This window comes from Pan troglodytes, chromosome 4 (genome assembly GCF_028858775.2).
Source record: "Pan troglodytes isolate AG18354 chromosome 4, NHGRI_mPanTro3-v2.0_pri, whole genome shotgun sequence".
NCBI lineage: Eukaryota > Metazoa > Chordata > Mammalia > Primates > Hominidae > Pan > Pan troglodytes.
In genome coordinates, this window is record NC_072402.2 from 73,711,542 (window position 1) to 73,999,899 (window position 288,358).

Below are 288,358 nucleotides of genomic sequence, written 5' to 3' on the forward strand. Positions count from 1 at the left end.
ACCTCCAATTCCACTCATGTTGCTGCAAATGACATGATTTCATCCCTTTTTATGGCCAAATAGTATTCCATTGTGTATATATACCATATTTTCTTTATTCATTCATCCACTGAAGGACAGTTAGGCTGATTCCATATCTTTGCTATTGTGAATCGTGCTATAATAAAGGTGCAGATATTCCTTTGATATACTGATTCCCTTTCCTTTAAATAAATACCCAAAGTAGGATTACTGGATCAAATAGTAGCTCTGTTTTTTATTTTCTGAGAAATCTCTATACTGTTTCACATAATGAATGTACTCATTTACATTCCCACCAACAGTGTAAAAGAGTTTTCTTTTTTTCCACATCTTCACCTGCATCTATTATTTTTTGTCTTTTTTATAATAACCATTCTAGTAAGATGATATCTCATTGTGGTTTTGATGTTCATTTCCCTGATAATTAGGAATGTTGAGCAATTTTTTTAAACTTGTTGGCCATTTGTATGTCGTCTTTTGAGAAATGTTTACTGATGTCCTTTACCCACTTTTTAATGGATTATTTAGTTTTAAAAATTGAGTTGTTTGAGTTCCTAGCATATTCTGGATATTAGTTCCTTGTTGGATAAATAGTTTGCAGATATTTTCTTCTGTTCAACGAGTTGTCTCTTTATTCTGTTGATTGCTTTGCTGTGCAGACGCTTTTAAGTTTAATATAATCCCATTTGTCTATTTTTGTTTCTCTTGTCTATGGTTTTGGGGTCTTAGCTATAAAATCTTTGCCTAGACCAATGTCCTGAAGTGTTTTCCCTAATGTTTTCTTCTAGCAGTTTTATAGTTTGGGGTCTTACATTTAAGTCCTTAATCTGTCTTGAGTTGACTTTTGCATACAGTGAGAGATAAGGGTGTAATTTCATACTTCTGCAAATTGTTACACAGTTTTCCCAGTACCATTTATTGAAGAGGTTGTCCTTTCCCCATTGTATGTCCTAAGTGAGTTGGTTGAAGATCAGTTGACTATAAATACATAGATTTATCTCTTGATTGTCTATTCTGTTACTTCGGTCTATTTGTCTGTTTTTATACCAATACCACGCTGTTTTGGTTATTATAGCCTTGTAATATATTTTGAAATCAGGTAGTGTGACACTTCCAGCTTTGTTCTCTTTTGCTCAGGATTGCTTTGGCTACTGGGGCTCTTGTTTGGATCAATACAAATTTTAGGATTGCCTAAGTCTGTGAAAAATGACATAAATAATTTGACAGGAATTGCATTAAATCTGTAGATTGCTTTGAGCACTATAATCATTTAAATGATGTTAATTCTTACAATCCATGAGCATGGAATGTCTTTCCATTTCTTTGTTTCCTCTTCAATTTCTTCCATCAGTGAGTGCTTTTTTAATTTTCCTTGTAGAGATGGCTCACCATTTTTAGTTAAAATTATTCTTAGGTATTTTTTTGTAGCTATTGTAAATGGGATTGCCTTCTTGATTTCTTTCTCAGCTAGTTCATTATAGGTATATAGAAATGCTACAGATTTTTGTATGTTGATTTTGTATCTTGCAACTTTACTGAAAGTATTAATCAGATCTAAGTTTTTTGGTGGAGTCCTTAGGTTTTACTAGATGTATGATCATATCATCAGCAAAAAGTAAATTTCGCTTCCTTTTTCAAATTTGGATGTCTTTTACTTCTTCTTCTTGCCTGATTATGCTGGCTAGGATTTTCATTACTATGTTGAATAGGAGTGGTGAAAGTTAGCATCCTCATCTTATTCCAGTTCTCAGAGAAATGGCTTTCAGCTTTTCCCCATCCTACACAATGTTAGTTGTAGATTTGTCATATATGGCCTTTTTTAAGTTGAGGTATGTTCCTTCTATGCCTAGTTTGTTGCAAGTTTTTATCATGAAGGGATGTTAAATTCTATCAAATGCTTTTTCTGCACCAATTGAGATTGTATGTAATCAACCGTATTAATTTTCTGCTTCATTTTGTTAATGTGATGTATCATGTTTATTGATTTTTATATGTTGAACCATCCTCGAGACACATCCCTCTTGATCATGGTATATTTTTTTTTATGTGCTGTTGGAATCAGTTTGCTAGTATTTTGGGGAGAATTTTTGCATCTATGTGCATAAAGAGAGTTTGGTGTGTAGTTTTCTTTTTTGTTGAATCTGGTTTTGCCATCAGGTTAATTCTTGCCCTATAGAATGAGTTAGGGAAAAGATCCTTCCGTTGGATTTTTTGGAATAGTTTGAGGAGACTGGATGTTAGTCCTTCTTTAAAGTTTAATAGAATTTGACAGTGAAGCCGTCTGGTTCTGAACTTCTCTTTGTTGGGATACATTGTATTACTGCTTCAACTTTGTTATTTGTTATTGGTCTCTTCAGGTTTTCTATGTCTTCCTGATTCAATCTTGGAAGGTCGTGTGTGTCTAGGAATTTATCCATTTTGTCTAGGTTTTCTAGTTTGCTGACGTATAGTTGCTCACAATAGTCTCATGATCTTTTGTTATTGCTGTGGGATCAGTTGTAACGCCTTCTTTTTCATTTCCGATTGTGTTTATATGGGTCTTCTCTCTTTTTTATTGGTTACTCCAGGCAGTGATGCATTGATTTTATTTATTATTTTCAAAAAACAATTTTTTATTTTATTAATTCTTTATATTACTTTTTTAGTCTTTATTTCATTTAGTTCTGCTCTGATTTTTATTATTTATTGCCATCTACTAATTTTGTGCCTGGTTTATTCTTGCTTTTTTAGTTAGTTGAGGTACATCATTAGGTTGTTAATTTGGGTCTTAGTAAAAGTATATTCCTACTTTTTTGATGTAGGCATTTACTGCTATAAACTTCCCTTATAGCACTGCTTTTGCTGTTTCTCACAGGTTTGATATGTTGTGTTTACATTTTCATTTGTTTCAATAATTTTTAAAAAAATGTTCTTGCTAATTTCTTCATTGACCCAATGTCATAATGTCATGCAGGAGCATCCATCTATTTGTACAGTTTCAAAAGTTCCTCTTGTTATAGACGACTAGTTTTATTCCATTGTGGTCTGAGAAGATACTTGATATGATTTCAATTTTTAAAAATTTGTTGAGACTTGTTTTGTGTCTTCACATATGGTCTATCCTGAAGAATGTTCCATGGACTGATAAAAATATGTGTATTCTGTAGCTGCTGAGCAAAATGTTCTGTAAATGCCTGTTAGGGCATTTGGTCTAATGCGTTAATTTTCTGTCTAGATTATCTGTCTAATGCAGAGTGTGGGGTGTTGAAGTCTCCAACAATTATTGTATTGGAGTCTGTATCTCCCTTTAAATGTAATAACATTTGTTTTATATATCTGGGTGCTCCAGTGTTGAGTGCATATATATTTACTATTTAAAAAATTATTTAGAGACTGGGTCTCACTGTATTGATGAGGCTGGTCTCAAACTCCTGGCTTCAAGTGATCCTCCTGCCTTGACCCTCCCAAAGTGCTGGAATTATAAGCATGAGCCACTGCATCTGACCTGTTTACTATTTTTATGTAGGCTGGCTGAATGATGTTTTTATAATAAAAATTTGACCTTCTTTGTCTCTTTTTACTGTTTTTGGCTTTAAGTCTGTTTAATCTCTATATATAGCTATTCCTGCTTGCTTTTGGTTCCCATTTTTATGGAATATCTTTTTCCATCCCCTTACTTACAGTCTATATATGTCTTTATATAGGAGATGAGTTTCTTGTAGGCAACATCTAGTTGAGTCATGTTTTTTGTTTTTGTTTTAATCCATTCAGCCATTTTTTTCTGGGCTTTTGTAAATTTATCAATTAGAGTCTCTTGCTAAAGAACTATCGTGTTCCATTGGAGGCATCATATTTCCTTGCTTTTTCATGTTTCCTGTGTATTTACATTGATATCTGTGCATCTGGTATAACAGACTTCTTTCAATTTTTTGAATTTGTTTTCTTAAGGGAGGACTTTTTCTTGAAGATGTATCTATGGTGTTGGTTGGGTGGCGTACCTTGACTTTGATTCTGGGTGTATGCGTGAGTGTAGACTCTGTATGATTTCTTTGGCTGTAAATAGCGTCAGTGGTATCTGATTTTCTTGGTGACATAGGGTGTGGTTATTAATGGAGGCTGTGGTGAAGTTTTGCTGAGCACTAGGATGCCAAGTGGGCCAGTCTTTGGGCCCCAGTGGTGGCAGTGGTGGGCTGAGGCCTGTCCTTGGGCCCCTGAGCAGCTTATGTTGGCACCAGAGTCAGCAGGTCCAGGCTGGCTGATCCTCTGGCCTCAAAGTGGCTTGCTTGGATGTCAGTAGTGGCAGTTGTGGGCCAAGAAGGCAGTGGGGTTCTTAGGCCTCTAGGCAGCCAGCATGGGATGGGCAGTGTCAGTCACAGGGGCAGGACAACCCTCTGGGTCCTAAGTGGTGCATGCTGGTGTTGGTGGTGGCTGCAATGGGCTGGATGGGCTAGTCTCCAGCCCAAATGTGGCACATGCAGGTAGGTACCAGCAGTGGTTGTATCATCAGGTGAGTAGGCCCAACCTCATGCCTCCCTGGGAAGAGTGCTCAGGTGCCAATAGTGGTGGATTGAACTGGACAGTTCCCAGGTTCCCAGACTATATGCTCTGGCATGAGGGGTTGAAGCCAGGCCAAGCAGGCTTGTCCTCAGACCCCCTAATTGTGTGTACAGGTGCCTTCCATGTTAGGCAGAAGCAGGGAAATCCCCAGGCCTCCAGCGGAATGCTGGAGTTGGACAAAGCAGTGGCCATGCTGCAGCCCTGCCACTGAGAAGGGCAGGGACACCTTCGATGATGGCAGCCTAAGTTGGTGGGTGGAAAACATGCACCGCACTCATGTTTTAGCCTCTGTGGCAACAGCCTAAGCCTCACTCACACTTCAGCTCTGGTGCCACTGGGCCCCAGGACAGTGCTTAGTCTGTCGTGGGCTGAGCTTTCAAAATGGTGCCTTACTGTAGCTGTCTATGACTCAGGAGGAATGTGGGACCCAGCACAATTCCTTCCCTGGAGCAGTGCCATTATGCCATCTCCAAGTAGCTCCCCATGCTAGTTTCAGGGCCTGTGAGGGTCTAGGTTCTTTCCCGTGACTAGGATTGCAGAAGTCATGGTGGAACCATAGTCTGCAGGGGGTCACTCATTTACCCTTTCCCTGTATTCCCCACTCCCAGACAATCCTGGCTGAGAAGGCTGCCTCGCTTCTTTCTCCTTCCTTGCTTTAGGTTTTTCTGTCACTTTCCTGTTGAATTCCAGTGTTCTGCTTTGGATGATCCATTCAAAGTGTGATTATTCACTATTTTGGTTCTTCTTTGGGCAGGAGGCAAGTATGAAATGCTTCTAGTCGGCCATCTTGAAGTCCATTCCCAGATGTTTTGATTATATAGAAATAACTTAATTTTTCCATTTTTATTGAAGATAGGTATTAAAAATACAGAAATTTTGGTTGATACTGATTTTTCTTCAGCACTCTAAAGATATTTTTCCTGTTTTCTCCATATTATTTATGTTGAGGAAACTACATAATTATTCTAATTGTAATTTCTGCAAGTTATTTGCCTTTCCTTTCCACTTGTTTTTAAGATAGCTTTGTTTTTAGTGTTCTGTACTCTCACTATATAGTGTCCAGGTGTACATTTCACTTGATTTATCTTGATTTGCATATATTATCCCTCTTATATTTGTTAATTTGTGTCTTTCACTAGTCCCAGAAAATGCATAATCTTTTCAATTATTATATCTTCTTTGATCTCTCAATTCTTTCCTTCTTGGAATCCTACTAGATCTTTTCATTTGGTACTCCATATATTTTTTACCGCTTGCAATAATGACTTCTGTTATTTCCATTTTTATTAAAGTATAAATTACATAAGGCAAATTTACCCTTTTTAATATACAGTTCTGTAAGTTTAACAAACACATACAGTCACAGAACCCCCACTGTATCCAAGAATTGGACTCATTTCATCACTCCTAAAAATGACCCTGTGCCATGTTATAGTTAACTCCACTGCCCAACCCAAGATCCTGGCCACCACTGATCTTGCTGTCACTATAGTTATGCCTTTTCCAGAATGTCAAATACGTAAAATTATAGAGTATATAGAGCCTTTTAAGTCTGGCTCCTTTCACTTAGCATAATACATTTGAAATTCATGCATATTGTAGGCTGGGCGTGGTGGCTCACGCCTGTAATCCCAGCACTTTGGGAGGCTGAAGCTGGTGGATCACGAGGTCAGGATTTCAAGACCAGCCTGGCCAACATAGTGAAACCCCGTCTCTACTAAAAATACAAAAATTAGCTGGGCATGGCGGCATGTGCCTGTAATCCCAGCTACTTGGGAGGCTGAGGCAGGAGAATTGCTTGAACTGGGACCCGGGAGGCGGAAGTTGCAGTGAGCCAAGATAGCACTACTGCACTCCAGAGTGAACTACAGAGTGTGACTCCATCTCAAAAAAAAAAAAAAAATTAGACAATGTGGTGGCACATGCCTGTAATCCCAGCTACTTGGGAGGCTGAGGCAGGAGAATCGCTTGAACCCGGGAGGCAGAGGTTGCGGTGAGCCAAGATCACGCCATTGCACTCCAGCCTGGGCGACAAGAGAGAAACTCTGTCTCAAAAAAAAAAAAAAAAAAAAAGAAATTCATGCATATTGTTTTGTGATTCAGTAATCTGTTCCTTTTTAATGCTAAGTGGTATTCAAATGTATAATTATTCCATAATTTGTCTATCAATTCTCCAGTTGAGAGACATTTGGGTTGACTTTAGTTTTTTAGTTTTTGGCAATAACAAGTAAAGCCCCTATAAATACTCACATCCAGATTTTCATGTGAACATAAGTTATTATTTCACTTGGGGAACACCTAGGTGTGGGATTGCTGAGTTGTATGATAAGTGCATGTGTAACTTCAAAAGAAACTGGCTGACTGATTTCCAAAGTCACTGAGCTATTTTGCGTCCCCACCTCTCTTGTGTAAGAGAGTTGCACTTGTTCCACATCTTTGCCATTTTTGGTATTTTCCTTTTATGTACTTTTTAAGCCTTTCTAATAGGTATGTAGTGATATCTTATTGTGGTTTTAATGACCATATTCTTTATAACTAATTTTACTGAGTAATATTTATATGCTTATTTTCCATGGGTATTTTTTTTTGGTGAAGTGTCTATTCAAGTTTTTGTCCATTTTTTTCATTGTTTAGTTTTCTATTAGTGAGTATTGAGAGGTATTTATATAGCCTGCATACAATTACTTGATCAGATACATGATTTGAAAACATTTTCTCAGTCTGTGGCTTCTGTTTTTATTCTCTTAAAAGTGTCTTTTCAGGGGCAGAAGTTTTTCTTTTTGATGACTTCAATCCATCAATTATTTCTCATATTGATCATGTTTCTAGTATAGTATCTAAGAACTCCTTTCTTCGACTCAAGGCTACAGAAATTTTTTCTATTTTTTTCTAGAAGTTGTGCAGTTTCAATTTTACATTTAGATTTATGATTCATTTTGAGTTAATTTTTGCATACAGTGTAACATACAGATCAAGGTTCATTATATGTATGTGGATAGCCAGTTGATCCAACATCATTTGTTGAAAAGGACTATTCTTTCTACAATGAATTGTCTTTGTGCCTTGATCAATAATTAATTAAATATATATACTTTGTGAGCTCTTTATGATATGGTTTTGCTCTGTGTCACCACCCAAATTTCATCTTGAATTGGAATTCCCATAATCCCCACATGTCGAAGGCAGGACCTGACAGGAAGTAATTGGATCATAGGGGCAGTTTCCCCCATGGAGTTCTTATGATTGTCACTGAGTTCTCAAAAGATATGATGGTTTTATAAGGGGCTTCCCCCTTTGCTCATTTGCTGTCTTGCCTGCCACCATTTAAGACGTGCCTGAGGCCTCCCCAGCCCTGAGAAACTGTGAGTCAATTAAACCTCTTTTCTCTATAAACTACCCAGTCTTGGGTATGTCTTTATAGCAGTGTAAGAATAGACTAACACATTTCTGTCCTATTAGTTTATATATACATCCTTTCTCTAAAGTTGTCTTGTCTTCACTCTGGCATTAGAGTAAGTCTTGAATTCAGATAGTGGTTCTTTAGTATTGTGCTGACAATTTTAGACCTTTGCCTTTCTATATAAACTTTATAATAATTTTGCATATCTACCAAATAACTTCTTGAGTAAGCTTTGGTGTTTTCTGTCTTTAAAGGATTTGGTCCACCTCATCTAAGTTGACAAATTTATTGGCATAAAGTTGTTAATATTCCCTTCCTATACTTTTAACATCTATAGGTTCTATACTAATGGCCCATCCTTCATTTTGGATATTTGTTATTTCTTGCTTGTCTCTTTTTTCTTGGTCAATTTAGCTAGAGGTTTATCCATTATTACTTCATTTCCTCTGCCCCAATCTCTCTCTCCTCTTCTTCTGGGATTTCAGTTACACATATTTCAGACTGCCTGATTTTTTTTATATGGGTTACTAAGGCTTTTTCTTCTTCCTTATTTCCCCAGTCTTTTTCTTCTCTATGCATTTTGTTGGTTTGTCTTCAAATTCACAACCCTTTTCTTTTTTAGGGTACAATCTGTCATCATTTAGTGAATTTCTGACTAATATATCATCATTTCTGGCACAGTATTTTTCATTTCTAAAATGCACACTTGGTTATTTTTTACAGAATACATTTCTCTCTAGAGAGTATCCATCTGTTTACTTACTGTGTCCAACATTTCTTTTAAATCTTTGATCATATTTATGAAACTCTATTAATTCCAATGTCCATGCTTTCTCTAGTCTTGGTTTTTGTTTTTTGTTTTTTGGTTTTGGTTTTGTTTTGTTTCTTTTTGAGATGAAGTCTTACCCAGTTGCCTAGGCTGGAGTGCAGTGGCATGATCTCGGCTCACCGCAACCTCCGCCTCCCAGGTTCAAGCGATTCTCCTGCCTCAGTCTTCTGAGTAGCTGGGATTACAGGCATGCATCACCACGCCTAGCTAATTTTTGTATTTTTAGTAAAGACGGGGTTTCACCATGTTGGTCAGGCTGGTCTCGAACTCCTGACCTCATGATCTGCCCGCCTCGGCCTCCCAAAGTGCTGAGATTACAGGCGTGAGCCACTGTACCCGGCCTCTGGTCTTGTTTTTAATTGATTTTTTTCTCATGAGGATGAGTCACATTTTCCTCATTTTTCAAATCTCATAAAATTTTTGCTGTATGCTGAACATTACCAATGTGATTTGTCGGAGAGTTGGAATATTGTTGTTGTACTTTTGAGTTTAGTTTTAAACCCTGTGCTTTAGTTAATTTACTGGGAGATCAGCTTGATCCTATTGAGGCTTGACTTTGAACTCTGTTTAGGTATATCTATAGCAGCCTTATTCTAGGACTGATGTATCCTTTTCGATAAGTTATGGCCTTTGTGGGATCTCAGTGCAACCCATTTCCTAACGTATAGCCTTTTGGGGGTCTTACTTGCATACTCAAAGTGTTCACCAAAGTCTCTTTACTTCCCGGTTGGATGTCTTTCAGCAATCTGCAACCTCTGGAATCTCTATTTAGTTCAGAGCCCCCAGGGGCTGTTCTTTGCCATGTTTCACTGAGTCTTACCCTATGCTTGTTCAGCTTAAAATTCAGCTAAATAAGCAAGGGGATCCCAGTGCAGATTTCTGGAGCTCCTACTTTGCACAGCTCTCTCATCTCTGGTATTATGCCCCTCAACATTCAATTGCCTCATTATCTCGACTTCAGTTTTTCTTTCCTCCATTCCATGAGACTGCTGCTCTGTTTAGGTTCCACAAATTTTGTGTTGTATTTTCAAAGCTGGAGGGAAGGTGAAACTCACCTTTCTTGCTCCTTTTATGTCAAGGTCATAGTGCCACACTATTGTCCAATGCCTAAACACTGCTGTTTCATATATTTGTCTAAATTAACAATTGTTTATTGTAGGAAGGTACATCCAACAATCATTATTCTATCATGGATAGAATCATAAATTCATTTGAAAAAAATTAATATGGAATAGCTACTTTGTATTTTGTTTCATATCAATATCTGAAGCCCTTGGCATAGAATTCTGTTTATTTTGATTTATATGGATTCTTACTCATAGTCAGTTTTTTCTATGAGTTTAATGATCTTTGAATGTGAGCTTTTATTTGTTTGATCTTAATATGTGACGATCCTAGGAACTGATGAAGTAATGGACTTTCCCCAAAAAGGATTTGTAATTGCTACTGCTGAAAGCCAGGGGGCACTACCAACCTGGGTCCACTTTGGTCCACTTCTAGGATCCTGAACTTAACGCAAGAGCCTGATGTTCTGCTTTCCTACCTTGCAGTGGCTTAGTCTTCAGATCTAGATGGCTACAGAGGTCCATTTTTCCAGTTTTCTAGTTGCTCACTGCTCCTCACTCTGACTTCAGTGTCCTATTTTGTTATTTTTTTTTTTGTGAAGGAATTTGGAGGAATTTTTTTAGTCCCCTACCCCTACCTGCCCCCTTCAAAAAAAAAAAAAAAAAGAGAACAGAAAAAAGAAAAGAAATGAAATGAAAGAAAAAGGTAAACTATTAATATTTATTATACATATTAAAAATGGAGTTGTCATCTTGTCAGAAGGTTAAATTGACATGAGTCATATAAGTATTCTGAGGGAAGATTGGGAGTTCTACAACTCAGAAGAATTCACAACAGACCCAGGAATTCTCTCCACTTTGGCATATGGCCATATACTTTATCTAGGTAAGTGGATTTAAGGAGGATATTATACACTATTCCTCACAAAATGTACACATGGCTTAAGAAGAATCTTGCAAAGAAATTGTATGTAACACAAACAATAAAAGCACAGTACAGGTTTTAAAATATGGCAGACTTGATACTTCTGATTTTAGCACTTTATCAGCTTCATTACAAGGAAAAAGCAATGATAATGCAATCAGATGTCACAATGTCAGCCAACATTTTTAAAAATTAAAAATATTAGAATTATGTGAAATATGAATTTATATGCACTATCCTTCACTATTATCTGAGTCTAATTATATATTGTTTCTTGAGATGTTAGCTATTATAAAGCCACCAGATTAGCAAAATATTTTTAACATAAACAGAAAATAAAGATAATTTTCTGTATTTTTTCTGTGATGTTAGAAGTCATGCAATATTGAATCCATTACTTTGCAAAAAGACAGATTTTTTTCTTTTTTCTCAAGGTAGGGTCTTGCTTTACTACCCAGGCTGAAGTGCAGTGGTGTGATCATAGCTCAATGCAGCCTTGAAAAATCTGAGCTCAAGTGAGCCTCCCACCTCAGCCTCCCAAATAGCTGAGATTACAAGAGCATGACATCATGCTAGATAACTTATTATTATTATTATTATTACTATTTTAGTAGAGACGAGACTTGCTATGTTGCCTAGGCTAGTCTGGAATACTTGGGCTCAAAGGATCCTCCTGCCTCAGCCTCCCATACTGCTGGGATTACAAGCATGAGCCACCCTGTCCTGTGAAAAGAGAAAGATTTCTTATTAGCAACAGACAAAAAGGAACATATCAGTTGGGAATATAGTGCTATTTCCTACTGTGGTTAACAAAATGGCTGGGAATAAAAAAAAAAACAGAGAAAAATATTTGTTGACAAAACTAAAACGCAAACCTATTGGTCAACCAAAGCAGAAAAAGGGGTGGGGCAGGGGAAGGCTGAAGATTTGAAGAAAAAGGCATTTGAACAAATAAGCATTATGAACAAGCTTTGCTGTGTGTGCAGTTGAATGAAAGCATAACTATTTCTAACTATGTCTCAGCTTACGGTGTTGGCTTAATTCTGTTAAGCTTTTGTCTGTGCCATCAAAGTAAAAGTACCAAATACCAGGTGTCCTTATCAGTAAACAACTTCCTTAATAAGAACGTTTTATGAAAATCGATGAAGCAGTTCCCATCAATTTAAAAAGGAGTTCATACAGAAGTACAGAGATAGTACCACATGTGATAATTTTGTATAAATAAGACTTTTTAAAAAGTTTAATTTTCACACACTTTGAAATGAGAGGTGAAGAAAATCTTTTCTATTATACAGATGTTTACTATTTATTTAGTGGCAAGCTTTTTTTCCATGATGACTGGTGGCTTCGAGTAGCATGTTACCTATCAGATTTTTTAAAAAAAATTAAAAAAAAATTTCCCTTCAAGGTAGATGTGATAACAATAACTAAGAAATTTAATACTTCCAAAAAACCTGTGCTAGGATGAGAGCATTTAGAAAATAGATATTTGAAAGTGTTTCAGTTTTGTGATTTTTTTCTGAAAAAACTTAAAATATAAATATGTCACATATATAAATTTTCATATCTGCACACTTGAAAATCATGGGAACAGAGTTTCCCAATCTGCTTAAAAATCTTTCAGATAAATGGTTTTGCAACCATTTTGCTGAAAATTTCTAAATGTTATGTCTTCTAGTTTGATAGGAAAACTGATTGACATTAGGGAAGATGAATATTTGTTAGCCAAATTACTAGTTTGATAGGAAAACTGATGGACATTAGGGAAGATGGATATTTGTTAGCCAAATTGCATTTCAAAAAGCTTTTGTATCACTGGGTGGACGAAATGGGAAAATGAGTTTTATGGTTTAGAAATGCGGCCAATAAAGTAGTTCTTCCATTTTTAACTTTGCATTTTGTGAGGTCTCAGCTATTAAAACCGTATACCCACATAAACTCTTCTTAGAACTAGACTTTTAAATTTCAGTATCACAAAGTATATAACAAGAAATGTCAAGAATAATGAAGTATATTCAGCCCCATTGCTTTGTATTCGTGTCATTAGTAAAATAACATTAAAAATTACTTTTAACCATTTTTATTTCGTGTTTATGTTTTAAGTTCTAATTTAAAAAGTGAATATATATGTATTGCAGTGCATGTGCAAAAGTTCTTTTTTTAATGAACAGATGCACAAATAATTTTGATTGTTTATAATGACCTGTTAAGTAAGTCATTATTATAATCAACTGTTTATAATTTTGGTTTAGAATAGCCAACAAAATTTTTCTAAAATAGTTTTCCTAAAAAAATTCATGAGTAAAAATTTGTTTGGGAACAAGTAAAATGAGAAAACGGGAGAGAAAAATCACTCCAAATTCTACCATCTGTAGATAATAACTGTTGAAATTTTACTGCATACCCTTCTAGATTTCATTTTTTAACATATCTTCATCTTCCATAAACATAGGTTTATTCTTCATTTAAAACTGTTTGTCATAGAGAGTCTCTTTAAAGAATTATTTAAAAGGAAATTTATATGAGATTTTGGGACAGAGATTAAAATTTAAAGACACAATACTCAGGGGCTCTGTTCTGCTGTGACCAAGACATAATTAACACTGGATGGGATTGTAACATTTGTTAAATTTAATTCATTGCTTGTCGTGTAAATGGCCTTTAGATGTCTCAAATGTGCGGTTTAACTATGAAGTTACCAAGAAATAATCTGACCAAATTTTGTGGCTTTTTACTTGCTTTATCTTCAAATGGCCTATGTACCAAGGCAGAGAGATTAAAGGGAACTAAGATTTTGATAAGGCTTTTGTTTCTGTTCAGTATTACAACTGTATCCCAAATCGATAAAATATGGTTTATATACTAGAATTATTACTAGAATTCTAGTTATATACTGGAATTATTAACTGCATGTAGGAGGGTAGAGAATAGAACCAAGGGAGTGACTATGAATGGAGTAATTGTATCCTCAGAATTAAGCAGTTATCTTCCAAAGGTATGGTCCTGGACTCGATCTTCTTATAGAACATTTTTTATCAATGACTAATACTACCAGAAAAAAAAAACAGTCACTGACACAGCAAATGAAACTTAGCTGGGAAACGAAAACTAAGAAGAGGAAGTCACATTCTCAATGACCAGATTAGAATCAAAATAAAAATTGGAGAAGTAGTAAGAAGTAAACAAAATGAGTAAGTCATATGGGTCGGCTAAAAGATGCAAGGAAGAAAAAGAAGTTTCAAAAGGAGGAATAGCTAGCAATTGGCAAGTATCAAAGAAGAAAATTTAGGGGTTTTAACAAGTATCAATCTGACTATAATCAATAAAGTAGTGCTACTGTTTAAAAAGCAAACACATTATAAAATGTATTCCTTACTAAAATTTACCTAAACTTCTGCTTCCTAGTTGAGTGTCACTTGCAAACACTAATAACTTGTTCCTTTTCACCAGCCCTGCCATTCACTCTAAGAGCAAATATGGAGAACCTAACCACTCAAACGACTGAAATAGTAACAGAGAAAAAACTAGTTTCGATGAAAGATTGAATGTAATTTTTTCTCCTGCAAGAAATAGAGTAATTGAATAATTGTCTTTAATAGCATACAGTTATAATGATAAAATACTACTGGATTTAGGCACTTATGTACCTCAAGTAACTTAAAAGTAGATTAGTTGTACTCAACTTTCATAAAACACCGAGAGAAAATGAAGTTAAATTGTATTAGGAAGGAGTTAATGTAGAATATAGAGGGATTTTATAATATGATAAAAGATTTGTTGAAAATCAGAACAACTGTAAGAATCTGGTATAATTTCTACGGATAGATCTCTACTTTTCTTTAAGGGTGAAATGTGGTGATACGTGGAGGGTTGAAATCCAACCCTCTGCCAGACCTCAAGTTTTGTGATTTTTGTTTTAGGCAGTAACTAGAATAAATAAATTGCACCAAGATTTTTAAAGCTATAACGGAGGGAGCATGCTTGTTGATATTAAAACTACTATTGGTTATGCCAGAAGACATTTCTTTAAAGTACTGTAATTGTGTTACATCCTTAAATCTAAGTGCAGTATCAGCCGCAGATATCTGATTGTAGACTTGGTTTAAAAAAAAAAAAAGAACTGGAATATATAGACAATTGGCAATATTCTAAGGAAGCAGTGTTCCTATTTTATTTTCCAGATGATGCTACTTTATGTTCCTTTTATTTTTCTTCTTACCACTTGTTTTACAAATGACATATATTAACTATAGGATATTTAAAAAGTAGAGACAAGCAAACAAGAACAAAAAAGTGCACATGTAATTCCACAAATGAGGGGAGAAAATCAGCTAACATTTTCATGTATATTTTCAGACTTTTTTCAACATACATGTACATATAAAATATTTTATAATGTATACTTTTAATTTCGTACATATTTAAACTTTTATAAAAACAGGAAATTTGTAATATTTTCCTTGATTTAATATCATGAACATTATTTCCTATTACTAAGTCTACCTCTTCACTTTTAATGGTTGACATAATTTACATAATCCCTACCTTTGGTTATTTAAGTGTTTCCAAATGTTCACTCTTATTAACAACTTCAACAAACATCCCCAATGTTGCTTTTTTTTTTTTTTAAAGTAAGCAGAGAATTGGAATAAATTAGAAATCCAGGGCACTTACTCATCCAACAGATATTTATTGAACACTTATTTGTGCCAGATATTGCATTAACTGGGAGCTGGGAAAACAGAACTGGTTAAGGCTAGATCTCCACTTTTAATTAACTTTCAGTCTCATGGAATAGAAAGATGAGCTGAGGAACTGGAGAGGACAAATCGCTCCTCTCTTTAAAGTAAATGTAGTTCAAGAGAAAGCTGCTGGGTCAGTGACCAGGTGTGTGTGTGTGTGTGTGTGTGTGTATCTGTATACACATATATATTAACTAAGCAGTTTCTAGAATTAAAATCCCTAATGTTAATAGGCTTAGGCATAAAATAGATTAATCTACAACATCTGCATGAGCCACGATCCTAGGAGCTGCAGAGCCATAAAAGCCGGACACAGTACCCAGCAGCCTCGCCTCGGCTCCCGGCAGAGAACACCCTCTCCCCGGCCTCCCGGCGCTGGCGCGATCCCACCGCGGGGACCGCCGCCCGGGTCCCCGGCCGCTGCACCCCCTTCTCGCGTCCTACGCCTGGCGGCCAAAAACAAAACTGCCTAACCACTTCCACTTGGAGAAGCCCTCCTAGTCGAGAGGGGCATTCTGAAGATCAAGGGCGAGGGTGGAAAACAAACTTTGTTACGTGTTAACTTAGTTGGAGCAAAGCGATTCCAGGAAAGGAGTCTAAAACTGTGCGCAGCGCTTTTATAAAAAATTGTTTCAATGGATACACGGGGGAGCGGGGCCGTCTATGGCAGGGCTTCAGAGCAAGCAGGAGACTGGCAGGCCGGCGAGAGCAGGTGGCCCGCCGGCCGCATCCCGGCCGCCGCATCCCGGCCTCCTCCTCCCCGCTCGCCTGCATTTGGACGACGGCTTCCGCGGCGGCCGGAGAGGAGCATCCTCTACACTGCCAACTCGCATCAATGGGACTTTCCTCGTGGGAACTGCCCCTCCCGGCGGACGTGCCCTCCGGGTCCGGCGTGGGCGGGCGGGTGCCGCGAACTCCTTGCAGACCTTGGGTCGGCTCAGTGCTCCCTCAGCGCTCGGGCCGAGCCTGCACCACCCGCCGCCGTCGCCGCCGAGGGGGCGGGGGAGGTGCCGCGGGGGGCGGGCGCGGCGCGCGGGGAGGGGAAGGGGTTCTCGCGCGATTGGGCGAGGTTTCCGGTGTTGTGACTGAAACCCGTCAATATGGCGGCGATCGGCCGCGGCCGCTCTCTGAAGAACCTCCGAGTACGAGGTAAGCCCGCTGCAACCCTCACTCCCCACCGCCCGGCGCCCGCCACCCCTGGCACTTGCCTTCCCCTGGCCCTGGGTTGGGGAGCGAGCCGGGGCGCTGGCCGGAGCCAGGGCAGCCGCAGCTGGCCTGCGAGCGAATCCTAATTGGGGCTGTGTGTCTGTTTCGCGCAGGGCGGAATGACAGCGGCGAGGAGAACGTCCCGCTGGATCTGACCCGAGGTAACGCGGGGCGCCGCGGGCGCCGGCGAGGGCGCGCTGCTGGGGAGGAGCCGGGTCCGGGGCTGGGGGCCAGAGGCAGGGGCGGGCCCCGCACGGGACCGGCGGGGTGCGGGGGCCAGAGCCGGAGCCCCGCCTGCCGGCCCGCGGGAACCGAGCCCGGGGCCGCCTCGCCGGACCCATCCCCCTACCCAGCGCCCGCTTCCCTCGCCCGAGCCCTTCTCCGGGCCTCGGGCTGCTGCGGGTGCGGGGGAGCCCCGAGTGGAACTCGGCAGACCCGGCGACCCTCTGGGCTCGAGCTCCGGCAGAGTGGTTTGCACCTATCCCGGAGTCCGGCAGCCCAAGCTAGGGGCAGCTGGAGGGAGGTAGAGGCTGTTATTTAGGTTGCAGGAGGATGTTTGAGGGAAGAGCGACCACATCCTGCCCTCCCCGTCCCCGGAGCAGAAGCCGGACCTGCTCGGTGCTTGCCGACTGCGTGACTGCTTTCCCCTTTGCCCACCGTCCTGTGGGGACCCGCAGCATTGATAACTTGGTGGTGAAACCTAGAACTCGTCATTACTGCTAAATGTCTGGTTTATGCTGTTTCCCTTCTGCTTCCCTTTCCCGGGCCGCTGGGACTGTAGTTGGCTAAAGACCGCCCCCTCACCCTGCTGCAGGTTCATTGTTTACCTTCTGCAGTGGAGATGGGTTTGTTTACACCTTCCGAACTGGGGAAACTCGGGTGATATTTTTAATGACCTAATCCCGTTACTAGCCAGTGTTTCCTCTATCACTTACAGTACTAGAGTTTATTCGACATTATCTCGTTGAAGATTTAGTAGTTACGTACAAGATTCTTTTCTCTTCCACGATAAACAGGATTTAGCCTACTGATTCCGACGAAGTCATATTTCACACAGGCTGTAGCTTGGAGTGTAACCCGGTTCAGCTGTACAGAATCAGTTTCTGAGGTCTATAAAACACCTTAGGAAGTAAACAAAAAAACTTGTTGTAGACATTCTGTATGAGATCAGTTTTTTACCCTATGTCGTACCTGACGTAATGACTGTTATCTACAGTAATTTGTTAAAGCTGGGCTCCTTGTTGACAACGGCTAGAGTGAAAGCATAGTGCATTTTCTAATTTGTTTTATTTTGCGTATCACGATGTAAGATTACTGTTTTATAAACTGAATGGTCAGCTTTCACTTAGCTAGAAGAGTACATTTTTATAACTTAATATTTTATTCTGAAAGTTCAGGGACTTAGTTTTGGGTGAACTAGGTCCTTTTACAAGACAGTTTCTAAAATATAATACAATATAATAGAGCTTAAGTCCTGGAAATGGCTACTAATTAGATTATCAATGCACTAATTTCCACCATTTTTTTCAGCAGATCGGTTTTGAGAATTAGTATAGAAAGATGTAAAGCTTTTGACTTCTGTGCAACTGTTTGGAAACTTGACTATAACACACATGTGAAAAATCTATATAAAATAGATTCACTAGAAAACTTCCTAACAAGGATAATTTCTACAATTTCAGGTCTGTAAAAGATGTAATTAGTGAGTGATTTAATTTATATACAGGCATATGTGTTTTAGATGAAGGTGAAGGGAGCACTTAATAAACTTGAGTTTAACTTGTGCATTAAAAACCTGCTTAGATGTGGTGCTGGAAATATATAGTTGTATTTTAAATTGAGTTCGTCGAGCTCCTATATATAGTGGTTTCTCTGCTTGGTGTCAAAAATGTTGAGTTGTGGAAGAGCTTAGGTACACATCTGATTTGATAATTTTGGCTTACTCCAGTTTTACTGAGGCACACAGGTAACTGTTTACTATTTAAAATGCCATATTAACTGAGAATTTAGTAAACACCTATGTCCATAGGTATTTCCAGGTTAATATAGATAGTGCAGAAAAGGCTGTTTTCGGCTTGCCCTGACAAAATGTACTTCAGTTTGGAATAAAGTATACACAGCCATTTAAAACTGATTGCAAAAATAAAGAGTGAGAGATTGTATGAGATCTGTATTTCTAAATCATAAGGAAGTTTGGAATTAATCTGAATCAGTCATTTTATAGCGATACTATTGTTTTAAAAAGTTGCTGTTGTGACAGACATTTCATTGTTCAAAGAAGGCTTGAAGAAAATTCATGAGGAATTAAAGTTTAGTAATAATTTGAGAACTGTGAGGCAGTTTGGGTTGCAGCTGAAGGGCAGCTGTTTGTGGATTAGATTACAGTATGTAAAAAGATAAAGTTTGGGCAACCAGAAATTTTTTTGTTTAATGCCAAGGCAGTGTTTGCTTTTATTCTTATTTTTTAAATTTAATCTTTGAGAGATTCATTGTGTTTTACCTAATAAGCCTCATTATAAAATAGAGGACATGGTCATTGTAATCCCTAAAGGATCCATCAATGTGTAGTGAAAAGAGAGTTGACTATAAAGTGAAATCATTCTGGATTGTAACCTCAGCTGTGAGATTTAATAGTTGGGTGATTTGGGGCAAGTTGTTTGACCTTGCTTTACCCCTGATTTCTTCATTTCTAAAATAAGAGATAACTTCAAAGGGTTAAGAATGTGAAAAGTAAATGAGCTAGTTCTTAATTAAAGTACTTGGCATAAGACCGGATACTTTGTAAGTGATATTTAACATTAGTTGCCTTCCTACATTGTGAAATCACAGTTTTAAAACTCACATTAAAAATACTTTAAACGGTTGTTTTGAATATTATAAACTTGTCAATAAGGAATTATGGTATTCGAGCTTCTTTTTTTTTGAAACATACTGTTATACTAATTGGGTATAGTCTATCTGAGTTAGAGTTCTTGAATATAACAATTGTAAAGCAATCTGTGACATTACCAATAAATTAAGTTTAAGCGAAGTGCAGTATGTTATATTCACTTAGGATAAAATGTGATACTGTATTTCATAGAACCTTAGAATTTTTGTCTCTGACACCAGGACATTTCATACTATTTAATAATGACTTGGCTAGCCTTGCAAGCTTCTTGAGGCTCAGAAGAATTCTAAGTTTCGTTGGTTTTGGTACTTGTGTTAGTGCTGTGGTTCATACATAGAGTGCCTCAGTTAAAAATTGTTGATGGATTAATTTTTATCTAGTTTAGGAACTTCATTATAGTTGACTTTACAGTCAGCGTATTGGTAATTGTTGCTCTCAGTTTTGTTCAGACAACTACTTAATTTGTGAAAGTCCCCAATATTTGCTAATGATATTATTAAATACTGTCTGTAATGCATGCCAAAATGTATTTTGAAGCCCATATGCTTCCTCTCGCCATTTGTATTGCAAGGATAGACTGTCTTATCAGTCCAGTAGTGCATCTCTTTACTGGTACTGAATCACTTGAAAAGATACAGTGTTCTTCCTGGGTAAACCCCTCCTGGTATACTTTAATTATTGTGTTCAAAGTGAATTCCCAGAATATGGACACACTAGTTCAAATATAATTATTAGAATATAATTTATTTAAAAGTACAGTTGAATTTTATAATTTTTGATTAACTCCTTTACGTTTCCACTAAGAACTAAAAAACTGACTTTCTTGGTTGCTGTTTAATACCTAGAAAAGCAGAAAGGTTCGAAAATGATGTAGATTTGAACTCTAACTTTTTATTTTCCAGTTTCTTCTGGTTTGGAGTTTTCTCATTTGTTTAATCATTCAGTTAGACAAAATGGACATTGACTGAACATTTATATACCAGATGCTGAATTAACTGCTGGAAGAATAAAAATGAGGAAACTCTTTCCCCCTTTTAAGGGTTTCATTGGAATAGACATAAGGAAATGATTGCAGATGGAAAAATAAATTAAGTAATCAAACTATATAGGAAACAGAGGTAACCCAATAGTAGCCAGAGGAGAGAATGATTAACTGTCTCGTGGGTAAAAGGATCAGAGAAGTCTCATAGTGGGGTTGACTTCTTAAAAGAGTAATGGTGGACATAGTGGAAGGAAATATGTGCTCTCTTGGGAATATACCATGCCCTGGGAAGGGGAAAGTTAGGAAGCAGAGGAGCTGCCTAGGGTGCTGCTGATGTAATCTGACGGATGATAGAAGACTGGACCATGGCGTTGGCTACAGAAATGAAGTCAAATACATATTAAAATGGAAGAATTATCTAATTTGCTTTCTTCAGATTTCAGACTGATTTTGTAGTCCCCCCACTCTATGCAGTGAATTTTATTTCTTTGTTAAAAAGGTAGAGGCTGCCCATCCAGTGTGAATTCCTCACTTGTCTGCCCAGACTTACTGTCTTTACCCTGATTCAAAGAATAAAACGTTGCTATTCTTTTCCGAGGGTAACTTGGAAAAACGTTTATGCTTCTAATACTGTTTCCTCAAGATTCTTTGTAGAACTAAGATCTTCTCTTCATTTCTCCCTTACAGTTGGCTCAGTTTTCTCATGTTCAGCAAGCAATTTTTATGTTCTTCACATGGACCAGGTACTATGTTAGGCATGGGCTGAAAGTGGGAGATATGGAATGATAACGACAATATTACAAAAACTTTTTTTTGAAGGCTCTACAGACAGAATAGTTTGTCTTCACTCCACAACTTTATTGCTTAACCACTAAAGTCTTGTAAGCAAAACTCTCCCTCTGTACTGAAAATAATTTCTTAAAAGATGCTAGTAACCTCTTGCAAAATTTATGGGCATTTTTAAGTTCCACATTCTACTATTATACATACTATTACTATAATACTAGTTTTGTGCCAGGCACTGATTTCATTATTTTACTTAATATTCAACTGTTTTACTACACTTATTGTCTCTGTTTTACAGTTGAGAATATAGGCTTTGAAATTTTAAAGGGCTAAAACTCAAACAAGTAACTTAACCAGTGTCACAGGGCTTAGTGAGTGACTAGTATGTGTCTGATAATCATCTCAGAGTTGTGATGTGTAAAACTTTGCACTCCAAAGTGTACCCGCTTTTCACATTCTAGGTATTTCCGCCATCCTCTGTTATTCAAGCTAGAGATCCACTGCTTATCCTCTTTGTTGTATTGCTAAACTCCTCTGATTTGCTTCTGAAATAGCTGTTGAATTCAGTCTCTCCTTCTGTTCCCGTTGTCAGTTCATATCCTCATTATGTCATCGTGTGGCAGTAATATCTTCTCACCTTTTTTCACTCGGTCTACTGTATGGCTGCCAGGATTATTTCCCAGAAATCTAGATCTGATCTTGTTGTTCTCTTAAATAAAAAAACAAAACAAAACACATACACACATTTTCTAGGCTAATTTTTGCTCACAGAATACAGTCCACATTTCTTTAGCTTGGCATTCAAGGCCTTTTTTGATTTACTCCCATATGGTTTTCTTCTGTACTATTTTAACCATACACATCTCAATATATCTGCCTCTCTGCATAGTTCACTTCATTACATACAGTCCTTCTCAGAGAGGATTAGGGAGAGTTTGCCAGTCTAAAGCACCAACCCCCATTCCACCTCTTTCTCCGTGGAGACTGTATGCCCCTACTTGAGAATCTTTCAGTCAAAGAAGAATGTTTGCTATTCCTTGAACATGGCATGTAGTTTAATATTCGCTTGACCTTGCGTAGGTATTTCCTTTGCCTTGAATTGCATTTCCAGCACAGTTTATCTATAGAAGTCCTAATTCTTTAAGATTGAGGTCACATGCCATTTCTGGAGATCCTTCCTTATCCTAGTGGGAATTTATTGCTTCCTTCTCTGCTTTTTTACGTCTTTATTTATTATTTTCTAAATTGCAGTTACCATTGTCTTACTTTAGTTCTTTGTCCAGTTTCTTCCCCCTTCACTAGATCTTTAGCTTCTTGAGGGCAGGAGGCCTGTTTTACCCATTTTTAACATCCGCTTCCCCCAGCATCCATCAGATAATCACTGAGGCATTAATTGACTGGAAGAAGGGAGTGAGAGACATGGGAAAAAGAATAGTACAGTATTAAGGAGATTAGAAGGAAAAGAGTGCTTTAAGATTACTGTCCTAAGGGACAATGAAATTGATGGTGCCATAAAATGGAGAAGTCATTTTGGGAAGGATGATAATGAGTTCAGCTTTGCACCTTGAATTTCACGTGATTATATAAATGTGTAAAAGGTGGCAGCAAATACTGGAATGGAGGTTTTAGTTGCTCTGAATTTCTAGTCTAATTGTTCTGTGTGTAAGATGTTGAGAAAAGGGATATAAATGGAAAAAGCTGAAGATTTGAATGTATGAAAATAGATAAGATGATGACGGTGTATATCACAGGGTAGGAATCAATAAGAAGAAAGGAGTCAATAGAAGAGAAGAGAGAAAATTGTGATCTCTTAAGCTAAAACAGTTTGGATATTTGTCCCCACCCAAATCTCATGTTGAATTGTAATCCCCAGTGCTGGAGGTGGGGCTTGGTGGGAGGTGTTTGGGCCATGGGAATGGATCCCTGATGGCTTGGTGTTGTTTTTGCGATAGTGAGTTCTAGCAAGATCTGGTTGTTTAAAAGTGTGCTACCCTCTTACTCTTTCTCACTCCCACTTTGCCATGTGAGACGCCTACTCCTGCTTCACCTTCCATCTTGAGCAGAAGCACCCTGAGGCCTCCTGAGAAGCAGATGCTGGCACCATGCTTCCTGTACAGCCTACAGAACCAATAGCCAATTAAACCTCTTTTAAATTACCCAGTCTCAGATGCTTCTTTATAGCAGTGCAAGAACAGCCTATTACAGAAAATTGGTAAGTGGGAGTGGAGCATTGCTCTAAAGATACCTGAAAATATGGAAGCAGCTTTGAAACTGGGTAACAGGCAGAGGTTGGAAGAGTTTGGAGGACTCAGAAGAAGACAGGAAAATGAGGGAAAGTTTGGAACTTCTTAGAGACTGGTTGAATGGTTGTGACCAAAATGCTGGTAGTGATACGGACAATGAAGTCCATGATGATGAGATCTCAGGTGGAAATGAAGAACTTAGTAGGAACTGGAGCAAAGGTCACCCTCATTATGCTTTAGCAAAGCACTTGGTTGCATTCTGTTCATTCTGTAGGGACCTGTGGAAGTTTGAACTTGAGAGTGATGACCTCTGGTATCTGGCAGAAGAAATGTCTAAGCAGCAAAGTGTTCAAGATGTGTCCTGGATGCTGCTAACAGCCCATGCTAAGATGTAGGAGCAAAGAAATGACTTAAAGTTGGAATTTGTTTTTAAACAGGAAGCACTGCATAAAGGTTTGGGAAATTGCAGCCTAGCCATGTGGCAAAGAAAGAAAAAGCTTTTTTGGGGGAGGAATTCAAGCAGGCTATAGAGCAACCACTTGCTAGAGATATTTGCATAATTAAACACATGCCAAAGTGCTGATATCCATGAAGTTGGAGAAAAGGCCTTCAAGGCATTTTAGAGACCTTCACAGCAGCCCCTCTCATCATAGGCCCAGAGGCCTAGGAAGAAAGAATGGTTTTGTGGGCCTGGGCTAGCTGGGCCTTGCTGCCTTGCACAGCCTCAAGACACTGCTCCCTGCATCCCAGCCACTCAGGCTTCCAGCCTTGTTCAAAGGGGCCCAGGTACAGTTCAGGCTGCTGCTTCAAAGGGTGCAAGCCATAAGACTTGATGGCTTCCATGTATTATTAAGCCTGCAGGTGCCCAGAATGCAAGAACTGAGGCTTGGGAGCCTCTGCCTAGATTTCAGAGGATGTATGAGAAAGCCTGGGTGTCTAAGCAGAAGGCTGCTGCAGGGGTGGAGCCCTCATTGAGGATCTCTATTAGGGTGGGGCCAAGGGGAAATGTGGGGTTGGAGCCCCCCAGAGTCCCCAGTGGGGCACTGCCTAGTGGAGCTGTGAGAAGGGGCCTACCATCCTCCAGACCACAGAATGGTAGATCCACTGGCAGTTTGCATCCTATACCTGGGGAAGCTACAGGCATTCAACTAAAACCTGTGAGAGCATTCCTGGGGGCTAAACCCTGCAAAGCCACAGGGCAGAGCTGCCCAAAGCCTTGGGAGCCCACCCTTTGCAGCAGTATGCCTTGAATGTGGAACATAGAGTCAAAGGAGATTATTTTGGAGCTTTAAGATTTAATGACTGCCCTGCTGGGTTTTGAACTTGCATGGGGCCTGTAGCCCCTTTCTTTTGGTTGATTTCTCCTTTTTGAAATGGCAGTGTTTATCCAATGCCTATATCCTCATTGTATCTTGGGAGTCAATAACTTGTTTGTGACTTTACAGCCTCATAAGTGGAAGGGACTTGCCTTGTTTCAGATGAGACTTTGGACTTCAGAGTTAATGCTGGAATGAGTTAAGACTTTGGGAGACTGTTGGGAAGGCATGAGTTTATTTTGTAGTGTGAGAAGGACATGAGATTTGGGAGGGGCCATGGGCAGAATGATATAGTTTGGAGATTTGTCCCCACCCGAATCTCATGTTGAATTGTAAACTCCAATGCTGGAGATGGGGCATGGTGGGAGGTGTTTGGGTCATGGGAGCGGATCCCTCATGGCTTGGTGCTGTCTTCGTGATAGTAGGTTTTCACAACATCTGGTTATTTAAAAGCCCGTGGCTCCTCCCCCCAGCTCCCTCTTGCTCCTGCTCTGCCATGTGAGATGCCTGCACACGCTTTGTCTTTGCTATGAGTAAAAGCTCCCTGAAGCCATCCCAGAAGCAAGTGCTGGTGCTCTGCTTCCTGTATAGGCTGCAGAAATGATAGCCAATTAAACCTCTTTTCTTATAAATTACCCAGTCTTAGGTGTTTCTTTGTAACAATGCAAGAATGGCCTGATACGTAAGCCAAGAGAAGAGTTTTGAATTGAAGGGGCTGCTAGACTGTTGCATTGAAGTTGAAGTCCAGAGAACGAGGTTCTGCTTTAATCTGAGGAAGATATGGCATGCTGTTTAACCTCTCTGGCTTCAATTTCCTCACCTCTAAAATGCATACTACTTTATACTTGCAGCACTTTAGCCTCCTACCTTTGTAATTCTCACATATCACTACAGACCTGGAATATTGAAAAGGTTAAAAAGAAAGCATTTGTAGCCTTGTTAAATCACTGTGAGTAGTAGTCCCACAAACAATAATGAATACATGTAGGAGTGGTGGTATTTCATAGCACTTTAAATTTAAATTACAGTCAACTCTCAATTTCCTTTTAAGTGATCCACCTGCAGTGACTTGCTGCCTCCTCCCGCTCCCAGGTTTCAGGCTACCAAGAATAAGACTGCGAAAAGCACAGTGGGGTGAGCGAATGATTTGCTTGCCTGTGTATCTGTGCCTCTGTCACCAAGCTATTAAATACAGTCCATTCTCAATTACCTGCCTTAAAAAGATGAATAATGGTAGAAGAATGCTAAATATATAATCTAAATACTTTATATTGGTGAGAAAATATTTTATGTTCTTTTCTCTCCCACAATAGATTGATGTATATTATTTTCTTTTACATTTTATTTGAATTATTAGCACAGATTTTTGTTTCCTAAGCAAATACTGTTAGTGGAAGAACATAAACAGGTTAAAATATTTGTTAATCTGTATGAATAATTGAAGTTGACTGTTAATGCTTTTTGGGTCATCTACAGATACTGTTATTTGTGTTTTTTTGTTACAGTGGCCAGGTTAAAGTTGAATGGCTCCTTAAAAATTATATCCATACAACAAATGTAGTTATAAAATTACAGACATAAAAGTAAATTGAAAATAATTGTGTAAAACTAGTTAATACGTATAACATTCATATACCCAAAGTAATAGGGTTGAAAGAGAACCTAAATATAAGTATATTCTTCGTATTCCTCTTTTAGAGGCTTCCAGCCAGATTGCGTAAACTGAGCAATGTACCTGGAATGATGAAATTTATATAAAATATAAAATTGAGGATATTCTAATGCTTTAAACATATCCTGTTAAAGATGTCAGTAAGAAATACAGAAAACGTTTTTTTAACCTTCATTACCTGGATTTTCAAGAATCTGCCTCCTTCAATTACTTTTCCTTTTTTTTTTTTTTTAACCCCATTGTGTTAATTTGGATTTGTAATGGTTTTATTAATGTCAACCAGTATATTTTTGATCACATGGGTTAATTATATATATATATTATATGATCACATGGGTTAGTTAATACTGTTGTGATTGAGGAAGGCATACATCTTCCTTCAGGGAGTTTCTGTTGGGATATAGCTCTATCAGTGTACAGTAAAAGACAGTAGTATTTGAAGCACATGCCAATTATCTTTGTAGGGGACTCTAAAAGCTAGAGGAATTCAGAAAAAATGGGAGATAGGTAAGGAATGGCCCAGAAGGAAGATCTCTTAGAAGTGAGGATATAATGACAATTGTTAAGACCTTTGCATAAAAGAGTAGCAATTCAAATAAGTAGAGCTCTGCACCAGGGTTTTAAAACTTTTAATTTTTTGAATGAACGTTTTCCTGGTACATTATTTAGTATTTCAAGATAATGTTGAGAAAAAGTTAGGGGTAAGTTTTGTTTTCCTGTATATAAATCCCTTAACTATTGAAGAATGATTATATTACAGACAGGCTCTTCTGGCCTTAGAAGGTACTGCTGGACTGAAAGATTTGGAGCACACTGTGAAATACTAATTGTTTGTGTGTACTTGTGAGTATGAGTCTATAAATGTCTGCATTCCAGACCCAAGCCTAAGTAACTAGTAATTTTTTTCTTCCATTGTTTTGTAGTGCATATGTCTTGCACCTTCAGTAATACTGTTTAATGGAGGGAGTGTGCATGTTCAAAGTCCTTTGTAAATTTATCAAACTTATTTCTAGATGTATGCAGTCTGGAAATAGAATATAAATGGGATGGGTGGTGTTTTTGTTTTGTTCTACACTAAAATCACCAGATTTTCTGATCTCAAAATTTAAACATGTAACCTGACAGTCAGAATATTTGAAATGAAGATTATCCTGAAAACCACAGAATGTTTCATTGCCAAATTCAGACACCCTACCCAGCCCTCTAGTGATTTAGGTACAGGATAAATAGTGTTTGAGGAAATTATTGCTCTATTATAGCAGCAAAACAAGACTTCAGGGATTTTAGTCATCTTGCATTTAATCCAGTGAAATTTCATGTGTTTCCTATAATGAATAGAGAATGAAGAGACATAGAAGCTGTAAACAAAGAAGGTTGCCAAGTAATTTAGTTACTAAGAAGGAACAGCTTGTCAGATAAAAGTGTATTTAGCTGTTTTAGATGTGTGCACATACATATTTTTATCAGTAGTTTCATACTTCAAGAAATCACATCTTAAAATAGTACTGCTAATTATTTCCATGCTCAGTGTTTGACCCTCATATAATAAAATTTTTAATTGCACTTTTTTCACTCATAATTCTATAATGCACTTTCTAATGTTTACCACACTACCATCACCACCACTCCCCTCCCTCAAGAAGGAAAAAAAAGGAAAAATGAAAAACTCTGAGGGGAATGGAGTTGCAGGGAGAGACTCCAGTGGTTGGAAACACATTTTGAGGTAGGTGAGCTGTGAACTCTTAACATTTAGCCATGTGGTAGTTTCTGGATATGTAATCAGGTAGCAAGTGGAATATTGTGAAACTGTTTGTTCAGTGTATGTTTTATAAGTTTTTAATCATATCTGTCACATGTGGTATTAGTATAAAATTATAATAATGGATGTTTGAATACTAAGCTATTTCCTACCTTGTTTATTTAGAGTGACGTATTACTGTAGGCTATAACTTTCAGCGGTGTTTTTAAATGGCATAACAGTAGAAAGCAGGTCAGATTAATTCTTATGTCATATAAGATTTCATATGTTATATAAGAATAATTCTTACATGACAACAATTTGTAGTGAGTTAAATTTTAGATTGGAATAGTTTTAAAAATGCTTAAACCACCTTATTTTAATAAAAACCTTAACATTGTCTTTCTTTTTTCTCATGGGAAAGTTTGTTGTTTCATGGTCATATTTCAGCATTGTTTTGAATACACAAGTATATGTTATTATTTTACCTAGCAGAACGAAAAAAGTTATATATTTGAAAAGATTCTGGTTGTTCTTCATATCAAAATTAAAAGGAGATGATTAAGATTCAGGTAAACTGTGGCAGTTGCCTTTTGCTATGCATTGTTTCTTCTAATAGTTATTTTGTTTTACTAAAAAAACTCTACTTGATTTTTGATTCCTGGAGGAATTCTTTGCATACATCAATAATTGTTTTCATATTGGAAAAGTACCACAGAGAAAAAATGTAATTACCTTTAAAACAAATGTATTGCTGCTAAGTGTTCACCTGGAGTGCTTAAATATGTATGAATTTCAGAAAGGTATGTGCATATATGAATCTAATGTTTGTTTCTAAGAATATTTGGAAGCTACTTTAGAAATTAGTAGACCTCCCACTTAAAGCAGGAATTTTCTCTGCAATATCAGACAGCTGTCATCCACCATCACTCAAACCTTCCATTCATGGGTAGGTTATTCACAGTGGTTTGTTCCTTTGTTGAGCAGCTATGTTTGTTAATAAAACTCTTACATTGAATTAGCAAAATATCTAATGAAAAAATAACTTTCTGCAGTTAGTCCTAGTTCTTTTATTTGGTAAGTGTTTGCAAATAAAAAGTAGTAGATGTAATCAGGCTGGACACTGCTGTATGCTATTAGAGATTTGGTTACCCTTCTCTTCTTATACACAGGCCACTCACCAAGTATTTATTGAGTACTGGTTATGTGTCCAGCATTGTTCTGATTGGTAAATGTTTAATCGTCTTTGAACACAAGAAATAGTAGCAGCAGCTGCCATATTTTGAATAATGTATGTTGGGGAGTGTGTTAAAAACATTACTTAAATTCTCATTGTCTTCCTACATACTTAGGAGAATATGTATTAATACACCTGTGTAACTGATGAGGAAAATGGGGCGATGCCTAACTAGCCCAAGATCATATAGGTATTATGAGAGAGAGAGGTGGGGTTCAGAAGCCTTTCTTTGTTTCTGATTCTAAAACCCATGCACTTACCCCTTTGCAGTCTTCCCAAAGACAGCATCATGTATAAGATAAATCATATGACTAAGACTAAATGAGTATTCTATGTATTGTAGAGTATTGATTTGGAACCCCCAGGAACCAGGTTATTAACTGAGATCCGAAATGTATATTTTAGCCATTTTGATACAGTTGTTTCTAGAGCTGGTTCCTGTTCTTTTCTAACTTGAGAAAATACCAACTATTAACTTGAGAAAAAGTTGAAGTATGTTAACTTTTTCTCCTTGGCTAGGGTCATCATTATGAATATTGATTTTTGTGTTGGGGTGGAGTGAAGACAATTTATTACTACCCTCTGTAATACCTCACCGCTCTTTTGATTCCTGTATGCCTCTACGTTTCTTTCAGCTGTCACTTTACAATGCAGTTATTATCCCTATATTTAGTAGTCCTTTAATTCTTTGTTTTTTACTTTTATTGTGCTGTAGAATGGCAACTGTAAGTGTGGACTTACGCTAATATATGTAAAATAGGATAAATAGGTTGTGATTATGAAGAATTAAGAGGCTCTACTATGCATAACATGTGAATAAACTTGGTGATGATACATACTTTGAATTTTTATTGTCACTTTTTGGAGTGCTTACATTTGAGTACTGGTTTTCCAAATAGGTAATTGCCTCATAGCATAGTTCAGAGTAGGTGAAGTATGACTTGATATGGAGTTGGCTTATACGTATGTAATATGGATAGTAGGATTATATGGAGATAGCTAATAAGTTACAAAATATAACTTATATGGACAAAGTAACATCTAATAAGGTACTGATTGCATGATATGAAGACAGTCTAGTATTGACTAAAAGCACGGTGTCGTACCCAGACAGATCTAGATTTGAATCTTGATCCTGCCTTTGAGAAGTTAAGGGCTCTGCTGGACAAGTTGCCTTTTCTGAGCGTGTTTCTTCATCTCCTTTTGAGATAACACTTATTTGAGGATTGAAGGAAATGTTTGTAAAATATTTATTACAGTTTTAGTGCACAGATATAAAGAAATAGATATTACATATTCTTATTTGTATGGTCAGTGAAAGCAAAAGAGATGAGAATGGAGAGATTGATGTGAGCTGGAAAAAAAAATCATAGAAAGTGGAGGATTGTTTCAACCTTGGATGGGTAGAATGTGGTTAAATCTAGAGGAAATAAGGCATAAATAAAGGCATGACACATTTTACTGAAAGGAACCATAAGAATATAGAATTTTAGTATTAGATTTGTAGGATAAGGGTAAGTTGTTGAGGACCTTCAGAACCGCAGAGAAAACAGTAAATGTTATATAAAAATTTTCCTTTATTGAAAGATAGCATAGATCCAAAAAGTCTTTGTTATAAATGTACAATTCTGAGAATTTTGACAAATTGAACACATGGGGAATCAGAACCCAGATCAAGAAACATAATATTGCAATACCCTGGAAGCTCCCATTCTGTTTCCTTCCAGGCACTACTTTCCCAGCCAAGGAAGGCACTATCCTGACCTCTAATGCCATAGATTAGTTTAGCTGCCGGTTTTTGAACTTTATAAAATGAGTACATCTTTGAGTGCTCAGAGAATATACTCTTATTTATCACCATAGATTAGTTTAGCCTGTTTTTGAACTTTATAAAATGTACTCATGCAGTAGATATACTCTTTTTGTAAAGTTCAAAAACAGGCCAAACTAATCTATGGTGATAAGTAAGAGTGTATACTCTTTTGTATCTGCCTTCTTATGCCTGATGTTATGTCTTATCACCATGTTGTATATATAAAGTTATTTTAATCTAAGTCTGCTCATGTGTATCAGGTGTGTTATGATGTGGATGGATTCTTTAGGATTGTCAGTGGGCTTATATGAGTGGATAAAGTTTGAAGTAATTACAGTAATTCCACCTTAATTTAAAAATTTTAAATCATCTTCTCCATTTCTCTTCTGTGTCTTCAGCCTGAACTTTTCATTGAACAGGTTTTGGCCAGTTAATAATATGTCTAGATAGGTGAACTTATTTTTGAATGACTGTTTAATGAAAAATAATCAAATTACTTATAAAGACTTCAAAACTACAGATTAGAAAGTTGAAAAAATTGGAATTGTAATCTAGTAGAAGTTTTGTGTTGACCTAATTATGTTTCTGGGATGATTACCAAAATCAATTTAGTATTTCTACAGAGAAAAAGGGAAGATGATAAACATCCTCAGTTCAACAGTATGCTCATGTGGAAATATCAATATTTGTTAATATGTTAGATTTACAACATGCAGTTGTAATTGTGCATCAAAGTTGAAAAGTTGTTAGAATACAAAATAGAGATCCTTCTCCTTGAAAGAGCATACATATATAAATATCTTTTCTGATTCTCTATTTTAAGAGTTCAAAATGAACCATTAGAACTGTCTTATACCACTCCAGGTTTTACATAGACGGAAGTCATAAAGTAATGTCATGGATTTTCTAATAGATATATTAGAACTTTATTAGACTGATAGTATCTAACATCTGATTGATACTTATAACCTGTCTCTGTGTGATTGTTTCTCTTTCTGCCTTGTTTTTCTGTTTCTCTCATTGCTTTCTGTTTCTATTTTGCTATTTCTAGCCTTTCTTCAGATGACCCTTTAAATAGAGTATGCTATATAGATGAATTACATTTTTCTTTTGTTGTACTTGCTACCTCTTTATGTTCCCTGATTTAAAATAAGTTTTAATATTTAGATTTTTTGTTGTTTTCAGTGATTATTTGCCCCCTAAGAAATAGTGATGTGAGAGTTGGAATAGAAAAAGATTCCACTGCCTTTCTTTTGGTGCTTGTCTCCGAGAAATTTAAACCAGGTATTTTGTAGGAAATTGATTAAATACCTGACAGCAACTTGGCAACATGTGTTGTTTTAGCATACACTTTTAAAATAAAGAAAATTTTTACTTATTTCAGTATGCAAAGCACTAGAGTAAATATGAAAGTGAAACAAAAATACTGAAGTGTATGAAGGTAAAGAAGTTTCTGATGAAGTACATTTTCTAAATGCTGATAATTAACTATTAGTATTAATTTATTTTAAATACTTGAAGTGTATTAAATTTTTATACATACACTCTTTGGAAGTGTGGAAAACAGTGAGTTGGGAATTTCCTGAAGATGGGAACACTTAATATAACCTTGACAGATCCTTGCTGACTCTGAGTCTAGACTAAAAAGTTCACTGAGCAGATTTAAACTGAGTGTAGATTATTAGCTACCAAAAGAATACTTGTTTTTAGTGGTGAATTTTAAGTGATTGCTTGATTCTATTAAGAGTGATATAATGCAGTAAATGTATATTTTTAACCAGGATTATATTATTTATTGCTCTTATATATACTGGTACATCATTTTCCTTTTTCCAACCATTTTAAATGACTTTCCTTAGAATAAAGCTGAAGTAGTGCAGTAAACTAATGACTGTTCCACATGATCTGAACTTTGTCTAAAGTGATAATTTGATTATTAAAATATTACTAAATGTAGTTTATGGAGTGATGGATTAATTTCGCAGACATCCCAGAAATTATATACTTACTAAGTAGATGTCGTTTTCTTTTAAGCATTCTTCTTGCAAGGGACAGGATCAATGGAACCAACATCAATGGAACCATTGATGTTGCTATTGTTCAAAACATTTTAAAATTCTACTTGTGAAGATTGCTAAAGCTTGTAAGGCCTTTAAATTTATCATTTATATTATTAGTCCTTCAAATTGCTGTTTGGTTTGTCCTTCAAGGATGAATTGGAGTTTGGGAAATGGTCAGATATAATCGGACTCAAATTTGGGAAGTTATTAATTCACTGATTTATTCACTCATGTATTTGAAAATAATACATTGAGCACCTGCTCTTTTCTCAGCACTGTATTACATACTGGAAGGTGGTATTTGCAAGGTAGATAATTACTTTTAAATAAATTGCCACTATATGCAATACTGTCATTGTAATCTAGTCCCTGGCTACCTCTACTACCATTCTCATTTCCTAACTGTCTCCTGATTCACTGTGTTTAGTGAAATGATTTCTATGCTGGTCATTCCTAATCATATTTTCTTTGACCCAAATTTGTACTTTTATCATATTCTTTCTGGATTGTTTTTCCTCCAATATTTCTATTACTTAATCCCTCACTGTTTAACTCTGTTCAAATGTCACCTTATCATCACTGAGGCCTTCTCTGATCACTGTGTCTGAAGTAGCTCCTCTCACTGTCACTTGTCATTTTTTTTTTTTTTTAATCGTTTTGCCTTTTCTTTTTTGAGACAGGGTCTCGCTTTGTCATCCAGGCTGGAGGGCAGTGGCATGATCATGGCTCGCTGCAGCCTCGACCTCCTGGACTCAAGTGATCCTGTCACTTCAGCACCCCCACGTAGTTGGGAGTACAGGCACATGCCACCAAGCCTGGCTAATTTTTTGGTATTTTTTGTAGAGACAGGGTTCTGCCACGTTGCCCAGGCTTGTCTTGAATCGTGGGCTCAAGCGATCCATCTGTCTTGGCCCCCCAAAGTGCTGGGATTGCAGGTATGAGCCACTGTGCCTGGCATTATTGCTTTTTCTTTCATAGCCCTTGTCACTACTGATATTACGGTATATATTTCTTGTCTCCCTGGAATGTAAGTTTTGTGAGGAGACAAGTACTTTGTTTTGTTCACCATTGCATCCTTGGTGCTTAGAACAGCCCTGGGACATAGTAAGTGCTGGGTAAATATTTGTTGACTGAATGATTGACTCTCAAATTTGTGTTTAAGCTTGAGGGCTCCCGACCAATTTTGCTGCTTACTCAACATCGTAACCATGTCGTCAAGTACATCAAACCTAATATGTTTCAAACTGGCTAATTATCTCATTATTCTAAAAATCTTTCTGGGTTAAGAGAAGTACTTTAATTGGGCCAAATAAGACACCCAGGAGACATCTTAACCTCGTTCCTTGTCCTTATTCCACATATCCAATCTGAGACCAGATGGTAATGATTTTATCTCTGAAATACTTGCAAATCTGTTTTTTCCATTTCTGTTGCCATGCCTTTATTCAGGCCCTTATTATCTTTCCTGATGATTCTATTGACTTTGTAACTACTCTCCCTGTTCTAGTTCTGTTCTTTTCCAATCTGTTTTCTTCTCTGTAACCAATAAAAAGTTTCCCAAAAAGTCAATCTTCCCTCACAGGTTGAACATCTTCTTCATTTGGGCTTTTATAATATATTGCATTTTACCTTTCTTACAATTGGCATAATTTTATTCACATGTCTGCCTCTCTGTCACACTAGACAAATATTTGTTGACCTTTACTGTGTACTGGGTACTGATCTTTTGCTGCTGATTCAGTGGTGAAAAAAATATATTGAGTCCCTACCTTTGACGGACCTATAGTCTAGTGGGGAAAACACAGTAAACATATGAGTGCAGAATTTTAGGTACTGATAAATGCTCTTAATAGTGTAAAATCAGGTATGTGAAAAAGAGTGTGGGGGGAATTGTCAGAGAAAGCTTCTCTTAAGTAGTAGTGTTTAGTTGATACCGAAGAGGCACCATGTAAGGGAGGAAAGTCTTCAAGTAGAAGGAAAAACTAGCCAAAAAAATGTGACTATCAAAGAGACAGGAAAGAACCAGTATGGCTAGTGCTTGATGAATGAGAGAGAGAGTATGGGAATATGAGATTAGGAGAGACAGGGAGACAAGTAATAACTTGGAGAAGGTGGTACAACTGCAAAGGGAAGTCATTAGAGGGTTTTAGGCGGGAGTGTGATATGGTGAGATAATTTAGAAAAATCACTCTGCCCCTTGGACAATAGACTGTAGCCCTTGGAGCAGGCACTTCATAGCACATGCCATTAAATTAATGTTAACTGAATTAATAAGTGAATGAATGAGTTCTTTCATTCATGTTACAAGACGGGCAAGATTATTCCATTTGAATCACTTGAAACTGAGGTAGTGTGTTGTTTTTAAGACGAGATAGCAAAACCAAACATTGTAGAAATGATAGTTGTATTAATAGATTTCCTTGTAAGCGATGTGTGTATAACCCTAATTACTTTAATATTTTTGAGTTATCAAGTAATGCCTGATTACTAATTTTAACAACAGTTCTTTTCACTGTGGGTGGAAATGCTGTATTTAATGAGTATATAACATAGAGTATTCTGCCAGTTTTTCTGAAGGTTGAGGTTACAAGATAAATCAGACCTTGCTCTTCAAGAACCTCCAGTTAGTTGCATGTTACTCAAAAAATGTAGACTGAATGGATGGTTAAGGTAGACTGACAAATCAAGAGGCCCAGAAGGTACTTCTTAGCCTTATATAATCTTTGTCAAAAATTATTCTATTCGTTTGATCTACTTTATGCTGCTGCTGCAGCTAGATGCTTTCATTTAGATGTTGAATCTATCCTTGGGAATATGAAGAAGTACTGAAAATAGAATGAGTGAAGTTAGTGTTAACTTTATTCTCTTTAATATTAAATAAATTTTTATTCTGGATATGAGCGCTCCCCTTCCTCTCATTTATGTCAATCTTTCCCCTTATTCAACTTTAACTGCCACTGTTGTCCCACCTATCCAGCACCAAGACATGTGGGCTGTGAGTGCTTTGGAAACAAATCTTTTTTTCTTGGTGCTGAATCAGGATGGCTTATAGTCAGATTTGGGGGGAATTCTTGTCTTTCATTTCACAGCTTTTATTCATATGTTCTTTGTATTTTTTTTTTAAGTGAATGTGATCCCAGCAATCTGTTCTTTAGCATCTAGATTTTCAGCCCGTTGTTAAAATTAAAACCTTTTTTTAACCTATTCTTTCTTTCTTTTTTGAGACGGAGTCTCACACTGTAGCCCAGGCTGGAGCGCAGTGGCGCGATCTCCACTCACTGCAACCTCCGCCTCCCGGGTTCAAGTGATTCTTCTGCCTCAGCCTTCCGAGTAGCTGGGATTACAGGCGCCCACCACCACGCCCGGCTAACTTTTTGTATTTTTAGTAGAGAGGGGGTTTCGCCATGTTGGCCAGGTTGGTCTTGAACTCCTGACCTAGTGATCCACCCATCTCGGCCTCCCAAAGTGCTGGGATTACAGGCTTGAGCCACCGCGCCCGACCCTTATTCTTGCTTTCTAATTCTGCGGATTTAATAAACATTTATTTAATAAATATTTATTTTTGTGCTAGGCACTGTGCTAGATCCTAAATATTTTTTAAAGAGGCTATAGCATGAGCACGTGTGCCTTTGGTAAAGTAAAATCATGGTCTGGGGTTGGCAGATACATGAGCCGTTGTGGTAGAAATTGCTCAGCAATCACCAGACTCTTTTCCTCTGAGTGACACTGAGGGTTCATAATCCTCAGAGTAGTATTCCTGGAAGCACTAGGGCCGACACTAGAGTTGAAACCTGATTTGCCATGACAAGTATAATTGAATAATGTCTGTGTTTTGGTTTGTTGACTGAGGGATATTTTGCACCTTTAGCAAATAGAGGAGGATTTAGCTACTTATTAAATTGTATTATTTTTTACTGTTAGCATTTTCCAGAGAAAGTTTTATTGGTTAGGTGCATCAGGAGCATTGAAATAGCCTAAAATAAATTGGAGAAAAACTATGAAAAAATTTAGCTAGTGATTTGTCTTTTTTAAAATGTTAGTTCATGAAAGTGTTTGGATGTAATCTAATCAATTGGATACTCTTACAAATTTCATTGCTAAAAGTAGCATGGATGTGATTCTTAACTGATACTGTTGTTTATTTGATATTTATCCCTTGGTCTGAGCAGGACATTCTTAGTAAGCCAAACCTCGCACTAGAGAATGGCTGTTTGGGTTCAGCAATAGTGTAGGTGAAGATCATTGGTGTGGAATCATAAAACAGAAGCCAAGTAAGCAGAGTTTAGAGCTAGAAGAAACTGATAAGAGATCACTTAATTTCAGAAGACTTTTAACAAAAGAAGGAGGCTCTCTAGGTACGAGAAAGGTAGATTCCATTGTCAATGTACTTTGAGGAGACTGATAGTATTAAGAGGACTACTTGAGTTAAACTAGTCAGTAATCTTCCCCAGGATCCCCACTGGTTTTATTTTATGTTTACATACATAAAATATAAACTGCAAATTATGGGAAACCTTATTTTAGATCTTATTGGTAATTTGTACAGGTCTGGATCAACTACAGTTTACCTTTGTGATACTGTAAAAAGTTCTTTTTTTATGCAGATAACCCTAGACTTATGATGGGATTACATCCTTTTAAACTCCCTAAACTCATTGTAAGTGAAAAATAAGTTATTGTAGACACGATAGGTTGCAAAAACAATGTCCAAAAAATGCTAATGACCGGGTACACTGTAGAGTGTTGGTTCATTCTGTTGTCCAGGCTGGATTGCAGTGGCAGGATCATAGTTCACTGTAACCTCAAACTCCTGGGCTCAAGAGATCCTCCTGTCTCAGCCTTCTAAGTAGCTAGGACTATACACGCATACCACCACGCCCGGCTAATTTAAAAAAAATTTTTTGTAGAGATGGATGTCTTGCTGTTAGCCAGGCTGATCTTGAATTCTTGTTCTCAAGCAGTCCACCCACATCAGCATCCCAAAGTGCTGGGATTACAGGTGTGAGCCACCACGCCTGGCCTATTTACCCTTGCGATCATGTGGCTGACTGAGATTTTGACTCACTACTTCTGCCCAGCATTATGAAGGAGTATCCTACCACATACTGCTGCTCAGGAAAAGATCAAAATTCAGAATTCAAAGTATGGTTTCTATTGAATGCATGTTGCTCTTGCAATATCTTAAAGTTAGAAAATTTTAAGTTGAACCATCATAAGTAGGTGACTATGTATTAATTTTAAGCTATTTTAGAAAATTAGCGTATCACTCCTTTTTTGAAAATATGTATTCCTAATTATTACTGTGAAATGAAAAGTGAGTTTGTAGAAGGGAAAATCAAAAATCACATTCTTTTTTTTTTTTTTTTGAGACAGAGTCTCGCTCCGTTGCCCAGGCTGGAGTGCAATGGCGTGATCTCAGCTCACTGCAACCTCCGCCTCCTGGGTTCAAGCGATTCTCCTGCCTCAGCCTCCAAGTAGCTGGGATTACAGGCGCCCACCACTATGCCCAGCTAATTTTTTTATTTTTATTTTTATTTTTAGTAGAGATGGGGTTTCGCCATGTTGGCCAGCCAGGTCTCCAACTCCTGACCTCAGGTGATCCACGTGCCTCGCCTCCCAAAGTGCTGGGATTATAGGCGTGAGCCACCGTGCCCAGCCGAAATTCACGTTCTTGCTCCATAATTTGCAAGCAAATACCAGATGTGCTGTTAAGTTTTCTGAGTCTAACTTTTTTTATTTGTGAAAAGGGATAAAATTTTGTATATCTTACAATGTCATTATGAGTATTAAGTGAGAAAATTATTTGTTTACAGACCCCAGCATAGTGTCTGGCAAATGCTTAGATGAAAACTCTAAGAACAAGTGTTAATAAACAAATAACAGTTATTTATCCATTCTTTTGATCGTGGACATTTGTGTTATTTGTAGTTTCTTGCTATTATATACAGTGATTTTATGTATAGTCTTGTATATGAATCCTGCTGCTTATATGTAAGTTTCTCTGCATTATATAATTTAGTGTGGAATTACTGGTTATATGCTGCGTGTGTGTGTGTGTAGGGGTGTGTGTGTGTGTATATATATATGTACGGGGAGAGAGAAAGATTATCCATCTATATGTCTTTATTCTCACAGTGATAATATATAGGAATTGCTATTGATTCATACTTTTGTCAACACTTGGGATTATCAGACTTATTAAAAATATTTCATTATGAAAAATTTCAGACATACACATAATTCGAGAAAAAAGTATAATGAGCCCTCATGTATTCTTTACCTTCAACCATTATAAACATATGGGACAATCTTATTTCATTTGTATATTCTCCTACTTCCCTCATGGATCATTTTGAAGCAAATCCAAGGTATATGTTATTTCATTGCAGATCATCAGTATGTATTTCTAAGGGATAAGGAATTTTAAAATATACAACCACAGTGACATTAACACAACTGAGTAAATTAACAGTAAGTTCTTTGTAGGTCAGGCGTGGTGGCTCACTCCTGTAATCCAGCATTTTGGGAGGCCGAGGTGGGTGGATTGCCTGAGCTCAGGAGTTCGAGACCAGCCTGGGCAACGCGGTGAAACCTTGTCCCTACAAAAATACAAAAAATTAGCCGGGTGTGGCAGTGTGCACCTGTAGTCCCAGCAACTTGGGAGGTTGAAGCAGGAGAATTGCTTGAACCCAGGAGGTGGAGGTTACAGTGAGCCGAGACTGTGCCACTGCACTCCAGCCTGGGAGACAGAGAGAGACCCCGTCTCAAAAAAGAAGAAAAAAACCAAAGAAAAACAAAGCAGTAAGTTCTTTGTATTATCTAATATTCAGTCAGTGCTCAAATTTTCCTGATTGTTTTACAGATACTTAGAGTACTTTGAGTAATGATTCATAGAAGGTCAGCATACTTTATATTTATTTATTTATATTTATATATGTAAAAAAGCAAGTTGTTCATCTAGATCACCTTCCTTTTGGGTAATCTGTTTTTCTGTCTATATTAACAATTTCTTTCAAACATTTTGAATAAAATGTGTTTAGGTGGTTATTTATTCTGCCTTTGGATTCATTGGGCATCCTGATTCTAAGTATTTCAAGTCTTTGAGTAATTCCAGAAAAGTGTCAGTCCTTGGGTTTTTGAGTATTGCATTTCCCCCATTTTGTCTTGTTACCTCCTTTATGAACTCACATGTATGTTAGAGTTTCTCATTATCTTTCTTGGTTGTTAAACTTTTTTATGTGTTTCATCTCCTTTTTCCTGAGAAGCCAAGTTCTGTATAGTATCTTCAGCTAGGTCTTTCGTTCATTAATTCTTCTGCTAGCAGTGTTTATGCTGTTCATCCCTTCCATTGAGTTATTTCAGTTATGATATTTTTATTTCAAGAAGTTCTGCCTGGACTGCCCTCCCTCCCTCCCTTCTTTCCTATTCTGTCATGGATCTTTTTGATAACTTTTTTTTTTTTAATGTTCTCTTTAGTGTTCTTTTTACTTCTTTTTTTCCCTTAAGCCAGAGGTTTGCAAATTATGGCTTGCAAATCTGGCTTGCTACTGCATATGTAAATAACATTTTATTGGCACATGGCTATGCTTATTTGTTTTAAGTTTTATCTGTGGCTGCTTTGGTGCCATAGTTGTGGAGTTAAGTAGTTGAAACAGAGACTGTATGACCTTTAAAGCCTAAAGTGTTTACTGTGTGACTCTATGAACAAGTTTACCAGCTCCCCTGTTTTAGATATATAAAACATAATTATTATTTCATTGAATAATTCTGATTTTTAGTCTTTTTATATCTTTTTTTTTCTTGTTTCTGTTTATAATGGCTTATTTTGCTGTTTACTTGTGTGTTCATGGTTTTTGGTTGTGCCCTGTATTTGTTAGGTTACCCAGGCTAAGGGTGGTTATCTGGTTGGTTGGGTGAGTTAGTGGGGAGTGATTGATGGTTGAGTTTGCTTCTGCCTGCTGCTTGGGAGCATTGTAGACCAAGGGCTACTTTAAATTCAGATTCTCACCTTGGTGTTTTTTTCCCTTAACCATGCAAGAGTACATTTATGTTCCAAAGTCACATGTGGTGGCTTCAGAGTCTCAGCAGAGTCTCTTTTGTTTGTTTTGTTTACAGTGTTACCCAGAGCTGCTTTTCTTTGCTGTTTACCTCTGTTGGATGTTCTTTTAATTCACCTTTTTTCTTAGGATGTAGACTTTTCTAAGGTCTAACTTTATGCGTAACAGATTCCTTGTCTTGCCTTGACTCAAAGGTTAGCCTACAGTCCTCATGGCCTGCTCTTAAGCTTTAGGAATAGGATTTCATGTGGGTTCTCTAAAGCAGAGCTTCTGAAATTTAATGCTTTGTTGGAGGTCCCAGACACCATCCTTAGATTCAGTGATTCACTAGAACTCATTATGGCAAAAAGATATGACACAAAATTAGCAAAGGGAAAAGATACATGGGGCAAAGTCTGGGGGAAACCAGCACAAGCATCTAGAATCTTCCCAGCAGTCACGCAGGACATGCTAGTTCCCTCCAGTTATGAATTGTGACAACCCATGAAATGCTGTCAACCAGGGAATCTCATTAGAGACTCAGTGCCCAGGGTTTTTATTTGAGGAATTGCCAAGTAGGTAGCCTCTACCTGGCAGACAACAAAATTCCATACTTACAGAACAAAAGCAAGTATTTCGTGTAAAACATATTGTTAGTATAAACAGTTTAGGTCCAGTGAGCCACCTTACCAGTTTAGAGAATCTCCCAAAATTTAAGTTCCTGTATGCCAGCTGAGGGTCAACCTTGTAAGCAGGCCTTTTTAAAGATAAGCAGTTAGGCCTGCTAGGTTAACTTTTTTTCTGCACAAATACACAGTTGGACCACCTGGGGATTTTGTCATAATGAAGAGTCTGGTTCAATAGGCCTGGAAGGGCTCAAGATTTTGCACTTATGACATGCTCACAGGTGGTACCCATGTTGATTGTCCACAGCTACACTTTGGTAGCCAGGTAGTTGTTCTTAGGGCCAGAAGCCCTTCTTTTCATTAATGTTTTTATCCTAAATGACCAGTCTTTTATTCTGAATTAGTGGGAAAATTCTTCGTTGTGGTTAAATTCTTTGTGTTGACAAACTATTTCTGGGGCAATATGGTCTACTTTTTGTTGAACTTTTTCCAACTTAAGGTCTAAATTTATACTTCACTACATATTTTGTGTCTTGGAAGAGTGGAAGAAGTAACAGTTTCAATAACTTAGTTGTAGAAAAGAGTGCAACATTTTCACTTTGGTAGTATTAATTGTACAGGTCCATAGTCTCTTCTCCACAACTTTGAAAACCTAAAATCTCTGAGAATGAAAGCTTTTTCCATAAATAAGCTGACCTGTTAAAACTGACGTGACCTAAACTCATTTCATATAGCAAAGCCTGACTGGAATTTGACTTCTTAATATTTGTCTCAGTGTGTCTAGTCATATGTTTTTCCTAAAAGAAATAATAGTTTTTGAATAGGTAATGTTGTACAAAACACTGATTCTGTATAAAAACAGGATACCATTATAATGTAGTCTATGTAAGAGGTTAGTAAAATACATGAACTAAAGCAGGGGTTCCCAAACCCCTGGCTGTGCACCGGTACCAGTCCGTGGCCTGTTAGGAACGGGGCCACACAGCAGGAGGTGAGCAGCGGGCAAGCATGCATTACCACCTGCTCTGCCTTCTGTCAGATCAGTGGCTGCATTAGATTCTCATAGGAACATGAACCCTATTGTGAACTGCACATGTGAGGGATCTAGGTCGTGCCCTCCTTATGAGAATCTAATGCCTGATGATCTGAGGTGGAACAATTTCATCTGAAACCATCCCCCCCACTTGACCCTGTCCATTGAAAAACTGTCTTCCACAGAACCAGTCCCTGGGCCAAAAAGGTTGGGGACTACTGTTCTAAAGTGTCTCAGTGATACTTGATGACTACTTGGATGTGAGTAGATTCCAGGGAGTCCAGAATTTCTAATAGTAATATTATTTGAAGATGGAAATTTTTTAAAGTTTTTTTTTAAGATGAATTAATTTGATTACAGGACATGCTAAATTTGAGGTGGACACACCACAAAACATACAGACTGAGGTGTGTTGCTTTTAATCATAGATAAATTTTAGAATTGAACTTTTGAGGCATTGACTTAAAGGGTAAAATTGAATTTGTTAGAGTTGATAGAGACAGTGAAAAGAGAAACCTGAGGAAAAGGATATAGTACTTTAGGTAATTTTTGTTGTCTTTGTTGTTGTTTACATTTAAAACATTTTTTTTTCCTGGCAACCTTCATTTAACTCAAAGCTTTAGGTAATGTTAAAGGATATGGAACAGGAGGAGGGAATACAAATCTTTAAACCAAGTCATAAGGAACAGTGAAGGATAGGTATGAAAAGGATTGAGACAGTGTAATTGCAGAAACCACGGGAAATATGGTGGATTTGGTTAGCATGGGTCAGTAGTGTGATGGAAAAGTCAAAAAGTTTTGAAAAGCTGAGAGAAAAACTTTGAATTAGGCAAATGGTAAGCTTGAGGAGGACAGCTTAATTTGAATGGTGGCCTTAAACACCAGGTTGATGAAGTTTAGGAGATGATGAGGTAAGAATAAATTCAATTGCATCTCAGATTTGGCAAAAAAAAAAAGTAATATTTCAAAGATAGAAAACAATGGGCAAAGCATTTATTCTTCTTCTTTTTTTTTTTTTTTTAATTTTGTTTTTAGAGACAGGGTCTTGTTCTGTTACCCAGACTGGAGTGCAGTGGCACCATCATAGTTCACTGTAGCTTCAATCACCTGGGCTCAAGTGATCTTCCCATCTCAGCCTCCTGAGTAGCTGGGACGACAGGCGTATGCCACTATGCCCAGCTGTTTTTGTTTTTTTTTTCCCCTAATTTTTGTAGAGACAGGAGTCTTACAGTGCTCTTATGCTGGTGTTGAACTCCTGACCTCAAGAATCCCCAACTTGGCCTCCCAGAGTTTTGGGATTACGTGCATGAGCCTCTGCACCTGGCCAGCATGTATGTATGTATGTATGTATGTATGTATTTATTTATTTTTAAAGACAGAGCTAGTGAAAGAGACTGAAGATCCATGAAGAATAGTGAATAACTAATGATAAAAATACTGGAATAAGATAAGATGTGGAATCAATACAAATGGAAAGATTAGAAAATAATACGGTAACAACATATTTTTCAGGTTGCTAATCCATACTCAAATCTAGTGTCTTACAGCCAAGGTGTATTTATACCTTTGCTTTCCCTTATTAGTTTCTAAGAAGGTAAGCCCTTTTAACTACTACCTTCATAGAAGCCACCTGTCTGACAAATGATCTGAACTATAGACATGTTTCATAGAGAAAAGCAGAAGCATGAAAGTAGCTGTACATGAAAATATACAACTGACTTCTAAATAATTCTAATAGACTGGATATCTATATATAAAAATTAATATCTCAGCCTTTAGGCACAGCTGTTCCATTCTTTCACAGGGTTCATTTACATAGTGAATTGTTTCAAAGACAAACTGATTTTTTTCTCTTATAATAAAGGATTCCTAATTAGAGAACTGTGGAAGCCTAATGATTTTACAAGTATCTTTGTAAAATATAACAGATTAAGACATAGAAATTGTAGCAGAACATGCAGTAATTGTAATGTTTAATAATTGCTTTTAGTTATTTTTACTGTCTTAGAAAGGGTTGTTCAAGTTGCAGACTGTATTTTTCAGTCTATAATGAAATTATTTCATATACTGTTGCTCAGAGTTTTCCTGCTTTTCTGCAGGAAAATAACATTAAAATGTTATGAAAAACATTTCTTTGAATGATAGTCATTTCTGTAGGCTGGTGAAGACCTTTTGAATTCTTTGTATATACTCGTATATACTTTGTGTTTGTGTACAAAGTAAAAGTGCTTTGTGAATTTGGTTCAGTTGTCTACCACAAATTATCTTTTAACAGGTGTTATGAGCCCAAGTACTCAATTCTAATTTTACTGTGGAAAAGGGAAAGAGATGAAGTCTAAGAAAGCACTTGATGCCTTTTTTCCATTGAGCAGGTCTTATCCATTTTCTCCTTCAAACATCTGTGCCAGAAAATCTTTATAAATTCACTAATTATCTACCATGTAAAAATAGACAAGGATGAAATGATTAAAAGATTAGGTAAGGGGAATGGTGAGGCTTTAGTTCTTTATCTAGCAAGTGCAACCTGGCAACATGATTTTTAGCACTGCATGAATATAGTGCTTGAGAGGGTGGAATAGAAAAGGATCAGAATGTGGTTTTCTGAAGGTAGACAGCAGGCTTAAATTTTTGTTTGCCTTTTTCTTTTTGTTTTCCTATGCATTGCCATTTTAAAAGTTTTGTATTTGGCAAATTTGGGTGAATGCTATTGCATTGTTAATTATATTTAATTAGGTTTGTTCTTACCTTAGAAAGTGAGATTCCTTTTCAAAGCAATAGAAATAAGTTTGGTTAGGGTTTTTGGAAAATTATATTATTTCATATCTTGTTGCTCAGAGTTTGGGAAGTAGATACATTTTGAAGCAGCATAGTTTTTTTTTATTCCCTCTTTCGTGTATGTCCATATTATAACTATCATTATTATAACTAATCATAAGATAGTAAGTCCCTTGTCCATTCTTATATTTTAGAATTCACAGGTATGACCTAGAGACTTCTTCTGTTATAAATGCCAGATTGTTAAAAGTCAATTTAAGAAGCATAGTCTTGTTCACTATAAAAGGACAATAAACATAGTCTTTAATATCTGGCAAAATAACAAAAATGTTTTTCATTCTTGCTTTTTAACTATTTATTGAATAGAGAGACATGAATTTATTATACATGTTTTGCTCAATGAATCTTGACAGATTGACACCTGTGAAACCAGCACCCAGATCAAAACAGAGCTTGGTATATTTTAAACATTTTTAAATATTTTGGTTTTAATTGACACATAATAATTACATATTTATAGGGTACAGTGTGATATTTTGATATGTGTATACATTGTGTAAAAGTCAAATCAGGGTATTTAGTAAATCCATTAATGGATTAATCAGTTTTCTGTCGCTTATAAAAGAATACCTGAAATTGGGTAATTTATAAGAAAAGGAATTCAGTTCTTACATGAAGGCTAAGAAGTCCAAGATTGAGGGGCTATCTGATGACACCTTCTTGCTGTTATTGAAGAGTCCCAGGGTGGCACAGGTTATCACATGGCAAGGGGGCTGAGCATGCTAATGTGCTAGCTCAGGTCGCTTCTCTTCTTATAAAGCCACCAGTTCCTCTCCTGTGGCAACTCATTCATGAGGACAGAGCCTTCATGATCCAGTCACCTCTTCAAGACCCCACCTCTCAATACAGCCACACTGGGGATGAAATTTCAACATGAGCTTTGGAGGGGACATTCAGACCATAGCAGTCACCTCATATGTTTATCATTTCTTTGTGGTGAGAATGTTCAAAATCCTTTCTCCTAGTTATTTTGAAATATACAATACAGTACTGTTAATCATAGTCACCCTGCTGCACAAGAGAACACCAGAACTTATTCCTCCTAACTGTAACTTTGTACCCATTGACCAGTCTTTCTCTATTTCTCTTCTACCCTCCACTCTTCTACTCTGTACTTCTGAGATCAGCTTCTTTAGATTCCACATATGAGAGGTTGTGTGGTGTTTGTCTTTCTGTGCCTGGTTTATTTCACTTAAGATCATGTCCTCCCGGTTCATCCATGTTGCTGCAAATGATAAGATTTTATTTTTTTAATGGCTGAGTAATATTCCATTGTGCATATATACCACACTTAAAAAATTCATTTATCTATTGGAGGACAATTAGGTTGCTTCTATATCTTGGCTATTATGAATAGTGCTGCAATAAATATGGTATCTCTTTGGTTTACTGATTCTGTTTGATATGCTGATTTCGTTTCCTTTGGCTATATTTATATACCTAGTAGTGGAATTGCTGGATCATCCATTTGGCAATTCTATTTTTAGTTTTTTGAGGCACCTCTATACTATTTTCTATAATGGCTGTACTTACTAATATACATTCTCACCAACAGTATATGAATTCCCCTTTTTCCACATTTGTTACTTTTTGTCTTTTTCTTTAGAGACAGGGTCTTGCTCTGTCACCCAGGCTAGAGTACAGTGGTGTGTTCATGGCTCCCTGCATTTTTTTGTCTTTTTGATAATAGCCTAATTTAGGTGAGATGAAACCAGAACCCAGATCAAGAAACAGAATTTGGTATATTTTAAAGTTTCTGTGTATTTATTACTGAATAGTAAGTTCATTTATTCAACAAATACTTTTTGAGTGTGGTTACTGTTTGCCAACCATTGTTTTAGGTATTTGGATGACATCACATTGGTGAAATAAAGCAGAATTGTGGTATAGGGAGATAAACATCAAATAATTATACAATTAAGTGTGTAATTATAAACCGGTATGAACACTGAAGGTACATTGTCCTATGCAAGGCAGTACAACTAGGTAGTCTGTATTGTATTATATATTGAGGAATAAAAGGTAGACTTTGGAGTCATACTGCTTAAGTTCAGATCTCATTGCCATATCTGGTATTAGTGTGACTTTTAGGCAAGTGAACTATGTCTCTAAGCCTCATTTATTAACATGAGGACAATAATAGTAGTACCTACCTTATACGGTTGGTGTGGAGATTAAAAGAGATTATTCATGCAAAAATATTAGCACAATAGTATAGGTTCTCTGTGTGTATAGTATTAGTAATTATTATTTTTGTGTCAGTGTTGTTGTTTTATATTGTAACATTTGAAGATGATAAGAATATTTCATAGAGTAGGTTCTAGTCTTAGATTTCAGATTAAATAACCCAAAGAGATATCAGAATCTAGTTGTATGACATTCTGGCAGCCTTTATAGCATGTTTCATATTTTAGTGTGCATAAGAATCACTGGGGTACTTCCTATAAATGCAGATTACTGTGGGCAACTTTCTAGGCACACTTGACCCTGGAATTGGTATTTCTATGGTAATCTACTTATTTTTTAAGAACACAGGCTTGAAAACTGATAGCCTGTAAATGTGGTTTAAAATCATTTTTAATTAAACATATTAAATTTTTTTAAAAATACTTTTTTATTTTTGAAACAGGGTCTTGCTCTGTCACCCAAACTGGAGTCCAGTGGCATGATCATAGCTCACTGCATCCTTGAACTCCCAGACTGTAGGGATCCGCCTACTATCAGCCTCTGGAGTAGCCATGCCTGACTAATATAAGTGTTTTCGATGTAGGAACAAATAGCCAATTAACTTACAACATTGTAAGGTTAGTTGTTATTTACTTTTGGTGCATAAGCTTACTACAGCTGGTAGAAAATTTCCCCCAAATCTGTACTTGCTCTAGGATTCCCTGTTAGTGAATAGAATCATACATCAATTTACCCAATCCGGAAATCTAGACTTCATCCTTGATTCTGCCCTCTATCTTTTTTCCATCTCTAAGCCATTATTAAGTTTTCTGCTCAGAAAATTTTTTTAACTTCTACTTAAACTTGCCTTTCTCCTCTTCTGCAGTTCACTCTCCAGAGTTGTATTCCTAAAGCACAAAAAACTGATCATGCCATTCATTGCACAAATGCCTTCCTTAATAATTATCCATTGCCCAAAGATATAAGATATGTTAACTTCTATCTTTCTAAGTTAACTTATCTTATAAAGCTGTTGGAATCTAGCTCCATTTTCATTTATTCTCATCATCCTGTTTTCTGAAGATATAGAATTTCTTGCTATTCCTTGAGTTCATTGAGAAAAGTACCTTGTTTTTTCACATTTCCATGTTAATGTACATATTGCTCTTCACATTTTATATGCCTACAAGATGTATTGCTTATTGTCAAGAATAAACTCGTGTTAAGCATCTCCAAATAACATTTGTGTCACTTACTGTCTTGCTCAGTATTTCTTTTAACCACTGTTTATTGACAACCCACCATGTGCCTGGCATTGTGCCAGAGGCCAGGATGCATCTGTAAACAGACAGACAGGTTTCCTATTCTCACTTGTCTTAAACTCTAGTGAAATCTCTATCAATCACTCTCCTTTTATTTTATTTGCATGGTATTTACTACCTACCTGTCTATTATATTACTGTTAGACATTTATGTCCCTCTTTTTTCCCATTTAATTTTGATCTCCAGGAATGAGATCATATATTTATTAATGTTCCTCTCCTAGCAGTTATCGCAGTATATGGCAGATGGGGAGCATTGAAATTTATAACTGAATAAAACATAGAAATTGAAATACTGCATAGATATACAGAGCTATTCCTAGGTCAGATCATAACTGTCTTTTATAGTATAGATTTATTTTAAAAAATTATATAAGTAATAAAATTATGGAATACAATCTAGGGGAAAACCTGTTTTCCACTCTATTGATAGTGTTAACAACTTTTTTGAAAAAGAACCTTGGAAGGACCATTGTTTAAAATTTAATTTTAAAATATTTTAAGTTGTTTATATTATAAAATTTATATTCTAAGTAAATGAATTAAAATAGTAATTATAGCTTCTAATTATTAAAATTATACAACCTTTTTTAAATTTTATTGTTATACTTTAAGTTTTAGGGTACATGTGCACAACGTACAGGTTTGTTACATATGTACACATGTGCCATGTTGGTGTGCCGCACCCATTAACTCATCATTTAACATTAGGTATATCTCCTAATGCTATCCCTCCCCCCTCCCCCCACCCCTCAACAGTCCCCGGTGTGTGATGTTCCCCTTCCTGTATCCATGTGTTCTCATTGTTCAATTCCCACCTATGAATGAGAACATGCGGTGTTTGGTTTTTTGTCCTTGCAATAGTTTGCTGAGAATGATGGTTTCCAGCTTCATCCATGTCCCTACAAAGGACATGAACTCATCATTTTTTATGGCTGCATAGTATTCCATGGTATATATGTGCCACATTTTCTTAATCCAGTCTATTATTGTTGGACATTTGGCTTGGTTCCAAGTCTTTGCTGTTGTGAATAGTGCTGCAGTAAACATACGTGTGCATGTGTCTTTATAGCAGCATGATTTATAATCCTTTGGGTATATACCCAGTAATGGGATGGCTGGGTCAAATGGTATTTCTAGTTCTAGATCCCTGAGGAATCGCCACACTGACTTCCACAATGGTTGAACTAGTTTACAGTCCCACCAACAGTGTAAAAGTGTTCCTATTTCTCCACATTCTCTCCAGCACCAGTTGTTTCCTGACTTTTTAATGATTGCCATTCTAACTGGTATGAGATGGTATCTCATTGTGGTTTTGATTTGCATTTCTCTGATGGCCAGTGATGATGAGCACTTTTTCATGTGTCTTTTGGCTGCATAAATGTCTTCTTTTCAGAAGTGTCTGTTCATATCCTTTGCCCACTTTTTGATGGGGTTGTTTTTTTCTTGTAAATTTGTTTGAGTTCATTGTAGATTCTGGATATTAGCCCTTCGTCAGATGAGTAGGTTGCAAAAATTTTCTCCCATTTTGTAGGTTGCCTGTTCACTCTGATGGTAGTTTCTTTTGCTGTGCAGAAGCTCTTTAGTTTAATTAGATCCCATTTGTCAATTTTGGCTTTTGTTGCCATTGCTTTTGGTGTTTTAGACATGAAGTCTTTGCCCATGCCTATGTCCTGAATGGTATTGCCTAGGTTTTCTTCTAGGGTTTTTATGGTTTTAGGTCTAACATTTAAGTCTTTAATCCATCTTGAATTAATTTTTGTATAAGGTGTAAGGAAGGGATCCAGTTTCAGCTTTCTACATATGGCTAGCCAGTTTTCCCAGCACCATTTATTAAGTGGGGAATCCTTTCCCCATTTCTTGTTTTTGTCAGCTTTTTCAAAGATCAGATAATTGTAGATATGTGGCATTATTTCTGAGGGCTCTGTTCTGTTCCATTGGTCTATATCTCTGTTTGGTACCAGTACCATGCTGTTTTGGTTACTGTAGCCTTGTAGTATAGTTTGCAGTCAGGTAGCGTGATGCCTCCAGCTTTCTTCTTTTGGCTTAGGGTTGACCTGGCAATGCAGGCTCTTTTTTGGTTCCATATGAACTTTAAAGTAGTTTTTTCCAATTCTGTGAAGAAAGTCATTGGTAGCTGGATGGGGATGGCATTGAATCTATAAATTACCTTGGGCAGTATGGCCATTTTCACGATATTGATTCTTCGTGCCCGTGAGCATGGAATGTTCTTCCATTTGTTTGTATCCTCTTTTATTTCATTGAGCAGTGGTTTGTAGTTCTCCTTGAAGAGGTCCTTCACATCCCTTGTAAGTTGGATTCCTAGGTATTTTATTCTCTTTGAAGCAATTGTGAATGGGAGTTCACTCATGATTTGGCTCTCTGTTTGTCTGTTATTGGTGTATAAGAATGCTTGTGATTTTTGCACATTGATTTTGTATCCTGAGACTTTGCTGAAGTTGCTTATCAGCTTGAGATTTTGGGCTGAGACAATGCGGTTTTCTAAATATACAATCATGTCATCTGCAAACAGGGACAATTTGAGTTCCTCTTTTCCTAATTGAATACCCTTTATTTCTTTCTCCTGCCTGATTGCCCTAGCCAGAACTTCCAACACTATGTTGAATAGGAGTGGTGAGAGAGGGCATCCCTGTCTTGTGCCATTTTTGAAAGGGAATGCTTCCAGTTTTTGTCCATTCAGTATGATATTGGCTGTGGGTTTGTCATAAATAGCTCTTATTATTTTGAGATACGTCCCATCAACACCTAACTTATTGAGAGTTTTTAGCATGAAGGGCTGTTGAATTTTGTCAAAGGCTTTTTCTGCATCTATTGAGATAATCATGTGGTTTTTGTCTTTGTTTCTGTTTATATGCTGGATTACGTTTATTGATTTGCGTATGTTGAACCAGCCTTGCATCCCAGGGATGAAGCCCACTTGATCATGGTGGATAAGCTTTTTGATGTGCTGCTGGATTTGTTTTGCCAGTATTTTATTGAGAATTTTTGCATCAATGTTCATCAGGGATATTGGTCTAAAATTCTCTTTTTTTGTTGTGTCTCTGCCAGGCTTTGGTATCACGATGATGCTGGCCTCATAAAATGAGTTAGGGAGGATTCCCTCTTTTTCTATTGATTGGAATAGTTTCAGAAGGAATGGTACCGGCTCCTCCTTGTACCTCTGGTAGAATTCGGCTGTGAATCCATCTGGTCCTGGACTTTTTTTGGTTGGTAAGCTACTAATTACTGCCTCAATTTCAGAGCCTGTTATTGGTGTATTCAGAGATTCAACTTCTTCCTGGTTTAGTCTTGGGAGGGTGTATGTGTCGAGAAATTTATCCATTTCTTCTAGATTTTCTAGTTTATTTGCATAGAGGTGTTTATAGTATTCTCTGATCGTAGTTTGTATGTCTGTGGGATCGGTGGTGATACCCCCTTTGTCATTTTTTATTGTGTCAATTTGATTCTTCTCTCTTTTCTTCTTTATTAGTCTTGCTAGCATTCTATCAATTTTGTTGATCTTTTCAAAAAACCAGCTCCTGGATTCATTGATTTTTTGAAGGGTTTTTTGTGTGTCTATTTCCTTCAGTTCTGCTCTGATCTTAGTTATTTCTTGCCTTCTGCTAGCTTTTCAGTGTGTTTGCTCTTGCTTCTCTAGTTCTTTTAATTGTGATGTTAGGGTGTCAATTTTAGATCTTTCCTGCTTTCTCTTGTGGGCATTTAGTGCTATAAATTTCCCTCTACACATTGCTTTGAATGTGTCCCAGAGATTCTGGTATGTTGTGTCTTTGTTCTCGTTGGTTTCAAAGAACGTCTTTATTTCTGCCTTCCTCTCGTTATGTACCCAGTACTCATTCGGGAGCAGGTTGTTCAGTTTCCATGTAGTTGAGTGGTTTTGAGTGAGTTTCTTATTCCTGAGTTCTAGTTGGATTGCACTGTGGTCTGAGAGACAGTTTGTTATAATTTCTGTCCTTTTACATTTCCTGAGGAATGCTTTACTTCCAACTATGTGGTCAGTTTTGGAGTAGGTGTGGTGTGGTGCTGAAAATAATGTATATTCTGTTGATTTGGGGTGGAGAGGTCTGTAGATGTCTATTAGGTCCGCTTGGTGCAGAGCTGAGTTCAATTCCTGGATATCCTTGTTAACTTTCTGTCTCATTGATCTGTCTAATGTTGACAGTGGGGTGTTAAAGTCTCCCATTATTATTGTGTGGGAGTCTAAGTCTCTTTGTAGGTCTCCAAGGACTTGCTTTATGAGTCTGGGTGCTCCTGTATTGGGTGCATATATATTTAGGATAGTTAGCTCTTCTTGTTGAATTTATGCCTTTACCATTATGTAATGGCCTTCTTTATCTCTTTTGATCTTTGTTGGTTTAAAGTCTGTTTTATCAGAGACTAGGATTGCAGCCTCTGCCTTTTTTTGTTTTCCGTTTGCTTGGTAGATCTTCCTCCATCCCTTTACTTTGAGCCTGTGTGTGTCTCTGCACATGAGATGGGTCTCCTGAATACAGCACACTGATGGGTCTTGAGACTTTATCCAATTTGCCAGTCTGTGTCTTTTAATTGGAGCATTTAGCCTATTTACATTTAAGGTTAATATTGTTATGTGTGAATTTGATACTGTCATTATGATGTTAGCTGGTTATTTTGCTCGTTAGTTGATGCAGTTGCTTCCTAGCCTTGATGGTCTTTACAATTTGGCATGTTTTTGCAGTGGCTGGTACCGGTTGTTCCTTTCCATGTTTAGTGCTTCCTTCAGGAGCTCTTTTAGGGCAGGCCTGGTGGTGACAAAATCTCTCAGCATTTGCTTGTCTGTAAAGTATTTTATTTCTCCTTCACTTATGAAGCTTAGTTTGGCTGGATATGAAAATCTGGGTTGAATATTCTTTTCTTTAAGAGTGTTGAATATTCGGCCCCACTCTCTTCTGGCTTGTTGAGTTTCTGCCGAGAGATCCGCTGTTAGTCTGATGGGCTTCCCTTTGTGGGTAACCCGACATTTCTCTCTGGCTTCCCTTAATATTTTTTCCTTCATTTCAACTTTGGTAAATCTGACAGTTATGTGTCTTGGAGTTGCTCTTCTCGAGGAGTATCTTTGTGGCGTTCTGTGTGTTTCCCGAATCTGAATGTTGGCCTGCCTTGCTAGATTGGGGAAGTTCTCCTGGATAATATCCTGCAGAGTGTTTTCCAACTTGGTTCCATTCTCCCCGTCACTTTCAGGTACACCAATCAGACGTAAATTTGGTCTTTTTACATAGTCCCATATTTCTTGGAGGCTTTGTTCGTTTCTTTTTATTCTTTTTTCTCTAAACTTCTCTTCTCGCTTCATTTCATTCATTTCATCTTCTATCGCTGATACCCTTTCTTCCAGTTGATCGACTCGGCTACTGAGCCTTGTGCCTTCATCACATAGTTCTCGTGCCATGGTTTTCAGCTCCATCAGGTCCTTTAAGGACTTCTCTGCATTGGTTATTCTAGTTAGCCATTCGTCTAATTTTTTTTTCAAGGTTTTTAACTTCTTTGCCATTGGTTCGAACTTCCTCTTTTAGCTCGGAGTAGTTTGATCGTCTGAAGCCTTCTTCTCTCAACTCATCAAAGTCATTCTCCGTCCAGCTTTGTTCCGTTGCTGGTGAGGAGCTGTGTTCCTTTGGAGGGTGAGAGGTGCTCTGATTTTTAGAATTTTCAGCTTTTCTGCTCTGTTTTTTCCCCATCTTTGTGGTTTTATCTACCTTAGGTCTTTGATGATGGTGACGTACAGATGGGTTTTTGGTGTGGATGTCCTTTCTGTTTGTTAGTTTTCCTTCTAACAGTCAGGACCCTCAGCTGCAGGTCTGTTGGAGTTTGCTGGAGGTCCACTCCAGACCCTGTTTGCCTGGGTATCAGCAGTGGTGGCTGCAGAACAGTGGATATTGGTGAACCACAAATGCTGCTGCCTGATTGTTCCTCTGGAAGTTTTGTCTCAGAGGGATACCTGGCCGTGTGAGGTGTCTGTCTGCCCCTACTGGGGGGTGCCTCCCAGTTAGGCTACTCGGGGGTCAGGGACCCACTTGAGGAGGCAGTCTGCCCATTCTCAGATCTCCAGCTGCGTGCTGGGAGAACCACTACTCTCTTCAAAGCTGTCAGACAGGGACATTTAAGTCTGCAGAGGTTACTGCTGCCTTTTGTTTGTCTGTGCCCTGCCCCCAGGGGTGGAGCCTACAGAGGCAGGCAGGCCTCCTTGAGCTGCAGTGGGCTCCACCCAGTTCGAGCTTCTGGGCTGCTTTGTTTACCTCTTCAAACCTCGGCAATGGCGGGCGCCCCTCCCCCAGCCTCGCTGCTGCCTTGCAGTTTGATCTCAGACTGCTGTGCTAGCAATGAATGAGGCTCTGTGGGCGTAGGACCCTCCAAGCCAGGTGTGGGATATAATCTCCTGGTGTGCCGTTTGTTAAGCCCATTAGAACAGCGCAGTATTAGGGTGTGAGTGACCCGATTTTCCAGGTGCCGTCTGTCACCCCTTTCTTTGACTAGGAAAGGGAATTCCCTGACCCCTTGCGCTTCCCGGGTGAGGAGATGCCTCGCCCTGATTTGGCTCACGCACGGTGCACTGCACCCACTGTCCTGCACCCGCTGTCCGGCACTCCCCAGTGAGATGAACCCATTACCTCAGTTGGAAATGCAGAAATCACCCGTCTTCTGCGTTGCTCATGCTGGGAGCTGTAGACTGGAGCCATTCCTATTCGGCCGTCTTGGCTCCACCCCCAAAATTATACAACTCTTAATAGATGCTCTGTTCAAATGGATTATTAACTACATCTAGCTCACTTTCTGTTAGTGTTCTATACCTAGATTGATCCTCATCTATATGTGACAGTTACAGTATATAATAATATGCTGATAATAAACCAATTAAAGACATGGCTTTTAATAGAATTTTAAGACAATCACAGGAGTGGCCTGGTAGATGTCACTTGTTTAACTTATCCAAAGGTACAGAATGATAAACTGTCAGCAAGGACTTTTTTTTTCTTCCATTAATTATAACCTTTTCTCGAAATCATTCAAAGTGAGCAATTCTTTGGAATTAAAGAAAGGCAGATGTTTTTGTGTACACGGAAAGAGGAAAGTATAAAATGAAGTAAGTTTATAATTCAGAATTGAAGGGGGTGGAAAATAGATATGAATCCCGGAGTCCTTGAGAGAAAAATTTATTTATTTATTGTTAAAAACATATAGTTATTTGTTTGTTTTTCAACCTTTAGTTTCGGGGGTACACGTGCAGGTTTGTTATATGGTTAAGTTGCATGTTGCTGAGGTTCAGTGTACAAATGATCCCATTACCCAGGTAGTGTGCATGGTACCCAATAGGTTGTTTTTCAGTGCTCAGTCATCTTTCCTCCTCCCCTGACTACTAGTCCCCAGTGTCTCTTTTTCCCATCTTTAGGGAAGACAATTTTAATATGTTACAAGTCAGCAGAAATTGCCATAGCTCTTTCTGCCATCATTATTATAAAAGTAGGACACTGGTGGGCCAGGTGCAGTGTTTCATGCCTGTAATCCCAGCACTTTGGGAGGCCAAGACGGGTGGATCAGGAGGTCGGGAGTTTGAGACTAGCCTGACCAACATGGTGAAACCCTGTCTCTACTAAAAATACAAAAATTAGCCAGGCGTGGTGGCACACACCTGTAATCCCAGCTACTCAGGAGGCCGAAGCAGGAGAATCGCTTGAACCCGGGAGGCAGAGGTTGCAGTGAGCTGAGATCCCACCATTGCACTCCAGCGCTCCAGCCTGGGCAACAGAGCAAGAGTCTGTTCCCCCCCCAAAAAAAGAGTAGGACACTGGTACAAGAAGCCAACAACACAATTCTAGTCTCTGGGGGAAGGAGATAATGGAGCAGATGTAGTCCTAAGAAAAACAGACACTGCAGTTGAAGTTTACACTTAAGGCGATCATATTATTTATAGTTGTTATTTATAATACAACCTGGGATACTTTGGGAAGTGAAAATAGATGGTATTAATTACAGTGGTACACTAACTGTAAATTGGAACCCTGACAAATCAGATATATGTGTTATATGTGCTGTAATGTTAGTATGAAGAATGTATCATGAGTATAGAGAAGGGGGCTTGTAGGTTAGGAAAAACCTTTACTAATCTAGTCTGAGCTAGACTTCTAAAGAATGACAAAGTTGTTCCCCAAGTTGGGTTGAGAAACAAACGGCATGCCAGGTTAAAGGGACCTAGTGCCATCTTACTCTCCATGTTGCTCTGTCTCTGTCCGTATCATTGCCTCTCAAGAAGTGCTTCATGGTTTGTGGTTTTTCTGAAACAGCTATGAAACATTCAGTTGGTTAATTGCACTTCAGTTTTCCTACCTAGGCACTGGTTCTCCCAGCAGTTTCTGCTCATGAACCTCTTTTCTAATGTGTGACTCCCTGTATTCTTGTGTCTGTCTTTATGATCTTGGGGGTAGTGGCTTGCCCTGTGTCCTCAGTTCTCTTACAAATTCAAGAAGAGTTGTTGATTTTTCAGTTTGTTCAGATTTTTACTTGTTGTTAGAATGATGTGATGACTTCCAGGCTCCTGTTGTGTGGAACCAGAAATGAAGTCCATGTTCAGTTTTTAGTATGATAAACTTAACATTTTAGGAACATTATAATCCAGTTAAATTGATTGACTTGCCACTGTAATTGATTGACATGTTTTTCTTTACTATTTTTGCCATTGTATTTATATTTAAAATATACCAATGATCAAAGGATTATTATGTGTTTCAGTTGCTTGAGAGGAAACATGGTTATTTCAAGTATGTAAACGGAAGATAATACTTGTTCTCTGCATTCCAGATGGTTACACCAGAACAAATAGACAAAAATTACAAAGGGGCAGATTTTGGCATCAGTAAAGAAAAAATGTTCTATTTTTCTATCCAAAGATGGAATAGGTTCTCTTGGCAAATTTTGACTTCCTCTGCATAGTTATTTTATCATAAACTAGAGGCCCTCAGAAGATGGTCTCCTTGGGATACAGCCTTTCTCTACTAAATTATATAACTTTTTGAAATTAATAATTGTTAGAATTTCAGGAAATGTTAGATTGTTTGAAGCAATGCTTTTCTCACCTTTTGTACCTGTGGATAAAGGTGAGAAGATGGACTCCCAGTGTCTTCGCTAGTGGAGACAGTTTTGCTTCTGGCTTTTGCAAAAGTAATGCTAACTACAGTAATCTTCATATGCTTTTAGTCATATCTGCTCACAATAATCATAGATGATATTAAAGACATAATTGCATATCAGATTTGTGTAATTGTTTAATTTTGTTCTACTGTTGAAGTCGCGTATGTATCCCAACTTTTCTAGTTGGATATATTGTAGTATTTGTTTATGTGTATTCACAAATACATCATAGAATACATTGTTCAGCTCTACTCCCAGTCCCAGTTTCTCTTTGAAATTTTCAGGAAGGTAGATAAAATGATAAAAGTTAGATTTGTACAGTTAATCTCACGGTGGCTTGGAGATTGGATTAGAAGAGAGGCAATATAAGCACAGGGAATTAATTCATTGTGCAGCTTTTGCCATAATTTAGGTATGAGTTAGAAGAGCGCAATTGAAATGTGGCTGTGGTTGATAGAATTTAAAAAAAGGAAAAGATGTCAGAAACTTTAAAGAGGAGTAAATAGCACTTTGCTGGCCAGTTGAAGGTGAGAGATCAGGGAGAGGAAAATGTCAAAGATAACTTTTAAGGAGAAATTTTCCCTTAAGGTGGAAAAGAATTTAAAGGACCAGTAATTACTCAGAGTTTGCTTAACTGCCTTTTCTTTTCAGTGCCTCTTTAAGGCGGTTATCAACAAACCTGGTCAGTCATTAACTGTAATAATCATTGTTTCTGAACAGTTATAGATGATAAATGGAAATATATTTAGACATTTGCTTCAAGATTCTAGTCAGCCTCCAGCCCTTCAAGAAAACATTTTATAAGTGATTTTAATTAGAAGGAGCTCATGAGTGTGAGAAACCTTGTATGAAGCCTAGAAGAAGAGATAATGACAGGAACTAAAGCTTTGTTAGGTTCATGCTGCCTGATAGCCGTTATATGCATATCACCCTCCTTTCACATACTCCTTTTATAGTTGTTTCTTTTTCCTTCTTCTCTGTCCTCTTGGTGTTTTGCTTCACAGGGCGATTGGAAGGATAATTAGCAATACTTACTGGAATTGGTACATGACCAGACATATACTTCATGCTTAGTAAATGTTGGTTGGACCCTCCTCCTCCTGAGTACTGTTAGCAACAACAACCTGGTCTTAAAAAATGTTTACTCACATATTTATTATTTAATATAGAAAAATAATTCTTGAAAGCCTACTGTGTGGCAGAGACTGTGGTAGGCATTTGAAGATAATTGTAAGCAAGATGTCCTTGTCCTCATAAAGCTTAAAACCCTTCATAGAATCTTGGTTCATGTTATATAATTGTTCACCTGTTTTTTTACTGTCCTGTTTTAGAGTGAAAATATTAGAAATTACAGAGCTACACAGATAATGCTCTAGAGTAAATGACATCTCATCCAAACTACTGAGAGTTTAGGTAAGAGTGATAGAAAATTAAAGGCTAGGTAAGTGATGGGATAGTGGATAAGAATTGAGGGATCCTTGAAGTGACCGTAAGATGTCGGGGAATATATTCTGAGAATATACTTATGACAGCATAGTGGCCTGTTGAGTTATCAGCATATTTGGCTTTATTAAATTTGTCCTGACTCCTTTAATTTATTATAATTTACTACTCTTGCATGACTGAAAAAAGTTTAAGGATTTGTTTGAGGTTTCATTAATAACAGTTTTAGATAGAATTATGTATCAAAAAGTACGTCATATGTTATATAAGCAAAACAAATTCTACCTGCATATTAAATGATTTCAGGTAATTCACACTAAGAGGAAGAGGGTCATAATTTCTAGTATTTGTATAGCACTTTATGGTTTGAATATTTCTATATGGAATATCTAATGTGATCATTAATATAGCTCTGGAAGGTCATTATTGTTTCTACTTTAAAAACGAATTAATCTTGGATCATGAAAGTAATGTACTACTAAAACCCTCATATAATAAAAGTTAATTTAAATAGACTAATGTGTTAAACACTTGCCTGGGCCAGCTGTATAAATTTCACATGATTACTCTGTGAAAATTGGTTATGCTAAACAAGTAACTTTTAATTATAGTCATTATTTATTGAGTAGCTGTTATGGGCTAGGCACTGTGCTAATAAGGAAGTTATAGCTCACATTTTGCAAAAGCATTTTTAAAGTAGGTAAATATTTCCACTTTACATAGAGAAAATGGATGCTCATGAAGTTAAGTGATTTAGCCAAGGCTACATGGTTTAGGGGTGAATGAGCTAGACTTGAATTCAGTTCTTTTTTATTCCAAAGGTTTTTTTTTCCTTTCCATTACTCCGAAGTAGCATGTGCATGCCATCAGTTTTTGGTCATTAATTTACTATAGGTACTTGGATTCAGATTTGTTTAAAAATCAGTTTTGTGTTGTGTTATTTATTGACAGGTAAAGATAACAATATAGTTTATTGCAGCAAGTTATAAAGCAGCATATATTGAAGCCAATTTTATATTAATGTTTACACACATATATACATATGTGTGTGTACCTGTGCACATACAGAGAATTGAGCCAAGAAATAAATAAATGAATAATTAGTGAATAATGGTTTATATGTTAGTTTTCTCTTGGTGGTGTATGTATTATGTATCTTTGTATATGTGTGTGTTTAAATATGTAAAGTGTTTTATGATATGCTAATCTTTGTTGAGCTGTAATTAACACAAAATAAAATGTACATATTTTAAGTATGCATTTAAGTGTCATTCAATAATTATCCACTACTTCCAAACAAGATACAACATATTTTTATCCCCTTCCCTAAACCCCCTTGCCTGTTTCCAATTGGTTACTTTATCTTCCAGCAATCACTATCTGATTTCTATCATCATAGATTACTTCTGCTTATATTTGCATTGCATACAAATAGAATGATACAATATATACTCTTGTGTCTGGCTTCTTTTTCTTAACATTTTTGAAATTCATCTATGTTGTATGTATAAGTAGTTTGTTTTTTTCTTATTAATATTGTTTTGGTTTTAAGAGACTGGGTCTCGCTCTGGCACCCGAGCTGGAGTGCAGTGGCACATTCGTAGCTCACTGCAGCCTCAAACACCTGGGCTCAAGGGATCCTCCTGCCTCAGCCTCCCTAGCTGCTGGGATTACAGGCACGAGCCACTGCACACAGCTCTGTTCTTTTGATTTTTGATGAATATTCCAATATGTAGATATACTACAATTTGTTTATCCATCTGTTGATGGACATTTGGGTTGTTTCCAATTTGGGGCTGTTATGAATAAGGCTGCTATAAATATTCTTGTACAAGTATATTTGTGGGCATGTATTTCTAACTGAGAGTGAAATTACAGAATCATAATATTGACAGATGTATGTTGCCAACAGTTCTTTAAAGTGGTTGTAATATTTCATGCTCCTCCAACAGTGTGTAAGAATTCCAGTTGCTCCATAGCCTCTCCAACATTTGATGTTGTCATTCTTCTTGATTTTAGCTATTCTTATAAGTGTGTAATGGTACTTCTGTGGTTTTAATTTTCATTTTCCTGTTAATGATGTTAGGCACCTTTTCTCATACTTTTTGGCCTCTTATCCTCTTTTGCTTTCACATCTATTTAAATCTTTTACCTGTTTTTACATGGGTTATTTTATTGTTGATTTGTAGATGATAGTCATATATTGGTTATTAAAATCTTGTCTGATGTTTGTGCTGTGAATGTTTTTTACCCATTTTGTGGATTGTCTTTTCATTTTCTTAATAGTCTTTTGATGAGCAGAGAATTAGATACTTACGTCAGATAATTAACTTTATACTAATTAAGACTGCTTTCTATTGTTCTGTATACTTAGAAAAATATTTAACAGTGATATGTAAAAATGCTTCTGCAGGATGGAAGTGTTAGTAATTTTTTAAAATTTTCTTTGGCTTTTTTATTTTTCAAAATGTCTACAAAATAATGTAACATCAGAAGTACTCTAAAAAATAAACTTTAACATAAATATGTGTAACTTATGGTGACATTAATATATAATACTCCGGTGAATACTATATACGTGCCATGCAATACATGATAATGAAGCACATATAAAACACATTACACTTAGATTTATTATATTTATTTTAAACTACGTTTTCCATTTTTACTTATAAAAGCAACGTAGAGAGATTAATTATTTTAATCTAGTCACAGCCAGGAAGTCTTCATTTTTTTTCAGTTCCTCTCATTTTGTGCATGTTTTTTATACTCATTTAGAGAAGTAAAATTTAGTCCAAGACATAAAAATAAATCATCAGTAATTTTTACCACCTAAAATTAACTTCTCTGAAAATATTTTTGATGTATATACTTTCCTAATTGCAAGAATCCTTGAATTGCCATGTATTATCTCCTTGGGGGTAATTAAGTGTTAACCCTATCCCTTTTCAGCTATACTTAAAGTTTTATACAGTCCTCACTTCCAAAAACATATAAGGCAGTGTAAAGTCAAGAAAATAAATCTCTTGACATTTTGGTTTCTCTCTAAATCTGCATTTTGTTTTTCTTAATAATAGTAATTAGTATGTGAGAGTAATACATTATTTTTTATTTTTTTTGAGATGGGGTTTTGCTCTTGTTGCCCAGGCTGGAGTGCAATGGTGCGATCTCGGCTCACCACAACCTCCGTTTCCCGGGTTCAAGCAATTCTCCTGCCTCAGCCTCCTGAGTAGCTGGGATTAACAGGCATGCGTGACCACGCCCAGCTTATTTTGTATTGTTAGGAGAGATGGGGTTTCTCCATATTGGTCAGGCTGGTCTCAAACTCCTGACCTCAGGTGATCCACCCACCTTGGCCTCCCATAGTGCTAGGATTACAGGTGTGAGCCACCGCACCTGGTCATCCATTAAATTTTTAACTCATCTATTAAAAACAATACCACAGAGTATCTACAGTGTCACAAGCAGAATAGGCAACTCCTCGATGGAAGGACAGGAGAAGACAGATCAAATTAAAGATGGTTGAAATCAATTGTATTCAGCTCTACAATTGAATATATTAAATCACTGGATATTTGGAATTGCTGCAGTTACTGCATTACCTCCAGAGAGATTGATCAGGAATACATGTAGTATTTACAGTCTACACAATATGAGGAAAAGAGACACTGTAATTCTAGTAGTTCTTTTGTATTTTGCTTCCTTCCATTTGAGTAGTTGCCTATCATAGCAGGCTACCCACATTTATTTTTTCCTTTTGTTTTGTTTTGTTTTGTTTTGTTTTTGAGACAGGGTCTTGCACTGTCTGTTGCCCAAGCTGGAGTACAAGTGACATGATCACTGCCCACTGCAGCCTTAACCTCCTGGGCTCTAGCAGTCCTCCCACCTCAGCCTCCTGAGTAGATGGGACTACAGGTGTGAGCAACTGTGTCTGGTTATTTTTTCCTTTTTTCTCTCATACAGTGATGGTTTTCTAAACTTTAAGGCTTCAGAGAATATCATCTTATTTCTGACCTGATACTTTTCACGTAGTGCTGTTATCCGTAGACAGTTTTAGAGAAGGAAAATTGGAAACACAGAGTAGGAAGAAATAGAGACAGGTAAACCTCTCTTTAAATTTCTTTTTGCTATTTCCATATCTAGTCACCCTATCCCCCATATAAAAATCATGTCAATCTCAGCTTGCTCACTACTTTAAGTGGTGACACTCTAAGGGTTGACAGACTGCAGCTCAAGAGCCAAGTTTGTTTTATTGGAACAGTGCAATGAACTGAATGTTTGTGTCATTCAAAAATTAATATGTCAAAATCCTAACCCATAACGTATTGGTATTAGGAGCTGGGCCTCTGGGAGGTAACTAGGTCATAAGGGTGAAGCCCTCACAAGTGGAATTAGTGCCCTTATAAAAAGGGACCCCAGGGAGCTCTCTAGCCCCATTTCCCCACCATGTGAGGAGACAGTGAGAAATTGGCAGTCTGCGACCTGAAAGAGGAACCAGGACCTGACCATGCTGTCACCCTGATCTTGGACTTGCAGCCTGCAGAACTATGAGACATAAACTTCTGTTGTTTAATAAGCCATTCGGTCTCCATTATTTAGTTTTATAGTATATGAACTGACTTAATACATGTGAAAAGTCCATTTTCTACACTTGCTTTCTGATCTAAAACATTAGAGTTGCATAGCTGCAACGGAGACTTATGGCCTGCAAAGTGAAAATAGTTACAGAAAATGTTTTTCAGTACCTGGTCTAGCCCTGGTCTAGGTAAAGAAGAAAGCAGAGATTTCTCATTTTATTACCAGGGAAACTTTAACCTGTTATTTCAAGTTAAAAAGTTCCTCAGCAGCATTGTACCACATGAATGTTAGATGGTAGTTCAGTGTCTAAAATGGCCCTAATACTGTTTTAATTGATCTGGAAGTCAAATACTGTCTGGGAGGTGGAGGTTCTTGGTAATTATATAAAGGAGAAAGCTTTGAGGAGGAGAAGGAGGGAGAAAGGCTGATTCATTTTGGTTTGGGTTAAGAAGGATAACATCTTCGTTAGGCAAACATTTGACTCATTGTTGAGTTATCACCACCTGTCAGTTTTTAAATTATGTGCATGCAGTTTGTTGTTGTTGTAATCAGTTTTCTTCCACTTCTATGTTAGATACATTAGAGAGGGAGTTGTCTTGTTTATTGCTATATTTCCAGTACTTAAAACAGTACCTGATCATAATAGCCATTCAGTTAATACTTGTTGAATGAATACACTTAGATATGAGATTTTGCTTTGTAACAAGATTGTGGTTTTAAAAAAATGGCTGCAGTTTGTACCCAGAAAATAGGCAGTATTTAAAAATTTGCAAACCTTTGTAAGGAATCTATCTTTTCAGACTAATCATCGTAACTATTAGTCCTGTTAGATCATTAGATAGCAGTAACTATATTGTCACGAGTTAATCTGTTTGGTGCCTGACAAGCTAATGATAAACTGAAGTAAAATGTTTAGATTATACATTTCCATTAGATGAGTTTCACACTAGCTTCTATGAACCTCAACCCTGACTTTGCAAACTACCATAGGTCCTAAATTATCTAGAGGGTTGTTATAAAATTTTTATGAACTTCTCAAATATAGTTAAATCATCTTAATGCCATTGACTTGCTTATAATTATTCTCCTATAGTCTTTTCAAACAGATACAATTTATAGCAGTGAAAAGATATTACTAAATACAGTGACCTATTCATGGCCCCTTGTAATTCTTTTTAATAGATCCAGTCTCACTCAGTGATGGATCATTCAACTTTCAAAATAACTCCCCAAAATCTCTAAGTATAAAGACATACGCTAAACCAGAAGTCTCTAGCCTGGACTGGTACAGGTCTGTGGTTTGCTAGGAACCGGGCTGCACAGCAGGCAGTGAGCAGCAGGGGAGTGAGCATTACTGCTGGAGCTCCACCTCCTGTTAGATCAGCAGCAGCATTAGATTATTAATAGGAGCACAAACCCTATTGTGAACTGCACATGCGAGGGATCTAGGTTGCGCCCTCCTTATGAGAATCTAATGCCTGATGATTTGAGGTGAAACAGTTTCATCCCAAAACCATCCCCACCCCGGGTCCGTGGAAAAATTGTTTTCCACAGAACCTGTCCCTGGTGTCCAAAAGGTTGGGGACTGCCACACTAAATCACTTAAGATTGAATTTTATTTACATTAAAAATATTTCATCTGTCATGAAAATCCAATGATTGATCTCAGCGTGTAGCAACTTCAAAGCAATTGGAAATAGCTAAGTAGTGTACTTAGTGCTTTGACACCACATTTGTTGTCATAGACAACACCCAGTATAACAGAATGGAGTAAGGTAGGCAGACGCAAGCTAAATTTAAAGCAGGACAATGCAAACAGTTTCATTTGACGAGGAAAACACTAATTCACAACAGTTCCTTGCGTTGGTTAACAGATAAAAGTCTCAAAGGAAGTCATAATGGCTCTTAAACTAAAATATCAAAAACTTGTTAATGTATTTTAAAAATTGTGCTTTTGTTTTTATTTAAAACAAATAGGATGGTGAAGATTTTAATAGTTTATAGCCATCTGAAGAAATTGACACTCTATTCCAGAGGTGGCAAACTACTGCCTATAAGGCCATATCTGGCCCATGGCGTGTTTTTGTGAAGCATATTTTTAAAGCATTTGTTTCATTACTTTAAAGATGTTGCTTCATTGTCTTCTGTTTTGGACAAGAAATCCGTTGTTATCTTTTTTTTTTGCTTTGCTTTATGTAACTTCTTTTTTTTCAATCTGGTTACTTGTAAGATTTTTCTCTGTCAGTGGTTTTGAGCAATTTGATTATAATCTGCCTAGGTCTAGTTTTCTTGGCTTGTTTTTGTAAAGCAAGTATTTTTTAAAGCATTTTTTCTTTCATTATTTTAAAGATGTTGCTTTACTGTCTTCTGTTTTATCCTGTTTTGGATAAGATATCCGCCATTATCCTTTTTTGTTTGTTTGTTTGTTTTTGTTTTTCTCTATGTAACTTCTTTTTTTTAATCTGGCTACTTTTACGATTATCTCTATCAGTGGTTTTGAGCAATTTGATTATAATCTGCCTAGGTCTGGTTTTCTTCATGTTTCTTGTGATTGGCGCTTGTTGAGCATTTTATTGGTTTATTGTTTTCATCAAATTTGGAAAGTTTTCATCCATCACTTTTTTCTTTTTTTGCAAATAAGACTTTATTAGGTACTTTCTCTCTCTTATGTGGAGGATTTGGGTCCTTCCAGATGAAGCTCCAAATTGCTAGACAATACACTGTTTCCTTCAGTTGCAGCAAGTTTATCCCACAGTGGGTGCTCAGGAAAGCATCTTGAGGGTGAATGGGTTTCAGGCCATTCATAGTTAAGTTTGTCTGATGCTATTGTTAGTTAAGATTTTCCTGTGTCATTTCTTGGAAGCAGTTTTGTGTCTCCCTCCAAATAGTCCACCACCTGGCTGCACCCCACCTCCATCTGTCCCCCAGCTACCAGGTAATAGTGAATGGTTCAGAAGGTGCTGCTCTAGGGCAGCCAGGCCTTTAGCTGCAACACAGAACAATGAACAGCAGCAATTTCCAACTCCCCTCATGGGTCTGATGCAAGATCATTTTGATGACCTTCTAGTTGCACAGGATAGAGCAGTAAGACAGCAGAAACACCACTGGCAGCACCTGGCAGGTAACAAGAGCCATGTTTGCAATAGGCCTGGGCAGGCTGGGTGGCCTTTATCCATCATTTCTTCAAGTAATTGCTCTGTTCCCTCAATTCTTTCTTTTCTTTGGGGTTTCCAGTTACACGTATGTTAAGCAGCTTAAAATTCCACAGCTCACTGATGGGGTTACGTCCCAATACATGCATTGTTAAGTTGAAAATGTCTTAAGTCAAAAATGCATTTAATGTACCTAATCTACCAAACATCTTAGTTTAGCCTAGCCTACCTTAAACATACTCAGAACACTTACATTAGCCTATAGTTGGGCAAGACTATCTAACACAGAGCCTATATTATAATAAGATGTATTATATTTCATGTAATATATTGAGTACTATACTGAAAAACAATGGTTTTATGGGTTCTTGAAGTATAATTGCTACTAAACGTGTATTGCTTTGGCACCATGTAAAGTTGAAAAATTAGGTCTAACCGTTGTAAGTCACAGACCATCTATATATTTTATCTAATTTTCTGGTTTACTCAAACATGGACAGTATATTTGGTCCCTTTTACTACATTGTAGCCATGCTACAAGTGAAAGTTGTGATGTTGAGATTTTTCTTAGTCTGTTTCATGCTGCTGTAACAGAGTATCTGAGACTGGGAGATTTATAAAATACAGAGATTTATTTCTCACAGTTCTGGAGGCAGGGAAGTCTGAGGTCGAGGGGCCTTTATCTAGTAAGTGCCTTCTTGCCATGTCATCCCATGCTGGAAGGTCAAGAGAGCACTGGAGGTGCGGTGAGGGGAGAGATGCTTGTGAGAGCATGAGCACAAGCAAGGTGGGGGTGTTGCATGCAAGAGAGAGCCAAAAGCTTTTATAACAAACTCACTCTCATGCTAACCCATTTCCTCCTTAACAATCCATTCATGGGGGCAGAGTCTTCATAACCTAATCACCTCTTAAAGGTCCCACTTCTCAGCACTTTCACATTAGTGGTTAAGTTTCCAACACAACTTTGGGGGGAACACATTCAAATAATAGCAAGATTTAAGATTTTGTGGTTGAGTAATTCCAGGCAATGATACAGAGCTGGACCATGGGTACAGGGGAGTAGAGATGTGAAATTAATTGGATTCGTCACAGACTTTGAAGTCATTTAAATTAATAGATTTGGGATGGAGGGTAAGACTTTAAACCAAGAGCCAAAGTTGTGAAGTTTTAATACTGCATGTTTTATGTGTTTGAACAGGAAAATACTCATAAAATTATGTTAAATTGTCTCGTCTTTCCTTCTAGAACCTTCTGATAACTTAAGAGAGATTCTCCAAAATGTGGCCAGATTGCAAGGAGTATCAAATATGAGAAAGCTAGGCCATCTGAATAACTTTACTAAGGTAAGTAACTTGAATTTTTATTATTGTCTAAAATTCTTTGTTCCTTACCACACTTACTAAATGTTTCTTGACCATCATTAAATACAAATTCTTGTGTATTCACTCAGCATTAATGCTTTTTTTTCCTGCTTCTCATGGATTTTGTCCAGTGTATCTTAAAAATGTATTTGTGTAATAGAAGAATTATATCTTTGTTGTAGAAAATTTGGTAGGTTCAGAAAAGAATAAAATCACTGAGAAATTTACAATTCAACCTTTTATTCACATAAGGATGTATTTCTTTTGCCTTCTACTCATTTTACTTGATAATATATGGAACAGGCATACATTGGAGATATTGTGGGTTTGATTCTAAACCAGTGCAATAAAGTGTTGCAATAAAGTCAATGTTGTAATAAAGCAAGTCACGAGTTTTTTGGTTTCCCAGTGAATATAAAAAGTTATGTTTATACTATAGTGTAGTCCATTAAGTGTGCAATAGCATTATGTTTTAAAAAAATGTGTGTACCTTAATTTAAAAATATTGATTAAAAAATACAGTCATCTGAGCCTTCAGCAAATTGTGGGGTTTTTTTTGTTGGTAGAGGAACTTGCCTCAATGTCAGTGGCTGCTGCCTTATCAGAGTAGTGGTTGCTGAAGGTTGAGGTGACTGTAGCGATTTCTTTAAATAAGACAGCAATGAAGTTTGCCGCATTGACTCTTCCTGTCATGAAAGATTTCTCCGTAGCATGCAGTGCTGTTTGATAGCATTTTTTCTTTCAAAATTGGAGTTAGTTCTCTCAAACCCTGCCACTGCTGTATCAACTAAGTTTCTGTAATATTCTGAATTATTTGTTGTCATTTCAACAGTGTTCATAGCATCTTCACCAGGAATAGATTTCATGAAACCCCGTTTTTGCTCATCCATAAGAGGGAACTCCTTCCATTAAAGCTTTTTTCATGAGATTGCAACAATTCAATTGCATCTTCAGACTCCCCCTCTAATTCTAGTTCTCTTGCTATTTCTTCCACATCTGCAATGACTCCCTCCACTGACACCTTGAACGCCTCAAAGTCATCCATGAGTATTGGAATAAACTTCTTCCAAATTCCTGGTAGTGTTGAGATTTTGATTTCCTCCCATGAATCAGGAATGTTCTTAATGGCATCTGGAACGATAAATCCTTTCCAGAAGGTTTTCAGTTTGCTTTGCCCAGATCCATCAGAGGAATCACTGTCTATGGTGGCTGTAGTGTTGTAAAATGTATTTCATTAAAATAAGACTTGAAAATCAAAATTATTCCCCAATTCCCTGATTCATGGGCTGCAGAATGGATGTTGTGTTAGCAAACATGAAAACAACATTAATCTCCTTGTAACTGTCAACTCTTGGGTGACTAGGTGCATTGTCAATGAGCCGTAACAATTTGAAAGAAGTCTTTTTTTTTTTTCTGAGCAATAGCAAATACTGTTTTCTCAACAGTATGTTTAAAATATGTAGTAAACCATGCTGTAAACAGATGTGCTGTCATCCAGGTCTTGTTCCATTTGTAAAGCACAGACAAAGCAGCTTTAGCATAATTCTTAAGATCTCTAGGATTTTCAGAATAGTAAATGATCATTGGGTTCAGTCTAAAGTCACGAGCTGCATTAACCCCAGACATGAGTCAGCCTGTCTTTTGAAGCTTTGAAGCTAGACATTGACTTCTCTCTAGTTATGAAAGTTCTCGACGGCTATTCCAGTTGAAGACTGTTTCATCTGCATTGAAAATCTGTTGTTTAGTGTAGCTACCTTGGTCAGTGATCTTAGCAGTATCTGCTGGATAACTTGTTGCAGCTTCTGTATCGGCACCTACTGCTTTACCTTGCCATTTTATGTTATGGAGATGGGTTCTTTCCTTTAACCTCGTGAACCATTCACACTTTTCTTCTGCAGCTTCCTCACCTCTCAGCCTTCATAACATTTAAGAGAGTTGGGGCCTTGCTTGCTCTGGGTTAGGCTTTAGTTTAAAGGAATGTTGGTAGCCAGTTTAATCTTCTATCTGGACCACTAAAACTTTCTATCAGCAGTAAGGCTGTTTTGCCTTCATATTATTTGTGTGTTCATTGGAGTAGTACTGTTAATTTTCTTCAAGAACTTTTCCTTTGCATTCACAACTTGGCTACCTGTTTGTCTCAAGAGGCCTCTCTGGACTTTCTTCACTAAGCTCAATCTCTAATTTGTTTTTAAAGTGAGAGATGGTTGATTCTCCCTTTCACTTGAACACTTAGAGGCCATTGTAGTGTTATTAATTTGCCCAATTTTACTAAGTATTGTGTCTCAGGAAATAGGCCCAAGGAGAGAGGGAGAGACAGGAACAGCTAGTTCGTGGAGGAATTGGAACACACATTTATTAAGTTCATCGTCCTTTATGGGTCCAGTTCATGGTGCCCCATAACAATGATAATAGTTACATTGAGGATCACTGATCACAGATCACCCTAACATAATAATAATGAAAACATTTTTAGTATTGTAAGAATTGCCAAAATGTGACAGACATGCAAAGTGAGCGCATGCTTTTGGAAAAATGGCACCAATGAACTTGCTTGAAGCAGGTTTGCCACAAACCTTCAATGTGTAAAAAACAGAGTATCTGTGAAGCTCAATAAAATGAAGTATGCTTGTAAGTATTCGTATGTAACTACATATGTGTGCCATATTTCATAAATATAGCCATAAGCCCAAAGAACTATATTATAACTTTCTATTTTCCTGATGTTGTATCCCCATTATTTGGATCTAAATTAGAGCCCAAATTGTGGGGGCCCTGGTCCCAAATAAATATTGACTTGATCTCTAATAGCAGCCCAGAATTCTTGAGTTTGATGAGTGGATTGGTATGTTTCTCAGCCTTGTAATGCTGGACAGCCAATTCATGCAAACACTAAAATGCCTGCTATTTTAGGAGATACCCTAAAATAGAAAACAGAATGGGTCTTTGGGCTAACGTTCCCCCCGTGTTTTAGTATATTAAATATAAATTGTTTTTAATGAAAGAATTATTTTATGTTTAATCCCTTGCTGCTCAAAATATGATCCACAGTTCATCAGTATTGGTATCGCCTTGAAGCTTGTTTGAAAATGCACTATTTTAGCCCCACCCCAGACCTACTAAATCAGGATCTACAGTTCAATAAAGAGTCTCAAGTAAATGTATGTGTACATTCAAGTTTGAGCAATACTGTTTTAATCCTTCCAAATATTCTTTGTCAAGTAATTGAACTGTGACTTGGATTTGATTTTTATTTCATAGAAATAGAAGGGGATGAGAATATAGTCACTATGTAATACAATTTTTTATGTAGTATTGTGCAATAAATATAGGTTGAATTTTTTTCTATAGCTAGAGAAGCAAGTACATAGGCATTTATTTTTCCTTAGTGAAGTTTTAAAATACTCGGGCTGTTTTTTAATATATAAGAGATGATAAAATGATTTTATATGAGGGATGAGAAAGTTTTTTTTTTTAAAAAAATAGCTTTTAAAAACATTGACTAGGTACTGGAGAATGGGCTTTCAAAAGTATGGGCATGTATTTTGTAGTGTGAGTGAATGTAATGAAAATCTTCAAACATCTTTCTTCAACATGGTGGTGAGATAGTGTCAAATCTTTAAGACCCCAACATTGTTCCAAGGTTGCAAAATGCATCTTCTAGTTTCATTGTCTTTTATTAAATTTTATAGTTTTATTTCACCAATCTTCACTCAATTCAAATAAGCCTCACTTGCTTAGTTTTAACTGTTAAAAACAATTATAATAGAGGTCTGTGTCCTGTTTGCAATTATAATTACTGTTATAACCAAGTTTGCACAGCTAGATAATATAGTTCCACATCTCTTGGCAACAGGATTCTGAAAGTTGGGGATGGAGGTAAGAATGGCAGTAATTCCTGTTATTTTACTTTGTTACCAGCATGGGTCTTATAGCAATCTTAAAAATCTAGAATAGTGTTGCATAATAGAAATATAATGTGAGCCACATGTGTAATTTTAAATTTCCTAGTAGCCATACTAAAAAAGTAAAAAGAAACATGACATTAACTTTAATATTTTTATTAAGCCAGTATATCTAAAACATCATTTGATGTAATTAGTATAAAACATTATTAAATGTTATTTTACTATTTTTTCATACTAAAGTTTTGAAAGCAAGTTTATGGTTTATACTTAACAACAAATTTCAATTAAGACTAGCCACATTTCCAGTGCTCATAGTCACTTGCAACTAGTATCTACTAACCACATTGGACAGTGAAGATACACAGCTTTTTGGAACAGGAGTGGCTTAAAAGCCTTCATTTCTAGGAATCTGTTGAACACCTCTTATTCTCCGTTCTCATTCTTCATTTATTTCTGTCTAGGTCCCAGGTTTTCTTGCATTAGGATTAGTTTCCCTTTTTTTCTTTCTTCTTCTCTCTTCAGTTTCCTTGTTTTCTGTTGGTCTAAATTTCCCCCACAGTATTTCACTAAGTTATTCGCTCCACCTCCTCTCTCTTTCTTGATTTGTGCTCCCCCACTCTCTTCTGCCCTTTCTCCTTCTCATCCCTTCTCTACTTCTTCCTTTCCCCCCTTCATCTTCTCTCACTCTTTTCTTCACCCTTCCTTGTCACCTTTCTCTTCCTCCCTCTTTTCTCAGTTCCCTCTCCCCACTTCTCTCTTCCCCCTCTCCTTCCTTTTCTCCGTTGTACCACTGTAGAGTATGCAGTGTATCTCTGTAATGAAGGCTCTAAACTTTTTGTACTTTTTGTCTTGTTTGTTTTTTGTTTTACCATATCCTTTTTAAAATGATTTTCATATATCCCTCTGGCCTTGGTGCAAGCTTTGTAGCAGCCCCTTTCTTTGCTATGTTGCCATGATTTTAAAATCCTGATAGCCAAACTTACTAGAATTTGTCTGTTCTAAGAGTGAGTACGCCCTGAGTCAGGATCTTAGGGGCTGTCCCATGAATAAAGTCCATGAACTTTGGACTTCATAAAATCTATTTTGGCTGCTTAGTGATGTGCTGGGAAAAGCATGAGCTTTAGATCAAACAGATGGAGACTTGCAGCCCAACTGTGATTAACTGTCAGGGCAATCTTAGGCAGATTTCTTTACTCAGAGGTAATCTTGCTTTCTGTAGAGGCAAGGTCTCAGTCTAGTGCCTGACACATAATATGTGCACTGTAATAGGTAGTGCCTTGATTCAACCTCATGTTTGGTTTTTGTGTTTTGTGTTTTTTTTTGTTCTTTTTGTCACTTCTCTAGTTTTTTAGCTGACTGTAAGATGGTGAGTCTGCTTAATAGTTTGAGTTGTCAATTGGTAAACTGTTACTGTAAATCAGGGTTCTTCAATGCTGGCATTACTAACAAATTGAGCCAGATGATTATTTGTTTTGAGAAGCTGCTGTGTGTATTTTAGGGTGTTCAGCACTGCCCCTGGCCTCACTAGATGCCAGTAGCACCCCCGCCCCGAACCAGTTGTGACAAGCAGAAATGTCTCCAGATATTGCCAAATGTTCCCTGGGAGACAAAATTGCCCCCCATTAAGGACCATTTCTGTAAATAAATGTGTGTGTAGATTTTATTATAAAATTTATTCAAATATGCAGCACAGAACACTGAATTTGATTGTACTGTGTCTTGAATTCCATTTGTTAGAGACCTGGGTTTATAAATATTTAGGTAACTAGTATTCCTATAAAACCTGTAAATTCATTCATTTGCTTATTGAGTAAAATTTAGGAATTCTCAGAAATTTCTGAGAATAGCTCTATAGAATAAGAAAATAAGAAAAATAATTATGATGCCAGGACCAGTGGAGTTTGTTTGCTACCCTCTTCTGTGTTTCCATTATTTGATAGATATGCCTACTAAATTTTATCTATTTTATTATTTATTGTGGGTTGCTCTGTTACTAAACTGAGTTTCTCAAACACAAAAAAATACTTAGTATTTATTTTTCTACCCTCATATCCCTCTCTTCTCAAAAGCATGTCACATAATATGTGTTTAATTAATGGTATTATATTAGATTGGGAAGATGATGCATTTTAAATATGACTTTTTGTTTTTACTGACATTTGTTTTGTTATTAAGTATAAGCCTGTTAGGATTAAGTTATCTTACTAGAACAGTGACATTAAAATGTTGTATAGGGTGAACTTCAGCTTCAAAACTAAACTTCCTTTTAAGGTATAAAGAAACGGAGCTAGTGATGTGATCCTTTAACCATGTGAATGTCACACACCCATGCTTGCCTTCTGACATCATCTCACTGGATAAAGTAATGTGTATAACAGACTGCTGATGAATATAATCTTAGTATTCTATTTTTATAACTGACAACATGCTCATAATCTAAAGACCTGCTTTTTAAAGATGAAAATATTTCAGCTCGTTTATATCTTAAAAGTTCTCTTTTCCTATATTTAATCTCATATATTTATATTAAAAGCTTTAAAAGAATATTTATTTTGTTCTGCTTTTTAAAAACTTTAAGGTATAAGCTGAGTAAAAAAAATTAAAATGGTAGAGAAGAATATATGATAAAAAGTGAAATTCTTCCCTTTCATACCCTTCCCACCCACCTCCCTGTTCTGACAGAAATAACCACTCTCCAGAGGTAACCACTAGAAAGTATCCTTTTCTGGTATAATTATAAATATAAATGTGTATGTGTATTTTCTTGGGAATTGTGAGATTTAAATGAGCAAAACAAAATGAAGTGTTTACTATCATGCTCAGTTTATTTGCCATTTATTATACAGTTATATGTAATTTATTTACCATTATTACACAGGGTATGTTCAAGGAATGCATCGTTAGGTGATTTCATCATTTTGTGAACATCATAGAGTGTACTTACACAATCCTTGATGGTGTAGTGTACTACATATCCAGGCTATGTGGTATAGTCTGTTGCTCTTAGGCTATGAACATGTACAGCATATTAGTGTACTGAATACTGTAGGCAGTTTTAACACAATGGTAAGTGTCTAAACATAGAAAAGATACAGTAAAAATATAGTATTATAATCTTATGGGACTACAATTCTACATGTGATCCATCATTGACTGAAAAGTTGTTATGCAGTGCATGACTGTAGATGTATATGCAAAAAGGTATTTTTTAAATGACAGCATGATATGTGTATATAAATGCGTATGTGTGTATATATATCTTTGTATGTATATGTATATTGACTTGCAGTTTGCTGCTTTCCACATCCCAATATATCATAGCATGCTTTCCTTTTCTATACATATCAATCTACTTTTTTTGTAGCTCTGTGTGTGTGTGTTTGTGTCTAGATTGCCATGTAAAAGACTGTGCCATGGAATTCTAGTATGTGAGATAACATTTTTTAAAATTAGGGTTGTTGTTTCTTTTGCTTATTTAGAAGAACTATTTAACCTTCAGAGTAATACAAGTAAAATGGGAGTAGCATTTAGAACTACCTAGTTTTAACTAGTCATTACATTTTTTAAAACTTGATCATTTTAATAAACAGACAAATTTTTAATACTTGGAGATAATATACAGTTCTGTTGTAACTTTGACAGGATATGATTGTTTATAGCCCTTTTTGAATATTTTAGTATTTGTGTAAGAAAGTCATGTAGATTTATTATAACAAATAACTGATTCACTGATGATGGACATGGATTTTAATAGGCAAACCAGTGACATTATCAAAATCTTTAACCCGTCTTAAAATAAGATTTGTATAATAGTATTTGTTTTGCTTATATAAAAATGTTAAGTTTAACATGTTATACTCATAAAATAATTGTGGGCTTAAGATACTGAATGTTTAACTTGTTTATAAGTAATAAATTCAACAAACTTAATTCATCTTAGCTAAAATATAAAGAAATTATTTGTGTACATAATTAGGAATATCAAATGTTGGATCCTAATTTCAGACAAGACAACCCAGGGGTTGAGACACTGTCAGTTACATGCTGCCACTCTCTTTTTCATTCCTGTTTTCTTTCAGGTTGTCTTCATTCTCAGATAAACACTTTCCACGGGACTAAGATAAAATACATCATCCTTAATACTTCTAGTCTTGAAAAGCAGAGAGTAACCCTCTCTTAGCATCTTTGTATATGAACTCTGATGTTATTTGGTCAGGTTTAGCTAGGCATTGTGACCGATAGCCAATTAAAAAAAATGCATGGATGGCATGGGGAGTGCCAAACCCAATGAAAAGTGTGGTGTCTAATAATTTAGCATTTTATGTGACTGTAAACGCTAATTCTTACATTTTGTAAAGTCTTTAACAATTTCTAAACATAGTCAATGATTTGTTCTTAATATATAATAACAAGCCTTTATAATAGGGTAGACAGAATTACATTTTAATGACTTACATTAATACAGGAGATAGGATGTCACCAGTAACGGCAAAAATAGTAGTGACGAAACTGCTACCTAATGGTTGAAGATTAATTAGCAACTTGATTATTAGTAGAGGCTTTGCAGGATGTCCATGTTTTAACTCACTCTGTGTTCTTCTATTTCTTCTTGTATCTTTCATAGTATATTAGTCCATTCTCATACTGCTGCAAAGAACTGCCCGAGACTGGGTAATTTATGAAGATGTTTAATTGACTCACAGTTCCGCAGGGCTGGGGACACCTAAGGAAACTTACAATCATGGTGGAAAGGGAAGCAAACATGTCCTTCTTCACATGGCAGCAGGAGAGATAAATGAGTGTTGAGTGAAGGGGGAAGGAAGCTCCTTATAAAACCACTGATAGTTCTCTCAGAGGACTTTTTAAGGGGGAAGGAAGTCCCTTATAAAAGCGGTGATAGTGAGTGAGTTCTCTCAGATCTCATGAGAACTTACTCGCTATCACGAGAACAGCATGGAGGAAATCACCCCCATGATTCAAGTATTTTCACGTGATCCCACCCTTGACACATGGGGATTATTACAATTCAAGGTGAGATTTGGGTGGGAACACAGAGCCAAACCTTATAATTCTGCCCTGGCCCCTCCCAAATCTCATGTCCTCACATTTCAAAACACAAACATGCCCTTTCAACAGTCCCCCAAAGTCTTAACTCTTTCCAGCATTAACCCAAAAGTCCAAGTCCAAAGTTTCATTGGAGACAAGGCAAGTCCCTTCCGCCTATGAGCCTGTAAAATCAAAAGCAAGTTAGTTACTTCCTAGATACAATGAGGGTACAGGCATTGGGTAAATACACCCATTCCAAAGGGGAGAAATTGGCCAAAACAAAAGAGCTACAGGCCCCATGCAAGTCCAGAACCCAATAGGGCAGTCATTAAACCTTCAAGTTCCAAAATGATCTCCCTTGACTCCATGTCTCACATCCAGGTCACACTGATGCAAGAGGTGAGCTCCCACAGCCTTGGGCAGCTCCACCTCTATGGCTTTGCAGGATACAGCACCCCCTCCTGACTGCTTTCATGGGCTGGAATTGAGTGCCTGTGGCTTCCAGGCGCCCAGTGCAAGCTGTCGGTGGATCTCCCATTCTGGGGTCTGGAGGATAGTGGCCCTCTTCTCACAGCTCCACTAGGCCCCAGTGGGGACTTTGTGTCAGGGCTCCAACCCCACATTTCCCTTCCACAGTGTCCTAGCAGAAGTTCTCCATGAGAGCCACACCCCTGCAGCAAACTTCTGCCTGGACATGCAAGCATTTTCATACACTGTCTGAAATCTAGACGGAGGTTCCCAAACCTCAATTCTTGACTTCTGTGCACCCACAGGCCCAACACCATGTGTAAATTGCCAAGGCTTGGGGCTTGCACCATCTGAAGCAACGGCCTGAGCTCTGTGTTGGCCCCTTTTAGCCACGGCTGGGATACAGGGCACTAAAGACTACACAAAGCAGCAAGTCCCTGGGCCCTGACCAAGAAACCACTTTTTCCTCCTAGGCCTCTGGGCATGTGATGGGAGGGGCTGCCATGAAGATCTCTGACATGCCTTGGAGACATTTTTCCCTATTGTCTTGGTGATTAACATTCAGATCCTTGTTACTTATGCAAATTTCTGTGGCCAGCTTGAATTTCTCCTCAGAAAATGGGTTTTTCTTTTCTGTTGCATCATCAGGCTGCAAATTTTCCAAACTTTTATGCTCTGCTTCACTTTTAAACATAAGTTCCAATTCCAGATTGTATCTTTGTGAATACATAAAACTGAATGTTTTAAAGAGCACCCAAGTCACCTCTTGAATGCTTTGCTGCTTAGAAATTTTTTCCACCAGATACCCTAAATCATTTCTCTGAAGTTCAGAGTTCCACAGATCTCTAGTGCAGTGGCAAAATGCTGTCAGTCTCTTTGTTAAAGCATAGCAAGTATCACCTTTATTCCAGTTCCCAACAAGTTCCTCATCTCCATCTCAGACCATCTTAGCCTGGACTTCATTGTCCATATCACTATCAGCAATTTGGTCAAAGCCATTCAACAGGTCTATAGGACGTTCCAAGCTTTCCCACATTTTCCTCTGTCTTCTGAGCCCTCTAAACTGTTCCAGCCTCTGCCTGTTACCCAGTTCCAAAGTCACTTCCACATGTCGTGTATCTTTACAGCAGTGCCCCACTCTCTGTGGTAGCAGTTTACTGTGTTAGTCTGTTCTCACAGTGCTATAAAGAACTGCCCGAGATTGGATAATCTATAAAGGAAAGAGGTTTAATTGACTTACAGTTATGCATGGCTGGGGAGACCTCAGGGAACTTACAATCATGGCGGAAGGGGAATCAAACACATCCTTCTTCACATGGCAGCAGGAGGGAAATTGAGTGCCTAGCAAAGGGGGAAGCCTCTCATAAAACCATCAGATCTTGTGAGAACTCACTGTCAGACGAGATTGGGCGTGTTCAGGGTGATATGGTCATAGATGGAACTCACTTTCACATGAACAGCATGGTGGAAACTGCTCCCATGATTCAGTTATCTCCACCTGGTCCTGCCCTTGACACGTGGGGATTATTAGAATTCAAGGTGAGATTTTGGTGGGGACACAGAGCCAAACCATATCACATAGAGAAAGAGTTAAACAGTTTAATGTGTACTTTAGGGTTTGGTTATTTAAATTAGGAGATAACTAGTAAGGTAGTCATCACAAGAAGTTTGTATCAAAGTCGTTCTTATTCATAATATTTTGAGATTTATATGTGAACTCTTAGTGATTAGCAGTGAAAGTATAATATTTCTTTGATAATCCAAAATTTAGAATTCTATTACTATCTTCTTTCCTATTCCCAATATATATGTGAATTTATTTACACATAGAAAGTTTAATCACTGCTTGGGATAATTCTAATTCAAAAGGTTTTTCATTTAAGACTGATTAAAGCCCTCTTCTAGAGTCCTGGAAACAACCTGAAGGCATTTAACTATTATTGAATGGTTAAATGGTTAAATTTAACCATTATTGAATTCCATTTACTATGTCTGGAAAATAGGCACTAATTAATAACAAATATATTGTGTTTCTGCCATAATTGTTCTTTTTAGTTATTTATGATTTTCCAGTTTCCAGCTGATTCAGCATCTTTCTCAAAAACTTTTCTTGCATTTGAGATGCATTGACATTAATAATCAGAAAATGATACACCTCTCTAAACACTTTTTAAATGGTGCATGTTTGTTTTTTAAGATTATAATACCTTTGAATTTTGTTTAACTTTTTCACTAAAACTGCTAACTCTAGGAAATGTTAAGTGGTAAATGGTCATATATTTTTCTCGTCTGAGAAGGTAGATAATTTGAAAATTGTGTTCTCTGAATCTATAGTTTTCTACAAGGTTGACTGGCAAGTATGAAAAATATAATGCAGGAAATGAGAATCAAGTACACACTTAGGGGAAAAACCAACCTTTTAAAGGACAAGACTTTGTATATTTGTAGAATTCTACAACCTTTCATTTTATTAACATTCATTATTGCTGTAGGAGAGGAATGGAAATACTCCCTTTTTAAGCAGTTGAGTTGATATGTGTAAATTATAATTTAAGAAAGTAACATTTTTTCCCAGTTTGAAAACACAATCTTTTGTATGTTGATATAAACAAATTCTAACCTTAATTTTTCTATATTATATATATTTGAATATTCCCAAGGATGAAGTAATCATAACACTGTAAGCTGACCATATTTTTCTTTCTTACTCATGTATGGTACCACATAGTGATAATGCTAGTATTCTGAAGTACGTGAGAAATCTTTAAAATAATAAATTATTTTAAGGAGTGAAAGTGCAGTTTTTTTATGTTTTAATTCTTTGAAATGGCAGTTTTTTTTTATGGTATATTTTTAGTTAGCAGTTCTGGAGAAAACAATAGTTAAATTTTCTTATTTCTTTTATGTATATATATAGCCAGGGTGCAGTTCTCCAGATTCTTGATGCCACATTTGAGGCTGGAGAAATGAAATAAGATGGTAATGTTCAATTGTTTTTTACTTCCCCTAACCCCCAACCCTGTGTAAATAATTTCAATACAAAATTATAGTAATATTTTTCATAGTGGGCTCTGGCGTCAAACTGGTTTGATCTGATTTCCCGCTTTACCACTTAATTAGGCTTTGTGGCCTTAGGAAGTCATATTAACCTCTCTAAGCCTCAGTTGTTTTCATTTACAGAAGTACTACCAGGGTTGAGAAGATTACCAGTCAATAATTGTTACTTCTGTGTGTATTCATCAATACTATATATAAAACTATTCCTAGATGCTGTGATACATGTTTAATTGTGAACATTTATAAAATACACAAAAACGCAGAGGATTTGTTGTTAAAAAATTTTTGGTGTTTAAATTTTGATGTATATCCTTTTTTTTTAAAGTGTGTTTTTAAGAAATATATCTTACAGAATCTTTTCCCCATTTAGCAATAGATGCTGCATATTTTTTCTTATGATTGTATATTACATTATTTTAATGGCCTCATAAAGTTCCTCCTTTATAAACATTTTATTCCCATTTCTTTAATGTTGTAAATAATGTCATAAGCATCTTGTACTTGAACCTACTTTATATTAGTAAAATAATTTAAAATACATAAATCTCCAAAAGTGGATCTTGATCCTAGTGCATTTTTCCAATTTATTTTATAAAATATTTTCAGTTTTCAATCCCATTACCAGTATATAATAATATTTAAAATAATATTTTACAATATATTTAAAAACTATTATAGTAATATACAATATTTAAAACTTTTTTGAAATATTTACAATAATAAAATAATATACAATAATATTTAAAACAATATTTTACCATTTTTGTGAGTTGTAAGTAGAACTTTGCAATTCATTTGATTTGGGTTTTAGGAAAAATGAATATATGTCATATTTATTTGTCAATTATATTTCTTCAGTAAATTCCTTGTACATTTTCTTTGCCTGTTCTTCTTTGGGGTCCTGAGAAGTTTTTCCTCAATTTGTTTCAACCTTTTACATTATAAGGATCTGTATTAGTTTGCTAGGTGAGGATGGAATGCTGTGAGCTGAATTGTGTCTTGTCAAAATTCGTATGTTGAATTTCTAACCTCCAATACCTCAGAATGTGACTGTATTTGGAGATAGGGCCTTTGAAAAAGATAATTAAGGAAAAATGTGGTCATATGGGTGGGTGGGCCTAATCTAATATAATCTCTTATAAAAAGTGTAGATTAGGAGACAGACATACACATAGGAAGATATAGAAAACAGCCATATGTAAGGCAAGGAGAGAGACTTTAAAAAAACAACAACCCTGCCAACACCTTGATCTTAGATTTCTGGCCTCCAGAGTTATGAAAAAGTACATTTCTGTTGTTTAAGCCACCCAGTCTGTGATATATGTTACAGTAGCCCTAGCAAACTACATATAGTGCCTTAACCTTTTTCTTACCATATTTGTTGCAAATATTTTTTACTAACACATTATGTCACTTTTAATTTTAGGTATATGGTTGGTTTTTTAGAGGTATAGAAGTTTTATCTCAAAACTTAGAAAATTTTATGTTATTTTAAATATGTATGTATAAAAACGCATTCTCTTAAATTTGTAACTACTTGCAACACTGTACAAGACAGTAAAAACAAAAGAAAAACATTATACTCTTTGAAAGTCTGAGGCCTCTTTGTTCGTCATATCAGAATTTTAAGGAATACCAGTATTGTAATATCAGCAGTGTTGCAATATCTGATAGCAGCTATTGTAGTCCTGTCTCCTACCCTATTCTGTTTGGGACCCCCTCCCCTCCCCTCCTCTCCTCTCCCCTCCTCTCCCCTCCTCTCCTCTCCCCTCCTCTCCTCTCCCCTCCTCTCCTCTCCTCTCCTGTCCCTTCCCCTTCCCTCCCCTTTTTTCCTCTAAATAAAAAATTGGACAGGAAATTTTTACAGTTATCCTACCAATAGGGTAGTGAACTTTTATCAACTTTTTCTTAGGGTCCATTCTTCTCATAGATGTGATGTGATATGTTGATCACTTTGGTTGCTTTATATGTATGGTTACAATGTTTATAACTTCATACTGAGAAAGAATATTAGCACTTTGGAGACCCTTCTTGGTCTTCAGTGTTAAATAAATGATTTATCTTCTCTTTAATCCATTTCAGTTAGCCCCAATAAATCAATTAAGGACATTATACGTAAAATTTTAGGTAAAAGTCAATTCTCCCGACTCATACCTAGATTAAACTGGCATATATTCATCCAGGTGGGATCCATAAAGGTAGTATTAGACCACCGCTCTCAATGAAAACTAGGAAAACCTGTTTGAAGGCAGCAGGCAGCTGCTCGGGCAACAATAAGTGCAGGCACCAACCTTTCAGAAAAGGGAGAATCTTGTACAAATAAGCTGCTTCAACAACTTTTTCCCAGGGGACACTTGCTGATGTTAAGTATGGGCAGGAAACGGGATTCAAGCATTAGGCCCAGAAATACTGTTGCCGAAAGTCAAAAAACAGCACAGAGGTTTTGGTGGAGTCCTACCTAGGTGCATCAAGCATGAGGAGATTCTCCCCTCAGTTCAGTTGTTTAATCCTGGGGCTACCTGGGATGAGAAACTTAAAACCTAAGTAGAAAATCTTTGAAAATCAGGAATGGAGTTTGCAGGACAAAAATTAAATTTTTCATCCTCCTTGGACTAGTTTTCTTAACAATAAGCTTTCAGTTGAAACTTCAGGTGGCAGGGAAAAAGCAGAGGTAGGCCTGGTCTTACCAGGGCAACCACCTAACGTGGACTCAACACCATCTAGTGGCTTAACAGAAAGAAGGCTGAACCTTCTGTGGAGACAGATAACACCATCAAATCTTTGCAAGTTTTTATATACAATCAAAGACTAAGGAGCTACCAAAGGACAGGATTACATGACTAGAACAAAAGGGAAAACAGTTAATAACAGATCCAGAGATGATCCACATCATTCAGGTTTATTAGATGAAACCTACTTTCAGTAACAACTCTGTCATGAACATAGAGGACGTATGGAGAAAATTGATGTGAAATGAAGAATTTCATTAGCACATTGGAATGGCTAAAAGGATTAAATGGAAATTCAAGAAGGGAATAATACAGTATCTACATTTAAAAACTCATTAGATACATGTAATAGAAGATAAGACACATCAGAAAACAGGTTATAGAAAATATTCAACTGAAGCATTGAGATAAAATGGAAAAAAAAAAGAGGATTTACGGATTTGTGATACACATGAGAAGATCTGGCATACATTTAATTGAATTGCCAGAAGGAGAGTTTGGACAGAAGTAGTTTTGAAAATATATTGTATAGAATTTTTCAAAACTGCAGAAGTAGATCAACCCAGAGATTTAGGAAGTTTTGTTTACCCTAAGCAGGATAGCTACAAAGGAAACCACACCTAGAAACATTGTAATAAGATTGCTGGAAACCAAAGATAAGGAAAGATGTCTTTAAAAGAGTCTGAGAGGCTGGGCGCTGTGGCTCATGCCCATAATCCCAGCACTTTGGGAGGCCAAGGCGGGCGGATCACCTGAGGTCGGGAGTTTGAGACCAGCCTGACCAACATGGAGAAACCCTGTCTCTACTAAAAATACAAAATTAGCTGGGCGTGGTGGCACATGCCTGTAATCCCAGCTACTAGGGAGGCTGAAGCAGGGGAATCGCTTGAACGTGGGAGGCGGAGGTTGCGGTGAGCTGAGATTGCACCATTGTGCTCCAGTCTGGGCAACAAGAATGAAACTCCATCTCAAAAAAAAAAAAAAAAAAAAAGAGTCTGAGAGGCCCAGTGCGATGGCTCACGCCTGTAATCCCAGCACTTTAGGAGGCTTAGGCAGGCGGATCGTGGATCACCTAAGGTCAGGAGTTCGAGACCAGCCTGGCCAACACGGTGAAACTCCGTCTGTACTAAAAATACAAAAATTAGCCAGGCGTGGTGGCAGACACCTGTAATCCCAGCTACTCGGAAGGCTGAGGCGGGAGAATCACTTGAACCTGGGAGGCAGAGGTTGCAGTGATCTCAGATCACGCCACTGCACTCCAGCCTGGGTGACAGAGTGAGACTCTGTCTCAAAAAAAAAAAAAGGGTTTGAGAAATAAATGACATGACTTTCAAAAGAGTCAACAATAAGACTGATGGCAGACTTCACAACTGAAACAGTGGAGGCCATCTTGAAACTGTTGGAGGAAAATAGCAGGTAACCTAAACTTCTAAATATCCAGCAAAATATTCTTCAAACTTCAATGTAAAAAAAAAAAATTATTTCCAGAGAAATAAAAACCAAGAAAATCATTACCAGCAACCTGGTCTAAAATTAAAACACTAACAGAACAAGTCAACAGCAACAACAGAGTTCTTCAGGTAAAAGGAAGATATCCCAATAAGGAACCATCAAAATGATGAATAATAAAAAGGGTAAATATGTGAATAAATATAAATTGATATTGACTAAATACTGTTAAAACCCATTAACAGTAATACGGTATAGTTTTTAAAAGATAGAAAAAACAATTGTAAGGTGAAATGTGAGGGGAGAAAGTGAAATTAAAGTGTGAGATTCTGGCATTGAGGACATTGTGAAGTGATACTTTTTGTTAGATAAGTCAACAATGCATGTTGTAATCTTAATAGTAGCCACTAAAAGAACCATTTTTAAAACAGTAAATTATTGAGAAGGAAAATGGAATAATAGAAAACAAATGATTTTTTAAAAGGCAGGAAAGATAAAAGATTAAAGAAACTTAAAACTGGCAGGTCAAATGAGAAATAGTAAGATGATACAAATAAAGCTGCTTATTTGAACAGTAAAATCATATTTTTCAAAATATTATTCCATAAAAATACCTTATTTTCCAGTGTAAATATATAATGTATATAAATATGTGAAAATATACAACACATAAATACACACTTGTTTTGTTTTTCTGACAGCTTCTTTGTGATATTGGCCACAGTGAAGAAAAACTGGGCTTTAACTATGAGGATATCATAATTTGGTAAGTGTGGTTCATTCCCCCCTCCCATCCCTTTCAGATTTTAGTAATTTTAATTTTAGTAATTTTAAACTAGAAATAGAATAATACAGCACCTCATATTTGATTTTATAGAAATAGTTGCTTGAACATTAGAAAAAATCTAAGAGCTACAGTAGTTTTGTTTTTGTGAGTCTTTGTGATATTTTCTAATTACTAAATATGAAGAACCAAAGTGAATGTTCAAAAATATCTGGACTTCTATAATTTAAACTTTTAAATTAAATCTGAAATTTGCAGACTAAATTTCTCATATTATTCCCAGGAACAACTATAACTCTAGGTCTTACCTAAGAGAAAGTTTGTGCTTACAACAGACTTGATTTGCCCATGCACACTAATAGAGGCATGTTATATGGTTTTATAACTATCTTTTAGGTACTCTTAGGAATTAAAATTGATATAAAAGGTCTGTGCCTGCAATTGGCATGAATTATTATTATCATTGATTTAAACTAATGATTTTTGGGAGGTATGGAACCAGGTAGGCAGAGAGAGGATATTCGATTGTAGAGACACAAATGGTATAGCTTGAAAAAGGCGTATTTAATTTTCCGTTGTTTATATAAAATAAAGTACAGAAGGTAAGAACTCAATAACATTTTCTTGATTGGTAAGAATGTACTAAGGAGGCACAGATTTAAAAAAACAACACTAAGTGAAATTGTGTGGCTTGGAGTGAATAATTTTTATATATGTAGAATGCTCTTAGAATTCTGTGCATGACTAGAATTTTTGCATATTTTGGCTGAGGAATAATTTGGTAATATAATTTTGTGTGTATTTGAAACCTGTGCAGCAAAACTTGTATTTTGTTTGTTTTCATACAGTTTGCGGTTAGCTTTATTAAATGAAGCAAAAGAAGTGCGAGCAGCAGGGCTACGAGCGCTTCGATATCTCATCCAAGACTCCAGTATTCTCCAGAAGGTGCTAAAATTGAAAGTGGACTATTTAATAGCTAGGTAAATTTCCTAGACTTGTTTATATATTTTTGAAATTTTGTGTTGAGTTTTTAGCATGCCTGCCATAAAGTGTATAGATTTTTACTCTAGTGTAACTTTGATGAATTTTGTGTATATATATATATACACACACACACACACAACCAAGTAACAAGATTTAGAACATTTTCAGCATCCCAGTAAAGCTCTGTTATACCTCCAATCAGTTGTAAACATTATTCTGACTTTTCCCATTGCAGACTAGTTTTTCCTGTTCTTGAGCATTGTGTGTTGGACGTATACAGTAATTACTCTTTCTTTTTCTCATTATTATCTTTGAGATTCATCCATGTTGATTTGATTTTTTTTTTTTTTTTTTTTTGCTGTGTAACATTTCATTTTATAAATAGACCACAATTTATTCCATTCTGTTGAAGCTTTTCTGGGTTGTTTTCAGTGTTTGACTATTTGGAATAAAGCTGCCCTGAATATTCTTGTAGAAGGCTGCAAGAATATTCTTATAGAAGAGGAAATGCACTCATTTCTCTTAGGTATATGTAGAACTACAGTTTCTGGGTTATAAGATACATGTATGTTTAGCTTTAGTAGATATTGCTAAACAGTTTGCTAAATGATTGCACTGATTATACTTCTACTATTATGTATAGGAGTTTCAGTCTCCCCGTGTCCCCATCAACACTTGCTATTTTCAGGTTTTAGTTACATCCTTTCTTGTGTGGGGTCTCATTGTGGTTTTAACTTGTGTTCCCTGATGAATGATGATGTTAGGCACTTTTCATTTGCTGGTTGAAAGTTTGGATATCCTATCTTTTGCTCATTTGTAAATTGGATTATCTTTCTTGTTATGTAGGAATTCTTGATGTCTTCTGGATATGAGTCTTTACAGATATATGTATTGAAAATGTCTTGTTTCAGTTTGCCTTGCCTTTGCCTTGCCTCTTCATTCTTTTAATGGGTCTTTGATGAACAAAAGTTCATAATTAGTGAAATCCAGAATGCTTTTTGTCTATTTGGAAGAGATCTGTGTTTTCTTTTAAAGGTTTTATTCCTTTATATGTGTTTAAGTCTTTGAACCATCTTACTTGATTTGATCTCATTTGATGGTTGTGTAAGATATGAGATAGATGGCAAGTCATGATTCATTTTTATCTTTATGAATATCCAATAAAATTAGCACCTTTTATTGAAGATATTTTCGTTTCACGTCTAGATTTGTGTCACCTTTGTTGTAAATCAGGTAGTTCAGTAGCAATCTATTGTTGGGTTCTCTATCCTCTTTAGTTGGTATATTTGTCCTTGCACCAGTTTCTCAACTGTTTTAACTACTGCAGTTCTATAATATGTTTTGATATCTGTTAATGTGAGTCTAATTTTGCTTCTTCAAGACTATTTTGACTAATCTGGGTTCTGCATTTTGTTGTAAGTTTTAGAATAAGATAGTCCATATCCACATAACTTGCTGGGATTTTAGCAGGGATTGCATTGATGCTCCAGATTAATTTGGGGTGAATTTACATCTTAATACTGAATTTTCTAAACATTTATTTATTGGAAACTTTGATTTCTGTCAACAGTATTTAGTAGTGTTTGTTTGTTTTTTGCAGAAGTCCTGAACATATTTATTCAGTTTATTCTAAGATATTTTTCTGATAGTATTAATGTAATTTAAAGCATTCTTTTCTGTTTTTGCTACTAATATATAAAAAAATTGGGGGGAGATATTGACCTGTTGGAGATATTGACCTCTTATTTAACAGTTTTGCCAAATTCACTTTTCAGTTCTGGTTGTTTGTAGATTACTTTGGATTTTCTATGTGTATAAGCGTTAATTACAGATGATGTCCATTTTATATCTTCCTTTCTAATCTTTATCTTTTTCTTACCTTACTACATGAGTTAGAATATTGCACTGACTAGGAATGATAATAATGGACAAGTTTGTTTCAATCTTGAACTCAGGTGGAAAGCATTAAGTATTTCACCATTATTTATAGTTTCTATAAGCTTTTACTAGATTTTCTTTATATTCCTAGTTTGCATTCTTTAAATAAATACCACTATTTGTGATATATTGTTCTCTTTATATATAACTTAATTTCCTTGCTAATATTTTATAGATTTTTGCACCTGTGTTCATGAGAGTTGTTGACCATTATTTTTCCATTCATCTAAAGTCTTTGTCTGGTTTTAGTATTGGGAGTATGTATGTTTGTTTTATAAAACAACTAGGGAAATATGGCCTTGTTTTCATATTACCTGGAAAATATATGTAAGATATGTATTTTTTTTTGTCCTACATGATTATAATTCATTAATGGATCTCTCTGGCTGGGTTTTCTTTTTCAGCCTGTTTTAAAATTATAGACTCAATTATTTTTCACCCATATAATACTTTCTGACTTTTCTTTTTCTTGTTTCAGATTTTGAAGCTTTGTTGTTACTTCATGTTTAGAACTGCTAAATCTTCTTATTGGGCTTAATCCTTTTATAATTATAAAATAACCCTCTTTATTCCTAGTAATACTTCTTTTATGAGTGTTCGTATCATCTAATAATACATTACCACCTTTCTTTTGCCTAGTGGTTGCATGGTATACCTTTTACCATCCTTTTACTTTCTTTTTTTGTCTTTACATTTAAGTGTCTCCCCTGTAAATATCATATAGTTTTTTCTTTTTTTATATCTGGTTTGACCAACTTTGTCTTCTTATTGGAGTATTTAGACTATTTATGTCTAGTGGTTTATTATGTGCATGATTTATGGACTTTGTCTAATGTAATTATTTGTGTGTATTTATGAGTTTGTTGTCTCATTACTAGCTTCCTAATACTTGAATTTGTTTGCTATCTTGGTATTTGTATTCTATTTGTCACATATGTTCTTTGTTCTTGTATTTCTCCTTTTTTTGCTTCTTTTGAAATAACAATTTTTTTCCTCTTTTCGTATCTTGGCTATGAAGTCTTTCCTTCTTTTTAGTAGTTGTCCTAGAGATTGGAACATATATCCTTGATATATTAAGTTCTGCTAGTCATCTTTTGTCTGTAAATCCCTCTATTTTGCCTTCATGTTCAAAGGCTGTTTTCACTACCAGTTACTTATTTTTCAATGCTTCAGTTATTGTCTTCTAGATTTCTTTTTCTTTTTTCTTTTTTTTTTTTAACAGTTGAACAATAAGTAGCTTCTCTTGTTGCTTCTTTGGGATATATCTTTTTACCTCTGGCTGCTTTAAAGGTTTTTTTTTTCTCTGTTGTATATTCTGTCCTATTGACTGGTACTCCATCTATACACACGTTGGATCTTTTCACTGTCCCACGTTTCTGATGCCATTATTGTATTTTTCAACGTTTCGTTGTGGCTAATCTTTGTATTTCAGTGTGCTTAGTTTCTACTTACCTGTTTATTAAAAACCTTTCATCCTGCTAGTAAATGACTCTCATGAATTCTTAATTTCAGTTATGATTTTATTATTTATTTTAGGGTTTTTTTGTTTTTTTTTTGTTTTTTTTTTTTTTTTTTTTGCCTGTTTGTTTGAGACGGAGTCTCGTTCTGTCGCCCAGGCTGGAGTGCAGTGGTGCAGTCTCGGCTCACTGCAACCTCCCTCTTCTGGGTTCAAGTGATTCTCCTGCCTCAGCCTCCCAAGTAGCTGGGACTGCGGGTGCGCACCACCACGCCTGGCTAATTTTTTTCTATTTTAGTAGAGACAGGGTTGCACCGTGTTGCCCAGGCTGGTCTTGAACTCCTGAGCTCCAGCAATCCGCCAGCCTCTTCCTCCCAAAATGCTAGGATTACAGGCGTGAGCCACCGCACCTGGCTTATTTTAGTTTTATTTAAAGATTTCAGGTCTCCGCTTCATTTCTTCATCTTTTCTTCTATTTTCTTTAGCATATTAACCATAATTACTTTGAAGTCCCCTCTGACAACTCCAATATGTGAATCACCTGTGTTCTATTTGTAGTGTCATTTTCTTTTCTTAGTTTTTGGTTCTTGGTCCTTTGTTTGTTTGTTTTAAACCGTGCCTCATATTGTCTGATAGAATGTGAACATTGGTATTCAAAATTGTTGGGGCTGGGCTTGGTGGCTCATGCCTGTAATCCCAGCATTTTGGGAGGCCTAGGCGGGCAGATCACTTGAGGCCAGGAGTTTGAGACCAGCCTGGCCAATGTGGCGAAACCCCTGTCTCTATTAAGAAAACAAAAATTAGCCAGGCACGGTGGCACGCGCCTGTAATCCCAGCTACTCAGGAGGACAAGGCACCAGCTCTGTCTCAAAAACAAACAAAATATCCAAACAAACAAAAAAAAACACAATTGTTGTCTCAGGATCATGTTATTTGCCTTGTAAGAGAGTTAAGTTTTATTCTAGTATGTTGGTTTATTACACTGATTCTGTTAAAGTTTGGTTTTAGATTTGCCTTTGCTCCTAGCAGTGGCTATTTAGGATCTCAGAGTGTAGATATTGAGCAGAATCTTTTTACCTTAACCAGTCTTGAACCTTTACCTATTTCTTAGATTATTGTGTTTCTGCTGAAATCTATACTCTGTTCCTTTGTTTCTTAGAGTGTAATTCTGCTTTTGCACAATGTGGATGTTGACAAGTGTCTTGGAGAGAACACTGCATGCAGATTTTAGCTCACTTTCTTCTGTTTTCTTCTCTCAGGGATTTTACCCCTCAAGTCCCAGCTACTTTGGCTGCCCTGAAGTTAAACCTCTTGTCTTTTCAGTACGGCCAGATTTCTGCTTTCTGTTAGGACTCTGCCCGTAAGACCAGGGATTGACATTGACAGATGCACCCAGGGAACAAATGTGGTTGAATGTGGAGCTCCCTGTGCTTCTTTTTTCAGGGATTATTCTTCATTGCCCTTTTAACAGTTGTTTTATACTGTAAAGTATTTTTTTTTTTAATCTTTATGGTTGTTTTTGGGAAGACAGTCAGAACCTCTCATCTCTGACATGGCCAGGAATGGAATTCTAAGTCCATTTGAATTTTAATAGGATTGCCTTAGATTAATTGTATTCAGATAGAAGAAATGCTTTTTGAATCGCAGACTATCTATATATAAAGCATTGATGAGAATAATGAACTATCTAAATAAAAATTATGCTTCTACATAAAAGACTTTCAAAACTGGATAATTTAATAAATTTTACAAAGAAATGTCAGTTTGGTGCTATTTGTTTGGACATCAATATTTGAAGTGAATTCAGAATTCAAATTATATTTTGGTAAGATAGAATTTTTATGGATAGTGCCTAATTTAGTTTAAGCCCTGGTCAAAATTGCAATTAAATGAAAACAGCCTTGAATTATTTTTCCTTTACAATTTTTATAAAATGTCTGAATTTTATCAGAGATAAGTGAATTTTTTTAGTAGACTTTTTACACTTTATGTTTATTATTCTCTCTTTATGAATAGATGTAGTCTTGTAAATTACTATACTGTTCTTTCCTGAGGTTTCCTGAGAAAAAAATTGGTCTTTTAAATGACAGATATTTATCCCTAGAGAGGTATGGGTTAATTAAATAAATATATGCTGGTACTGAGAAATCATATACCAAAACTATAATATACCATATTGACATTGTGAAAATGGGTTTCATCTAGCAGTATTATGATACAAAAAGTTGTTTAATAGAATTTTATCAATGATTAATATTTTGTGTATTGTTTAGGTGCATTGACATACAACAGAGCAACGAGGTAGAGAGGACACAAGCACTTCGATTAGTCAGAAAGGTATGCTCTATGTGTGAGAGTAAAAGGCAAATTTATGGTTTTTATGTTAATATTTACATTTTTAGATTAGACTGTTTTGTGAAATCTTTATTAAGATTAAAGACTAAACTTTTATTAAACATTTTTATTAAAGTTATATATTAAATAAATTCATTAAACTTTGAGGTAAACATAAATATTTTGTGGAATTCTATGTGATTGGGTATAGGTAGGGCAATATTTCTTATAAAATGTTTATTTTGAAGAATATTTCTTCCTTCAGTAGACATGTAAATGTAGTTACTGCTTTGATAAGTTACTAGAGAAAGAGGATTACTTGCTCCCCATCCTGATTTTCTCTTAATTGCATAGAGTTAATAGTATTAAATGGAAGTCACAAATACTAAGAAGTTCATTGTTTTAAAGGTGAATTTGGATACAATCTGTGGGCAGTTGCAATAAACAATTCAGGCCCTTGTACAGGATAAAAGGTCACAGCCTAAACTCCACAAGAGAGGGTGTTAAGGACAATCCATAATGCTTCTCATGAGAGGCCTTCAGGGAATGCTTTGTTGTTTTTTCTTGATACCCTAATGGTGGAAGAAGAGAGTGAACTGAGAGTAAATATGGTTGGGACACAGCCTGAGTGAGACAAGTGTCAGTCATATTTTATCTTAATGTTCATGAGAATCATGAAGTATATGTTTGTTTGCATAAAAAATCTAAAAATATTTTCTAGTTGAATTTTTTAGTTCTTTTTTTCTCTTCCTATCTTTCACCTCAGTACACAGGTTCCAAAATGGTGTACTGTTCAATTTCTGTGTTAGCTAGGGTTCCCTCTTTTTCCCTTTTCTTAAAATTGTCTAGTTTTTGGTTAGTAATAGTAATAGTACTCACAGGTGAACAAGTAAATGGATGAGTTAAGCCTTAAAAGAAGTTTGAAATTCGACTAAGAATGATACCGGAAATAGATTAGGAGACTCTTGTTATAGGCGAACTGTTACACTAGGATTGTAATTTGACTTTTCAAATTCCGATTTTAAAAATCTATGGTTTTTATTTATACAATTCTTCCTTCTTCCATGACTGAGAATTCAAGATAAAACAAAATTTGTTTCTGAAGAACCTAGAACAATTTTTTGGTTATTTGGGTTATGTGTCAGTATATATAATGTTAGGAACTAAAATATATATTAATATGTTTAAAATAATAAACACATTAAATACAAATATAAATAACATTTTTATGAAAACCATATTTTATTTTATTTTTTCAATAATTTTTGGGGTACAGGGGGTTTTTGGTTACATGGATAAGTTATTTAGTGGTGATTGGGGTTTTTGTGCCCCTGTCACCCAAGCAGTGTACACTGTACCCCGTATGTAATCTTTTTATCCCTCACCTCCTCCCAAACTCCCCCCACCTCCGGTCCCCAAGTTAACTATATCATTCATATGCCTTTGTGTCCTCATAGTTTAGCTCTGCTTATAAGCAGGGAACATACAATATTTGGTTTTCCATTCCTGAGTTAATTTGACTTAGAATAATGGCCTCCAGCTCCATCCAAGTTGCTTCAAAAGACATTATTTCAATTGCTTTTATGGCTGAGTAATATTCCATAGTGTATAATACCACATTTTCTTTATCTACTCATTGGTTGATGTGCACTTAGGAATGACTGTATTTTCCAAAAAATAAAATTAATGAGAAGAGGGCTATTGTTTTAGAGTTTTGCAACTCTCTTTAATTTTGTCTTGATAAACAAGTCAATTGGATTATCATATTTGCTTCTGCATTCAGTCTGTTTTGATAACACATGAGGTGGAGCCCCCGGAAAACTTTAGTACACACTTGTGAGAAAATAAGAGTAAAAAGGACAAATAATGTCTTTGTATTGCTATGCAGAATCTCTGAAAATATCTTAAGGACCCTCAGAATTTCCTGGTCTACACTTTGAGCATAACCGCTTTAGAGACTGCTGTCAGAAGAAAAGACAATTTCAAATGGATTCAGACAATTAAATTCAATTTTGGATATTTTAGTAAATGTTTTACTTCAATTTTGTATTTTTGCATAAGTTAAAATTTAAAGTAGCTCAGTTTTTAATTGCTCAAAAATAATAGCATAACAAAAATATCATTTCATTTGATTGTCTTCTGAGATGCAGAGTAGTTGACTCACATACCATTTGTGAATCCTAGAACAGGAAGATTGCTGATATTTGGTGGTGGGATATAGAATCAGCGGAAGAATTGTGGCGCAGGGCTTTTCCTTGGTTTATGCTAAAAGGGTTAGAGTGAGAGCACATTTGCTGAACGAACAGTGGCCTCTATCGGCCAGAGAAACTATAATTTCATTAGTGCTTTTGGCATCTGAAGCACACTTTTTTTTTTTTTTTTTTTTTAGTAAAACCTTGGCAGCTGTACTACGGGTTGAGTATTCCTTATCCGAAACGCTTGGGACCTGAAGTTATTTCCCATTTTGTATTTTTTTGGGTTTTGGAATATTTGTGTATACACAGTAAGTTATCTTGTGGATGAAACCTAAATCTAAACACAGAATTTATTTACATTTCATATACACCTTGTACACATATCCTGAAGTTAATTTTGTATAATATATATATATATATTTTTGAGACGGAGTCTCACTCTGTCACCCAAGCTGGAGTGCAGTGGCGCAATCTCGGCTCACTGCAAGCTCCACCTCCCGGGTTCAAGCCATTCTCCTGCCTCAGCCTCCCCAGTAGCTGGGACTACAGGCACCCGCCACCACGCCCTGCTAATTTTTTATTTTATTTTATTTTTAGTAGAGACGGGGTTTCACCGTGTTAACCAGGATGGTCTTGATCTCCTGAGTTCGTGATCTGCCCACCTCGGCCTCCCAAAGTGCTGGAATTACAGGCGTGAGCCACCGCGCCCGGCCAATTTTGTATAATATTTTTAAGAATTTTGTGCATGAAACAAAGTTTATGTATATTGAACCATCAGAAAGCAAAGTTGTCAGATGCTGAATTTTCTACTTCTGGCTCATGTCAGTGCTCAAAAAGTTTTTGATTTTGGAGCATTTTGGATTTTTGGATTAGGGATGCTCAACCTGCAGTAGAAATTAATATTTAATATTATAATTACTATATCACTGAGTTTTTTTGTATGAATTCCCAGGAGTCTTAAAATTTCTAATAAAAGTATGTCTATTATATTTTAAAGGATAAGGAAAAACATTTTTTGCTTTAGGATAACTTACACTATGAATAATTAAGGAATTCTTATGTTACTTTTTCTCTTATTTTACCCATCTCATTCATTTGGAAATGTTCTGTCTGCTTTTTTCTTTTCCATGTCTCTGATTTCCCCCTTCTCTCTCTCCCTTCCAATGCAGGCAGCTCTTTTCTGGCTTTATCTCCCTCATTTTTAATGTAATTTTTCTACTAGTCAGTTACTACTATTCTTTTCTTAATCTTATTTAAATTCTACTCGCTGCCCACCTAATTTGAGCTGTCATTTTTTTCATATATAGTTTCTTTATTCATGTAATAAGGAATTCCACAAACTTTTTACATTTGAAAGAGATTCATTGGCTGGTATCTCATGCCCTTGATACCTAGCAAGATAGTGGCAAAGCCAAAGCAAGAACCCTCTTCTCCAAAATTTCCAAACCTACATTGGCCCCTGAGTTTGAAGTTCAACCTGCCTACTTTGGCCTTCAGAGCCCAGTTTTGGTCCAGCCAACCATTTCTATCTGACATGTGTTTTGCCACCGTGTGTAGCAAACTACCCACCACTACTACCACAATTGTTACTTCCTTCCTACTCTTCATTTTCAGCCCTTCTCACCTTACATCAATCTTCTAGTCTCAGCTCAAATATTAGATACTCCCCTTAGGTAACTCAGTGCTTCTCTAATTCCTTTGTGTCAGTTCCACAAATTTATTACCTAATCATGATCTTTAATTTGTTTTATATGTCTGCCCTGTCATGCCAGAAGAGATTGTTAAACTTTTACAGTTTTAACAGTGACTGCATTTTATGGCTTCTCCCTTACTGAGCATTCATTGATTTATGAGGAAAGCATTCTCTGATTTACACACAATTTAAGAGTTTCTTTGCATATATTTCCCTGGAAAATAAGAAGAGTGATTTTATTTGTAAAAATTTTATGTATATATTTCATAGCACAATCTGGTGAATTAAGTATATGTTTAGTAGACACAAGATTTATATAGAATTTTATACTTGAAACTTTAGAAATCATCTGTTCATACATATCTTCATTTTACAAATGAGGAAACTGAGACACGAGAGGATTGGTTTAGCCAAGGTAACATAGTTTATTATAGCAGACTTAACTCTAAAAACCATTTTGCCGGTTTTTTCAGCCAGCTCTTTACAGAATATATTACATGCATTTTGCTGTTTGGAGAAATTTTCTCATAAGCTCCTTATAAGAATAATAAAAGATCAGAAAGTATTAAAAAAGAACTTAACGACATAAGATGTTAGAATTCTTTCACCCAGGAAGATTGATTTCCTATACTTCTATACCTCCTTCCTTCTCCCTTTCTTTCTCTCCTTTTTCAGTTAATTGAAAAAACTGACTTAGAAATGAATATGAAAGCTTTTGTAGATTCTACAGTTATTGGAGATGTATTTGATTTATGGTTGTAGAACTGTATTCTGTAATTTCAGGTGAACTTTGTAATATGTCTTAAAAATGCTGTTTAAATGACAAACCACTTACAACTACTGATCAAACAGATCTTTTGATCTTCTGTAAGACTTAATTGTGTGTCTTTCATTAGTTATATTACATCCTCTAATTGTTTCATCTCACAAGTTTTATTTTATCAACAGGACAATAAATCTAGTAACATCTGGGTCAATTTAATTTTCTCTAATATTTTATTACTATACAAACAAAATATTTTATTTCCACTCCAGTAACCTGCTATTTTGAATTAATTTGCAAAATAGTCTTTATTTATTAAACAATAATTAGCTACATAATTTTCTGTTTCCCAAATCAAAGACATATGTTACCTGTTTTCAATATTCCAAATGTTACTGCCAGTTAGATCTTTCATTTAATGTGAGATTCATACAAAATTTTATTACAAGATATTTCCATCAGAATTTTTGAAATATTAAAAATAGATTTGGATTATGAACTCTGCTTTCTGGTATAGCAACAAGTGATTGATGGGAGAGGTGACTAGAGAGTAAGGAGATCATTAGATATCTATTGCAGTAGTCAGAGTGAGAGTGAGGGCCCAAGTTAATCAATTAATTTCATGAGGAGAGGGGAGTAGAGATAAAGATGTTATGGAAGTAAATTGGTAGGACTTGGTGATGATAGTATATGGAGAGTTGGTCAGGATCGTAAAAGTACAGTAGTATATTGACTACTATTGTCCCCTCTGGTTTACCTTGTCTAGGTACTGAAAAACTGTTTAAGATTTAGGCCCTATTCTAGAGTAATTTAAAATCTCAGAAACATTTGGTCAGTGAATTTATAGTCTGTACTGTTAGAAAAAAATCTAACACATTTTCCATAGTAATGGCTGTTAACATTTGTTACATCAATTATTAGTTATATTAATCTTTTGAAATATCCATAAGCAAAAGATTAAAATTGATACCTAGATCTTATTCTGGATCTTATTCTGTTATTAACTACTTCAGTCTGGACAAAATAGGTTTAAGAAATGTATTACTAAAGTAACTTCTTTTTCTGATTCCTTCTGTTACAGATGATTACTGTGAATGCTTCCTTGTTTCCTAGTTCTGTGACCAACTCATTAATTGCAGTTGGAAATGATGGACTTCAAGAAAGAGACAGAATGGTCCGAGCATGCATTGCCATTATCTGTGAACTAGGTCAGAATTTTCTTCAAGTAATGAAAATGTAATATTTTAGAAAGGATATATAACATTTGAGAGAGAGAGAGATATATATATCATATATAATCATTATATGTCATTATATGTCATTATATAATGACATATATATAATGATATATATGTCATATATATCATATATATGTATTTTTTTAAATTATACTTTAAGTTCTGAGATACACGTGCAGAATGTGTAGGTTTGTTACATAGCTATACACATGCCATGGTGGTTTGCTGTGCACATCAACTTGTCATCTAAATTAGGTATTTCTCCTAATGCTGTCCCTCCCCCGACCCCTGATAGGCCCCGGGGTGTGATGTTCCTCTCCCTGTGTCCATTTGTTCTCATTATTCAACTCCCACTTATGAGTGAGAACATGCAGTGTTTAGTTTTCTGCCCCTGTGTTATTATGCTGAGAATGATAGGTTCCAGCTTCGTCCATGTCCCTGCAAAGGACATGAACTCATCCTTTTTTAATGGCTGCATAGTATTCCATGGTGTATATGTGCCACATTTTCTTTATCCAGTCTATCACTGATGGGCATTTGAAGTGGTTCCAAACCTTTTGTATTGTGAACAGTGCTGCAGTAAACACATGTGTGCATGTGCCTTTATAGTACAATGAGTTGTAAATATACCCAGTAATGAGATTGCTGTGTCAAATGGTATTTCTGGTTCTAGATACTTGAGGAATTGCCACACTCTTCTTCCACAATGGTTGAACTAATTTACAGTCCCACCAACAGTGTGAAAGCGTTCCTATTTCTTCACATCCTCTCTAGCATTTGTTGGTTCCTGACTTTTTAATGATCGCCATTCTTACTGGGGTGAGATGGTATTTCATTGTGGTTTCGATTTGCATTTCTTTAATGACCAGTGGTAATGAGCTTTTTTTCATGTTTGTTGGCCACATAAATGTCTTCTTTTGAGAAGTGTCTGTTCATATCCTTTGCCCACTTTTTGATGGGGTTGTTTTTTTCTTGTAAATTTGTTTAAGTTCCTTGTAGATTCTGGATATTAGACCTTTGTCAGATGGATAGATTGCAAAATTTTTTTCCCATTCTGTAGGTTGCTTGTTGACGCTGATGATAGTTTCTTTTACTGTGCAAAAGCCCTTTAGTTTAATTAGATCCCATTTGTCAATTTTGGCTTTTGTTGCCATTGGTTTTGGTGTTTTAGTCATGAAGTCTTTGCCCATGCATGTGTCCTGAGTGATATTGCCTAGGTTTTCTTCTAAGGTTTTTATGGTTGTAGGTCTTTAATCCATCTCAAGTTAATTCTTGTATAAGGTGTAAGAAAGGAGTCCAGTTGCAGTTTTCTGCATATGGCTAGCCAGTTTTCCTAACACCATTTATTAAATAGGGAATCCTTTCCCCGTTGCTTATATTTGTCAGGTTTGTCAAAGATCAGATGGTTGTAGATGTATGGTGTTATTTCAGAGGCCTCTGTTCTGTTCTATTGGCCTATGTATCTGTTTTGGTACCAGTACCGTGCTATTTTGGTTACTGTAGCCTTGTAGTATAGTTTGAGGTCAGGTAGCATGATGCCTCCAGCTTTGTTCTTTTTGCTTAGGATTGTCTTGGCTATATGGGGTCTTTTTTGGTTCCATATGAAATTTAAAGTATTTTTTCCAATTCTGTGAAGAAAGTCAATGGTAGCTTGATGGGGATAGCTTTGAATCTATAAATTGCTTTGGGCAGTATGGCCATTTTCACGATATTGATTCTTCCTGTCCATGAGCATGGAATGTTCTTCCATTTGTTTGTGTTCTCTCTTATTTCCTTGAGCAGTGGTTTGTAGTTCTCCTTGAAGAGGTCCTTCACATCCCTTGTAAGTTGGATTCCTAGGTGTTTTATTCTCTTTGTAGCAATTGTTAATGGGAATTCACTCATGATTTGGCTCTCTGTTTGTCTATTATTGGTGTATAGGAATGCTTGTGATTTTTGCCCATTGATTTTGTATCCTGAGACTTTGGTGAAGTTGCTTATCAGCTTAAGGAGATTTTGCACTGAGACGATGGAGTTTTCTAAGGAGACCCATCTCACGTGCAAAGATACACATAAGCTCAAAATAAAGGGATGGGGGAATATTTACCAAGCAAATGGAAAGCAAAAGAAGCATGTGTTGCAATCCTAGTCTCTGATAAAACAGACTTTGAGCCAGCAAAGATCAGAAAAGACAAAGAAGGGCATTACTTAATGGTAAAGGGATCAAAGCAACAAGAAGAGCTAACTATCCTAAATATATATGCACCCAATATAAGAGCACCCAGATTCATAAAGCAAGTTCTTAGAGACCTACAAAGAGACTTAGACTCCCACACAATAATAGTGGGAGACTTTAACACTCCACTGTCAATATTAGATCAACGAGACAGAAAATTAACTAGGATATTCAGGACTTAGCTCTGGACCAAGCAGACCTAATAGACATCTACAGAACTCTCCACCCCAAATCAACAGAATATACATTCTTCTCAGCACTACATCACACTTACTGTAAAATTGACCTCATAATTGGAAGTAAAACACTCCTCAGCAAATGCAAAAGAACAGAAATCAAGGCAGTCTCTCAGGCTACAGTTCAATCAAATTAGGACTCAGGATTAAGAAACTCACTCAAAACTGCACAACTACATGGAAACTGAACAACCTGCTCCTTAATGACTACTGGGTAAATAATGAAATTAAAGCAGAAATTAATAAGTTCTTTGAAAACAATGGGAACAAAAACACATCATACCAGAATCTCTGGGACACAGCTAAAGCAGTGTTTAGAGGGAAATTTATAGCACTAAATGTTCACAGGAGAAAGCGGGAAAGATCTAAAGTCGACATCCTAACATTACAATTAAAAGAACTAGAGAAGCAAGAGCAAACAAGTTCAAAAGCTAGCAGAAGACAAGAAATAACTGAGATCAAACGAGAACTGAAGGAGATACACGAAAAACCCTTCAAAAAAACGAATGAATCCAGGAGCTGGTTTTTTGAAAAGATTAACAAAATAGACCACTAGCCAGACTAACAAAGAAGAAAAGAGAGAAGAATCAAATAGGTGCAATAAAAAATGATAAAGGGGATATCACCACTGATCCCACAGAAATACAGACTGTTACAAGAGAATACTATAAACACCTCTATGCAAATAAACTAGAAAATCTCGAATAAATGGATAAATTCCTGGACACATACGCCCTCCCAAGACTAAACCAAGAAGAAGAATAGAAAATAACAAGTTCTGAAATTGAGGCAGTAATTAATAGTCTACCAACCAAAAAAAGCCCAGGACCAGATGGATTCACAGCTGAATTCTACCAGAGGTACAAAGAGGAGCTGGTACCACGCCTTCTGAAACCATTCCAAACAATAGAAAAAGTGGAACTCCTTCCTAATCATTTTTTGAGGCCAGTACCATCCTGATACCAAAACCTGGCAGAGACACAACAAAAAAAGAAAATTTCAGGCTAATATCCCTGATGAAAATCGATGTGAAAATCTTCAATAAAATACTGGCAAACCAAATCCAGCAGCACGTCAAAAAGCTTATCCACCATGATCAAGTTGGCCACATCCCTGGGATGCAAGGCTAGTTCAGCATACGCAAATCAGTACACATAACCCATCACATAAACAGAACCAATGACAAAATCCACATGATTACCTCAATAGATGCAGAAAAGGCCTTCAGTAAAATATTCAACACCCCTTCATGCTAAAAACTCTCAGTAAACTATGTATTGATGGAACGTGTTTCAAAATAATAAGAGCTGTTTATGACAAATCCACAGCCAATATCATACTGAATGAGCAAAAGCTGGAAGCATTCCCTTTGAAAACCGGCACAAGACAAAGATGCCCTCTGTCACCACTCCTATTCAACATAGTATTAGAAGTTCTGGCCAGGACAATCAGGCAAGAGAAATAAATAAAGGGTATTAAAATAGGAAGAGAAGAAATCAAATTGTCTCTGTTTGCAGATGATGTGATTGGATATATAACATTTTTAAGGCCTTTAATGCATGAATTCTTTATTGTTCCAAAAATATGAAAAAGTAGTACATTTCTGGTAGGGAAGTAGAGAACTTGTTATTTAACAAATAATTTCAATGAGACATTAAAATTCTATAAATTTTAAACTTTTCTTCATCATTAAATTTAGTATAGGAATTGTCCAAATTCCAGTAATATTATAGAATCTACTAAAGTCTGGCTCTCTAACATTAGTTATTTTGTATGTTTGTATTAGTTCATTTTCACACTATTATGAACTACTTGAGACTGGGTAATTTATGAAGAAAAAAGGTTTATTTGACTCATAGTTCTGCATGACTTGAGAGGCCTCAGGAAACTTATAATTGTGGCAGAAGGCAATGGAAGTGAGGCATGTCTTACATAGCAGCAGGAGAAAGAGCGAAGGGGAAGTGTCACTTTTAAACCTTCAGATTTCATGAGATTCACTATCACGAGAACAGCATGGAGAAAACCGCCCCATAATTCAGTCACCTCCCACCAGGTCCCTTCCTCGACATGTGGGTCCAATTTGAGATGAGATTTGGGTGGGGACACAGAGCCAAACCAAATCATTCTTGATGTGGGTTAAAAACAGTAAACAATCCATTATGCCTAAAAATAATAAACTCTAGGCCAGGTGTGGTGGCTCACATCTGTAATCCCAGCACTTTGGGAGGCCGGGGGCAGGCGGATCACCTGAGGTCAGGAGTTCAAGACTAGCCTGATCAATATGGTGAAACCCTGTCTCTACTAAAAATACAAAAATTAGCCAGGCATGGTGGCATGCACCTGTAATCTCAGCTACTCGGGAGGCTGAAGCAGGAGAATCGCTTGGACCCAGTAGGCGGAGGTTGCAGTGAGCCGAGATCGCATTCCAGCCTGGGTGACAGTGCGAGACTCCGTCTCAAAAAAAAAAAAAAAAAAAAAAAAATAGAATTCTAGGTGCAAAGGCATGAAAGGGCTAAACAGGGAAAAAACTGGGGCCAGTGGGGAACATGGATGAATATTTATCTGATCATTGGAAGGAAAAGGAGTTTTGAGTTATCAAAAGAAATCACACAGGGATTTTGGCAGCTATAGATATTACTATAAGGAGTCACAAAAACAAGCAGTGCCAGAACAATCCAATAAAAAAGTAAATGTAACAAGTAAAATAAGTAATTTATTTATATACAAACCAATAGGAAAACAAATACAGTTGGCCTTTCATATCCACAGCTTCCACATCTGTGGATTGAACCATCTGCAGTTCTAAAACATTTAGAGAAAAAAAACATTTTAAAATACAGTATAACCATTTACATAGGGTTTACATTGTAGGGTATTGTAAGTAATCTAGAGGTGATTTAAAGTATATGAGAGGATGTGCATAGGTTATATGTAAATACTATGCCATTTTATATAAAGGACTTGAGCATCTGAGAATTTTGGTATCATCGGGGGTCCTAGAACCATTTCCCTGTGGATCCAGAGTGATGGCTGTAATTCTCAAAGAAATGCATGGCTAAGCAACATATTTTAGGCTGGGCATGGTGGCTCACGCCCAGCACTTTGGGAGGCCGAGGCGGGTGGATCACGAGGTCAAGAGATCGAGACCATCCTGGCCAACCAACATGGAGAAACCCCGTCTCTACTAAAAAACAAACAAAAAAAAGGTACGCGTATAGTCCCAGCTACTTGGGAGGCTGAGGCAGGAGAATCGCTTGAACCCGGGAGGCGGAGGTTGCAGTGAGCCGAGATCTCACCACTGCACTCCAGCTGGGGTGATAGAGCGAGAGTCTGTATCAAAACACCACCACCACCAACAACAACAACATATTTTAAAAGTTCAACCTCACTTATTATCAAAGAAATATAATTTTAAGTCACAAGAAAAGATGTTTTTTTTGCCACCTGAAGTAGGAATGGTGTTGGTTACATTCCTTCTTGAGGTGATAAATGATAACAAAAGTTTAAGCTAAAAAAAAAAGAGAACCAAAACCTACCATTGAGGATTTTTTTAAAAGACCACAATACTTGTTGATTTAAAGACAGAGTCAGAACTGTGATTAGGGAAATTTTAAAAATATATAGTAAAACTTGACTGTGCACCAATCTGTAGGACTGCCTGGATGCCTAGAAAGCTATACTCAAGGATAATTTTTCATTAGAAAGCTCATTATAATTAAGCAAAAAATAAGTGAGTGAACCAGTATAACTCAAGAAATACCAAAAGAAGAAAAAAAAAATCCATTTCATGTTAAGCAGATGGAGAAAAACCAGTAAAAGTAAAAGTCTTAATTATTGAACAAGATAGATTATGTAATCTAAATTGTTAATTGGAAGAAGAAACTAAAATCCACAAATGTTTGGAAAACTCGAAAATTTGAAATACAAAAGATAAATAAATGAAGAGAATAGTTTTTATGTGTATTCGGAAACTTAATAATATGAATGGATTTTCAGGATAAATTTTAATTTCCAGTCACTCACAAATTGTAAAATACAAATAGTTCAAAAGCTATAGAAGTATTTGAAAACATTGATAAAATAATTGCTCCAAAAAAACTCATCCAGGTACTTTTGTTTTAAAAAAACAACAGGTAATTCTTACGTAGTGTTATCTGATTTAGAGCATTAAAAAGATACAAATTTCTTTCTTGTGTTTTGTTTTGTTTTGTTTTGTTTTGTTTTTGTTTTTGAGATGGAGTCTCACTCTGCCACCAGGCTGGAGTGTAGTGGCACAATCTCAGGCTCACTGCAACCTCCGCCTCCTGGGTTCAGGCAATTCTGCCTCAGCCTCCCGAGTAGTTGGGACTACAGGCACGCGCCACCACACCCAGCTAATTTTTTTTTGTATTTTCAGTAGAGATGGGGTTTCACCATGTTGGCCAGGATGTCTCGATCTCTTGACCTCGTGATCCACCCGCCTCAGCCTCCCAAAGTGCTGGGATTACAGGCCTGAGCCACCGTGCCTGGCCAAACCTACAAATTTCTTATTATGTAACTAGCATTTTATGTACATGTACACAGATGCACATATACCTAGATACATAGATAATTAGAAGGCTCCTTTGTTAACGTTCAAGAATATTTATCTCAAATCAACAATCAATGCTATTCTTAATGGTGAATTTCTACAGATACCACATCCTTGTAACTATTAATTAGCATTATTTTAAAACTTTTAGCCAGGTTATTAGCCAAAATAAAATATGTTTATATATTGGAAAGGAGACAGTGTTACTTTGTAGATGGTATCTTATATATAGAAAAACTCTGAAGCGAAAACCAACTTAATTTTAGGTAGTAGGACTATGTGAAAACACAGATTTGACAGATTTTTGTGTTTCAACAATAATCAGTAATTAGAAAAAGCAATACTATTTTAAAGTAGAAAAGAAAATATATAAGACAAATTTTATAAGAACTGTGTATGACTTGTGTGTGTTTGGGAAGTACTTTTGAATTTGTCAAATTGGTTCTTAAGAAGACACAACTAATCTATAAGGGTAGAAATGAGAACAGTGGCTGCCTGTGCAGTGGAGGAGGACTCATTGGAAAGTAATGTGAGAGATCTTTCTAGGATACTGAGAGTTCTGTATGTTGAGTGGGACATTGTTCATAGTTTATTGAACTATACCATTAAGATCTGTGATTTTACTAAATGTAATTATGCCTCATTTTAGAAAATAGAAGAAAATAAACTTGATTCTAAAATTTTCTGGAAGAATAAACAGTAAAGAACCAACCATGAAAACATTTTTGAAAAAGAGTAAAAATAAACATTTTTGAAAGAGAATATATTTATATGTATATGTATGTATAAACTGTTAACTGTTTATATATATGTATATGTGTGTATATATATATGTATATATATGTGTGTATGTATGTATAATTTTAAACTTAACCTAGGTTGTTAAGGGAGAGAAAAATGAAAGAGAATCAAGAGTTGCTGACCCTGATAAACAGAAAACTTTAATGTATCATAAAGTACAAAAACTAGTTTGGGAAGCATCCCAGGATAATTGATTCAACATTTGGGAGGGGGAAAATTGAGTTTATCATCTTAACAAAACTCAGCTTCCTAACAGATTGAAAACCGAAGTGTAACTAATTCATGAACTCTTTTAAAACACATACGTACACATGCACATATGCAAAGAAATGCCTGATCTTTGGAGCAAGAAATTTCTGAGCTTAAAATTATTAAACTGTGTGTTCTCTGTGTGTGTTTAATAAAAATAGAAATGAAATACACCATTTTAATCAAAATCTGAAGTTAAATCACACATGAAAGATTTGAGACAGATAAATGGCTAATATCCCTACTTTATAAAGAACTCCCTGCAATTGATAGGAAAAAAAGCCATTCCGTTATTATATGGACAAAGGGTATGAAAAGACAATCCAAAGATATTTTAAATATCAGGTTGTGGGGAAGTATATTCAGTGACTCTTACATTTTCCACTTGTCCTTTTATCTACCTGTTCTTATAAATGTTGGTATTAGAAAGTTTTTCAAGTCAGAAAGGCAATTAAGTTTTAAAGCCTAGATTTTTTTATTACTTTTAATAATTACCCCAAATATAATATGTTAAGTTTTTCTCTTTTAGCACTTCAGAATCCAGAGGTGGTGGCCCTTCGAGGTGGACTAAACACCATCTTGAAAAATGTGATCGATTGCCAATTAAGTCGAATAAATGAGGCCCTAATTACTACAATTTTGCACCTTCTTAATCATCCAAAGACTCGACAGTATGTGCGAGCTGATGTAGAATTAGAGGTAGGAACTTTAATATTCTTTTCTAGTTTTAAAATATTATTATAAATGTATACTTTTACTTTGAAATACTAAATTCTATAGATGCAGCACCACATTAATTATCAAGCCTAAATTAGCCGACACTGATTTATTCCCAGCTCTGTTTTACAGATCATTCAGTTTGGACTGAATTGAAAACATTACTCTTAAGAATATTTCATCAATGTGTAAATTTTATTTTTGTATTATCTATGAAAAGTTTATGAACCAAATTAGAGTACAAATAAAGTTACGTAACAAATTTACCTATTTAAGATTACCATTTGTTTTTAAGGCCTTTAGTACATTGTGTGTGAATAGCTCCTGCTAATTATACAATATTTATGAAACCTAAAATTATCTGAAGTTGGAAGCACTTTGTTAGCAACTAATTATATCTACTTGAAAGAAAGCATGTATGTATATTTTGTAAATACCTCTTAAATTTTTTACTGATTCAAGTAAGGTTTATTACAGTTAGTCAAAAGTAATAGGGCTACTGTATACCTTATAAGAAAGTATGTCGTGGAGGTTGGAACAGAATTATGCACTGTATTATAGTTTCTTCCTGTGCATGTATTGCATTGTTGTCCTTTGAATATAGTATTTGGAGTCAGTTTAAATCAAGGATTTGTTTGTATTTAGGTATGAAATCATGTGTGATATAAAAGATTGATTGTCCCCTAATTTGTTTTTCCAAATCATTTTTTGAAACTTAAGTGTTCTGTTTTTATCAGGACTTTTTAAAAAAATGCTTCACATTATAAAATTGACATTAGCCTATATTATTAACTAACAATGTTAGTATAATAGTCCTAATAAGTGATTTCAAGTATATTATTTATTGGAATCCTGTGGGAATAAACTGGCACTGTTGATATTTTATAATATGTTTAGCTTTAATTTTTTTTCTTATCAAGTAAGAAAACTGTAATTTTAAAATTGGAGAGATGAATAAAAGATAATATGTATAGGCTCTGTGTTTTGCTTTTTGTTTTGTTTTGAGATGGGGTCTCACTTTGTTGCCCAGGCTTAAGTGTAGTGGCGCAATCACATCTCACTGCAGCCTGGACCTCCCGGACTCAAGCGATCCTTCCATGTCAACCTCCTGAGTAGCTGGGACTATAGTTACATGCCACCACACCTGGCTAATTTTTGTATTTTTTGTAGAAACGGGGCTTTGCCATGTTGCTCAGGCTGGTCTTGAACTCCTGGAGCTCATGCAGTCCACCCACTTCAGCCTCCCAAACTGCTGGGCTTACAGGTATGAGCCACTATGCCCAGCCAGCTGAGTTTTTATTCCTATATATCACACAGTGGATTAGCAAAGCCTTTATATAAATGAAACAAACCTCAAACACAGGAAAACCAGAGGTCTACTTAGTCTTATCAAAATTGCATTGTAGCCTCAATTTAACTTAGTTGGACGTTAGAATAAGGTGATCAGTCCCCTTAATCTACCTGTCTAGCAGAGGAAAGAATAAGCCATCTCTAGTGGGAGATAACATCACCTGGAGTCTTTTATAAAGTGCACAATGCCTGACATTCAGTCGGAAATTAGTCACGTAAAAAGACATGACTGTATGACTGAAAACCCAAAAGAAAAAAAACAATCCATAGAAACATGCTTGCAGGTAATTCAGATAGAGGAAAAAGACATTAAAACAACCCCGATTAATTTGTTCAAGAAGAGAAATAAAATAGATGAAATAATGAAGAATTTTACCATATAATTGGATATGTGAAAAAAATCAAATGGAAATTCTAGTACTGAAAATACGATATCTGGAATTCAGAGCACAATGAAATTAAAATTCAGTTTGAACAGGAAGATGTTATTAGTAAACTGAAAGAGAAGTCAATAAAAATATCCAAGGGTAAAACAAAAATAATGTTAATACACACAGTAAAGCACAGAGAAAAAAGAAAGAAATTGAACAGCACAAAAGGGATAAAACGTAATTGCAGTCTTTGGGGAGAAAAAATTGGCAGAAGCAAAGATCCAAAGAGAAAGTGGCCAAAACTTTGTTTCCAAAACTGATAAAGCTTCATGTTGTAAAGCTCAGAAAACAAACGAGATAGTACATAGGGAGGAACTGAGCCCTCTTGCCAATAATCAGCACCTTGTGAATGACACTTCTTGACGCAGATCCTCTAGCTCCAGTCAGACCTTCAGATGACTACAGGCTTGGCTAGTGCTTGGACTGAAATCTTATGAGACTTTGAGCCATAACCATGTAGCCAAGCCTCTCCTAGACTTTTAAGTCATTGAAACTGTATAAATTAATAAATGTGATTTGTTGTTAAAAGGAGACATAAAGACTAAAGGGAATCCTCAGTTAAAAGGAAAATGACCTAAGACAAAGAAATGCAGGAAGGAATGAAGAGCACCAGTAAAAGTAAATATATGATAGATTTAAAAGAATCATGACTGTTAAAAGTAGTAATCTCTTATATTTTAAATTATATTTAGAACTAAAATTCATGTCCACAGTAATGTCATAGACAAGATGGGAAGGTTGTTAATAAAATATAGTAGTTCTAAAGTAGCCGGTAATCCCAGCTACTCTGGAGGCTAAGGTGGGAGGGTTGCTTGAGCCTAGGAGTTCAAGGTTGCAGTAAGCTATGATCACACCACTCACTACACCTTAGTCTGCACAGTAGAGTAAGATCCTGTCTCTTAAGTTCTGAAGTAATGAGTTATTTTAGCAAGGTTGCTGAATACAAACAACACCACACAAAAATAACTTGGATTTTCTTTATACCAGCAACAAAAGGAACGTGCAGTTCATTAATAGAACTATTTAAATTTTCAAACACAGGCAAAACTAATCATAGTGTCAGAAGTCAAGACGGTTATCTTGGGATAGATACTGATTGTGACTACAAAGGTATAATAGAGCTTTGAGGATGCCTATAATGTTTTATCTTGTGCTAGTTACATGAGTGTGCTTAGTTTGAGAAAATCACTGTTTTAGATACATGTTAAACCTCAATTTAAAAGTTCAGAACTTCAATTTGTACATTAAAAAAAATCACCAAACATATTCCCTGATGATGAGTTAGAAGAAATAAGTCCCCCAAGCAGTAAACCCATTAAAGATAGAGAGAAATGGAATGTTACATTCCATAAAATGCAGGAAGGATGCATTTTAAAATAAAGACTCTTTTCTTCCTTTTTTTTTTAAATAGAGAATTTTAGCACCCTATACTGATTTTCACTACAGACATAGTCCAGATACAGCTGAAGGACAGCTCAAGTAAGTAACATTGGTTCCTAATAATTTTTAAGATAATGTATATGTTAATACTAAAGCTTTTAGGTTTGCGTGATTCCATGTACAGCCAGAGAAATGTAAGTTTAAATAAATTTTCTATTTTATAGAATTATGTTGCATTTCTCTCATAATTTACTGTGGTTTAAAAAATTTAAAGCTTTGAGAAATTTAAAGATTAATTTCTTATTTCCAAAAATATATGGTAGACTGTGACAGAAACCAAGGTCATTGTTTTTGTATTGTATATATTTTAGCATAATTACATTTAAAAAACTAAAAGAATGAAATAACAGTAGATAGTAGAATGAAGAGTGACCTTAACTTACTGAGTCAGCAGAATGATGTAATATGTAGAATTCTGAGAATAAGTTTAATACAGAAATAAATGAGAATAGAGTAAATATTATTATCTAGAAATGAGACAGTATAATTTTCAGGGTGTTTTTGGAGAGAAAGGCACATGTTCACTAGGTATTTGGAGATAACTTTAACATAATTTAGGGATCAAATAAAGCACTCTGTAAAGATTTTGCAAATGACACAATTCCATTAAATACGCTATCTAGTGTTTTTCTGGTAGACTTTATTGCACTGCAATGAGTTTAATGTAGACATAAACTTACTGCGATACATAGTATACATTGCCAGGGAAATGTTTTTATTGTTTTTCATTTTTCCCCTGAGTTAAAAATAGTGATTTCTGTAATCCTAGCACTTTGGGAGGCCGAGGCGGGTGGACCGCCTGAGGTCAGGAGTTTGAGACCAGCCTGACCAATCTGGTGAAACCCCGTCTCTACTAAAAATACAAAAAAAAATTAGCTGGGCATGGGTATTCCCAGCTACTCCAGAGGCTGAGGCAGGAGAATTGCTTGAACCTGGGAGGCGGAGTTTGCATTGAGCTGAGATCACGCCACTGCACTATCCTGGGTGACAGAGCGACACTCTGTCTCAAAAAAAAAAAAAAAATGGTTTCATACCTTCAGTCACATCCATCATTGTGAACTCATTCTCACCCTAACATACCATGATCTACTTTGAGCTAAGAGGTCAAAGTAGATGTCCTCTAAGACTTCTCAAACTTATTCCTGCAAACTTTAGTTATGAATTGGAATTTGTAAGGCCCTTTCTTGGCTTCTTTTGAAATATAGACATTCTCTTATTGCGGAGAGTATATGAGTTTTCTGTTGCTGCACACCAAATAACAATAAGCATGATGGCTTAAAACAATACCAGTTTATTAGATCACAGTTTGATAGATCAGAAGTCTGGCTCAGGTCTTGCCTGGAGGCTCTGGTGAAGAATCCACTTCCAAGGTCATTCAGATTGTTGAGAAAATTTAGTTTCTTTCTACTGTACAACTGCTATGCCTTTTTCTTTACTGGCTGTCAGCTGGGGCCTACTTTCACCTTCTAGAGGCCTCCCACATTCCTCAGCACGTGATCTTCTCCCTCTGCAAAGGCAACAATGCTGGAATCTTTCTACTGCTTTCAGCCTCTCTGACTTTTTCTTTGGCTACCAGCTAGAGAAAGCTCTCTAATTAGATCAAGCCTGCTATATGCTGTATACCCTTTCTTATGCTCTGCTAGACAATATTACATAAACATAGTCACAGTCATAGCGCTGATACCTCACCATGTTCAGAGGACCCAGAGATCAGGTCATGGAATCTTGGGATAGGGCCATATATAGAATTCTGCATATGATGATGGACAACAGGTGAACCTAGATATTTCTTAGAATTGGGAGGGTGGGGCTATTCCATCAGAATCCTTCCTTTCCTGTTTGGTTCTGTACTTTCTTCTAAGTTTCTGGAGTATAAGCAGGTAGATATCAGGCCTGTAAATAAGGGTATATTATGACCAGGGAACAGGGAAATGACTGATTTTTAAAATATTACAAGTTTAATAGGTTAGAGATGGATTACCAAACAGTCAGTGTATGTCACCAACTTTTTTAAGAGAAAGCACTGAAAGCTTAATCACACAGGTGTCTGATTCTCCCTTCTTCCAAGCCACCCCCGCCCCCATTTTCATTTCTGTTATTTTCTCATTTTAGCTGGTGCTGCATAGCTTAGTCTTTTTCTTTGAGCTTTTCAATCCACTTTTGTAGACTAATTGCTCACTAATATCTAATTTGACTTTTTGTCATTGCTGTTTATTCCTTCTACTTTTTGTTGCTGTTTTTCCCAGTTCTGTGATTTTTTGTATGCTCACAACCATTAAGAATTTAAGTAGGAAAGATTAAAAAAAAAGGTGGCACAGGAAAAAAGGGACAATCGACAGGGTAGACATGGTGGTTGGAGTGACATAAAGAGACACAAAATTGCTATTAAGTATTGAAACTGGCCATAAGCCAACCATGAAAAATGTTTAATAGATATAAAAAATTCAATTGCTTAATTGTCATAACTATTGTAGAGGAGGGAATAATGGAAACAGTTGGGTACATAATTGTCAAGGAAGAAAGTAGCTGGTGATGTTAATATGTAGTTATTTCATAACATTTCAGTGACTATATAGGTTGTTGAACTTGCTTGTTGGAAACGTTCAAATAAGTTTAGAGCAAAGATTGTGAAGTAAAGAGTGTGTGTGATTAAAATTAAGAGGTTTTTGTGATAATTTTCTTTGCTAAGGGGCAGCCTAGTACCACAGATGCTTATTAAGCAGACTTAATGCTTAATTAAATCTTGTCTAAGAATAGTTTTCAGAGAGAGCAGGAATATAGAACTGAGTAGAAAAGCAGAATTTATGACTTAAACGATGTTGTGAATTTAAGTTCGAAGTCAGTTTATAATTGGCTAATTTGCTTTAGTGTAGATCTGATCTTTGTCTTGTTTTAATTTTATGTGTAAATGTTTAAACATTAGTGATAGCTCTTATTGTGATTTAGTAGCAGGAAAAAACTCATTTTAACATTTTATTTCATTGATTCTCCCCGCTGCCTACCCACCCCCAACAGAGAAGACAGAGAAGCACGATTTCTAGCCAGTAAAATGGGAATCATAGCAACATTCCGATCATGGGCAGGTAGGTTACTCTACATTGCTTTATAACATCCAAGAAGAAAAACTAGACTGCTTTTTCAAATGTTAAATTATTATTGTAGCACCTAATTCAGATGCTAATCTAGTCTTACTTTGTATATTATTATTAGAACCAAAGGAATTCGTACAAAATTATTAAAATATGGTGAAGGAAATTTGTAATAGTCAATAGGAATTAGCTAATATTATGATCAGTATACACATATTTATTATTTGCCAGTCACTGTGCTAATGATTACCTGGGCAATTAAAAAAATTTAAGCATGATCTTTACCAAAAAAACCTACAAAACTTGAGTGTTAGCTGTGTATGTAACTAAAGTTTGTTACTTCAAGTACAGTGTAGTGTCATAAATATAAAATAAGCAAGATAGGCCATTAATAGTTCCAAATTTCTTGAGAATAGGGATTGTGCATGTTTTATCTTTCCATGGAATAAAAAGTAAGTATTGTTTTTAAAATAATACCACCATTAAATGTGTTGTTAATAACATTGGGTTTTTGCCATTAAGAGTAATTGAGAGTAATGGCAAAAACCGCAATTACTTTTGTACCCAATGTATTAATGATTATCTTCTTCCTTCTTGATTTAGTATTATTGTGAAGGGGTAGCATGGAAAAGAAGTAGCAATAAGCAAAAAAAGGAAATTCACCTAAACATTTCTGTGTACCTAGGTAACCCTAACTTAAAAATACCTTTTCCATACAAATGTTTACTCCAGCCATTTGTATGGAAAGGCCACTTGGCCCCTAACCAGTATGTTTCCAGGGATTTTCTCTGATCTCTTAGCAGCTTGGTAAAAACTCTGCCTTGCTATACCTCATAAATACCTATTTTCCTTACGCTGATGGACAACCATAGGATTCTATGATGACTCAACAGTCATACATACTTTTTTTAAATACTTCATCAGCTCCCCAGTACTTTGTTTTCTGTAGTTACAGTCATCTTCCTTTACCACTCCTCATGTTCCTTGTCATTAGAGCTGTTTGTATCTTACCAAAAAAATTAATTCTATCCTGCATCCTAGCTACTATCTCCTTATTCTTCCTACGTCCAGACTCTACGCTTCCTGTAATGATGTCTGTTTCTGCCAGTCTTTCCTTGTTGCTCTTAAACATTTTTTTTACTGTGTTTCAATTTCCCCTGGAGCCCTTTTATAATGATTCATCATTAGAAACTTAGAAGGGTGGGGCTGGGTGCAGTCGCTCATGCTAAGGTGGGTGGATCACCTGAGGTCAGGGGTTCGAGACCAGCCTGGCCAACATGGTGAAACCCTGTCTCTACTAAAAATACAAAAATTAGCCAGGTGTGGTGGCGGGCACCTGTAATCCCAGCTACTCGGGAGGCTGCAGCAGGAGAATTGCTTGAACCCAGGAGGCGGAGGTTGCAGTGAGCCAAGATCGCACCACTACACTCCAGCCTGGGCGACAGAGCGAGACTCTGTCTCAAAAAAAAAGAAAGAAACTTTAGAGGGGTGGGAGTCTTCTACCTTTCTATTGAAGTAAGAAGAGAAATATCAGCATTACAAGTTAAAACCTTGAAAGCATTTGTCTCATGGAAATAACTTCCTAAATAATATTTATATTCTGTAGTACTGTTTATAAGTTAAATAAACTTTTGTGTACTTGTAACATTATTTCTGTGATGTATTTCCAGTTCCAAATAACTGATTGAAAAATGACCTTGTAGAACACATTTTTTAATGAGATGCAACAGCCTGTTTTCCGTATTAGCACAGAGTATGATCTTTTGAGACTATATCTTATCTGTAATTTCTCAAACTACTCTCAGACATCAAAATTTGCGAAATAGTATTTTGATACTTTAAGCAAATAAGCTTACCTAGTATGTTTCGATTTGAATTTTGATCCTGAATCTAAAGAGAACATAGAGACTGTTCATAAATATCTGTACGCTTAGCTGGAAGTACAGGGAACTTTGGAGTCCTATAAGACATTTTAAAGAATGTTTTCCCTAACATGTCATAAAAAATGTGAAACATACAGAAAAATTGAAAAAACTATACAGTGAACACCTATATACTTCCACCTAGATTTTACTGTATTTGCTGTATTATATATCTGTCCATCCCACTGGGCGTTCATCAGTCCATCTATGTTATTCTAATATATCTTAAAGGAAGTTGCAGACATAGTCCTCTTCACTCCTGAACACTGCAGCATGCACATTATTAACTAGAATTAGATGTCTGTTTATGGTCCTGATTTGTTGTCGGGGGGAGAGATTTGAGGTAAAATTTACATACAGTGAAATGCACACATCATTAGTCTACTGTTTGATGCATTTTGACAAATGCTTACACCTTTGTAATTCAAACCTTTTTCAATATATAGAACATTATCATTGCCCCAGAAAGTTCTCTTATACTCTTTCCTAGTCAGTTTTTGACTCCGTACTCCTAAGAAGGAACCACCATTATTTTTGTGGCTTAGTTTTGCCTATTCTGAAACTTAATATTAGTGGAATCATACTGATAAGGCTTTTTTTTGTAAGGCTTCTTTCACTTGACAGAATGATTTTGATACTCATTTATGTTATTGTATATATCAGTAATATGTTCTTTTTTGCTAAGTAATATTTCATGCAATGAACATTTCAGTTTTTGTTGGTTTTTTTTTTTTTTTTTGCCCTTCTGTTACTAGATTTGACTATTCAAAGCTCCTTTATCAAAGATAAAGCTTCTTTGAGCAATTCCATACAAGCTTTTTTTGTGGACATGAGTTTTCATTTCTCTTGCGTAAATACCTAAATGGAATTGCTGGGTCTGAGATTGGATGTATGTTTGTGTCCATGAGAAACTGCCAGACTTTTTCCCAAAATACTTACACTATTTTATACTCCCATCATCAGCATATGTGACTCCCAGTTGTTCTGCATCCTTGTCAGTATTTGGTGTTGTAAGTCTTTAATTTTAGCCATTCTAGTAGGTATATTTTGATTTCTTGTTATTAATATAGTTTGCATCTCCCTGATGACTAATGATATTGAGCATTTTGTGTGTGTTTATTGGCTATTCATACATCTTTTGTGACATGATTTTAATATGTTTAAAATTGTTCAACTTAGTTCTGTAACTTAAAAATTTTGAATCATATAATTTATTTGAAGTCTATTGCTTATACTCATGTGCATTCAGTACATTTTAGAATTGAACTTTAATAAATGCCAAGTAGAGTTTTTCACTTTAAAGTGAGGAGTATAAAAGAGGGGAGACAGACCATTGTCTTATTTTCTCCCGTGTTCTTACTCCCAGAGAAGAGTTCGTCAGGCAGTCAGACTCATGAACTTTCTGGATATTAAACAGATACTGAAGATGGAATTTAAATGACGAAATTATTGGTAATCTCTAATCAATAGAGAAATACGGAGTATGCTTCAAATATATTTCAGTTATATAATAGTTCTTATGATGACCAAATAGTATCATAATCATATAATTTTGCCTAGAAAAATATGACAAATTTTATATTATACATTGCTATAGAAATTTTTTTGAAATTCATGTCAGTGATTTTTTTTTCTTTCTGTCCTCTTTAGGTATTATTAATTTATGTAAACCTGGAAATTCTGGGATCCAGTCTCTAATAGGAGTACTTTGCATACCAAATATGGAAATAAGGGTAGGTAAAAGTTATTAGGATTGTTTCATTCCTGGACCTTTAACAGTGGGAATTAATTATTAAAAAAAAATTATTTCAGGTGATGCGTTTTCCTCATTAGTTGTTAATCTAGATCATATTTTAAAAATACACAAGTAAATATTTACTACTTAGTTAAACCCTAAATATAATAGGAATCATTTAAAATATTGCTGTTGGCTGGGCATGGTGGCTCATGCCTGTAATCCCAGCACTTTGGGAGGCCGAAGTGGGTGGATCACGAGGTCAGGAGTTCAAGACCAGCCTGACCAACATGGTGAAACCCCATCTCTACTAAAAAAAAAAAAAAAAAAAAAAATACAAAAATTAGCTGGGCATGGTGGCACACGCCTGTAATCCCAGCTACTCAGGAGTCTGAGGCAGGAGAATCGCTTGAACCCAGGAGGCGGAGGTTGCAGTGAGCTGAGATAGCACCATTGCACTCCAGCCTGGGTGACAAAGCGAGACTCCATCTCAAAAAAAAAAAAATTGCTGTTGTTAGGAATAATGGCTGTATTAAAAATTGAGTTGAGGCCGGACATGGTGGCTCACGCCTGTAATCCCAGCACTTTGGGAGGCCAAGGCAGGTGGATCACCTGAGGTCAGGAGTTCAAGAGCAGCCTCCTCAATATGGTGAAACCCCGTCTCTACTAAAAATACAAAAAATTAGCCAGGCACCTGTAATTCCAGCTACTTAGGTGGTGGGCACCTGTAATCCCAAGTACTCAGGATGCTGAGGCAGGAGAATCACTTAAACCTGGGAGGTGGAGGTTGTAGTGAGCCAAGATCGCACCATTGCACTCCAGCCTGGGCAACAAGAGCGAAACTCCATCTCAAAAAAACAAAAAAAAGTTGAGTTGAAAATATGAACTTTATTATGCTTTATTCATTAAAACAATATAAACAACACACAAGGGCATTCTCACTATAAAAGGTTCAAGCACTACAGACTACGTTTAACAAAAGGTAAATGTATTTATGCCTTCTAACTTATGTTTTGTAATATGTGGTGAGATTTTATTTTAACGATGGTGGTTTTGATTAAAATGGAATTGTTAATATTTCTATATTTATTAGGTATATTTCTAAATTATTTGTAAGAATTTGTATTATACAGTTAAATTGAATTTGAAGGAAAAGAGAATTCTTAAAGTGATTTTTTTCCTTTCTCCTTAAATGTTTTTATTTGTTTTAATTTTGTTTCTTTCTTTTGCCCTTCCTTATATGAACCAAACCTGGAGGTGAAAAATATTATTAGAAAATATTAGCCAGGTGTGCCTTGTTTAAATGTGAAATAAAAAGTGTTTAGATAATGGAAATGGAAGGATATGATTATAAATGGAAAGATCTGTAAGCAGGTAACAAACTGTTGAGATAATTCACTTCTTACTATAATAGGTGGAAAAAGAACATGGTCTTTGGAGAGTCTGACCAACTGGAGTTTAACCTCTGGTTTTATTTACTTTTTTGTTAGCTCCATGACCTTGGGACAATTGCTTTTTTGCACAATTAGGTTAATGAAAAATTTAATGACTAGATTAAGTGATGTATGTAGTAGTAAGCATTTAGTTATCCCTTCTCTAATATAGGCCTTATACAGTTTCAAAATATGGTATAATCATGCATTGGTTAATGATAGGAATGTGTTCTAAGAAACTCACTGTTAGATGATTTCATCCTGTGAACATCCCAGAGTACTTACACAGACCTAGATGGTACAGCCTACTACATACCTAGGTTATGTGGTATAGCCTATTGCTTCTAAGCTACAAACCTGTATAGCATGTTACTGTACTGAGTACTGTAGGCAATTGTAACACAATGGAATTCGTGTATCTAAACATCTAAACATAGAAAAGGTACAATAAAAATACAGTATAAAAGATTAAAAATACTGGCCGGGCACGGTGGCTCACACCTGTAATCGCAGCATTTTGGGAGGCCGAGGCGGGCGGATCATGAGATCAGGAGATCGAGACCATCCTGGCTAACACGGTGAAACCTGTCTCTACTAAAAATAGAAAAAACAGCCGGGCATGGTGGCAGGCACCTGTAGTCCCAGCTACTCAGGAGGCTGAAGCAGGAGAATGGTGTGAACCTGGGAGGCGGAGCTTGCAGTGAGCCGAGATCGCGCCACTGCACTTCAGCCTGGGCCACAGAGCGAGACTCCATCTCAAAAAAAAAAAAAAAAAAAAAAAAAATTAAAAATACAGCACCTATATAGGGTACTTATGGTGCATGGAGCTTATGGGACTAATAGTAGCTCTGGATGAGTCAATGTGTGAGAAGTGAGTGAATGTTAAGACCTAGGACATGACTGTACACTACTGTAGACTTTACAGACTTGTACACTTAGGCTACATTTAATTTATTAAAATTCTTTTCTTCAAAAATAATTAGCTTACTGTAACCTTTTTACTTTATAACTTTCAAATTTTTTTAAACTTTTGACTCTTTTGCAATAATATTTAGCTTGAAACACAAACACATTGTATAGGTGTTCAAAATTTTTTTGGTTTTATATCCTTATTCTATAAGATTTTTCTGTTTTTAAATTTTTTTACTTTTTAAACTTTTTTGTTAAAAACAAAAACACAGGCCAGGTGCGGTGGCTCACACCTGTAATCCCAGCACTTTGGGAGGCCAAGGCGGGCAGATCACCCGAGGTCAGGAGTTCGAGACCAGCCTGGCCAACATGGTGAAACCCCCATCGCTACTGAAAATACAAAAATTAGCCGGGCATGGTGGCAGGTGCCTATAATCTCAGCTACTCAGGAGGCTGCGGCAGGAGAATTGCTTGAACCCGGGAGGTGGAGGTTGCAGTGAGCTGAGATTGTGCCACTGCCCTCCAGCCTGGGAGATGAGCGAGACTGCCTCAAAAAAAAAAAAAAAAAAAACTCCTCCCCCCCCCAGACACACACTAGCCTAGGCCTATACAGGCTTAGGATCATCAGTATCACTGTCTTCCACCTCCATACCTTGTATGTCTGGAATGTCTCCAGGGGCAGTATACATGAATGAAGCTCTCATGTGATAACCATGTCTTGTTATGGAATATCTACCTGAGGCTGTTTTACAGTTAACTTTTTTTTTTTTTTTTTTTTTTTTAAGAGGCAGGGTCTTGCTGTCACCCAGGCTAGAGTGCAGTGGAATGATCATAGCTCACTGCATCCTCGAACTCCTCGACTCAAGTGATCCTCTTGCCCCAGCCTCCCAAGTAGCTAGGACTACAGGAACGTGCCACCACACCCAGTTAATTTTTAAATTTTTTGTAGAGATGGGGTTTCACTATGTTCCTAGTCTCAAAATTCTGGCCTCAAGCAATCCTCCCACCTTGGCTTCCCAAAGTGCTTTTTTTTTTTTTTTTTTTTTTTTAAGTATAGAAGTACACTCTAAGATAATGATAAAAGGTATAGTATATAGTAAATAGGTAAACCAGTAACATAGTCATTTATTATCATTATCAGGTATTATGTAATTGTACATAATTCCATATATAATGCTTTTAAACAACTGGCAGTGCAGTGGGTTTGTTTACTCCAGCATCACCACAAACAGTTCAGTAATATTGCCCTGTGACAGACAATATGACTGCTGCTACAGTTTCACTAGGCGATAGGAATTTTTCAGCTTCATCATAATCTTAGGGAACGACCATCGTATATGTGGTCCATCATTGACTAAAATATTGTTATGTGACATGTCATTGTATTAATAGTTCTGTTTTTATCATTTTAAAAATTATGTGAATAGGACATTTAAAAATCTTAAAAGTGTTTCATAAAAATAAATGAGGTGTATTTGTTTGCTAATTTAGCGAGGTCTACTTGAAGTGCTTTATGATATATTTCGTCTTCCTCTACCTGTTGTGACTGAGGAGTTCATAGAAGCGCTACTCAGTGTAGGTAAGTATTGAAGTACATTTGTATCTTTTCATATATTGTAATTTTTATTTAATGGAGACAGTTCCTAAAAGGAGAAATACTAAATATTGAACACTATTTTCTTTTCTTGCTGCATAATTGTGACAGGAAATTAATATAAAAATAAAACCTCAAGTTCCTAAGACTGAGAAATTTTAATTTCTTGTCACCTTGGCTCTAAGAGCAATTAAATTAATAGGAATGGGCCAAAAAAGGAAGAGAGAAGACAGTAAGAAACCTATGTAATCCTCAGATTATCTAATTCTCATCTTATTTGAGCCAAATGACTTAAAGTACCGAAGTCCCAAAATGAAGAAAATTAGATCTGCGTATATTTACATAACTAATTTTTGTCTGTATCTTTTTGAATGTATGGTATTTAACCAGCACTTTTTAAAGTTCTTTATAGCCTGGCTAGCTGATGGTTTTATACTTATCTGAAATGTTTCAGTGATATCTAATCTTTTCCCTACCATATTTTAACTAATTTAGATCCAGGGAGGTTCCAAGACAGTTGGAGGCTTTCAGATGGCTTTGTGGCAGCTGAGGCAAAAACTATTCTTCCTCATCGTGCCAGATCCAGGTAGAATTTAAAATAAAAATGGTTTCAATTTATTAGAATTAGGGTTTTTATGTTAGACTGTGTAATCTATGAAACTTTATTTAAATTGTTTCTGTGCTGTTTTTTCCAGGCCAGACCTCATGGATAATTATTTGGCACTCATACTCTCTGCATTTATTCGTAATGGACTTTTAGAGGTAAGACTTATAAACCTTATTTTATTCCATTTTGTTTATTTTCTCTAACAGATTCTTTCATGCCAGGTGTGGTGGCTCACGCCTGTAATCCCAACACTTTGAGAAGCCAAGGCAGGCGGATCACTTCAGGCCAGGAGTTCGAGACCAGCCTAACCAACATGGTGAAACTGTGTCTCAACTAAAAATACAAAAATTAGCCATGCATGGTGGCATACCCCTGTAGTCCCAGCTACTCAGGAGGCTGACACACGAGAATTGCTTGAACCCGGAAGGCAGAGGTTATACTGGGCTGAGATCTTGCTATTGCATTCCAGCCTGGGCAACAGAGCGAGACTCTTGTCTTTAAAAACAAAAAAAAAACAAAAAAAATTTTTGAAAAATAAATCCGATGCATAAATGTTTTCATATGTATTATTTTGCAACAGTGGTGTTATCTTTTTATTTTCAAAGGGTCTAGTTGAAGTGATAACAAACAGTGATGATCATATCTCAGTTAGAGCTACCATCCTTTTAGGAGAGCTTTTACATATGGTAAGTTAAGCAACTTCTGATTATATGTTTCATACCTTTAATGTTTGAATTTATAAAACAAGTTATTTTAATAGTGTTGCTTTGTATTATCTCAAAAATAAATTTGCATTTCTTATAAATGTTTATCTTTGCATTAGAAAAAGCCCTTGGTACTGTATCCTGAGATAGATACGTATGTGCGCGCATGTGCATGCACACGCATATTTTGATTGGTTTTGTAAATGGAATAAATATACAACATACAAAGTACTGAAATGTTGATTTTTACACTCACTTTCAAAGTTGACATTTTCGTCCTGTAAATCTTAATTGATCTCAGAAAGACTTCCTAAGAAGCAAGAAATTGCAAAACTATGGATACTACTTCAGTCTGCTAAGAATGTACTTGATACATGGTAGTCAGTGCCTGAATTTTAGAAAGCTTTGTGCAGAAGCTTTAAATGTAGTCTTGGTTGAACATTATAGTCTTTTCTATAAACTTGTAGTTTGAGGTTCAGAAGATGGGGTTTTTTTTTGTTTGTTTGTTTGTTTTTTGTTTTTCTTTTCACCATGATTTTGTGATTACAGTAACTTTTGGAAAGTAGGAGCTAGGAAAGTGATTTGACAGTTCTTACTGTCAGCAAATCAATCAATGAGGGATCCCTGATAGTTTGCAAGGTAGGAATTTACATTTTTAGATTACTTACTAGTTAGTAAATACAAAATAAAAAGAACCATTTAAAACTCATTAAGGAAGAATTGATTCTATGGCAAATCTTTTGAAATTATGTCACAGTTTGCTATTTTTAGCAGATGTTTTTTGTTTAGGTTTTTCTTTCTTGATCTCTTCCCCTCCTCCCCACCCTTGTTTTCCCTTCATAGCAACTGGGCTATGTGAGTGAGGTAAAGAGCATTAAGCAGAATTTAATTTAACTTTCTTTTTTTAAATCAGTGAATTATTTAGCTGCTTGCTCTGTTCTTTTTTGGCCCATCTGTGAAAGAATTATATAGAGTCAGAGGCTTTCAGGTCTGATTATTTGTCTTTTAATTCTTAAAAGATACCATTTCCTGTTCAAGAATACCAATATTCAGAGTTGTTTGCTTTTATATGAAGGAATCTCTATACATTTTATCTTTTTCCCTTGTCCCATACCTAGAATTCTATAATTTTCTTGAAATAAAAGAGCTGGTTATTTTGCTTATTATTCTTACATTTTCTATCTTCCACATTTGATCGATGTACTTGTCTTCATTGATAGCTGGTTGGGTGGTGAGGTTTTTGTTTGGAAAGTAGAAATTAATATTTCTTATTTTAAAGATTATGGCATATGGGACAAATCTATTTTGAGAAAGTAGTTTTTAAAACTTAAGAAGTCAACTCATAAATTTGGATATGGCCTCTAGCATTTTAAATGTTATTTTAAACATAACTTAGGTTGATTCCTGTAATGTTTTGACATATAATCCCTTCTGGGTATTTAAGAATTGAGTTTAACTGGGTACCACTTAAAACCATAATATTATAATAAAGAATCTATGAAACTTAATGGTTATGTTAATATGTGTGTATCTTTATATTCCATCCTTGTTGAAAGTATTATAGATATGGTAAAAATATAAATAAGCATGTATTGGGGAAAATAAGTTAATTTTATGAGTAAAACCTCAGAATTTGTAATAGTCTTGAATATAGCATTATATGTGCAGGTAATCTGTGACATAAACTCTTTCTACTTCTGAAAACTCATGTAAAATGTTATGCTTCATTTTAGGCAAACACAATTCTTCCTCATTCACATAGCCATCATTTGCACTGCTTGCCAACCCTAATGAATATGGCTGCATCCTTTGATATCCCTAAGGAAAAGAGACTGTAAGTATCAGAGCTTTAGCAAAGCTTTTGTTTGATATATTTAATATCGAATTAGATTATTATCTCTTCTTTTTAAAAAAAATAGTATGGATAGGTTATGGTGGGAAATTCTTTTAAGGAATTTGCTAAAGGAAAAATTAATAGTTCTAAAAATATTTAATAATTTGTCTTTTAGGCTGCAAAATACTAATAGTGTAATAAAATCACTTTTTTCTAGCATGTTTGTAGACAAGGACATAGAATGGTTATCATATTACTAAAAATGTTAGCTGAGAGGTTTTTGGACTCCTTTATGTCGTGAGCAGCAATTCTGGCTCTTTTTTTATGTCTATGAACTATTTCAAATAAAGCTTTACAGTATTAATATATTCTTTTATTTGCATGGTTAAAAATGTTGCAATTTAGTAACAAGTACTACTGGGCCACATAGCAATAAGCTGAACTCCTGCTACTAAAGGAGATACTGCAAACATAGAATTTACGAACAAAATTATGGTAATATAATTGTAGCTCTGCTGGAATTCCAGTGCTAATAATAAAATATATATAAAAGGTAATGATGGAAGGGTTCAATTGGGAAGTGCTAGAAGGAACTTAGTTTGACTTGGCAAAGATTATATCTAGGCTAGGAATGTCTTTTTGTGGTTGTTTTTTCATTTTGTTATTATGATCAAAAACATATATGGATGATTTTATTTTTTTGCTTGATGTTAGTGAAATGGAGTTTTTTAGCTATTCAAAACTATGTATTTTTGTTAAGAGTTACAGTACATTTTTGAAAAGTTTACTTAGCTTTAATAATAAAGTACGCTTAATAATCTGTTAATTTTCATTCTGCCATTGGAAATACTGTTCAACAGACCAAAGTTGTCTTATAAACTGAGGGCATTAGGAGTTATCTCAGTTCTGTCTCTAGACTTACATCAGTAATAGTAGCTTTTAGCTTTTATATTAGTAGTTTCATGATGGAAGAATGTACTTTCCCAATACCTGATAGACCTAAACTCTGGGTTAGATTATGGCCACAAATTCCAGGGTTCATCAGGAATTCAAATTTATCTTCAGAATTCCAGTAAGAATAGTCCTCTTAAAATAGTTTTATCTTTAGCTCAGTAAGCTTTCTTTATTAATAAATACTTGCCAGTCAGCACATCCCAATATTTAAAAATTCTACTTACTAGAAATTCTGAAGGTGAGACTTGCTACCAAATTCTTGAAAGTGGCACTTTTATTTACCACAAAGAATTAAATATAATTTATAAAAATATACCATTTACAGTTACAGACCAATGTGGAAAATAGAGACTGTTCAGTTGATACTGGGATCATTGATTATCCATATGGGAGTACAGTGAAATTATTTCAACCTCATATCATAAACAAAAATAAGTTTCAGGCGGATTAAGGATTTATACGTGAAAAGCAAAGCTTTAAAATTTCGATAAGAAAATGTAGAAAACTAGGTTTCTGACCTTGTAGGAGTTCTTAAAACCAATATACAAAAAATACCTACCACCATAGAAGAAAAGTTTAGTAAGTACATGTTCAATTGCATCTAAATAATCAGTGTGTCTTTATATAAATCAGTAGTGTTGTTTATTTTTTGTATTTGTCTCTCCAAATTTGATGAAATAATTTACTTTATCAATAATAATTTCTAGCCTTGATCTTACGTAAGCTTTAATAATTTACCAAGGTAATCTCTTAAATTATATTGGTCTTGCTACTGTATTGATTGAATTGTTTTTCTCATTAGGCGAGCCAGTGCAGCCTTGAACTGTTTAAAACGCTTCCATGAAATGAAGAAACGAGGACCTAAGCCTTATAGTCTTCATTTAGACCACATTATTCAGAAAGCAATTGCAACACACCAGAAACGGGATCAGTATCTCCGAGTTCAGAAAGATATATTTGTTCTTAAGGTGCTGACATGAAATCATGATTTTCAACTTAAACACAACATCTTAATTCCTTAACCACTGGATTTTAGTATGCATGTATTTGAGTTTACACTTCTCTTCATGCATATGAATTTTCAGATGGCTTCTGAGTTTTATAATTTGGAGATGGGTTTTTATAACTTTAAAGTTAAAAAACCTTGATCTATCCTTAAATGGAAAAGCTGCCTTTCATTTTTTCAAATTTGAACTTAGTTTTCTGATATGAGGACAGTTTGCCTTAATTTTTCATATTACTTTCTGATGATTTTAGGATACAGAGGAAGCTCTTTTAATTAACCTTAGAGATAGCCAAGTCCTTCAACATAAAGAGAATCTTGAATGGAATTGGAATCTTATAGGGACCATTCTTAAGGTATGAAAAGATACTTTATGGTAATGGCTTGTCTTTAATTTTATTATTAATTATAACATAATTATCTTATATGTTTGAGAATTGATAAGTACATATGTAATATAACATATTATGTTTTTCTAGTGGCCAAATGTAAATCTAAGAAACTATAAAGATGAACAGTTACACAGGTATGTAAGAACTATTTTGCATTTAAATTTAAAGAACTTAAATATGGATATTAGGCCTAATGCCTGCTAAAATATGTAATAATTTTAAAGACATATACATACATTTTAACAATGTCTCTTCAATAGGTACTCATATATTTTTTAATATAGTCTTATTTTATAACCAAAACATATTAGCAAATTCTTTCTCTAGTTATTTACATTCTGCTTTTAGTTTTGGAATAGATGAAGTAGTTGAGATAAAAGTTTTTCAAATTGGGGTAATATCAATTGTATAGTGGGTCTTAGCCCTGACATATGAGGATGACATAATAAGGACTTATATTTTTAATATACAACTTTTATTCCTGTTTGACTTTGGAGTTATCCATTGTAACTGCTGTTTACATTCTCCTTAACCACACCTTCCATAACCCGTGCAAATGTTTGTAGCGTGAAGAACACTTTAAGCTACGATGCTGTTCTTCATTACACCCATATGTTTTTACTCCTGAATTTAGACTAACCAGCTATTACTACTGATCTCAGAAAGAGGTCCTTAGTATGTTTGAGAAATTCATGTCATTAACATTATTATTTGATTGCATTCTGTATTCATGATATGTAACCTAATATCTATAAAAGTTTTAAGAAATAAAGATAACTTATAAATTACACTGAAATAAAAAAGCATAGTACTAACTTTTTATACTCCTTGAGAACACAGATGATGTCTTACTCAACTTTGTTTTCCCAGCTCCTGGATTGGACCCTCTATTGGATTGAATTGTAGTGCATGAAATTGAACTGAACTAAATTCAATAGAAGCTTAGAACATAATGTTGAAAGATACAATGTTGAAAGATCATAAATTATGTCTATAAATTCATTGGCCTAAATTGCAACTTTCATGCTTGACCTTTTGCCAAATTGTGAAAAACCAACAAAATCGTAGTGTAGTATCTTACAATTATCTTAACAATAGAACATTATTGAGCCATGGGACAAAGTTCTTCATGAATACAATAGAAGAAAATTTAAGTTCAGGTGACATCCTCATTTATCCAATTTTTATATTCTAGCTATGTTAAATCTGCATTCATCCGTCTAGCATCTTTCTTCTCCTTTATTTTTTCTAACCATCTCACCATAAAATTCTTACTCCACAGAGGTATTTTTTTAAATGAAGGTTTTTTGTTTGCTTGGTTTTTGGGGGTTTTTTTGGTATGAAATGTACTGTATTAGTCCATTCTCATGCTGCTATAAATCACTGCCTGAGACTGGCAGTTATTTATAACTGCCTCTACAGATAATATAGAAATTATCTATAAAGGAAAGAGGTTTAATTGACTCACAATTCCACATGGCTAGGGAGGCCTCAGGAAACATAATTGTGGCAGAAGGGGAAGCAAACATATCCTTCTTCATATGGCAGCAGGAGAGAGAAGTACAGAGCACAGGGGGAAAAGCTGGTGATAAAACTATCAGATGTGAGAACTCACTGTCACGAGAACAGCATAAGAGTAACCGCCGCCATAATCTTATCTCCTCTCATGAGGTCCCTTTCATGACATGTGGGGATTATGGGAACTACAATTCAAGATGAGATTTGGGTGGGGGCACAGGCAGACCATATCATGTACCAAACACTTTTAATACATTTCTTGCCATTTATCCCAATGGTTCAGACCCAAAACATATTCTGAAAGCCTTATTATGTCATAAGTAATGGTTAAGATTCTAAAATAATTGCTTCATTTCTTACCTTGTTGCTGCTTGTGTTTTGATTTTAGGTTTGTACGAAGACTACTTTATTTTTACAAGCCCAGCAGTAAATTATATGCCAACCTGGATCTGGATTTTGCCAAGGCCAAACAGCTCACGGTTGTAGGTTGCCAGTTTACAGAATTTCTTCTTGAATCTGAAGAGGTGGGCATTCTGAATATTTTCCAGAGCAAATGTTTTTTATTGAATTTGCTTCCCTTACCCTCCCTCTGTTTCCACCTTGTGTTTTGCTTTTATTTCTGAATATGCATAAGCTGTATTTGGAAACATAAGAAATGATCCCAGACCTAGAGTTGAATCCCGACTTAGTCACTAGTTATGAGACTGGGCAAGTTATCTGCCCTCTAGAAGACCTGGTTTACTCTTCTGTAAAATGGAGAATAATATCATCTCCATGCAGCATTGTGTTGAAGTGGATTAGAAAACAACAGGTACTCACTGATTGATAGCTATTATTGGTAACTTCATCATTATTAGTAAGTTTTTGTACTTGATTGAAGTTGACTTTCTAATTACAGATTTTGAATGCTTTTCTCACAATATCACAATGTATTTACTTGTAGGATGGGCAAGGATACTTAGAAGATCTAGTAAAGGATATTGTTCAGTGGCTCAATGCTTCATCTGGAATGAAACCTGAAAGAAGTCTTCAAAATAATGGTTTATTGACCACCCTTAGTCAACACTACTTTTTATTTATTGGAACACTTTCTTGCCACCCTCATGGAGTTAAAATGCTGGAAAAATGCAGTGTATTTCAGTGGTGAGCATTCCCAGATTTTGTTGCAATATATACATGAACTTTATTTGTAATGTAGTTAGATATGGTATGCTTTTTAGTCTGTGTACGTGTCTTTGGTTAAGTTTTATTTTAAATTAGCATTATCTTTGCTTTAATATTCTTTTTAAAATTGTTGTTATTAAATGCTTTCTTTCCAAAAAGCTTGTTTATATTAGGAATTTTAAAAATATACGTTGAATTGACTTCATGCTCTTCCCACTCCAGCATTCAAAATAGTAACTATGTGTGATGATTGATGTGTTCATTGATTGTGGTAATCTTCACAATGTGTGTGTATATCAAATCAAGTTATACACTTTGAATAATACAATTTTTATTTGTCATTTATATTTCAGTAAAGCTGGAAAAAAATTTAATTAATGTATCAATATAGTAATTTCTTTTAACCATTCTTTTTTTTTTTTTCTTTTAAGTCTCCTTAATCTTTGCTCCTTGAAAAACCAAGATCACTTGCTAAAACTTACTGTTTCTAGCTTGGACTATAGCAGAGATGGATTGGCTAGAGTCATCCTTTCCAAAATTTTAACTGCAGCTACTGATGTGAGTATAACATAGCCAGTAAAACTATTTTTATAACCAATTAATTCACTACTTTATGAATTTTGGGCTAAGTAAAATTAATTTTAAGTTCTAAGAATATGATATGGAAATTGAGTTTACTTTAAAATTTTAGTTTCTCCAAGGAACTGCATATAGTACTCAGATTTTTGTATCACGGGGAAGAAGCTGCTAGATAGAAAGGGAAGTATTTTATTTTACAAGAACCAAAAAAGTTTTCATATCAAGGGCTAGACCACCAATTCCAGGCATTCTTCCCTTTTCAAGTAGCAGGACCATCCCAAAATAAAATCAAATAGGCTATTTATGCTGAAGTTTTTTTTTTTTTAATGTATTCATTTATCCTTATAGGCCTGCAGACTCTATGCAACAAAACATTTAAGGGTATTATTGAGAGCTAATGTTGAATTCTTTAATAATTGGGGAATTGAGTTGTTAGTGACCCAGCTACATGATAAAAACAAAACAATTTCCTCTGAAGCTCTTGATATCCTCGATGAAGCATGTGAAGACAAGGTAAAGGTTCATTTTTTATAATTTAATACTTAAATTTTTTTGAAATACTCATTTGACAATTTTGTAAAAGTATATAATAGGCATTTTGGAACTAAAAATTTTGCTATTTTTGTGCAATTGTAAAAAAATAATGATAATCTCTTTTAGGCCAATCTTCATGCTCTCATTCAGATGAAACCAGCGTTATCCCACCTTGGAGACAAGGGTTTGCTTCTCCTGCTGAGGTAAATTTTAAGTAAATTTTCTGTTATGTTTTTTTGTTGTGTTCTTTGGCAGTGTATATTAAAGATAGATTCAAATCCAAATGGGAAGTACGCTAAAGAGTTTACCTTTTAATATTGAAACATTGTCTTTTCATTGTTTTGGGTTTTTCTTTTTTTTTAATTTTTTTGGTCTGTTCATACTTTTCATGACATTTTCCTTTTTTTTTTTTTTTTATCGAGACGGCCTCACTTTGTCATCCAGGCCAGAGTGCAATGGTCCAATGTTGGCTCGATGCAACCACTGCCTCCCAAGTTCAAGTGATTCTCCTGCCTCAGCCTCCCAAGTAGCTGGGAATAAAGGCGCACGCCACCACGCCCAGCTAATTTTTTGTATTTTTAGTAGAGTCGGAGTTTCACCATGTTGGCCAGGCTGGTCTTGAACTCTTGACCAGGTGATCCACTCACCTTGGCCTCCCATAGTGCTGGAATTACAGGCGTGAGCCCCCGTGCCTGGCTGACATTTTCTTTATTGTGATTGGGTTCGCGTGTTGTTGCAAAGATTGTGAAAATTTATTTGTAATTGAAATTATAATAAATTATAGTTGACCTTTTAGTTTTAGGAATGAACTATTCCTAAAGTCTTTTAGCTCCTTATACTTTTTTAAATTTTAGTTATTTTAGCTTCTTAAGATACTTTTTTGCCAGACTCAATGTTAAACTATTGCTTGTTTTAATTTGCAGATTTCTTTCCATTCCAAAAGGATTTTCCTATCTGAATGAAAGAGGTTATGTAGCAAAACAATTGGAAAAGTGGCACAAGGTAACTTCTTATTTGAATAAAGTTGAATTTGTGTGTTTTTATCTTCTGAAATTGATTTGTGAATTTAGAGGATGGTTTTTTATATCAGTGTTTTGAAATTAATAAGGTTAAATATTTAAACATCAATATCAAGTTGAATCCTAAATTCTGCATAATTGCTAGTATTTATAGTTATACATTTTTTTAAACTACAGATATTTCTTTTATTCTGAACTGTTGACTGTATTCGTTCTATTGAAATTTGACTCTCAACTCATTTGATTTTATAATCTAATTTTTGGCCCTGTTTATCATTTCTTTCATTCTTGTGTCCCTTAATATGGCCTACAACTTTGCATGAGCCCTTTAAGCTAAAACTAAAATAATTTTTTTAAATGAAGGGAGATTGAAATCCCAAGGAGATACAATCATTTAATTAAACTTTACTTTAGGATACTACTTTACCTAAATCTGAGAATGAATTTCTTGCTGTCATAGGGAAACCTGCTAAGAAGGGAGTAGTTTGAAGATATGAAACAACTTTTCTAGCTTTTCTTTAGCTGGTGGTTGCTGTGGCTTCATTATTTTGTTTGAAGTATTATAAGTCATCGAAGCATCTTGGAAACCCATGGTCAAAATGATCTTTACCAATATAAATGATTTTTAGATTTTTCATCATTTCAGATCAGTTATCCTGTTTTCTCTTTTTTGTTAACATAGTTACAGATTCTTTTATAGTGTCTATATTGAACCATATTTCATAAGAGATACTCCTTAAATGGACTAAAACTTTCAAGCATACAACTTAAGGCATGAAGTCTTTTAGTATTTAATGAATTGTAGAACTGAGACAAGATGTGATAGGTTTGTTTCCTAGAAGATATTTAAATCATCATAATAAAATTTATTATACAAATCATAGTATTAGAAAACTGCTTAGAATATTGGTGCAGTGCTTGAAAATAGCATAAAATATAAGAGCTATAACAAAGTTATATGCAAGGTATAAGGGAACACAGAGGAGAGATTAATGATTCTGCCTTAGGGATTATCAAAAGAAATGTTGAATAGGAGCAGTAGATGTGATACTTGAAATGGTCTTGAGGAGTAAGTAGGCAAATAAATTAGAAGAAGGATATCCACGGAAGAAGGAGCAGAATAAAGCTGTATAGATCATTGGAACATTATAGACTTATGAAGAAAGTCATATTCCAGTATAGTTGGAACTAAGGTAAGTGTGGAGTGGCAAGATGAGGCTGGAATGGTAAATTAAAGCTAGATTGTAAAAGGCCTCGTAAGCCATATTGTATCATCCTAAGGGATTTCAATTGTATATATAGTGGGGAATCCTTAACAGCTTTTAAAGAGTGATCAGAGTTGTACTTTAGTAATCTGACAGGTTGCAGTGAAGAGGAGGAATTTTGATCATTGAAGGGAAAGTCTAGAAATATTGACACAAGTTTAGAAACAAGAATTGATGAGTGCCTGAACTTCACTGATAGTTAGGTTGAATAGATGAGGACACATTTTCTGGGTATTTTCAAAATAAGATGGACAGAATTTGTGGGCTGATTGGATACAGTAAATAAGAGGTCCAACTTGGCTCATAAGGTTTCTAATTTAATGACAATATATAATGGATCACTATTAAGAGATCACATTTATAAAAAGTGGTTTAAGATTAGGCTAATGAATTTTCAATATGTTGAACTGGCATTGTCTGTGCAATAACCAAGTGATGGCTTGAAAATGTGGATCTGGAGCTCAGATTTGTGAGGAAAATGGCAGATATGGGGGTCATTAGTGTATAGTACTAGTTGAAACCTGAGCCAAAAGCATATGGATATGATAGAACATTTGCATTCATAATACCTTGATCTGTCTACCCTTTGCTAAGTATCTGACATATTTTAAATTTAGTGACTCATTGTGATACTATGTGCAATTAAAACAATATTATCCTCTAGGAATACAACTCCAAATATGTTGACTTGATTGAGGAACAACTCAATGAAGCACTTACCACTTACCGGAAGCCTGTCGATGGTGATAACTATGTTCGTCGGAGTAACCAAAGGTGTGTACCCAGTGCTAGTTCTCAATTATCAGATTTAAAACTAGTTCATCATAAATTATTTTTAACATTTCTGAGTTTTTGTATATTCTGCTTCTAACATGATGTAGGAAGAATCTTAATGCGCAGCATTAATTGCTCAAAAATTCAGTGGCATTCATGGCATGTTGAATATCCTTACTGATAACGCATTCACATATACTCCATGCTGACACCCCAGTCTGTATTTCTAGCCCTAGATTCTCTTACCAGTACTTTGAGCTCTGATAAACTGTTACAGGTTGAACATCACTTATCCAAAATGATGAAATGTTTCGCATTTCAGATTTTTTCAGATTTTGGAATATTTGCATATATATAACGAGATATCTTGGGAATGGTACCCAAGTCTAAACATGAAATTAATCTGTTTCATATACACCTTATACACGTAGCCTAAACATAATTTTATGCAGTGTTATAAGTAATTTTCTGTATGAAATAGTTTGCGTTAAATACTAATGTGTGGAATTTTCCGCTTACAGTGTCATGTCAGTGCTCAAAAAGTTTTGGATTATGGATTAGGGAAGCCCAGCCTATGTTTTACCTGAGAAATCCTCATTCCTTGTTACTTTCATATTTTTATTTATGCTGGAGAGTTGTATCTAATTTTATTTATCAAATATTTATTAAAATTCTTTTGTTCTAATTAGCATATTTAAATTAGCCAGGAGATAGAGTAATCATCTTTATTATACTAGATTACAGCGTCCTCACGTCTACCTGCCTATACACCTTTATGGACAACTAGTACACCATAAAACAGGCTGCCATTTGTTGGAAGTACAGGTAAAAACATAATTCACTTATTTTAAGTAGCTACAATAGTAAAAAAAAAAAACAAAATCTTAACATTGCTAAAATATTACCTTTGCAAAAACTTCTCAAAAGCTTTAATATCAGTGGTGTAATTGCTTTTAAATTCATCTATTTTGTAATTGACTTAGGCATTCTATATTTATTAACCTGAGAAATATTAATGGCCTTGCAATGCGTTAACTGACTTGTGTATGACTTTTTGAATAACTAACTTGTTATGTAGAGTAAGCAATCCAATGAAGATCTGAGTTCTTTTTTTAGAGTTTAGTGGAGAAATTCAGATCTCCAAAAACGTACTGAAAAACCGAGTTTTTCTTCCACTCATTGGGAAATTAAACTGAACCTAATACAGATTAAGTTATCCTTGTTGAGCAATAAATTGAAAGTTGCTGGTTGTGAGCACATTTTATTCTCGTGTACTTCATGGAATGTTAACAAGCATAGGCAAGCAGTTGTTCTTTGAGTTATAATATGTACACCGCATTTATGGTTGTGAATACGTCATGCAACTGTTTCCAATAAATGTAACGTTTCTCTTATTTTAGAAATAAATATTTATAGGAATATTTGTTTTTGTGACAGAACAATAGTTATTTAACAATTTAGTTACCGATTGTATCAGTATTCATCTCAAGAGCACAAAGTTTTGCATAAATGTACTCTATAGTTTCATGTGTTTTTATATTATGTCTGTGAAAACTGTTGGGACAAGTATTTTCATATTAACATTTGAAAATTTCACTAAAAATTTAAATGATTTTCTCAGTGTTACTACTTACATAGTATGATAAAACCTAAGCACTAATTTACTTTCTGTTTTAAAGAATAAATATGATTATTTAGTAATACTAAGTGCCAAGTACTTTGGTAAGCACTGTATGTGCAATAATTTATTAAATCTTGAAACCTTATGATGCAAATGTTATTATCACTCTTCTAGATATTAGGAAATCAAAGGATGGGGAGATTAAGTAACTTGCCCAAGGCCATGCAGTTAAGAAGTGATAATTCTAGAATGTGAATTCAGAACCCCTGCCCTAATGCTGTTTCTCAAGAAATTTTACATAAAATTATTTAGAATTTTAAGTATGCAAAAATGACAAAAAACAAACGTTATACTGGTTTTATGATGCAATAATAATATATTAAATACATAAATATATTATTACTCATGGTATTTTTTTTTCTTTCTCCAGAATATTATTACAGAACTCTGTCGTAATGTTCGTACACCAGATTTGGATAAGTGGGAAGAAATTAAAAAACTGAAAGCATCTCTTTGGGCCTTGGTTTGTAATAAACACTTCTGTAAGATCTTCGCAATTTTTAGATTTTTCAGTTTTTTTTTCATTTATACTAAATAGATAAATATTTTTCTTTGGAACTACTTATTAGATTAATATTTAAGACTGGATTGTTCCTGCCAATATAAGTGTACTATCTCTATGTTGAAGAATAGATGGTTGAACTATTGGTTTCATGACTTTTGTTTTGTTGCTAAGACAACTAGAATTAATTCATGCCTAATGTTTTGTACTTGAGGAGGCTTTTACATTTTTTCTCTCTCAGAGATGAGGTTAAATTTGTTTCTTGGTAGCTTTCCAAATCTTTTGAAAGAGTGACTCTTATAAATATATTTGATGTAAGTGATTTCTTTTCTTTCAGGGAAATATCGGCTCATCAAATTGGGGTCTCAATTTGCTACAGGAAGAAAACGTGATTCCAGATATACTAAAACTTGCAAAACAGTGTGAAGTTCTTTCCATCAGAGGGTAGGTCATTTAACTCAGAAATCTTTCTAATGTAGACATTGTTATTCACAAATGGATGTTAGGGGAAAGTATTTTATGATTAAGTGCAATGCATAACTGTTAATCCACTGAAAGTTCTAATGATACAAGATTATTAACTGTATTAAGTTAAACATCTAAACAAACTCCTTGTTTACTACTATAATTTGATTTTTATTATATTGAAGTTTACCTTGTAGGTAACAGGTAAGGCATAGTGTTGTATAGATACTCCAGTATTCCAGTAACCCAGCTGTTCCAGATTTATACTAGAAAAGCTAATATACCTTTTTTGCTCATGTTGCATTGTGTTCTTTTTATTTTGTTGTAATTACTATTTTTATTGGGAAGGTTTGCTTGTTTTTTATTGCTGCTAATTTATTCCTAACTAATCTTAATAAGTTTTTTTTTTCCACAAACGCAACCATTTTGGTGGGTTTTAGAGAAAGTTCAAAGTATGTATAGCAAATTAATCTGTGGTGGCTTTAAGAAATCTCAGCTTGGAATTATAACTGTTTTTACTGCGTCTTTTATATACAGGACCTGTGTATATGTCCTTGGGCTCATAGCTAAAACCAAACAAGGCTGTGATATTCTAAAATGTCACAACTGGGATGCTGTGAGGCATAGTCGCAAACATCTGTGGCCAGTGGTTCCAGATGATGTGGAACAACTCTGTAATGAACTTTCATCTATCCCAAGCACTCTAAGTTTGAACTCAGAGTCAACCAGCTCTAGACATAATAGTGAAAGTGAATCTGTGCCATCGAGTGAGTATCCTGACAGGTTCATATAAAGTTAGCCAATGTTAACATTTATATTTAAATTTTAGAATTTAAATGTATTTGTTACATTTGTAATTTGCTTTTGTCTAAGATAATTATTTGGCAATAATAGCCTCTTGGAGAATGTGTATATTTTCATAACAAAGAGTGTAATCACCAGCTTACATTTTTCTCTCTCCTTATATTCTAAGTAGCTTTTGAGAATTCCTACAAAGTTATGTAATAAGCCATGTGCCAGAAGAACCAGTCCTCCTTTTTTTGACAGAAAAGAAACAAATATAATAAGTATTTATTTGTCTACCTTCTTTATTTAATCTTTTTACTCATTTTTCAGATACTGAGACTGTTGAGCCAGAATATATTTTTAGCAGATATTATATTCACATCTTCATTTTTGAGAGAAGCACTAAATTTTAAAATAGTGAAATTGTTAATAGAGTAACAAAAATAGTTATATATAAAATGATTTGTGGTTTTAAGTCCTGTGCTAAGTGGTGTTAGGTGTACAAAATTTAAGGCATGGTTCTTCCTTTTAAGAAGATAGTGTCAGCTTTATCAGACTGTGTATTTGACCAAATCTGAGATGCCATGAATTATGAAATATACCAATATTTTATGTACCACAAAAGAAGAAGAAAGAAGAAGTGCTGCCTATTAAACTAGGACATACTACTATTACAAGATGCATATTGATTTTAGAATCAGATTCTGTATGAAAATAGAAGGGATTAGATGTGAAAAGTGTGCATCTTAGAATTGACAAAATATAGAAATGGTAATGCAGTATTCAAATTCACTTAGGATTTTCTTTTACCTTCTTTGAAAATATATTTGAAGTATTTATAATTATTCAACAGAAAAGTTAATAAAAGAAAAATCGTATAGATGTCATTAGGCACTCACTTGGGTTGCGTCTTCTAGTAGAATTGGGCACTAAATTTAATGAGTTTCTTAGTATCTAAGGTAAAATGAGAAACAAACATAATTTAAACATGAATTTATAATGTTACCACTTGGTTCTCTGTAAGTATATTTTAAGATTGGGAATTCATTTCTTACGAGGTGAATTTCTCCTGCTTATAGTAATTTAAAGAAGAACCACTAGGAATCTGTAGTAATTGAGTAAGCATCCATGGTCAAGTCTCCTTTTTCCCTTTAATTTCATCCTGAATATTTGGAGAATCAAAAGAAACTTCATGTAACCTGTGCCATAGTGGGTCTTATAATAATTTTTCTTTGGAAATAACAGGAGATTCTCATAAATTACATAATTTTACATTTTATTCAAGTCCAAACTCTGGGTTTCAAGAAAGATATTTTCAAGTAGCTGAATGGTTTAACCGTTTATTTTTAAATTTTTTCCTCTAGATGACTAAAAAAAAATTTCCTGAAATGATGTCACTAATAGTTATCATGAATTTGTCATTTTATATGTGTTTTTATTAATTGATCCTTCAATCATAGGTATGTTCATATTGGAGGATGACCGGTTTGGCAGCAGCTCTACTAGTACATTTTTCCTTGATATCAACGAAGATACAGAGCCAGCATTTTATGACCGATCTGGACCCATAAAGGATAAAAATTCATTCCCTTTCTTTGCTTCTAGTAAACTTGTGAAGAATCGTATCTTAAATTCGCTTACTTTGCCTAACAAAAAACATCGTAGTAGCAGTGATCCAAAAGGAGGGAAATTATCATCTGAAAGTAAGACAAGCAACAGGCGAATCAGAACACTTACGGAGCCCAGTGTTGATTTTAATCATAGTGATGATTTTACACCCATATCCACTGTACAGAAAACATTACAATTAGAGACTTCATTTATGGGGAATAAGCACATTGAAGACACTGGTAGTACACCAAGCATTGGAGAAAATGACTTAAAATTCACCAAGAATTTTGGTACAGAGAATCACAGAGAAAATACAAGCCGAGAGAGGTTAGTAGTAGAAAGTTCAACGAGCTCACATATGAAGATACGTAGCCAAAGTTTTAATACAGACACTACAACAAGTGGCATAAGTTCAATGAGCTCAAGTCCTTCACGAGAGACAGTAGGTGTAGATGCTACAACTATGGACACAGACTGTGGAAGCATGAGTACTGTGGTAAGTACTAAAACTATTAAGACAAGCCACTATTTGACGCCACAGTCTAACCATCTGTCTCTCTCCAAATCAAATTCGGTGTCCCTGGTGCCTCCAGGTTCTTCTCATACGCTTCCTAGAAGAGCACAGTCCCTTAAAGCACCCTCTATTGCTACAATTAAAAGTCTAGCAGATTGTAACTTTAGTTACACAAGTTCTAGAGATGCTTTTGGCTATGCTACACTGAAAAGACTACAGCAACAAAGAATGCATCCATCCTTATCTCACTCTGAAGCTTTGGCATCTCCAGCAAAAGATGTGCTATTTACTGATACCATCACCATGAAGGCCAACAGTTTTGAGTCCAGATTAACACCAAGCAGGTGAGCAAATATATGTTTAGAAGTGACCAATAATGGTTGCATTTTAACAAATTTAAATACAAAATGTTAGCCAGGTTTTACACTATGTGAGCCTCATCACTGACCTATTATAATTGTTTACTATGGTAGGCTATAAGCTCCTTGTTACCCGATATGACTTGAAATGGATTCTTGCAGCTGCGAGGGGGGAAGAAAATCCTATAGGCCCTGAAAATAAACATACATGCTTTGCAAAGGACATACAAGTCACAAGCTTTTTTTTATTTATTTCTCGCTTCTGCAAGGATCGATTTTAAAAAGAAGCATGTCGGGGGAATCAGGAGCTTAAGACCTACAATAACAAACAACCTTTTCAGGTAGGTCAATTTAAGGCTCCAAAAGTTGACCTCTTTATTATTTTTTTAAAAAGATAACTGAAAATTTCAGTGAAATTATTTTCACTTTAAGTAGCTGTGATTATTAAATAGGAACCTAATAAACACTAAATGAATTACTTGGTCCTCATGACTCAGCAGGGATTTCTATACCATATTTAGATTATATCAAGCTAGTCAAAGTGAACAGTTTAGATTTTACTTTTAAAAGATACACAGTATTTGCTGCAAAAAAATTTGTACCTATAATTTTTGTGGTTGGACCAAATGCTTCTAAACAACTTTCCTCAGTTTTAAATTATTCATTTACATTTATTTAAGTGGATTAATATATATCAGGTACTTATATGTCAACAATATATGATAGAATACTTTAGCACATATTAAGCACTCAATAAAAGTTAGCTATTATTTTTATCATCATCATTGGTAGTTATTTAATGTAATCCATCTAGCCCTTACATTATTCTTAATAACATTAAGCAGTTTTGTTTCAATAATGCTTAACACATTTAATAGAGGGTTTCCTGGTAGCAGACAATGAATTGTGTACCCTTACAGGATTTAAGAAATTATGCAGCAATGTCTCATCTATCTGGAACTCACTAGCTTTGGCAACCTTGTCCAGGACAAAGCCAGGGAAAGTTCTCAACAGCTCACTGTTACACATCTATGCAGTAAAATTCATGAATTTTGAACATTCCTAAGCCTCAGTTACCTCATCTGGTGGAGATTGCACTAGATCAGTGGTTGTAAACTTTTGTATTGTTGTTTTTTAAGCAGAGAAATTATTTTTTCACATAAAGATTTCTGTGGAAACCCAATAGGTAGAATAGATAGAAAGGGACCTATACTGGTTGAAATAGGAATTGGGAAGGGGAATAATCCAATAATTGTTTTCCTCCCACTCCAGTAATCCTTGAAGAGTTTTATGGGAATCAAAGAAATGTAACAGATTACAGTTTGAAAGAGTGTTTTTTGGGTGGAAATTAAGAGCATGGTTTTTGCTATGATAATCTTAATAGCTACTATTTAGAAAGCATTTATTTTGTGTGTTTTACGAAATAATTATTTGATTTAATATTAGGCTGCATTCGTACATTTTAAAGACTTGGTTTTCCAAACAAAAATATCTTCATATAAATGTATATAAATGTGGAACCTTGCATAGTGCCTTGTATATATACAGCAGGTACCAAGTAAATATTTTAGCATGTCTGTTGCATAAGTAAGAATCTGTATGAGAAACATGTATCTTATGGAAATATCAGTGTATCATATTTGTTATGGAATCTCTAGTAGTAAGGAGTACATTGTGGAAATATCAGTACATTGTGGAAATATCAGTGCTTTTTACAAGGATATCTTTTGTCATAAATGACCATTTTGCTCTTGTGTCTGTCTTGTGTGCTACATAAATCTTATGTTGATAATGAAGGCATTAAGGTAATTATCACACAAATAATGATATGTAATTGATCTCATTTTTTATAAATATAATATTAAATAGAGTTGATACACATATCCTTAGTTACATAAATGCCAAATCTAGTAGTCTCAAGTGATTATGAAGATAGTCCTTGGACCATGCTCTGACTACTGAGGTCAGTTTCTTTTTTTACTTCTAGATGTTGAAAGTTATTCTAATTGCCCACCTTTTCACCTTTACCTGAGAGACCATAACAGTTGTTTTTGGTAACAGTCAACATTACTGGTGACCTTTTACATAGCGGTCTATAACAGCTGATATTTTAAAGTGTTTATGTGTTCCCAGTAAACAAGATGACACTGCTTAATACATGACTAGCTACTTGTCTTTTATGAAGGTAGGAATATATGTTATTTCTTCATATGATTAAAATTACAGATCAAGAAACTAATGCAATTGGTTTCTTTATGGTTTTATAGGTTCATGAAAGCCTTAAGTTATGCATCATTAGATAAAGAAGATTTATTGAGTCCTATTAATCAAAATACCCTGCAACGATCTTCCTCAGTGCGGTCCATGGTGTCCAGTGCCACATATGGGGGTTCAGATGATTACATTGGTCTTGCTCTCCCGGTGGATATAAATGATATATTCCAGGTATTATCATACATTTTATTGTTTTCCTATGAGTTGGTTTCCTATTTTTTCATATTCTGTAACTGCTTACTAGAAATCATAATTTAGAGTGGGCACCAGTTTGGGGCAGCATGATTTTTAAGACCGTTTTGTTTAAAGAAACTTTAATATTAAAATTATTTTGCCCTTTTCAACTACTCTGTACTCTTTTATTTAGTCCTTAGAACATTATCCTTCCCTCTCTTCCCATATTAAATCAGTATCTCATTTGATTTCTTTATCCGTATATTCTCTGTAGAAATTTCTGAAATTTCTAACTTGTTTTTTAGTCACATTTAACTTATACCTCATTTTTAAATCCTCATTCCTATTTATCCCATAAAAGGTAGCCAGCCATATGTGGTACCCAGTAATATAAGGTGACCCTAATCCCAGGAGATACCCACAGATCTCTAGATGGTATATAGTACTAAAGAACACATTTTCTTAGAAGTTGAAAGACATTTTAGATAAACACTAAAATAATTAATGTCCATTTAGTCACTAAGAATATAATAAGGACTTTTTGGGTTATTTTGTTAAGTTTTGGTAGTTGAACCTTCAGTAAACTTGATTATAGGTTCATATGCTAGGGTAATTCTATTTTAATTTTATTTTGTTTAATTTTGCTAATTTTCATATAGTGGGCTTATTTTTATAGCAGGACTTTACCATGGTTTATATCTTTTTTTAGGTAAAGGATATTCCCTATTTTCAGACAAAAAACATACCACCACATGATGATCGAGGTGCAAGAGCATTTGCCCATGATGCAGGAGGTAATGCATTGTGCATTGTACTTGTGAGATGCCTCTTTATATTAAAAAGAAAACTCTTAGTTCTTTCTAGTAGGATAACACTAAAAATTTAGGAAGACTCACTTTTGAATCAACTTTAAAATTATACCAAAACAATTGTTAAAGTCAGCTTAAAATTAAACCACATTTTTGTGTATGTGTGAGGGACTTAACAGTGTTTTCAGTGAAGTACTCAACCTTTCAAGGAAATAGAAACCAAATTAGTTGTTTCTGTTTTTTTAAAAGTAGCACATGAACAATGTATAACACTAATCTTCATAGATCCAGGAAATAGCTGTTTGTTTAGAGTAAGGAGAAAGAAATGTACTTATAAAATACATGGTCTTTGTTTTGAACTGTTATATTTTAATATGTAAATATAAGCCACAGGTTTTATAGCTTTATATTCTTAATGACTTTTTAAACAAATGCCTCTTTATACTTAGAATTATTACATATCTTTAGGCAAATATTGACGATAATTGAAATGATGTATTATATAATCTCAATTTTCCATTTTGTATTTAAAACACTATATATTAAAACAATAAACATCTGCTGGCTTTCCTTATTTTTATAATTTAAAGCAAATTATTCTTTTTTTCTTTCCAGTTAGATTTTGAGTCATAAAATGTGCTTTAGCTTTCTTTAAAATTCCACATAATTTAAGGTACCTTGAAAAGTATTATCTTTATTGGATTATGTTTTATATTTACTTATGCACAGGTCTTCCATCTGGAACTGGAGGTCTTGTAAAAAATTCTTTTCACTTGCTACGACAGCAGATGAGTCTTACGGAAATAATGAATTCAATCCATTCAGATGCCTCTCTGTTTTTAGAAAGTACAGAAGACACTGGACTACAGGAACATACAGATGATAACTGCCTTTATTGTGTCTGTATTGAAATTCTGGGTTTCCAGCCCAGCAACCAACTGAGTGCAATATGTAGTCATTCAGGTAAGTGATCATGTCCCACCTTCAGAAAAACCTAGTGATGACCAAAGTTCTCTGGTTTACTTTTCCAAATTTCTTTTTGGTATTCTAATTCAGAGTTTCCCAGCTGGTGAGTTGCAGCACACTGATATGCCAAATTACGTTATGCTGAGATGCTGATCCTCTCACGGTTCCAGGTCACAGTGGGGCCTGAGTCTGACAGATCCCTGGATTAGGTCTTTTCCACTGTGAACAGCCCTGTCCAGGCCCTTTGCATGCTGTAGTTATTTTCATTTTCTATGAGGAAAAAAGTTTTGGAAGTGTTTGGTATATTGCATACAATTAGAGAAGATGTTATTTTATATTATTTCTTTTTAGTATGCAATGTAAGCACAGGAATTAAGCCGTTATGGTGCTTTAATTGAAAAAATTATTTTTTCTTCAGACTTTCAAGATATTCCATATTCTGATTGGTGTGAGCAGACTATCCATAATCCTTTAGAAGTGGTTCCCTCTAAGTTTTCGGGGATTTCTGGATGCAGTGATGGGGTGTCTCAAGAAGGCTCAGCTAGCAGCACCAAAAGCACAGAATTGTTACTAGGTGAGTCTTCAGATTCAAATCCAATCATTATTAGTAAAACTGTTCTGATTAGTTGGTTTTGTTTTGTTTTTCGTAAATACTGTAAATTAAAGTTGTCTCAAAACAATAATACGTCCATTTTAGTGAAGCAATTTAACACTGTTAAATATTGCACCTATATCACCCACTGACATAGAGCCTCTTAGCTATCTGCTTTTATTAGAGTTTTGCTCCCAAAATGATTGGCAGATCATGTGTAATTGATCTCTAGGTCTTTAGGTGAAGTTTAAAAATAAATTTCATGAGTTTTAATCATTTTATTGTGATATAGATAATATTTAACTTCTCCCTGAAATCTTTTCAGGTGTTAAAACAATTCCAGATGATACACCAATGTGCCGTATACTCCTTCGCAAAGAAGTTCTAAGATTAGTCATTAATTTGAGTAGTTCAGTTTCAACTAAATGTCATGAGACTGGGCTTTTAACGTGAGTAAACTATGTGCATGAGTATTATTTGTTTATTCTGTTTTTTAAGTCGAGAAAAGATACTTGAAATACTTCAAAAGTTAGGCTAGTTAACTTACATCAGTAGTTCTAAACTGCATTGCATACCTGTGTGAGGCTAGATTTTCTTTAATACTTCAGCCAGAACAACATATGGCAACAGATTGAATGTAGAAGCAAGTATGAGAATCCAGCTATCTTCTATTAAGCCAGACTTTTGAAGAGATCTGCAAAAAATGTAAAATAATGCCACTCTTCTCACTTTTTTACTTTTGGAAAATACAGTTATTTTTATTAAAATACATGTTAACATGTAATGGATTTATTTTTAAAATAAATCAATGCATGTTAGGAAATTCTCTCAATTTTAATTTCTAATATAGTAGTTAATGGTGGCTACAACCCACACAAAAATAAGCTTTTTCGGGTCTTCAGTAATTTTTAAGAAAGTAAGTACTGAGACCAAAAAGTTTGAGGAAAGTGGGCTTACATGTAACAAGTCATATTTTCTTGGTTTAATTTTTTTCTTATTATTTGAAGCAGTGGTTCTTAAAGGAAATGCACCTCAGGGTCTCCTGCAGGTCTTTTTTCTTTTTTCTTTTGTATTTTTTTTTGAGACGGAGTCTTGCTCTGTCACCCAGGCTGGAGTGCAGTGGCGCGATCTCGGCTCAGTGCAACCTCTGCCTCCCGGGTTCAAGCAATCCTCCTGCCTCAGCCTCCCAAGTAGCTGGGATTACAGGTGTGTACCACCACACCTAGCTAATTTTTGTATTTTTAGTAGAAACAGGGTTTCGCCAGGTTAGCCAGATTGGTCTCAAACTCCTGACCTCAGGTGATTGCCTGTCTCAGCCTCCCAAAGTGCTGGGATTACAGGCATGAGCCACCATGCCCAGCCAGCTGTAGGGCTTTTTTTTAAGGGTGATATAGGTATTGGGGTCCCACATAGGTATCAGGGTCCCACAGCAGACCTCTGGGCCGGGAGCTCTGGGAGCGGGCCCTTAACTGGTCACCCACCCAACTCAACAGCTGATTTCTGAGGTGCTCTCCTAGCTAAAAGCTGCTATTTGAAGTATCCAAAGAAATAGCCCAGTCAGGGATGTTAATAACTTAACTTTAAAAATGTATTTCTATTTTAAAACTTAATTTGGAACATATTTTAATCATCCTAGGCTGATAAATAGATTTTGCAATTTCTCATGCCAATAAAAAAGAATGCTTCAACTTTACAAGAAGTATTCAGGTTTTGATAATCATTTTTAAAAAAAAAAACCCAAACTCAGAATGTCTAAGTGTGTGACAGGAATATTTAATATTTTATATTCTCAAGTCATCACCCCAAGTATGCCATCTAATCCATATCTGTAGGGAAATCTATTTTTAAAGTAAGTGATACCTTGGAGGAAAAATAGATACATCATGATTACAGTTTTCATCACACCATAATCTTTTATTTTAGAATTAAGGAGAAGTATCCTCAAACATTTGATGACATATGCCTTTACTCTGAGGTTTCCCATTTGCTGTCACACTGCACATTCAGACTTCCGTGTCGGAGGTTCATACAAGAATTATTTCAAGATGTACAGTTTCTACAAGTAAGTATGATTAGTACTTCTCAAATTTATCTTCCAAGAATAATTCTGTGTTTGAATTGAATTAAAATACAGATTATAGCTGGGTGTGGTGACTCATGCCTACAATCCCAGCACTTTGTAGGGTCAACGCGGGAGAATTGCTTGAGCCCAGGAATTCAAGACCAGCCTGGGCAACATAGTGAGACCGTGTCAACACAGTTTTTTTTTTTTTTTTCATTAGCCGAGGTTGGTGTCATGTGCCTGTATTCCCAGCTACTTGGGAGGCTGAGGTGGGAGGATCATATGAACCCAGGAGTCAGAGGTTGCAGTGAACAAAGATGGCAACATTGTGCTGCATCCTGGGAAGACTGAGCAAGACCCTATCTCAAAAAAAAAAAATTAGATATTTATATAAATATGTTATATCATCTGTTTTTATGAAAGTCATTAATCATACACCATTTTTTCCCTAGATGCATGAAGAAGCAGAGGCTGTGTTGGCAACACCACCAAAGCAACCTATAGTTGATACATCTGCTGAATCCTGACCTCATATTTATGATGGATATAGATACATACTATATATATTCATATTTGTGGATTTCCTAAAAGCCTCAGAAAATACGACTGACTAGGCAGCAAAGACAGGAGTATCTTCTGCACACTGTTCCGCAGTTACTGGTACATGAACAGTTGGAACTGCTGACTTTCCTAACCAAAACAACTTCCTTCTCTCCTTTGTTGAGCCTTTTGAGGGGTTCATGATTCATTACCACAGTTTTAAGAGTTTTAGTTACCATTGTATGCAAGAGCCAAGCACTGAATACCTACATAGGTTTTCTATTTTCTTTCATTTTAAAAGCATAATGACAGTGGAACAATAATGGGATATGCAGAAGCACCCTTCACAAGTTATTTCTGAATGATTTTTAGGGTAAATTTACAGATGCCTTGTTTGTTAACTAATTTGTGGAAAGCAGGAATCAGTGTCTCTAAGGCTGCATCCTGTTACCACAATGGGGTGTGCTATAACTGCTGGTATTAGAGAGGGAACTTTGGCCCTTTCATGTTTTTCTTAATGTTTGTAACACTACTTCAGAGGTTTATAACCTCAAAGCAGAAGAAGAGCCTCAACAACCCGGGACTTATAAGTTATTTTTATGTTACTAGACTTGCATAAAGATTCTTGTTTTCCAACTCTTCATTTTGTTGCAATGTGTTATTACAGGATATATGAACCAATTAAGGTTTTTCACTACAGTTCTTGAATAAAATTTAAAAATCATTTTTTATTTTAATTAAAAATATTTCCCATTTATAGAATGCATATATTTGCAATGGACTTCCACTTTCATCAACTTTCCATCTCATCGCTTTAAACAGGAACTTGAACAAGCACTGTTAGTTTAGACCTAAAGGATAGGAAAGCATTAAATAATACTTTGGATCTCCTGAGGAAAAGATAAGTTTGCTTGCAATTTACACATTCCATGGGGAAAGAAGAGCCATATTTCCTTTAAAAAAAAACATTAATAAAGCTTGTTATTAAGAAAAATTGTAGTGAAAAGCCTTAAGTACCAAATTTTAAAGCAGCAGTAACTTAATTTTTATATCAGTGTTTTTGTTTTGCACAAACTAAATGCAGTGGTAGGTGGGTTTATGAGTATATTAATTGCCTTTATCCATTTGTGAAGTTAAGTTGATGAGGGCAAGGTTTTTGTTTGTTTAATTTGTATGTGTCTAAAGGTATTTGGAACTTTTTACAGGAATTAAACATATATGCAAATTTGTATATAAAAATAGCATGGCCATCATTTGAATGCTTGTAAATGAAAGGATTATCTTTTTTGAGATCTACATATAAATAGAAATAGAAAATCCAGCTGGACTGATTAGGATTCTTTTTTAATTCATTTGTGTATAACATTTTTATTACAATTACACATCAGTTTTGACACAGTCATAGCAACATTAATATTTTCCCATGATGCAGATCCTTTTTGTAATGGGCTTGTTCTTTGAGATCTCTGTAAAGAACCCTGTGAACTAGAAAACATAACTCACAGAGATACTTTTTTAAAAAATTTATTTACTGGCACTGAAAGTTCCAGTTGGGATGAAGCATTTCATCTCACTTCATAACACCTCTTTGACTGCACTTCAGTGAATTGTTCTTATGTGCACTGTGTAGCAACTTACATTATAACAAAGCAGATAAGGGCTGTAAGCTGCTGCTTATGTTGAAAAGTGGTTCTTCAGATTTTCTCTCATAAAATCCAATTGAAGATAAATAATTTTTTTATACTTTATCACTGAACCCAAGTGTTTATTTAAATGTCAACAGTACTTCTAAGAACGTTGCCTGTCATCGTGGTCTTTGGTCTTGGATAACTAAACTGCCTTTCCAGAGAACCAAATGTCAGAGTTACTAGACCAAATAGTGGTTAAAACCTCCAAAGGAAGTAATGTAGTAATCTTATTCATAATGGGTTTTAGACATTCATTTTAAACACTACCTCAGTTAATATAGAGTATAAAATCTGTGGTTTAATCCCTCAAAAGTTAACAGTAATTTTTTTTTGTCTTACACACACACACACACACACACACACCTCCTCCCCCACCATCACTATCCCTGTACCCTCACCTTGGTCATCTATCCTGAAATAAGGCTTAGTTAGTGTTGGCCTGAATGTTTCGTGTTTTTTTTTTTTTTACTGTTACTTTGAAAAATATGTATGTATACCTTATCATATCTGCCTATATCACTTACTTTGGGGAGATACTCAGAGCTTTGTGGTTATCAGTATACTAAAAAAAAAAAAAAAAAAAAGTCTACGCTTAAATTTATAGTGCTATTTGGTTTCTCCATGATTTCACTGACAGGTCTAATACATTTTCTTTGAGTACTTGTTTGTAAAAAGTAGACTTTATGGTGAAAAATACATGCAGTGCCAAGTGATTAACTTAGGTGTTTAAAAATATTAAATTATAGCAGAAGAGGTTAGGAATGATAGCAGTAATAGAAATAATTGAGAAAATCATCTATAAATAATAGATATTACAGACTATAGAATACCAAAATAATGTCAATACTGTAGTTTTTAAAGATTTTAGGATTAATCTTAGTCCATATAAATTTGTACTATTGGTAATTATTGAATAATTGGGAGGAATCTGGGCAGTTGTGCTGGTTGTAAACTGTGAATTTCTAATCGTAAAGTGAATTGTTATTTCTAATTGAACTTTTTTTCAAGAACAGATTTCAGCCTCACATACTAAGTAAATACTGATAAATAAGGAAATTAGAAATTTAGTATTCATAATTAAATATGCTCTAAAATTTCTTATACTTTTATTTCCTGTTTATTCTTAGGTAGATTGGACGGGGGAAACAGTCTGTTCTCCCTAATTAAATTTTTTCTAATAACGATTAGTAGAATAAGGACATTCTATATGACAGTGACATTAAAAGAGGCTCTTTGGAAGTATATACATTATTATAACATAATGTGTACAAGTCCTTTTGAAATGACAACTTTAATGGGTTTCAGCTCTTTTATCTAGAGCTCGAGATAATTCAAGCTGAGTTTTTCAGGGCATATCACAACGGCAAAGTGTTCAGCAGTGGGATATCAATGCTTATTTACATTTTCCTACTGCTATTTATATAAAATGTTATTTCATTCCATTCAGAGGATGCCTTTTATCCCCACATTAAAGCACAGATCATTAAGCAATAAAAACCAAATTGTCTGTCATTCAAATTATAACTGCAGTTATTTTTGCATGGTAAGAGTGAGGTGCTAATTTTGTGTGAGATGAACTTTGTAAACTACTTTGGGAAATGTTCTTTGGAAGTAAGGTTTTTTCCCCTTTAGTCTTATGCTTCCACTTTTGTCTCGGATTCACAATCCATTAAAACATGGGGAAAAAAGAAAAGGTAAAATTGAGAGACTTTTGTTAGAGGAGCTATTTGGAATGAACCAACATTTCAGATTTTCCAAAATGTAAGTTAGGAAGTCTTCATTGTCTCTGCATTAACAAAATACACTGTTACTATCTTAATCTCAAGAGTGTCATTACAGTGAGAATCTCATTTAAAAGCATACCAGTGAAATTAATAGCAGTGCTTATCAAAGAACACTGAAATCTGTGAGAATCTTTCTAGGAGCATTCTTTTCTTCTTTTAGTTCCAAGTTCCAGGGTATTTTTCATTCCTAGTAGGTTTATATGACTCACAGAATGTGGACTTTTTTCCTGTTTGGAGTATTTTTGTAATGTAAGTATCGGATAGCTACACCACAGCATGCATAAATTGCACATTTTGTTTTACTTTCTTTATAGAATATTTAATTTCAAAAATATAATTTATGCCAAAAAAAGCATACCTTTCAATTTTGCTACTTGGTTGATTTCGCACAAAATGCAAAGTCTTGGGGCAGAGAGGGGGAGTGAAAAAAATTTTATAGGTAATTGTTACAAAAATGCCTGTCAGAAACCCTAAAGCTGCATTGTAAAACAAATGGTGTAAATTAGTTTTGAAAAGTGGTAAGGAATTGTGAAAAAAATCTCAGACTTAATGCTCTCTAACCACATGAGTTTCTTCTTTTTTATTTAGTAATACGCTGCTACATATTTGGAGGTTCTGGTGTTTGTAGGTCACTGAACAGACATTGAAATCTGATTTATATTGTATAACTGTAACATAGAAAGAAAAAGTATTTATATTTTTTCTGTAAGAATATTTCATTGAGTTGTGTATAATTTAAATAAGATTTGTCCCCAAATGGTTTTGCTCACCTTGATTTTTTTTGTTGTGATTTTCTTGTTTTTGTATAATGTGTATAGTTTATGTCAAGGGCATTAAAAGCCTCCTGAAGCATAATCTTATCAAAGGGATACATTGTTAATAAAATGTACTTAAAATTCTTAAACTTCGTCATTGTTTTATTTGAAATCTTAAAATAATCAGTGGTCATATGGCCTTGATTTGAGTCCTGTAATGCTGATGCTGACACACGTGACTCCAAGCAAAAGTGACTTTTAGGTACCACAGACATGTAGAGTGGCTGTTACAAATATTTTAAAGTAATACTCTTCTTAAACACTTCATAATTAAACATCTTTGTAGTTTTTTAAATATCTAAAGGGATTTGGAAAATGGGTCAGTCTTTAGATAGAGTAGCTCTGAATTTTTTTTAGGAAATAATGTACAATATGAGTGATGATGATATGACAGTGGTGACTTCTCTGTGGAAGGTATTTGATTTCTCACACATAAACTGCCCTGATATTGGATAAGCTTACCTACAGCTACCTACTGGCAAAAGAGAGTAACACACACAGAAATTACCAATTCTGGAGGATAAAGTTGAGTGTCAAAGTTAGGGTCTGTTAATAAAATATGGTAAAATGTATGTCTCACTTCAAGAAACGTTTTGGACAGTTTGGCAAATTTCTGTATATCATTTTTTCCCAATGTCTTCCACTGTGTATGTCATTGAAAATATAGTTGGCCTCTTGGCCGGGTGCGGTGGCTCACACCTGTAATGCCAGCACTTTGGGAAGCCAAGGCAGGAGGATCACGAGGTCAGGAGATCAAGACCATCCTGGCTAACACAGTGAAACCCCGTCTCTCCTAAAAATACAAAAAAATCAGCCGGGCGTGGTGGCCGGCACCTGTAGTCCCAGCTACTCGGGAGGCCGAGGCAGGGAATGGCGTGAACCTGGGAGGCGGAGCTTGCAGTGAGCCAAGATTGCGCCACTGCACTCCAGCCTGGGCGACAGAGCAAGAGTCCGTCTCAAAAAAAAAAAGGTAGTTGGCCCCAAAATAAAAAGCATACTTTAATAAATTCATCATGCTGCTGATCCTTTAAAAAAGTCCTAATGTAGCTGAACTTGGAAAATATTGTTTCATTTTTAAAACTTTAGCATATAAAATACTCAAAAATACAGTACTACTTCGGTATTGATTTTAAGAAACTAAAATATACTAAAACTTTCCTTAATGCTTAGAGGAACAAAACAACTATGCTTTCAAATTGAATATACCTATTGTGTTGTAAACATTTTAACTGAAAGTTGTGAAAACTGTCTTCTACTTTCTCTCTTCCAGAGTTTTAAAAGTTCTACTTTATGCAGAGTGCTTTAACATGCTTTGTAAATTATTTGAGATGAAAGCTTATCATCTTTCAACAGAACTCTTAGAAGTGTTTAATAAGATGATATTATTAAGTAAGTAACTCTTGACGTTCTTCATCAATACACATTCTAGTAGGTAACAAGGTTGACCCTAATTAGTATGGGTTAGGTGTTTGTTTGAATGTAGGAAGCGTTTCAGCAGTCGTACTGTTGTGTGAAGAGGTCCCAACTCCCATCTTGAATTGTCGAGTTCCCCCACACACAGGTGAGGACCGTGCACAGGCTGACGCAGGATGTAAAGGCCATATATGCCAGTCCCATCCACCACCCAAATATCCTGATATTTTTAAGGAGTTATTACTGTGATTTTAGGTGCAATTTTAACAATATTATGACTATTAGAAAAAGTAGAGCTTATTTAGAGAAATCAGATGATATTGACATGATATCATGATGATTTGCTTCAAAACAATGTGAGGAGAAAGCGAACAGGGGTGTGGATGGAGCTGAAACAGTCATGGGTAGTGACCATTGGGGCTAGTGATGATACATAGTGGTTTATTAAACTATTCTACTTTTGTGTGTATTTATTTGAAATTGTCCATTTTCCTGACACATGAATATGTATTTCAAAGAAGTTTCTGAATAGCACTTCCTAAAGCCATGTTAAGATGGCATATAGTATTGAAAACTAAGGTTTTGAACATGAATTTATTTGGTTATGACCATTGGAGACGAAATGTTTACAGCCAAGACTACAGGTCATAGTGATACTATGAAGACAAATGTTTGTTACAGAGCCCAGCATTTCCTATTGGCATGTTGTTATATTTCAGAAAGACTTCATTTGATTTAGGCGAGTGATGATGATGATTCTCAAAGTTTAGTGTGTAGATGAATGCCTGGGAACGGATAAAAAATAGATTCCAGGTCCATGCCCCAAAGATTCTGATTAAGAGGTTTGTAGTCATACCCAGGAATTTACATTTTTATTTAGTAAGTAAGTTCATGAGGTGATGTATCATCCAAACTGAGTAATTACTAGATTTTCATTTCATTGAGGGAGATGATAAAACACAATGTGATGATGAAATATTTTAAGGTTTATTTCAACAGCAAAAATGACTTCAAGATTTTGCGTGAATTATTTTTTAAACAAAACTATATGAAAAATATGTACGAATCAGTCATCAATGTCATTGACATTTTTATGAACAAGTTTCAAATGAAAAATAATATAATCCCATCATAACAAAGGTACATAAATAAATAAATGCTGACAATACTGGCCCTAAAGTCTAACAAACACAACTGTTGTTAGACTAATCAGGATACCGCTTTCTACTACGTGAGGAGCACATAATCAATGTTTCCAGCAAAAGGCAAGTACTGGTTTGTGTAGGTTTATTTAGGCCAGTTGACAGCCACATTATTTTGAGGTGTGGCTACTTGTTTCTCTTCTTCATAGTGTTGAATGGCACAGTGCAAGGCATTGGGCACTAGAGGCATGAGCATAGGCAGAGCCATTTCCACCATGCTGACAGCAGGCAAGAAGACAAAAATGAACCCCTTTCATGCTTGTTTAGAAATGTGACGGCTAGGCGCAGTGGCTCACGCCTGTAATCCCAGCACTTTGGGAGGCCAAGGCAGGCAGATCACCTGAGGTCAGGAGTTCGAGAACAGCCTGACCAACATGGTGAAACCCCCATCTCTACTAAAGATACAAAATTAGCTGGGTGTGGTGGTGCATGCCTGTAATCCCAGCTACTCAGGAGGCTGAGGCAGCAGAATTGCTTGACCCTGGGAGGCGGAGGTTGCAGTGAGCCAAGGCTGCACCTTTGCACTCCAGCCTGGGCAACAAGAGCGAAATTTCGTCTCAAAAAATAAAAGTAAAATAAATGTGACAAATAATGTGACAAATAGGCTGGGCATGGTGGCTCACACCTGTAATCCCAGCCCTTGGGGAAGCTGAGGCAGGTGGATCCCCTGAGGTCAGGAGTTTGAGACCAGCCTGGCCAATATGGTAAAACCCAATCTCTACTAAAAATATAAAAACTAGTCAGGTGTGGTAGCATGCACCTGGAGTCCTAGGTGCTCTGGAGGCTGGGGCAGGAGAACTATTTGTTTGAATCTAGGAGGCGGAAGTTGCAGTGAGCTGAGATTGCACCAAAAGAACCAACATGTACTAAAATACCAGTTGTGTACCAGGTGCTTTGCATATATTGGTTTGGAATATATTGGTTCAGAGGAGACAAAGTTGCTCCAGAGCCAACACGGAATTTCCCACTTCATAGAACTTTTTAGTTATATCTAAATTATGTCCAACAATGAGGTTTCATTTTACTATTTTAGCATAATATGAATATAAATGTGACTGAGAGTTATCTTGACCCAGACAACCTACTGCAGAGTCCAAAAGATGCCAAGTGAAAACAGGTCATTTATATATAGTTCTTGAAAGAAAAGAGGAACCAAAAACTGTGAATGGAATTATGTGATATACTTTCCTTTTTATGTTCTGAGGTAGTCATCAAAAATGATGGTAGAATACTGATGTCTATGGAGCAGAAGTACAACTGACAGTAAGTCAGAAGTTACTTGCCAATCCCATTCTTTCACTGTAGTAAGCTTGACAGAAGAATTGTGGAAACCTTGTTGATTCATCACACATTTTACATATTAGATTAGATCTATGCCCCCCGCCCCCACCCACAGAGTTAATTTTACTGTGTCAGTGAACTATAGATTCTTATCCGTTCAAGGTAAGTCTAAAATCTGTTTTGGCCTCAAACACCTGTGAGTTTTTTATAAAACACGCTCAGTAAATTTACATTGACAATCTATGCTATAGTAATGTCTCCTGTGGCCTTTATTAAAGCCTTCAATATAATAATTGCTGTTAATGGAAATATTTCCTCAGTAAAAACTGAACTTCTAGGACCACAGCCACCCTGTACAGTGCTGAGTGGGAGTCTGTAGAGTGGTTAATGCATATCCTTATGTCAAGCTCAAGTCTCCTGTTCTAAAGGTGAGCCTGGAACAAACAGCAGAAGGTAAGCATGCTCCCATGATCCTGCCATCTCTAGGGCAAGCTTGTTCCAATGGGGAGTGTTAAGTTCCATAGCCTCTGGCCTTTAACCTAGCCAGACTGTAGTGGTCTTATATAAACCAGACCTGCAAATCGTACTGGGATTAAGGACCAAGGCCACTGGTGATGAGAGGGTGCCAGCTCTGCTCTTCTTAATGTCTGTGTAGCATAAGGTATGAAATCGGCATGCTGGTTAGCAGTAGTGTTCACCTGGATCTAAAAGGGTAATTGAGGAGAGGCTGCTATTCTCGGTCGGGGGAGGCAAGGCAAGACGCAGGGAGACTGCCATTTGCATTTTATACTCTGAACAGTGTGGTGGCTCTACTGGGTTTGTTGGGAGACTGTCCTTGTCTCCAAACATGGGTGAAGCCAACTGGGACACATAATTCAAACTTGTTTCTCCAGCTGGGATTTCTCCCAGGGAGTTAATGTAGTTTTTTTCTAGTGCCTTTAGTACATTTTCAGGTGAGGTCATTAGTCCCAGCATACTTGGGGCTTTTGGGGATACTGGAACATGGCCACAAGAGCCAGAGTCAGAAGCTGCCTGGTTATAGGTCAAGTTCTCAAAACAGATGCAGGGGCCAGGGCCAGAGTGATTCTTTTCTGTTGGAAGGAGATAAAGGTAGTTAGGCTTAGTCAACTCGGTTTCTGTGAGTGACTTCCTAGTGCCTAGGAACTGTATCTTTGTCCCTTCTGGCTTGCTTACAACTTCAATAGCATCTGGGATACAGTCACTGACATTCATTATTATTAGGTGAGGGTTCTCCTAGAAAGGAAACAAAAATATGTAAATATAGACATTTGCGTGTGTGCATGCATGCATCAAAGTATATTAAGCATGTGAAATACACTTAGAGCTTCAATGTTGTTCATGTTTCTTCCTGGTCACAAGTAGCCTGGAGGTGATGTTGAAAACCAAAAGATTTCCCCTGACAGAAGAAATCAAAGCTCCAATCACCTATTTCATGGCTGTGGGTGCAAAGATAGCTTTTACTGTGCTAGATTTTCCTGAGAAGCTCTAGGAAAGTAGGATTCTGACAGCCCCCACTCTGGGTTAGTCCTTAATAGGTATATGGTATACATACAATTTGCCAACATTTACCTTGAATTTTATTAATGACAGGATGCTGCTCTTGTAAGGGTCAGGGATGTCAGGATAACAGGTCTCCTTGATCCTAGAAAAAAAAGTGAAAATGAGACTGAATTTCACAGTACAGTGGACGAGTTAAGAGCAAGAACTCTGGAGTCAGATTCCTGGCTTCTAATCCTTGCGTTGTAACTTATTAAGCAAGTTACTTAATTCTTCCATGCTTTAATTTCTTATGGCTAAATGGAGATAATTATGGCACTTATAGTGTCCTCATGAGGATTAAATGAATTAATTGATAAAGCACTTAGAACATTGCCAAACATACAGTAAGTGAGATATAAATATTAGCTATTGCTGTTGAAAAAATTTTGTGGTCTATTTTAAATGGTGATTAGTTTCCTCATATAGCCACTTGGAAAACAAAATTGTGAAATAAATTACATACTCTCACCCCAGCCTCCTTTGTTCTTTTCCTTTTCTATACGTTGTTTCATATTATTCAATGTCATTTCTATCTTACTAAATCTCTTTCCAGACTTTTCTCTTACTCTCTTCTTGGATAAAACCTTCCTCACACACTTACCACTGACTTTTCAAGTAGCACATGACCATGATGAGCAAGACGCAGAAAACCATGGGCAGTAGGATATGAATCAGCATCGAGGCTGAACGAGGAAAAAGAAAGGGACATTTTTAATAAGTACTTTTCCCTTCCTCAAAGGAATAAATATAAGTTTATGATTGAGAGTAATTTTACATGTTTATTATTTCTCAAATTATGTATGCAAGTTGTAATATGAATTCTGCCTGACTTCAGGGGAAAAGCCAACCAACCAACTAGCCAACCAACACCGGAAGCCATTTGCCATCAACACCGTGTGTCTCAAATTTGTTACTATCTCTTCTGATAGATTGGATCATGACTTGCTGTATTAAAATTATGCTTTTCCACCCCTGCCAAAACTTCATGGTAGGTGAGAATACTTTCCTGCCCCTTGACTTGGGGCTCAGCCATGTGCATTGGCTTGGCCAGTGGGCTGTTGGTAATTGTAACGTAAGTAAGTGCTTTAAATGTGCATGCATACATCGGCTTGCCCTCTTGTGTTCCTCAGCATGAGAAGTGTGTGCCCCAGGTAGCTACTGCGACTTCAGCCTTAGCCCTAGAATGAAGATGCGTGAAACAAATCTGAACCTGACTGAAGCTTGGAGTCCAGCTTACCCCAGTCTAGATCAGCCAAGTCTCGGCTGACCTGTAAACCCATGAGCATAAAAAGATACATTTGTTCTTGTATGCCACGGAGCTTTTGAGGGTGTTTGTTACACATCAAAAATTGACTAGTGCACTCCTTCTAGTTAGCCTCAGATTACATAAATATGTCTTAATCTGGGAAAATGATTACGTTTATTTCTCCAATATGTCAACTGGTGCTTCATTTATTTCAAATGACCATTGTGAAATCTGTTAGAATCAAAATGGAATCACTAATGGTAGGAAACCCTGACAAATAGAGCTGGGAAGGCCACGCAGATAACAAAAAGCACTACGAAAACCACAACCTTGCACAAAGGCCATCACAACCTTACACACACACACACACACACACAGACACACACAAAATGCTTCTACAAGGACATCTTCCCATTAAACCTTGAACTGGCATCACCCTTATTATTAATCTTTGTAGTCAAGAATAATTATTTCAAAACAATTATATAATCCTCCTCATTTTTTTTCCTTTAAAAACCTTTGTCTTCCTTTACCTCCCTGAATATGCACATAGTTTACTATAGTTTATTTTGGCATAAGTATTTCCATTACAATGCTCAGTCCCAAATAAACATCTTTTCTTTCAGAGAGTATCTCTCTGTTATTAGACTGACACTATCTTCCTGTTCCCATTGCTTGCAATTTCCACCAAATAATAATTCAGCTGGGTTGGTAAACATCCCTTTTCACAAATGTAAATTGCTCAGGGAGGGTTTAGGGGGTTAAGTTATTCACATCTACATATGATTCTGTTCAATCCATTTGCCTCCCCTGACCTCCCCATGCTCCACCTCACAACTGGCTGTCCTGGAAGAAATGGGGCTTGATTTGGGGACAGTGGTGTGGCAGATAATGTTGGAGTTTTGTAAAGAAAGGTGGCCCTGGGTAGATGCACAAGCCCGTGCTATGAGGCAACACAGGGTTCTAGGGAAAAGGACCCACGAAGGTAAGAGAGGGCCAAAACAACTGGCCTAAAATTAACCCTGACCCTGGAAAAGGGGAAAGAAACTCTCTTTATGAATCTTACTATGGAAAACCTTGCTCTCAAGAACAGTACTTTTGATGATGTAAACCAAAAAGTATCTGAGACAGGTCTCCATCAATTTAGAATTTTCTTTTGCCAACATGAAGGATATGACTGGAAGAAATAAACAGAATCACAGAAACATTATGTGGTCTGTGCCTTTCTCCAAAGATAATGTTGTTAAAGGGGAAAAGTGGGCTGGAGGAGAAAGGGCTGGAGGAAAAGTGGGCTGGAAGGGAGGGTATGATTATCCACATGTCACAAGAGAAAACAAGGAGACAGGAGAATAGTTAATCATGTATTCATCTCCCAGGAGAGGCTAAGATAAGGTAAATACAGAGTAGCTACCTGTGGAGATATTTAACCTTTTACTGTGCCTATCTGCTTAGAAGCAAAATGAAAGGCAGCTTCTTGCATGAACCAGCTTTCAGCTTATTTTTTTCCTTTGCATAGTGAATTTTATTTTCCTTTCACAATCACTGTATTAGTACACATCTTTAGGTATTTCTTTAGGGTTTATGTAGGCATTTTGGGGGCATATATACCTAGGAATGAAGGCTCTCACATCTACGGTATATATATGCTCATTTTAGAAGATGCTATCAAGGAGTTTTCCAAAATTGCTTGTACCAATTTACTCCCACCAGCAAGGTATGGGAGTTCCAGTTTTTCTACATCCTCATCAACACTTGGTATTTTTCATCTTTTTCATTTCAGCTATTTTCAGGCTAATTTTAAACACAAACTTTTGGAACATAATCTACTTCCATACTCAGGATTGAAAAATGATTCAGTAATGCCTATTAAATTCAGAAGGAAATGTAGTGCCAAATGTCCAAATATAAAAACACAAATTACAGTTGGTCTGGATACCCCATATGTTTAAACAAACTGTTTACCCTCTCTGTCTCCTAATCCGAGAAAAAGTTAACAAACCAATTTACAAAGAGAAAGGATTATTTTGAAAAATACCAACAGAATAAACATTTATTCACTATTTTGCAATGTCAACATTACATCAATTTTTTGCATTTCTGTTTTTTGCTTGTTTGTTTTTACTGTTTAATCATCCTAGCCTCATTGTAGCAGATACAGGTATTTTTTACTCCCATCTAACAATATCTGAGATACAGCTAATTGGATGCTAGTCACATAATAGTATACCTATTTTTTTTTAAAAAAGTAAAATCTCAGGAAAGTTGCAAATATTTCAAATATTTTCTTTCAAATAATAATATAATCAATAGTCACAAGCCAAGCCAGGGCTAATGAAGTTTAACATAAGGGAGATGAATGAGACTCAGAAAATACATATTTAAAGATAAGTGTGTGTGTGCACGTGTGTGTGTGTGTATACCAAGTAAATTCCAAAGGTCGAATAAAACTAACCTGAAAATAAATTTAAAATTAACTCCAACATGCCAAGAGTGCTCAAATAATGTAAATCATTGACACATCTTAATCAGATAAGGGGTTCTGGATTTTGGTTTGGAGACCTAGGGACATGTTTCAGTGTAGTAGTCAACATGCAGTCAGCACCACAACCTGTCTGATATGGTTTGGCTGTGTCCCCACCCAAATTTCATCTCAAATTGTAGCTCCCATAATCCCCCCGTGTCATGGGAGGGACCTGGTGGGAGGCAATTGAATCATGGGAGTGGCTACCCCCATGCTGCTGTTCTTGTGATAGTGAGTTCTCACAAGATCTGATGGTTTTATAAGGGGCTTTTCCCCCTTTGCTCGGCACTTCTCTCTCCTGCCGCCATGTGAAGAAGGATGTGTTTGCTTCTCCTCCTGCCATAATTATAAGTATCGTGAGGCCTCCTCAGCCATGCAGAACCGTGAGCCACCTAAACCTGTTTCCTTTATAAATTACCCAGTCTCGGGCAGTTCTTTATAGCAGTGGAGAATGGGCTGATACAGTAAATTGGTACTGAGGGAGTGGGGTGCTGCTTATAAGGATACCCGAAAATGTGGAAGCGACTTTGGAACTGGGTATCAGGCAGAGGCTGGAACAGTTTGGAGGGCTCAGAAGAAGAGAGGAAGATGTGGGAAAGTTCGGAACTTCTTAGAGACTTGGAGGACTCAGAAGACAGGAAGATGTTGGAAAGTTTGGAACTTCCTAGAGGCTTGTTGAATGGATATGACCAAAATGCTGATAGTGATATGAACAATGAAGTCCAGGCTGAGGTGGAAGTCCAGGCTCAGATGGAGATGAGGAACTTGTTGGGAACTGGAGCAAAGGTGACTCTTGTTATGCTTTAGCAAAGAGACTGGTGGCATTTTGCCCCTGCCCTAGAGATCTGTGGAACGTTGAACTTGAGACAGATGATTTAGGGTATCTGGCAGAAGAAATTTCTACACAGCAAAGCATTCAAGAGGAAGCAGAGCAAAAAAGTTTAGAAAATTTGCAACCTGATCATGCAATACTAAAGAAAAACCCATTGTTTGAAGAGAAATTCAAGCCAGCTGCAGAAATATGCATAAATAATGCATATACAGCCACGTGTATCTGAAAAAGGTGCCAAATGTTAATCATTAAGGCAATGGAGAAAATGTCTCCAGGCCATGTCAGAGGTCTTCATGGCCACCCCTCCCATCACAGGCACAGACGCCTAGTAGGGAAAAATGGTTTCCTGGGCTGAGCCCAGGGCTGCCCTGCTCTGTGCCGCCTCAGGACGTGGTGCCCTACATCCCAGCTGCTTCAGCTCCAGCTGTGGCTAAAAGAGGTCATTGCTTCAGAGGGTGCAAGCCCCAAGCCTTGGCAGCTTCCATGTGATGTTGAGCCTGTGGGTGCACAGAAGTCAAGAATTGAGGTTTGGGAACCTCCGCCTAGATTTCAGAGGACATATGGAAATGCCTGCATGTCCAAGCAGAAGTTTGCTGCAGGGGCAGAGCCCTCATGGAGAACCTCTGCTAGGGCAGTGTGGAAGGGAAATATGGGGCTGGAGCCCCCACAGAGAATCCCCACTGGGACACTGCCTACTGGAGCTGTGAGAAGAGGGCCACTGTCCTCTAGACCCCAGAATGGTATATCCACCAACAGCTTGCACCATGTGCCTAGAAAAGCCAAGACACTCAATGCCAGCCCATGAAAGCAGCCAGAAGGAGTCTGTACCCTGCAAAGCCACAGGGGTGGAACTGTCCAAGACCACAGGAGCCTATCTCTTGCATCAGCATGACCTGAATGTGAGACATGGAGTCAAAGGAGATCATTTTGGAACTTTAAGGTTTAATGACTGCCCTATTGGATTTCGAACTTGCATGGGGCCTGCACCTCCTTTGTTTTGGCCGATTTCTCCCATTTAGAATGGGTGTATGTACCCAATGCCTGTACTCCCATTGTATCTAGGAAACAACTAACTTCCTTTAAATTTTACAGGCTCATAGGCGGAAGGGACTTGCCTTGTCTCAGATTAGACTTTGGACTTGGACTTTTGGGTTAAAGCTGGAATGAGCTAAGACCTTGGGGGACTGTTGGAAAGGCATAATTGTGTTTTGAAATATGAGGGCATGAGATTTGGAAGGGGCCAGGAGTGGAATGATATGGTTTGGCAGTATCCCCACCCAAATCTCATCTTATATTTCAGCTCCTATATTCCCCATGTGTCCTGGGAGGTACCCCGTGGGATGTAATTGAATCATGGCGGCAGTTACCCCCATGCTGTTCTCATGATAGTAGGTGAGTTCTCACGAGATCTGATGGTTTTATAAGTGGCTTTTCCCCTTTGCTCAGCACTTCTCTCTCCTTCCGCCATGTTAAGAAGGATGTGTTTGCTTTCCCTTCTGCCATGATTGTAAATTTCCTAAGGCCTCCCCAGCCATGTGGAACTGTGAGTCAATTAAACCTCTTTCCTTTATAAATTACCCCCTCTCAGGCAGTTCTTTATAGTAGTGTGAGAACGGACTAATACACTGCCACTGCAGCCACGTGTATCTGAATCACCAGTCAGGGCACTCCAGGGTCAGCAGTCCAACAGGATGTGCCCATCTCTACAGCTGCAGCTTCAGTGAGGGCACCATACATTAAGGAAAGTTGGTAACTTCAGGCAAGCCTTTTGAATCTATTTGCTTTTCATGGGTGCCTTCCAGGATCTTCTATGATCCCCTCACTGAAGATATTCTTTTCTCCTCTTTCTTCCATCAGTATCTATTTTCTCTCACCACATTCCTGTTTATTGGTTGTCAGGGTTTGCCATGAGAATAAATTTTTCCATCAACCAGTTCTTACTGTTTCTCTCCCTTCCCTCTTACTTCATCTTTCAAGCCAAATGCATTTTTGAAAAGATCTATCTCTCCACCTCACCATTTCCCAACCAAATATGCAAACAGGGAGTTTGTGAGCAAGTATTCCATTCCCCTGCTCAATTCCCACCCCACTGCACCCATCTCTAATTGCCCCTGGAGGCCCTAACAGAGTCAAGAAGCAATTCGTTTGCCGCTGAGGGAAATGAGCCAGAGGAAAGTTAGCTGCAGAAAACAATTCTGCTGAGAAAACCAGCACCACTCTTCTCTAGACAGAAGCCTTGTGGCTCTTCTGATGTCAACACTGAAATATGCTATCTGTGTTTTCAAACTACATACAGGATTGTGAGACTGAGTTCCAGAGAATTGTCTCAAGGGCCACTGAGGGAGGCAGAAGGAAGATTTTAGGCCTTAATCAGACAGATTACCTCTATTTGTATCTGTTTTATATAGTGAGAGTCTGTGCAACCCTCTTTTTGTGACACAAAGGGTTTCATCAAGAGAAAGAGGGAGGTGTGATGGGGAGAAGAAAGGTTTGAAAATTCCTAATCTAGACAAAGCCTAAGTCAACACTTCTGTAATTTGTTAGTTTCCCAGAAACTCCTAAGGGAAGAACTTTGATTTGGGAAAACTCACAGTGTTCATCCGGAGTCGTGACCTTCGTGAACGTAGCACTGGGGCCTTCGCCAGCACTAGTGAATGGAGTGATGAAAAACTCATAGAAGGATTCTGGCTTTAGGTTGTCCACAATCAATGCCTTTTCTTCTGGGTTGTCAATTTTGTATTTGCAACATTCTGAACCATCTGTGATTTTTTTAAATGTTTTTTTTTCAAGGAAAAAAATATTTTATTAAAAGTGTTGTAAACATCTTGTGAGAGAGCTGGACACTAATGCTCTTGTTAACTCAGCACCACCAACATGTTTATACCAAACAAAAATCAAATCAAATCATAATTTCATCACCATGGGCACACCGGGTAAAATGTTCAGGAGATGGCACAAAAAGCCAAAAATCCACTGAACAAGGGGTACTAGTGATCCAGCCAAAGCATACAAATCTGCAAGAAACAGTAAGAGCTTGCAAGGGGCTTAAAAATAAATTGGAACAATGCTCAATAAAGTGAAAAAAAAAAGGAAAGTTTCATAAAGGCCAGGCTTTCTTAAGGAGCTGGTGGTGTTTCAGATGCTTCTAAAAATACCAAGTCATATTGTTTTATAAGAAGTTAAAATGCTGCCCTGCCCCCACCATCTTGCTCACCCTACTAATTTGCTTAAGAACACCTTTTCAGTATAAAGCCATGCAAGAAGGGAATTCAGCCTGGCCACAGTCTGAGATGGCAGTCATTATTTTAAATGATTTCAAATAATGAGATCTTGAAAGAATAAATAAACAAATTAAAAATAGATGTCACCTGAAAGAACTGCCTTTTCAAATCGTGGGTGGCACTGCCTCGCCTTGGATTTCAGATAGACATGGTACCCTTGTATAAAACCAGGTTGAGATTCAGTAGAGTAATCTTTCCAACTCAGAGTGAAGGAGTGGGATGTCAACGTATCCACCAGCACGTGAGGGTTGTCTGAAGGAGCTAGGAAAAGAAGTTGGGATAAGAGAAAAGACATGATTTGGAAACAGTCTCAGAATATTCATGTCAACTAATAGAAGAACCATAGCCAGCTCCGGGGGTTATAACAGCTTATGCCAAGTTCAGGAGTTTTATCTGTTTCTCTAGAGGATTTGTGCCTTGACATAGTTTATGAGAGCTGTGAAGGAGTTGAGCAATCTTGTTCAAGTCTTGCCTTTTACAGTTGAAGAATGGACACCCAGAGACTAAATAACTTGCACAAGCTCACATAGCCAAAAAATAAAAATAAAACAAACTCAAGTCTAAAAAAAAGGAGACTTAATTCTGTTCTTGAATTCAAAACAATGTTTGAGGAAAGACTCAACCAGAGAACCTACTAAAGTGAGGAAGAAGGAAGGAAGTGGAAGAATTATGTTCAAAGAGGCAAGTGGGGGGATTTGATGAACTCTAGTTCCCAGGTTGTGGCAGTGCACACTTATCCAAGTGTCACTGAAAAACAATCCAGGAATGTTTACTTTGAAGGCTTTGCTGAGGGTGTTTTCCCACACACGCTTATGCACACTTGGACCGTGCACACAAGGTCACACACCTCCTGCCTGCTCTGAGCCAACTGTAAACTGTGGATCCACTCCTGCTAAAGGAAGAACCCCTGAGAACTGGTCTGATCTGTGTGAACAATCAAGCACCAGCTAAAGAAGGGGAATAAGCAACCCCATGGAAGGATCAAAAATCCCCTCCACTGCTGGTGGGACAGTGGTAACATTTCTAGGGGGTGATTTCACAACATGTATGGAAAGTCTTAAAAATTATGAAAGGAATGAAAAAAAATATTTTAAAAGCTGAAACCCTTTGATTCCAGCATCCTATCTTTAAGACTTCATTTACAAACCATTATTATGGATTTGGACAAAGATTCAGCTAAAATGATGATTATTCACATACGGTATAAGAGACTGAAAAAAGGAAGAAAGAGAGAGACTTAGCAATGAGAATTAATGAAAATGTTTTGTTTGCATGATTAAAAAATAATTTTAAAAACCCAATTGCTAGAATAAATGGGATACCAAAAATTGGGTATAGTGCTGACATCTTCCTAAACCCAAAGCTAGGAATCTATGAATTGTTCTGAACAAGTCTGCACATGGGGCACATTAAATGCTTTAAACTTACCAAGTTCCTGAGAGTATCCTGTTTTTTTCTCTAATAAACAAGCAATCCTTTTTGTAGATAACCCATAAATTCTGAAGTCGTATCGAACTCCTGGCCTAAAAGCATCTAGGGAAAAAAAGTCAACAGATTTTTAATAACAGAATGACGTTTCCTAATTCTGAAAAGAAAAAGAATGAAAAGGCATGGCACGTTGGCTCACGCCTGAAATCCCAGCACTTTGGGAGGCCGAGGCAGGCGGATCACTTGAGGCCAGGAGTTGGAGACCAGCCTGGCCAACATGGTGAAATCCTCTCTCTACTAAAAACAGAAAAATTAGCCAGATGTAATGGCGGGCACCTGTAATCCCAGCTACCGGGGAGGCTGAGGAAGGAGACTCACTTGAACCCAAGAGGCAGAGGTTGCAGTGAGCTGAGATCAAGCCACTGCACTCCAGCCTGGGTAACACAGCAACAGTCTGTCCCCCACCACACCCCCAAAAAAAGAATGAAAAATAAATTTGTGCTCCCCTAATAATTGGCTTTCAGGAATTTTGTATTTCATCCCCACCATATTCCCTCCTTCCATGAAGCCTTGGAGTCCTCCATGTTGCAAACACCTGGCCCCACTGTCTTGTCTCCAGCAAAGCCTGCAGGGACTGGCCCCTGCAGTGTTCTTTGAAGCAAGAGTTCTCAACCATGCCTGTATCCATGTGCATACAACTGGGTGCAGAATCAGACCAGACATAGAAAACCAAGCCCTTCTTTGGCTCCAAATCCCCCTCCAGTTATTTATCTTCCCTCTTCCCATTAAAGCCAATAGTCTTGAAAGCTTTGCTTCCACTTCCTCATTTCCCCATTACACCTGTACATCTGCAATCTCCTTCCACAACCCACCATACCACTGAAATTGGCAGAAACTTGATCACCCTCTGAACCGGGACATTTCCCACACCTTTCCCTGAGCCCAGTAGATGGCGCCACCCACCCCTCCAGCTCAAGCCACACAAACCGGCACTCCTCTGACTGCTAAACTAGCAATCTTCACATTACAAATCCAATGTGGGAGGTAAGAGAACAAGTTCTACATGTTCTATTGAAACTGAAGTTGATGATCGATTCTCATCAACTATATGTCCTAAACATCTTCCAAATGCATGCAAGTATCTGCTTTTGTAAAAGCTCTCTGGACAACTGTTATAATAATGTCCTTCTGCCATTCAAGACTATGCACTAATTTAAAGAAACAAGTTTATGAAAATCAATTCCCACCTCATGTGCAGATATTCTCTGCAAAAGTAGATTTAAAGGTCAAGTTTTAGAACATATTCTTGTAACATCTGAACTCCTAACACCCATGCTGGATCTGTTGTTTCAAAATTACTAGCTTAGCACAGTCAAAGTCTGTGAAGTAGTCCAGAAATCCCACTTGAACTTTCTTCAAGGTGAATATAGCAATGCGATGATATGGAAGGTTCTTCTTACCTGTGCTAATGACTGTGCTTGTGGTATTGGGACCTACATTCTTCCACTGGAAATCACCGAGCACATCCTGGGTATGGTCACACCAGTCCACAACATAGCCTATAACATCTCCAGGTTGGGGTTTCCAAGACAGAGAGAATCCACCCTCTGTGCCTGCAATTCTTTCTTCCTCAACCTCTTCTGTATATAAACAAATAGAGCAATGCTCCAGATTTAATTAACTGTAAATTGTTTTAAGTGTGTAAGGTAGAAAGTAAATACATACATGCACTGTATCTAGTAGGTAACAGACCTCCACTTCAATAGTTACAGGTGCTTGGGTGGGGGGTGTTTTCATGGGTGAGTTCTTGTCTCTTACTTCCCAGCGAATATTCACACCTGCGCTTCAGATGCCCATCATGTTGACCTTCTGAAGCCCAACCAGACTTCAGCACCTAGGACAGGGGTCAGCAAACTACCACCAGGAGGATGATTCCAGCCTCTGAGGGTTGTTTTCATATGACCCTTGAGCTAAGAATGGTTCTAAGACATTTTAAGGGTTGTAAAAATAAAAATAAACCAACAAAGAAGGCATATAATAAAATATGTAATGGAGACTATATGACCTGCAAAAATGTTTGCTATCTGCCCCTTTACCACAAAATTTTTTGATCCTTAATCTAGAATCTGGTATTGGGTACTGGATCTGCTTCAAAAAATACCTGTTGAATGAATAACTAATGCAGGCTAATTCTCCCACAATAACATCAGTTGCTCCTGAACTAAATACTGCTTCTGAGATGTGTTACAGGTAGGAATTGAGTAGAAGACAAAAAAGAAGAAAATATTCAGGTATATAAAAAGTTGGGTTATATAAAGATATGCACACAGTTTATGACTAATACTGCCATGTCAATATATTTTATATGTTAAAGTAGGTTTCCTGATGTCTGACAATTGGAAAAAGGGTAACATGGCCTCAGGGGACTACCAGTTCTACTGAGTTCCAACAGGGATATACCTTAACCTTGAGGCATGAGAATTTCTCCTCTTTCCACAGACTTACACTAAGAACTGGTTTATTGTTTGTCTGTAATTCACATTTAACTGGGCATCCTGTATTTTACCTGGCAATCCTAATTACAACTGAATAGTGGTGTGAAAACCACTGATTCATTTTTATAGGGCATCAAAATATCATCCAGCTAGGGGCACCCAAAGGAATGTGTAGCCCTAGGTATAAGCTAAAAGCCCATGAGGGCTTTATAGATCCCATCCACATGGCTTCCCTGCCTTCCTCCATCAAGCAGACAAATGCCCCTCACATATTAAGGCCGACATTTTTCACTTGACTTATTGATACTTAGTAAAATTTAACTCCAAACCCAGGGTTGAAACTCTTAGAAAGCTGCTTCTTTAAATTGAAAATTGTTTTGAGAGATGGAGGTAGATCAAAGAGTAGGGGAATCTTTTTGTCAGTCATTCACACCCTAGTGTGAACTGGCTTAACCTTACTGGTTTTCTCATAGTACATGAGTGACTTTATACATGCTGGTGATGTAGAAACAAGAAACACTTTAAGGATAGCTAGCTGGAGCCTCTCACCAGAAGGTCTAGGCATCTGAAGGCAGGGCATGGGGATGGAGGGTATGGTAGGAGACCCCAAAATACATAATTGCTCTCAGCAGTGTTGCTTTGAACTGGTCTCTCCCTTCCTCAGAAGAGGCCAGTACCAGCTCCCCGCGGCTGAATGAAATGCCCCCTTTTCCTGTTCGGATCCTAATGAAGTCAGAATATAACTTCTTTCTCTAATATAGTTCTTCAGAAAGCAGAGGTTACACTAAACAACTCCTAAAGCAATTTAGGTTGGTTTTTCTTCTATGGCACAATATAGTTTCTTTTCCTCATGTGATATATACTGGGTAGTTCTTTTAAGAACATAAAAATAAAACAAAACAACAACATCCTCTAATCCAACTCAACCCAAATTTAAGCTGAACTTGAATAAATACATATTATAGAACCTACAAGGGTCTGGAAATTTTAATAGCAGGAACTGAAGGGTAATATTATTGCAAGGTTCATGAATGATCCCAGGATGCCACTTGCCAACTACATTATGTATGCCCATGTGTGTATCATCTCATAGCATGTAACTGTGGGGTTGACTCTTTTTATGGCTAAGAAGGAAATTAATATCACTATTGATTTGGCATGTAAGGGCATTCCACCTCGTTTGCTCTTTCATAGGCAAGAGATTAGCCAGTTATTATCTTTTATTCTACAAAGTTGGCAGAGCCTGTGGTGAAAGTTGATGCCAGTTCTGATGATCTCTGGAAATGTTCATGGACTCTTTCCAGGTGCAAAGACTGACAACACTTTTTACAAAATAGTAAATGCAATTCCTATTTCACAAGCCACAGAGATCATAAATAGTAACTCCAACTCTCAGTGGTGACTGTTTGTTAGGGTTGCATTTACTTGAATAAATTTGAGATAATTTCCCATGTATGTTGAAGAATCCCCTGGACAGAAACGTCCTGAGACATGGCTGAAGTCTCCTTCTCCCCACACTGAGGGGACTGTCCCACTGAAACATGTTGACACACCTGGCCCAAAAGAAAATGACTATTTGGTGACTAGACATTTTGTCTTCCTAAGTTATTGTTTTCTCAATTTATCCATCACTACTTAATAACGTCATCAACATTTTCCTAGAGAATAAAAACAAAAGAAAATGAAAAACAAACTCACTGTTTTCGGGGTCTGCAGAGATGACTATTACAGAAGCAGGAGAAGCACCCACACTGTTGTTGGCTGTGACGCAGATTTGGTAGGAACACCTGTCAAGGATTAGTTTTGTGCTGTTGGCTGGCGCCGGAATGGAATGGAGCTCTGACCTGGATGGTTTGTCTAGGTTTTCTACAACTACATTATAGAACAGGATCTTTCCATTGGCATGCAGTTTTGATAATGGCTGAAAAAAATATTGATAAACATTTTTAAATGGGTTTTAATTGAAAGGAATTTGTACAACTCCTTTTTCATCTTTTCTGTCCCTCAACTCCTTTATATACGCACACACCAGAAAATTCAAACAGCTTAATAGAGAAAATAACTCTCTCAACCAAGTCTGAAATCAGACATTCAAATCTAACTGAAGGTGAGTAGAGAAGAGGATCATTTGGAGATAAGAGCCTCAAGAGCATTATGTGCCCCGAGAAGAGTGCTCAGGTCAGAATCACAAGGAATAGACTCTCTAACCTGGTGGAAAAAAGAATGTGAGGGGTAGTCAAGGGCAGAAAAGCAATGAGTACAAACAGCACCACCCTGGGACCCTGCAGGAGGAGCCTGGATACTGGCCTCATTCCACCTCCAGCCATGTTGTCCCCATGCAGCTGTACAGGGATTAGCTGCTCTCCATACCCAGAGCCCTCCTCTGGAAGATCCTCAGTTTGCAGAGAAATTCTTGCCCACACAGTCCCAAGCCCACTTCTGGGGTCTGTTCCTCAGGCCTCCCCTCCCCTAGCATGTGTACCACCAGCCCTGAGAGTGGGCTTAGAGTGGCTATCTGCTTGGGGTGTGGACAGAACCCGGACATGCAGACTGGCATGCCCACACGTCTGTGCACAGAGATTCTTGTGGAGTGTGCCAAACTAAAGGTGAAAAAAAAAGTGGGGTAGGTTGAGACCAGAGCCAACTCTCCCAGGATCACCATGTTTCAGTGTGAAACTGACGCATCACAGAGTTCAGAATACAAACCTGGCCTTCCAGGTTGTCATGAAGGTGTATTAGGCAAGATAGAAGGATAAAATTTATTTTATATTACAATTTTAAGCTTGATTTATAATTTTTAAATATAAATAGTATGACTATTTAAATATGTGTAACTTTTAACTATCATATGTGGTTGTTTACTTACATCTTTGCCCTGGGCCCTGCAAAAGTCAAGCCTGGCCTGAGTTGAAGTTGCAGAGAAGGTTCTACCAATCAGAACTGGCTGTCAGTTGCATGAGCTGTCAAAGGAGTGGAGTGGGATTCCTCTACTAGGTAAGACATTCTATTGGATGAATGTGAAGATCCCTCCCAGTTGGGACACTGAACCAATCCACAGTTCTCCAGAGGAAGACACATTTGTTTCCACAAATGTGGCTTTTGGAAACAATAAGGCTTTTGGAATCTGCACATCTTACCTTCCAGAATAAGGTCACAGTATGATTTCCTGGCTCCAAGTTCACAATTCTCCAGACATCAGGGGCCTCTGAGGGAGCTGAAATTAACCAAAGAAAAGTTCTTGAGTCACAATATGTATGTAAAGCAATATGCTCAACCTTTTTCTAGGATGGTCAAGGACATGACAATTACCTGTCCAACCTGAGGCTTGCCTCTCCCCTTTTCACTCTCTATGACTTCTACCCACTGGTCCACAGCCACACTGCTCACTCCTCACTAGGTGCACACAGTACAGTGCTTTATAAAAAGGTCAGCTGCCTCTGAAAGCCTTTATAAACATCAAGCCATACAACTACCAAAGAAGTTTGGAATAATTTGTCCATTAGACCAATTCCAGATGAGTTAGGTAAATTTCCCCCTTTTTTGACTTTCTAGGCAGCAGACCTTTGCTACTTCCTTGCCCCATCTGTCATGGATAGAGACACAGTGATGGGGAACCCACTAGGGGCAGGATGCGTTCTTCCTCACGTTTCATGATAGCCACGGCTGGCCCGCTCACTGGAGTGCTGGTCTCCCTCCACTGGGCAGGCCTCATCCCACTCCTCCTCCCAGCACCTTGCCTGCGCCTGGGTCACCTGCTTGCTGTGGACACTTGAGGCACCTGCAGCACCCAGCATTTCTTCTACTGTGGCTCTCACCATGCTGCTTTAGAATAGTGTGCTTCCTTGTCTCTCTGTCAATAAACCATAGGATCCCTGGGGTCAAGGGTTTTGAAACTCTAGCATCTGCCTCAGGGCCTGGCACTTCGTGAAAGCTCTACAAACTGTTTGAAAGAATAAAAACCAAACTTCAAAGGAACTCAGAAAACAACCTGCTTCAATGTCCCAATCTTTTCTTGTCTCCATCCCTCACTCAGAAATCTTTGTAGATGGATTGACTGATTGATTTTGCATCTAAATCTGCATTTGCTCAATCAACTTATCATAAGGAAAGGTCTTTAAATCCAAGCCAACTCTGGGTACCTATGTATTAAACCATTTAGGGGATCTCTTTTACACATAATAATAGCTAATATTTATAGAGGGGTTACTAGATGCCAGCCCGGTTCCAAATGTTTTGCATATATTAACTCATTTAATCCTCATAACAATTCTATGGGGCAGGTATGATTATTTACCCCATTCTCTAGATAAGGAAACTAAGACCCAGAGAGTAAGTTAATTTCTCAAATCACCCAGGTGAAAGTAAAAGTGAAGCCAAGATTTGAACTCAAGGTAGTTAGGGTCTGGTCATTCCATTATTCATCTTTAGAAAATGGATGGTCAATTGAAGGCTCAGCTTGCATGACAAGTTCAACAAAATTCTCATTTAAAAAAAATCTCAGCAATGGAAACATAATGAAATCAATGCAATTTATTTTAAAATCTTAAAAAGGCACACATTTTAATCATTGATTGATAAAAATATTATGAAAGTCCTATTAAGATGAGTACGTCTTTTCGTTTGTAAATTGTTTTGTTGGATTTATGTAATACTCTGTATTCCACATAGAATCAAATTTTCTACTGATACAATTTTGTCATGGTATGAACTTCACAAGAATAGTACAACAAGAAGTAGTCAAAAGAGAATTTAAAACATTCATAAGCCACAAGAAATATCAGGCTTTAACTGCTGAAGATATAGATGACCCAATTATAGCACATCCATGGAGACAAACAAGAAAGGGACTCACAGGTATTGATGTCATTCTGCAACTGAGTCCTAACAGCATATCTCATTTTTAAATCCAGACTTAAAAAACATCTTTATCTCTCTACTCAATCACATTTTGTGAACGTGCTGCTTCAGCTTTCTGAATTTGAAAATACAACTATAGCATGTCTCATATGACTTCTACTTTTAATGTTTACTTTGAAACTTCCCTTTAATTCTTAAAGATAGCTTGAATATTTTAGCATAGCCCCTAATAAAAATAACTGAATTAAATTCAAGTATCTAATTAAGAGAGTTAGTAGCATTGCTACAAACCTAAATAACTTTTGTGATAACAAAAATCAATTTAAATACAAGATGTGATATAGAGTTGTTAGTTTAATAATCTAATGGTTTAATAGTCCAGATACCATTTTAGAGTAATGATATAAAATCCAAATTACTTATCAGTAGGTTCCTTAACTTTACGTGAATTATTTTTCTTCCAACTCTTCCAACTTTTCTTCCAACTCTCAGTTTGCCAAATCACAAACTTTATTTTAATCAGAGAAAAACATCCTTTTTGAAAGGTGCAAATCAGTATTTACTAAATGTTTACCAGTCTACTATCATTGATAGGGTTTACTATATTTCAAAATATATATCCCAGTGCTGTCAAATTTTTGAGAAATTGTGATTTCATTAGAGTTGGTTATGAAAACATAAATTCAAAGTCCATCACCTGAGTGCTACTTTAACCTCCAGACTTCTTTGTGCATGCTATTATGTTCTTGAAAGTAATTTAGCATATTTCCATATAACTCATTCATGTGAAACCATAGTCAAATACTTCATCATTCAGTAGTTAATAATCAAATTTAGTGACTCATATCCCTCCCTATTACATTTTACTTTCCTTTGAAATACTTTTAAAAATACTTCCTAGAAACTCTCTCTTTTTATAATTTTATTTTAGAGTCAGGGAGTACATGTGCATGTTTGTTACACTGGTATATTGTGCAATGCTGAGGTTTGGAATATGAATGATCCCATCACCCAAACAGTGGGCATAGAACCCAACAGTTAGTTTTTCAACCCTTGCCCCCTCCCTTCCTTCCCCTTCTAGCAGTCCCCAGTGTCTACTGTTTCTATCTTTATTTTCATGAATACCCAATGTTTAGTTCCCACTTAAAAGTGAGAACATGCAGTATTGGATTTTCTGTTCCTGCATTAATTCGCTTAGGATAATGGCCTCCAGCTACATCCATGTTGCTGGGAGGAACGTTATTTCATTATTTATTCCAGGGTGTATATGTACCATATTTTCTTCATCCAATCCGCCATTGATGGGCACCTAGGTAGATTCCATGTCTTTGCTATGGTGAATAGTGCTGTGATGAACATATGCGTGTTGGTAGAATGATTTATTTTCCTTTGAATATATACCCAGTAATGGGATTGCTGGGTGGAACAGTAGCTCTGTTTTGAGAAATCTCCAAACTGCTTTTTACGAAGGTTGAACTAATTTATATTCCCTCCAACAGTGTATAAGTGTTCCCCTTTCCCTGCAGCTTCCCCAGAATCTGTTGCTTTTTGACTTTTTAGTAATAGCCATTTTGACTTGTGTCCTCATTAGAAAAGGCAATAGATGCACAGAGAAGCTCAAGAGAATACCCTGTGAGCAGACATAGAAGATGACCATCTACTAGCCAAAGAGAGTGGCCTCTGAGAAACAACCTCAGCCAACAGCTTGATGTCAGATTTCTAGCCTCCATAATTATGAGACACTAAATTTCTCTTGTTAAAGTCCTTCAGTCTGTGGTACTGTGTTATTAAAGCCCTAGAAAACTGTTACAACCTATTAGTACACATGGAATATATTCCCTGCATCATGGTTGAAATGAAACCAGCGTTTTATTATGTCAGGCTCCACTTGCATTTGAGATCTGAAGCACTGTGGAAAATGGCCTCCCTTAAGAAATATTATGAAGACATGTGAAGAAGGCTCCTGCCCTGATGGGGTTACAGGGATGAGTTCTGTGAGATGACACATTGCAAACAAATGAGTACAGTAGCTTAATCTTCCCCCTTTTTGTGTAACACCTCCTTCTGTGCAAAAACGTTCTTGTAAGAACATTGGCTTTCAATACTTACAGAAGGTCTAGCAGGACAGTGGTGCTGACTGCTACAGAAGCTACCTGGGGTAGCTAAAGAATAAAAACAGTAACAACATGCAAAGATTTTTAAAAATAGCCTTTCTGATTGGTGTGAGATGGTGTCTCTTGTGATTTTGATATGACTTTTTCTGATGATTGGTGATGTTGAGCATTTTTTAATGTATTTTGGCTGCTTGTATGTCTTCAGAACTCTCTGTTCATGTCCTTCACCCATTTTTTTTTTTTTTTTTTTTTTTGAGATGGAGTCTCACTCTGTCGCCCAGGCTGGAGTGCAGTGGCACGACCTCTGCTCACTGCAAGCTCCGCCTCCTGGGTTCATGCCATTCTTCCACCTCAGCCTCTTGAGTAGCTGGGACTATAGGCAGCCACCACCACGCCTGGCTAATTTTTTTCTATTTTTAGTAGAGACGGGGTTTCACCATGTTAGCCAGGATGGTCTCAATCTCCTGAACTCGTGATCCTCCTGCCTTGGCCTCCCAAAGTGCTGGGATTACAGGCATGAGCCACTGCGCCTGGCCCTTTTGCCCACTTTTTAATGGGGTTGTTTGCTTTCTGCTTGTTGAATTGTTTAAGTTCCTTATAGATGCTGGATATTAGGTGTTTGTCAGGTGCATAGTTTACAAATAGTTTCTCACATTCTGTAGGTTGTTGCTTACTCTTTTGATAGTATCTTTTGTGGTTCAGTAGCTCTTTAGTTTAATTAGGTCTGACTTGTCAATTTTTGTTTTTGTTGCAATTTCTTTTGAAGACTTAGTCATAAATTATTTCCCAAGGCCAATGTCCAGAATGGTGTTTCCTAGGTTTTCTTCTAGGATTCCTATAGTTTGAGGTCTTACATTTAAATCTGTAATTCATCTCGAGTTAATTTTTTCTACATGGTGAAAGGTACAGGTCTAGCTTCATTCTTCCACACATAGCTAGCCAGCTATCCCAGCACCATCTATTATATTAGGAGTCCTTTCCCCATTGCTTATTTTTGTTGACTTTGTAGAAGATCAGATGGCTGTAGGTGTGTAGTTTTGTTTTTGGGTTCTCTATTCTGCTTCATTGGTCTATGTGACTGTTTTTGTACTGGTACCATGATGTTTTGGTTACTGTACTCTTGTAGTATAGTTTGAACTGGGGTAATGTGCTGCCTATTGCTTTGTCCTTTTTGCTTAGAAATGCTTTGTCTATATAGGCTCTTTTTTGTTTCCATATCAATTTTTTGAATAGTTTTTTTCTATTTCTGTGAAAAATAACATTGATAGTTTGATAGAAATAGCATTGAATCTGTAAATTGCTTTGGGGAGTCGGTGATTTTAATGATATTGATTCTTCCAATCTGTGAGCACGGAATATTTTTCTATTTCTTTGTGTCATCTATGATTTCTTTCAGCAGTGTTTTCTAGTTCTCCTTGTAGAGATCTTTCACCTCCTTGGTTAAATGTATTACTAGGTATTTTTGTGTATGTGAGTATCGAAAGTAGGATTGCGTTCTTGACTTGGGTCTCAGCTTGAATCTTATTGGTGTATAGAAATACTACTGATTTTTGTACATCGATCTTGTATCCTGAAACTTTGCTGACTTTTTTTTTTAAATCAGATCTAGGAGCTTTTATGCAGAGACTATGGGGTTTTCTAGGTATACAATCATATCACCTGCAAACAAAGATAGTTTGACTTCTGACTTCCTCTTTTTCTATTTGGATGCTTTTTATTTCTTTCTCTTGTCTGATTGCTCTGGCTAGGACTTCCAATATTATATTGAATAGGAGTGGTGAGAGTGGACATCCTTGTCTTATTCCAGTTCTCAAGTGGAATGCTTCCAGCTTCTGCCCACTTAGTATGATGTTGGCTGTGGATTTGTCATAGATCTAGGCTCTTATTTTGAGGTATGTTCCTTCAACATGTAGTTTGTTGAGAGTTTTTAACATGAATGGATATTGAATTTCATCAAAAGCTTTTTCTGCATATATTGAGATGATTGTGTGGTTTTTGTTTTTAGCTCGGTTTATGTGATGAATCACATTTAGTGATTTGCGTAGGCTGACACAACCTTGCATCCCAGGGATAAAGCTTACTTGATTGTGGTGGCTTAGCTTTTTAATGTGCTGCTGGATCTGGATTGCTAGTATTTTGTTGAGGATTTTTGCATCTATGTTCATCAAGGATATTGACCTGAAGTTTTCTCTTTTTGTTGTGTCTCTCTGCCAGGTTTTGGTGTCAGAATGATGCTGGCCTCACAGAATGAGTTAGGGAGGAGTCCCCCAACTCAGTTTTTTTGGAATAGTTTCTGTAGGAATGGTACCAGCTCTTTATACCTCTGACAGAATTTGGCTGTGAATGCATCTGGTCCTGGGCTTTCTCTGGTTCCTAGGCTTTTTGTTACTGATTCAGTTTCAGATCCCACTATTGGTCTGTCCAGGGATTCAATTTCTTCCTGGTTCAATCTTGAGAGGCTGTATGTTTCCAGGCTGTATGTTTTCTAGTTTGTGTCCAAAAAGGTGCTCACAGTAATCTCTGGGAGTTTTTATATTTCTATGGGGTCAAGTGGTAATGTCCTCTAACATTTCTGATTGTGTTTATTTGGATCTTCTTTTATTCTTTATTAGTCTAGGTCATGATCTATGAAACTTATTCTTCTTAATAACTCCTGGATTGATTGATCTTTTGTATAGTTTTTTGCATCTCAATTTCCTTCAGTTCAGTTCTAATTTTGGTTATTTCTTGTCTTCTGACAGCTTTGGTGTTGGTTTGCTCGTTTCTCTACTTCTTTGAGGTGTGATGTTGGGTTGTTAATTTGAGATCTTTGTCACCCAGGCTGGAGTGTAGTGATGCAATCTCAGCTCACTGCAACCTCCACCTCCCGGGTTCCAGCAATTCTCCTGCCTCAGCCTCCCGAGTAGCTGGGACTACAGGCACGTGCCACCACGCCTGGCTAATTTTTGTATTTTTTAGTAGAGATGGGGTTTCACCATATTGGCCAAGCTAGTCTCAAACTCCTGACCTCGTGATCTGCCCACGTTGGCCTCCCAAAGTGCTGGGATTACAGGCGTGAGCTACCGCACCCAGCCAAAACTTTACTCTTAACGTGGCTTTGCTGTGTCTCAGAGATCCTGGTATATTGTTATCTTTCTTCTCATTAATTTCAAATAATTTCTTAATTTCTGCCTTAATTTCATTGTTTACCCAAAAGTCTTTCAGCAGCAGGTTAATTTCCATGTAATCGGGTGGTTTTGAGTAATTTTCTTCGTACTCATTTCTATTTTTATTGTGCTGTTGCCTGAGAGTGTGTTGGTATTATTTTGTTTTTTTTTTTTAATTTGCTGAGGATTGTTTTATGTCTAATTGTGTAGTCAGTTTTAGAGTATATGCCATGTGCAGATGAGAATAATGTATATTTGTTTTGGGGTGGAGAGTTCTGTAAGCCCATTTGGTCAAGTGTCAAGTTGAGGTCCTTACTATCTTTGTTAGTTTTCTGCCTTGATAATTCATGTAATACTGTCAGCAAAATGTTGAATTCTCCCACTATTATTATGTGGTTATCTAAGTCTCTTTGTAAGTCTCTAAGAACTTACTTTATGAATCTGTGTGCTCCTGTGTTAGGTGCATATATATTTAGGATAGTTAAGTCTTCTTGTTGAATTGAACTCTTTACCATTAAGTAATGCCCTTCTTTGTCTTTTCTGATCATTATTGGTTTAAAATAAATTTTGACAGAAATTGGAATACCAATCCCTGCTTTTTTCTGTTTTGTTTGGTTGGTAGATTTTTCTGTATCCCTTTACTTTGAACCTATGGGTGTCACTGCATGTGATATAGGTCTCCTGTAGACAGCATACAGTTGGATCTTGCTTCTTTCTCCAACTTGCCACTCTGTGCCTTTTAATTGGGGCATGTAACCTGTGCGCATTCAAGTTTAATACTGGTATGTGTGGATTTGATCCTGTCATTGTCTTGTTAGCTGGTTATTATGCAGATTTGATTGCGTGGTTGCTTTATACTGTCAATGGTCTATTACTTAAGTCTGTTTTTGTGGTGGTTGGTAATGGACTTCCTTTTTCATATTTGGCACTTCCTTAAGGATCTCTTCTAAGGCAGGTCTAATGGTAGTGAATTCCCTTAGCATTTGCTTGTCTGAAAAGGATCTTATTTCTCATTCACTTATGAAGCTTAGTTTGGTGAGATATGAAATTCTTGGTTGGGATTTCTTTTAAGAATGTTCAGTACAGGCCCCAATCTCTTTTGGCTTGTAGCATTTCTGATAAAAAGTCCACTGTTAGCGTGATGGGGTTCCCATTGTAGGTGACCCGCCCTGTCTCCCTAGCTGCCTTTAACATTTTTTCTTTCATTTCAACCTTGAAGAATCTGATGACTATGTCTTGGAGACATGGTGTCTTTGGGATGGTCATCTTGTATAGTACCTCACAGGAGTTCTCTGCATTTCCTGAATTTGAATGTTGTCCTCTCCAGTGAGGCTGGGGAAATTTTTGTGAATAATATCCTCAAATATGTTTTCCAAGTTGCTTGCCTTCTCTGCCTCTCTTTCAAGAACACCAATGAGTGGCTGAGTTGTTCTCTTTACATAATAATTTTTCTTTATTTTTTTCTTTATTTTTGTTATATTGAGTTATATTGAAGAACTGGTCTTTGAGCTGAGACTCTTTCCTCAGCTTGCATTTGTATTATGAAATTCTTGAAATGAATTATTCAGCTCTATCAGATCAGTTTGATTCTTTCTTTAAATGGACATTTTGTCTTTTATCTCCTGTGTCATTTTGTTGTATTCCTTAGATTCCTCGGATTGGGTTTTCACTTTCTCTTGGATGTTGATGATCTTTGTTTCTATCCATATTCTGAATTCTAATTCTGTCATTTTGAACAGGTTAAGAACCATTGCTAGGATGCTAGTATGGTCTTTGGAGGTAAGAAGATACTCTGGCTTTTTGAGTTGCCACTGAGTTCTTGCATTCTTTCCTTCTCATCTGTGTGGGCTGATGTTCCTTTAGTCTTTGAAGTTGCTGTCCTTTGGATGGGTTTTTGTTTTGTTTTATGTTTTATGTTATTTGATGTCCTTGGGGGACATCTGATTTTGGTATAAGATGGATTCAGTTGACTGGGTTCCCATCTGGAAGATTTTAAGGGGCCAAAGCTCAGCTTAGCACTCCTGGTCTGCATGCTCTAACTCTGCAGGACTGGTATGAGGCCCCCACCTTTGTTCTCTGGCCCCTCAAGGCTAGGAACCTGCTGTGTTGGAGGGGCTGAACTGTTCTCAGTCTGCTGGCCACAAAACTCCAATGAGTGGTGCAGGCCAAAGCACTTCATCAGGGTAGTGGCAGCAGGGTCCATGCTCACTCACATGTGCCAGCAGCTAGGGCAGTGCAGTGGTTTGTATGTGCATCAGCTGGGGTGGGGTACCTCTGAGAGTAGGGCTGCAGGGTTCCTGCATGCAGTTGCCCTGGTGGGGGGATGCAGGCAGAGGCAGAAGTGCCAGTGACAGTGCTGGCACTGGTGCTGGCAGTGGTGGAGGCAGGAGGCTACCAGTCTTTGTGCATGAGTTTGCACAGGCAGCAGTGGCAGTGCAGGGGTGGGTGGAGTTGCCAGCATCCATGCATGCATTCACATCGGCAGTTGTGGTGGCACTGGGAAGGCAGGGCCGTGGTTGTCTGTGTGCTGGTTTGCAGCAGCCACAGTGGCAGCACAGGGGTAGGGGCAGAGTTGCCGGTGTCTGTGCATGCATTTGTGCCAGTGATGGTGTTGGGGGGTTGTGGGGCCATGCACACATTCACGCTGGTGGCAGTGTCGGCAGGAGTGGGGGTGGGGCTGCTGGTGTCCATGCGCTCTTTCACACCAGAAATGGCAGCACCAGGGGGAGGCAGGGCCACATGTTGTGCTTATGCCAACAGCAGTAGTGGGATATGTGCACACACAAGCCATTGGAGGAGAAGAGGCAAGGTCCACCCACACGTGCGCACTGGCAAAGTGGTGGTGGGGTGACCACGGACAAGTGCATACTGGCAAGGTGGCATTGGGGAGGCTGTGGTTGGGGGAGGCTGCAGGTGGGCTGATGCATGTCAGTAGGGACTGTTCTGCTGGAGCTCTCCAATGGTCAGGTGCCATCTGCCAGCAAAGCAGCTATGATATGGTCCCCTAGGAAGCACCCTAGTTGGGCATCTGAGGCTGCAACTCCAGCTAGCGTGGCAAGGCTGGAGCCTCAGGAGTGGCCAGCAGACAGGGGATCACTCAGACTGGACTGGCCCCATCTCATGGGTAAGACCATTCTCCTCTGTCTAGGTCTCACGGTCACCCTATGGCCAAAGTCTCCTAGAGGAGCACGGCAAGGCTTGGGGGATCTGTGTCGCTGGCCATGCTCCACTGCAGATGTTTCTGCACCAAACCCTCTGGGCCCTGCCCAGGATGGAGCTCTATTCCTACTACCTCTCTAAGAAGCTCTTCCTGCCAGTCCAATTGTCCATGAGGGTTGTGGGGTTTCCTGCTGCCTGGATTCCAAAGGTCCACGGCAGGGGCAGGCCGCCTGTTCAACCCCTTCTCCAGGAGTTGCTGGGGGCCAAGAACGAGTGTGGGTGCTTCATAGCCCTGTGCAGGGTATGCAGCTTCCTGACCCTTCAGCCCAGCTTCTGCATTCTCCCTGTGTCCACTCTTAATGTAGGGTTTTCTAGGTATAGAATCATATCATCAGCAAAGAGAGAGAGTTTGACTTCTTTTCCTTTTGGGATGTGTTTCTCTTGCCTGATTCCTCTGGCTAGGACCTCCAACTTCTATTTTTTAAATATGATTTCTGCATACTAAAATGGTTTAAAAAATTTTTGGCTGCTAAGTGTGAAAGTGTTAAATAGCAATTGTCACGAAATTAACAAAATTTAACAAAATTAAGGTGTTTCAAATATTAAAAAATAACTTTTCTATTTTTTTTAGTTTTTGGTTTGTGAGAGGACAAGTAATTTTTGATCTGATTCAGAACATTTCTTTGAAAGAAGAACTGTTTTGGAACATAACATTAAAATGTATCTCTCCATCTTATAAAAGTATAATCTTTTTTGCCTAATAATTGACATTTAAGTTTTTTATTTTAGTTGCTGACTCAACACTTTATACTTTAAGTTAAAGGTGGCCATATATTTTTAAATCTATTAAAGCAGATTTCAATTTGCTAAATAAGTCATTGGAGAAGCCAATATTAAATTTAAAACTTTATTGAAATACTCAGGGACAATATCTAAGCTCAATGCAAAATCTTCAGCTGGCTTGTAAATTACTATTTATAACAAAAAAGTGCTACAATACAGTTGATAGCACTATATTTTATAAACAACATCATTTATACCATCAATTCATTTAACTCAATGTCTGCTCACTATAATTATACTTAAGCATGGTTATAATACACATAAATATTTGAGTTTTCCAGCATTAAGCAAAGCGTGATCAGAAGTAATAAAAAATTCCTATAGGTTCACCTTCAGTAGATTCATCTCATTTTCTTGTCATCATCAAAAGCAAAGTTAAGTGTTTTCAAGATGTTAGATTATTACTATAATCTAAAAGAAACTCTATTCTTTTGCCATCTTCCCTTTTTACATAATTTTAGTTATGTTGGAATAAATTTTCAAAAAAAAAACAGAAAACGTAAAGCAAAATAATAAAAATTCTTTTCTAAAACACACTGAGGAAAATGCAACATTCCTCTCAGGAACAGGGCCTTCCAGAACAAAGATTATTGAGGAAGCCGTACCCCTAGGAAAAATTACTGGAGTCTCAATGGGCTTGAGGATAGGCAGACACCACCAGGGAAGCGGGGAGGCCTGCAGAACTTGACTAATGACCATCCTCATGTGTGGATTCTGATTAGCGGTGCCCACTACCCCCAAATTAGAGTCACTGCTTTAAAATGGTCCTCCCAGAATCAAACAGAAAGAGTTCTGCCAGCTGCCATACACAAATAAGAATAATAATAAAATACATATGTATAATCCTTCCTTTGGCACTAAAATAGCCAGGACTTGAATCAACAAGATCTAGAGGTTGTAATAACACCAAGAGAGAGAACACACAGAATTGAGCTCTGATTAAGGGTGGAGCTCTGGTGTCAGGCTGCCTGGATGTGAGTCGCAGCTCAGTCAGTGCCTGGCTGAACCAGTTAAATTACTTAATCTTTCTGTGCCCTGATATCCTCTGGCATAAAATGAGGATCATAAGAGCACCTACTGCATGTTGTCAGGATGAAAAGAGAGGAGCACAGAGGGCCCTTCGAGCTATGTATGGCTCACAGTAAATGTTGACTCCTATGATTTTTTTTTTTTTTGAGATGGAGTCTCGCTCTGTTGCCCAGGCTGGAGTGCAATGGCACGATCTCAGCTTACTGCAACCTCCACCTCCCAGGTTCAAGCGGTCTCCTGCCTCAGCCTCCCGAGTAGCTGGGATTACAGGCGTGTGCCACCACGCCTGGCTAATTTTTGTATTTTTAGTAGACATGGGATTTCACCATGTTGGTCAGGCTGGTCTCGAACTCCTGACCACGTGATCCACCTGCCTCGGCCTCCCAAAGTGCTAGGATTACAGGTGTGAGCCACTGCACTCCTAAGATTATTATGATGTCTGTACCATTCAGTAACTCTGCAATCAGGGCAAATCTCTTCAGTTATGGGTGCAAGTTGCCTCATCTGTAAAATGGGCAACAGTTATCCTTTATGACATTGAGTTGGAGGGAGATGGAAGCAGGATTGGGCCATCAAATCTCCTGAGGCCCATTTGAGTTCTCAGACATAGTTATTTAGCAGGAAAAGTTTGCAATCAATACTGAGGAAACCCTGCCACAGAGCATGCTGGAGAGGGCACACGGTATGGCATCACCGGAACAAATGACTCACAAATAACCATTAAGGTTCCAAATGTCATTACATTTCCAAACATGGCCTCAAGTTGTTTAGGATGAGACCAATGCTTTCCTTGTCGTTAACACTTCCATTTGTCCCCAGTCCTGAATTAAAGGTGTATACTAATTTATATAGCTCCAGATCTACTGTGAATCCAGCAAAGTGATGGCTTGAAACCATTTTGGGAAAATGAAAGGTAAGAGAGAAGATAGGCAGTATAAATAAAATACTACTGTCAACTGTCTGAGGTGGACGGTTTCCCATTCACTTCTCATGAGGCACCTAATCTAATTTTTTAAATGCTACCCCACCTCTGTTTAAATATTTTTCTCTTAGTTTTTGGTACAACCAAAATCTCTTAAGGAAACCAGTCTAACTCCTAAGACCTACTTCTTTGGGTTAAATGCCAGGGGGCTGAACATACCAGCTTCAAGTGTGGTGAAGTTCTGACCACTCCATTCACTCCATTTCCAGAAGTGGCTGGCATCAGCACAGCGTACTCGCGCCATGTACTCTGTGGCAGGTTCCAGTTCACTTAAGAAGTACTCACCGTTCACCTTGACGGAAACATTGTACTGCTTGATCAAAAAAGAGAAGAAAAGAAAAAAGAGAAAAGAACAAGACAGAAGCATTGGTGAGTGCATCCCATTACAAAGGCAAACCAGAACACAGCAAATCCTGACCTGGAGTAAGATCAGTTCTTCTTTGGGGGGAAAAAATCTTCAAGGCCCATTTCCTAACCATAAAAGTGTATGATTAATTTCATGGACCTTTTAAAACAGATGACCCACACCATTTGAACCTACACAGAAATAAGAGTTTAAAGTGATTTTATTCATCAGTGTCTCTGTTCAGGACAAAAAGGAATTTTTGAAAATAGAAAATTAAGCAGGGTTCTTACTTGCATCATTTTTCCTTCACCATGGAGTTCAATCTGACACAAATATGTGAAATTATTCCTCATGGAGTGCACCTTCCAGGTCATGATGGCGTTTGTGGCATTTACATTTTCAAAGTTGACACTAAAAGGATTCATTAAATAAACTGTCAAAAAAAAGAAAAAGAAACAAAAAAATTCAAGCATAGATCCAAAAAGACATTGGTAATAGGCAGTTTATTTCTTCATTTATTTGTTCAACAAGTATTTTTGTTCACTTTTGAGAACATGACAAACAAGAACTTACAGACGAGCTAGAATGAGCCAACTACAGCCTTTCTCTCTCAACGATTCTACTGCATGCATTGAACAAAATACAAAAAGAAACTACTTGAGGACTCTTAAAATTAAACACAAGTAGGCAAATTGGGAAGGGGAGTCAAAACTTGGAGAAGATGGCCCACAGGGGAGAATTTTAACACAACTCAGAGTCTAACCAAAATAACATTAACAATGTCAAGGATATAATCCAAAATATGTAGACTGTGCTAGGAATGCAACATCTTTAGATGAGAGGGGGATTGGCCAGAACAGCTCAGGCTCTGTTCCAGTCCTCCCTAGAAACAGGATGTCCTTTAATACTTTAGTGCAGCGAGTCATGTGTTGTCAGGATATAAAATCCAGGATGGATGCTTCTGAGGTCTCTCAGCTATGGTACAAGTGAAGAACTCAGAGATAAGATTCTGTTTGCCCTGGGCAGCTCTCCACAGCCTTGGGGACCAGCAGCAATAAATCCCAGGCTTGTGTTATCCCTTGCTGCCTGTCTGATGGTAACAAATCCATTTCACGTAACTTGTTGTGTATAAGTGTATTCTGTCTCACTGGACTCGGACAGTTGATAACCAGTGAACAGAAAGCACCTGCTTCACAAAATTGGCACAGCAAGCAGGATTCAATCTGACAGAACAATGGCTCATTGGTGAAGTAGAAGGGGCAATACCCTATCTCATACCTGGCCCACAGTGGAGACATCAGACCAGCTAGATGTTTTATGGGGAAGAAGCAGTGATAAGAGAGACACAGGCCACACATACTCCCCGAGAATGTGGGTGAGGTGGCTGCATGGATTGTGGCAGAGGAAAGAAGCGTGGAAACAGGGGAGCTTAGTGCACATATGTGATTGCTCCTTCCTGGGTATTCAGATGCATCTGGAGGCATCTGAGAGGGAATTAAAAAGAGGTCCTCTGATGGTCCTTGAGACATCTGAGAGGGAACCAGCATGCACAATGCAGGCCTTCATAGAGAAGGTGACTCAAGATCCAAAGGACACACATAGACATAAGCAGTAAGCTCTCAAGCAACCTGGTTGGTGTGTTTGTTGGATAAAGGGACACTGCAGACCCAAACGGTGCAGTTAGCGTTGTTGCCAAAGTCTCTAGGTGCCTACCGAAGGCCACTGGCCTAATACTCTTGTTAAGAGAAAAGAGAAAAAGAAGAAAATTCAGACTTTTCTGGAGTTCTTGGATACTGGAGCCCACATGACAATATTTCCTTGTTCTTTTAGGGGAAAAATTAAACTGATGACATTGGGAGGTTTTCGGACAAACATAGTGACTCAGGGTGCTTATCTGGTTGTGGGCAGGGCCCATTGGGCCATTTTAGGTGCCAGAGACCATGGTTCCTATCAGTCAGTGCATCATAGGCATTGGCATTTTGGCTGCTTGGGGCACAGAAGGCCACTTCCATCTGAAGGGGTATGTTCCCCCAACACAGCTAAGGATTTAAGCCATAACAGTGGGGCATATCCACTTCTGCCTGCCACCTAAGCTCCCCAAGTTCCAATGGCTTATTCAACAAAAGTAGTACTCTTATACATACTGAGTGGAGAATAGGACAGTATTTTGTTAATTGAGGACTTAATACAGATATAAATATTATAAACCACCCTCTCACAACATAACAGCCCAGTTTGGCTGGTCGCAAAAGGCTCCCCAGGGCATGGAGACTAACCATGGACTATCACAGGCTAAATGCCAAGGCCACTTAAGCTGAACACCAAAGAAGTATCCCCGATACAGCCAAACAAAAGTGTTGTCTCTTGTGGCATCCTCTAATAAAAATGAGGCTCAGCAGCTGGTAGGCCTCTTTGAGTACTGGAGACCACACATACCTAACCTGGGTGTCCTTTTGCTCTCCTTAGTCAAAGTGACCAGCAAACCCACCAATTTTAAATGAGGTTCTTTGCGACAACAGGCCTTGGAAGCCATTCAACAAGTTGTGGTCCAGGCACTGCTTTTAGAACCCTTAAAGCCTGCTAGCTCAATAAAATTACAGATGTCCAAAACCTCCATGCATGCTGATTGGAGTCTCTGGCAAGAAAAAACTACCACTGGGATGTACCAGCCTCTCACACTTTGGACATACAAGTTGCTTGAAGCAGCCCCCAGATACACCCCTTTTAAACAGCAACTCCTTGCTTGCTACTAGGCACTAGTCTCTGGACACTGAGCATCTTATGGCCAGAGCACCATACATGACACTACAACATGAAATGCCCATTCTTACTTGGGTTCATGCAAACTCCACCAATCAAATTAGACAGGCTCAACAGAGCTCGATTATTAAATGAAACTGGCACATCGAAACTGGCACATTTAAGATCATGTCCACCCAGGTCCCACGGGACCAGTAGGTTCCATGCATAAATGGCTAGCTAACCAAAAGTGACCAAGTAACCTGTTGAGGATGTTTTGGCTCCTCCTATGGGTTCAAAAATATGCCTACCAATGGTCTGGCATGGTTTACTAACAGTTCTGCCAAACTAAAAGCAGATGGGGTCCATTGGGCTGCCACCACCATCTGGCCAATAGATAGCCAACTTTTGACTGAGACTGGACGTGGACATTCTATCCAATAGGCTAAACTACATACAGTGGCAATGGCCACGCCAGCCACCTTTCTCACCATATCTTGCTGTATTTTCACAGACTCATGGGCCATTGCCAATAGCCTAGCCATGTTGTCAGAAGAAAAACAACTGAGTGACTGGACTGATTAAGGAATCCTCTGTGTGGGACAAGAATTATGGAAAGAGCTTGCAGCATAAAAGTTGTCAGAATCAAAATGGGGTCATTTATGTTAAAAAACAAAATCCTGAAAATGGAGCCAGGTAAGGTCACGCAGGAAGGGCTCTCTTACACCAATGCCTGAAAACAAAACTATCCTGAAACAACCTGTAAAAGCCACAACCATGCACAAGGTCAACACAACCTTACACAAAAAAATACTTCTACAGGGACATCTGTCCAGCAACTGGATTATCCAGCCTTACACTGACACCACCCTTGTTATTGATCCTTGTAGTCAAAAATAATTATCTGAAAACATTATGTAATCCTTCTCATTGTTTCTTTAAAAACCTTTGTCTTTGTTTACCTTCCCAAATACATGTATTCCCATTGCAATGTCTATTCCTGAATATATATCATTTTCTTTTAGAGTCTCCCTCTCTGTTATTTAGATTGGCATACCGGTATCTCAGAAGCAAGACTAAGATGGCTAAAGAGAAGGCTCCATCGATCGTCCCACCTGCAGGATCACCAGATTAACAATTATATGAAAAAAGCACCTTCATAAGACAGAAAAGTCAAGTAGGCACTCACAGTACCTGGCTTTGACATCATATCACTGAAAGAGGCACTGAAAAGGGGAAGAAAGATATTCTTAAATCACTGATGCCACCCCTCCCCCATTCCCTGGCAGCAGCCCTGTGTCATGGACAGGACCTCTGTGCACTTAGGAGAGGGAGAGCACGGTGACTGAGAGACTGCATGGAATTCAGTGCTGCCCAGTCACTGGGAAAGCAAGCAAAACCAGGTTGAACTCAGCTGATGTCCGCCTACAGAGGGAGCATTCAGATGAGTCCCAGCCAGAGAGGAATCACCCATCCCAGCAGTCGGAACCCAGTGATTCTGTCGAGGCTCACCACTGTAGGCTGAAGTGCTCTAAGGCCCTAAATAAACTAGAAAGCCAGTCTAGGCAACAAGGACTGCAACTCCTAGGTGAATCATGGTGCTGAGCCGGGCTTAGAGCAAGCAGACTTTGGGGAAAGATGACCTACTAAGACACTAGCTGAGAAGGCGAAGGGAGTGTTTGTGCCACCCGTGCTCCAACCCCAGGCAGCACAGCTCATGGCTCCAAAAGAAACCCTTGCCTTCTGCGTGAGGAGAAGAGGGGGAAGAGCAAAGATGACTTTGTCTTGCATCTTGGATACCAGCTCATCCAAAGTAGGACAGGGCACCAGTCAGAGTCATGAGGCCCCCATTCCAGGCCCTATCTCTCAGATGACATTTCTAAAGACACACCCTGGGCCAGAAGAGAACCTGTTGCCTTGAAAGGAAGGACCCAGTCCAAGCAGGACCCATAACCTGCTGACTAAAGAGTACTTGGGCCCTGAATAACCAGGAGCAACACCCAAGTAGTATACCATGGGCCTTGGGTGAGACTCTGAGATGTGCTGGCTTCAGGTGAGACCCACTACAGTGCTTACAGTGAGAGACACCCTCTGCTTGAGAAAAGTAAAGGGGATTTTGTCTTGCACCTTAGGTACTAACTTGGAGACAGGGGTAGAGCACCAAGTGGGCTCTTGGGGTCTCTGATTCCAGGCCTTGGCTCTTGGCTGGCATTTCTGGATCTGACCTGGGACACAGAGGAGCCCACTGCCCTAAAAGATGAGTCCCAGGCCTGGCAGCATTCACCACAAGCTGACTAAAGAGTCCTTGGGCCTTAGGCCGGGCACAGTGGCTCACACCTGTAATCCTAGCAACTTTGAGAGGGCGAGGTGGGTGGATCACAAGGTTGGGAATTCGAGACCAGCCTGGCCAACATGGTGAAACCCTGTCTCTACTAGAAATACAAAATTTAGCCAGGCGTGGTGGCAGGTGCCTGCAATTCCTGCTACTTGGGAGGCTGAGGCAGAGAACTGCTTGAACCTGGGAAGCGGAGGTTGCAGTGAGCTGAAATCGCACCACTGCACTCCAGCCTGGGCAACAGAGCAGGTGAGACTCTGTCTCAAAAAAAAAAAAAAAAAAAAAAAGATATTATATAAATAGAAACAACAAAAAGTTAAAAAGTAGAGAGACAAAGTTAAAGGGTAGAGTTTTTTGCCTGTTTGTTTATGTAAGCAGTATTATGTTGTTATCAGCTTAAAATAATGAGTTATAAGATAGTATTTGCAAGCCTCATGGCAACCTCAAATTTTTTAAAAAAATATGTATAACGAATATGCAAAAAGGAAAAAGCAGAAAATTAAATCATACCACCAGAGAAAAATCACCTGCACTAAAAGAAAGACTTGAAGAAAGGAAAGAAGAAAGAGAAGACCATAAAACAACTAGGAAACAAATTTTAAAATGGCCAGAGTAAGCCCTTACTTATCAATAGTAACATTGAGTGTAAATGGACTAAACTTTCCAATCAAAAGACATAGAGTGGCTGAATGGATTTAAAACCAAAAGACCCAATGATCTGTTGCCTATGAGAAATGCACTTAGCCTATAAAGGCACATATAGACAGAAGATAAAGGGATGGAAAGATATTCTATGACAATGGAAACCAAAAAGAAACAGGAGTAGCTTTACTTATGCCAGACAAAATAGATTTCAAGACAAAACCTATACGGAGACGCAAAGTAGGTCATTATATAATTACAAAGGGGTCAATCCAGCAAGAGAATATGACAATTATAAATATATACACAATCAACACTGGAGCAGCCAGATATATAGAGAAATATTAGAGCTATAGAGAATGATGGACCCTAATACAACAACAGCTGAAGACTTAAACACCCCATTTTCAGCATTAGACCAATCTTCCAGACAGAAAATCAACAAAGAAATATCTGATTTAATCTGCACTATAGAACAAATGGGCCTAATAGATATTTACAGAAATATTTTGTACAATGGCTGCAGAATACATTCTTCTCCTCAGCACATCAATCACTTTCAAGGATAGATTATATGTTAGGTCACAAAACAAGTCTTAAACAGTTTTAAAAATTGAAATAATATCAGGCATCTTCTCTGGTCATAATGGAATAAAACCAGAAATCAATAACAAGAGGAATTTTGGAAACTATAAACTACATAGAAATTAAACGATATGCTCCCAAATCAAGAAATTAAGAAGGAAACTGAAAAATTTCTTGAAACAAATGATAAGAGAAACACAATGCACCAAAACCTATAAGATGCAGCAAAAGCAGTACTAAGAAGGAAGTTTATAGCCATAAGTGCCCACATCAAAACAGAAGAAAAACTTCAAATACACAACCTAATACAGAACTAGAAAAGCAAGAGCAAACCAAACCCAAAGTTAGTAGAGTAAATAATAAAGATTGGAGATGAAATAAATGAAATTGAAATGAAGAAAGCAATACAAAAGACCAACTGGTTCTTTGAAAAGATAAACAAAACTGACAAACCATTAGCCAGACCAAGAAAAAAAGAGAGAAGACCCAAATAAATAAAATCAAAGATAAAAAGGGAGATATTACAACTGATACTGCAGAAATTCAAAGGATCATTAGTGGCTACTATGAGCAACTATATGGCAATAAATTGGAAAATCTAGAAGAAATAGAAAAATTCCTAGACACATAAATCTAACAATATTGAACCATGAAGAAATCCAAAACCTGAACAGACCAATAACAAGTAACAAATTTGAACTTGTAATAAAAAGTTTCTCAGCAAAGAAAAGCCTGGGACCCAGTGGCTTCACTGCTAAACTCTACCAAACATTTAAAGAACTAATACCAATTCTACGCAAACTACTCTGAAAAACAGAGGAGGAGGGAATATGTCCAAAGTCATTCTCCTAGGCCAGTATTACCCTGATACCAAAACCAGAGAGAGACAGATAAAAAAATGAAAACTACAGGCCAATATCACTGATGAATATTGATACAAAAATCCTCAACAAAATACTCCCAAACCAAATTCAACAACACACCAAAAAGATCATTCATCATGACCAAGTGGGATTTATCCCAGGGATGCAAGGATGGTTCAACATATGCAAATCAATAAATGTGTTACAACATATCAACAAAATGAAGGACAAAACCCATATGATCATTTCAATTGATGCTAAAAAAGCATTTGGTGAAATTCAACATCCCTTTCATGATAAAAGCACTAAAAAAAAACGGGTATAGAAGGAACATATGTCAACACAATAAAAGTCATATATGACAGACCCGTAGCTAGTATCATACTGAATGGGGAAAAACTGAAATCCTATCCTCTAAGATTGGGAATAGGACAAAGATGCCCACTTTCACCACTGTTAATCGACATAGTACTGGAAGTCCTTGCTAGAGCAATCAGACAAGATAAAGAAAGGAAGGGCATCCAAATTAGAAAGGAAGAAGTCAAGTTTTCCTTGTCTGCAGATGATATTATCTTATATTTGTTAAAACTTAAAGACTTCACCAAGAAACTATTAGAACTGATCAACAAATTCAGTAAAGTTGCAGGATACAGAATCAATATACAAATATCATTAGCATTCCTATATGCCAACAGCAAAAAATCTGAAAAAGAAATCAAGAAAGTAATCCCATTTACAATAGCAACAAGTAAAATTAAATACCTAGGAATTAACTTAACCAAAGCAGTGAAGTATCTCTACAATGAAAACTACAAAACATTGATGAAAGAAATTGAAGAAGACTCAAAAAAGGAAACATATTGCATGTTCATAGATGGGAAGAATCAATATTGTTAAAATGTCCATTCTACTCAAAGCAATCTACATAGTTACTGCAATCCATATCAAAATACCAAAGACATTCCTTACAAAAATAGAAAAAACAATCCTAAAATGTATATGGAACCACAAACCCAGAATTGCCAAAGCTATCCTAAGTAAAAAGAACTAAACTGGAGGAATCACATTAGCTGACTTCAAATTATACCATAGAGCTATAGTAACCAAAACAGAATGGTAATGGCATAGAAACAGATACATAGACCAGTAGAACAGACTAGAGTACCCCAAATAAATCCACACATCTACAGTAAACTTATTTTTTACAAAGGTGCCAAAACACATACACTGGGGAAAGGATAGTCTCTTCAATAAATAGTGCTGGGAAAACTGGATATCCATAAGCAGAAAAATGAAACTAGACACCGATTTCTAGCCACATAAAAAATCAAATCAAAATGGGTTAAAGATTTAAATCTAAGACCTTAAACTATGAAACTACTACAAGAAAACTTTGGGGAAACTCTCCGAGACATTGGAATAATTTATGCAAGTAAAATTTCTTGAGTAATACCCAACAACCACAGGCAACCAAAGCAAAAATGGACAAATAGAATCTCATTAAGTTAAAAAGCTTCTGCACAACAAAGGAAACAATCAACAAAGTGAAGAGACAAACCACAGAATGGGAATACATTTTTTCCAAACTACCCATCTGATAAGGGATTAAGTAACCAGAATATATAAGAAGCTCAAACAACTCTATAGGAAAAATAATCTCATAATCTGATTTTAAAATGGTCAAAAGACCTGAATAGACATTTCTCAAAAGAAGAAATACAATTTGCAAACAGGCATATGAAAAAGTGCTCAACATCATGGATCATCAGAGAAATACAAACCAAAAACACAATCTAGCTAGTGGTCTATCAATCCTGTTTATCCTTTCAAAAAACCAGTGTTTGGTTTCATTGAGCCTTTGTATGGGTTTTGGGGTCTCAATTTCATTCAGTTCTGCTCTAATTTTAGTTATTTATTTTCTTTTCTAGCTTTGGGGTCAGTTTGTTCTTGTCTTTCTAGTTTCTCTAGGTGTGATATTAGATTGTTAATTTGAGATCTTTCTAACTTCTTGATGCAGGCATTTAGCACTATAAACTTATTCTTTACACTGCTTTTGCTGCATCACAGAGATTTTGGTATGTTATGTCTCTGTTTTTGTTTATTTCCAAGAATTTTTTAATTTCTTCCTTCATTTTGTTGTTTACCTAAAAGTTTTTATTTTTTTTTGCATTTATTGAGACTTGATTTATGGCCTAGCATCTGATTAATCTTGCAGTATATTGTGTGTGCAGATGAGAAGAATGTGTATTCTGTGGTTGATGGGTGGAGTGTTCTGTGGATGTCTTTTAAGCCCAATTTGTCCAGTGTTGAACGTAAGTCCAGAATTTCTTTGTTAGTTTTCTCCCTCGATGATCTAATGCTGTCAGTGTGGTGTTGACGTCCCCAACTATTTTTTTGTGGTTGTGTGCTTATCTAAGTCTCTTTGTAGGTAATAAAATAAGAAGTACTTGTTTTATGAACCTGGGTGCTTCTGTGTTGGGTACATATATATTTAGAATCAATAAGTCTTTTTATTGAATTGAGCCCTTTATCATTATGTAGTGCCTTTTTTTTTTTGTCTTTTTTAACTGTTGTTGGTTTAAAGTCTGTTTTACCTGATATAAGAATATCTTTTTGCTCTTTTTGGTTTTCCATTTTTATGACAGATCTTTCTCCAACCCTTTACTTTGAGCCTATAGATGTCATTACATGTAAGATGGGTCTCTTGAAGATAGCAGACAGATTGGTCTTGTTTTTTCTTTTTTTTTTCTTTTTCATTCAATAATTAATTTAATTCACTGTGCCTTTTAAGTGGGGGTGTTAAGACTGTTTACATTCCAGATTTATATTGATATAGGAGGTTTTGATCCTATTGTGAAGTTGTTAGCTGGTTGTAGTTTCTATTCTGCGGTTCCTTTATAGGGTCTATGGGCTAGGTACTTAAGTGTGATTTTGTGGTGACAGGTATTGTTCTTTTGTTTCCACATTTAGAACTTCCTTAAAGATTTCTTGTAAGGTTGGTCTAATGGTAACAAATTCCCTTAGCAATTGCTTATCTGAAAAAAATATTTTATTTTACCTTCACATAGAAGCTCAATTTGGCAGGATATGAAATTCTTGGTTGGAATGTCTTTCCTTTGAGAATGCTGAAAATAGACCCTCAATCTCTTCTGGCTTGTAAGGTTTCTGCTGAGAAGTCCACTGTTAGCCTGATGGGGGTCCCTTTGTATGTGATCTGACCTTTTTCTCTAGTTGCATTTAAGATTTTTTCTTTAGTGCTGGCCTTAAACAATCTGGTGCCTATATGCCCTAGTGATGTTCATTTTGTGTAGAATCTAGCAGGTGTTCTCTGGATTTCTTGTATCTGGGTGTCTACCTCTCTAGCAAGATTACAGAGATTTTATTCTATTATTCCCTCAAATTTGTTTCCCAGATTGATTACTTTTTCTCCTGCTCTCTCAAGAATGCCAACACTTTGTATGTTTAGTGGCTTTACATAATGCCATATTTCTTAAAGACTTTGTTCATTTTTTAAAATTATCTTTATTTTTGTCTGACTAGGTTTGAAAAAATCATTCTTGAAGCTCTGAAATTCTTTCTTCTGCTTCATCCAGTCTATTAATAAAGCTTTAAATTGTATTTTGAAATTCCTTAAGTGAGTTTTTCAGTCCCAGTAGTTCTAATTGATTTCTTTTCAAGATGTTTATCTCTTTTTTCATTTCCTGGACTGACTTAGAAGTTTCTTCATGTTGATTTTCAACTTTGTCTTGGATCTCTTCGAGCCTCCTTACAATTGATGCCTTAAATTCTTTATCTGTCATTTCTGAGTTTCCATTTGGGTTCAGGAGCTAGAGTGATCCTTTGATGTTGTCACAACATTTCGATTTTCATGATGCCAGAATTCTTATGCTTTTTCCTTCTCATCTGGAGGGGGTAAGGTCTTTTGGCTTTGCACCTATAGCCCTAGGTACTTCTGTCAGCAGGTTTCATTTGGGGCTGCATGGCTTGGCCTATAGGCCAGTAGATGGCACTTGGGGGTAAGAGCCAGCTGCTACACAAGTAGGCAGGTAAGTATCCTGTCTGTGTTTACTGTGAAGTGCTCTGTTTTTTCAGGTGAAGCCCTGGACAGTAGAGTGCCCAGTACTCTGGGGTTCCTGTTCTGCAGAGGTAGGGTGACAAATGTGGGCAGAGCTGGAGCCCCTGGCTTGCCCACAAATACCCCAATGGTGAGCACAAGCACTAGCCCTGGCAAGGGTGGCTAGAAGAAGCTCCTGTAAGTGCACTTAGGTCTCTGTAGGAGTAGGGGGTAAGGTGGCATCACCAGCTCCCCATCCTAGATAGGCAGGAACTTGAGTTGTTTCCCTATCACTCCCCTGTTCTAGGACTTGTGACTCCTAGTTCAGGTGTACCTTGTAGTCTATCTGCAGTCCACAATGTGGTTGAAAGCCATGGGAAATGTCTGTTTTGTGACTCTGTGGGAGTGGTTTCACAGCATAATCTCATGACTCAACCCAATACAGATAGCTTTATGACTTGTCTGTTCTCTGATGTGACAGTACTGCTACTTCTTGTATGGGGGGGACACCACCTTTGGGCCCACGTGAGTGGATGTTGGTTACGGTGGTGTTGGCTAGCTGAGTCAGCCTAATCTCAGGCCTCAGGGGAAGTGGTTGCAGTGAGATAGGTATTTCCACAGTTCCCAGGCCACTAGATGACCCGCAGGACAACATGTATGAGTTCTGAAGGGGCTAGACTGGGGTTGGAGTTCAGGTGCTGTCTATGATGGGGTGGGGCAGGCTGGCCACCAGGTCTCCAGCCAAACTAACTCTCAGGCAGGGGCAGGCAGAATACTTAGATGGTGGGAGCCCAAGGGAATATCCCAGGCCAGTGGGGGCTGGGTTTTCAGAAGGGCTCTGGGCCACAGCTGAAATGTTCAGGTAGTGGCAGGGAGGTTAGGCTGTGGGCCCTTCACTGGGGAGGGCAGGATTTCTCAGCTGAAGCAATGAAGACACACAGCTGTGGGGTGCGTGACATGCTCCTGCTTCCTCCCATCCAACCGATGCTGGACTTCACTTTTGGGGGCACGCAAGGGTGCCACACCTTACTACCTCTGGGAGTTTTGCCCTGGAGGAACTCAGAGCCATGACTGCCCACAGTGTTCAGGTGAGGGTGTGGCTCTTGTGCTGGAGCCCAAGCCATGAGCCTTGCCCGGAGAAGGGCGGCAGGGGTGGGGGATCACGTGATCTGCAGTCTGGGTGCTTCCTGGAGGAACACAGAGCCACACTGGCCATAGTGTTCAGGCAGGGGTGCGGTTGCTGCACTAGAAGCCCAAACCAATGAGTCTTAGTGAGGAGCAGTGGGGCAGTCTGGCCACTCCTCCGCACTGTGGCAATGGCCACTATTGGGGCTACAGCAGCTAGCACCAGGTTGCTCAGGGATCCAAGGCCTGTGGAGCTCCATGTGGGCTTGAGTGGTACCTCTCTAAAGACTCCAGGCAGTTCTCTGTTAGTCCAGAGGCCTGGGGCAGGGGCAGGTGGGTTCTCATGTGCCCAGGATTACAAAGGTCCATGTTGTAAGTGTGGATTCCCCCAAAACTCTCACTTGTTCACCCTTTCCCCACATTAGGGAGCCTCCCCTGGCTCCACACCAGTCCCAGTAGGAGCTGCCTGGGCTTTGCTCATCTCTGTTCTCCATGGGGCCTGCTGCCTCCTTTGTAAATCCTGATGTGAGGTCTTAGACAATCCACTTAAAGAGCTAGTATTTATAGACCATTTTGTTTCCTCTCTGTGAGAGCAGCGCACACTAGCTGCTTCTAGTCAGTCCTCTTGAACTAGAAACAAAGCCATCTTAAGAAAGGACCTTGCATCCTTCCTGGGAGGACCTTGCCTCCTTCCTGATTTCTACAAAATCAGAGTACTGTTTGGTCTGCACACCTGATTTAATATTCTGTTTGCTCTGCACATCTGAGTTAAAATTTTTGCAAGTACTCTGATCTTGGTTTCATTTTGATTTGGTTATGTGCATCTGTAAATAATTTGGCTCTTTTTCTCTTGCTTGCTTTTCAATGTCTTCTGAGAACAAAAATATTGTAAATAGTGGCCACGCGATGGCCAATTAAAATCCACTAAGGTGGCTAATCACCATCTAAAACACTGGTCTAAACCCCTGTCATTCCCTGACAGGATTTATAGGATTTATTTGGTCTGGAGAGATTAATAGCAAATAGAATGGGATTCCCCAGTATTCGGGCATGCCAAGTATTCTGGCTGGCTACATGGCTTTTCCTTGTGCACAGTTTTCAGTCAATAGTCATCTTAAGAATCATTCAACGTCCCCAGGCTTGTTTTTCTCGGTACCAAATTAAGAAACTACAACTATAGAATTTTTTAAAATGTTGATATATAGAGGCTCCCAACTTCTTTATCTCTTTTTTCTTTTCTTCTTCTTCTCTGCTTACTCTGAATCTATTGACTTTTTCACTTGAATTAAGATATTCTACTGTTGCTAATTTCAAAAGTCAATCAGAAGTTTTTCTTAAGGCAATTCAGCCAAGATAAGAAAAAGAAAAAAAAAAAGGGGGGGGGGGCTTTCAAATAACAACAGCTCTGTGGCAACCAACAACCTAGCCTTGTACACCTAAGAGTCATCCTTTCAGAAATGTAAAATTAGGTTTGCCTTGCTAGCAGTTGCTTAGGGTGATATAATAGCTAATTAAAAGACTGATAATCTAAAAAGAAAAGAACTAGATAAATGTTTATAAAAATTTAGGCTCTCAGATTAAACAAGTCAAAATCTTGAGTTCAGAGCAATAACATACGTTATCTCTGCCTGGCATAAAAATTTTGCTTTGTCTGCCATGCATGATGACCTTGTTAAAATACAGATTCAGGTTCAGTATATTTGCCAGGTTCAGTAGGACTGAGGCGGGGCCTGCGATTCTGCACTTCTACAAAGCTCCTACGTGATACTGATGCTTCTGGTCCATAGACCACACTGTCAGCAAGGTACAAGCCCATAAAACAAACCTCAACAATTTCAATGAACACGTATCACATAGACACCTTCTACGACCACAGTGAATTTTTGTTAAAAATTAATAACAAAAAAATAAAATTTCATTTTAGAAAATTTGAAACACAAATTAATTCATGGATTAGAAATGGTATCATATATAGTTTGTTATAACGAAAGCACTGCAATGTTAAGTTAAAACTTATTGGACTGTTGTGGATGCCATAAAACTGGCATTTCAATGGAAATGTGTAGCTTTAAATATTTTATTTGTGAACTAATATCCAACGTATGAAAGTAAAAGGAACAACAGAAAAAAATCCAAGAAAGTAGAATAAAACAGGTAATAAAAATTACAGTGGAAATTCAACAACAACAAAACACAATAAAAAGAATTAATTTTCAAAGCAAAATTGGTTTCTTTTCAAAAAGAAATCAAAGTAGTTAAACTTCTAGCAAGATTACCAAATAATAAGAGCAAAGGCACATATAGATAACATTGTGAATGGAAAAGAAGATACAACCACAGATACAGCAGAAATGAATATGATGATAAGACAATTACTTCAAAATAGACTAAAAGACATTGTAAAAGTGATAAAAGATATTAGAAAACAATATAAATCAGATTTAACAAACATCATGGATGAGGTAACAGAACTCAGGAAAGAAATAGATATAAAACAAAAAATAAATTCAAAATTGAAGACGTTAAACTGGAAGTAGCTACCAGAGCAAAAAAACACAACAGATAATTTCTTAAGCAAATAGGAGGTAAAGGGAGAAAAAATTGTTTAAAATAAAATAAATGAAGGGATAAAAGTAATTCAAGAGAAAGTGACAAATATTAAAGATCAGAAAAAAGATTCAATCTAGAGTTAGCAGGAATTCCTGAAAAAGAACACCAAGGGAAGGTGGCCAAACAAATACCAAAAACTATAATTCAAAAAACTTCCTGAATTAAAAAAATATTTGATGCTACATATTGAAAGAATGTACCATATTACTGAACACATCAACCTAGAATAGCCAACACCAAGACAAAGGTTTTAAAGAAAAAGAAAAAAATCCTCTGGGCATCTAGGCAAAAAAACCAAGTGACTTCTAATGGGGAAAAAAATAGATTACCATTACTACTAGGCTTTTCATCAGCCTTGCTGTATGTCAGAAAAAAAAAATGCAACAATAAAATTCACGATACTCAAGGAAGAAAATATAAGCTAAAAATTTTATATCTATTCAAACTGACCATTAAATACAACGACCAGAGTAAAACTTTCATTGACATTCAAAAATTCAGGGGACTGTTGTTCCCATAAATACTTTCTGAAGAAGGTACTAGGGAATAAATTTCAGATAATCAAAATGACCAGAGAAATATTTGCATAAGCTCTAATGGTGAACATTAAACATATATACTTGTGGACTTACGAGATGCAGCAAGATTTAAAAGGGACATGATGTAACAGGTAATATTTATGTGCTCTGACAATGATGATATAGTACAATTATTTTTAAATGAGAAAGGAGTTAAAATTTAAAAATTTCAAAATGGAGAAAGAAAAGAGGGAAGGATATATGCTAACAATGATTTTAACTGTTTTCAGGAAATTTTTAAGTGCCTATAGTGTTATAGGAGTTGAAAGGGGTCCTTGGGAAGTTTTTGTTTCTTTTAAAGCAGCTCCAGAAATGTTTCCTGTCTTGCAGAAAGGCCCTGGCTCTTAGAACCTCTCCCTCGACCCCACCCCCGCCACCCCACCCAAGCTTCAATGTGCAAATGCTGGCCATTAGAAACAAACTGGGTCCACCCAAACATGGCAATTCGGGCCGTCTTCTTCCTTGCCCCAACATGTGCCTAGCAACATGGCAGCCCCCACATATCCCCATGTGTGTAGAACATCAAGGTGCCCTGCATTTGCATATTAAAAGGCTAGGGCGGGAGGGCCAGTTTTTCCCCGTGCTATGTGAATGACATGCCTGGTCAAACCAATCCCCTCAGCCCTATGCAAATCAGAAACCAACTCCTCCACCTTCCTCTTAAAAGCAGCCACTATTCTGCTGCACGTGGGGTTTTCTCTTTGTTCAAATCCCGCCTCCATCTGTCTCTGCATGGAGGAGCTGTTTCCTTCTTCCTTCATTCTTTCTTGCCTACTAAACTTTTCACTCCTTAAAATCACTCCACGTGTGTCTGTGTTGTTTTATCCAAACCGGCGTGAAACGAAGAACCCTGATGTTCCTCCAGTCATTGGAGCCGTATCAGTAGCACAAAAAATATGCAAGAAGTATACAAGGGAAAAATTTAAAACTTTATGAAATGATTTTAACAGAGGCCTAAAGAAATATAAAAATATAATATGTCCACGCACAGGAAGATTTAGTAACATAAAGATTTTGATCTCTCCAAGTTGCATTTATAGATTAAGTGCAAATCCCGTGAAAAGCCCAGGAGGGGTTTTCATAGAATTTGGTAAATTAATTATCAGTTTTACATAAAAGAGTATGGCACCAAGAATAGTGAGGATATTTCTGAAAAAGAATAGGGTGAGAGACTTATCCTACCCGATGTCAAGACTCATCTGAAACTTTAAAAGTTAGTGTAATACTAGTGCAGGAATAAACAGACCAACCAGTGGAATTAAGAATCCAGAACTCTCTTACACTTTCATAATAGTGAAAGAGGTGGCATGTCAGATCATAGGGAGGGAAGAGTTATTTGATAAACAGATATGGAAAAATGGTTACCAAACAGAAAAATTCAGTGTCATAACCCTATCTCACTTAATATAAAAAAATCAATCCCAGATGGATTTGGAATTTGTCTTCTTAAAAACCTTTAAACTTCTTACTAAAAACTTACAGGTGACTGTCCTTCTGATCTTGGGGTAGGAAATGATACCTTTAAAATATTTTTATAAAATTATCTGCTTTAAAAATGATAAACTTTTGTTAATCAATAGACATATAAAAGAAAGTGAGTTACAAATTGGGAGAAGATATTAGTAGTAAAGAAATGAACAACAAATCAGTATCAAGAATATATGAATATTCTTACCAACAAAAAATGTGCAAATTGCATAAGCTTTTCATAAAAGAGAAAACAGATGTGGCCAAAATACTCATGAGATTCAATCTCAAGACTATCATGAAATACCATTTTATAGCCATTTAATTGGCAATAATAAAAAAAAGTGCCAATACCAACTTGGTAAGAATATATGAATCTACAGGGTGGGAGTATAATTGGTATTACTCCTTTGAAAAACAACTTGACCTTATCCTATAAGTTGAACATATTCTACATCTGATCCAACTCTTAAGTATATATGCAAGAAAAACAATTGTAGATGTGTACTGGACACATGTATAAAAATGTTCATATTAACATGTACCCAAGAGCAAAAACCTTGATACAACCTGCAAATCCATCAAAGGAGATGCATGAATAAAATATTTAATATTTACACAATGAAATACTACACAGCAGTAAAAGTGAATGGACTACAGCAACACTAAACAATATGGTCAAATATTAGCAATTTAATATTATATAAACATAATTACTGAATTATTACATACAGCTTGCTGTCCTTTCTACGCATTAAAACCAAACAAAATAAAGGCATTTTTACCATCACATAAGAAATGAGAATACACACGCACACAATTTAAAGTGATAATTATCTTGGCAGAAGGAGCGAAGGTGGGGGCGTTACAGGATGAGATATGACAGAAGTTATTGTTAGAGTGCTAGTTTTGAAGTTGGGTAGTAAGCTCATTGGTGCTCGTGACATTATTAAAAGAAACAAATAATAGGGGATGCGTGCATCCATGAGGAGAAACATGGCATGAACAATAGGTATAAATTCTAACTCTCACCTCCGCTGTGAATGAGGCAAAGATCTACAGCACATTTACTTGATCACACAGTCTGTGAAACAAAGACACGTTAGTGGCCACGGTGGGCTGTGACAACTCTAGTCTCACCTCGATGAGTCAGGTTAAAAAGGATATTGACACTTCTCTTCCTTAAGTAATTTTCAGCTATGAGTGTGAAGTTATAGGTTTCTTGTGAGTCTTGAGTTATTTGCCAATTACACCAGTTTTTGTGTGTACAAAGTTTCTTTTCCCCAGAAAATCTTTAAAAACAAAACAAAATAACACAACCATTACGAGGTTTTTACTTTTGTCAAAGCAAATGTATCCCTTATCCCTCAGGGCATACTCAGTGACTGTCAAACTATGTTCCCCATAATGGCATTGATCCATCACCAACAAATACCAATAACGAAAATATTGTTTCTACAAATTTGACATACGTGCTGAAATGTCTTAACATGAATCACTGACTCCCCATGGGTGGCAAGAACATCCCTTAATTTACTTGGAATATTCCTAAAAAGTCAGAAATTGGGTAAACCCAGATTATCAGACAGGACTATTTTCACGTCAAGGTATACATTAACTGTCTTTCTTACCATGCTATGCTAAATGTTCCTTTTTTAAAAACCTCAGGTAGAAAGTATTAGACACTTGTCACCACTTAAAGGTTTCCTCTTGACCTTGGCAGGTGGTTCTGAAATATTTGTTCAAATTTCCTGCAACATCTAAGTGTAGATTTTTGCCATGTTGTCACAAGCACCTCAAACAAGGAAGAAGTTGTCAATAATGTAACCAGAGCCAACTTACGATTCAAATAAAGTGTAGCTTTGGGAAGGTTGTTTAGACCACCCCAAGGCAGTGTCCGTCCCAGGATCCCAAGTACAGTGCAAAGTCTTGAAGTCCTCGGTTTCACAAGAAAAGTCCTTGGGCTCCTCAAGTACTTCTGTCCATACAAAGGAAAACAGACCTAGTTAAATCTTTTTATTGGAAGATAAGCCAAATGGAAAGCTCTGTTTAGAGTCTGAAGCCACAGAGTTACTCTGAACAAGGAAGGGGTCACTGAGGTGGAAGGCTACCTATCAACAGCCTCCAAAAGTCACTTTTCAGGGGTCACCTCATCTTGGCCCCTTCTCCTTCCTGCCCTTGTGATTTTCTGAGATGTCATGGGCATGGATGGTCCATGTTATGCAAGTGGCTGATGCTATGTCCATTTGACAAGGGTTGTATCCCCAGTGCCTGCCAATGTTTCATTTCGGGTGCTGTGGCTCACAGAATGCTTCGGGGATGCAAGGAAATCAGTCAGATTTGTACACCTGCTAAATTCAACAGGCAAGAGCTGAGTGTTCAGGGAATGGCAAAGCACCTCCAAATCCCCAGAGTTACTGCTGCCCTTAGTGGTCATGCTAAGGGGACATAGATGAACCAGGCATCCAGGAGACTGGAGACTGACTTTGGCAAGGGAGGCAGGGAGGGAGATGTTCCCTACTGTGCAAGGGAAGGAGATGCTCAAAACAAAATAAAGGAGGCCACTAGTTGTGCACACACAAATCTATATAAAAAAATGTTCCCACTCCACTAATGTATCCGATGGAACCAAGTTACTGCACAGTTAAGAACAGTAATGGCCTCCATTTGCTGATCTCCTACTGCATGCAGCTATTACTGGGGCCAGGCACTACCCACATTCATTAATCCTCACAATCACCATCACTGTCCCCATTTTACAAAGGAGGAAACTGGCTCAGAGAGGCTAGGAAACTTGGCGAGATGACACACCCAGCCAGGGAAAGAAGATTCAAACCCAGGTCTCCTAGGCCACAATCCTGGCTGACTCCATGGTTGTCCAATCTGTAGCTCCTACCCTCCCTCCATGATCCCGAAGTAATTCCAGCATGGCTGGGCAAAAAAGGGTATTTTCCCAGTGGTCCAGGTCATGACCTGAACTGTGTCTTCTTTAATACTATTGATTTCTAGGAATACAACTCTCAGTAAGGACAAGAAAACAACAGGAAATCCTGGAAATATTACTAAAGGACATTGACTTCAGAGCCTCTCCTAGAAAACTTGGGAAACAAAAGAAAATCAAGATCATGGGTAGAAATGTTTATTTGTCTTCTAGTAAAGGAGATTTAATCTATTCCTCAGGAAATGAGAAGAAAGGGCCACAGAGAATTTGCACACTTACTTGAGACAAAAAGAACGATGCCTTTCATGCCTTCACTGACATTTCCTTGACTTGCCTCACAATAGATATTTGTCCCTTTATTCCTAATGAAAGGCACACTATTCAAGTTGAATGCAGTTACATGTGGATCAAGTTGTTCTCCATGAATCTGTTTCCCTTCCAAATAACAGGATACATTATTTTGAATGTTCCTAGAAACGTAACAAATGGTAACATTGGTGCCTTCTTCCACCAGCTTATCTTTAGGGAAAACGAACAATATATCCTGTCCAGTAGAATCTTGTACTGCAAGAAAAAAAAATAGCCAAGTTAGAATCGCACTCAAAATTCAAGCCTCTTAAAACAAGTTATCCATTTGCCTTCAGCAGATAACTTTAGCTTTTTCTACCTCCTGGAGAAAATAGCAACCTAAATTTCTCTGCCAAACCTCTACCCTCTGGTGCATGCAAGACAATCCTTTCCACCACTGCTCCTATTGTTACACTGATACCACTGCTGTTGCTCTTACTGCCACAGACAGCACATTACTATTACCACTCTGATAATTGCATGATTGCTATTGCTGGGTTATTGTAACTGCTTTCTATCAAGTCCCAGCCCTGCTGAAGGCCATGTTAAGTGTTTATGTACATTATCTCATGTCGTTCTTAGTACCTTACAACAACAGGTCAGGTAAGACTTAGCCAAAGTTTGCTCAGTTAGAAAGTGGCAAAGCCACATTCAGACTGGCAAGGTCTATGCATCTCCAAAATCCCTCGTAATCTCTTCATTGTACTGGAGATCATATCTCTTCCTACCTTCTCAGAAATGCCAGTCCCTCAAGTGTGAGGGGTCTTTAAAACATTCATTTTTTAAAGTTTTTAAAAAATCCAACCTTCAAGCAATTCTCATGCCTCAGCCTCCTGAGTAGCTGGGACTACAGGCATGTGCCACCACACCCAGCTGATTTTTTGTATTTTTAGTAGAGCTGGGGCTTCGCCATGTTGTGCAGGCTGGTCTCAAACTCCTGAGCTCAGGCAATCCGCCCACCTCAGCCTCCCAAAGTACTAGAATTACAGATGTGAGCCACCACACCCAACCTCTTACTATCTTTTTAATATCTTTTCTTTCCCTGTGTATGTGTCCTTCTTTCCATCGTAGGATGTAATGGTTAAGCACATGACCTCTGGAGCCAGACTGTCTGGGTTGGAGTTCCAGCTCCAGCACTTAGTGGCGTGGTGACCTTGCATGGCTTCTTTAACCTCTCAGTGCCTCAGTTTCCTTATCTGTGAAGCGAGGATAAGAAGTCCTTTTATAGGACTGACATGAGAACTAAATATGTATAGTACTTTAAAAAGTGACTAGGTCATAGATTTAATTCAATTATTATTATCTCATTAGTATTATTAGTTTAACGTGCGCAAAAGAAACTGACAAAACTCACTCTAAATTTTAATTACAACAAAATTAAATTATCAGTATTAAAGAATATTTAAAATATATTTATCCATAATCTCATTTTTCAAATAACACACCACTTTCATTTTTACATATTCCACCCCCTTCCCCCCACCCCGCCGTCTAGATTCGGGGGAGCTACAATTTGAGTCCACCATCTGTTGTTTTTTTGGTGTGTGTGTGAGAGACAGAATCTTGCCCTGTGGCCCAAGCTGGAGTACAGTGGTGTAATCTAGGCTCACTGCAACCTCTGCCTCCTGGGTTCAAGCGATTCTCCTGCCTCAGCCTCCAGAATAGCTGGGACTACAGGTGCCCGTCACCATGCCCAGCTAATTTTTATATTTTTAGTAGAGACAGGATTTCACCATGTTTCCCAGGCTGGTCTTGAACTCCTGACCTCAAGTGATCCACCCGCCTTGGCCTCCCAAAGTGCTGAGATTACAGGCGTGAGCCACCATGCCTGGCCCTGTTTCTGTAAATAAATTTCTATCAACAAAGCTGTCTCATTGGTTTACACACTATCTATGGCTGCTCTCACACTACAGTAGCAGAGTTGAATAGTCACAACAGCGACTGTATGCTCTGAAAAGCTTATACTATCTCTTATCTGGCCCTTCACAGAAAAATGTTCCCAACCTCTACTCTAGACACATACACATTTTGTGTTGCTCAAATAAATACATATGTACAATTTATGTCTTGCTTTGTTCACTTAGCATTTATAATACACAAACTTTACACATTTTGAAAACAAATACAAAATTGCCTGAATCTGCACAACTATCTCAATGAGTAAGTTCAGGAGCAAGACTTCAGACTATATCTTCCAGTGCCAAGTTTCACACCTGTGTTTTTTAGTTCCCATAGGAGCCAAAGGAAAATAATGTCAGTGTCTACCCAGGGTTCCTCAAAGGAGATTTCCACTATTTGACTATTGCTCCTCATTAAAAAATATATTAACCCTTTTCACTCTTGTAACCCCCTCACTTCTTACCACTGACTTCCTCCCAGGAACTCCAGTTGCTCCAGAAATTTGGCTCAGGGAACTTGGCATCATCCACCACACTCTTTATTCTTACAAAGTGTGTGGCACATTCCAAAGGGAGCTCGGATTCCCAGCTCCAATGCAGAACCTGGTTCCACTTCACAGTGGTGCTGTAATTCCCCTAAAAGCAAAGAGAAAACAATTGGAAACACATAGCCATCTTGTCCTATAAAAGAGCTTCACTTGACTTATCCCAAAGCACAAACCTAAGACCCCATTGCAGGTCCACGATATGTGCCAGTGAATTCCACTTCTGCTAGTCAATTCCCCATGTTCTGATGCCTCACATGGGAGCCAGCTATGACCTCCTGCCTTTTGAAAACTCAGCTTCCAATCCCTATAGTCTTCCAATTCCAGGGGACTCATGTGGAATAAGCGGGAGAGAAAACAGAAGCTACTCAGGTCTTGGGGCAACAGATCAGAGACAGAAGGTGCTCACTGTGCCAGTCCCAGAGAATCTGCTAAGAAAGTTCTTGAAAAGTAGAGAATTAACACAGTCATCCTTTAAAAAAAAAAAAAACCGATTGTTTGTTTTTTAAAAATATTCATCTTTAGCAAGGTTTGGATTAGGATGGTCAAATCTCAGTCAAGAAAGCAGTCTTTCATGGCACACCAGAAGTTCCATTTTCTCTCGGAAGTTGACAGATGGCTCTCTGAGTCTCCCCTGGTTTTCTGTCTCTTGTCCTTTCAGATACGGTGGCCACATGGCCACACTCCATCTCTTGGGCTCCATCTGTCAGACTCTTAGGCCCTGAAGCTGTCAGTGACACAAAAATGTCTTACACTGTTTTCTAGGAAGCTTGTCTAAGTTGAGCTGTAATTTGGGCTTTTGACACAGCCTTTAGCCTTCATCTTTCTGAGATGCTGGCGTTTCCATTCTCTAATTCCACAGGCTTCAAAGGCCCCTTTACACCTTGCCCTGTCATGCAAGGCCTTCTATAATCTGGCTCCAACCCACCAGTCCCTTGCAGGAATCATCTCTCCAAACATAGCACCTCCCCCACACTTCTGGATATGCCTTATGCTTTCAGACCTGTCTTTGCTCAGGCAATGTCTTTGGTCTGGTGTCTTCCACTCCCTGCTGTATGGGGATCTGTCCTGTTCTTCAAGCCTAGGTTATGTCCCTTCTCCTTCATGAAGGCTTTCTTGCTCTTTCCTCCGCATTCCTCTTGTCTCCACCCCTTCTGAGGCCCTCCTATATACTGCGGCTAGCTGTTGGTATATCAGCTGTGACTCTAGCATGGTCCCGAGGGAGCAGGAACCACGTTCTCTTCTTCATGTCCCCCAAAGCTCCAGGCATGCTTTCTCCTCAGTGTGCCTCCTCCAAGGCTCCTGTTTCCTGCCCCACAGCTGCAAGGTGGAGACAACACACACATGACACTTACTGGGGGAACCTGAGTTCGAGTCTGCATCCACGTTTCTAAGGGCGAATAATAAGTCCTCAGTGAAGGGCATGGGACAAGTCACATGTCACACACTGCTTGGCATTAGCAACTCGGAGGCCTTCTACTATTTATGTCTGCCCCCTATTCAGGTCACAAACTTGAAACAGTGCCCCTGACAGAATTAAACCCAGCCCTGGGCTGAAAACATCCTGGTCCACCCAGGGGGCATTTAATTGTGGGCTTCCTTTCTCACTCTCTGCAGACTGTGTTTTTTTAAATGTTTATATTTTATTTCCATTTCTTGCATTACTTTACTCCTAGATCACAAAATATGTTCCTTAACAAGTTGTGAGGTCCTGATCCATGAAACCCTCACTATTTAACATGAGCAATGTCAAGTACATTTTGCTTCAATATTTTTAAAATTTAAGAGCAAATATCCCAGGACTTTGGGAGGCCAAGGCAGGCAGATCATGAGGTCAGGAGTTTGAGACCGGTCTGACCAACATGGTGAAACCCCATCTCTACTAAAAATACAAAAATTAGCCGGATGTGGTAGTGCGTGCCTGTAATACCAGCAACTCAGGATGCTGAGGCAGAAGAATCACTAGAACCTGGAAGACGGAGGTTGCAGTGAGCTGGGATTGCGCCGCTGCACTCCACCCTGGGCAACAGAGTGAGACTCCATCTCAAAAAAAAAAAAAAAAAAAAAAAAAAAAAGGAGCAAATATTTCCTCTCTTCCCCCAGACCCCTGCTAGAAGGAAGTACATCAATAATGGCAACTTCGCTCTAATGCCAACAAGTCACAGACTGAACTTTACCTCCCTTCTGTCCCTTAAACGCAGCCACTTCTCTTACCCGCATCTCCGCTTTGGCTGAACCCTACAGCTCGCTTCCTAGCGGCCACACATCCCTTGCCCCAGTTCCCCACCACACTCCGCTGTGCGGCTATTCAAATCAGAGCTTGCCACTTCCTTTGTTCTTATTGCCCTTGGGATAAAAAAACAAAACCTGAGCATGCACTCCATGGTCCTGTGCATCTAGGCCTGTGCCCCTGTCCTCATGTGCTTGGGGATCCAGCACCACAGCGGGCTTTCAGGCCTGGAAATTCCCTTCTCTCAGCGCCTCTGCTCATGCCTGTTGGGTCTGCTCAGAGCACTCTTTTCTACTCTACTTGCTAAAGTAACTTCTATCCTCTTGGATATTTGGTCTCAAACAGCCCTTTGTCCAAATTGTGGGAGAAGGTGAGGCCTAACCCGAACCTCATAGCATCTCATCAGTGACCTGCACACACAGCCCGTGTGTAGAATACCCTATGCGTGTGTTCACCTCCTCATTCTTTCCAGCGTGCTCAGCGCTGACATTCCCACACTGCGCACAATGCCTGATCTGGGAGCAGAGGCTAAAACTCTGGACTGAATGATTTAATCATTTCATTAATATGCAATGAGTTGTATTTCCCCCAGACACTATTTATGTGTGGAAACTGTTTAACCTCAACTTCTGCTTTGTGGTCTTTACAGCCCTGTTAATGTAGGAGATAAAACTTTTCCTTAAGTACAGCAATTCAGTGATTTTTTTTCTTTAACTATGATGAATTGTCTTTGGGTCATTTCATTTATTGAAGCGGCAAGTTTAATTTGACCCTTGCAGACATCAGTAAGTCACAAGAAATTGGCACACACATTTACACAGAAGTCTAATAGAGGTCACTGATTTGTTACTGAGACATTTGACTCCCACACCTGGCCTCCTTCCAAGCTTGAGCTCTTACTCTATTTTGCCTTCCTATGCCATTGACAAAATAAAAAAGCAAAGGGAAGGGGAGGACCATGACCCAGGAGGGCAGGACCATGCAGTTCAGGGTTCCAAATGGCCAGTACCATCCAGGAGACAGGTCGGTGCCTCTGGTCCAGCTGCAAGTGCTCTTCCTTTGACCTGTTTGGGAACAGAGGTGTCCGAGACATTGAGTCCAGAAGCTTCCCCCCAGCCCCCAGCACGAATGAGAGTGCCCTGTCAGGCTTGCACTACAGGGAGCTTCCCTGTATAAGGGAGATTTTGGTCTAAACAGAAGCAGCATCCTCCTCCTTAACTGGAGGAGGATAGTTCTCGTCAACTTCAGGCATGAGTGATTCAGACAAGCATTTCTCAAGGCATCATCTATTCCATAGGACATGTGTCCACCGATGGCCTGGGGGCTGCATGTGACTGTCATCCCTTTCTGGGCACAGGAGTGAAGGATGATCCCACCCTGCCTCTGTCACCTGGAGCAACACAACAAACCTCTCTGTGCTGTGGTTTCTCCACTGTTGTAGTCAGGCTGGGTTGGGTGTTGTGAGGACAACACGATAGACAAGGCAAAACTCTACCCTGAAGGGTCTTGAGCCCTAGAAGATTACAGAAATAGTCCACACTAGCTGCTTTCCCTTGAAAAGAGGACTCTTACGGGAATCAAATATGAAAACAGATATGAACAACTGCTTTTTAGGAAAATAAATTTAAAAATCCACTTGGTGTATGGCTAATATTATTTTTTCTAACATAATAATAGATATGAGTTGTCTTTTGGAAAAATAAAGAATAGGATCCATGTAGTCTATGGTTAATGTTATTTTTGCTAATGGTGCTAAGTGCTAGTTTTCCACAATTCCTCCAGCACTTCCACCTCAATTTTTCTTTTTGTAGATAATCCTTAGTCTCAATATGACCTTTGCTTCAATGTTTTACCGGGCCCAAATTACCAACAAGTGTACCCATTAAAAATACAAAAATCAGACTTGCTAGTATAAGGTGAGATAGTGGAAAGATGTGTTGATAGCAGGGAGTAAACAGCTACACAGAAGTATTGCTGTTGTTGAAAATCATCATACTAAATAAGTCTCATTGTGGGAAACTGCCCTTTGAGAGGTAGAATTATAGACTAGGTATGAATCCTAAGTGGACAGAGTCAAAATTTTATTTAACTTGCGCAGATCTCAAATTTCAATAATGAATATGGAAAGTAACTGAAGATGTTAAAATTAGTGACTTGTATGCCTTACCAAAGGAACTAACCATGCTGTATGTGTGTACCCAAAGCCTCCACTACCTGGGTGAAGACGGGAGCCTGGTTGAGCTGACAGAGGGCCCAAGCACAGTCCTAGGCTTCTCTTACCTGTAGGAATATTTTCAGTTCCTTTAATGAGACAACATTCCACTGTCCTTAAATATCCCGTGAAAATGACTGAACATTATGTGCATATAGATTACTAGAGTTCCCAGATGAGAAATGGAAATCATAAACCACTCGTGTGTCCTAGTGCACTAGATGGGGACACCTCAGGCAAAACTGACCCAATAATCATTTGAACTAAGTGAAAAATCCACCCCCAAAGAATTCAAAGACAAAAAGAGTGTGAAAGTCAGTATTTTCTTAATTTAATTTGTTGTGGAAAAAGCCACATGTAAGGCAACAAAGGACACAGGAAGTTACTCTCCAACATGGCTCCTTGTTGGATGGAACATTAAGTGCTAGCACTTACTCTTCCCTGCATTTCAGCGGGGTATAGGCCAAGAAACTCTCAGGAAGCTACATTGGAAAGAAAAATGTTGCCAAATTATTACATCTTATTTAGGAAAATCTCTGGAGGACGGAGAAGAAAGAGGTAGGAGGAATGAAGTGGTTAATCTTCGTGGCTCTCTGGAATTCAGTATTCACGAGGACAGACTCAACAGTCTTCTTAGAAGACAGAGCAAAACTGAGAAAATCTATTTTCTTAGTGCATCCCATCCTACCTACCAAACCAAAGTTGTCATGTTACTTTGTCCTGGATCCTTAACAGAAAATGCAGAAATGTAATCGTTTAGACAAACTGTTTTGAGCTGCTAATATGTTTCCAAAACGAGAATTTTTCAGATGTTATAAAAGAAAACCAAGGTGTCTTTTTTTAAAGATGATTTTTTAAATATTGAGCCAAAAAATTACTTACCACCCAGATGACATTGGATGTTTCAATCCTACTGATCTGGATCTGAAATACCATTTTCAATTCCTGATGATAAGGAAGGTTGTGGACAGTCCATTGTAAGTGCAAACTCTGACGCGTAGAATTGGTGGAAACTTTAAGTGATACAGGAGTCAATGGTAAACGTTCAGCCAAGACTGAAAAGATCAAAATGAAGTATGAAATAATATTTAATAGGAGCATGATTGAAGAGTCAGAAATAATTAAACTTGAATATCATCATTATTTAGCTCTGGAAAATATTGCTCATATGTGCATCCTAGAATCAGACACCTTGGAAACCTGGAAGAGAATTTAGAAATCACTTAGCAGACACAGAAATTAAGATCTAGATGAATGAAATGACTTGCTCAATAATACACAGCAAGCTCATACATTGATGAACAGGTAAACGAAACAGAAGGATCCTTTATTGGACAATCTAACCGGTTGGGAAATTTATAACAAGGCTGAAAAAAAGAAAGAAGACTTTTTGATGGAAATGTTATATTTCTGAAAATCAGAAATGAAAGTTTCCTTTTTGAAAGCCAATATTTTATAGTTTGGTAAAAGACTACAATGTGGGAGCATGTCTTATCTGTAGACATGGTCATTTGTGTCTCAATGTATTTAACTTAAAAGATAAAGACTAGCAAGAATTAACTGAACTCTTTCGATGAGACCAGCAACATACCAGGTATTTGATGTGAAATAAAATAATTGTGACAAGGTTCCTAGCTCAAAGAAGGAAGCTAGTTGGAGAGACATGATGAACTCATATGAAATAATCAAGAGAGTGGAATTTTAGACTAGTTAGTGGTATGACACAGTCTGTAAAAGAATAGGAATTCAAACATGAAACAGATTTGCTGAAGTTGGTGGCCTTGGGAAGCAGCAGCATATCTCTTAGGCTGACTGCATAAACCACCAATGGCGCCACTGCAAATGGCTTGCACACAGAGGTTTAAGCAGATATATCTGCCACTAGAGAGAGAATGTGTCCTGACTGAGTGAGTTAAGTCACTGCTGATTCTTAAAGAAGAACAAATCATGACTTTCCATTTAAGAGGAGAAAAACACCATATAGATTGTAAAATAATTGTGTATTGCTGATTCAACTATTTCAACTGTGAGGGTATCAGAAGTAAACTGGGAGTGGTACAAAGGTATTGAAAAGATAAAGCCTGCATCGATAAAATCAGCTGCTATCTGATGACTCATGGCATAAGAGATATCATCTTTTAAGCATTCAGTTTTCTAGTTCCAGGGGGATTTCCCCTTGTCATTTGAACTCCTCAAACGTTACGTTTAAATGGTAAGAGATTATCTCATTTTGATAATAAACAATGGAAACAGTCTCCAATACTGAAAAAATGTCCCCAAATTGCCATTCTGCACATGCTATTTTTCTCTTAGGGAAGTAAAAATAACAACAATGAAATTGAGCACATGTTATTTACCATGCACAGTGCTAGGGTCTTTACTTATGCTGTCTCATGAAATGCCTACTATAAAACTGTTAGACAGCAATTTTTTAGATAAGGAAACTCAAGCTCAATCAGGGTAAATAACATATACAAAGCAATGTGAAATCAAATAGGAATCTCTCTAATACCAACACCTGTGTCCCCCTTTACTGTCCTGCAACTGTTAAGACAGGAGCATTGGCCCAGTTGAAGTTTGCACGGAATGGAATGTCTGAGAAGTATTTTGCATGGCACCAACAACAAAGTCCTACCATGGTCAGGACACAGGTGACAGGATGGGGCTCTGCATGGAGCCAGATAAACTGAGGAGCATTCCTGGTGGATACAAGACAAACATGATGTTTTTCTTGTGATTGGTCCACATAGTAGAAAGCTTCAGATTCAAATGAGGCATAACTTCAGAATTTGGAGGAACACCTCAGAAAACTCATTCTATGAAAGTGAGATGAATAAGAATGCCCATAAAAGGAAAGGGAGCCACAATGGCTACCTTCCCTGAAAGTTACCTTGTGATATTTTGTAAATGTGATGCTGGGAAGGGCTAGGGTGATAACTATAATCTCAGCGTGAATTCCATGACCCTGAGTTTGGCAGTGGGTCCTTAGATCTGAATCCAGAGTATGAGCAACAACAACAACAACAACAAATAGACAATAAAATAAACAAGTTTGTGCATCAAATAACAATCACAAAAAACTGAAAAGACAACATAAACAAGTTTGTGCATCAAATAACAATCACAAAAAAGTGAAAAGACAACATATAGAATGTGAGAAAATATCTGCAAATCATATATCTGATAAGGTTCCAGTATCCATACTACATAAAGAACTCTTACAAACCAGCAACAAAAAGACAAAGAACTCAATTTAAAAATGGGCAAAAGAGTCGGCAACATGGAAAAACCCTGTCTCTACCAAAAAAAATACAACAAGTAGCTGGGTGTCATGGCACGTGTAGTCTCAGCTACTCAAGAGGCTGACATAGGAGGATGGTTTGAGCCCGGGAGACAGAGGCTGCAGTGAACCGTGATCACACCACTGCACTCCACCTGGGCAACAGAGTGAGACCCTGTCACAATAAAATAAAATAAAATAAGTCAAAAGACTTGAATGAACATTTCTCCAAGGAAGATATATAAATGGCTAACAAGCACATGAAAAGATGTTCAATATCATTAGTCACTAAGGAAATTCAAGTCAAAATCACAAAGAGGTACCATTTCACATCCATGAAGATGGCTATAATAATTTTTAAAATGGAGATAACAAGTGTTGGCGAGGATGTGGAGAAATTACAGCCCCTGTACACTGCCGGTAGGAATGTAAAATGGCTCCACCTTGTTGAAAACGTTTTGACAGTTCTTCAAAAAGTTAACTCCAGCCTGAGTGACAGAGTGAGACCCTGTCTTCAAAACAAAAAAGTTAAAATAGAATCACCATATAACCCAGCAATTCCATTTGTAAGTAGATATCCCAAAGAATTGAAAGCAGGAATTGAAACAAACAATTGCCCACAAATTTGTAGCAGCGTTATTCACAATAGCCAAGAGGTGGAAACAACTGAAACTTTCATCAGTGGATGACCAGATGAACAAACTGTGGTATACACACACGAAGGACTATTACTCAGCCATAAGAAACTGAATACTGATACATGCTACAATTGGATTAACCTCACAAACATCACGCTAAGTGAAAGAAGCCAGATACAAAAGGTTTTATACTGTGATTCCATTTGTATGAAATTGCCAGAATAATAAGTACCGTAGAGACAGAAAGTAGACTGGTAGCTGCCAGGGGCTGAGAGAGAGGGGAATCAAGACTAACTGCTTAAGCAGTGGTTTCCTTTCTGGGGTAATGAAAATGTTTTGGAACTGAATTGGGTGATTGTTGCATAACATTGTGAATGTACTAATATTGCTAATTTACTCACCAAATGAGTATCATGAATCAATGTCACTAATTACTCATGATAAAAATGCTTGCATAACACAGAAATTGAGTTTCTATAATCCTACTCTTTTCATTCTATTGCCAAATTTAAATCATATATATTTTTATTGGATTTTCCCATACGCTTTTTAAAAATGTATTGGAACATGTACCCCATTTTATGATTTTTAAAGGACATTTTTTTAAACAAATAAAGGGAAGTAAAAATAAAATGTTAACAGTCATTATAACAGTAATTATTTCTGGAAGATGAGGTTGAGTGATCTTAATTTTCTTCTTTATACTTTTCGGTATTTTGTAAATGTTCTTCAGAAACATGTATTAGTTTGAAAATCAAATAATAAGTTATAATATAAAAGAAATACTTCCTTAAGCTATCTGATTCACTCCACTATAATCATACCTCAGAATGTGCAATTCCTCCTTAGATTTCCTAAGCCCTTGTTTGGAGCACTGATTGCAACATGCTGTAAGAGCCTGTTTCTATGTCTGTCTCCCTGTAGACTGTGAGTGAAACAAGGTTGAGACTCAGCCTTACTCAGCTCAGAGAAACCAAGACTAAGAACATACCAGTTATGGTATTCAGCGATTGGTTGCTGAATGCATGAGTCAACTATCAGTCTAAACTTTACTTCTGGAAGCTCCAGACAAAAGAAGAACGCCTTATATTAACATACGCTATCAGTGAGTGCTGAATGACTCAGGTGCTCGAGTGACATCAGTCAAAAATAATCTGGTTAAAAGCAATCTAGGACTTCCTTGGGAAATAGTGGAAAATGCCAAGGTTAAGTCAGTGGGATCAAAGAATCATAAAGATTATTAAATCCAATCCCATTATTTTTCAGACGAGGAAATTGAGGTTAAAAAATGGGAAGTGACTTTGCCACAGCCGCACAATCAGACCAGAACCTAGGGCTCCTGGGTCTCTGTCCAGCTCTCTTTTTATAATGCTGGAGTATGGCCAAGAAGGCCAGGTTTGGGAATCAGACCAGGACTTAATCACATACTCTCCTCCCACTTTCCCCACCCTGTTTCTCTGACCATCCATAACACTACTCAAGGAAATAAACCATTGTCCATTCATAAGAAGGGATATCATGCAGCAATTAAAAATAATGTTGTTTCTAGAAGAACATTTAATATCAAAGAAAAACACTTATCATATGTTGTAGTAATTGTTTTAAGTAATAAAAAAATCCTGAGCATATATATATATACTATAATTTAACTTTTATTTAAAAACACACTATGTATTCATCTCCCTATCTCTATCTGTATGTACATATACACAACAGACAGAGGAAAATCTTGCTGCAGTCATAATCTCTGGCTGATGGAAACATGTACCCAGGGTTAACTGAAGAAAGTCTTGGCTCTGCCTCGTTGATTTGAGAAATTAAGCCAGGTTATTTGGAATAAATCTTCAGATCTGTATCTGGCTGGGTGATTAAGTGGTAAGCCAACTAGTTTGAGTGGGAGTTTAGTAAGTACTTGGTTAAATGCAGCAGAAATTGAGACAAGAAATCCAAATAGTACAGGTCAGGGCAAAGACAGGATTAATTACCAAAGAAGGCATGCTTGACAGAGAAAGCTGGAAGCAGCAGTGAAGATTGGTTGATAGAAAAACAGGGAAATGCATGTCTGATCTAAACAAAAGAAGCTGAAAGCATGAGCAGCAGAGCTTGCTCTGAGAATAGAGTGGCTTGTATGTAGAAGGCACATAGTAAATAGTGCTGGATCAGAAAAGGAAACTTCACTAGAGAATGAGCTGGGCTGAAAGCTTAGAGTTAGATGCCTGGGATTTCCTGGAGACCCTGTGTAACCGAGTACCCCATTTTTCTAAGAAAAGGAGAATGAGTTACTATTGTTTTATTATTTTCTCTTTTCCCCAATTCCCTCTGTTCCCCACTTCCTACTTAGCCCTTTGGAAATGCAATTATAACCTTTTATCTCCCCTTCACCAGACACTCCCTACAGGGCAAGTTCATCTGTTAATAATGATATGCTTAGAAGCTCCAGAGAGGAACTCTCACCCACCAGGAGACTGCCTTGAGAGGTAACAGTTGATTTACAACCCAAAGTATGCCCACTGTGAAACTCTCTCCCACCTGGAGAATTTTCAGCCACCTTACAGCCTATTTCTGCCCATGAAGATGCCAACTCAACTAACCAGTAGATAAGGCACCAAAGTGAGTATGCAGACCCCTACCTGCTCACTTCTGCCACTGCATAGGCCCCCTGCTTTAAAAGTGCCCACTTTCTACTCCAAAAGCAAAGCAGTCCCTTTAAGGAGGAAAGCCTGTCCTTATTCCCCTAAGTTAGCTTTGGAATAAAAAATCGGTTTTATTTTTATACCAGACCTTGCTCATTTTAATTGGACTCTGCAAGCTGCAAGCAACTGAACCTGCATTTCGGTTACACCTGGAGGTGGGGCAGTGGGTCTGTTTGAAAATACAAAAAAATTAGCTGGGCGTGGTGGCGTGTGCCTGTAATCCCAGCTACTCAGGAGGCTGAGGCAGAAGAATTGCTTGAACCTGGGAGGCAGAGGTTGCAGTGAGCCGAGATCGTGCCACTGCACTCCAGCCTGGGTGACAGAGCGAGACTCTGTCTCAAAAAAAAAAAAAATCATTCTTATTATATGCTTTGACCTCTCAGTCTGGTTGCACTGTGCTTAGATTTTAGCAAGTAAGACAGAGTGAGCGAGAGGTATACATACTACAAATGAGAAATCCTAATTCCCACCTTTCAGCCCCAGATTAGAAGAGACTAACATCAAACTATGGTTTTTAAGATGCTGAAAGAAACAGCATAGTAGTGTCTTCCCATGTGCCCTGGACCTAAAATAAATAAATCCAGATGAAAGGAATGTCAGACAGGGAATTGAGCAATTATCAGAACAATGTTTCCTTTTTTTTTTCCAAATATATTTTCATGGAGTTTCAAGAAAGATGAGAAATTCTATGCATATTCCCCGCAAAGATCATTTTCATAGAATCTGTGGACAGGAACTGCGTGGATAATTACTAGGAGCAAACACCTGTACTCTCATTTAAAAGGGGAGTACAGCAAAGAATAAATACAGGAAGAGGAAAATGTAAAGCTTTGTAAAATACAGATGAAAGATACAAAAAATTATGAACCAATAGAAACTCAAGTCTAAGATCTACTTCTAAACAAGTTCAAAGTAATATAGTATCAATAAATATTTTAGAGGTATTAAATTCTTACTGACCTTATTCATAAAGTTAATTTATCTCAAAATATCTTCCCTTGGGGAGTAGCTAAGTGACAAATATTATTTATTTATAAAACATTTCAGCATTTAGCATATTGTCTTTCAGAGACTTGAAAGAGTTTCTATTGTTTCATATTTTCATTGCTTTTACTCATATTTTACTAAGCTAACAGCTTCTCAATGAACATAGTTGAGGGACATAAAAACTTGTACTAACCTAGAGGTCAGCACTGGTGTGGTATACCCAGTGTCTTTTCTCAGCAAGGTACAGAAAGAACTACTTCGATGATGGTCTGATAAAATATATCCATCATGAAATTCCATGGGATTAGGTATATTTACAACTGCCCTAATGACCAGTGCACTGACCAGGAAGTCAGGGTCAAGGGGTGGCTTATTAAGAGAGCCATCAAGATGAGAGAGGCCAAGACTAAGGCAACCACTGCTTAGAGAGATTGACAAATCTCCTCATGGGAGATACTCAGGAATTTTAAGTAATTCCCAAAGAAAAAAGAACTGTTTAACTTTTTTCCAAAGCATCAATGACTTCATTTGATCCCGACGTGATTTTTGTCTTTACTGTTCCTTCCACTTCTTACCTTCACTCTGGTAAGTCCTCAAGGACAGCAACGTTAAGAAGAATGTTGTCTGAAAGATTGCAAATAGAGCCATCAGTTCTGGTTTTCTGAAAAAGATAAATTATAAAGAAGGAAAATTTTATTTAATTTTCAATACTGGCAAGTTTCTTCGAGCCAATTGTGTTAGATGACGCAATAAAGGCTCCCATACTTCTCCCTTGCCTGTATCCATGCCTCTTGTCATGGTACTTTAGAGTCCCCCCAAAATAGGAAGACTATATTTCCCTGCCCCATGGGACCTTTTTGGGTCTATAAATGAGGCATAAGTGATAGTGTGCCAGGTAGGATGGTGTGCCAGTTTCTACCTACTCTTTTGTGTTTCTACCTTTGACATGAAAAGGGCATTTATGGGCTACCCTACTATATTAGTCAGTTTTCACACTGCTGATAAAGACATATCTGAGACTGGGAAGAAAAAGAGGTTTAATTGGACTTACAGTTCCACATGGCTGGGGAGGCCCCAGAATCATGGCAGGAGGTGAAAAGTACTTCTTACATGGCAGCAGCAAGAGAAAATGAGTAAGAGGCAAAAGTGGAAACCCTTGATAAGCCCATCAGATCTCATGAGACTTATTAACTATCACGAGAATAGCACAGAAAAGACCGGCCCTGATGATTTAATTACCTCCCCCTGGGTCCCTCCCACAACACGTGGGAATTCTGGGAGATACAATTCAAGTTGAGATTTGGGTGGGCCCACAGCCAAGCCGTATCACCTACTGGAACCGGAAGAAGAATGAGCAACACATGAAACAGAGAGGGCCACCTCAGCTGCTCTAGCTGAGACCAGCCTAGATCAGCCAGCAGCCAGCCAACCCCAGACAAGAGCAGCTGACCCCAGGTGAAAGAGCAATAAATGCTTATTGCTGTGTGCCACTGATGGTTGGTGGCAATGGATAACTGATCAACCAATTCATTCAGACCAAGCAAAGATTGGTAAAGGAAGGTCAAGCAGAGAAACAAGAGTTAAATATGGACCACGAACTCTGATTAGAAAGAGAACAAATACAATAGTCTCAAGAGAGCTAAATTTAAATTAATTACTTGGAGGTGAGGGCATCTCCATTCTTCCCTATCTCCAAATACAATAGTCTCAAGAGAGCTAAATTTAAATTAATTATTTGGAGGTGAGGGCATCTCCATTATTCCCTATCTCCAAATACAACAGTCTCAAGAGAGCTAAATTTAATTACTTGGAGGTGAGAGCATCTCCATTCTTCCCTATCTCCCTCATTAAAATTTAACCTAGGTTAGCATATTCTCCCAAGAGACAGTTTTTCATTATTCCAAATAATTTCCGGTTTTCCTTTCCTTAGAAAAGAATTGTAAAGAGCCAAAGAGCTTCAGTGATTCATCAGGTACTTTGACCACGGGAAAAATCTGAGGACATCAAGAATAAGGCTGGATGACCTCAAAAAGGTTAATACGTTCTTAATTTAAGAACAAATGTGTTAGTCAGGGGAAGCACTGAATTTCACTTTTCTCCTTCAAACTCTGACTCAGCAGAGGGCAACAATGAAACAATTAATTTGAAACCAATTTTTGCCTCTGTCCAGCCACCTGGATTTTATCAGAAGCCAGCAATTCAGTAAACCAGATAATCAATTGTTACTGCCTATGTCCTCTATTTTAAAAAATAATACTTTACAGATAAGTGGGAACAACAGTGAAGATAAGAAGAGGGTAAACCACATCATCGAATTATTCTAGGGTGGTCAGACCTGTCTATAGCTAAGCACAATTGCAAACAGAAGCAAAAGTCTGCAAAGAACAGGTTTTGTTTATATTCCTTTAAGCACCTCTTTCCACTGCTTTCTATTTTTGGCAAACAAGTCATTCATACTTCTCCAAAATCTCTACTTAAAACTTCAAATAGAATACACTGAGGGAGGGACTTCAAGATGGCTGGCTAGAGGGACCTGGCACTCACCTCCTCTTAAAAGGACCAGTACAGTAAGTAGATAATCACATGTTGAATAGAGCATCGAAGAGAAACCACTGGAATTCAGCAGGGAAGTGACAGAGAACCCCTGAGAAGGAGAGAGAGGTAAAGCAGATGACCCAGCCAGGATTGGCTCAGAGCAAGAAGAAACTCCCCAGTGCCAGGAAAAGTTAAGTGAGAGATCCCCAGTGGTTCATATTCCTACTGTGAACTCCTATAATCCTAGACACAAGACAGCCCCTCCACCCTTGCCAGCCCTGAGACTAGCATAGGGAGCTCTCTGGAGCCTGTGTGATGGCATTGCTCCAGAGAGGGAGTGCACGTGGGGTCCCCGCCCCCTCCCTCTCATCAGCACAGGACCATATTGAGAGCCCACCTCCATTAGACTACATCCTGTGCTGGGGCCAACAGACCCTGCTCTCCACATTCCTGCAGCCCTGCGGACATCACCCAATATCCATTCAGAGGGCTGTGGTGTTGTAATGCTGGCTGGACCCAGCAGTGTAGCTGTGTCCCCAGCACTCTACCTCACTCAGTCTATACCCGGGGGAACAACTGGTGCAGCTACCCTCAGAACAAAAGGGAAGCTACCCTCAGAACAAAAGAAGCCAAAGCATGTGCTCCCAAAAGCCCGAGAGTCCATTACTTGGGGTCACTGTCACTGACAGCAACTCTAACCTGCCCCCCACCTCCAGCATCAGGGCTGCCACCCACCTGCATGTACTTTTAGGGGGCCTGGGGACCAGTCCACCCCACCAACCACTGTCACTAGCACTGCCTGAGTGCATTGTCCAGGGCCCTGGGGATCAACTTGCCCCACCTACCACAGCGAGCATTCATGCACAACATCGGGAGGCCTGAGGACAGGCTTGCCACGCATAGCACCACCCTCACTAGTGCCTGCACACATGAAGCGGGGGCCTGGGAATTGATCTGCCTTGCCCACCACCTCTGGCAGCCACTCACACTTTCTGGAGTCCTGAGGACAACCCCCCCGCCTCAGCCTGCTGGTGCCCACATACATCATCCAGGAGCCTGGTGATTAACATGCCCAGTCTAACACCGCCAGCATCTGTACCTGTCTCCTGGAAGCCTGAGCATGAGCCTGCCATCATCACTGCCACCAGAACCCACCTGCACACACTACCTGGAGTCTGGGAACTGGCCTGCCACAGCCCATCACAGCCACCACCAGCACTCATGTGTGCTGCCTGGGGTCCTGAGGGCTGACCAGACACAACTATCATTACCAGCATCACACATGCTGCCCAAGGGCCAGAAGATCTGTCTGCCTGCCTGGCCTACCACTGCCACTGCTGGCACCCAAGCAAGCCACATGGAGGCCCAAGGATTGGCCCATCCAACCCCACTACCACTGGTGCTTCTGTACATCAGGTGCGCATGTGGGGGCCCAAGGACCAACACAGTAGGCCTGGTGCCACCACCACCAGTGGGGCTCAACAACCAGCCTGTCTGGTGTCCCCATCCTTAACAAAATCTCACCACAGCTTCCACTAACAACAGCAGCCTAAGCCACCAAGGAACTCACAGACACTACTAATGCTGATTACAGCCAAATATATCATACAGAGACTACGCTACTGTGTCCAGCCAGAATCAAAACCTAAGCACTCTCTCTACCCAACCAATACTATTGATATAGCTATAGGAAAAAAACTTTTCCCTATGAAAGCAAATCCATAAAATTACAAACAGCAACTCTTTCACCAGATGCTCAGATAGCAATGTAAGGACACAAGAAACATGAAAAAGCAAGGAAACGTGATACCTCCAAAGGAACATAATAATTCTCCAGCAACAGATTCCAATGAAAAAGAAATCTATGAAATGTCTGAAAAAGAATTCAAAGTAATGATATTAAAGAAACTCAGAGAGATACAATAGAACATAAACAATTCAAAGAAATCAGGACAATTCATATCTGAATGAGAAATTCAACAAAAGAGATATCATTAAAAGGAACCAAACAGAAGTCCTGTACTTGAATAATTCAATAATTGAAATAAAAAATACAATCAAGAGCTTCACCAGCAGACTAGAAAGAATTTCTGAACTCGTATACAGGTCTTTTGAAATAACTCAGTCATAAAAGCGACAGACAGAGAGAGAAAGACAGAGATACAGACAGACAGAGAGAAGAACTTAAATGAAGGAAGAATGCCTACATGACGTATGGGACACCACAAGGTGACCAAATACTCAAATTTTTGGTGTTCCATAAGGAAAAGACATGGGCAATGACATTGAAAATCTATTTTACAAAATAATAGCTGAAAACTTCCCAATTCTTGCACGAGATACAGACATCAGATACAGAAAGCTCAGAGATCCCAAAAGATATTCAACCCCAAAAAAGTCAGTCAAAAGTCAAAGACAGGGAGATAATTTTTTAAAAAGAAAGAGAAAAGCATCAAGTCATATATAAGGAAACCCCCATCAGACTAACTATGGATTTCTTAGTAGAAAACTTAAAGGCCAGGAGATAAGGGGCTGATATATTCTAAGTGCTAAAAGAAAAAAAAAAAAACTTCAGGCAAGAATACTATTCAGCAAAGCCATCCTTCAAAAATGAAAGAGAAATAGTCTTTCCAAGATAAGCAAAAACTAAAGGAATTTATCCCCTCTACACCAGCCCTACAAGAAATGCTTAAGGGAATCGTATATCTGGAAGTGAAAGGATGATATCTACCATCATGAAAACACGTGAAAATATAAAACTAATTGGTAGAACAGACACACAAATGAGAAAGAGCTATGACTCAGATATATCCACTGCAGAAAACCACCAAACTGCAATGATGAACAATAAGAGAGAAAGAAAAGAAAAAAGGATATAAAAAACAACCAAAAAACAGTTAACAAAATGACAGGAATAAATCTTCACCTATCAATAATAACCTTGAATGTAACGTAAATGGATTAAATTCCCCACTTGAAAGGTGTAGGCTGAAAGGATTTTTAAAAATGACCCAACTACATGCTGCTTACAACAAACAAACTTTACCCGTAAAGATACATATAGACTGAAAGTGAAGGGATAGGCAAAGATATTCTACGCAAATTGAAATCAAAAGCAAGTGAGAGTAGCTGTATTTAGATAAAACAGATGTTAAGAACCAGAAAAAGAGAAAAAGAAAGTTGTTATATGTAATAAAGGACTCAATTCAGCAAGAAGATATAAAAAATACCAAATATATGTGAACCCAACACCAGAGTATCCAGATATATAATAAAGCAAATATTACTAAATCTAAAAGGAAAGATAGACTCTAATACAATAATATTTAGGGATTTCAGTATCCCTTTCTCAGCATTGGACAGATCATCTAGACAGAAAATTAACAAAGAAACACTGATTTTAAACTGCACTTTAGACCAAATGGACCTAACAGACATTTACAGAACATTTTATCCAACACCTGCAAAATATACATTCTTCTCATCAGCACACGGAATAGTCTCCAAAATAGACCATATTTTAGACCACAAAACAAGTCTCAACTAATTTTTTTTTCTTTGAGACAAAGTCTTGCTCTGTCACCAGGCTGGAGTGCAGTGGCGCGATCTCAGCTCACTGCAACCTCTGCCTCCCGGGTTCATGCGATTCTCCTGCCTCAGCCTCCTGAGTAGCTGGGACTACAGGCACATGCCACCATGACCAGCTAATTTTTGTATTTTTGTAGAGATGGGATTTTACCATGTTGGCAGCATGGTCTCGATCTCTTGACCTCATGAACTGCCCGCCTCAGCCTCCCAAAGTGCTGGGATTACAGGCATGAGCCACCACACCTGGCCATCTCAACTAATTTTTAAAAACCAAAATCATATCAAGTGTTTCCTCAAACCACAACAGAATAAAACTAGAATTCAATAACAGGAGAAACTTTGGAAATTTTCTTTGGAAAAGTAGCTCCTGAAGGACCATTGGGTCAATGAATTAGTTAAGGACATAAAAAATGTCCTAATCACGCCTGTAATCCCAGCACTTTGGGAGGCTGAGGTGGGCAGATCACCTGAAGTCAGGAGTTCGAGACTAGCCTGGCCAACATGGTGAAACCCCATCTCTACTAAAAATACAAAAATTAGCCAAGCATGTTAGCAGGCACCTACTCGGGAGGCTACTCAGGGGGCTGAGGCAGTAGAATCACTTGAACCCAGGAGGCAGAGGTTGCGGTGAGCCGAGATTGTGCCATTGCACTCCAGCCTGGGCGACAACAGCGAGACTCCATCTCAAAAGAAAAAAAAAAAAAGTCCTGAAAATGGAAACACATCATGTCAAAACCTATTAGATAATGCAAAAAGTGTTATGAGGGGTTTACAGCATTAAATACCTATATCAAAAGAGTGAAAAAATTCAAATAAATAACCAAATGGTGCATCTCAAGGAAACTGAAAAGCAAGAAAAACCAAACCCAAAATGAGTAGAACAAAATAAAGAGCAGAACTAAATGAAATAGAGACTAAAAACATAATATAAAAGATCAATGAAACAAAAATTGTTTTTTTAAAATGGTAAACAAAATTGATAAACCTCTAGCTAGACTAGCCAAGAAAAAAAAGAAGATCCAAATAAATAAAATCAGAAAAGGGAAAGCAGACATAACAACTGATAACACAAAAATACAAAGCATCATCAGAGACTATTATGAACAACCATACGCTAACAAATTGGAAAACATAGAGGAAATGGATAAATTCCTGGACACACACAATCTACCAAGATTGAACCAGAAGTAAATAAAAAACCTGAACAGACCAATGAGAAGTAGTGAGATAGAATCAGTAATAAAAGTCTCCCAATAAAGAAAAGTCCAGGACCAGATGGCTTTACTGCCAAACTTACTAAGAAGAACTAACACCAATTCTCAAAGTATTCAAAAAAAATTAAAGGAGAGGAAATTCTCTCTAACTAATTCTACAAGGCTCACATTACCCTGATACCAAACCCAGACAAGGACACACAAAGAAAGAAAAATATAGGCCAATATCCCTGATGAACAGGGAAGCAAAAATCCTCAATAAAATACTAGGCAAATAGAATCCAACAACACATCAAAAAGATAATACACCATGATCAAGTGGGATTTATCCCAGGGATGCAGGGATGGTTCAACCTATGCAAATCAATAAATGTGATACGTTACATCAAAAAAATGAAAGACAAAAACCATATGATCATCTCAATAGATGCAGAAAAGGCATTTGATAAAATTCAACATTCCTTCATGATAAAAACTCTCAACAAACTAGGCATAGAAGAAATGACCCTTAACATAATAAAGGCCACATATGACAGACCCACAGCTAACATCATACTGAATGGTGAAAAGCAAAATTTATTCTCTCACAATTGGAATGAGAAAAGGATGCCCAATTTTACAACTCATATTCAACATAGTACTGGAAGTCTTAGCTAAAGCAATCAGGCAAGAGAAAAATAAAAGGCATCCAAATTGAGAAAGAAAAAGTGTCCCCATTTACAGATGTCATGATCTTGTATATATAAAAACCTAGACTCCACAAAAACTTCTTAGAACTGATAAATGAATTCAGTAAAGTTGTAGAATACAAAATCAACACAGAAAAACTAGTAGTGTTTCTATACACTAAGAACAAACTGATTGAAAAAGATATCAAGAAAGCAATCCCATTTACAATAACTACACCAAAAAACCTAAAAATAAATTGAACCATGAAGGTGAAAGATGTTGAAGGACAACTATAAAACACTAATGAAAGAAACTGGAGAAAACACAAACAAATACATTCTCATAAATTGGAAGAAATAATATTGTTAAAATGACCATATCACCCAAAGCAATCTACAGATTCAATGCAATCCCTATCAAAACATCAATGACATTTTTCATAGACACAGGAAAAACAATTCTGAAATTCATATGAAACCACAAAAGATCTCAAATAGCCAAAGCAATCCTAAGCAAAAAGAACAAAGCTGAGACCTCACAACACCTGCCTTCAAAATATACTACAAAACTACAGTAACCCAAACAGCATGATATTGGTATAAAAACAGACACATAGACCAATTTATGAGATTAGAGAACCCAGAAATAAATTCACATTTTTACAGCCAAATGATTTTCAACCAAGGTTCCAAGAACATATATTGGGGAAAGGACACACTCTTCGAAAAATGGTGCTGGGAAAACTGGATAGCAATGCAGTAGAATGAAACTAGATCCCTATTTCTCATCATAGACAAAAATAAACTCCAAATGGATTATACACTTAAACATAATGCCTAAACTATAAAAATACTAGAAAAAAACATAGCAGAAACGTTTCTGAACATTGGTCAAGGCAACAACTTTATCACTAAGACTTCAAAAGCACAGGAAACAAAAACAAACACAGATAAACAGAACTATACCAAACTAAAAAGTTTCTCCACAGCAAAAGAAACAATCAACGGAGTGAAGAGAAAACCCGCAGAATGAGAGCAAATATTTGCAAACCATTCATCTGACTAGGAACTAATATCCAGAATATGCAAGGAACTCAACTCAACAATAACAACAAAAATTCCATTAAAAAGTGGACATATGTTCCAAATAGACTTATCAAGAGAAGACATACAAATGACCCACAGGTATATGGCAAAAATGCCCAACATCAATAATCATCAAGGAAATGCAAATCGAAACCACAGTGAGGTGTCATCTTACCCCAGTTAGAATGGCTAGTATCAAAAAGGCAAAAATAACAAATGCCAGCAATGATGCAGAGAAAAGGGCACTCATACACTGTTGCTGGGAATGTAAATTAGAAGAGCCATTATAGAAAACAGTATGGAGGTCTCTCAAAAAACTAAAAATAGAACTACCATACAATCTAGCAATCCCACTACTAGGTATTTATTCAAAGGAAAAGAAATAAGTATATAAAAGGGATCCCTGCACCCCCATGTTTGTTGCAGCGCTATTCACAATAGCAAAGATATGGAATTAAACTGTGTTGTTCACCAGACGAGTGATACAGAAAATATGGTATACATACACAGTGGAATACAATTCAGCTATAAAAAGGAATGAAATACTGTCATTTGCAGCAACATGGATAGAACTCAAGGTCATTATGTTAAGTGAAATAAGCCAGGCACAGAAAGAAAAATATCACATATTCTCACTCATATGTGGGAGCTAAAAAAAAAAAAAGTGGATCTCATGGAAATAGAAGATAAAATGATGGTTACCTGAGGCTGAAAAGGGTTAGGAAGGGGGCAGTCAACAGGCACAAACATGCAGTTAGATTGGAGGAACAAGGGCTAGTGTTCTACAGCACCACAGGGTGATGATAGCTAACAACAACATATTGTGTATTTCAAAATTGCTAGAGGAAAAAATTTCTCCAACATAAAGAAATGATAAATGTTTCAGGTGATAGATATCCTAAAGACCCTGATTTAATTACTACGCATTTTATGCATGTACCAAAATATCACATATACCCCCTAAATTATGTACAATTATTATATATACAATTTTTTAAAAGATAGCTGGAAGAGGCTGGGCATGGTGGCTCACGCCTGTAATCCCAGCATTTTGGGAGCCTGAGGTGGGAGGATCACCTGAGGTCAGGAGTTTGAGACCAGCCTGGCCAACATGGTAAAACCCCATCTCTACTAAAAACACAAAAATTAGCCGGGCATGGTGGCATGCCTCCATAGTCCCAGCTACTCGGGAGGCTGAAGCAGGAGAATTGCTTGAACCTAGGAGGCGGCGGTTACAGTAAGCTGAGATGGCGCCATTGCACTCCAGCCTAGGTGACACAGCGAGACTCCATCTCAAGAAAAAAATAAAAATAAAAATAAAAAGATAGCTAGAAGAGAGAGTTTTAAATGTTATCAGAAAGAAATGATAAATGTGTAAAGTTTTGAATATGCTAATTACTTTGATCATTATACAATGTATACATACACTGAAACATCACAACTGTACCCCATAATTATGTATAATTATTCTGTGTCAATTTTAAATAAAACTTCAAATGAGTTTGTATTACAACTGAATATTAAAGCCAGGGGGAAAACTAATTCTAGAGGAAATAGTTTCTAGTCATAACCAAGGGGAAGTCAAAGAAAAATCCTCCTAAATGACACTCACTTTGAAATTTAAAATATCCCTTATATTCTGTGGGCTTAGTATCTCATCCTCTTCACATTCATATCATTTGAGGAATGCAAGGTGTTCACCACTGAAAGGAAATCTCATCTCATAAATTTAAAAGCAGATGATTCAGAGAATGATGTGCATGTTGCCAAATGTTTTTTAAAAAGGACTACTTAAAATGTTTCTAAAATTTTGATGTTTTCCTAGAATATCGAGTATTTTACATGTCACAAAAAATTAAGGTTATAGGGCAGAAAAACTTAAGACTAAAAATTAGAAGCCACTTGCCATTTAAGGGTAAGCAGAAATTGGAGAATAAAAGCTATCAAGCAACACAATGGAAAGACATGAGTATTTACAAAAGATGTATTTCTATGGTTTGGGTACCACAGAAGAGACTTTGAGAATCATCAAGATAGTCTTGTCTGGGCCAGGCATGATGGCTCATGCTTATAATCCCAGCATTTTGGGAGGCCGAGGCTGGAGGATCACTTGAGGCCAGGAGTTCCAGACCAGACTGGGCAACATAGCAAGATCCATCTCTACAAATAAAAATTAAGATTACCTGGGCATGGTGGCACGTGCCCCTAGTCCCAGTTTCAAGGGAGGCTGAGTCAGGTGGATCCCTTGTTTCTGGGAGTTCAAGGGTGCAGTGAGCCATGATCACACCACTACATTCCAGCCTGGGTGTCAGAGCCTATCTCTAAAACCAAAAATAAAAGATCACAAGATAGTCTTGTCTGGAATTCCTGCCCTTTATACTGTCTCTCACATATGTCAGGCTATGAATCCTAGAAGGTTAGCTTTTGCGCTCAGATTCCCTGTTTTCTTCTGTCATCAGTTCACACATGTTGGGCAGGGGCAAGCAGGACACAGTAGTCACTGCCTACACATGAGCAAAGTGATTATTATTTCCAGCAGTGGGACTGGACAAGGCCACCCCCTGTGTTTCAGGCCCCAGGCCACCTGAGGACCACAGACAGAGGGAAGATGAGTCCTAGCTACTGTCCAAAAACCTTCTGCTAAAATCAATAAAGTATATCAAAACATGCAGAACAGGAATCAACACCTGGCAGAACATTCCAGAGACACTGTGGAGCCTCTTTGATAAATGCCATAGGAACAGGCTTCCTCATGGCTGACGCAGTGTGAAAAAACACAGACACCAATGATTCCAAGTTAGCTGCTTCCAAGACCCAAGAAGTCCCCAGTTCTATACCTTGTAAATAAATTCTCCTCAAGTTGTCCTATTCCAAGTGTGCCAACTGTTTCCTGATGGATGGGACCCTGACTAACACAACGAAAAGCCCAGAGGTGAGGGAGAAAACTCTGCAAAGACCCTGAGGTTGGGGGCTGCTTGGAGGACTTAGGGAACGAGGAGGAGCCAGGTGTGGCTAGAGAGGAGTGAACAAGCAAGCTGGTGAGAGCCAGAGAAGACATCTAGAGGGCATGCAGACAGGCAGAACAGAGCAGGCAAAATATGGGAAGAAACTGGGCTTCTGCTCTGGGCCAGATGGGAGCCACTGTAGATTTTAAGCAGAGGAGTAACGCGGTCTGGTTTACATTGAACAGAAGCCTGCAAGGATGAGAGGTTGAAGGCAAGACAGTGAAGTGAGGGACAACAGTGAAGTGAGGGACAACAGGTGGGGGTGGGGGGTGTGGCGGTGGCAGTGGGGGTTGGGGGGGTTAGTGCAATGGTCCAGGCAAGAATGATGAGGGTCTCAGAGCAGGTGACAGCCGTGGAAGCAGTGAGCAGTGGTAGAATTTGAGAATGATTTAAAAGATAGAGCTGACAGGACAGGGGTGGTGACAAAGTGACACATCATGGATGGCTACAACAGTTTTGACCAGAGCCCCTCGAAGAATGGAATTACTGTTTAAGGAGGAGCAGAGGAGTGTGGGAGTAACAGACCTGGTGGTCTGTATCAATAGTTCAATTTGCCACATGTTAAGTTCAAGATGCTTATTTCATCTCCAAGAAAAGATGTCAGGCAGCTAGCCGGATACACAGTTTGAAGGTCTGGGAGTGGTCCTGGCTAGGCATATACATTCAGGCATCCTCAGTGCTTACACATAGTACTTAAACCCATAGGACTAGACCATCACCAAACCGGAAGTACAGATACACATAGTACTTAAACCCATAGGACTAGACCATCACCAAACCGGAAGTACAGACAGAAAAGCTAGGAGGTCAGCGCACGAAGCTCTGGGCTGCTCCACACCCTCTACTGTGGCCCCTCCTGCAGATCAAGTGAAAATCCAAGATTGGGCCAGGCTTTCCTAGCTTGCCTCAAGGGTGAGGGCTGTGTGGTGGGGGTGAGCAATCTGCACAGCCCCTGCAGCCCCGACACAGTCTCACTGCTGCTCTGGCCGGGACAACCTTGGTGGTGTCTCCTCTGCAGCTCTGCTTCTGGCACAAGAAAGGCAGCCAGCTCTCTCATCCACCCGGCCGGCTTTCTCTCTCGACTACTGTCAGTGAGGAGCACTGCTACTTCCAACTTCCAGTGAGAAAAGGAAGTCAGGGAAGTGTGAAGCAGCAGAATTTAGAAAGGGAAAAAATACTTCCTACTTCATCCCCACTACTTGGTCCTTTCCCCAAATCTGTTCTTCATTTCTCTCTCTTTTTCAGGTCTCCATCATTCCCAACTAGACTATAAGCCACTTGCAGGCAGGCCTGGATCTTATTCCCCATTGTCTGTCAGTCCCAGAAGACAGTTGCTACTCAGTAAGTATTTGATAAATGAATAAAAATGGGTACTAATTTTCTCACATTCTCTCTTCTTTGCTTTCAATCTTTTTTTAATGAAAATAGATATCTGTTCAGGCCTTTCTACTTTTACTATTGTCAAATATTGCCTAATTTATAAATCTTGCATTGACTTTCCTTCTCTGCAGGGCAAAAGAAGGAAAGAAAAATTACCCATTGATTTTGTAGAACTTCTTAATCAAATCTTGTCTCTTTGCAAAATCTCATTCTCAGTAAAGATGCTTATGAAAATCCCTCAGAAAAATATCACATGCGTAATAAAACACAACTTTTTAAATGGATTTTAGTCTGCCCTTCCTCACCACACTTCTTGTTCTGTCATTACTGAAATATTCCTGGGAAGTTTCCTCACCACAAATAATGCCCATGAGAAGCAGCGTGATAAGAGTCATTCACGTCCCAAGAATGTGGGTGTGTTGCCAAACTCTTCAAAACTGGCTGGGTGACCTGATGATGTCTTATGCAAATGCCATTTTAAAGGAAGAAGCCCTTTCTTGGAGGTCTCATGCCTGGGTGTATGCATTTATGAAAGAGTCCTGTGCAGCAGTACAAAGAGTTGAATGCTACTTCTTGCGGGTTCTGCATGATTCTCAGGCTTGGTTATCTTTTTTTTTTTTTTTTTAAGAGTACTGCCAGTTATATATTTGAGAGCCCCTTTGAAGAGGCCTCTGCCTTACAGCATAGGGTTGATTACTTACAAGTGTTCACTCCAATTCCCTTCCTCCTCAAGGCTCCACAATCAGAAGCTACAGCCATGGGAAGCTTTGAATATTTCTCCTTTCATGTCCGTCCCCCACACCCCACCTCTTGAACCTGTCCACTGGATAATGGTTAAGTGTTTCCACCAGTGTTATAAGGTAAATCCTGATTTATAAAATTGAATTAGCTGATGAATAACTGATTTTTTAAAAACGCAACATTCAGTTCAAGATTTCTGGAATTTGTGACATCAGCTAGGATTAAAGCTGAGTCTCTAAAAGGTAAATGAAGCCAAATAAAAAAATGAAAAACTGGAATCCAAGGGTATTCTGAATCCAAAAAATATGTACATATGCTAAAGGTGATATTTTAAATCACTTTTGAGATCACATAAATCATTCCCCAAAATGGTACTGGAACAATAGCATGCAGACTTGTGGGAAAAGGAAGCTGGAATATTAATAATTAAGTACCATGGACTCTGACATAAAATGCTTAGGGTCAAATTCCTACTTTGGTACTTAAAAACCATATGGCCAATGACAAGTGATTTAACCCCTCTAGGTTTCAATGTCCTTTTCTGTAGAAGGAGAAGAATAAAATAACCTACCTTATAGCATTGGCATGAGGATTAAATGGGCTTATGAGAACCTACATACAGCAAACCCAGTTAATGTTAATTTTATCATTAAGTCTATTGCCTCACTTCCTTCAGCAAAATAAATTCCAGATGAACAAAGATATCAATGCAAGGAATAAAAACATTAAAAGTACTAGATTAAATCATAGGTAAATAGTTTTATAATCTGTTAGGCATGATATAAAACTCATAAGCAAAAAAGATAAGGATGTAGGGGGAGGGTGAAGAATGATAAAGATAGCTATACTGATTCATAAACATTGAAACATTTTAGTGCTTTAAATGAAAACAATAGTTTCAATATGTATCACAAAGAGCTATCCCTCATATACAAAGAGTTCTTAGAAATAAGTAAAAACAGGCATACAACTCTGTAGAAAAACATGAATACATAATTCATGAAAAGAGGGAAATACAAATATCACCCTTCCCTACAAAAAACTTGGCAAGATCACTCAGAATTAAAGACAATTGTGTGTGTGTGTATGTCTGTGTATGTCTATATAGTATCCAATTGGTAATGTTTAAAAAGGTCTTAATAACTCACATTGGTAAGAGTTTACAGAAATAAGCATTGTGACTCACTAATGATCAAAGCATACAACCTTACAGAGGTCCATTTGACCACATCTACTAAAATTCTATGTGTATTTCTCTTGATCCAGAAATCATTCTGTAATTCTATTGCTGAAATTTTGCCCTACAGATGATAGACAGAGTATTGCACATGTTGTACGCAAATGTGTTTAAAGACTGTTATAGCACTGTGTACATGAGGGAAAAAATAAAAATCCAAAAGCCTTTCAAAAAGAACAGAAAAATAATTATGGTGCATTTCTACAAAGGAACAACATGCAACTGTTAAAAAGAATGAACTAGATCCATGCACTGACATGGAAAAATATTCTAAAATATTGAGTGAATGTATTAGTTTGTTTTCACACTGCTGATAAAGACATACCAGAGACTGGGTGATTTACAAAAGAAAGAGGTTTAATGGACTCACAGTTCCACGTGGTTGGGGAGGCCTCACAGTCATGGTGGAAGGAGAAAGGCACATTTCACATGGTGGCAGACAAGAGAAGAATGAGAGCCAAGTGAAAGTGGTTTCCCCTTATAAAACCATCAGATCTCGTGAGACTTATTCTCTACCACGAGAACAGTATGGGGGAAACTGCCCCCATGATTCCGTTATCTCGTACTGGGTTCCTCCCACAACATGAGGGAATTATGGGAGCTACAGTTCAAGATGAGATTTGGGTGGGGACACAGCCAAACCACATCAGTGAATAAGTCAGTTTCAAAACAGTATATACATAAGAACATCTCTGAAAGAGAACTGTGGCAGTGTGCAGCTGTGCCCCTCAGTGCTCCCTTCAAGAGAGCGTAGATGACTGACAGCCTTCAGACACTGCCCCTTCAGATCTGTGGAAGATTCACACACCCCAGGCTGCTCCCACCCAATGGCTGCAGCTGGAAGCAACTCCTTCCCACCTTCCTTCCTCCCCATCTCCTTCCACAGGCATCACACCTGCACTGGGTCTGAAGGCTCTGTGCCTACAGTTACTCCCTTTCCCCTTACAGGTCCTTCCCCCAGTAAATCTCTTGCACATGTGTTTCTGGCTTGCTCTCTTCTACTTGAGGGATCCAAACCAGCCCCAAAGACACACCCACTTACTAAGTTATAAATTTAGAGCTGAGATGGAGGGAGGGAGGTGGGCAGAATAAGAGAAATTATAGATAACTCACTTTAAGTTATACAGTTCTGCAACATAAAGCATTCCTTAAAACGTGTGTGTGTGCGTGTTTTAAACATATTAAGCTCAGTCTTGTGCAAGTGGCAATTTCCTTATTTCCACACTTGAAACCATATATCCCAACATGATTAAACTAGTTGACAGTGTTTGTGTTTCCAGTCCAACCCATGGTATTGAACAGACTTGATAAAGGTTGGCAGTTTTTACCTACTGGATCAGCCTGGGAGGATGCCGTGTTTTTCTGTACAGAAAATGTAACCTCTTAGGTTCTGAGAGAGTGTAGATACTTTAATGATCTATTTCCAAATGCAAAAAGTAACCAGTGTCCTGAGTAGAAAAATCATACTACCATCCCCTGCTGACAGACAGACACACTGAAGTATATATATGAAGTAAATTTGCTCAAAATCCCCCATTAGGGAGATTGAAAGTAGAAAGAGGTGACCAAGAAATACCATGGTGTATGAAAAATTTACTCACAAGAAAGCGTAACTTCTGTTGATGCACATCTTCTCGAAAGCTGGCATTACACATGAACAATGAAACCTCAATCACTCTTTTCTGAGAATTATTTTGTCTTACATTTTTCCAAGTGTTCTTTATGTCTTACATTTTTCTATTTGCAGAAGCCACTTACAATTGTGCTTTTCTTTAGTTGACATTAAATGTCATATTCAGGCTGCATATATTTTATATGACTGTCTTCATCTTAAGTCAACAGTTTAAAATAATCCAGATAGTTAATTGCCTCAATGACTCTAGATCTAAGAACAGAGCTAGGTATTCTATTTAGCGATCTTACCAACCCTCTTTCTTTTAACAAAAATAAAGGAAGAGAGGGAGAGAAGAAGGAAGAAAGGAAAACAACTATAATTTAGTTCTTTAGCATGTAATTTTAAAAGAAATCAATTTAAAAATGCTGTCAATCATATTCATTACAAATAGGAAGTACTATCACTAGCAGCATAAATTTAAATAGTTGTACAAGACTGTACACCCAAATGTGGACAAAGGACCAGCAGTATTGACATCACCTGGTAGCTTGTCAGAAATGCAAAATCTCAGGCCAGACCTTAGACCTCTTGAATCTGCATTTAAATAATATCCTCAGGTGATTCATATGCACATTCAAGTTTGAGAAACACTACTATATTTAAAATATATGATATATTTTTGTCTCTTAGGATACTACCAATAAATAAAGGAAATATTTACTGGTTCCTGTTACCAGTAGGGCACTCTGCAAAACCATGAGTAGGATATAAATATGAAAAAGATCCCAGCTAGCATGTATTAGATACTAACTCTCTACAAGGTGCTTTGCTAAGTGACTTACATGCATTTATTAATTGAATCCTCACAACAGCGCTAAGAAAAGGATTATATTATTATTCCCATTCACAGAGGAGGAAATTAAGGATAAGAAAGTTGAAAAGTAATTTATCCAAACTGACCCAGTTAATCTGATGTGTAGCCAATATTTGAAATCAGATAAGTCATTAACCAAAGTTCACATGACACAGCTTCCTTAAAGCTTGGAGCTCATACCAAAGTGGACATTAAAGCATTAAAAATTGCTAACAATTATAAACTCAATAAAATCTTAATTAAAAATAGGATTTTATTAAACTTGACAGGATATTTGTAAAGAGAAAATGTATGTGATTTATAAAAAAGTTGTTTTAAAAAGCACAAATATATACCACAAGATTTTCAAAAACACTATAAAGCTACAGTAGTTAACTCAGAGTAATATTGGTATAGGAAAAAACAAACAAACAAAAAAAAAGATCAATGAAACAGAATAGAATCCTGACACAGACCCTTTTACAAACAGGAATTTACTTAATGATAAAAACAAAATTTCAAATGAGTTGGAAAAAAGATGAATTATTAAATAAATGCTATTGGATCAGCTGTCTAAAACTTTACAAAAATATGAAGTTACGTCGTTACCTTCCACTTCGTATCTATCAAGTGGAAAAAGGGGCAAACCCTTTGACACAAGAATACCTCTCCTCAGATTCTCTTCCACAGAAATACTCACACTTGAGCAGGAAGATGAATGTGTGATCTGCTCTGAAGCAACGTTGCTAATGCTGAATGTCCATCAATACAGGAAAGGATGGATAAATTACATTCTATTTCTACTTTAGGATAACATGTAGCTGGCCGGGTGCAGTGGCTCACGCCTGTAATCCCAGCACTTTGGGAGGCCAAGGCAGGTGGACTGCTTGAACCCAGGAGTTCAAGACCAGTCTGGGCATCATGGAGAGACCCAATCTTTACAAAAAATACAAAAAAAAAAAAAAAGTCAGGTGTGGTGGCATGTGCCTGTAGTTCCAGCTTCTCAGGAGGCTGAGGTGGGAGGATCACTTGAGCCCAGAAGGTCGAGGCTGCAGTGAGCCATGATCATGACACTGCACTTCTGCCTGTGTGACAGAGTGAGACCATCTCACACACACACAAAAAGAACAACACGTAGCCATTAACAAAAGAGGTATCTAGAGACAATGGAAAGATCTCTAAGACTTGGAAAGTGAAAAAGCAAGCTGTACAATAAGTATAGTAAGATCATTTGCATATTTAAAACATATGTATATGTATGTATTATGTAAAACTATAGAAAAGAAAAACAAGCCTTAGAATGGTATTATCAAACCTAACCTTCCCTCTTCTGAGTGGGAGTAGGGAGGATGGTGATGGCACGTCTACATTTCACTTCACTTCTATATTGAGTGAGAATGAGTTGTTATTATTTGTATTATTTTTAAAACACAAAAATAGAATACAACGTGGAGTGCACAAATGCAGAGCGACCAGTAGAACTAAAATGAGGAGGGAAGGAAGGCTACGAAGCCACCAACACAGCTGTTGGAAAAGAAATTCTCCCTTCATGTAGCTACAAAGAAGCCTGCTTGGAGGAGGGGGTTTCTCCAGCAAGGCCATGATATTCTATTTGTTTCGGTTTGGGTTTTTTTTCCCTCATTTTACACATTTTTTAAGCAATCAAGAAGGATTTCCTCCCCCAGCGAAAGGAGGGCCAAGGCTCACAGTTCCTGTAAGTGAGCAAGACCACACTCACTAAGATTCTCTTCTATTGCAGCCAATGAATGCCCCAGTCCTTTCCCACAAGGAAAATACACACCTTCTTCTTGTTAAATACAGTACCACTGATTCCTCTTTGAAAACCGTAACAGTTCTCCTGATTCGGTTTTGTCCTCAGGTCAAAAGGGTTACAAAAACATGAGAGATCCAGGAACACCTCTGCATGTGTTCCTGCTCTGTTCAGGTTAAAGAAAAGGGTAGAGGGGGAAAGACCCAGTGTTTATGTGTTCTCCCCAATGCGGCTCGGGTCCCTGCGGAAGAAACACCCAAGACCAGCCTTTTTCTCTCAAACCCACCTTTGATACAAAAGGCTTAGCCACACCTGCTGGGACAAACGGGAACTGGGACCAAGATATAAGTCACAAGGAGGCAATTTACAGCAGAGAACTAGCTCTTCCCACAATAAAATGTGAGGTGGTGAGCTTCCTGCCACTGGAGGCACTGAACAAATGCTACGGGGAAAACAAACTGAGTATTTCCTGAAGATTCTGAATAGAAGGCTGTGTTTGGAGTTTGATGCTTTGAAAGCTCAAGAAATGATTCTCAGACACAGCGGAGTTTGGGAACATCAAGGGCTCTGAGTGCATTTTAAAGCAGCCCAGGAGACAGACAAAGCAAGACCATAATGAAACACCCCACCCAGTCTTAGAGTTTGAGCTACAGCACGGTGATCATGAGCAGACTCCAAACCCAAATCCTGATACTGTCACCTGCTAGCTGTGTAACCCTAGACAAGTTGCAAAACCTCTTTGGGCCTCAGTTTCCTCAATAAAATAGAATAAAATTCTAGTACCCGCCTCACGCGTGAAGCTTAAATGAGCTAGCGTATGTCAAGTGCTTAGAATAGGGGCTGGTTCACAGTAAGTATGAACCATTATTATTTGCAGGCAAGGAAACTAAGAGGTGATAAGTAGTTTGACCCATGTTCCAAAGTCAGTTTTAATCTTGGGAATAAAACCTAAAAATTTCTTTCTCCTCCATCAGAATTCCTTCTAGCTCAAACTAAGTATCCTACATTCAATTCTATCTTCTCTGCCTTCATAGACCCTCCCTTTTACTTCTCTTGAATATCTTGTTCCCAAAGTGTTTTCAAGGCAGGTCTGTTACCAAGCCACTCCATCAGCAGCACCTAGCACTGTGCCTCCCGCAGCAAGGCAGGCAGGATGGATGGACGGATGCAGGCATGCATGGGTTGGTGGATGAAGGGCAGATGAAGAACTATCGAGAAAGGAATCGCGGTGTCAGGGGTAAAGCCCTGGCCTGCGAGAGCCGGGCTCGGACTTCAGTGCCCTCTCAGCTAGCTATATGGCCTTGGACAAGTTACTGAACCCCTCCGTGCCTAGGTTTCCAGAATGTAGAGGGCCACTTCCACTCACGTGGCTGGAGAAGAAGATAAGCGCCCCGGACGGACACTATTGCAGAGTCGCCCGGGGATTCCTCTCTCCACCTGTGCTTGAGCTCCTCCCGCGTCTACACTAGGGACCAGGTGGGAGAGATACACGGATTCCCAGAAAAATGGCTCTCTCAGGTGGGAGTCAAGGGTTACGAGAGGAGAGGTAGGGGAAGCAATGAACTCCCCCACACGATGTGTTGGGAGAGAGGCAAGAGGGATTCAAGTGGGAATTTTCCACTCAACAAACATTCCACCATCATTTGAGAAAAAGGCGCCGGGATGGTGAATTTCAAACAGGCTGAGAAATGGGCGACTCGGCACTGTGCGGCCTGTAAGGAATGAATCGTTTAGTTTTTACCCACCAGGTAGGCAGGCCGGGGGCGAGGACCCTCCGAGCGCCGTCCGAGCGCAGGTGGTAGCCCAGCCAAGGCAAACTCTGGGCAGAGGCGGCACCGAGGAGGGGAACTGGCGGCTGCACTCCCGGTCGCGTCCAGCCGGGAAGGGCTGCGAAGTTGTCGGATTCTTTCCCACGCAGCACCGGGCTCTCCCGTCGGAAAAGCCACCGAGGGCGGCGCAGCGGCAGGGCGCGAGCAGAGCGGGGACGGGCGGGTCGGGGGTACTCACGCCGCGGGCGAAGGGCTCCACGAGCCGGGCCGAGTCCTCGGCGGCGCGTGGGGCGCGGGTGCGGGCTCCGGGGCGGACGTGCAGAGGCGGCCCGGGCCGGGGCTATGAATCAGCTGCGGGGCAAGCGCGGAGAGGCGGGAGTTACTGGAAAACCGCGGGGGAGGGCAGAGGGGTGAGGTCTTTTGCAATTTCCCGTCTTGCTGCGCACTCTTGGCACTCCTGGGACCCACAGGAATTCCCTCCCTTCAGTCCCGGGGGGAGGCGGCCGCGATCCTGCGGGAGGCGCAGCCTCACAACCCGGACTTTGCGGGCGGGCGGGCACTAGTGAGAAGAGGAAGTGGGAGAGGCCTGGGAAGGAAACTTGGAAACCGAAAACTCGGCGGCCAAGGCTCCGTGCCCCGCGCGCAGCGCTGCTTCTGCCCCGGCCAAGGACGCCCGGGCCAGCCGGCGGAACCAGAGGGAAGCCGAGTGACCGATGAGGCCTGGGGCTGTGTATCCCACAGGGGCACTTGTCATCCCAACCCAGAGGCCAAACCCGTGAGATCCCCGTCCGAAAATCTTCAGGCAAGAGAAGTCCTTTAACTAAATTTTGGCCGTGTTTCCATTTGGCGTCCAGAGCAATGAAAACGTGTTCGAACCGAATTAAAGGGTCCCCATTTTTCCCCTACTCGCGTTCTATCCAGAAACGCCCTGTCCGACAAAGTTTCTTCGGTGCAACAGTCCCGAAACCTTTATTTCCCAATGCTACGACATGCGACACATGGTTTACTTTTCCTCTTAAAAATGCCATCCAATCTTCAACCTTTTTTTTTTTTTTTTTTTTTTTTTGAGACGGAATCTCACTCTGTCACCCAGGCTGGAGTGCAGTGGCGCGATCTCGGCTCACTGTAAGCTCCGCCTCCCGGGTTCACACCATTCTCCTGCCTCAGCCTCCCTAGTAGCTGGGACTACAGACGACCGCCACCACGCCTGGCTAATTTTTCTATGTTTAGTAGAGACGGGGTTTCACCGTGTTAGCCAGGATGGTCTCGATCTCCTGACCTCGTGATCCGCCCGCCACGGCCTCCCAAAGTGCTGGGATTACAAGCGTCAGCCACTGCGCCCGGCCAAAAATGCCATCCAATCTTTACCGTGTCTGGGCCTTTGAAAGGTGCATTTCACCTCTCTTAGAGGATAACAGGAGCCTTCCGAGGCAGCCTCGGACCGGGAGCTCCCATAGCCTCGCCTGTCTGGATGCCTGACAGATCAGCAGGCAAGGGGCCTTGCTCCAGATCAGCTGAGCCTAGTTTGGTTTGAGTTTGGGGACCCTGGAAAGTATCACAAAAGCAAGGTTGTAGGAGGGGGGTGGGGGAGGGAACCAAGAGTGATCAATAAGTATCGACCATAAACATATCTTAGAATCCTATATTGAATTGACTGGATGACTCAAAATAATGACAGAATTATTTTAAAATGTTACTTTTATGTTTGTTCACATATCTGGCTCCTCCCCAATGTCATCCCAAGGAAAGCTGAGAGTCCTTTTGTTTTTTTATTTTTCCTAAAACAAAGGCCTAAAGGCCCTAATACACTTAATACCTAATGGGGCCACAAAGACCATGATGCATAGTAAATATTTGATGATAATAAAATGTATTTTTGTCTCAATAAATGTATGGTCCTTTGCCACACCTCTCATTACTTGAAGAGTTTTAAAGAGTCCATTAGTTTAGCCATCTGCATGGTTATGGAAACTGCCAAGCCCAAGAGTTGGAAAGTCTTTATGATTTTATATTTTACTGAGAAAAAAAAAATTATTCTTTATAGAAACAGTTGAAAGGGATCTCTCTTCTAGCAAATGAGACGTCAAATAAAAATATTCAGCCCAGTATGAATTTCTAAAAAGTGAGGCTTATTTTGGGCTCCTATTGCAATTGAAGGAGACTGAAGTGTAAAAATTTGGTGCCCACATATAATTTATCTGTTTTTACACCATTCTAATTTCTTAAATTTATACTTTATTCTAGAATCTAGATGCAGTAGCACCATATAAATTTGCGATCATGCCCTTAACAGTGGGTGCACTGGGTCCATAAAGTCAGATCCATCCAAAACCTCCAAATATCAGTTTATTTGGAAATAATGTTTTTGCAGCTTTAATCAAGTTAACCTGAGGTCATATAAGATTAATCCAGTGTCTGCTGTACTTCTGAAAAGGGGGGAATTTGGACACAGGCACCCAGAAAGAACACTGTGTGACCACTGAAACAGATCCTGCTTATGCTGACTCAAGCCAAGGAATGGCAAGGTTGCCGACCACCACCAGAAGCTAGGAGAGAGGAATGGAACAGGCTCCCTTTGAACCCCTAAGAAGAAGCTAGCCCTGCCAACATCTTAATTTCAGACTTCTGGCCTCCAGATTGAGAATACATTTCTGTTGTTTTAAGCCACCAAGTTTGTGGTAATGTGTTATGGCAGCCTTAGGAAACTGATACATAGGTTATGTTCCATAAGTTAGTTTTAAACAGTTATCCTGAAAATAGCTAATAGGAAAAAGATGAAAAATACCAATGGCTTATTAAGCTAAGAGCTAAAATATCCATCCTTGCTTAGTTTTGATAAGATTGTGTGGCCAAGGCACATATTATTCTGCTTCATTAAACACTCTTTTTATTTTTTTATTTGTGTGTGTGTGTTTATTTTTATTTATTTATTTATTTAGAGACGGAGTCTTGCTCTGTCGCACAGGCTGGAGTGCAGTGGCACGATCTCAGCTCACTGCATGCTCCGCCTCCCGGGTTCACACCATTCTGCCTCAGCCTCCCGAGTAGCTGGAACTACAGGCGCCGGCCACCACGCCCGGCTAATTTTTTTGTATTTTTAGTAGAGACTGGGTTTCACCGTGTTAGCCAGGATGGTCTCAATCTCCTGACCTCGTGATCCTCCTGCCTTGGCCTCCCAAAGTGCTGGGATTACAGGCGTGAGCCGCCGCGCCCGGCCCATTAAACACTCTTTCTTGACGTTCTCTCTTCCTTTTGATTTCAGTAGCAATACTCTCTCCATTCTTCCTTCATTTCCCTGACTTCCTCCTCCCTCATATTTTTGGACTTCTCGTTCTCCACTTGCCCCCTACATGTTGGTGTTTCCCAGGGCCCCAGGGCCCCCTGAATAATCATATTCACATCCAGGATTTCAATGACTACTTGTGCCTTGATGGCTCTCAGCTCTTCCTTTCCATTGCAATGATTTCATCTGCACTCCAGACCGTACTTCGAAATTAGTATGCCCAAATTCAAACTTCAGTTGTGCTCACTTGATTTTATTATACTAAGTCAATGGTCCAGCCTTTAACCTTTACTAAGTTAATGGGCCAGCCTTCATTTAGTGTCCTCTGGACACTGAAGTTAAAACCCTGGGAATGATTCTCGATCCATCTTCTTTCATCTTCTATCTTCCATCAGAAAGTCTCATATGTATAACTATTATGGAGGAGGGATTAGTGGAATGTATTGCCAACCTATCTAACTTCTCAGAGGAAAAATAGTTCTATAACTGTCAGGAACATTATATTTGTCTATATCTCTATATCTTTGTTTACATACATCTATGAAATCAGCTATGTAAATTGTGAAATATAATTATGATTCTATTTATTCCACTACTGTAAATAGCTATAATTACAAGATGGCAGCATTTTGTTACCAACTGATGGAATTTGAAGGTATCAGGGATTTTGTGAAGAAAGTGGCTTCATCACCTAAGCAGTGGATAATGGTTTACAATTACCCTCATTGACAAGTTCTGTAGAATTCTGTTTTGTTGGCATATTATCACATTTGACTCTTTTTAAATGAGACAGGGTCTGTGTCACCCAGGCTGGAATGCAGTGGTGCAGTCTCAGCTCGCTGCAACCTCCGCCTCCTGGGCTCAAGCAATCCTCCCACCTCAGTTCCCCAAGCAGCTGGGACTACAGGCGCGCACCACCATGCTTGGCTAATTTTTGTATGTTTTATAGAGACAGGGTTTTGCCATGTTGTCCAGGCTGGTCTCGAACTCCTAGGCTCAAGTGATTTACCCACCTCAGACTCCCAAATTTCTGGGATTATAGATGTGAGCCACAGTGCCCAGCTGACATTGACATCTTAAAGATTCACTTTTAGGCCTTAACGCGTGCCTCTGTGATTATTATTGGTGGTGATATTGGCCTTATTTCTAAAAAAAAAGTTATTGGAAATTAAAATTATTTTGTGGAAATAATTATTTTGTGGAAAGCCAAACAGGTCTTCCAAAAAAAAAATTAATCTGAAATTTATCATAAAGCTTGATTAATTAAAGGACATCTGTTACTGAACTGAACTGGGTCCATTTGCCCACTGTGCAATGGAAAGCCAAACACCAAAACACTCGGTTTTCGTAGCATGAAAAATGTATTGCAAGGCTACCAAGCAAGGAGACGGGTCTGGCTCAAATCTGTGTCCCCACCTGGCACTTGGGTCAGGTTTTATAGTCAGAGGGTAACAAGGCATGACCTGATTGCATCTTGCAATAAGGTGAGGCTGGGAGGCACCATCTGACTGGATCCTGCCATGAGGTGACACCAGGGTGCAATCTCATTGGATCCTGGATCCTGCCATGTGGTGTCCACTTCTTAATTTAGTGATCCAAGCATTTAGGTTCTGCCCATGGTTGCATTCTTAGTTCATCTGAGCCTCCTCAAGTTACATGACCTTCAACCTGGGGGTCCATGGCAACTAAAACACAACTCACAGCTTCGCTATATAAATGGGGAACCGTAAAGTTGAACCAGCTAATTAACACAGGAACAGAAAACCAAACACCGCATATTCTTATTAGTGGGAGCTAAACATTGAATACACATGGACACAAAGATGGAACAATAGACACCAAAGCCTACTGGAGGGAGGAGGGTGAGGATTGAAAAACTACCTATCAGGTGCTATGCTTATTACCTAGGTAATGAAATAATCTGTACACCAATCCCCTCCTCGACACACAATTTACCCACATAACAAACCTGCACATGTACCCCCTGAACCTAAAATAAAAATTGGAAAAACAAAAAAGTTGAACCAGACTGGTCTGGTGCAGTTACACATCTAACACTTCTAAATATCCAAAAAAGTGACACTGCAATGACAAAGCAAGATGTTGAGCGTAAGAAGACTACGTGGGACTTTCTCATTTTATCATTTTAGGAATTCCCTATAATTACTTAATGATGAATTGCTTTTCTTTCAAAATCTCTTAATTTAAGTGATGAATAATATTATCCACAATAATTCTACAGGAATTCCTTGATTAAACTAGATATTATCTGAAAATTGATTGATTGATTGATGGATTTTGCACATTCCACCCTCTTCCAGATGTTGTAATTGTGCTCACACCTTCTTCCAGAAGTCATCAGAAACCAGACAATGAGGAGAACCTCCCTGGATCTTTTACTTTTTTTCCCTCAGGGACTTTAGGGAAAATATTGAATATTGATAGCTGCTTTTATTCTCTTGGCCTGTGGTTATGGCACTTACTAAATTTGAGTGCAGTTGTTAATGCTAAAGGTTAGAACATTAATACAGTGAGAGAGAAATACTTTGGAGAGAATTAGATGGGAACTTTCTGGGTATTTGAAAACTATTGGCTTAAGGTTGATCCGAAATAAGTCTATAGTAGTGTTTATATTTAAACTGAATCTGTTACAGAAAACATATAGTTGAGACTGTTTTTTAGAAGTTGACTGACAATCTCTGCATTTTAATTTGATAGAGAGTGTTTAGTAGACTTATATTTAAGGCAGTTATTGATATGCTTGTGTTTAGCCTACCATTTTACTATAGGTTTTCTGTTTTGTTCTCTCTGGTTTTGTTTTTTTATTCCTCCTTTTCTTCTTTTTTTTCTGGACTATATAAATACTTTTTATCTTTTTATATTTCCATTTTAATTTTTTTAGAGTTGGGGTCTCACTCCATTGCCCAGGCTGGTCTCAAACTCCTGACCTTAAGCGATCCTTCCGCCTCAGCCTCCCAAGTAGCTGATATTACAAGCATGAGCCACCATATCTGGCTTTGAACGCTTTTTAAATTTCATTTTTATTTGCCTTTGTCTTTTTCTTATTTCTCTTTGCATGATGTCTTAATGTTTTCTCTATGGATTACAGTGTACAATCTTAAATTTCACTGTGTACTTGAAATAGTATTGTACCTTTTCACTTAATAGGTCCATTTAACCACACACCCCATCCTTTACACTATAGTTGTAAACTGTATTACATCTACAGACAAGATAAAACCCACAATATAATATGTATTTTAAAGAAATTAAGAGGAAAACTACTCTTTTATATTTATACACATATTTACCTTTAATGTTCTTAAATCCTTCCCAAAGATCTAAGCTTCTCTCTGGTAGCATTTCTGTAAGCCTAACAAACTTACTTTAGTATATTTTTTATTGAAAGTCTATTGGAGATACATAGTATTAGTCTTATTTTATTTGAAAATATCTTTGTTTCACTTCATCCTCAAGGAATATTTTTGTTGGATAGAATTCTATTTTCTTTCAACTATTTAAAGATACTGTTCTGCATTTTACTGCCTTTCATTGCTTCTGATGAGAAGTCAGCCATTATTTGATTCTTCTTTCCTCTGTCAATATAATGTGTCATTTTTTTCTCTGGTTTAAATATTTTCTCATTATCTTTGATTGTCAATAGTTTATCAACTATGTGCTTAGAAGTTTTAAAATTATTATTTACCCTGCCTGGCATTTGCTAAGCTTCTTGAATTTATAAATTTATGTCTTTTACCAAATTGGAGAATTTTTCAGCCTGTATATCTTTTTAGTACCTTTTCTGCACCATTATCTTTCTTATCTTTTTGAAATTCCGATTACAAGTATGTCAGACCCCTTAATATAGTCCTAAATGCCCATGAGCCTCTGTTGTTTTTCAACTTTTTTTCTGTGCTCTTCAGATTCAATAATTTCTATTGAACTATCTTTAAGCTTACAAATTCCTTTTGTGTTATATTCGTTGGGCTATTATATCCATCTAGTAAATTTTGTGTCATATATATGGTATATTTCAGTTCTAGAATTTCAATCTGTTCTTTTAAAATATATTGTCTATTTCTACACTTGTTGTCCCTATTCTTTTTATTATTATGAACATATTTTCCTTTGCTTCATTGAGCATAGTTATTATAGTTGCTGCTTTTAAAACATTGCTTCATTATTCCAATATTTACATCATCTTTTAGTCAATCTCCACTGATTTTTTTCTTTTATAAGAATGGATTACATTTTCCTGGTTTTTTTATTTACCTATTTTTGGATTGTCAAATAATTTTGGAGTGCAACCTGTGCATTATAAATATTATGTGATGAAGATTCTGTTCTATTCCTCCAATGACACTGATTATCTTTTAAAATGGCAAGCAGTGTGGTTAAACTCGAACTGCAAACCTGATATTGCTTACAGTAAGTAGAAGCTCAAATCTGAATTCACTTTTTAATGTTAACCAGGCTGCTTTGAGTTTGCCTTGCACAAGCATGGTTCAGAGATTATCCCATAATTGGTATTTATTTTAAATACAGAATTTGGGCTTCTTCCTCTCTTGCTCCCTCCTTTATGTTTTCCCGCCTCACTTTCCAAATAATGTTGTTGCTGTGAACCCTGACCCCTGGTTCTTCAAACTAGAAATATTGCATATTTTCTAACAGAGTTTTAGCTACCTCACATTGCACAGACATGCACTAGTCTTGGGCTGAGGGTCATAAAATTTGGGAAAGTTGCTCCATGCCCTCTGCCAAGTGTTGACTTTCCTCCACAATCTGCCTGGTGTTGGTCACTCTCCACTGCCGATAATTGTTTTCAATTTTTAACAATATTTTTCTAGTGTTTTATATTGTTATATGTTGGGGAGGGGCAGTCAATTAAACAGAGCTACTCAGCAATGGCTGAAAGTAGCACTCCCTGCAATTGTAGTTATATCTGCTAAGTGGCTGGGTTATTGGGAGGAGCTAGTATGAACTGTTTCCTTTGCTAAATTAGATTTCTCTCCAGTAGAACATTCTTTTGGATGCAACCCAGTTTTTCAGAAGATTGAAATACATTTGCATAGACCTAAATCTGGAAATTGAGTAAAAACCTTCTGAAATCAGGTACGGTTAATCTATTATGGCTGAACATCACTTTAGAATGAAGGCTTAAATAAATATTAATACCACTATAATACAAAGGAAAGAATTTTAATCAAAAAAGGAGAATAGTTAAATGCATTCTTGGATTTCCTCTGAACTTTGTTCAAATGCTAAACACAAAATTCATTTGAGTGAGTTACAGTAAGCTATACCTTTATGTTTGTTATCTTATTTGTGCTTAACTTACCTCCATGTACACTAAAACAAAAACTTCCTAAAGGCACTCACTTTTATACTCAATCTTATCAGCTACTTAAATGTAGCTCCTTTTGTCCAATTATAATGCAATGGCAATTATTTTATCCATTATAAAACTGTGGCCTATGATGCTTGGTCACTTTGGAATAATGGTAAGATAGTTTTCATACTCCCACGGGAAGCATATGGAGAACAGGCTAGGGAAACATGTTTATTCAAATTTAATACGAAGCAACCAAGCTAAGAGAGAAAATGATGGCACACCCAAGAAAGAAAGAAATGTTATTATATAAATTTTCTTAGCTCTCAAACCACAAATAATCATAAGAACTTATCTTCCTATCATAAGATCATGGAACATGATGCCTAAACATAAAATTGTAAATGTTTTGAAAAAGAAGACAGGCTGGGCATGGTGGCTCACCCCTGTAATCCCAGCACTTTGGGAGGCCGAGGCGGGCAGATCACCTGAGGTCAGGAGTTCAAGACCAGCCTGGCCAATATGGTGAAACCCTGTCTCTACTAAAAATACAATAATTAGCAGGCGTACTCGTGCATGCCTGTAGTCCCAGCTACTCCAGGGGTTGAGGCAGGAGAATCACTGGAACCCAGGAGCTGGAGGTTGCAGTGAGCCGAGATGGTGCCACTGCACTCCAGCCTGGGCAACAGAGCGAGACTCCATCTCAAAAAAAAAGAAGATGACAATAGGCAATTTCTTCCCTGTTTTTAAAAAGAATAAAAAAGTTAAAGAATATTCTGCTTGACTGGATATTTAGGCTTACAAACATCCATACTTGCAAAATTATATACACACACACAAACACACGAATGCTCATTAGAAGAATATTGTAGTAACAAAGAACTACAATCTAAAAATCTGCCAATAGAAGACTGAAAACTATGATTCATTCTTTCAAAAGAAGGAAGATTATACATGTGTGCACCTATGGAAATATGTCCATCATGCGCAACTCAGTGAAAAAGCAGAAGTCAGAAATGTGTATATAGTATATCCATTTCATCTATTTAAGGAGTAGATACATAAGAATGTTCTGGATAGGATTACAAGAAATTGGTAACAGGTTATTCTTGTGGAGAAGGTCTTTATAAAGATGAAGGATGAGGAGTAAGAGAAGCTTGTGCTTTTCATTTCAGAGCTGTCTGTGCAGATTGGCTTTTTATCATTGGTATTTTTACTTCTTAAAAATAATGATTCTTGAAATCAAAGAATGCCTTGCTGGAAAAGAAGCATCACTTGTTATTTTTTGAATGTTATATTCAATTTATAATCAATAAATATTTATAAAATGCTTATATACAAGGTATTGCACTAGGTTCTTTGGATAATCCATAAAACAACTTGTGCCTTGGTCCTGTCCTCAAGAAGTTTACTGTCCAGTTGTGGACTATGACAATAAACGCTATTTGTGATAAGCACCGATTGAGAAGCACAGGCAATAGTCTTTCAGGAGTTCAGAGGAGTGATGACTTTTGACTGTTAAGGAGGAGGGGTTTAAGAGCTACGAGAAAGAAAAAGTACAAGCCTAGGACAGATAATAGAGATAACAACAGAATTATAGGAAATGAGCAAGAGGGTGTGTCTGAAAGGGGATCTTCCTCCTGACAAGGGGGGCTGATTTTTCTCACGGGAACAGCAAGATTGTTTGCAAGCATACTTTGTTGGTGAAGGCATCCTTTTACCAACTATTTCATTAGCACTATCCAGCTCTGCATGTCTCCAGGGACAGTGCTGGCTTGATTAAGCTCTGAATGGGTTTCTGAGTTGCAGGGAAACTGGAAGGAGGAGAGACCCATTTTCTAAGTATAACCTTGTCAGAGCTGAAAGGAAGGTAGTACTTCCCAGTTTAAAGAGAGGAAGAAACTAAATTGCTTGCTGGAACCAAAGAAGACCCAGAGATGTCTGACTGACTGTTAGGCAGTGAGGCAGACATTCCAGGCTGGAAGAAAGATCTGAAGAAAGAAAAACAGACTTTATTGAAAAGGCAATTCCCAGTCCTGCTGAATGGAAAGAGAGATGTCTACTGGAGGAAGTAAAACATTCTTCATAAAGAAGGTTTGGAGCCAGATATAAAGAAAGATATTGAATGTCATATAATAATTTTTGCACTGAAATAGGCAAAGGATAAAAGTTTGACAGTTCATAAAGGATGCATTTTTTAAAAGAAAAAGAGGATAGAAAAGGATAAAATATGTCTTAAGATATATTTTAAAAAACAAAAAACAGGCCAGGCACGGTGGCTCACACCTGTAATCCCAGCACTTTGGGAAGCCGAGGCAGGAGAATCACGAGGTCAGGAGTTCGAGACCAGCCTGGCCAACATGGTGAAACTCCATTTCTACTAAAAATACAAAAATTAGCTGGGTGTGGTGGCACATGCCTGTAATCCCAGCTACTTGGGAGGCTGAGGCAGGAGGATCACTTGAACCCGAGAGGCGGAGATTGCAGTGAGCCGAGATTGCGCCATTGCACTCTGGCCTGGGCAACAAGACTGAAACTCCGTCTCAGGAAAAAAAAAAAAATTAGTTTCCTCTAGGAAAGTCCCTGGGTGCCTAAGGGTCAGAGAGGAGAGGCGTTAAGTCTCCCTTTTTCTGTCTTTTGAATTTTTACTTATATAAATATATTATTTAAAAATTAAAATTAATAAAATGATGATTAACAGAGACAGAGAGACTAAATTAAAGTGTTGTATGTATGAGCTGAGATTAACAAATGGGCTTTATGTAAGCTAGGCAGACCTTCGGTGCCAAATAGCCTGAGTTTAGATGTAGGCTGTGCAGCCATTGTCTGAGAATGCTGGCTCCTAGCACCTGACAACAGTTTTAGAAATTAGATTCGTAGAGCTGAAGAAGAGATGCCTCAACCCATACGGCGCTGAGTTGGGGCACAGACCCTCCCATGGGGAAGAGGTAACCCTTGTTCCAGGTCAGCCCATCACCAGATGGCAACTTCAGGGTCGTTCAGCAGACAATTCAACTTGTCTCTCTCCACACACTCTCTCTCTTTTTTTTTTTTCCTTTTTTTTGATACAGAGTCTAACATTGTTGCCCAGGCTGAGGTGGAGTTGTGCGATCTGGACTCACTGCAACCTTGACCCCCCAGGCCCAAACAATCCCCCCACCTCAGCCCCCACAGTAGCTGGCACTACAGGCATGTGCCACCATGCCCAGCTAATTTTTTTATTTTTTGTAGGGACAGGGTTTTGCCATGTTGCCCAGGTTGGTCTTGAACTTGTGGGCCCAAGCAATCCTCCCGCCTCAGCCTCCCAAAGTGTTAGGATTACAGGCATGAGCCACTGCACCTGGCCCACACTCTTTTAATATTTGTTTGTTTAAAGAACAGCATTCTGGGCTGGGCGTGGTGGCTCACACCTGTAATCCCAGCACTTTGGGAGGCCAAGGTGGGTGGATCACCTGAGGTCAGGAGTTCGAGACCAGCCTGACCAACACAGTGAAACCCTGTCTCTACTAAGAATACAAAAAAATTAGCTGGGCATGGTGGTGCATGCCTGTAATACCAACTACTCTGGAGGCTGAGGCACAAGAATCACTTGAACAGGGGAGGTGGAGGTTGCAATGAGCCAAGATCACACCATTGCACTCTAGCCTGGGCAACAAGAGTGAAACGCCATCTAAAAAAAAAAAAAGAATAGCTTTCTGTATAAAACTACAAAATTATACAAAAACAGAAGAAAATAGTAACTATCCACTTACTTAAAATAGGAAAAAATAACCCAAATATTTCTCATTTATGACAGCAACATAATTAGAAATAACCAAAATATTGCTATTTACTTACAATAATGTAAAGTTGGAAGCCACTTGTAGGTCTTCCATTAGGTCGGTTTACTTAAGGCATCATTTCACTTAAGTGCAGTAACTCACAGAGGCTTGTTTCTCACTCAGATCATATAGTCTGATGTCGATTAGATGGTCTTTTCTCTGCCAAGTGGTAACTCAGGAATCTAGGCTGCTTCCGTATTACAGCCATGTCAACTAGAACCACCAAAGCCACTGCAGCATCAAACAAGAGAGCTGGAGGCAGACATGAGTTTTTTAGCCCCGGGCCAGTCATTTTCACCCACACTCTATCAGTTGGAACCCAGTCACTTGGCCCCAGCAGAACTGCAAGTGAGGTGGGGAAATGCGAGCACCCCATGTGCACAAGGAGAGGCAGCAGCGGACAGAATGAGCAAGCACACTGGGCACAGGAGGAACTTCGTTAATAAATTATGATATATCTTTATAGTGGAATATCATTTAGCCTTTAAAAATCAGATTTTGAAGAGTATTTAATGACAGGAAAATGCCAATGATAAGTGAAAAGAATGTAGACTCAGGATTCTAATTTGGGAAAAAAACCATACATGTATATATGTACTTAAAATATAGACTAAGAGGAAATAGAAAATATGTTATTTGTGGTTATCTCTAAATAGTAGGGTTATAAGTTACTTTATTTTTTTACAGCTTCAAAGACATTGCTAAGTTTTCTTAATTGATCACATATTTTTTCGAAAAGAACTATGGATAACTTGAAAGCCAAGGCTTTTTTTTTTTAAGTGAAAAAGAAATTCTCAGACCATCGAAAGTATAAGTTGTTACAGATACGAATCTGAAGTTATGCTAGTAAGCTTTTTTATCAGCAGAGGGCAGCTCTTTAGTGCTTATTTTTCCTGGTGGCATAGATGTTAGCCACATTCCCTGTTTTACACATTCGCTGTGGTCAGAATCACATATTAGATTTATTCCCTGGGAAGGAGAAGCCAAGGCTGAAACATATCTGTCAGTTGCAACACTTATTGAACAGTATACATTTTGCTGAAGAAAGCAACTAAGCAAACCAGCTCTGCCCCTTCAGAAGGTCTTAGAAAGCAGACAGAACTAACAATCTACAGCCTCAATCATAAAACTGTGGACACACTGAACTATCACACACCACAGGAACACTGACTTCACCAGAAAGCGACCACATTTTGTTTGGAAGGGAATGAGGACTAGGCCAAGGCGGTTTGATATTCCGGTAGGAAAGGGCTAGACAGAAACCATATTTCATTTGTACAGTGAGACTTTGTGGATTAAAAACTATCATTTTTAATGTCCATCCAAGGCAAAGAATATTATTAACAGGACATGAACAGACTAAATGTGGACGGCTAATTAAAATAAGAAAATGTGCTCAATATGTATTTTTAATCTATCATGTTGAAAATTTTACAAGATTGGTCATGTCCCAGTGTTGATGAGGTATGTGGATCAACAGTTAATTCTCAAATGCTATTGGTGGGAGTATAAATTAGGCTTTGTACTACCAACATTTTAAATGTGTGACTACTTTGATGGACAATTGCCCATCAATTGCTCCTTTACCTCAAGGTAACTCACTCAGCAGAGATAATGTGGGTGATGTGAGCCAAGGCTTGTGCTGTCCTGCTGTTCAGCTCCCTAACCTAAGCCTACTCTCAACCCCTCAACCAGCCTAGAAAAGGTCCAAAGCAGGAGAGAGAGAGAGAGAGAGAGGAGAGAGGAGAGAGAGAGAGAGAGAGAGAGACGAGACAGAGAGAGGAGAGAGAGAGGAGAGAGAGAGAGAGGAGAAAGAGAAGGAGAGAGGAGAGAGAGAGAGATAGAGAGAGAGGAGAGAGAGAGAGGAGAGAGAGAGAGAGAGAGAGAGAGAGAGAGAGAGAGAGCCCCCCTATAGAGCCCTCTAGTGGCTGCTTTTTAGAGAACTGGCCACTTGAGGAATTTGCTTCATGTCTTCCCACCACGGTGCAAAAGGCAAGACTGACATCAGAGGACTTTGATGCTTGGCTACCTGATCCCACCACAACCACCTGAGACTGGCCAGGCACAGCCCTCTGGCTGGACTTTGCCTAAAATGAGCTCTGGGCATTCCCAGAGTGGTACAACTGAAAATTCCTTCCCTGCTAGTTAAAGAAAAAATTGTTCATGGATAATTAATAAAGCCTGGAAAGAAAGACTTTATTCGGACCATCCCATAGGTATAGGGACCACAGCAATGGGATTGCAACTTCAAATACAGCATGGGCAAGTAGAAATGTATAGCCAAGGAGCAGGGTGGTGGTCAGTGGATGGAAAAGTGCTACGGGAAACCTGAGGAGTAAGGGGGATTCTGTGTAAGGCAACCTCACAAGACTCTTGCTGAAGACAGGCCAGGGTGATAAGACATCACCTGCGAGATGGTGAACGACAAAGAACCTGATCAGATATTGAGGGTGGGTGGGGTAGGCGGTGGTCTTGCTAAACTGACTTAACAGGGTTCTTGCTAAAACTAGATTTTACAAGGAAATATACATATAAGCCTACAAGAGGGTTAAGGACTCCGATTAAACTTTGGCAAAGCGAAGGATTTTTGTCACGGTGTGCCAGTGCATAGAGACAAGAAATCTGGCAAAATCCCCACAGATGTTATCTTATGTGGAATCCCCTGGAAGCACAGGGACACACTGGTAAGGCAATTCCCTGGAGCAACTTAGGTTTCCAATTGCTTCCTTGAAAATATGCAAACTAACTTTTTTAATGACCTTGAGTTATACAAGGTTGAGCAAGTAAGGAAAACATTATATAGGTAGGAAAGAATGGGGGGTGGGATAGGGACACAAAGGAACATTTAGGTTTGTAAAGTGCTTATTGCGTGCCAGGGATCAGGGCTGCTGCCTATACTGGTGTAATGTGCTGGCCCACCCACAAGCTCTAAGGCACCTCTGCACACATTAGAGAAAAGTAGGTGCAGGGTTTAGCAGAAAGACAGAGATTTCGTGTGAAGCCAAACATGCCCTATTCTTGGGTATATGCAGCTGCGTGTCGAGACACACAACTTGGCAAGAAAAGGGGACTTGAATGTGGTTCCTGCTCACCTCCGCCCTGTTGGCCAAGGACCTTGGTGGAGTGCACCAACCCCCAGCTATATCAGCAACCTCCAGTTTTGCCAATGCCAAAGGCCCCCAACAAAGAAAAATAGTGAGAGCTAAAATCTAGCCCTTGCTCTGCTGGCCCTGAGCCCTGTGTCAATCTGGGGGGTCACCCTTGTGTAATAAGGACAAAGTTACCTTTGTGCCAGTGGCCCTGTCTGTATGTTGTGTCATCCTCTAATTCCCCTGTGAGGTAGTCAGAGTGGATTTACTGTGAAGCTAATGACACAGACTTTTCCATAGACCCAGAGAGAGGCTCAAGGATTGGTTTACATGGTCATGTTTTGTCCTAACATTTGCAAAAGCAGAATAATTTAACTGTATAATTATAATAATGTAAACTTGCATAACAATTTCACCTAAAAATATTGCCATAGCAACTTTTGAAGACAAGTACAATTATTACCCCATTTTATAACGGAGACACAGAAAAGCTCAGTAGCATTGCTGTCGAGTGGTAGGTGGAGCTTGAATGTGTTGCAAGCTGGCTGACTCCAAGGCCAAAAGATCATGGGGAATATGTATATTGTTTCCAAGAAGACAACGTTTCCAAGAGCATCCTACAAGGTGCTGTTCATTCTTGCCCCAAATTCTCCAGATGTCATGAGATATAGAAGAGAAACATCTTTCGATGTTGTTCTAGTCAGAGGAGACTTCTAATAGGCAGAGAACAAGTTATGGAAGCTGTTCCTGAAAGATGCAGTTGTCATTGTGGAACCAGTCTTGGATATTGTGTGGCAGCTGGACCACAGAGCCATTGTTATAAAGGAGAGCAATATGCCTTGTGACCCTTGTATTACTTAGGGTATAGTCTTTCAGGGAGAAACAACTTTTCCTCTGTTCTCTTAGGTTCAGTATCTGGGGGCCTGTGAATTAAACTAACAAAAGATAGATTAATGAGAGAAAAAGCGTGCAATTTTTGCTAATATTTATTTGCACAAGAGTTCACAGAAAAGAAGTGAAACTCAAAGAAGTAGTTAGACTTCTAGTTTACATATAATTTTAATAAAGGAAAGTTTGAACTTCAAGGGATGATAAATCCTGGGGAAGTAACTAGGAAATATATGGGGGAAACTAACAGAAGATAAAGGTTCTTTTCCTAAGGTCTGTTATGCAGATTTATCTTGGTGCCAACTCTCCATCTCTGGTGATGTAAGTTGCTCTCCTTTTCCTGATACAGGAGATAGACACCGTAACAAAGGGAAATTCATGCCTAACTTCTAGGCAGATAAAGGGAGGGTGGAGAACTCTTCTACATCTGTTGATTTTCAGTTGCCTTCGGGTCAAAATAAACCTTACTTTAAAGTGGCATATTTTGGGGTAGCATATCCTGGTCCCCTTCAAGTAAAAAAAAAACAAAAAACAACAACAACAACACTGTGGCTTACCTAAAATCTATATTTATCTCCCTCCCATTTAACAGTCCAGAATAAGTGGCCTGAGTAGGTAGGACAGCTTCATCATGCTCAATATATGGCTCCCAAGATTTCTTCAGCCAGCCATCACCTAAGGCACAAGTAAGAGTCCCTTTGGTTCAGACAGAATCACATGGTCACATCTAGCTGCTTAAGAAGACAAGAAATTAGTCTCTAGCTGGGCTCGTGTAAAACTTGGGGATTCTTTTACAAAAAAAAAATAGAAGGGAAGATGGATATTGGGAGATTATTGGCAGTATCTACCAAAGTCATGAAGCCAAGAATGGTTTGACTTAGGGAACTCTGGGGGTTGAGGACTGTGAGTATGATGTAAAATTAATGTGAATTTTAGGACAAAGAAGATGAATAAGAGAGACAGCTTTCCCTGGGGGTAATGGGATACAGGTTGCACGAGGCAAGAAGAAAAGTGGAGCACAGAGACAGCCACTTCAGGGAACTTTCCTGTGCTGTGGGTGAGGATAATTCCACAACAAGAAGATACAAAGAAAATCTGAGAGTCACTTCTGTTCACTCACAAGATGATTTGCGAGACCCAAGAAGAAGACCTGTTAGCTTAGAGAACAGGGAGAGGATTTTTTTTTTTTTAATGACACAAAGGAGAAAGATTGAAACTTTTCTAGTCTATCCACGGCAGAGTTTATCAATCCTTTACTGAGGAACGATTCACTATCACACAAGGTCTCATGGATGGTAACCACATCCTTCCTCTTCCTTCCTCAACCAACCTCTGTAAAGAGTATTCTAGGACTCATTGTCTCTACCTTCTCATCTTTCTACCAATGAAGCAGCTCCTGTTTTGGTGTTGAGGGACATTGTTATTGCCCAATTCAGCAGTACTTTACATTCTTACGTGGTGTTTCTCTGAGTCACCTATTTTAAATAATTAACCATTTCCTTCTTCCTCATATTATTTCTTGTCATGATTTCTATGACATCAGTTTCTCCTAATTCTCTCCAGCTTCATCTTCTCATTCTCCTCCCTAAACTGCTTGTCTACTTACATGGTGGTTTGTTAGAAAGAGTAGATTGGCTCACTCAAGTTGATCTTAACCTCCTCCTGAGTTTCAGGGGCTGGAAAGCTAAAAAGCTACATATCCTAAACTCCTTTGCTTCTTGAGTTCCAGACATATTTTAGATTCTGCCAATCAGATGGACTCATATAGTATGGAGTCCTGAAAAGAGGCGGGTGGATGCAAGGAAGCTATTTTGGGGAAGAATCTGATAAAGGCATTTATTAGATTTTCAATAAAATCCATGTCTTAGTCCATTTTGGCTGCCTAAACAACAAATGTTTATTTCTTACAGTTCTGGAGGCTGAGGAGTCTGAGATCAAGCTATCAGTAGATTTGGTGTCTGGTGAACGCCTACATCCTGGTTCATAGATGGCCATCTATGGCCATCATGTTATGTCTTCACATGCAGGAGGGATGGAGGGAGCTCTCTCTCTAATAAGGGCACTAATCCCATCCAGGAGAGTTCCTCTCTCATGACTTAATTGCCTCTCGAAGACCCCACCCCCTAATCCTATCATCTTGGGGGCTAGGATTTCAACAGATGCATTTGGTGGGGGGAACACAAACATTTACTCCACCACAGTCTATAAACCACAAGCCATAAACAGTCTATAAGCCATAAACAGGGTGAGTCACTGCTTTATGCCTGCTTTCTAGGAAATGCATCTGCTCTCACGTTTCCATTTCCTGTGTGCGCAGATGATTTCTATGTTAGTCAGCTATTAATGCAAAAATGCTGCATAACAAACCACCTATCTTAGTCTGTTCTGTGCTGCCATAACAGAATTACTGGAGACTAGGTAATTTATAAAAAACCAGAAATTTATTTTTCACAGTTCTGGAGGCTGGGATATCCGAGATCAAGTCACCTTCAGGTTTGGTCTCTGGTTTCAAGATGATGCCTTCCTATGTCCTCACAGGACTGAAGAGCAGAAGAGAGAGACAGCCCATTCCCACAAGCTCTTTTCATGGTGGCATTAATCCGTTCATGAGGGTGGAGCTCTCATGACCTAAACAGCTCCCCAAGGGCCCCCACTTCCCAACATGGTGGCATTGAGGTTGAGTTTCCAACATGTAAATCTTAGAGAGGACAAAAAATATTCAAACCATGGCACCACTGCCAAATTCATAGGCTTGCAACAAGCCTTTATAGTTTTTTACTCATAGGTTTATGGGTCATTTGGGGCAGCTCTGCTTCAGGCTGCAGGTCACCTGGGCTTTCTTTGGGCTTCAGATTGGGTTCTGATCTCCCCATTGCCCTTGATTGACAGTTACTCATGACATGTTCTACCCATGACATGTTCATCCCATGACAGATTAAAGAAGCTTAGGAGAGAAGCCATGTCACACAGCACATTGAAAGCTTCTGCTCTTATGTCTGCTTCTGTTTTGTTGTACAAAGTAAGATACCTGGCCAAGCTCAAAGTCAATGGAATAGGAAAGTATAATTGTCCTCCAGGGGAAGAAGGAAGGGAATTAATATTTTGTAAAAAGTTGACCAGATCAGCTGGGCGCGGTGGCTCATGCCTGTAATCCCAGCACTTTGGGAGGCTGAGGAGGGCAAATCATGAGGTAAGGAGATCGAGACCATCCTGGCCAACATGGTGAAACCCCGTCTATTCTAAAACTACAAAAATTAGCTGAGCATTGTGGCTGTGTGCCTGTAATCCCAGCTACTCAGTAGGCTGAGGCAGGAGAATCGCTTGAACCAGAGCGTCAGAGGTTGCAGTGAGCCAAGATCGTGCCACTGCACTCCAGCCTGGCAACAGAGCAAGACTCCGTCTCAAAAAAAAAAAAAAAAAAGATGACCAGATCTATTCCAACTTCCAATAGAAATCTCAAGCTGAGAATATTTTTCTTGGGCTCCAGATCCTGCCTGTGAGACATCATCCCTGTGTTCATGTTGTTTCTAAGGCTGTCTTCAGAGATGACTGTGACCTACCCATAGCAGGTGGGGGTGGATATTAATAACTGCCAATTCACAGAATAAAGCAGGAAATCTCTTTCAGGAGATTGACTTGGCTCCTGCAGAGAAAAGACATACTAGAGAGGCTGGGCACTAGTGTGTATACAACTAAAAGTTCCTTTAAATATAGATGGAAATTTATCATTTAAAGCCTTTGATGATCTAGTCCCTTTCTAATTTTTCAGCTTTTATCTTTCACAGTTTTCTCTTTTGAAACTTCTGCTTTACTCAAACTACAACAAACAAAAACAAACATCATTTAAAATAAAAGAAAGAAAGGTCTTGTTTGAATACCGACATTTCCCGGCATGGGAGGATAAATTCAATTTCGTTTGCCATTTTAAAAGATATAAAATTGACACACAGCCTGAAATAACTTTTATTATATTACCAGGTTTTCAATCATCCAAATTAAATGTGAAAGTACCATTTTGTTGAATTTTTCATCTGAAAACACGTTTGATTTTGAGCATTTTTTTTTTCAAAGTGAAGATGAATAAGGACTTTCAGAAGCCTCCCACCAACCTTGAACCCTGGCTTCTGCTGAAGTCTATAATTGCTTCAGACAAAAACAGGAAACCTTTGAAATAAGCTGTTTTTAAATAAAGTATTTTAAAAATTGATGTGTTCCTTCTTACACAATACTTCTCCCAAATTGGTCTTACCACTTAAGCTGAGTTAGGAAAACATATGACTCAGAGATGAGAGTGTATATATATATATATATATATATATATATATATATATATATATATACACATACACTGCACCTAACATATAACTGAGACTCCTGGGAGAAGCCACATCTTATAACTTACTGTGAGCAGAGGATAAAGATGGGTAGGTTGAAATCCCCTTAGTTTCTGCCCGAGTTTGATTTATTTATTTTTTTCCAAGGTATTTATTGTGCCGCCCACCAGAGAGATGAATTTTATCTCTGAATTTTATCAGTCCTCTCAAAATGGTGACAATCAATACCACCACAATTCCAACTTCTTATCTCGGGAGTCTAATTGTATTTTTCAAAAACTTTTTATTATGGAAAATTTCAAACATATGCAAAAGTAATGAAAAATATTATAAGGAACCTCATGTGGTTATCACCCTGCATAAAGAATTATTTAGTCCCAGCCAATCTTATGCCATCTAAATGCTGACCCACTTTCCTTCATTCCACTGGGTAATTTGAAAGCAAATCTGAAACATCCTGTCATTTCATCTGTAAATAGTTCAGTTTGCGTCTCTAAAAGTTCATGATTACTTCACAAAATTCAACATCATTTTCAGGATGAATATTATATTGTAAATAAACATAGTGTATAAATTGCTGTTAAAGAGAAAATTCAGTTGTTTCTTGATTAGACACAATTTACAACTGAAATCACCAGGATGAATCATCCTCAATGGATGTCAGAACGTGTAAACCACAGAGGCATTAATTCATCAAACTTGGCACGAAACATATCACTTCAATTGCCCACTTTAATTGGAATATTTTTATTGTATTTATTTTAAATAAATTCAAAAAGAGTTTTCCACATTCTGCTTAGCCGCCAGTTTTTTAAAATTCTTCCCGTGACAGATCTTGAGTGATTTTCTAGGGAAGTAACTATCTTTGCAAAATTATATTTTTCCCCAATATCTATTAATAATCGTGGCTTTTGAACTTTAAACTTTACATTTTCCTTCAAATCAGCTTCTTTTTCCTACTTGTATCGTAACATACACTGTCACAGTTTGCCTACCCAGTTATCAAAGTTTAAGAGGTATTAGCATTCTATCATTGCCTCCCCACCAGGTTTCAAGTGCTTAAATTCCAACACATTTAATACTGTTATCATCAGCATTTCCCAAGTGGCTTATTGAAAATAAGGTGGTGGTGGTGGTGGTGGTGGTGGTGGTGGTGGTGGTGGTGGTGGTGCTGGTGCTGGTGCTGGTGGTGCTGGTGCTGGTGCTGGTGCTGGTGGTGCTGGTGCTGGTGGTAGTGGTGGTGGCGGTGGTGGTAGTGGTGGTGGCCTGTGTGTACTGAGGGAAGTTTAGGGATGATAAAGACAACTCTCATTTTAGCCCTAAGCATTGGTGGTTCGCCTACTAGTTTAAAAAATTCATTATCACTACGAATTTTCACTGCCATATGATACTTCTTTCTTGTTTTCCTACAAAATTACTTGTCCTGTGTTTTTGGTTCTTTTTCTTTTTTTGAGACAGAGTCTCACTCTCTCGCCCAGACTAGACTGCAGTGGCGCAATCTCAACTCACTGCAACCTCCACCTCCTGGGCTCAAGCAATGTTCATGCCTCAGCTTCCCGAATACCTGGGATTACAGGCATGCACCACCACGCCTGGCTAATTTGTGTGTGTGTGTGTGTGTGTATTTTTAGTAGAGACAGGGTCTTGCCATGTTGGCCAGGCTGGCCTGGAACTCGTGGCCTCAAGTGATCGACCTGCCTTGGCCTCCCAAAGTGCTAGGGTTACACGCATGAGCCACCATGCCCAGCCATTACTGGTAATTTATTAGTCAATTTTTAATTTTATTTATTTTTAATTGAGATGTAACTGACAGACACTGTATGTATTTAAGATGTGCAACGTGGTGTTTTGATACACATACACATTGTGAGATGATTCCCCAAATAAAGCTATTTAACCTATTTATCACTTCACATATCTGTTTTTTGGTGATCTACTCTCTGGGCAAAATTCAAATATCCAATATATTATTATTCTATAGTTATGATGTAATACATTAGATTTCCACAACTTGCACATTTTAAAACTGTGAGGTTGTACCCTTTGACCAAATTTCCCCATTTTCCTCCATCCCCTACCCGCTAGCAAACACTGTTCTGCTTTCTGTTTCTATGAGTTAGACTTTTTTAGATAACATACATGAGTAAAATTAAGCAGCGTTTGTCTTTCTGTGCCTGGGTTATTTCACTTAGCGTAATTTCCTCCAATTTCATCCAAGTTGTTGCAAATGGCAGGATCTCCTTTTTTTAAGTTGAGTATTATTCCAGTGTGTGCAGTATGTATACACACGTATATACATGTACCCATGTATGCATACACACGTATACACATGTACCCATGTCTGTATGCACACATATACACACGTACCCAGGTATGTATGCACGTGTATACACATGTAACCATGTATGTATGCACACGTGTATACACATGTACGTATAGATGTATACATATACACACTTATGAGTACATGTGTATCTACATGTACACATGCACACATGTATATGCACATGTGTATACAGGCATGTATATATGTGTGCTTACCTACGAATATACATACACACATATCTGTATGCATATACACACGTACATATAGATATGTATATGTATACATATGTGTCTGGAATTGGTGGGTTCTTGATCTTGCTGACTTCAAGAATGAAGCTGCAGACCCTCGTGGTGAGTGTTACAGCTCTTAAAGATGGTGTGTCTGGAGTTTGTTCCTTCAGATGTTCATATGTGTCCGGAGTTACTTCCTTCTGCTGAGTTCGTGGTCTCGCTGACTTCAGGGGTGAAACTGCAGACCTTTGCAGTGAGTGTTACAGCTCTTGAAGACAGCACATCCGGAGTTGTTTGTTTTTTCTGGTGAGTTTATGGTCTTGCTGGCTTCAGGAGTGAAGCTTCAGATCTTCGCAGTGAGTGTTACAGCTCATAAAGGCAGCGTGGACCTAAAGAGTAACCAGCAGCAAGATTTATTGCGAGCGAATGAACATAGCTTCCACAGTGTGGAAGGGGAGGTAAGCGGAGTGGGTTGCCGCTCCTGGCTTGGTTGGCCTACTTTTATTCCCTTATCTGGCCCCACCCACATCCTGCTGATTGGTCCATTTTACTGTGAGCTCATTGGTCCATTTTACAGAGAGTTGATTGGTCCGTTTTTACAGAGAGCTGATTGGTGTGTTTACAAACCTCTAGCTAGACACAGAGTGCTGATTGGTACATTTACAAACCTTTAGCTAGACACAGAGTGCTGATTGGTGCATTTACAATCTTTTAGCTAGACACAAAAGTTGTCCAAGTCCCCACCAGATTAACTAGACACAGAGCGCTGATTGGTGCGTTTATAAACCTTTAGCTAGACACAGAGAGCTGATTGGTGCATTTACAAACCTCTAGCTAGACACAGAGTGCTGATTGGTGTGTTTACAATCCTTTAGCTAGACACAAAAGTTCTCCAAGTCCCCACCTGACCCAGAAGCCCAGCTGGCTTCACCTCTCAATGGCACTCTCCGCGGGACTTTGCAGCACCTAGCCCGGGCACTCCGGCAGCCCAGAAGGAGCTCATCCCCCAATCAAGCCCAGCAGGCACTGAGCCCCTGACCACCCGGAACCCGCACCGGCCTGCAAATGCCACGCGCAGCCCCGGCTCCCGCCGGCACCTCTCCCTCCACACCTCCCCAAGAGCAGAGGGAGCTGCTTACAGACTCGGCCAGCCCCAGAGTGGGGCCCCCACAGCACAGCGACAGGCTGAAGAGCTCCTCAAGTGTGGCCAGAGCGGACGCAGAGGCCGAGGAGGTGCCAAGAGCCAGTGAGGGCTGCTAGCACGTTGTCACTGCTCACATATGCACATATATACACGTGTATACATATACATATGTATATACTTGTATATACATGTATATATGTATATGTATTCGTGTGTATGTACATGTATATAGGTGTACAGATGTATATAGTATGTATATATACATGCATGTGTACATGTATACATTAGGTACAGTTTACATGTATGTATATATGTACACATGTATTCCAGTGCGTGTATATATACACATAATCTATACATATGTGTATATTCATATACTCATATGTATACATATGTATATTCATATACATATGTATATTCATATACACATATGTATACATGTGTATATTCATATACACATATGTATACATACATGTGTATATTCATATACACATGTATGTATACATACGTGTGTATATTCATATACACATATGTATACATATATACACACATATACATACATATACATACACACAAATTTTCTTTAACCATTTGTCTATTGATGAACACAGTTTGTTTCTCTATCTTGGCTACTTGGAATAATGCTTCAATGAACATGGCAGTGCAGATATATCTGAGATACTGATTTCATTTCCTTTGGATATATGCACAGAAGTGGGATTGCTAAATCATTCAGTAGTTCTATTTTTAGTTTTTGGAGGAAACTCCATACTGTTTTCCATAATGGTTGTGCCGATTTACAATTGTACCCTTTTCTTCACATCCTCACCAACACTTAATTATTTTTTGATTTTGTGATAATAGCCATCCTAGTAGGTTTGCGGTCTTATCTCATTGTGGTTTTGATTTGCAGTTCCCTGATGACTAGTGATGTTGAGCACCTTTTCATATACCTGTTGGCAATCTGTATGTCTTCTTTGGAAAAATGTCTTTTCAGGTCCTTTGCTCTATTTTTAATCACGTTATGAGTTGCATGAGTTCCTTATGCATTTTGGATATTAAGCCCCTATCAGATATGTGGTTTGCTGTGCAGGAATTTTTTAGTTTGATGTAGTGCTACTTATTTGTGTTTGACTTTGTTGCCTGTGCTTTTGGTGTCATACCCCCAAAAATTATTGGCAAGCCCAGTGTCAAAAACTTTTCTTCTCTCTTTTCTTCCAGGATTTTTATAGTGTCAGGACTTGTATTTAAGTCTTCAATCCACTTTGAGTTGATTTTTGTATATGGTGTGAAATAAGAGTCCATTTTCATCCTATGGCAAGTAAATATCCAGTTTTCACAACACCGTTTACTGAAGAGACCATCCTTTCCCCATTGTGTGTTCTTGGCACCTTTGTTGAAAATGAATGGACTAAATTCATAACTTGGCCTCTGGGCTCTCTATTCTGTCCCACTGGTCTCTGTCTCTGTTTTTATGGCAGTACCATACTGTTTTGACTACTATAGCTTTGTAATAAAATTACAAATGCCTTACCATTCCATGTCATTTCCTTCTGCTCTGTCCACACCATTTTGAATAATTTATTCCTTAAACTCCTTTCAGATTACCAAAGTATTTCCTAATAATTGGTTGTATGTGCATTAAATATCTCTAGAAGGAAACACAAAAAAACAAGTAATCATTTTCTATGAGCTAGGAAACTGGGTGGGGAAAAAAACTTTTCATTGTATACTTTTACAATTCTTATTTTTGAATAATGTGGATGCATTAGCTATATATGTGCATGCATAATATATATACAAATATACATAAATGTGTATGTAGATATATAAATAAATAAAATGCAGTAATATCTAATATAACTATTTTTCTGTATATTTATTCTAACATGAAAACTTTTTTTAAATTTAACTTTTATTTTACATTCAGGGGTACATGTGCAGGTTTGTTATATAAGTAAACTTGTGTCATGGGGGTTTGTTGTACAGATTATTTCATCACCCAGCTTTAAGCCTAGTACCTATTGGTTATTTTTCCTGATCCTCTCCCTCCTCCCACCTTCCATCCTCCCATAGGCCCCAGTGTATGTTGTTCCCCTCTATGTGTCCATGTGTTCTCATCACTGAGCTCCCACCTGTAAGTGAGAACATGCTGTCTTTTTTTTGGCAGGGGGGAGGGGCAGTGAGACAGAGTCTCGCTCTGTCACCCAGGCTGAAGTGCAGTGGCATGATCTCAGCTCACTGCATCCTCCGCCTCCTGAGCTCAGATGATCTTCCCACCTCAGCCTCCCGAGTAGCTGGGATTACAGGCATGTGCCACCATGCCTGTCTAATTTTTGTGTTTTTAGTAAAGACAGGGTTTCACCATGTTGGCCAAGCTGAGAACATGCAGTCTTTGGTTTTTGGTTCTTGCTCTGGTTTGCTAAGAATAATGGTCTCCAGCTCCATCCATGTTCCTACAGAGAACGTGATATCATTCTATTTTATAGCTGCATGGTATTCCATAACATGAAAACTTTTACTGTGGCACATCTTTAGACTTTTGTACTTTTTATAGGATTACTTCTGTACTTTAGGAGGAGATTTGGAATTCCTCATTAGTATCTACATAATAAAGTATAGTTTTTTTGGGAATAAAACTATTTGAAACTAGACATCTAAAATTAAATCATGAAGTAAAAGTGAACTCAGCTTTAAAAAATAATTGAAAAGTTAAGTTGCCTTTAAAAAGTAATTCCTCATATTACCTAAATTGATACTTAGCTATATTGTGTGAAGATATTTCTAGACCAAGGACATCTTTAAACTGTGAATTAAAGTCTCTATTCATGGCTTTTTTTTTTCTTTAACTATGGAGACCTTAGGAGCTAGAGAGATACAATAAAAGGAAGAAGAGATTTTTTTTTAAAATGACATCTGCTTAAAGGAGAAGTCATTAGATCTATTATCTTCCTACATCAACCAACTATAAAGGTAAAATAAACTATTTTTCAGATAAACAAGATCTCAAAAAATTTACTTACCATGCACCCTTTCTAAGGAAAGTACTGATGGATGGGCTCCATCAGAACAAGGAAGTAAACCAAGAAAGAGTGAAACAAGAGATTCAATGCAAGAAAGATGTAAAGGAAGTCTCTAAATTAATGGGAAAGGAGATTCCAAGAAAACAGTAGGCAATCCTAGGTATCGATCATCCAATTAATGTGGTCCAGAAGGTTCTAGAAGAGACATCTTCCAAAAAGTAAAAGTGATAGTGTACTTAATTTGTTTGAATGTATAAAGAAGAGATTTACAGGGGGAGTGTTTGGAAATTAGTGATAAATACATAGAAAACTAAGCAAATGGAAAAACAAGTCAGACATTCACTTTAGGGAAAGAAAATGTAAGGGGGAAAAGCAATCATATTCTATTATATTACTGAGCTTTCTTTGTCACTTATGTATTGTCATAATAACATGTTTACTGGGCACTGATTCTAAGTTTACTGGGATGGTGGGTAGATGGGAATTGTTCTCTCTCTCTCTCTCGATCCCTGTATGTGTGTATGTGTAAGAGAGCAATATGTTCAGTTTCCATAGAGGTAAGTTGATGGTTATGCTAAAACAGAAAAATTTTTTAAAAGTAGCAATATAAACATTTTTTCCAGGGATACGCAAATAATATATCAGAGGAGCTGAAAATAATTGCCTCTGGAAAACTGGTAATGAGAGCAAAAAGAAAGGCTGCTCTTTCTCATAAAATCTATAGAGTTATTTGACTCTTGTCATAGGCCGATTCTCTGGAAAGTAGATTCCGAGATGGATCCAAGAGTTTTATTGGGGAGTATTCTTGGGATCAAGGAAGAGACTGGAATGAAGAACAAGGGAGCCTGTTCTTTATAGGTCAGCTCCTTTGGGGAGGTGGCAGGGTGGACGGTGGATCTAAGAGCAAATAGCATATTCATCACATGGAATGTGTTTGTGCTCATGTCATAGAAGTTGGAGAACAGAACCTTCAGCTCTTTTAACTTGTTTTCTTAAAAAATAACATGTTATTGTCATACACATGTCTTAATTCAGTGGTTGTTCTACACTCAAGATGCCTCCCATAGAAACCTGCCTTCCAAAAAAAGGAGGTATGTGGGTAACACAAAAAAGATCTGGGTATTCTTGCGTGTCAGAGTTTGGGAAGCACTCTGTTAAATCCATTGTCACTCAGATTTATTTGTCCATAGACCCATTTTCAAATCACATGATGCTATCCTAAGGAATACACTAATAAACTCATTTAATTATTGTTGAGCTTTCTTCAAGAATGCAATCCCCAATGTTGTCATTGTTCTTAGAAGGAAACATAACTGTCTTTAGGAGGAAGATTCCAAGAATTGGTTGGTTGTGGTGAAAACAGAGTCTGCCTATACATGCCTGGGTGAGCATTGAAAAATGGAAACAAAACAAACAAAACACACCTCAGGCAAAAGAGGAGAACCAGGGGAAAGAATAAAAATAGGGGTGAGGAGTGGAGGCTGTTTTGAACCAGGTTTGAAAAATGCAGTAAGCATCAAGGGGAGTCGTAAGAGCACAAATGGGAAGCCATTTTTTTGCTTGTTTTTAAATAAAAGTTTAGAGGAGGGGAAGGCTTTCTCCCCAGGAGGCTGGGTGGAGGAAAAGGATCTTATTAAGGAAGAGGTGGGTTGGATTCCAGGAAAGGCAGGCAACTACACTGAGGTTCAGGTGAATGAGATCATTTAGTTTCAACCTAAACTGGCTGTGTCTGGAGCAGCCAGACGTCAGGAGCCTGGGATCTGCCAGGGACTCTGCAAAAACAGGAGCAAACCAGCCTGGGGGGAAAGGAATGGAAAGTGCAGGGCATGACTTAAGTGTTAGGTTTGATCAGTCAAGATCAGTGACTCTCAGTGTGTCTGTGATTGTGTCTGTGATTTTTCCACCTGTGTTTAATCTGTTTGGTAAAACTTCCCCAGGCTGGGCTAGCTTTATTCTCTGAAACGGAGACTGTAATAAATGTCTTCCCCATTGCAGAGGTCTGAGATAAAGAACAGTAAATTAAATTTATTAAGGAGGTATGATATACCAATGAAAAGATTGGAGATTAAGGAAATAGAAAACAGATATACTATAGAAAGTATCAATATAGTAAAAATTTGATACTCTGAAAATATGAAAAAAAACCTGACAAACTCCTGGCTGGGGGGAGGTTTGGGAAAACAGAGTGGTCTTTTGATTCTAAGATGACCCTCTAGAGAATAAAAAAAAAATATGTGCACATCTTTATCTTTGGTCTTATAAGAGTGGGTGAAGGAAGTGAACTGGGTGAACATGAAATTACTTGCAATTGAGTAAGCCTGGGAAAATTTCACTAAGAGAGCTAATGGTGGATGTGAGGATAATCTTTACAGGTTCTAAGCATTTTTCTCTTCTGAAACTGTGTGTGTGTGTGTGTGTGTGTGTGTGTGGTCAGAGGAGGGGAGGGGGGGCAGGTGGTTGTTTAAAATATTAAATAGGTACAGCTGGGTGTGGTGGCTCACGCCTGTAATCCTAGCACTTGGGAGGCCGAGGCAGGCAGATCACCTGAGGTCAGGAGTTGAAGACCATCCTGGCTAACATGGTGAAACCCTGTCTCTACTAAAAATACAAAAAATTAGCCAGGCATGATGGCACACGCCTGTTGTCCCAGCTACTCTGGAGGCTGAGGCAGGAGAATGGTGTGAACCCAGGAGGTGGAGCTTGCAGTGAGCCAGGATCATGCCACTGTACTCCAGCCTGGGTGACAGAGTGAGACTGTCTCAAAAAAAAGAAAAAAAATAAATAGATACTAAAAAACATTAAAATATATATGTAGGGTAACAAAATTATTGTGATAAAAGCCAATAAGTGGTTGCCAGGGCTTAGGGCTGGGAGGAGGGTAGGACTCTCAAGAGGAAGGAAATTGTTTCTTAGTGTTAATGGATCAGCTCTGTATTCTGATTGTGATGGCAATTACAGGAATCTATACATGCAATAAAATGTCAAAGAGCTACATACACACTCTCAAAAATTGTACATGTAAAAACTAGTGAAATCTGAATAAAGCCTGCCATTTAGTTCAATGTCAGTTTCCTGGTGTTGTGAATTGAACTGGTCTTATGTAAGATTATATCATTGGAGGAAGCTGGATGAAGGGCTCATAGGAACTCATTGAACTCAAATTTCTATTTGAAATTTCTATATGAGTATGAAATTATTTCAAAATAAAGAGCTTAAAACACTTGCGGGGGGGGGGGTTGTTAAATAATAAGAATACGACAGATATTCATTACCAACCACCCACTTGAAGAGTGCATTACCATTACTTTAGAAAGCTTTAAAGCACTCTTTCCCAACCTCTTCCCTCTCCCTCTCCCATCAGAGACAACTAGTAACTAGATTTTTGTATTCATTATCTCTTTGCTTTTCTCTATAGTTTTAACTTCATGTATTTATATCCTCCTAAATGTATTTAGTTTTGTGTGTTTTGAATGCTACGTAAATTGAGTCATTCTGCATATATTCTTCCACCACTTGCTTTTTTACTTAACATTTCCTTTCTAAATCTCATCTGTGTAGCTTTTTTTTTGAGATGGAGTCTCGCTCTGTTGCCCAGGCTAGAGTGCAGCAGCACAATCTCAGCTCACTGCAACCTCTGCCTCCCGAGTTCAAGCAATTCTCCCTGCCTCAGCCTCCCAAGTAGCTGGGATTACAGGTGCCCACCAGCATTCCTGGCTAATTTTTGTATTTTTAGTAGAGAGGGGGTTTCACCATGTTGGTCAGGCTGGTCTTGAACTCCTGACCTCAGGTGATCTGTCCGCCTTGGCCTCCCAAAGTGCTGGGATTACAGGCATGGGCCACCACACCCAGCCATCTGTAGCTTTTTTATTTATTCATTGATGTATTCATTGTGAATACACCACAATTTATTCCATTGTTAATCAACATTTGGTCTGTTTTCAGTTTTTTTTTTTTCTCCAATTACAAACAGTGCTGGTATAAACATTCTTTTACATGCCTCCTAGTAAACAGTGCAAGAATTCCTCTAGGGAATATACCTAGGGGTGAAATTTCTGGGTCAGAGAGTTCAGCTACTTTTTGTATTTACTAAATGATGCCAACTTATTTTCCAAAGTGGTGTAACTACTGCTGCACATTCTCAGTCACATCGGGTATTGTCAGGATTCTTACTTCTTGTGTGTGTGGTAAATATAAAATGGCATCTGATCATTGCTGTTCTAATTTCTCCCCAATTTCTAGTAAGACTGAGCATTTTCCATGTATTTGTTGCCATTTCTTTCTCTTCTCTGAAACACACATGTAACATTTCTGCTCATTCATCAGTTGGATTGTTCATTTTTTTCTTACAGGTTTATAGAGTTCTTTGTATATTCTGGGGCTTAATTCTCTATGTTATGAGTGCCTTCTCCCAGTTTCTGACACTTATTTTTTTACTTTCATTACAGTGTCTTTTATTTTTATTTTTTATTTTTTGAGATAGGCTCTCACTCTTGCCCAGGCTGGAGTGCAGTAGCACGATTATGGCTCACTGCAGCCTTGACCTACCAGGCTCAAGCGATCCTCACACCTCAGCCTCCCAAGCAGCTGGGACTACAGGTGTGTACTACCATGCCCAGCTAATTTTTAATTTTTTGTAGAGACGGCATCCTACTGTTTCCCAGGTTGGTCATTACAGTGCATTTTAAGGAACGTAAATTCTTAATTTTAATGTGGTTGATCTCATTTTAAGAATCATTCTATTTATAATATACATATTTAGAAAGTCTTTATAAACTAGGAAGCTATAAAATTATCAATGTGTATTAATTTTTGATAAGTTTTGTAATTTTGCTTTTCAAATTTAAGTCTTTAATACACCAGAAATTGGCTTTTTGTGTGATATAAGAGGTCCAATTTTATTTTTTTAACACATGAGTAATATGTTTTCCCCATAACCACATATTGAAATAATTAATATTTCCTCCAAGTGTCTGCAATGCCAGCTCCAGGAAAAAAAAATTTCTATGCATGTGTGTTATGTTTCTGGATTCTATATTCTGTTGCCCTGGCCCATCTATATGATTTATCCCAATACCACACTATCTTAATTGCTATAGCCCTAGAACAATTGTAATATCTGGAGGACAAGATCTCCTGTAGGGTTCTTCTTTTTGAGTGTCATGTCTTTTCTTGGTCCTTGGCTCTTTCATATTCATTTTGGGATTAGTTGCCAGGGTTCCTGAGAAGCTCATGGAAATTTCTATTAGGATTATATTAAATACATAAAGTCATGTGCCTCCAAGTGTATGTGCTTATATACCTGATAACATTTTGCAGCCAAGTAGATCATATGTAGAGCATTATAATTCATCAGATCATTGTGGCATATCAGAGGCAGGGGGTTGGCTTGGCATGGAGTTGCATGAAGTTGGTGCTTCTTTCCCAGCTCCAGTACATCAAAATTTAACAACAATATGGAAAGAGAGTTTATGCTCAAATTGCCATGAACAGAGTTTTCACCTACAAAGGGTTGTTCCAAAATCAGAAGATCTCAGGAATTGCTATTACTATTACATGAGTACAGTGAATTGCTATTGCAATTCCAGTGAAGTTTGTATTTCTGGTGTGCTTAGTACAAAACATTGCAATCAGACCTGAAAGCAAATGCTATAGAATACAGCAGTCAAAAAAGTCTTTGGTCTTTAGTATGGCTATCCATGTCTTCTTATCCATAAAGAATTTGTAATAATTTTTCAGAACAAAGACTCTTGATCCAATTCAGATGAGAATGTGTGATTATACAAATATGGGTGCAGGATGAACATAAAAAATAGGAAGATGTAGACTACTCTGCTCTCAAATCAAATTAATATTCCTTTTTTTGCAGTTTAATTAGGCATAAATAAAAAGCCACGTGAAGCCTGGAGATACTGGACATAGCAGATTTGTCAAGCCATTTTTCCCACCACCAGTGCCTGAGCACGACCTCATTTATCTTGGTCAATGAAGCTCAAGGAAGCATTGCACTTTGGCTTCCGCTTTAAGTTTTGTATGTTGATATGTATCCCATGTCTTCTAACAATAAAGTGCTATTTCACTGACATTAATCACTGTCAAAGTCTTTCTGGTAAATTCCTTAGGCACTCGCCTTGCGGGAAAAGGCATCGGTTTGCCATATCCTAAGAAATGGGCTGTTCATAATGTTGTGTTGTAACTTGATTCTTGTGAGGCATTGGTTGAATAGAATAATAGACCAGAGTCAATGACGATACACAGAGGCTAGCCCTTCAAAGATGGCTCCAAAAATTAATTCTTGTTTTTATTTGCCTATAGTGTCAGTTCAATTGACTAATAATATGACTCTTGGTCATATTACTATGATTAAGAAAAGGTACCAGTTTTCAAATAGTCTAGGTGTTTAATCTAAAATTACATAACAGTTTCTTGCTGTTTGGGAGTATAGGGTAGCCAGGCAGGATCCTTGCACTTAAGAAACTTAAAATGTAATACATGAAAAAGCAAGTGAACAAAAAAAACCTTGGTTATCAATTGGTCAACTGCATTAATTGAGCATCCATTTGAGATAGAGCAGTGGTCTTCAAACTTTTTTGAATGCTTTTCTCCTAAAAGAATTTTTTTTTATTATTATTATACTTTAAGCTCTAGGGTACATGTGCACCACATGCAGGTTTGTTACATATGTATACATGTGCCATGTTGGTGTGCTGCACCTCCTAAAAGAATTTTTAAAAGCTGGACACCTGCTCCTATTTCTGCTGCCAATGTGAAGGTATCAAAAAGAAATTGCCATTGGGGGCTGCTACGCAGGCACAATACGCTATGCTAATTAACGAAGACCGCTTCAGGTAGGATCAAAAAACATGACTGGTTTATTAGGATGCTAGTTTTAGACGGAGTCTCACTCTGTTGCCCAGGCTGCAGTGCAGTGGCACGATCTCGGTTCACTGCAACCTCCGCCTCCCGGGTTCAAGCGATTCCCCTGCCTCAGCCTCCTGAGTAGCTGGGATTACAGGCGCCTGTCACCATGCCAGGCTAATTTTTATATGTTTTTCGTAGAGATGGGGTTTCACCATGTTGGCCAGGTTGGTCTCGAACTCCTGACCTCAGGTGATCCGCCCGCCTCGGCCTCCTAAAGTGCTGGGATTACAGGCGTGAGGCACCGTGCCCGGCCGGGTGTGCTGCATTTTCAGCACGTACACCAAGTGTCTCCTCATGGGGCTAATGTGTGGGAGCAGGGAAGCCACAGTTCACTTTCCAGAACCCAAAAGGGGCAAAGTGACATCATAAAATTGTCAGAATGTCCCTTGACACAACCGTACTTGTTTGTCTGCAGCACCGTGTCCTTGGTGAGCCCCTCTTCCCTTCTGGACATGAAGACATCGCCCAGAAGTAACTCTTTAACTTAAGATATCTTTAACGTAAGATAGAATCAAGTTCTTTTTGAAGCAAAAACTGCATAGTCACAGCTATTACTAGAAAAAAAAAAAAAAAAAAACAAGTTCAGAGAATCAAGCACTTGTCCTCGTAAGTTTTGATTACTATTGCCTTTGGGTCAGATTCTCTCATTAGAGTCAAATAAATGTTTTCCATCATGACCAAAAAATGTTTTATACAAATTCCATTTCCCAGAACTCTGTGAATGAAATGGAAACCCCCTTTTCTGGTTGTGGAAAAAAACCAATCCAAAACAAACCCCACAACCTCCCAGCTCCATCTTTCTTAAGTACCCCCTGTTTTTGCTAGGTGGCGCCATAGGCTAATGCATGGGTCTTCCTCGGCTTCCCGGGCGGCCGCCTTCTGTGAGGCAGGAACAAAGGCCTTTGCGGTTCCCTTGGAGTTTAAGATCAGACCAGCCCACAGGAGATGAGATCCGTTTGCCAAGACTCGCCTCTGTCGTGTTAGGAGCTGCCCCCTCCCCTCTCCTGATTGATCACAGCTGGTAGTGAGGGGATTCTTGGCCATGTGCTTTAGCCGTTCTTGAGGGAAATTCTGGGGGATCTTAAACTTGATCCTAAATATTGCGTTTCTCTCTATCTAAGTCTCCTAAAAATTGTTCATGTATTTGGGGAGGAAGGCTCACGCTCATATTGAAGAGTGAAAGGAAGGGGACAATAATTCAAAGGTTTGCACCAACTCCCTCCCAATCCCCTGCACAAGGTTAATGTGTGGGGAAATCCCTGTCCTTCCTGAGAGCCCTGATGTTTCCCAGTCTGGCAGGGGCCAGGACAACCTTTCTCCATCCTGCAGGTCACAGAGCCAGCTTGTTGTGGAGGAACAGGAGGCCCTGTTGTAGGAGGGGTGGCACAGGTCCCACAAGCCCTATGGGGTTTGGAGGACACCCAGGCGCCTACTGACTTAGCAAGAGAATCCCCTTTCCCACCCTGCTAGAGGCCTGAAGCTCCAAATTACTGACTTCTTTGCCTTAAAGCATTAGAGACTCCCCGAACACAAATATGACAGAAAAGCTTTACTTGGAAATGTTGGAGGATGAATTGCAAAATGGCACTGCTCGGAGAGATCCCCAGGGAGGAGCTGGTCGTGGACCGGGCGGGGCGGCGAGGGCTGCAGGGAGCAAGAGCAGAACACTGGAGTGGAGGCGACTTCACTGCCTTCGCGCCTCCAGGAGGAACCACGGCTTCCTTCTGCCTGCAGTGTCTGCAGCCTGGGAGTCCCCCAGATCCGTGATGGCCAAGGCCGCATGCCCCGGAGAATCTGGATTTCAAATACTGTCCTGATAGCTGCCTAAACACCCACATAGTAGTCCTCCCATGGGTCCTGGTTGGGGTTCAAACACATTCCTACCCTACCCAGCCTTCCCTGAAATCCGCGTCATGCTGAGGGCAGCCCTGACAGTGGCCGCGGGTCCTTGTTGAGGACGCAAGAGGAGGAGGAGCCTCAGCCAGGTGAAAGATCGTCCATATATTCCAAGAAGGAAGCTTCATAAACATGCAAACCTGCACAGCACAGGACACACTAGTAGGAATGCTCTTAACATTGCAAGTCAGAGGACAGATTCCAGAAAATAGAAGGGAGAAAATACATAAGTAATATATAAAAGTCAAAACGGGAAGGAGAAGAGCTTTTAAAAATTGACAAAAAACATATTCATATATAGAGATTATATATTAATGTATATATGAATATATATGACATATATATAGTCACAAGAAGAAAAACACAAAAACTCCAAAATTAGAGAGAGAAGAAGCTGGGAATAAAAACATATATATCTATGGATTTTTCATGACTATATTTTGAGTTCACTTGTGATACTCATCCAAAAGATATTTATTTGAGCAATTGTAGAAATGTGTATGATGCCATGTCCATCTCAGTATCTCTGTTTCAACCTTGAGGAATCTATCAGCCCTTCCTGCATTTATCTCTGTCACGGGAACAATGCTTCTTTTGGCAGTAAACATCAGTATACTTAAGTGCCATGAGTCATATTTTCAATTTTTAATTAAATCATGGTCTAGCTAAGGTTTGATTTATTTTGGCCTGAATTAATTTAGACCCTGGTCCACATAAATTTACATAGTTTATTTAATCCAGCTCATGACTGCATAGATTGTAAAATCCCTTAGATAGCTACAGTGTAGATCGTAAAAATCACCCTCTTATCAAGCAAGGAATGGTAGAATATAATCTCTGGGGGTGGTGTTAACTTCATTCTTAAAACTAGCCTCACGAAAGAAATGTGTTGTATTCCTAAATAAAGGCTTTTATGAGATCATCTAAAGATATTGCATCCCATATGTTTTCACTCTAAAAGTTTGAATGATATGGTAAAACCTCATTAAGTGGTGCTGATGCGTGCTTTTTTCTTTCTTTCCCAGAATGGTTATAGAAGGTCATAAATCTATATAGTAAGCACCCTGCAAAAAGCTCATCTGCTGCACTCAAATATAGTAAATACTGTTTAAACAGCAGAAGTGTGAGTCATACCGGTATCATTTTCCTAGAATTCTGATAAAAAAGCATCATGGCTAATTAATGTTCCCAAGAAAGGGTCACAGCTTGCAGGAAATGAATCGGAAGGTGACAGGAAGAAAGGGTGGGGAGCTCAGAACTCTCTGGCTCAGGATTGTTGGCAAGATCCTTGTTCCTGCAGCCAGGAATTGACAGCAATCATGAGGAAGAGAATAAATCACGCTGCACATTGAAACTCAGATTTTTTTTTTTGACACGGAGTCTCACACTATCGCCCAAGCTGGAGTGCAGTGGCACGATCTCCACTCACTACAACCTCCGCCTCCTGGGTTCAAGCAATTCTCCTGCATCAGCCTCCCGAGTAGCTGGGATTACAGGCTCCCGCCACCATGCTCGGCTAATTTTTGTATTTTTATTAGAAATGGGGTTTCACCATGTTGGCCAGGCTGGTCTTGAACTCCTGACCCCGTGATCCACCCGCCTTGGCCTCCCAAAGTGCTGGGATTACAGGTGTGAGCCACCACGCCCGGCTGAAACTCAGATTTAACCAGACTGGAAATGCAGGGACAGAGAGACAGAGAGAAGATGGAGAGGAGGGAAGGATGATAGGACATGATGGCCAGAGGGTTGGGGGGTAAAGATTGGGGTTCAGGGGAAAATGGCTGACAGAACAGCATTGAAACCCCCCTCTGCTACTGATTTGGTCTGGGCCCTGCAGTTAAGTTGTTTTTGTGGGTTTGGGGTTTCATGGCACTTCTGAATGTTAAATATGATTGGATGAGCACAGCTGGCAATTCAGCATTCATGACTCAGCTGAACTTGTGACCTATAGCAGGACATCTCGTAACCCTCAGAGGAGAAAGTGAGTCAGACGCATTTTCTGCAAAAATGAAATTTGCCTTGTGGGAAGAAAGAATGCTCCTCATGCATGTGTGTTGAGTGGAGCATAGATGTTTGCCCTGCCTGCCGTCCAGGAGGTGGGGGCTGGGTGGAGGTGGGAGGAGCCGAGACCAGGCCAGCATGGAGGTTCTCAGGCTGCTTTCTTGTCTTCAGCTCATTCTTTATATTGGGTTGCACCCCCTGCATTTCCAAACAAACCATCAGGACACAAGGTCCATCAAAGGATTCTTTTTTCTCACGAATGGGTTGATGAATAGGATACATTTGCAAAGATCTGAAAATCAAATTAAATTTTCATGACATGCTTAATGAACTTATTTGTCAGACAGAAATCAGTATTCTTCCAGGAAATCTGGAAAGAGTGGGTATCATGCTTCTAGCAATTCCTGAAAATCCTCATGTATTATTAATTTTCCTGGAGGGAGGGACTATGAGAGCCATTGTTGGTTTGCAACACCAAAAGCTTAGCTTTGTCTCAAGAAGGTATACTAAAACTTCTTTCTAAAGATGCTGTTTTGATGTGCCTTATTGCACTTTTGACAGGGGTTTGGGGGTGGGGAGGAGATGACTATTGAATAATCCAGTCAAATGTCTGGTATTGCAAATCCCTAAACCTTGGGGCAATTTGGGCTGATCCCAAGGAATTGGGACACATTAGCAGAACTCTCTTCCCTACTCGGTGCCCGGCAAGGGAACCGATGATCCCATTGTGCATGCAGTGAGAAGAAAAGTTGGGTTTCAGTGAGAATCTAAGTACTGTTTGCCAATCCATCAGCAAACACTGGAAAGTCCCATTTGCATGTGATATTGTTTTTGTAAAAATGATGCCTTCACTGAATGGAAATAAGAAGTCAAGAAAACCTGAGTAATATTTACACTTTATCACGGGAGTCGAGGCTTATGCTCAAAACCCAGCTCCACAACTAACTAGCTGTTTGGGCGTGGACATATCATGTTATTTCTTCGAGTCTCAGTTTCCCAGGGGGACTGGGTTTTTTAATCAGTGCAAGCCTGCTCAGCTCTAAACCATCTTTCAAGCCTTCTAAGTTTCTTTTATTGTATTTTGGATACATCCTGGAAATGCAGGGCACGTAATTGATTTTTCCAGATCTCCCACTATTGTTTTCAGAGTATATACAGTAGATATTTTTTGGACAGGGAAGTTACTGTATCGCCTACATTTTTATGGTAAAAATGTACTTTTAATGATATGAAAAGGTCTCAACCTTTTTGAATGTACATAGGCCACAGAACCAGCCTTGGCCCTTGCAGGTTCATCTTAAAGAGTAGACATCATCACTGAAGTAGTGTTGCCAGTAATCTGACAGAAACAACACTAACCTACATCTAACTTAGATCTACGCAGAACAAAAAGGAGTTCTGGGAGGTCAAATGTGGGTAAGGATAGTTGGAGAAGGGATGGAGTTAGGCAAGAAAACCTGACAGGAGCCAGGCCAGGCCCTCCCTGAGCTGGGAGGATGTGCTTGGGTAAGCAGGCAGCCCCTTTCCTGCTGAAACCTTACTAGTGACCTCTTCTGCTCACACTGGGGCATGGAAAATGGGAAGGAATGACATTTTCTGCCTTGGTAATTGTTTGTGCATAGATGCTTTATGGCCTAGTAATCTCCTAAACAGCTGGTACCATGTCCTGTACTGAATAGAGGGAGATAATCTTCTTTTTAAATTTTGTTTGGATCCCAGCCTCTCTCACCTTTCCTGAAGTTAATATTGCAGTGCCTAAAAGGGCTCTTTTCCCAAGGATTCTGTAAAGTCTAATAGCATTACAGAGCATGGGAGGGGTGATGAAACCAGGCAGCTTGCTCTATTTTACTGCCATAGGTGCAAACCTCTACACCTAGGGGTGTGTGTGTGTGTGTGTGTGTGCACGTGCATATGTATGGGGCAGGGAAGGGAAGGGAGATTATGGGAGAGAGACCTTCCTGAGCATTGGAAAGGTGACTGTGATGGTTAGTTTTATGTGTCAACTTGGAGAGTATTTTTGGATGAATTTAACATTTAATTTGATGAACATTAATAGCAGATTGCCCTCCATAATGAGGGTGGGTCTTAGCCAATTGAAGGCCTGAATAGAACAAAAAGACCAGCCTCCCCGAGCAGGGGAGAATCCTCCTGCAGACCGCCTTTGGACCTCATCTGCACCATCAGCCCTCCTGGGTCCCTAGCCTACCAGTCCACACTATAACAGCCTGCATAACTGTGTGAACCAATTCCTTATAGTAATTCTCTTTATATATGTACAAGTATCTCCATCCCATCGGTAGATCCCCATCCAATAGGTCTGTTTCTCTGGAGAACTCTGACTACTCCAGTCTTTTGTGAACTTCCCTATTTCCTCACTCTTCTCTTCTCTCTTTACATCCTACAGTTGTTTCCCTTAAGTCTTCATCCCCTCTGTTATTGCAGGTGGGGTTCCCTGGGAAGCAGACTCTGAGACAGAGTTAAGAGCACAGGATGTTTATCAGGCAGTGCACTTGGGATCAACATCTGGGAAAAGGATGGAGCAGAGTAGGATTGGGTTGAAGGAGAAGTAGAACTTCGAAGTGACCAATAGCAACCTCAGCCAACTGCAAGGGGAGCTCTGAAGCTTACATGGCCTGCCAGACCTGTTCCATGCTGGGCTGAAAGGCAGGCCCCAATGTGCCAACCTCAGTCAGCCATTAAGTGTGGGCTGCCTGTGGGACAGCAAGCCCTTGGACCAGGCATCTCTCTGCAGCTAAGACTGACCTGAAGGGCTGGAGGTGAAGGCTGTCCACCACCTGCACCCCTGACAGGTGAGGCAATGGGGCCTTCCTGCATGTGGAAGCTGGGTGGTGCGTCTTTATGTCCACCATACCTTAGTTGGAGACTGTCATCCACCCATAGACATTTCCCCCATTTTTAAGTACCTGATGATTATCCGGATGCTTAGCTGCCCCCAATAAAGACAACAGTTCTCAACCTCTCTTGGAGCTAGGTGTGGCTCTGTGACTCCTTTTTGGGCAATGGAATATTAGCAGAAATGTGTGTGCAGCTTCCACGGCGTATCCTTAAGTGGAAGAGTAGGTGTTTTTCTTCTCTCCTTTTCCTTCTTACTGACTGGGAGACAGATGTAATAACTTGGGCTCCAGCAGCCACTTGGACCATGAAGTTACCTTGGAAATGAAAAGTGTATGTGGCATAAAGTTAGAGAAGACTCTTTGCCCCGTGGATTATTTACCAGCCCAGCTCTGGCTGCCTCTAGACCTCTTGAACATGAGAGAGACATAATCTTTCTTATTTAAGTCACTCTCACTCAGGAATTTTCTGTTTCTTACAGCTGAAACCAATTCTGATATATAGATAGTCCCTGACTTATGATGGTTTCACTTACAATCTTTGGACCTTAAGAGGGTGTGAAAGTGATACATATTCAGTAGAAGGCAATAGGATACTCTCTTTCGATGCTGGGTGGTGCCAGTGAACTGCAGCTCCCAGTCAGCCGCGTGATCACAAGAGTAAACAACCAATGCTCTGCTGTGTACCGTATTCAGTAAGTTACATGAGATATTTGACACTTCATTATAAAATAGGCTTTGTGTCAGAAGCTTTTGCCCAACTCTAGACTAATGTAAGTGTTCTGAGCATGTTTAACATAAATGAGACTAAGCTATAATGTTCAATAGGTTAGGTGTATCAAATGCATTTTGACTTATGATATTTTCAACTTCATGATGGGTTTATCGGGATGTAACCCCACTATAAATCCAGGATCATCTGTATTATCTCATCATTCTTCCTCTACTTCTCTTGCTAAGATAAAGCCCACCACTGCATAGAAAAATAATCAAGTCCTACACCATTGGGTTCTTTCTAGTGTCTTGAAACCTCAGTCATCATCTCCAGTGGTCTTTCTCCTTGGCCCATGTCTATTACTCTGGCCTCTGAGACCATTGGCTTGGACAGGGGGTGGTATACATATAGGACTCAGCTTTGACCAGTGGGAAAGAATGAAGGGGCTTTTACTCTGACCTGTGACTAGTTCTCTCTCTGAATCTCCAAATTTAAAGTCACCTCATATAACAAGGATTAATTTCCTTCTAAACATACCCATTTGATTTGCATGAAAAACTCATATTCCTTCTATTTGCCTACATTTGGCTCTATTTCATGCAAACCAGGGCTGAAACCCTTTAATAGTATTGAAGCCTGTTTTTAGTGCTGTAAACCTTTTGGGAGGGACTCAGCTTCTCCTTGCTCTGGGTTACATTGTCATATTGTATTACCCTCACTGACAATGAAGGGTTTCCACGCAAATGGCTTTCCCCAACCTTAGAGTAAGGGCTGGGGATGGAATAAATTTCACTTTCCTTTGCATTCCAAACCCGGGGGCAACCTGGGCGAAGACCGAGAACTGGGGGGAGTGGAGGTAGAAAAAAAAGAGAAAACATTCAGAAGGAGTGGCAGAAAGGCATCCATAACCTATTGTGAAGGACAGTCTCTAAGGTGGCCTCATGATCTTCGCACCGGGATATTCATGCCCTTATCCCTTCCCTTGAGTGTGGGTGGGCCCTGTGGCTTACTTCTAATCAACAGAATACAGCAAAAGTAATTATATGTAGGTGACCACAATTTATACAATTGTAATTCCTACCTCATGAGGAGACCCCCTCCTCTGCTGCCTTTGAAGAAGAAAGCTGCAGCATCGTGAGCTGCCCATAGAGAGGACGGTGTGGCAAGGAGCTGAGAGTCTGTCTCTGACCAACAGCCAACAAGAAATGGAAGCCCTCAGTCCTGTAACTGCAAGGAACTGAATGCTGCGAGCAACCTGAAAGAGCTCAGAACTGGGTCCTTTTACAGTTAAGACTGCCACCCCAACTAACACCTTGATTGCAGCCTTATGAGATCCTAGGTAGAGGATGCCTGACCCATGGAAACTGTGAGATAATAAATGTGTGCTGTTTTAAGCTAGTAAACTTCTGGTAATATTGCTACACAACAGTAGATAATTAATACATCCATAATAAGGACTTTGGCCTTAGAAAGGGAAAGGAAATGCAAATTTGTGGATGAAGACTTTTGAGAGCAAAATAACTGTTCTCTGGAAGACTGGGGTGGTGAGAACAACGCTTTGCTGTATGCTGTGCTAACAATTTTTAAGTGAGAAAAGGGAGAGAAAGGGAATAGTTGATCTCTTAGAGTCGGGGGTTGAAGCAAAACAAAAATCTATATTTTATAAAAATGACCAGCATGGGTTTGAATCATCGTGCTAGAGGAGGTGGAGGCCGTGGTGCTGGTGGTGAGATGTTAGAGAAATTTCTGCCCTCAAATTTGTGGGTGGCAGGTGACAGACACCAGGATGCTTCACAGGCCAGAGCTTCTGAGATGGGTCCCATCTGGTTCCATGGGCTCTGTGTCAGAAGGCCTGTGCTTGAGTCCCAGATCTACTGCACATTAACTGTGTCATCTTGGCCAAATGACTGCATCTCTACAGATCTTAGTTTCCACATCTGTAAAGCGGGGTTAATTATAGTACAGGTTAATAGGATTATTGTGTTGGGTCAATGAGGTAATGCATGAGAAGTGTCCAGCCTCGCACATAGTGAAGGCCTAACCAATGAGAGCTTTAAAAAATTAACGATTGGATGAGGAGTAAAAAAATAATGTGGACAAGTTGAGGCTTTCCAAGTACTTGTAGTGTTTGGGAAAAAATTGGGAGCAAATTACCTCTTTGCATTGACATTACCCATCAAGGTGTCAGGATTGTTGGAGCCAGTGATTTTCTTCCTTGGCTGTATATTAAAATTACCTGGGGTGATTTAGAATGTATTGATGCTTGGGCCCTGCCTCTGGAGATTCTGATTTAATTGGTCTGGGTGTAGCTTGGGCATCAGGACTTTGAAAAATTCCCCAGGTGATGCTAATGTGCAATCATGCTTGAGAATCACTGCTTTGGCCCTTTATCTGTTTCTTAATAGTGGCCCCTGATTGTTTCAGGTGTCTTTGTTTTGTTTACCCAGCTAGATGGCAAGTCCTTGTGGGCTCGCCTGTGTGTTATCCTTTGTGGGCTGGCAGAGTAAGAGGCATAGGGAACCAGAGGCCAAAGAGCTTGAGTTCTCCATCTGGTTTTTCCTAACTGGCTGTGGGGCCCATGGCCAGGGTCATGATCTGATTGAATATGTGCTATGCACTAGACACTTCTCCAAGTACTTTGCTTGCATCAGTTCATTTATTCCATCAGCCCGATAAACTGGTTCTATTATTAGCCTCAGAGCTAATAATAACACAGAGAAGTTAAGTAACTTGCCCAGGGTCACACCACTGTGCTTCTGACTATGAGTGCAGGAAACCTGAGCTCCCACCAAGACCCACTCCACCCTCGGCCTGACATGAGGCTGGTCTCAACTCTATTCATCTCCAGTGAGGAGCTAGATTGTCCTTGAGTCCCTCCCAGCTCTAATGTTTACAGTTCTGCTGCCCCCGCCAGCACCTAGCAGAGACATCACATAGTGGGTGGTCTGGTGCTATGTACTCGGAGACTGATTGTTACATCAAGGAATTGATTTCAGACTACAATGAGCACAACAGAACAAAGAGGGCAGACAGTTGGAAGCCACGACCTGGGAGGGTGGCTCTGCGTGGAAAGATGACCAGGTGAAAGGGATGATGTAAGAGGAACGTTTGTGCATCCCTTTGTGCTTTTGGCCCTTGGGTTAGCTGAGTGAATGGGCAGAGGGATGTGTCAAAGTCAGCCAAAGGCTACTTTCACTGAGGATGTGGAAAGCTGACTATCCCTGCATAAAATAAGTGTCAGGAATTTGGGCAAGTCAAGCCTAAGAGCTAGAGAAAAGATGAAAAAGCCTCTGGAGTGGGTGTGACCCAAAAAGTAAAAAATAATTCTACATGACTGGAATTTTCCGCGGCCGCTGGATGTTAGGCTGGTAATGTCTGACGTTCAATTTTAAGTTGATGCCTGTGCTGTTCTGTGTGGTAATAATCCTTCATTAGCACTAAAATATCCGTGAAAGTCTGTTGCACACACAGTCTTTTGTTAGTGGTGCTTTGAGGGAATGAAGTAATAGGAATGGTGTTGGTAACGGAGAAAAATAATGAGGAAGACAGATGATGCTTGCAGGAGATAGCACAGAGAGCAGAGACAAAACGTTTAGGAGAAGCAGGAAGAGGTGTCAGTGGAAATATGAGTCCCTCAGGAATCCTCAGATGTGTTGGCTGAACACGAGGCTTAACGAAAGTTAATTGAACATATGAGAGAACAGGAAGCTCCTCAAGTCTGAGGCACCGGGGACACCCAGGAGGCCAACATGTGGGTTACTCAAGGTAAAAGAAGAAATTGAGAGAAAAGGTACAAAGTATGATTTCCGCAGTGAAACACAGAGTAATAAAAAGGACACTTCTTAATCTGCGTAGGTTTTAAGAAAAAGAAAAAATCCGAGGTAATGCCTTCGTCCACGCAGGGGTTAGATGACATAGCTCCACCTCAGATGTTCCTTAAGTCCTGTGTATGCCCTAAATAGATCTCCAATTCTGGTGAAAATCGGAATTACGGGGACTTTTCAGAATACTACTGTCTGGTCCCACTGCAGGAAAAGAGGCTGATGTCTTTGGGTCAGCAGCTGGCCTGTGCATGGGACTTTTAAAAGCTCCTCAGGGCTGGGCACAGTGGCTCATGCCTGTTATCTCGGCACTTTGGGAAGCCAAGGTGGGAGGACTGCTTGAGGCCAGGAGTTTGACTTGAGACCAGCCTGGGCAACATAGCAAGACCCTATCTTTAAAAAAAAAAAAAAAAACTAGCTGAGTGTAGTGGCGTGGGACTGTAGTCCTAGCTACTCAGGAGGCTGAGGTAGGAGGATCTCTTAAACCCAGGAGTTTGAGGCTGAAGTGAGGTAGGATTGTGCCACTGCACTCCAGCCTGAGTGAGAGTGAGACCCTGTCTCTAATAAAAAAGCAAACAAACAATAACAACAACAAAAAGAAATCAAAGCTTCTCAGGAAATTTACTGTGCAGCCAAGGTTGGAACCAACTGCCTAGAGTGCTATGCAACGAACACACACCTGGAGACAGGAGGGGGACAGCAATTCTGTAGAAAGGCTTGAGAAAGGAAAATAAATCTTGGGACCCCAAAATCACTAAGCCAAAGGGAAAAGTCAAGCTGGGAACTGCTTAGGGCAAAACTGCCTCCCATTCTATTCCTAAAACAGCTACTAAGATAAAAAAGTTACACACCTCCCT

At 38.0% G+C, this 288,358-nt stretch overlaps 2 protein-coding genes and 2 pseudogenes across 20 annotated transcripts; 2 read left to right on the plus strand and 2 right to left on the minus strand.

Moving 5' to 3' along the window:
• Positions 1–16,566: 16,566 nt before the first annotated feature.
• Positions 16,567–151,953, plus strand: RICTOR (RPTOR independent companion of MTOR complex 2). Of its 17 annotated transcripts, none has more exons than XR_010157247.1 (39): positions 16,567–16,666; positions 16,837–16,884; positions 69,050–69,147; positions 86,521–86,585; positions 87,452–87,583; positions 93,255–93,318; positions 99,048–99,174; positions 107,805–107,974; positions 111,185–111,252; positions 114,229–114,296; positions 117,875–117,957; positions 121,793–121,880; positions 122,391–122,481; positions 122,591–122,657; positions 123,108–123,188; positions 124,940–125,040; positions 126,797–126,962; positions 127,252–127,353; positions 127,477–127,523; positions 129,296–129,431; positions 129,851–130,050; positions 130,503–130,629; positions 130,999–131,163; positions 131,311–131,387; positions 132,108–132,186; positions 134,133–134,242; positions 134,980–135,067; positions 136,294–136,386; positions 136,763–136,869; positions 137,428–137,657; positions 139,137–140,145; positions 140,430–140,501; positions 142,148–142,605; positions 143,318–143,402; positions 144,147–144,380; positions 144,802–144,957; positions 145,301–145,424; positions 146,899–147,037; positions 147,490–148,298. XR_010157247.1 is itself a non-coding variant. In XM_016953382.4 (39 exons), the coding sequence occupies exons 1-39, from the start codon at positions 16,618–16,620 to the stop codon at positions 147,562–147,564; spliced, it is 5,199 nt and encodes a 1,732-aa protein (XP_016808871.1). In that variant the 5' UTR covers positions 16,567–16,617; the 3' UTR covers positions 147,565–151,953. The 17 variants fall into 17 exon arrangements, 16 of the variants coding, with proteins under 16 accessions (XP_016808871.1, XP_063667341.1, XP_016808873.1 ...); XM_016953382.4 differs by having other exon boundaries at positions 142,428–142,605; positions 147,490–151,953; XM_063811271.1 differs by having other exon boundaries at positions 142,428–142,605; positions 144,261–144,380; positions 147,490–149,793.
• Positions 67,635–67,864, minus strand: LOC129144064 (androgen-induced gene 1 protein-like; annotated as a pseudogene).
• A 2,289-nt stretch (positions 151,954–154,242) lies between the features above and the next one.
• Positions 154,243–242,299, minus strand: OSMR (oncostatin M receptor). 3 transcript variants are annotated; one of them, XM_001141406.7, is made up of 18 exons: positions 241,808–242,299; positions 220,945–221,030; positions 213,654–213,826; positions 208,249–208,420; positions 205,818–206,102; positions 204,440–204,575; positions 203,738–203,889; positions 185,890–186,032; positions 185,413–185,563; positions 172,261–172,337; positions 170,822–171,044; positions 168,089–168,268; positions 166,629–166,733; positions 165,288–165,461; positions 164,511–164,678; positions 157,922–158,003; positions 157,351–157,423; positions 154,243–157,014 (listed from the first exon to the last, which is right to left on the minus strand). In XM_001141406.7, exons 2-18 carry the CDS (start codon positions 221,015–221,017, stop codon positions 156,442–156,444), a joined length of 2,940 nt encoding a protein of 979 aa, XP_001141406.1. In that variant the 5' UTR covers positions 221,018–221,030; positions 241,808–242,299; the 3' UTR covers positions 154,243–156,441. The 3 variants fall into 3 exon arrangements, 2 of the variants coding, with proteins under 2 accessions (XP_001141406.1, XP_009447522.1); XM_009449247.5 differs by having other exon boundaries at positions 185,413–185,566; XR_010157248.1 differs by lacking the exons at positions 154,243–157,014; positions 157,351–157,423; positions 157,922–158,003; ... (5 more) ...; positions 172,261–172,337; positions 185,413–185,563 and having other exon boundaries at positions 203,630–203,889.
• A 22,585-nt stretch (positions 242,300–264,884) lies between these two features.
• Positions 264,885–266,917, plus strand: LOC134810152 (uncharacterized; annotated as a pseudogene).
• Positions 266,918–288,358: the final 21,441 nt, after the last annotated feature.

Coding starts and splice junctions, on each gene's coding strand:
- RICTOR (XM_016953382.4), top strand. CDS start 16,618: ATGGCGGCGATCGGCCGCGGCCGCTCTCTGAAGAACCTCCGAGTACGA. Junction 121,881..122,390: donor AGAAGCGCTACTCAGTGTAG/GTAAGTATTGAA, acceptor TAACTAATTTAG/ATCCAGGGAGGTTCCAAGAC. Junction 134,243..134,979: donor GTTCGTCGGAGTAACCAAAG/GTGTGTACCCAG, acceptor TTATTATACTAG/ATTACAGCGTCCTCACGTCT.
- OSMR (XM_009449247.5), bottom strand. CDS start 221,017: ATGGCTCTATTTGCAATCTTTCAGACAACATTCTTCTTAACGTTGCTG. Junction 166,734..168,088: donor AAGCACAGTCATTAGCACAG/GTAAGAAGAACC, acceptor TTTTTTCCCTAG/ATGCTTTTAGGCCAGGAGTT. Junction 164,679..165,287: donor TGAAAAGGCAGTTCTTTCAG/GTGACATCTATT, acceptor AAAAAATCACAG/ATGGTTCAGAATGTTGCAAA.